Genomic DNA, 288358 nt, shown 5'->3' on the forward strand with positions numbered 1-288358 from the left:
TATACATATATACATACATACATACACACACACCAACTTTGTAAGGAAATAGATAACAAAAAACCCAGTATTAAACAAACACATGGTGTTAAGAAAACAAGCTATTTTAGGTCAAATATCAGTGCTACTTTATTTATTAAAGGATAATACTCATTTTTTTTCTTTAAATTCCCTGCACAGAAATAATATGTTTACCGTTGAAGTGTGTGTATGCCAGTACCGTCTGCTGCCACTAAGGGGAGCACACGACCTCACGCATTCTGTTCTATTTTGGAGTTCAATGTGTGAACCTGTGAGCTCCCCCTAGTGGTTGAATTTTATCATTTCAAACTATACAGGAGATTTATTAGAAATAAAACATATGCAAATGTATATTATGAGCATAAATCAACACAGAATTTTGAACCTATTTCATAAAAATAAAGTGTCAAAGTTTGGATTTTCTGATTAATGACAGAAAAAAAAAAGAGGTGACATTCCACAACTACAGTTATGTTAAGAAGCCTTTAGTGAGAATCTGTCAGTTTTTACCTTGATTACATAGTGCATTGTGCTGGCATTATAGCATATGACTACATGGCGGCAATTGCTACGGCCATGCTCAGTGATAAGAAGTAGCGCCTGTTCTATGCATTAAGCACAACCTCGGCCTCCCTTTCATCCATTACTCACAATAGTTTCTCATCCACAGTGTAACACGTTCGGAGGCTGCAGAAGAAAATGTGCTGCTTCTAAGTACCGATATTTCTGCCGAGAGCAAATTTAAGACTTTTTCTATATCCATTGTTTGTTTTTAAAGATATACTCCCTTGGATGTAACATTAAAATACAAAAAAAAAAAAAATGTAACTTCAAGCTTAATTTTAAATAATTGGAGCAATAATAAAACACTAGTAAAAAAAATGCAAAAAAAGGGGAGCAACTGGATGGCTCTGCTGGAAAGAGTCGTTGGCACAAGTTAGTGTATGAGATCCAGACGCCGGTTATGGAGTAAGAAGTGGGTAGTGTTGAAAAGACGACTTCTGCAGAAAAAGGCTAGAAGATGGATTTTGAGTGTCCGAATATACAGATGGGGAAGTGCTTAACGTGAGACGACCACTGCGCTGCCAGCTGGAAAAACTTCACATCGTTCCATTCCACACCGTCAATGAGCACTGATGTCGGAGGAAAGAACAGAAAAAGGTTTATGTAGGGGAAGGTTGGGTGGGGGTTGTAGCTCTTTGCAATTGGTTTTCATTACACCTTATGGGCCAAATGGGCTTCTTATTTGGATCTGTAATTTCCAGCTGCTGAAAAGCTGCAGCTAATTGTCGGAGTTTTGCAACAGCTTAAAAGCAACATAATTTATGTAGACCTAAATACACCTTTAACTATCATCTAACCAGTACACAGGTGATAACAGACTGGTGTTGGTAATATCACCAGGATCTGATCTCCAGACTTGCGTTTTCCTCTGGCAGGATGTAGTGAATGGAGTGGCCGGTCGTGCATGCTCACCCGTCTATGGCCGTCCCTCCCTGCATTCTCACCGTCTATGGCCGTCCCTCCCTGCATTCTCACCGTCTATGACCGTCCCTCCCTGCATTCTCACCGTCTATGACCGTCCCTCCCTGCATTCTCACCGTCTATGGCCGTCCCTCCCAGCATTCTCACCGTCTATGGCCGTCCCTCCCTGCATTCTCACCGTCTATGGCCGTCCCTCCCTGCATTCTCACCGTCTATGGCCGTCCCTCCCTGCATTCTCACCGTCTATGGCTGTCCCTCCCTGCATTCTCACCGTCTATGGCCGTCCCTCCCTTCATTCTCACCGTCTATGGCCGTCCCTCCCTGCATTCTCACCGTCTATGGCCGTCCCTCCCTGCATTCTCACCGTCTATGGCTGTCCCTCCCTGCATTCTCACCGTCTATGGCTGTCCCTCCCTGCATTCTCACCGTCTATGGCCGTCCCTCCCAGCATTCTCACCGTCTATGGCCGTCCCTCCCTGCATTCTCACCGTCTATGGCCGTCCCTCCCTGCATTCTCACCGTCTATGGCTGTCCCTGCATTCTCACCGTCTATGGCACTGACGTGCTGCACACAATGATCATTATTACTTTGAATGGAGCAGCAGGAAGCATGTGTGACCAGTCACTCTATTCAACTTGTGCTGGCCACATTTGCTAAAGTTGTTGGTGATTGGTTTGGGTACTGGCAATGTCACCCCTGCCAATGTACGGGACAGATGATCATTTATGTAGATAAATATATTTGTTTAACCCACTAACCCTATACCACAACAGGATGTCTTATACACGTCCTGGGAAGGGGTCCATATATGTAGAGGGTGCTCAAGCAATGGAAAGGTCTCAAAATATGGTCATGATAGGAGAACATCACAGCTTAAAAACTACAGGTATAAAAGGGCTACGTACCTCGGAGCATGTTCTGCTGATGTTTGGCTGTGCAAATCAATCTGCTGATGCCTTCGATACATTGATACTTAGATTCTATGTCTTTATCTTTAGTCTTTTTAGGTAAAAACATCACTGGAAAGTATTGCAAAAAAAAAAAGAAGTGTTACATACTCGCCTAGTCCAACAGAGGCACTTGTATTTTCCTCTTTTTAGAAGACAGATGAACATTTTTCCTAGTAAATATCTCAGAAGAGGTTTGTGTACATTACTGAGTATTGGAAGTGTAGAAGTGGTGGAATTGGTCCTGTAACACTTGTCTATGTAGCAGACATAAAACACAATATTTCACTGCAAAATCCTTACTTTTAGTCTGGGCCATAATTATATCATAAAACCATCAAATGGTTAATTAAAAGGCCACTCCAGAGTACTAGAATCAAAAGATTGCAGGAGCCATGCCAAAGGGACTGCGCTGTGGTGTTATATATTGTGCTGCACTGTGGTGTCTGCTGCTCCCGGGAACGTATATTGTGCTGCGCTGTGGTGTCTGCTCCTTCTGTGGAGGTACAGTGGGGCCAAAAAGTATTTAGTCAGTCAGCAATAGTGCAAGTTCCACCACTTAAAAAGATGAGATGCGTCTGTAATTTACATCATAGGTAGACCTCAACTATTGGAGACAAACTGAGAAAAAAAAATCCAGAAAATCACATTGTCTGTTTTTTTATCATTTTATTTGCATATTATGGTGGAAAATAAGTATTTGGTCAGAAACAAACAATCAAGATTTCTGGCTCTCACAGACCTGTAACTTCTTCTTTAAGAGTCTCCTCTTTCCTCCACTCATTACCTGTAGTAATGGCACCTGTTTAAACTTGTTATCAGTATAAAAAGACACCTGTGCACACCCTCAAACAGTCTGACTCCAAACTCCACTATGGTGAAGACCAAAGAGCTGTCAAAGGACACCAGAAACAAAATTGTAGCCCTGCACCAGGCTGGGAAGACTGAATCTGCAATAGCCAACCAGCTTGGAGTGAAGAAATCAACAGTGGGAGCAATAATTAGAAAATGGAAGACATTCAAGACCACTGATAATCTCCCTCGATCTGGGGCTCCACGCAAAATCACACCCCGTGGGGTCAGAATGATCACAAGAACGGTGAGCAAAAATCCCAGAACCACGCGGGGGGACCTAGTGAATGAGCTGCAGAGAGCTGGGACCAATGTAACAAGGCCTACCATAAGTAACACACTACGCCACCATGGACTCAGATCCTGCAGTGCCAGACGTGTCCCACTGCTTAAGCCAGTACATGTCCGGGCCCGTCTGAAGTTTGCTAGAGAGCATTTGGATGATCCAGAGGAGTTTTGGGAGAATGTCCTATGGTCTGATGAAACCAAACTGGAACTGTTTGGTAGAAACACAACTTGTTGTGTTTGGAGGAAAAAGAATACTGAGTTGCATCCATCAAACACCATACCTACTGTAAAGCATGGTGGTGGAAACATCATGCTTTGGGGCTGTTTCTCTGCAAAGGGGCCAGGACGACTGATCCGGGTACATGAAAGAATGAATGGGGCCATGTATCGTGAGATTTTGAGTGCAAACCTCCTTCCATCAGCAAGGGCATTGAAGATGAAACGTGGCTGGGTCTTTCAACATGACAATGATCCAAAGCACACCGCCAGGGCAACGAAGGAGTGGCTTCGTAAGAAGAATTTCAAGGTCCTGGAGTGGCCTAGCCAGTCTCTAGATCTCAACCCTATAGAAAACCTTTGGAGGGAGTTGAAAGTCCGTGTTGCCAAGCGAAAAGCCAAAAACATCACTGCTCTAGAGGAGATCTGCATGGAGGAATGGGCCAACATACCAACAACAGTGTGTGGCAACCTTGTGAAGACTTACAGAAAACGTTTGACCTCTGTCATTGCCAACAAAGGATATATTACAAAGTATTGAGATGAAATTTTGTTTCTGACCAAATACTTATTTTCCACCATAATCTGCAAATAAAATGATAAAAAAACAGACAATGTGATTTTCTGGATTTTTTTTTCTCAGTTTGTCTCCCATAGTTGAGGTCTACCTATGATGTAAATTACAGACGCCTCTCATCTTTTTAAGTGGTGGAACTTGCACTATTGCTGACTGACTAAATACTTTTTTGCCCCACTGTATATTGTGCTGCACTGTGGAGTCTACTGCTCCTGGGGACGTATATTGTGCTGCACTGTGGAGTCTACTGCTCCTGGGGACGTATATTGTGCTGCACTGTGGTGTCTGCTGCTCCTGGGGACGTATATTGTGCTGCTCTGTGGTGTCTGCTGCTCCCGGGGACATATATTGTGCTGCGCTGTGGTATCTGCTGCTCCAGGGGACATATATTGTGCTGCGCTGTGGTGTTTGCTCCTCCTGGGGACGTAATATTGCGCTGCACTGTGGTGTCTACTGCTCCTGGGGACGTATATTGTGCTGCGCTGTGGTGTTTGCTTCTCCTGGGTACGTATATTGTGCTGCACTGTGGTGTCTGCTGCTCCTGGGTACGTATATTGTGCTGCACTGTGGTGTCTACTGCTCCCGGGGACGTATATTGTGCTGCGCTGTGGTGTCTGCTGCTCCCGGGGACGTATATTGTGCTGCACTGTGGTGTCTGCTGCTCCCGGGGACGTATATTGTGCTGCACTGTGGTGTCTGCTCCTCCTGGGGACATATATTGTGCTGCGCTGTGGTGTCTGCTGCTCCTGGGGACATTTATTGTGCTGCACTGTGGTGTCTGCTGCTCCCGGGGACGTATATTGTGCTGCGCTGTGGTGTCTGCTCCTCCTGGGTACGTATATTGTGCTGCACTGTGGTGTCTACTGCTCCCGGGGACGTATATTGTGCTGCGCTGTGGTGTCTGCTGCTCCCGGGGACGTATATTGTGCTGCACTGTGGTGTCTGCTGCTCCCGGGGACGTATATTGTGCTGCACTGTGGTGTCTGCTCCTCCTGGGGACATATATTGTGCTGCGCTGTGGTGTCTGCTGCTCCTGGGGACATTTATTGTGCTGCACTGTGGTGTCTGCTGCTCCCGGGGACGTATATTGTGCTGCGCTGTGGTGTCTGCTCCTCCTGGGGACGTATATTGTGCTGCGCTGTGGTGTCTGCTCCTCCTGGGGATGTATATTGTGCTGCACTGTGGTGTCTGCTGCTCCCGGGGACATATATTGTGCTGCACTGTGGTGTCTGCTGCACTGTGGTGTCTGCTGCTCCCGGGAACGTATATTGTGCTGCGCTGTGGTGTCTGCTCCTCCTGGGGAGGTATATTGTGCTGCGCTGTGGTGTTTGCTCCTCCTGGGGAGGTATATTGTGCTGCACTGTGGTATCTGCTGCTCTCGGGGACGTATATTGTGCTGTGCTGTGCTGTCTGCTCCTCCTGGGGACGTATATTGTGCATGTGCTGTGCTGTCTGCTGCTCCCGGGGACATATATTGTGCGGCGCTGTGGTGTCTGCTGCCCCCGGGGACGTATATTGTGCTGCGCTGTGGTGTCTGCTCCTCCTGGGGACGTATATTGTGCTGCGCTGTGGTGTCTGCTCCTCCTGGGGATATATATTGTGCTGCGCTGTGGTGTCTGCTGCTCCTGGGGACGTATATTGTGCTGCGCTGTGGTGTCTGCTCCTCCTGGGGACGTATATTGTGCTGCGCTGTGGTGTCTGCTCCTCCTGGGGATGTATATTGTGCTGCGCTGTGGTGTCTGCTGCTCCTGGGGACGTATATTGTGCTGCAAAGTACCACCACAAAGTACCACCATAGTAGCACCAAACACCAGCACACAGCACAAAGTACCTCCATAGTAGCACCAAACATCACCACACAGCACAAAGTACCTCCATAGTAGCACCAAACACCAGCACACAGTACCTCCATAGTAGCACCAAACACCACCACACAGCACAAAGTATCTCCATAGTAGCACCAAACATCACCACACAGCACAAAGTACCTCCATAGTAGCACCAAACACCAGAACACAGCACAAAACACCTCCATAGTAGCACCAAACATCACCACACAGCACAAAGTACCTCCATAGTAGCAGCAAACACCAGAACACAGCACAAAACACCTCCATAGTAGCACCAGACATCACCACACAGCACAAAACACCTCCATAGTAGCACCAAATATCACAATACAGCACAAAGTACCTCCATAGTAGCACCAAACATCACCACACATCAAAAAATATCTCCATAGTAGCACCAAACACCACCACACAGCATGGTGCAGCCCCCTGGCAGGGTCCTACCTATGCCGCTCCAACAACCAGCATCAGTGCCCCATTCCCACTCCAGCTGCCCTGGAGTAGCAGTCTCTCCCTCCCTACCCTTCTCCTCTGGCCGTAGCACGGTAATTTATACTATTTCTGCTGTCCTTGATGCACTGTTTATGTACATAGACAACCCAAATCCAGCAGTAGACATTGGTCTCATTACCTTTTTTGTTTTTCTCTTTTGTGACAACGGTCATGGACATGGTTGGAGCAGTGGGGACATCATTACTGCTAGGGAGCCTGCTGACCTGCAGCGAGCGAAAAGTGCATTTTAAAGTGTTCTTTGCAGTTATAGATTCCCTTTTTTCAGCCTCTTTTTTCTTCTCAGTGACTGGGGCTGCTATCCAGTAATCCAACTGAAGTCCCATGAGTTCACCCCCAGGGCTTTGGCTGGGTAAAAAAAAAAAAAAAAAAAAAAAAAGATATATTTCCTGTAAGAATGGTTAAAACATATAAAAATCTTATGGACACCTGTTTAACGCTATTGACTAGATAGTGCGGATTGACTCGCAGGACCGTGTCCACCCGCCAGTTAGCAGTTAGTCATAAGACAAGCCAAAGATGCCAAGAGGTAAGACGTAGTGTTCAGGGTACCGTCCGTAAGCCACAGATTACTGATCCTGCCACTGGACCAACTCCACTATTGCCTCATTCTCCAGTGTCTCCAATCTTACCAAGTATCGGATTACCAAAAACTTTTAAAATATTGCAGTCATTCACCAATTTTGCCTTCTTACATCTTTAAACCAATTTTGATCATATTACATTATAGTGCTTATTTTTACCTTGGCGTTGAGAATCCTGCCGTAACAGATGGAGAGGATGGTGGGGTTGGAGATGCATCCTTAATAGCTGGAGTCACAGAAGGGGGAGTAGAGGACAGGATAATGGAACTGGATGGAGCAGCATCATCTGAATCTCCTGTATGACGATATGTAGAAGAAATGCTAATATTGGAAAGTACATGGCACACAATAGGTGATGTCATTCATCCTTTGTTTAGAACTGTAACAGATTATACACAGACTGCCAATTAGAATAAAACAGATTCTCAAAGAATGTAATAAAATGGTCCCCATCATGTAATTCAAACAGCAACACATCCTAACAATATACCAGGATGGGCTGCAGTCTGAAGAAACAACTCCTAGGACCTGTGTTTCTTCAGACTGCAGCCTTTCCATCTCAACACATGACTAGGACAAGCTGTTAGTTGAAGAACATGACGGGAATTTATTACGTTCATAAAGAACGCCTTTAAACCTAAGTTTTAGATTTGAGGTATAGTAAATCATTTGTTGATCACACATCTGAGCCTGCATCCCAAATGTAACTGATGAAACAGTGAAGAGTTCAGAGCTACTTTTTCGGTAAAATGACAGACACATATGACAATAACCATTAGACCACACTGTAAGTTAATGAGGTTCATCATGTGACAGAAGCTACCCTCCATCATTTCCAGTTTTCTGTTGCTTGGAGGGGAGCTACGTGTCCGAGAGGACATTTCTTTTAATTTAAATAGATTTTTATTAAGAATAACATTACATTTTACATATTTTCTTATGTTCCATACAAAGTTTTCTCAATTTTAAAAGCCCCACCATTCCCAACAAGTCCCACCCCACCCCCAAGAGACAGCTCATCTCTTTTAGTATCGCCTCTATCAATAATACTTAGTGAATCTTTTAACCCACTTAACCCACTTAAGACCGCATATTCAACATTCAGTTTTCACCTAACACAGGCCCTTAACTTCCAAGAGGACATTTCTAATGCAAGTCAATTTGGAAAAAGTTCAACAATGGAGAGTGGGAAGAGATGGAAATTAGGTGGACAGTCTTTTCAATATACTACATTTTTCAGAAATATCACATACTGACCGGAGGTTGCAGACGACTGCTCGACAATGCCAACTTTTACCACCTATAAAAACAGACAAAAGAACCGTAAGCCTATGTGCAATAATATATGTTATATTACTTTATAGATTGTTGATTCATCATAATCCTTCATCAATCATATAGTCTGCTACTTAGCAGGACCTGGAAAGGGGATGAAACTAAACATGCTGAGAATAAGTTAGCTCCTCATTATTCCTGTTATAGGGATTATAATCTCCATGTAATCAGTCTGTAGGATGTATATATGGAAAATGTGTTCTAAAAGAAAATAAAACCAGAGATCTTTCACACACAGGCTAAGTTCACACGTTTTTGCTGCTTTTTTTCTGCAGCAGAACATGATTTCTTGGCAGGAAAGAAGCTGCGGCATTTTTTGAAAAAAATGACACAGCTGTGGGCTGCTATTTTTAGGCTGGGGGGAAGGGGGGGGGTACCAATATCCATGGCCCCTTACCAGCCTGAGAATACCAGGCCCCCAGCTGTGAGCTTTAGCAAGGCTGGTTGTCAAAAATGTGGGGGACCCCATGCCATTTTAATTATTTATTTAAATAACTGGAAAAAAAAAAACACAGCGTGCGGACACCTCTATTTTTGATAACTAGCCTTGCTAACACTGACAGCTGAGGATTGAAGCCCCAGCTGTGAGCTTTGCCTGGCTGGTTATCAAAAATAAGGGGGAACTCACGCAGGTTTTTTTCGTTTTTTTTTAAATCATTTATTTACAGTGCAGGAGCGGCTAATGAATACACCCATCAGCTGCTCCTTCGCTCACTGTTATTAGCAGCAGCAGGTGTCTGATACCTCCGATCACAGGTGAGCACTCACACTGTCTTGACAGCATGGGAACCGCAGCTCTCCGACAGGCGGGGATGATTTAACTGCCAATCAGAAGCGGTGTTTGCCGCGCTGTCATGCATATGACAGTGTGTCAAACACCGTATTGTCGCCCCCCCCATTAAAGTGAATGGGGTTTGGGTCCGCTCTGCTGGATGACAGGCTGCATGGACGCATCATGCAGCCTGCCATCTAGATGTAGCGGAGCCGAGCGTGAGGTCACATCCGGCTGTCCTTGACTTTTCTGCAGCTAAGTCAAAAGAAAAAAAAGTCAACCTGCGTATTTGCAGCGTTTTTTCACCATCCATTCAAGTCAATGGGTCAAAAACGCTGCAAAAATGCTGAAAAAAAGCAGAAAGAAGAGACATGTTCTGTCAAAAAAACGATGCAAAGGACAAAATCCTCATGACAAAAAAAACCAATGTGTGTGTATGAGATTTCTGAAATCTTATAGGCTTTGCTGGTAATGTAAAAATCAGCTGAAAATTAGCATAAAAAAAAGGCAGAAAAAAACACGTTTACACTGGTCATCAGATCTAATATGTAATATTTATAGAGGCATCGTTACAATAAAAAATTATTTGGCATGGCACATGATGAGGCATGTTACACCAAGCACCTTTTAACTTGTCAAACAAAGCTCAGAAAGTGCCTAAAACATAAATATGCTGCAAGTAATGTAAGATGGTGTTTTTTAGCTGTATTTAGATTGAATCACCTTCACACTTCCTGTTTTATACAAGATGACTTTTCAGTGGTCTCCTCATCATCACAGATAGGATTACAAATGACAAGATCAATTATTTACAATATGTGATGGCACAGCTCACCTCCTCCTCCTCCTGTACAATGACTGATAACACTTCTATATACAGTAGATAACACAGGATCCCCCATTCACAATAGGTGGTGTCACAGCTCACCTCCTCCTCCTGTACAATGACTGATATCACCTCTATACACAGTAGATAACACAGGATCCCTCATTCACAATAGGTGATGGCACAGGTCACCTCCTCCTCCTGTAGAATGACTGATATCACCTCTATATAGAGTAGATAACACAGGATCCCCCATTCACAATAGGTGGTGTCACAGCTCACCTCCTCCTCCTGTACAATGACTGATAACACCTCTATATACACTAGATAACACAGGATCAACCATTCACAATAGGTGATGTCACAGCTCACCTCCTCCTGTACAATGACTGATAATACCTCTATATACAGTAGATAACACAGGAAACACCATTCACAATAGGTGATGTCACAGCTCACCTCCTCCTCCTGTACAATGACTGATAACACCTCTATATACACTAGATAACACAGGATCAACCATTCACAAAAGGTGATGTCACAGCTCACCTCCTCCTGTACAATGACTGATAACACCTCTATATACAGTAGATAACACAGGATCCACCATTCACAATAGGTGAAGTCACAGCTCACCTCCTCCTCCTGTACAATGACTGATAACACCTCTATATAGAGTAGATAACACACGGGATCCACCATTCACAAAAGGTGATGTCACAGCTCACCTCCTCCTCCTGTACAATGACTGATAACACCTCTATATACACTAGATAACACAGGATCTGTTAATTGATAATAGGCGAGTTCACGGCTCCCCTTCCGTACAATGACTGATAATATCGCTATATATACAGGACCCAACGATACATAAGTGATGTCACAGCTCAACATCTCCCCATCGAGTACAATGACTGATAATACTCTTACATGCACTAGATAAAAGAGGATTCACCAATCACAATAGATGATGTCACAGCTCACCTTCTCCCCTTCCCGTTCAAAAGGTTAACACCTCTAAATACACTAGATACACAACATCCATCAGTCACAATCGGAGGTATCACAGCTCACCTCCTCCTTTTTACACAATGACTTTTACCCAGATAAGAGCATGCATCCTGTAGAAGTCAATGTGTCAGTCTGTCTCTAGCTGCTTATAACCATGTGGCTGCTGAAAATAGCAGGAAATGGAAATCTATTAGGCCTATAGGTGAGAGTGTTAAAATTGCAAGACTTAAAAAGAAAATAAATAAAAAAATTACTTTAAAATCCTGATCTTAACAATAGATCATTTTCTGAGGATACATTTCCTTTGAGGCAATTGGAAATTGAATTAAGACAGCAAGAAACCGAAACTCAGAAAATCCCACCCAGAGGGCAGGAAAATGGTCTGTGCTAATTCCAGAGGGCACGGAGGACTACAACGGGCTGTAGCATTACCTCTGGAGGCTGCAATGTCTTATAGCAGGGATTAGAAGTGACTTCTGTTATTCCAGGAATACTTACACCTACAAAAGGTATGAATTTCTGAGAAGAATCCTCATCAGGACTAGAAGAAACAAAAATCAAACATAACAATGAACAATAATTTATTGGTTAAATAAATATAAAAGATAAAAGAGCAATTCCACCCAAATATGCCATTTACACAGCTCGAGCAGTCTGTAGGATGGCTCAGAAAAGCCAATGCTCCCCACACTAGTCTATGCCGAGTGCCAGGGTAACACTACTGCTGTGACCTGCAGCCTGCTGATGGCCAGCTGTTGTAATACCACAACTCTCAGCATTTCCCGACAGCAGCAGGAGTTGTAGCTTCACGATTAGAGACTACTGCTTTAGTGACCAGGTTTCCGTGTAAAAAGATATCCTGGGTAGAATTGTTTTTACAAGAAAAATCATGCAGCAAGCGCAACATTCTGAAATGGTCTGCAAGGCTCTGACCACAATCAAGTCCGGAATCAGATCACAATTATTCTAAGAAATAAGAGGAAATATCTTGCACTAAAAAGACAAACACTAAATGATGAAACCCTGTTTTCTCTCAGTCCCACTTTGCATTGATTATCCTGATGAAAAGGACTGCGGCGAGTGTCCCATCTCTTCCATTTACACCGGAGAGAGCCTCTTCTTCTGACCCAGTGTCCTGTTGGTCTCCCACCCACCTGATATTGACCACCTATCCAATTGGTGAGCGCTGCCCGTCTGTCCTCATATGCAGTCTCGGTGACTGCGCCTGTGCGGCCGCCCTGCCTGTGAATCCCAGCCCCGCAATGTGAATAAATCATAAGTCACTGCGGGGCTGGGAATCACAGGCAGGGCGGCCACACAGGCGCATATGAGGAAAGACGGGCAGCACTCACTGTGCCTGCACCAGACAGGGGAAAAGAGCGCAGGCGCCGGCTATTTTGAAAAGAGCGCTGAGGAGGCGGCGCCCGGCGCCAAGAAGATTTGAGTGACGGCTGTGTGGCGTCTGCTGCAGGGGGGAAACGCCGGCCTCCTTGACTGAAGACCAGGTATTTCTGACAAATTTAAAAACGGATTATTTCTCTAGTTACAGCACCCAGAACTAAAAGAGCCACCTTGTCAGAATGTAGCATTACTGCTGCACAAGGTGGCTCTTTTAGTTTGAAACGACTGGGGGGGGGGGGGGGTGACAGGTTCCCTTTAAGCTCATCAATATTCATACATTTGTTAGGATGCTTAAACGCTAGGAGCGATGACGCAGAGGGAGGTTTCAGCAGGTTTCCATTACTGGAGACAAAGCACAGCAGGCTGTAAAGGTCCCTTTAGGCCAAGTTCACACCAGCATCAGAACCGGTGTCACAGATTCTGGTACATTAGATGGAGCGGATGGAGCAGTACCATTTTCATGTCCTACGACAGCTCAATTTTTTGGTTCCTATGATGAACCCATGTGTAAACTTATTCAACGAGATAAAAAATGGTTTGGTAACCACATGGCAAACAGCAAACAATGCAGTCACATTCAGAGACCCAAGCTGCTGCCCATTCCATTCACCCTGAAAAAGGATCTGACCCTGCAAGCAAAGGGATGACAGAAAAATGCAAAGCGGCCAATCTGTGCAGCCACAGTCACCACTGATGCCCCCATCCCCCTCACAAGTAAATGCGTTTTATGGGGGGGAAATTAGATAGAGGAACTGTCAAGTCTTTAACAGGTAAGAATAAATCTTATACCAACAAGCAATTAACTCCAAACACACTGACTTTATACAAAAGTGGCCAAAAATGTAGAAACCTTATAAAAAAAAAAAGTGTCTTTTGAATGCTCATAACACCAGTTGGGTTTTTCAATAAAACTATATATCATTGCAGATATCATATCAAGGGCTATTCTCAAGTTCAAAAGTACTCTGTGGGGATAACTACCAGATTGCTGGGGACTAAAGCCGTCCCCCCACCCCCAATCTTGAAAGACGGTGTTCTGAAGAGCCCCAGCTGAATCACAGGCAGTCGTTCTCGGCAGCACATGTTTACATAGGATGATGTGCTGCCGACAACAATGATTTTTAATCAATCTTGAAGGGACTGTCAGCACAGAATGACTGTTCAAACTACGTCCCACTGCTAATGATTTATATACACCTTCCTACCTGCGTATCTTCCCCACAATTTCCACCCCCTCTTCCTTGATTGACAGCTCTGGCTTTGTAGACCCAGAGATAGGAGGAGGTAGATGGAAAACAAGCAGGTGGGAAGGTGTATATAAATGACTGACCCTGTCATGGAGGGCCTTGAAGACTTCAGCAGGACTTCCACTACAGGACCGCCTCTTTTCAGTCCACGCTCCCCCAGCAGATTGCTTTCAAAATTTAGTCTCCGGCTTCATAAAGGCCTACTCCTCCGTTACAACACACCCCCAGCATTCCGGCCAGCCAATAGCGCCAGCAGGCTTTTCTCCTGTTCTTCCTTCCTAACCCGCCTAAAATGCAGCAGCCCATCACGGGCGCTCTCATTCTCTGGATATTCAACTTTAGGCATGCATTTTCGCATTTTTGGCTGTTCTCTTCTGGCACCTCTTCTTCAGGGTCTGCATTGTTTCATCCTCCTGCAGCTCCCAATTCTCCAGTCATCGGATGTCAGTCTCCAGGACTGCGTTCTGTTTGCATCTGGAGTAATAACTTTTTTCACAAGTATCTGGTTCTGCACCTCTTCAGGAATGAGTAGGCTTTGTTACTTCGTTACTATAGGCACACATGCCTTCCCTCAACAACCCCGCACCTGGAATCCTCTTATCTACAGTAGAGCCCAAAAGTTTTTCTTTTTTTTTTTTTTTTTTTTTTTAAGTGTGATTACTTCTGTCTGGTTGTTATGATGCCGCTTTCCTGGTGATTTTAGTAAACCGGAAGCAAATGGTTGTCAGCTATAGGGATGAAAATTGTGTTTCACATTGTTTTATCCCTTAACGTGCTACTTTTCAACATTTGCTGGGCCAAATGTTTGCATATTTTGTCATGGGTGGTCAAATTTTTGGGTAGTCATGGGCAGTCGAAATGTTTCTTTTTTTGGTTTGTGTGTGTATTTTTAGGTTAACACATGGCAAAGACAAAGCTAAATATATCACTAGATGTCAGGAAGCTTATTATTCTGAGAGTGATGTCAGGCGAAAACCAAAAAGAGGGAAGTATGGAATTCAGCTGCTCTCAGAGTCAAGTGTCACGTATAATAAAGAAAGAAAAAGATGGTTATGGATCAGCGTACAAACCTAGAAGTGGACGACCACGGAAAACATCCTCCAAAGTTGTTCACATTATTAAAGAATAAGTCAGTTTCTGATGCCCATAATAGTGCTGTACAGATGTCGCACAAAATGAACAAAGAATATGAAAGAGTCATCAAACTGTGGGGCGACAGCTAAGAGCAGTAGGATTGAATGTACGAATTCCAGTCAAGAAACCTTTCAGCTCTGCAAAGAACCTGAAGGTACTTGAGTTTGCCAAGGCACATAGCCAATGGAAAGAGGCAGATTGGTCTAAGGTGTTGTGGTCGGATGAATTCAAGTTCAATCTGTTTGGTAGTGATGGCAAGCACTATATATACTGCCCAATTGGAAAACATACTGATGTAAGGTACCAAATACCTACAGGGAAACATGGTGGTGGCAATATCATGTTCTGGGCTGCTTTTCTGCATCTACCACTGGTCCTCTGCATAGAATTAATGGAAATATGAATGCTACCATGTACAAGGATATACTGGAAAATGCAATGCTGCCACATGGTAAAACCAAAGTAGGCAGGGGCTAGAAAATCCAGCAAGACAATGATCCAATTTAGTCAAAAATTGCTTAGCAAACAAAAATGTTCGCCTGTTGCAATGGCCAAGCCAATCACCTGATTTAAACTCTATAGAGCACTTTTGGGATGAGTTAGGGTGATGAGTTGGGGCCCGAACCCAGAGCAATAAAGATGAATTGTTTGCAGATTTGCAAATGGAATGGAGCAAGATTCCTCAGGATTTCCTATACCTAAGTGGCTTCAATGCCCTGTCGATGCGGTGCAGTTTATTTTCAGCTTTGAGTTACTGATATGCTCCTGCTCTGGGGCGGCCCTTGGGGGTCTTCATGTGGTGCTCTGATTACCGGTAGCTATTCATAATGAAGACTGCTGACAGGTGACTGTCCAGCCCCTTAGTTTACATAATGAATATTATATATACATATAGAAAAAAAAAAAACTTCTGCAGGCAGGCACTAGCCGTGGCACCTGCGCTGCAGCGTAATCGCATATGTACTGTGTATATAATTAATATGTTTGAGATTATCCTGATATTCCCCCCCCCTCAAAAAAAAAAAAGCCATTTGAAAATGGCACCCACTGCGCCTGCGCAGTAGCAGCTATCAGTGATCCGATAGCTGCTACTGCGTAGGTGCCGCCATTTTGATAGAGAAAAAAAAAAATGTTCTCCAAGATGGCGCCATCTGCGCCTGCTGAGTAGCAGCTATCAGTCTTTCTAGCATCCCCGTGGTAAACAAAACAGGTTTTCCAGAACCAGATCCAACGGGATCTCCTTTGCATGACGGACCGCCCTCAAATGGAATTTTTCCCAGGTTGGGCGGCAGTTTTTTATTTTTTTGGGACGCTTGGCTTTCTATGGTCGACGAAGATTTGGAATCTGGGTAGTTCCTTTGCTTGGTAGACATCCAGGATGCTTACCTTCACATTCCTATATTTCCAGGCCACCAGAGATTCCTCTGGTTCGATGTTCGGGACTCCCACTATCAGTTTATGGCCCTTCCTTTTGGCCTACCTACCACTTCCAGGGTTTTTACAAAGGTTATGGCCACAGTCACAGAGGGATTATGTCCATCCCTTATCTGGACAACATTCTTTTCAAGGCACCCTCTTAACAGGTCTGTTGTGAGATTCTTCACCTTAAGGTACCGTCACATTAAGCGACGCTGCAGCGATAGCGACAGCGATGCCGATCGCTGCAGCGTCGCTGTTTGGTCGCTGGAGAGCTGTCACACAGACCGCTCTCCAGCGACCAACGATGCCGAGGTCCCCGGGTATCCAGGGTAAGCATCGGGTTGCTAAGCGCAGGGCCGCGCTTAGTAACCCGATGTTTACCCTGGTTACCAGCGTAAAAGTTAAAAAAACAAACAGCACATACTCACCAGCGCGTCCCCCAGCCTCTGCTTCCTGACACTGACTGAGCTCCGGCCCTAACAGCACAGCGGTGACGTCACCGCTGTGCTTTCACTTTCAGTTTAGGGCCGGCGCTCAGTCAGTGTCAGGAAGCAGAGGCTGGGGGACGCGCTGGTGAGTATGTGCTGTTTGTTTTTTTAACTTTTACGCTGGTAACCAGGGTAAACATCGGGTTACTAAGCGCGGCCCTGCGCTTAGCAACCCGATGCTTACCCTGGTTACCAGTGTAAAATATCGCTGGTATCCTTGCTTTTGCTGTCAAACACGGCGATACACGGCGACCTAGCGACCAAATAAAGTGCAGACCTTCTAGCAGCGACCAGCAATTTCACAGCGGGATCCAGATCGCTGCTGCGTGTCAAATACAGCGATATCGCTATCCAGGTCGCTGCAACGTCACGGATCGCTGGCGATATCGCCTAGTGTGACGGTACCTTTAGGGTACTGTCACACTCTGCAACTTTCCAACGATCACGACCAGCGATACGACCTGGCCGTGATCGTTGGAAAGTCGTTGTGTGGTCGCTGGGGAGCTGTCACACAGACAGCTCTCCAGCGACCAACGATGCCGAGGGCCCCGGGTAACCAGGGTAAACATCGGGTTACTAAGCGCAGGGCCACGCTTAGTAACCCGATGTTTACCCTGGTTACCATCGTAAAAGTAAAAAAAAAAAAAACAAACAGTACATACTCACATTCCGGTGTCCGTCAGGTCCCTTGCCGTCTGCTTCCCGCTCTGACTGAGTGCCGCCGTAAAGTGAAAGCCCAGCACAGCGGTGACATCTCCTAGTGGCAGCAGCATACACCCATGGTTTCCGTGTCCCTCAATGAAGGCTCAGAGAAAAAAGATTTTATGTTAAGTACCCAAAATCTTGTTTTTCAGTCACCACAGTGGACTTGAATAGGCAATCATTCGATAATGAAGATCCAGGTATCCTCTGAAGCTAAGCATAGACAGCAAAGCGTCAGAGGTATAACAAGATGGCAATGAGGAGGGCTTCAGGAAGCCCAGTATGTCATAGTAACCCATCAACCATGCTACGATTGTGTCACAGGGTACCAATAAAAGTGGGAACGTGCGAGCAGAGAAACGCGTTCCATTTGAATGCTGCTATCAATAACTGAAAGCGGCATTTAAATCGTTTAAAATTATAGCTGGCGCTCACCTCCAGCCACGGCTTCTAGAGACAGAAGCCGGTATCTGCTGCGTCTGGAGAGAGTTCAGCTCCTCTGTCCCCTCCACAAGTGATCACCCCCACAACCACATTCATGTGCGTAATATGTCAAGAGGATGATGAACCCCATTAAAAATCTATGGCGTCGATTAAAGAAACATGTTAGATACAACACAGGAATAAATCATAATTAATAGAAACAATGATATGATCTTGAGTCCACATTGTAACAGGTGAAAAAAGGAGTTTACTCCACTGGAAGGCTAAAGGTTTCACATCCAGGTACTAATTGACAAATTTTAGATGTTTTAAATAGTTTTTTTCTCCATGGTTTCTCTTTTCTTGTCTAGAAGGGCTGTTCTACCATGAATTCTCCTGTAAAATGTGTTGTATTAAATTCTACAATAAATAATCTTTCCAATTCCAATGCGAAATCATTTTATGGTTTGTTTTTTTTAAAAAAAACAAACAAACAAATAAACAGAAAACTAGTGTTAAGAGCCATCAAAAGCAAAAAATGGCATTCACAATTTTGGCCACTGATGTATCTACATTAAAGAGCAACTCCAGTCTGATACGGAAAACTTCCTACCCATTCAGATCCATAATATTGTTCGTGTATATAGCAATTAGTGAAAGTATAGGCTCCAGCCTTTGGTTCAATAGGTAACCAGTTATCAGGGACAGAAATATACAGAAATGTATTCTTCTGCTCCGTGAAGGAGATGTCACAGCGCAACTCCAACTGGGTGATCAGTATATGATAGAAGCAGTATAGCTTCTGACTAGGGCCATCTGGAGCAAGTGTCTACAGCTTTACGGGCGACTAGGACTGGAATTGTCCTTTAAAGTACTGGAAATAGTAAAATAGACAATGCATCTCCAGCAAAAGCTCGCATGTCAATTACACAAGGCATAGAGGTGCAGCAAGAAGAAAGGAAAACATGGTTACCCAGAGAGGACATGATACCTTAAGGCAAAATCAAAATGAAAACTTTTTTTCCTTTTGAGAAAGCAACAATAAATGAAAAACAAAACAAAAACAGAAAAAAAGAAAGTAGAAAAGTTATAAGACAACATCGATCACAAAAATGCATTGTGCTTTGTACCCAGATCTTTGCGGAAAGTCTCCAGAAGGAAGAACTGACTGTACGGTGCAGAGACACAACCCAGGAATGGTTATTCTTCATGGTATTCTCCTAATGATAGCTGCCCGTATTGTATACACGGGAACCATGATCTGCAGCAGTGCTCTGCTCACATTATATAGGTTTATGACTTCCACTATTGCTACATGTGGGCTAAGAACCTTTCATTTTATGTTACGATCAAACTGTGTGAGCCCATCTGCCAGGAACAAGGCAGCCTCTTTTCCTCAGGCCTCAAATGGACTGGTGAAGAATAAGATCCAGCTACACTGCACTAATTAAAACCACTTAGATGAAAACAAAAATGCTGAAAAACAACAATAGAGCTCATATTTGATGAATGTTATGGTATAATGTTTGCATACGTTAAAGCTGGACTAAAGAAGATGTCGCCTTCGGATTGGCAGATAACCTCATATACTTTGATCAAATGAGTGCAAAGAACCTCACATTTTACGTATGTAGCAATATTGGAATTACTACACAAAAAGGTTAGTAATATTTTCCAAATCTCCTGACTACCCTATACACGTACATGCTTAGCTCTGCAGAGCCTTCATAGTTTAAGTGGGTAGTAAGCTGCGGTCAGACACCTCTGGTGGCCGCTTACCTCCCGGAGAAATAAAAAGTCAGACACCCGTACAAAGAAGGTGGTTGGCCAGTCCCATGGAAATTGGCAGGTTCCACGGATACGTATTTAGTGTGAATGGATAGCTGCATAACAAGACTTCAATGTGTGCACAGTGGGGGGCTCAGAAACACCCGACTGCCCACTTATCCGAAGAGGGTCATGCACTGCTCCGCCCACGGGTTTCACACTCACTGGTGATTGACAGTGCCCTGGAGCAAGCGCTGTGTGCAGAGCGGTCAGGCAAGCCAGTGCTGCCAATCACCAGGGAGGGGGCAGGGCAGAGCACCTCTTGGCCACGCCAGGGGTGCACTGAGCACCCAAATTAGCATATCTGATTACTCTTGAGTTTCTGCAGAACGACGGCAGCCAATAAATTATTAAGGGTGCAATTCCTGGGAGCCGTGGTTGGATTCGCGTTAGCCACAAATCCATAAACAGTATTCGCTCATGACTAAAACATGTGATATTTTCTGCCAGACAGAGGTGTCTTACAGTTTTGGTTAAGATATTAGACCTATGGCATGTTAAGGGCAAGGTTAACTTTGCCAGACAGTAGTAATGAGCAATGAGATATGCAGTAACCTTGTTATCTCGTATAATCTGGTTGTCCATGCAGTCAGTCTGTGGACCTCTCGGTACAGGGAAGGAGAAGCCGGGCAGAATGGTATATAGACGGGTGGGAAAGGATTCAGAATAACTTGTCATTTTTTTTCACTGAAATCCCTAGTGTTTGCATGCATGAGTCCAGTGGGCGGTCCTACTAGTGACTCACAGCTATCTCTAGATACAGTCATACAGGGACCGCCCATTTGACTCTGCCACACAAACACCAGGCATTACAAGGCATTAAAAGCAAGTTAAACTGAAACTTTTCCCACAAATATGATTATCCCGGTTTGATCAGCTTCTCCAGCTCTGTAACATCCCGCCCGCTGATCAAATAGCATTTTCTACACAACATGTTCTCTTTAAAACTAAATACTAACTTGTGTCTACTAACTTTTCTAGGTACAATAAAGAGGGTTTCTGCTACCCAAGATGGGATAAAAACTGCCTAAAATGTTATTGCAGGGCAACGCCACAATGGATCAACTAATCCTTGTCCTATGGTGTACCGGAGAGAGAAAAGCAAAATGAAAAATGTACCATGTTCACAATGCTGAAATTAAAAATGTAAAGACCACAGTATACCTTTTCTGTTTGTAAGTCAACATGGCCTCTGCTATGGGCAGCTGATGGGCGCAGTTTGCCCCAGCAATGTACTGCGTGACACGTGACACCACATCGGGAGGCTCCTGTATGGTCGACAGCAGAGAAACATCTGGAAAAAAGGCAAAAAAAATATATAAAACTTATTGGATGTTAGGCTTCATCTGTGCATAGTGGTGAGCCACAGGGCAAATGTAGTATTATAGGGTGTCCAAGCCAAAATGAAAGCCTCTTTCGCAGCGGAACGGGTCCTGAGAAGGGAATCTTTTCTTTTTGCATTAGGGCTGTTCTAGAGCTTAAAGGTGAGACAATTCTTCATGTCTTGTGCTTAAAGGGGGGCTTCTGTCAGTAGGTCACCCCTCCTAAGCTGTCTATATGGACATGTAGGTTATATAAAGCCTTGATATCAGAGATCCAATGTTTTATCCCTAAGAAATCCATGTTCTTCTTAATATATAAATGAGCTGTTAATATCTATGGGCGGGAAACAGATCTCCCAGAGAATCTGCCTCCAGAGCTTATTATACATGAAAGGGGGAGTTCCCAGAGTGAGAAACTGTCAGTTATTACATGTCTCACACTGGCGACGCTGCCTTTTCTTGAATATAATCTCTGGTGGCAAATTCTCAGGGAGATCTATGTCCAGCCCATAGATCTTAACAGCTCATTTACATATTAAGAAAACCGTAGATTTCTCAGGTATAGTTTTATTCAACTTTCTATGACCTGCATGCCCATATAGACAGCTTAAAAAGAGTGATCCTATGGACAGATGCCTTTTAAAGAGACCCTCTGTTTTTTCATAAAAATTTGCTGGGGAATTCTCCCATTAGCAATAGAAGGCTACAGAAACATAGCGTGAACGCTGAAGTCTGAGAATCTGGCAGGCAGAGTAAGTAGAAGGGCCTGGATATCTGCGGCACCATAGGTGAAGAGGCCACCAGGTATAATGTAGAACCCAAGGGTCGGTTTAAGATTTGTTTCCCTTTTCTAAAATAAGCCCATTACATTACCTGCGGTTTGTGTGTCCAGTTTTGTGAACAGTTCTCTCCAAGCTGAATCCTGGAAAAGGTTGTTGTATTTGTAGTCCACAGTGCCCAGGTATTTAGCTACGGGATTGGAGCCTACAAAAAACAAAAAAACAAAGTACTTTCAAAAACCATTCAATTTAGAAGCATAATGGTCTAACGCAGGGCGCAAATGGTGTGGGGGTGGTGGGTGTTCAGCATGTACAGGAGATTGAAGAGTTGTCAGAACCCAGAGGAGCTCACGGTCTCATTACCCCATTTCATAAAGGGCTTTTACATTGGGCAATGAATTGCAGAGGAATCCCAGTAAACGAGCAGTGGCTGACTTCATATAAAGTTGATAACCAGCTGTCATAAAAGACCCTTATACACCAGCACATAAATGGGAACCTCAGAGCCTCGCTGGGAAGGATCACTGAAACTTACCTAATGGGATAATGAGAAAGCGCAGGTATCCCACCCAGTCTGGGGTTTTGTGTGACAGCTGCTCCACAAACAGTCTGAGGACAGCACTAAGGTAATTCTGAGAGCCCGCTACCGCAACTTTCACAGGATTTGGTGGCTGTGAATTGCAATTACAACTAAAAAGAGAACATACTGAAAATCAATACTTTCCGTTTTATCATGCACATCATAGATCTATTAATTTGAATAGGGGCAGACTCAGAGGAGGTGTCCAATGACGAGAAGTTATAACTTATAGATAGGTGTGGGCCGACCACTAGGCAGAATGGGGAACCGTCATCCCCTTTTAGAATGGATAGGCAAGTGTGTGCCATTTATTCTCCACGAGGCTACGGAAACAGCCGCCTATGGGTGCGGGTCATAGTAGTTGGGCCCCTCTGATCTATAAGATAAGAAATCGTAGAGAGAATCGCTCAAGAAATAACATTTTTTCCATATCATAGGAGACCAGAGTCCGGCCACGAGCAGAAAAGATTGGAGCAGAGGTGAAGGAGCCAGCGAGATCAATATCCGATACAGCACGGAGACCAACACTTGACACTTACTATCGCTGTATTCTGGACACTATGGTATTAAAAGCAGCTTGAATATCCGCTGGAGAGCAAGTGCAGACTAGAGGAAGGTCGTGTTTTTGCAAGATTTCTGAAAGAAGCTGAAAAGTAAAAACTGTTGAATGTATTATGCACACATTTAATAGTTACAAACATATACATAGACGCACACACGAAGATTACGGAGCTGGAGCTCTTATCTATGCAGACCATAGACTAATAAAAGCATGATGCTATATTAAATAGTTTAAATATTTTTCATTCCTAAAAAATCCCTTAAAGCAGTTGGAGCCTTGTTTTGGAGACATGGCTCTAAGTCCCCAGAATACACGAGTAACATCCCATGTGCAGCTGTGATTGGAGCATTCGCATGGGTAATATCGCACCTGCAGCCACGATAGGAGCATACGCATGGGTAATATCGCACCTGCAGCCACGATTGGAGCATACGCATGGGTAATATCGCACCTGCAGCCACGATAGGAGCATACGCATGGGTAATATCGCACCTGCAGCCACGATTGGAGCATACGCATGGGTAATATCGCACCTGCAGCCACGATTGGAGCATACGCATGGGTAATATCGCACCTGCAGCCACGATAGGAGCATACGCATGGGTAATATCGCACCTGCAGCCACGATTGGAGCATACGCATGGGTAATATCGCACCTGCAGCCACGATTGGAGCATACGCATGGGTAATATCGCACCTGCAGCCACGATTGGAGCATACGCATGGGTAATATCGCACCTGCAGCCACGATAGGAGCATACGCACGGGTAATATCGCACCTGCAGCCACGATAGGAGCATACGCATGGGTAATATCGCACCTGCAGCCACGATTGGAGCATACGCATGGGTAATATCGCACCTGCAGCCACGATAGGAGCATACGCATGGGTAATATCGCACCTGCAGCCACGATTGGAGCATACGCATGGGTAATATCGCACCTGCAGCCACGATTGGAGCATACGCATGGGTAATATCGCACCTGCAGCCACGATTGGAGCATACGCATGGGTAATATCGCACCTGCAGCCACGATTGGAGCATACGCATGGGTAATATCGCACCTGCAGCCACGATAGGAGCATACACATGGGTAATATCGCACCTGCAGCCACGATTGGAGCATACGCATGGGTAATATCGCACCTGCAGCCACGATAGGAGCATACGCATGGGTAATATCGCACCTGCAGCCACGATTGGAGCATACGCATGAGTAATATCGCACCTGCAGCCACGATTGGAGCATTCGCATGGGTAATATCGCACCTGCAGCCACGAATGGAGGGAGCTTAAAGTATAGAGCTGCATAATAGCACAGCATGCAGTGAGCTTCAGAGCTCCCTCTCGTGGTAATGTGCAAACATGTTATGTTTCAAAACAATGTATTAGTAGAGGATTTGGAGCTCTTGCCATTCAAAAAAAAAAAAAAAAGAAAAAATGATTAAGAAATTAATCAGCACAGAATTTTGGACCTAAAAACAAAATTTATAAATCTGGAGTACAGCATTTGGAAGGCTATTACTGGCTATGAAAGGGAATCTGCTGCCAGGTTTGTGTTATGTAAACTGAGAGCACAATGAAGCAGGGGCTGAGACCCTGAATGTATGTTTCACATACTAGACTGTGTGCTGCTGTATCAATAAAATCAGTGTTTTATCAGCTGAGATCATCACTACAGGACTAGGTTCCTCATGCCTCCTAGTCAACTGCTCTGTGTAACCCCTGCCCCACTACTGATTGATAGCTTTCTGTCAATGCACACAGTACACAATACAGAGCTCAGCATTAGAGCTTTGCTAGATCTGCAGCAGAGAAAACAGGGATTGTATCAAAATGACAGCAACTGATATATAGCTGGAATCAGGCTCTCTGCCTCTACATCATGCTGTACTCAGATTACATAGTAAAAACCTGCTGACAGGTTCGCTTTAATATGAATCTATTAAAACATCTGTATAGCAGTCAGTCTGATCAGTCAGGCTAGTAATGGGCAACATACGTAATGAGGGACACTTACCTGGCCCTGCCAGTCCGAAATGTTGATAAGGATAATGTTTTCAGGGAGATGGTCGTCGGAAACCAGAATGTGGTTGAGCTGATCATACACTGTTTTCCTGGGAATCTGAAGATGAAACATATTTGAGCAATGTATGGTGAAAGCTGCAGCCAGACAGAGAGACGCGAGACCCCCATACTCAGGCAGTGGGCCTGGTTACTGCGAACTGACTTATCACAATCGTTTTGAAGAATCGAAAGTCTGCAGAGGGCTCTAGGCTCCCTCTAGTGGTGACTGAATGCTATGTAGAATGAATGTAGAATTATTGGAGATCTGATATGACCACTAGAAATATAAATAAAATATTCAATGCTGAATTACAGACCCCATAAAAAAGTTGCGTTTGATGGTCTGTAACAGAGACTAGGTAAAATAAGCTCTATCTTCCTCTGCCCACGCTGATTCCCCCAGCAGTCACTATGCTTTAAGGCCCCGTCTCACATAGCGAGATCGCTGCTGAGTCACTAGTTTTGTGACGCAACAGCGACCTCAGTAGCGATCTCGCTATGTGTGACACGTACCAGCGATCAGGCCCCTGCTGCGAGATCGCTGGTCGTGTCAGAATGGCCTGGACCTTTTTTTGGTCGTTGAGGCCCCGCTGACATCGCTGAATCGGTGTGTGTGACACCGATCCAGCGATGTCTTCACTGGTAACCAGGGTAAACATCGGGTTACTAAGCGCAGGGCCGCGCTTAGTAACCCGATGTTTACCCTGGTTACCAGCGTAAATGTAAAAAAAAACAAACAGTACATACTTACCATCTGATGTCCGTCAGGTCCCTTGCTGTCTGCTTCCTGCTCTGACTGAGCGCCGCAAAGTGAAAGTGAAAGCAGATCACAGCGGTGACGTCACCGCTGCGCTCTGCTCTCAGTGTACGGCGGCTCAGTCAGAGCAGGAAGCAGACGACAAGGGACACCGAAAGGCGAGTATGTACTGTGTTTTTTTTTGGTAACCAGGGTAAACATCGGGTTACTAAGCGCGGCCCTGCGCTTAGTAACCCGATGTTTACCCTGGTTACCCGGGTGCTGCAGGGGGACTTCGGCATCGTTGAAGACAGTTTCAACGATGCCGAAGTCGTTCCCCTGATCGTTGGTCGCTGGAGAGAGCTGTCTGTGTGACAGCTCCCCAGCGACCACACAGCGACTTACCAACGATCACGGCCAGGTCGTATCGCTGGTCGTGATCGCTGGTAAATCGCTATGTGAGACGGGGCCTTTAGATGTAGGAGACGGTATAAGAATCCAGAGTCTGTCTATGTAGTGGCTTTACCTGCAGATGATTCCGAGTATCGGGTGAACGTTCGTTATCAAGGCTATTGGCTCTCTCATTCTGGGGTCGTGATGCTTGCCTTTCTTTCAATGATGTGCTCCGACCACGACGACCCGTTTGTTTTCCTTCCAAGCTGTAACAAGAAACAAGTGAAAATCTATGAAATCATCCCCATAATCGCTATAGCACAAGTCCTCACTGCAATCGATCAAGGAAAACAAGACTGATAGCAAACAGAAAGAACTTTTCGCATAAAGGGATTGTGCAAAATGCTCCAAAAAAAAAAAAAAGTCGCCAATTCCCCACTGCTCACACTTACACGCATCTGATTCTCCGCTGCAGTCATGATGTTCCGTCACAAGGACATGTGACTACTGAAGCCAATCACTGGCCGAGGAGGTAATCAGCTGCAGCCAGTGACTGACTGCAGTGGTCACATGTCCCTGCTGCTGCAGCAGGAAGTAGAGACTAGTTCGGATATGGCAGTGTTGGGAAGGGAGGAGTGATGGGCTGGTGAATAATGCGTCATTTTCTTTACATCTTCTTTATGATTACCGAGTAGAAGGAATGATCAAGGATTCGGTCTTCGTTATCTTTCCACTTGGGGGTAACCTCTCCACGAAAACATCCAGCGTGGAAAGTTCAATCTCTTGTGGATCCTGCGAAGAGGTGTCCTATGGGAGAAAAGCAAACCCGTAAAAAAGAAGGAACGTTCAGCAGTATATACAGTATGCAGGCACTAACAGATCACACTGGGCACTACATTTACTATCTGATAGGAGACCTATCATATCATTCAAGAGACTAGCGAGATTGGATCCTCAGACTACAGGATCCTCAGGAACAGGGAGCAAGGCAAATACAGCGGACGGTCACATCTATCTATTCTCGTACTCCAACATACCGGATCTGCACATGACAGGTCAAGCCCGAAGTGAGTAACAGCAGAGATGGAAGGAAACAGAAGTCACCTTGTTAAACAACTATCAGCTTAGGCCACCCACCAAATGCTTTACTTTATTAAAGGCCCCCGGGGCACTTTAGACTAATGTTGGCCGAACCCAAAATATTGGCATTGTAATGTGTATGGGGGCCTGATGTTGAGCGACAGAACGATCCTGCCTCTGTTTTTGGACTGCTGATCCCTTTTTTATTCTAAAAGATGAGCGGCCGCCAGAGGAGTTTGGCGGCAGCTTTTCTCAGAGAACACAGGGGCAAGCACTCCTGTGTGTAGGAGAGTCAGGTGAGATAGTTGTGTGCCGAGCAAGCGCTCCTGTGTATAGGAGAGTCAGGCGAGATAGTTGTGTGCCAAGCAAGCGCTCTTGTGTATAGGAGAGTCGAGAGAGTTAGGTGCCAGCCAAGCAAGCGCTCCTTTAATAAAAAGTCGGGGAAGATAGCGGCCGGCTGAGAAAGCGATCCTGTGTATGGGAGAATCAGGGGGAGATAACTGCCGGCCGAGCAAGAGCTCCTGTGTATAGGAGAATCAGGTGAAATAGGTGTGTGCCGAGCGAGCGCTCATGTGTATGGGAGAGTCGGGGAAGATTGCTCGCTCGGCGGGCAGCTCTCCTGTGTATAAAAGAATCGAGTAAAATAGCTGGTAGTCAAGCGAGAGCTCCTGTGCATGGGAGAGTCAGGGGAGATAGCTGCCGGCTAAGTGAGCGCTCCTGTGTATAGGAGAGTTGGGGGGAAGATAGCTGCCGGCCGAGCGAGTGCCCCTGTGTATGGGAGAGTTGGGGGGATATAGCTGCCGGCCGAGAGAGAACTCCTGTGTATGGGAAAGTTGGGGAGAGATAGCTGCCGGCCGAGCGAGAGCTCCTGTGAATAGGAGTTGGGGGGGGGGGTGAGATAGCTGCCCGCCGAGCGAGCGCTCTTGCGTATGGGAGCATTGGGGAGAGATAGCTGCCGGCCGAGCAAGCGCTCCTGTGTATAGGAGAGTTGGGAGGAGATCGCTGCCGGCCGAGCGAGCGCTCCTGTATATGGGAGAGTCGGGCAAGATGGCTGCAGGCCGAGCGAGCGCTCCTGTGTATGGGAGAGTTGGGGGGATATAGCTGCCGGCTGAGCGAGCGCCCCTGTGTATGGGAGAGTTGGGGGGATATAGCTGCCGGCCGAGCGAGCGCCCCTGTGTATGGGAGAGTTGGGAGGATATAGCTGCCGGCCGAGAGAGAGCTCCTGTGTATGGGAGAGTTGGGGAGAGATAGCTGCCGGCCGAGAGAGAACTCCTGTGTACGGGAGAGTTGGGGAGAGATAGCTGCCAGCCGAGCGAGCGCCCCTGTGTATGGGAGAGTTGGGGGGATATAGCTGCCGGCCGAGAGAGAGCTCCTGTGTATGGGAGAGTTGGGGAGAGATAGCTGCCGGCCGAGAGAGAACTCCTGTGTACGGGAGAGTTGGGGAGAGATAGCTGCCAGCCGAGCGAGCGCCCCTGTGTATGGGAGAGTTGGGGGGATATAGCTGCCGGCCGAGAGAGAGCTCCTGTGTATGGGAGAGTTGGGGAGAGATAGCTGCCGGCCGAGAGAGAACTCCTGTGTACGGGAGAGTTGGGGAGAGATAGCTGCCAGCCGAGCGAGCGCCCCTGTGTATGGGAGAGTTGGGGGGATATAGCTGCCGGCCGAGAGAGAGCTCCTGTGTATGGGAGAGTTGGGGAGAGATAGCTGCCGGCCGAGAGAGAACTCCTGTGTACGGGAGAGTTGGGGAGAGATAGCTGCCAGCCGAGCGAGCGCCCCTGTGTATGGGAGAGTTGGGGGGATATAGCTGCCGGCCGAGAGAGAGCTCCTGTGTATGGGAGAGTTGGGGAGAGATAGCTGCCGGCCGAGAGAGAACTCCTGTGTACGGGAGAGTTGGGGAGAGATAGCTGCCAGCCGAGCGAGCACCCCTGTGTATGGGAGAGTTGGGGGGATATAGCTGCCGGCCGAGAGAGAGCTCCTGTGTATGGGAGAGTTGGGGAGAGATAGCTGCCGGCCGAGAGAGAACTCCTGTGTACGGGAGAGTTGGGGAGAGATAGCTGCCAGCCGAGCGAGCGCCCCTGTGTATGGGAGAGTTGGGGGGATATAGCTGCCGGCCGAGAGAGAGCTCCTTTGTATGGGAGAGTTGGGGAGAGATAGCTGCCGGCCGAGAGAGAACTCCTGTGTACGGGAGAGTTGGGGAGAGATAGCTGCCGGCCGAGCGAGCGCTCCTGTGTATAGGAGAGTCGGGAGAGAGCTATCTAAAGTGTATAGGGGGCTTTACCTAGGTCCAGCATTCTGTACAAAGTACATCTTAAGATCTCTAAATCCCCTGCGTAGACAGAATTAGTTTTGTTTTTTTTAAGACACCTGTTAATGAAGCAGAGTTAGGCAGGTAGAAATAAGAGGCCGCAGGGCAGACTCTTTTCCTCAGGGCAGGCTTTTTTATCCTGGTGTTTTTTCCTCTAAATAGCCAGTGTTTCAGAATAAGACAGATCTTCCTGTAATGAGGAGCCAGCCTAGATTTCATGGTTTAGGTAGTGTGAAATTTTTACATACAAGTACAATAATATTTATGAATATACTTTCTGGCTAGCACAAGGTTTCATTGCTGGAATCAGGGTCTCTGCCCCTATATCACAGTGCTTTCGCATTACATAGTAAAACCTGCTGACAGATTCCCTTTAGTATGCTGATGTGATATGAGATGGTGACAATATGAGTGGCAGTGCACCGAAGCACAGGTGTACTTACTAAGGATACAGCGTCAGACACACTCTCAGGAGAGTGCTTGGGTAAGGACGGCCGTCTCTCAGGATCCTCCAGCTGAGCAGATAAATGGAAGTGGGTTGAGCACTAATAAAAATGTAATTGAAGATGAACCACCAAACTTAACAATTGTACATACAAACGGCTGCACATCCTAAGCGTACATCTATATATACGACCGTACATCCTCCCCGTACACGGCCATACATCCTCCCCGTACACCTATATACACGGCCGTACATCCTCCCCGTACACGGCCATACATCCTCCCAGTACACCTATATACACGGCCGTACATCCTCCCCGTACACCTATATACACGGCTGTACATCCTCCCCGTACACATATATACACAGCCGTACATCCTCCCCGTACACGGCCATACATCCTCCCCGTACACCTATATACACGGCCGTACATCCTCCCCGTACACCTATATACACGGCCGTACATCCTTCCCCTACACATATAGATGGTTTTACATTCTACCTACACAACAGCCATCTTAATATAAAGCTTTATGAATGGTGACTTACGTCCGTGTTTGCGGACTGAGCGAGGTCACGATGAGGTTTCTCAAAATGGACATTACTGTTCTGCAAATGAATAATGTAAAAACTATTAGATATGAATGCTCGGGCTGTGTAGATGCCTCTATACACTGATAAATACCCGTACAGGAGTGTTACTCATACCATCCTCTTATTAACGAGTGCATGGCCTGTCAGATGATGCAATATCCCCACCTCCTCATTGGGGGCATACAATCAGAAGCTGCACCTCACATACAGCACTGCTGCAGGCCTGTAATACATACAGCGAATCTGGCTTTCACTACGCCTTCTCTTGGTTGTCTCAAGCTATGTCAATCTTCTGAACCACAATAACGGCACATGTCTATTAAATCTGCTGCATTTTACAAACATTCATTTACTAGTGAGGCGCAAAATGCGTAGAAAAAGCACAATAAATCTGGTGCGTGGCCCGTGCGCTAGCTTTAGTCTGGCACGTTTTGCCGGGTAAATCACATTGTATACTCTAGATCACCCGATATTCCTCATACACACAAGTTAATCAACCATAAAGCTCTAAATCACACATGTCAAACTCTGGACCGCAGGCCAAATCTGGCCACAAGGTGATTATATTTGTCCCACAATGCCAACACTGCTCCCCTATCATACTGAACGGAGGACTATGAGGGGCCCATCATACTTTGTGGAGGACTATGTGGGGCCCATCATACTACGTGGAGGACTATGTGGGGCCCATTATTCTGCATGGATGACTATGTGGGGCCCATTCTATATGGAGGACTATGTGGGTCCCAACATTCTGTATGGAGAACAATGTAGGGCCCATTAGTCTGTATGGAGGGCATTGTGGGGCCCATTAGTCTGTATGGAGGACTATGTGGGGCCCACTATTCTGTATGGAAGACTATGTGGGGCCCATCACTCTGTATGGAGGACTATGTGGGGCCCATAAGTCTGTTTGGAAGACTATGTGGAGCCCATTATTTTGTATGGAGGACTATGTGGGGCCCATTATACTATACAAAGGACTATGTAGGGACCATTATACTGTATGAAGGACTATGTGGGGCTCATTATTCTGTATGGAGGACTATGTGGGGCCCATTATACTATACAAAGGAATATGTAGGGACCATTATACTGTATGAAGGACTATGTGGGGCTCATTCTGTATGGAGGACTATGTGGGGCCAATTATGTATGGAGGACTGTGGAGCCCATTATTCTGTATGGACGACTATGTGGGGCCCATTATACTGTATGCAGGACTATGTGGGACCCATTATTCTGTATGGAAGACTACGTGGAGCCCACTATTCTGTATAGAAGACTATGTGGGGCCTATTACTCTGTATGGAGGACTATGTGGGGCCCATAAGTCTGCTTGGAGGACTATGTGGAGCCCATTATTTTGTATGGAGGACTATGTGGGGCCCATTATACTATACAAAGGACTATGTAGGGACCATTATACTGCATGAAGGACTATGTGGGGATCATTATTCTGTATGGAGGACTATGTGGGGTCCATTAGTCTGTATGGAGGACTATGTGGGGCCAATTATGTATGGAGGACTGTGGAGCCCATTATTATGTATGGACGACTATGTGGGGCCCATTATACGGTATGGAAGACTATGTGGAGCCCATTAGACTATGTGGATTCCATTATAATATGTGTAGGGCTGGGGGTGTGGGGATCAGTTGAGGCATCATATTGTGTACAGGTCACAATACATTTGAGGGCGGTATGGGTCATCATGTCATATGTGTGGAGGGTACTGTGGAGGAATTCACTGTGGGGGTTTCATACTGTGTGTGGGGGGGCACTTTTAGAATCATACTTTAATATCTGCATTATTTATTGACTTAAGATTTTTTGATCCTTTGTTATTACATACTTAAATTAGGCCATCGGGCCATATCCTTTTTATTACTCTCACATAACATAATATTCCAGTATAGCCTATTTGTGATTACGTGTTTACTTTATTCAAAGATCTATTAATTAAAATGCACTTTGTTTGTGGGACAGCCCCTTTACATTTGTTTCCATATGAAAAGGTTCATCATTATATTTGAGGCGAAGGAAAAACTTCCTTACTTGTAGAACTTTTTTTTAATTGATATCAAGGTTAGCCAGCGACTTTGTGCAAGTTTTTAATTTGGCCCTCTGTGTACTTGAGTTTGACTTCCCTGCTCTAGCCTGGTTATGATCAGGGGTATTTTTTAACTCTACCAAAAACTCTCTCTCTCAAAGGGGTTGTCCAGTGAGAAACTATTAAATGATGGGAGTCCAAATGCTGGATTCGGCACCCCCTGGTAGAATGGGGCACGTTTATCTGTACTTTACTCCATTCATTTACTTTGTGGCTGCCCAGTGCTGCGCTCGGCTTTCCCTCGTTCATAGAAAATGAATGGTGCAGCATTCGGGCATCCAACCTGCTGCTTCATTCTAGACGGGGCATACATATTCCCTGTTCTGCTGATCAGTGAGGTTGGATCCCTACCAACCAAAAAAAGCTATCACCTATCCAGCAGACTGGCGATTCCTTGTTTTCACTGGACAACCCCTTTAAGGACCTAATTGTTGTTACAAGTCTAATTGGTTTATCTTTTCTGGTTAGCTATCTCAGTTGCCTCATTGGGGGAGACCGGAACCATGGGAAGTCATAAAGAAGTGCCTGGGGTGTGAAAACTAATGCTAGTCCTGCAGAAGGAAGAATAGCCATTCCTCAGGTTGCTACTCCAACACCTGCTGCTTATAGTACCCTTCTGCTAAAGGTACCTTCACACTAAACGACTTTGCAGCGATAACGACAGCGATCCGTGACGTTGCAGCGTCCTGGATAGCGATATCATTGTGTTTGACACGCAGCAGCGATCTGGAACCCGCTGTGATATCGCTGGTCGTTGCTGAAAGTTCAGAACTTTATTTGGTCGTCAGATCGTGTTTGACAGCAAAAGCAATGATGCCAGCAATGTTTTACAATGGTAACCAGGGTAAATATCGGGTTACTAAGCGCAGGGCCGCTTTATAATGGTTACCCTGGTTACCATTATAAAAGTAAAAAAAAAAAAAACACTACATACTCACCCTCTGATGTCTGTCACGTCCCCCGGCGTCCGCGCTGCTGCTCAGAGCTTCCTGCACTGAATGTGTCAGTGCCGGCCGTAAAGCAAAGCACAGCGGTGACGTCACCACTCTGCTTTAGGGCCGGCGCTTACACAGTGCAGGGAAGCGGACGCCGGGGGACGTGAATGTAAGTATGTAGTGTTTGTTTTTTTACATTTACACTGGTAACCAGGGTAAACATCGGGTTACTAAGCGCGGCCCTGCACTTAGTAACCCAATGTTTACCCTGGTTACCCGGGGACTTCGGCATCGTTGGTCGCTGGAGAGCTGTCTGTGTGACAGCTCTCCAGCGACCACACAGCGATGCTGCAGCGATCGGAATCGTTGTCGATATCGCTGCAGCGTCGCTTAGTGTGAAGGTACCTTAAGGCTTGCATCACTAGAAGGTAAGAGCTCCACAAAGATGGGGACAGAAGACTAAGGAGAGTCCCTAAATAATAGAAGAACAGATGCCTGGAGGCTCAGGACCAAGGGGGCTTCTCCCCCAGGAGGGGAGGGAATTGTTGTGCAATGGCAGGAGCAAACGAGCTCAACCCGACCTTCTACAGTGGCAGGTCAAAAGAGAAAAAGCTTAGTTCCTAACCTGCCTAATCAAGGTTAAGACACGTCTGCTCCTCAGACCAATGTCTGCCTCCGAATGACAAGAAGCTAAACTGAGTAACTGGGTGTCGGCTGCCAAGAATTGCCAGCTAGGGAGGAGTCAGCTTTTTTCTAAGGTGTATTCTTAGTGTCAGCCTCCAGGTGGCAGTATAGTAACCCATGGTTCCAGTTTCCCCCAATGAAGCGACTGTGAAAACAATTCTGTAAGGCTTGTCTGCCCTCCATTAATAATATAGCATTGTTTTATGGCCTTAGAAAGCATTTTCTGGCCGCAATCTGTAGAGTAAATGCTGCATACCTATTCACTCGTCTTTACATCCACACCAGCATGTCACAGACATATCTACTTACAGGACTTGGCAATTCTTTCTGGCTTCTTATGCTATGCAAGCTTCCGATCTCCGTCTGAGAGCTGGAGTGGGAAAGACCCTCGAAATAAGGCCTAGAAGAGAAGGTTTCCATCAGTTTTCCGTTGGTATTTATACCAGAGGGTGCTTATCTTCAACAAGCACCATCCACAGATCCATCAATGATGTGAGAAAAAAAAATATAATAAATATAATCGTTTTTTTCTATTGTACTCAATTCCATATGACCCAGCATGTTTCCAGAGTCCTGCTATATTAGTAGCATACTACTTTATATATATATATATATATATATATATATATATATATATATATGTATATATATGTATGTATGTGTATATATATATATATATACACACACATATACATATACACACACATACATACACACACACGTGACACACCACATTCTAGATGTGCCTCATTTTCCTAGTGCGGCGCAGGCTCAGCCTGCTCCATACAAGCACATACATGTACACCAGTTTAACCAAAAAAATGTGCAGATTCTGGTCCAGTGGTCAGGTCAGTAGTCTGCGGCAACCGTACCAGAGCCTTGCAAGCCTCTTCCTACCTGCTGGCATCTGTGGTGCCTCATCTCATCTGTCTGTCTTGATCTACTTATAGGAAGAGGCTCTGAGGACATCAGCAGGTAGGAAGACGTTCACAGAGCTCAGGGTCACAACAGTCTTTTTGCTCAACTCTACATCCAAACGCTGAAACCCCCCCAATGATAGCAAATGTTGGATCAAAGCCGAACAGTCCTCGCATGGACTCAAACATCAGAATATATGAAAATACTACAAGTAGCATTTTAAAATAATTTGCCATGATCTAAAACATATATTCTGCACTATGGGAAGTGTATGGTCTTCATATAGCTCGGGTCCGATCCTCTTAAATGTCACTGATTTTCCCTAATCAAAGCAAATTGGGGTGAAGCCCTTTAAGACGACAATCTAGAAGTGCCAGCTTCTCAGTCTCTTATGTGACGGTCTATTCATGTCCAAAATGAGCATACAGAGCAGGATGTACTGCATTTCTCACTTTAATTTTGGTTTGGGTGTGCTGAGGACACTGTCGTCATCTTCCATTTCAGGTCCGCTATCACTTGGGTTTTCTATATCCAGGGTGTCGTACAGCAAGTCCATATCCTCTTCCACTTCTGGCACATGCTCCCCCGGGTCCTGTTCAGAGTCAAGCACCTAGAAACATTAGTACAGAAGACAATGAAGACATTTTACAACTCAATCTACTTTAAAGAGGACCTATCGCCAGTTCAAAAACAACTAATTCCTGCTTGTTCCATTAATGCTGTTCCCTTGAGTATTTCCTTTTTTGTTTCTAGTCCCTCATACAGCTTCAGAGGTATGGGCATTTTTATTTTGTGCTACTTTTGATGCTCTTTACAAGGGGGCGTGGCTCAAAGTAATAATTATGTGTAACTTAAAGCCACACCCCTGAGGATCCTATGAGCCATACCACCTTGGGTCAAGGCACACCCCCTTGGGTCGATAATTTAGCTTCAAATAAAAAAGGACCATATGGCAGCCTTTAAAAAAAAAAAAAAAAAAAAGAAAGAAAACTGAATACTCGGGAGAAACGGGAAAACTAGTCCCTTTTGATCTGGTGACAGGTCCACCCTCTTTAAGAAAAATGATTTATACAATCGGTCATAAAATGCATCAAAGCCATCACAACCGGTCAAGGCAAGCCGCCTGTTAATGCTGTGCAAAACCAGCCCCTTCATCATCTGCACACTGCGCTTTCCATTCATTGCTATGGGAGTGCCAAGACCTCCATTCCATGGGACAGTGCACCAGAGCCCCATTTTTTCAGATAGATGCACTGGGACCTGACTATGTCATAAAAATGTACCAAATGGGACAACCCTTTGATGACAACCCATACCTCCAAATCTACAGTATATTATAAACTACCTCTGGAGTTAGCAAGTATCGATTCACAGGACCTGCGTCCATCTGCTATGTCCGTAAACTGTGGCCATTGGACGAGAGCCCCGAGAACCGCCTCCAAGCTCCCTGCCTCTCTTTTGATTAGTTGGCCTAGTGACACATCACAGGTCAGTCATACCACAACGGTCCTGAATCCACAGATGTTGGATGTAGCCGATGTACCGGGTCCTGAGTCCACAGATGTCGGATGTAGCCAAAGGACCGGGTTCTGAGTCCAGAGCCCACAGATGGCAGACGTAGCCGACGGACCGGGTCCTGAGTCCACAGATGTCGGATGTAGCCAAAGGACCGGGTTCTGAGTCCAGAGCCCACAGATGGCAGACGTAGCCGACGGACCGGGTCCTGAGACCACAGATGTCGGATGTAGCCGATGGACCGGGTTTTGAGTCCAGAGCCCACAGCCCACAGATGTCGGATGTAGCGGACGGACCGGGTCCTGACTCCACAGATGGCAGATGTAGCCGAAGGACCGGGTTCTGAGTCCAGAGCCCACAGATGTTGGATGTAGCCGACGGACCGGGTTTTGAGTCCAGAGCCCACAGATGGCAGACGTAGCCGACGGACCGGGTTCTGAGTCCAAAGCCCACAGATGGCAGATGTAGCCGAAGGACCGGGTTCTGAGTCCAGAGCCCACAGCCCACAGATGTCGGATGTAGCCGACGGACCGGGTCCTGACTCCACAGATGGCATATGTAGCCGAAGGACTGGGTTCTGAGTCCAGAGCCCACAGATGTCGGATGTAGCCGACGGACCGGGTTCTGAGTCCAGAGCCCACAGTTGTCAGATTCAGCCGATGGACCGGGTCCGGAGAGCCGATTAATGACTTCAAGGAACAATATAAGACATCAACAGTACCTCATCAGAAACTTTGAACCTTCGTAAGAGAGCGACCACTTTTTGCTTGAAGTTCTGCTGCTGTAAAACGAAAAACACAACTTTCATAGTTTTCTAGCAGGTTGTTGGATGCTTAAAAAAAGTTTTTCGTACAATGGCTGTGACTAAAGCAGATTCATCGATATCTAGCACTGGCTATGACAGCACTTGTAAAATCCAACATCTTTGCAATAAACCTTTTTTTTTTTGCTGCTTTTATGTACCAACACTGAAAAGAAAAATTTTACATAGCTAAATACATAATAAAAGATGGTAGAGTCTACATTCTCAGATTACACACACACTATATATTGAGGAATATTTAGGGTGCAGATAAAAGTTTAACTTCTAGTCTCTCGTATGCTTATATGTGAAAACCTGTACAGAAGACCGTTCACCAGATTACACAACACAAAATGCCAAGTTAACAAATAGATATTTAGACCTGGTGAGGCCAGTGAACTTGTTATGAAAAATCCATTGCTGCATAAACCTTTGTGAAACTTTTCATGCATAACATTAAAATGACAATTTGAAGAATCCATCTTTAGCTGGACTCAAAAAACGCTCATTTTAAATGGAGGATTTGAATAATTACACCAGCCTTATCAGGTCTAAGGTCTTTTAACCATGCTATAAAACCTGATGACAGATCTGCTGTAAAGGGAACCTGTCACATTAGAAAAGTGACCAGATATGTTTGCAGTTTGGAGGGAACCGATTCAGTATAATTTGTCATGTATTAGTCCTAAATTCTGCTAGATTGGGATTTAGGAGCCCAGTGGGTAGTCCTATTGAATGGCTGACAAAATTAATTGCTGTAGGACTACCCCAAAACAGGCAGATGTTGAGATCAATAAATAATAAATAATGCAGAATTTATGCCCATACATCAATCTGCTCAGCTCCTCCTGGTCTATAACATGCAGCCTGCAGGATAAAATACACTTTCCATGCGACGGGTTCCCCTTGAGCCATCAATAGGAATGAACGTTTGTGAACTGAAGCATGAAACATTGAAAAATACAAATAAAATATGAATAAAGAAATAAATTGTTATTCATGATATTAGTTGATTAAAGTGGACATGTCATTGTGGAAAAGAAGAGTGAAAGGTGTGAAGAGTGAATAGGGGACACTCGATCCCTCAACAGGGCGCACAACCTTCCAATCATCTGGCAGTGTTGTGTTGGGGACTAGTCATGGTTTCCCTGGGGCTAATGTGCTCACTCCGCTTTGTCGTCATCCCGTCCAGAATGGGAAACAGTACCTTACTATTGGCTGTGACAGCAGGAGTCAGTCCGCCATTTGTGGTCATTTGGATCTACGGAGCACGTGTGTCCACCAAACTGGGCAATGTTAGGTGGACGCTCCAAAAGGGAATCAAGATGACAAGAGAGGGTGCTATAACAAGTACCTGCAATACTTAGAAATCCACAAGGATCTCTAAAAACTGTAAGTGAGGGACTCGCTAATGATTTTCTGCCATTAAAGACTGCAAGAATAGCGCAATCTTCAGTCCTTGAACACCAGAGCCCCAACAAGAGGTCGTATATTGTCAGAGGAAAACATGGAGCGTGTGTACATCTGCTGAGTTACTACTGGGAATTACAACGGGATCTGAAATGTGTCTGTCACACCGAGTGCAGAACGCCGGCGCACAATGACAAGGCCACTTAAAACCAAGTTAATCAGGTTGCAGGGATGACGAGCGCAGGACACAATAATGGCTGACGGAGTTAGTGTAAGTAATGTAAACCGACCCGAGTTATGGACGTGGTTCTTACTATCGTTCTTCGCTGCTTCTTTGGCTTCCCCACATCAAACTCATCATCATCCAGGTCCTGCAGTAAGCAAGCAATAGAAGACAACGACCATAAGCACATCACATAACGATGCACATTCACATTACGCTGTCCGATTTGGGAGTTTGCAAAAGAAAAAGGATGTATGAAGAATGGATCGTATTCCCTTTCCTTCCCTCCCCCCGTGCTCTCAAAGACTTGAGTGGCTGAGACTGATCAACTCATGCAAAAACGAATCAAAATTGAACATGGGGTCGTTCTGGCGCTTCATGTTTAGTTTGTCCAAAGGAAGAGACAGTGACACCAGCGCTGATTGGGCATCACATGTCATTCCACCGCATCACAGCCCCAAGGACCGTGAGTGCCACCACCACTGGAATGGCGCTAGCACAGGAGGCGAGCATATGCTTTATTATTTTATCAGGGCTGAACATTAGTTTAAGAAGGGGTTGTCCTAGTAGTGGACAACGCCTTTGAGCCCTAAAGGAAAACTCTTGGGAAAACGGATGGCACCGTGTTATGCGTAAGTGGGTGGTGTATGGTGGCCTTTTTCATCCTTGTGTAAAGTATCATCGAGTCCTGGGGTTAGGGTGGAAGTATTTTACTAAAACTGACTTTAGCAGAACCTGTACCAGGTCAAAAGTGACCAGTTTTTGCTTTTTATTTTATTAATTATCGCTCCTCCCTGAGCTCTCTGTTTATTTTTTTTCCCAAAACCAGCCATATGGTTTGAGAGATAAGAGCCTTTTAATTTAATGCTGATTTTTTAAAGGTGTGGCTTACAGGGTAATAATGCAGAGTAGCCTGAAGACACTCCCCAGAGGATCCTGTGAGCCACGCCCCCGCGCCACATTACATGGAAAAATTAGCACCAAATAAAAAGGCCCACATCTCTGGAACAGAATGGTGGATTATTCAAAAGAGAAAAAATGTAAAAACAGCAGAACAAGTTGAGAGTGGGTGTAGAGAACGGCTGTATTACACAGTCACAATCTACCTCTAAAAGCTGTGGGTGGAGTAGAGCTCGGCCCACCACTATTAACCACTTAAAAGACTTTCGACACACCCATCTCCTCCACCCTCTGTGATCCGATGGTTTGCTATAGCAGACGGAGGTCCGCTGAAGACCACCCCCTTGCCTGATTTACGGAGACTGTGCAGTTTACTGTATACAGCAATTTCCTTGAGCTGGGCATTATACTGATGTGGCCTCCCATGCCTGTGTGTCCACTAGTTTGGCTCAGTCCTTCTCAGCCCTTATCCACATGCATGTCACTTGACTTGGTAAGGTTTTAATATAAGAGTTAGGTCTGTCCTAATTATCGCAATCAATGAGATCATGCTTTCCCCGTACCGGAAGTCCGCTGCCTCGAAGTAACCTTTGACTCTACCCTGTCCTTCAAACCGCACATCCAAGCTCTGTCCCCCTCCTGTCGCCTCTAGCTCAAAAATATCTCCAGAATCCGTCCTTTCCTCAACCCTCAATCTACTAAAATGCTTGTGCATGCCCTCATCATCTCCCGCCTTGACTACTGCAACATCCTTTTCTGTGGCCTCCCTGCTAACATGAATAACCAGAAAAAACGTACTATCCTTTAAAACGATATTTTATTACTATTAACTTATCTAAAATTCCAATAAATAAAACTCAATTGTATGCAATCAACATCAGCCAACTGGGTTGGGTAAGCTAGAAAAATAGGGAGAAATTAGCAAATATGCCTGACACAGTCCCTGTAGGTGGCCCTAAAGTGTCTTAAACCTACCTACCAGCGGAGGTTGGCACCCTAGAATTCGATATGGCGCCCCCGCTCACCGTCGACTGTCCCTTCTCACCCTAGTAGGGTCCTACTTGCTACCCACACCCAGGTACCCACAGACATACACACACAAATTGACCAATAGGTCACACTAACCAAAAAACGTGAAAAAGTGAAAAAAGAAAAAAGTGAACGAAAAATTCTAAAAACACTGCAGACATTGCTGCATAATTACACTAAATAGCATGTACCCCACAGTTACCTCAAAAAAGTTTTTTGAGAAAAAAAGAAAAAAATTTTTTTGGATAGTGCAGAGTTATGGGGTACAGCGGGGCACAGTTGGAGTGTGCTTAGTTAAATATTCAGAGGTCATGAGTAGTGAAGCCTCTAATAGATGTAACAGTAGGTCACTGTCTTAGTTAGTGGTTGATGACCTGAAAATCATAGACAGACCAATAAGACTAATGTACAGAGTGGATCCCTAGGCAAGATAGCACCCCTCCGAAAAGGTTAGCAGATATATGAGTACACTCAATGGATGTAAGTATTTTGTTGGGTGATATAGATATTACACCCTAAATTGTCCAAAAAATAAAACAAAATATTCAACAAAAACAAAAACAAAAAAAAAAAACAAATAGACCCAAATGAAAAAATTATCTGCCTTATAGGGTATCACATATAGTATTTCTCATTTAGTTTAAGGGCTAATGCACACCAGAATACAGAGATGACTGAGAACCATCCCTCATTACTCGCTCTATATTAGATGATCTGATAAGCTCATATTGCTATAAGTAGCATATTTGTCTGCACTCTAGATGCCATACGAGTTCCGCATCTTATAACATAGAAAAAATCAGCAAAACATTAAACAAAATCAAAAGAAAGAAAGAAACACAACACAAATTGGTATCACATATAGTGTCTCTCAATTGCGTTAGATTAGTGCATCTATAAGCCCAAAATATCTGAGGCCAATCCCTTATAGGATATCGCATATAGTATTTCTCATTTAGTTTAAGGGCTAATGCACATCAGAGTACAGAAGCAGCTTAGAACCATCTCTCATTACCCTCTCTATAATAGATAGTCTGATACACTTTTATTGCTGTCAGTAACACATTAGTCTGCACTCTAGATGCCATACGAGTTCCGCATCTTATACCATAGAAACACAAAACAAATTGGTATCACACAAAGTGTCTCTCAGTTGCGTTGGATTAGTGCATCTATAAGCCCAAAATATCTGAGGCCAATCCCTTATAGGATATCGCATATAGTATTTCTCATTTGGTTTAGGGGCTAATGCACATCAGAATACAGAAACAGCTGAGAACCATCTCTCATTACTCTCTCTATAATAGATAGTCTGATACACTTTTATTGCTGTCAGTGACACATTAGTCTGCACTCTAGATGCCATACGAGTTCCGCATCTTATACCATAGAAAAACTTAGCAAAATATTAAACAAAGTCAGAAAAAAGAAAGAAACACAAAACAAATAGGTATCACATAAAGTGTCTCTCAATAACGTTAGATTAGTGCATCTACAAGCCCAAAATGTCTGAGACCAATCCCTTATAGGATATCGCATATAGTATTTCTCATTTGGTTTAGGGGCTAATGCACATCAGAGTACAGAAACAACTGAGAACCATCTCTCATTACCCTCTCTATAATGGATAATCTGATACACTTTTATTGCTGTCAGTGACACATTAGTCTGCACTCTAGATGCCATACGAGTTCCGCATCTTATAGCAAAGAAAAAATTAACAAAATATTCAACAAAATCAGAAAAAAGGAAAAAACACAAAACAAATTGGTGTCACATAAATTGTCTCTCAATAACATTAGATTAGTGCATCTACAAGCCCAAAATGTCTGAGGCCAATCCCTCATTGCTATCCTATAAGCAAGTACTGTACTTGGTCTGTCTTGACAAAGAAACATAAAGAAAAAAAACTTATCTGAGTAGGTGACATATTCAGTCCCATCTCGCCATCCCTACGCGTTTCACCCCTTCCCAGTTTAGGGGCTCATCAGGGGATAAATTCGGATATAGCAACAATGGCTTCAGAGGTCTAGCAACAATAGCTACAGGAGTGGGTTTCAGGCTACAGGAGTGGCTGAAACCCACTCCTGTAGCCATTGTTGCTAGACCTCTGAAGCCATTGTTGCTATATCCGAATTTATCCCCTGATGAGCCCCTAAACTGGGAAGGGGTGAAACGCGTAGGGATGGCGAGATGGGACTGAATATGTCACCTACTCAGATAAGTTTTTTTTCTTTATGTTTCTTTGTCAAGACAGACCAAGTACAGTACTTGCTTATAGGATAGCAATGAGGGATTGGCCTCAGACATTTTGGGCTTGTAGATGCACTAATCTAATGTTATTGAGAGACAATTTATGTGACACCAATTTGTTTTGTGTTTTTTCCTTTTTTCTGATTTTGTTGAATATTTTGTTAATTTTTTCTTTGCTATAAGATGCGGAACTCGTATGGCATCTAGAGTGCAGACTAATGTGTCACTGACAGCAATAAAAGTGTATCAGATTATCCATTATAGAGAGGGTAATGAGAGATGGTTCTCAGTTGTTTCTGTACTCTGATGTGCATTAGCCCCTAAACCAAATGAGAAATACTATATGCGATATCCTATAAGGGATTGGTCTCAGACATTTTGGGCTTGTAGATGCACTAATCTAACGTTATTGAGAGACACTTTATGTGATACCTATTTGTTTTGTGTTTCTTTCTTTTTTCTGACTTTGTTTAATATTTTGCTAAGTTTTTCTATGGTATAAGATGCGGAACTCGTATGGCATCTAGAGTGCAGACTAATGTGTCACTGACAGCAATAAAAGTGTATCAGACTATCTATAAGGCCGGGGTCACACATGCGAGAAACACGTCCGTGTCTCGCATGTGAAACCCAAGCTCTGGCGCCGGCACTTGGGAGCGGAGCGTGCAGCTCCATGTGTTCCTATGCGGCCGCACGCTCCGCTCCACAGTGCCGGCGCCACAGCTTGGGTTTCACATGCGAGACACGGACGAGTTTCTCGCATGTGTGACCCCGGCCTTATAGAGAGAGTAATGAGAGATGGTTCTCAGCTGTTTCTGTATTCTGATGTGCATTAGCCCCTAAACCAAATGAGAAATACTATATGCGATATCCTATAAGGGATTGGCCTCAGATATTTTGGGCTTATAGATGCACTAATCCAACGCAACTGAGAGACACTTTGTGTGATACCAATTTGTTTTGTGTTTCTATGGTATAAGATGCGGAACTCGTATGGCATCTAGAGTGCAGACTAATGTGTTACTGACAGCAATAAAAGTGTATCAGACTATCTATTATAGAGAGGGTAATGAGAGATGGTTCTAAGCTGCTTCTGTACTCTGATGTGCATTAGCCCTTAAACTAAATGAGAAATACTATATGCGATATCCTATAAGGGATTGGCCTCAGATATTTTGGGCTTATAGATGCACTAATCTAACGCAATTGAGAGACACTATATGTGATACCAATTTGTGTTGTGTTTCTTTCTTTCTTTTGATTTTGTTTAATGTTTTGCTGATTTTTTCTATGTTATAAGATGCGGAACTCGTATGGCATCTAGAGTGCAGACAAATATGCTACTTATAGCAATATGAGCTTATCAGATCATCTAATATAGAGCGAGTAATGAGGGATGGTTCTCAGTCATCTCTGTATTCTGGTGTGCATTAGCCCTTAAACTAAATGAGAAATACTATATGTGATACCCTATAAGGCAGATAATTTTTTCATTTGGGTCTATTTTTTTTTTTTTTTTGTTTTTGTTGAATATTTTGTTTTATTTTTTGGACAATTTAGGGTGTAATATCTATATCACCCAACAAAATACTTACATCCATTGAGTGTACTCATATATCTGCTAACCTTTTCGGAGGGGTGCTATCTTGCCTAGGGATCCACTCTGTACATTAGTCTTATTGGTCTGTCTATGATTTTCAGGTCATCAACCACTAACTAAGACAGTGACCTACTGTTACATCTATTAGAGGCTTCACTACTCATGACCTCTGAATATTTAACTAAGCACACTCCAACTGTGCCCCGCTGTACCCCATAACTCTGCACTATCCAAAAAATTTTTTTTCTTTTTTTCTCAAAAAACTTTTTTGAGGTAACTGTGGGGTACATGCTATTTAGTGTAATTATGCAGCAATGTCTGCAGTGTTTTTAGAATTTTTCGTTCACTTTTTTCTTTTTTCACTTTTTCACGTTTTTTGGTTAGTGTGACCTATTGGTCAATTTGTGTGTGTATGTCTGTGGGTACCTGGGTGTGGGTAGCAAGTAGGACCCTACTAGGGTGAGAAGGGACAGTCGACGGTGAGCGGGGGCGCCATATCGAATTCTAGGGTGCCAACCTCCGCTGGTAGGTAGGTTTAAGACACTTTAGGGCCACCTACAGGGACTGTGTCAGGCATATTTGCTAATTTCTCCCTATTTTTCTAGCTTACCCAACCCAGTTGGCTGATGTTGATTGCATACAATTGAGTTTTATTTATTGGAATTTTAGATAAGTTAATAGTAATAAAATATCGTTTTAAAGGATAGTACGTTTTTTCTGGTTATTCAATTTAATATATCCTTTCAATATTCTAGCTGGTTTTCTATGCCTCCCTGCTAACACCCTTGCACCTCTCCCGTCCATCCTTAACTCTGCTGCCCGAATAATTCATCTCTCTCCTCGTTACTCCTCTGCTTCTCCCCTCTGCAAATCTCTTCACTGGCTCCCATTCCCTCAGCGTATCCAGTTCAAATTACTAATACTAACCTACAAAGCCATCCATAACCTGTCTCCTCCATATATCTCTGAACTAATCTCCCGATATCTTCCCTCACGTAATCTCCGGTCCTCCCAAGACCTCCTTCTCTCTTCCACACTTATTAGCTCCTCTTCCAATCGCCTCCAAGACTTCTCCCGAATATTCCCCATCCTCTGGAATTCTCTGCCCCAACACACTATCAACCACATTCGGATCCTTCAGACGGAACCTGAAAACCCATCTCTTCAGGAAAGCCTACAGCCTGCACTGACCCCGCTGCCTTCTCATCACTACCGAAGCTACCACCTCACCAACACCGGAGCTCCTGCAACCCTCAACCTATTGTCTCCTTCCCCATAATCCTGTAGAATGTAAGCCCGCAAGGGTAGGGTCCTCGCCCCTCTGTATCAGTCTGTCATTGTTAGTTTGTTTACTGTAAGTGATATCTGTAACTTGTATGTAACCCCTTCTCATGTACAGCACCATGGAATCAATGGTGCTATATAAATAAATAATAACAATAATAATAATAATTACGGTCACCATGGAGTGGTGGGATGGCTTTCACATTTTTTCTTTATCAAAAAACATGCCTAAACACCGTACATTATTTTCATGCACTATTGCTATTTGTTTACTGCAGGGTATTTAATTATTATGCTTTGTCTTTGTTTTTTTCTGTATACAGCAATAGTAAAGTATTGCTATGTATTGTATAAGTTATCCGGTTCAAGTAAGAGGACTAACAAAGTTTAAAATAAAAATTGGAATCATTCTCTATTTCATCCATTAAAAAAGAAATTAATTAAAAATACACGTATCATCGCTCTGTCAAAATATAAAATTAATCATAATCGCTAAACACTCTTAAGAGAAAAAAAGTTAATAAAACTGACAAGTTGTGGGGGTTTTTTTGGTCCATGCAATGCCGCAAAACCCAAAAAAAAATATATATATATATATCAATAAGAGACAATCAAAATGTAATTCCACCCCAAAATGGTATCAATAAAAATGTCTGCTTGCTCTGAAAAAAACACTGTCCCAAAGCATAATCATTAGTGATGAGCGAGTGTAATGACAAACAGCCGTAAATCATTCAGTTGAGGTGATAAAAACGAAATCTCCGAACGCTAATAAATACTCGGGAGACCACCCGAGCGTGCTCGAGAAAACCTGAGCAACGAGTACACTCGCTCATCTCTAATAATCATCAGTAAAATGGAACCATTGTGTTGCAATTTTCCAAGGCCCATAACCAAGTTTTTTTTTTTGAACGATGTTGACAACAGCACTGCAGACAATAAAAGACACCAGTAGCAGCTGCAGAAACTCCGAGTTGGACCCGAGGAAGGTTTAAATGCAATGGTGGTTTGTGTGACATATCTGAGCTTTCCACATCTTACCACTGGGATTTTTGCCCATTTCTTAACCCCTTCACCCCCAAGGGTGGTTTGCACGTTAATGACCGGGCCAATTTTTACAATTCTGACCACTGTCCCTTTATGAGGTTATAACTCTGGAACGCTTTGACGGATCTTGGCGATTCTGACATTGTTTTCTCGTGACATATTGTACTTCATGTTAAAGGTAAAATTTATTCGATATAACTTGCGTTTATTTGTGAAAAAAATAGAAATTTGGCGAAAATTTTGAAAATTTTGCAATTTTCCAACTTTGAATTTTTGTGCCCTTAAATCACAGACATATGTCATGCAAAATACTTAATAAGTAACATTTCCCACATGTCTACTTTACATCAGTACAATTTTGGAACCAAAATTTTTTTTTGTGACGGAGTTATAAGGGTTAAAAGTTGACCAGCAATTTCTCATTTTTACAACACCATTTTTTTTTAGGGACCACATCTCATTTGAAGTCATTTTGAGGGGTCTATATGATAGAAAATACTCAAGTGTGACACCATTCTAAAAACTGCACCCCTCAAGGTGCTCAAAACCACATTCAAGAAGTTTATTAACCCTTCAGGTGTTTCACAGGAATTTTTGGAATGTTTAAATAAAAATGAACATTTAACTTTTTTTCACACAAAATTTATTTCAGCTCCAATTTGTTTTATTTTACCAAGGGTAACAGGAGAAAATGGACCCCCAAAGTTGTTGTACAATTTGTCCTGAGTACGATGATACCCCATATGTGGGTGTAAACCATTGTTTAGGCGCATGGCAGAGCTTGGAAGGGAAGGAGCGCCATTTGACTTTTCAATGCAAAATTGACTGGAATTGAGATGGGACGCCATGTTGCGTTTGGAGAGCCCCTGATGTGCCTAAACATTGAAACTCCCTACAAGTGACACCATTTTGGAAAGTAGACCCCCTAAGGAACTTATCTAGATGTGTGGTGAGCACTTTGACCCACCAAGTGCTTCACAGAAGTTTATAATGCAGAGCCGTAAAAATAAAAAATCATATTTTTTCACAAAAATGATCTTTTCGCCCCCAATTTTTTATTTTCCCAAGGGTAAGAGAAGAAATTGGACCCCAAAAAATGTTGTGCAATTTGTCCTGAGTACGCTGATACCCCATATGTGGGTGTAAACCATTGTTTGGGCGCATGGCAGAGCTTGGAAGGGAAGGAGCGCCATTTGACTTTTCAATGCAAAATTGACTGGAATTGAGATGGGACGCCATGTTGCGTTTGGAGAGCCCCTGATGTGCCTAAACATTGAAACTCCCTACAAGTGACACCATTTTGGAAAGTAGACCCCCTAAGGAACTTATCTAGATGTGTGGTGAGCACTTTGACCCACCAAGTGCTTCACAGAAGTTTATAATGCAGAGCCGTAAAAATAAAAAATCATATTTTTTCACAAAAATGATCTTTTTGCCCCCAATTTTTTATTTTCCCAAGGGTAAGAGAAGAAATTGGACCCCAAAAAATGTTGTGCAATTTGTCCTGAGTACGCTGATACCCCATATGTGGGTGTAAACCATTGTTTGGGCGCATGGCAGAGCTTGGAAGGGAAGGAGCGCCATTTGACTTTTCAATGCAAAATTGACTGGAATTGAGATGGGACGCCATGTTGCGTTTGGAGAGCCCCTGATGTGCCTAAACATTGAAACTCCCTACAAGTGACACCATTTTGGAAAGTAGACCCCCTAAGGAACTTATCTAGATGTGTGGTGAGCACTTTGACCCACCAAGTGCTTCACAGAAGTTTATAATGCAGAGCCGTAAAAATAAAAAATCATATTTTTTCACAAAAATGATCTTTTTGCCCCCAATTTTTTATTTTCCCAAGGGTAAGAGAAGAAATTGGACCCCAAAAAATGTTGTGCAATTTGTCCTGAGTACGCTGATACCCCATATGTGGGGGGGAACCACTGTTTGGGCGCATGACAGAGCTCGGAAGGGAAGGAGCGCCATTTGGAATGCAGACTTAAATGGATTGGTCAGCAGCCGTCACGTTGCATTTGCAGAGCCCCTGATGTACCCAAACAGTACAAACCCCCCACAAGTGACCCCATATTGGAAACTAGACCTCCCAAGGAACTTATCTAGATGTGTTGTGAGAACTTTGAACCCCCAAGTGTTTCACTACAGTTTATAATGCAGAGCCGTGAAAATAAAACATCTTTTTTTTCCCACAAAAATGATTTTTAGCCCCCCAAATTTTTATTTTCCTAAGGATAACAAGAGAACTTGGACCCCAGAAGTTGTTGTTCAATTTGTCCCGAGTACGCTGATAACACATATGTTGGGGTAAACCCCTTTTTGGGCGCACGGGAGAGCTCGGAAGGGAAGGAGCACTGTTTTACTTTTTCAACGCAGAATTGGCTGGAATTGAGATTGGACGCCATGTCGCGCTTGGAGAGCCCCTGATGTGCCTGGACAGTGGAAACCCCCCAATTCTACCTGAAACCCTAACCCAAACACACCCCTAACCCTAATCCCAACGGTAACCCTAACCACACCCCTAGCCCTGACACACCCATAATTCTAATCCCAACCCTAATCCAAACGTAAATGTAATCCAAACCCTAACCCTAACTTTAGCCCCAACCCTAACTTTAGCCCCAACCCTAACTTTACCTCCAACCCTAGCCCTAACCCTAACCCTACCCCTAACCCTAACCCTAAACGTGACTGAAATACGTGGCACTGAAATACGTGGCACTGAAATACGTGGCACTGAAATACGTGGCACTGAAATACGTGATACGTGGCACTTAAATACGTGGCACTGAAACACGTGGCACTGAAATACGTGGCACTGAAATACGTGGCACTGAAATATGTGATACGTGGCACTTAAATACGTGGCACTGAAATACGTGGCACTGAAATACGTGGCACTGAAATACGTGGCACTGAAATACGTGGCACTGAAATACGTGGCACTGAAATACGTGGCACTGAAATATGTGATACGTGGCACTTAAATACGTGGCACTGAAACACGTGGCACTGAAATACGTTATACGTGGCACTGAAATACGTGGCACTGAAATACGTGGCACTGAAATACGTGCAACTGAAATACGTGGTACTAAAATATGTGGCACTGAAATACGTGATACGTGGCACTGAAATACGTGGCACTGAAACACGTGGCACTGAAATACATGGCACTGAAATACGTGGCACTGAAATACGTGGCACTGAAATACGTGGCACTATGACTGTCAGAAAATGTTCATTAAACGGTTAGGGGTGAGGTTAGGGGTAGAGTTAGGGTTAGGGTTTGGATCCCTTTATCACCTTGATGGTGGTGGGTGGCTTTTCAGTGTGTTTTCTGTTTTTTTTCGATAAAAATGCATGCGTTTTTAACGCAAACAAACGCATGTGCTTAAAAACGCAAGAAAATACTGCAGGTTGTATTTCTGAAAATGAACGCATGCAGAAAAAAACCGCATGCGTTTGAAAACGCGACCAAACGCGTACAAAAAAACCGCATGCGTTTTCAATGTTAAATATAGGGAAAAAACGCATGCGTTTTTTTGTGCAAAAAACGCTGCAGACAAAAACGGAAGTGTGAAACCAGCGACGCTTTTTATAGCAAAAAAGTTTTTGCGTCTCCACCTTTTGAGACCTATAATTTTTCCACATTTGCTCCACAGAGTCATGTGAGGTCTTGTTTTTTGCGGGACGAGTTGACGTTTTTATTGGTAACATTTTCGGACACGTGACCATTTTTGATCGCTTTTTATTCCGATTTTTGTGAGGCAGAATGACCAAAAACCTGCTATTCATGAATTTCTTTTGGGAGAGGCGTTTATACCGTTCCGCGTTTGGTAAAATTGATAAAGCAGTTTTATTCGTCGGGTCAGTATGATTACAGCGATATCTCATTTATATCATTTTTTTTATGTTTTGGCGCTTTTATACGATAAAAACTATTTTATAGAAAAAATAATTATTTTGGTATCGCTTTATTCTCAGGACTATAACTTTTTTATTTTTTTGCTGATGATGCTGTATGGCGGCTTGTTTTTTGCGGGACAAGATGACGTTTTCAGCGGTACCATGGATATTTATATCAGTCTTTTTGATCGCGTGTTATTCCACTTTTTGTTCGGCGGTATGGTAATAAAGCGTTGTTTTTTGCCTCGTTTTTTTTTTTTTTCTTACGGTGTTTACTGAAGGGGTTAACTAGTGGGGCAGTTTTATAGGTTGGGTCGTTACGGACGTGGCGATACTAAATATGTGTACTTTTATTGTTTTTTTTTTTTTTATTTAGATAAAGAAATGTATTTATGGGAATAATATTTTTTTTTTTTTTTCATTATTTTGGAATATTTTTTTTTATTTTTTTTTACACATTTGGAAATTTTTTTTTTTACTTTTTTACTTTGCCCCAGGGGGGGACAATACAGATCGGTGATCTGTCAGTTTGCATAGCACTCTGACAGATCACCGATCTGCGAGAAGTGCAGGCTGCTTCACAGTGCCTGCTCTGAGCAGGCTTCTGTGAAGCCACCTCCCTCCCTGCAGGACCCGGATCCGCGGCCATCTTGGATCCGGGTCTGGAGCAGGCAGGGAGGGAGGTAAGACCCTCGCAGCAACGCGATCACATCGCGTTGCTGCGGGGGGCTCAGGGAAGCCCGCAGGGAGCCCCCTCCCTGCGCGATGCTTCCCTGCACCGCCGGCACATCGCGATCATGTTTGATCGCGGTGTGCCGGGGGTTAATGTGCCGGGGGCGGTCCGTGACCGCTCCTGGCACATAGTGCCGGATGTCAGCTGCGATATGCAGCCGACACCCGGCCGCGATCGGCCGCGCTCCCCCCGTGAGCGCGGCCGATCGGCTATGACGTACTATCCCGTCGGCGGTCATACGGGCCCACCCCACCTCGACGGGATAGTACGTCGGATGTCAGGAAGGGGTTAAAGGGAAGGTGCCATCAAAAAAAATTTTTTTACAGCAATTGTAAAAATGTAAAGAATTAATGTTTAAATTTTCTTAAAAAATATTTTCATTTGTTTATAATTTTGTAAAATATGAAAAATAATTTGAAAAGTTTTGGAATTTCCACTTTTAAACACTAGGGGGAGCAGCTGCTGAAATTTCAGAAAAACCTAGTGTACAACTAGCTCACATTACTGCACTGCAGTAATTATGGGCGGAGTCTGCTGACGTGTGTGATGTCACTCCTCTCCTTCCATGTGTTTGCTAAGGGATGAGAGAATTCAGGAACCCAGTGAGCAGCCATTTTGTCAGTGACTGCAGAGTAAGGCTGCCGTCACACTAGCAGTATTTGGTCAGTATTTTACCTCAGTATGTGTAAGCCAAAACCAGGAGTGGAACAATTAGAGGAAAAGTATAATAGAAACATATGCTCCACTTCTGCATTTATCACCCACTCCAGGTTTTGGCTTACAAATACTGAGGTAAAATACTGACCAAATACTGAATGTGTGACCGCAGCCTTATACTGACAAGTAGACAGTCACCGAGGATGGCAGGCAGCAAGGATTCTGGGAGATATGTGGTGGAGGGAGCAGGGTGACAGCAGCACAGAGTATTTCAGGAGAGCAGTGTGCTGGTCTATGGGGGGCACCATGTTCAGCGCACAGAGCAGCCAGGGATTGTACATAGAGTGCTGTCTTTTATACACATGGATGGACCGTCTGCTCCACAGAAATACAGGAAACATTTCTGTGGATTGATGGCCTGTTCTGATCCAGACTCTGCATGCAAAGACCCCAATCCCCTCCTCACATCCTGTCTTCTCCATCCTGTCCTGGCGATGTGTGAAAGTGAGACGACAGGCGCAGTCCGGGGTGACGCTGGGGGAAATGTAGCCATAGAGTAATGATAAAAATGAGACCCCTCTCTTCAGCTGCCTCACCAGCCCTGACTGCACCTAACTGGAGGTCATGCTGCCCCCTCTATTACCCCAGACCCGCGTGCAGGTGCTCAGACAGAACCACCATAGAATGGGCCCGCTTTCTGAAGATAATACTGCCATAGTGTTCTCACATAATACCGCTATATAGATCACACATAATACCGCCATATACATCACACACAATACTATCAAATAGATCACACAATACTGTCATACAGTTCTCACATACCACCATATAGATCACACATAATACCGCCATATAATTCTCACCTAGTACTTCCACATAGATCACACATAATCCCACAATATAGTTCTCATATACCACCGTCATATAGTTTTTACATCATTCCACAACACTGATCAAACATAATATTGCCATATAGATCACATATAATACCGTCACTTAGATCACACAATACTTGGTGGCATAATGTGCGATATTATATATATATTATAATATCCCGGCATAATGTGTGGTCTTTATGGGAGTATTATGTGATTATATATCGGCATTATACGTGATCCATATGGTATTGTGCTGCTCTAGGGAGGTGAGAGACGTATGGTGGAAGGAGCAGGGTGACAGGAGCACAGTATTTCAGAAGAGCAGTGTACTGGTCTGTGGGTGGGAGGGTGTGCTCACTCACACGCTCGCAACTGTATACTTATAGCCTTTACTGGCTATTAAAATGGGGGACAGCCCCCCAAAAAAGACGTGGGGCCCCCTATAATTAATAACCATGAAATATTATGCAGACAGCTGCGGGCTTACATTAATAGCCTAGGAAGGGGCCATGGATACTGTCCCCCCCCCCCCCCCAGGCTAAAAACATCAGCTCTCAGCTGCCTTTTACATGCGCCTTTTCTGGCGCTTTGCCTGGCAATTTCCACTTGCCCTGTAGCGGTAGCAAGTGGGGTTCATATTTGTGGAGTTAATGTCACCTTCATATTGTCCGGTGACATCAGGCCCGCGGCTTAGTAATGGAGAGGCGTCTATAAGGCACCCATCCATTACTAATCCTATAGTTGTATTGTAAATAAAGACTCGGCCAGAATAAAGTCCTTTATTAATCTTTTTTAAACCATACCGAACGCATAATCCTCGACTCCCACATCTCCCACAACAAAAATAATAAACCACAATGGGAAAAGACACGCAGGGGGGAGAGTGCATAGGAGAGGATTAGATACTGACTGCTGAGCCGTGTATCTAATCCTGGCCTGTGTGATACCGACAGCTGAGCCATGTATCTAATCCTGTCCTGTGTGATACCAACTGCTGAGCCGTGTATCTAATCCTGTCCTGTGTGATACCGACTGCTGAGCCGTGTATCTAATCCTGTCCTGTGTGATACTGACTGCTGAGGACACAGTACACGGGACAGGATTAGCTACCCAGGACTAGATTAGCTACACAGGACAGAGGTAGCAGTGGTATACAGAGGCAGGCAGGCAGTGGTATACAGAGGCAGGCAGTGGTATACAGAGGCAGGCAGGCAGTGATATACAGAGGCAGGCAGGCAGGGGTATACAGAGGCAGGCAGGCAGGGGTATACAGAGGCAGGCAGGCAGGGGTATACAGAGGCAGGCAGGCAGTGGTATACAGAGGCAGGCAGGCAGTGGTATACAGAGGCAGGCAGGCAGTGGTATACAGAGGCAGGCAGGCAGTGGTATACAGAGGCAGGCAGGCAGTGGTATACAGAGGCAGGCAGGCAGGGGTATACAGAGGCAGGCAGGCAGGGGTATACAGAGGCAGGCAGGCAGGGGTATACAGAGGCAGGCAGGCAGGGGTATACAGAGGCAGGCAGGCAGGGGTATACAGAGGCAGGCAGGCAGTGGTATACAGAGGCAGGCAGGCAGTGGTATACAGAGGCAGGCAGGCAGTGGTATACAGAGGCAGGCAGTGGTATACAGAGGCAGGCAGGCAGTGGTATACAGAGGCAGGCAGGCAGTGGTATACAGAGGCAGGCAGGCAGTGGTATACAGAGGCAGGCAGTGGTATACAGAGGCAGGCAGTGGTATACAGAGGCAGGCAGTGGTATACAGAGGCAGGCAGTGGTATACAGAGGCAGGCAGTGGTATACAGAGGCAGGCAGTGGTATACAGAGGCAGGCAGTGGTATACAGAGGCAGGCAGTGGTATACAGAGGCAGGCAGGGGTATACAGAGGCAGGCAGGCAGTGGTATACAGAGGCAGGCAGGCAGTGGTATACAGAGGCAGGCAGTGGTATACAGAGGCAGGCAGGCAGTGGTATACAGAGGCAGGAAGGCAGGGGTATACAGAGGCAGGCAGGCAGCAGTGGTATACAGAGGCAGGCAGGCAGTGGTATACAGAGGCAGGCAGTGGTATACAGAGGCAGGCAGTGGTATACAGAGGCAGGCAGGCAGTGGTATACAGAGGCAGGCAGGCAGTGGTATACAGAGGCAGGCAGTGGTATACAGAGGCAGGAAGGCAGGGGTATACAGAGGCAGGCAGGCAGTGGTATACAGAGGCAGGCAGTGGTATACAGAGGCAGGCAGGCAGGGGTATACAGAGGCAGGCAGGCAGTGGTATACAGAGGCAGGCAGGCAGTGGTATACAGAGGCAGGCAGGCAGCAGTGGTATACAGAGGCAGGCAGGCAGTGGTATACAGAGGCAGGCAGTGGTATACAGAGGCAGGCAGGGGTATACAGAGGCAGGCAGGCAGTGGTATACAGAGGCAGGCAGGCAGTGGTATACAGAGGCAGGCAGGCAGTGGTATACAGAGGCAGGCAGGCAGTGGTATACAGAGGCAGGAAGGCAGGGGTATACAGAGGCAGGCAGGCAGTGGTATACAGAGGCAGGCAGGCAGTGGTATACAGAGGCAGGCAGCAGTGGTATACAGAGGCAGGCAGGCAGTGGTATACAGAGGCAGGCAGTGGTATACAGAGGCAGGCAGGCAGTGGAATACAGAGGCAGGCAGGCAGTGGAATACAGAGGCAGGCAGGCAGTGGTATACAGAGGCAGGCAGGGGTATACAGAGGCAGGCAGGCAGTGGTATACAGAGGCAGGCAGGGGTATACAGAGGCAGGCAGGCAGTGGTATACAGAGGCAGGCAGGCAGGGGTATACAGAGGCAGGCAGGGGTATACAGAGGCAGGCAGGGGTATACAGAGGCAGGCAGGGGTATACAGAGGCAGGCAGTGGTATACAGAGGCAGGCAGCAGTGGTATACAGAGGCAGGCAGCAGTGGTATACAGAGGCAGGCAGCAGTGGTATACAGAGGCAGGCAGCAGTGGTATACAGAGGCAGGCAGCAGTGGTATACAGAGGCAGGCAGCAGTGGTATACAGAGGCAGGCAGGCAGTGGTATACAGAGGCAGGCAGGCAGGGGTATACAGAGGCAGGCAGGCAGGGGTATACAGAGGCAGGCAGGCAGGGGTATACAGAGGCAGGCAGGCAGGGGTATACAGAGGCAGGCAGGCAGTGGTATACAGAGGCAGGCAGGCAGTGGTATACAGAGGCAGGCAGGCAGGGGTATACAGAGGCAGGCAGGCAGTGGTATACAGAGGCAGGCAGGGGTATACAGAGGCAGGCAGTGGTATACAGAGGCAGGCAGGCAATGGTATACAGAGGCAGGCAATGGTATACAGAGGCAGGCAGGCAGTGGTATATATAGGGGCAGGCAGTGCTAGGTGGTATATAGGGGCTGGTAGCAGTGGTAGATGCATAAGAAAATAAAAACCCTGTACTTACCTTCCATCCTCTCTCAGGAAATGCTGAGTCATGTTCAGGGCAGAGCAGTGTGACGATCTCCCTGCTCTGCTCTGAACAGGTCGGTAGTGAGCAGTGATTGCAGCCTGTACTGTAATACTAAGTACAGGCTGCAATCACAGCTCCTTGCTGCAGATACTCACCTCGGACCCTCGCTTCCCAGCAGCAGCTTCTGCCATCGCACGCACTGAGCTGTGTGTGCGATGGCAGAGGGAAAAACAAAATGGCCGCGATCTCCTCTCACAGCTGTGAGTATGAAAGAGGTACATTTACTTTTGTATTGAAAATAATTGATTATATAATCAATAATTATTAATACAAAAACTAAAATCACGGCACCCTCCCTTTAAGGCAAAACTGTTCCATCTCCTGCAAGTTAGATGGTTTCCTCTGGTGAACAGCAATCTACAAGTCTGACCACAGATTCTCAATTGGATTTAGGTCTGGGCTTTGACGAGATTTACACGTTTCCCCTTAAACCACTTGAGTGTTGCTGTAGCAGAATGCTTTGGGTCATTGTCTTGCTGGAAGGCGAATCTCCGTCCCAGTCTCAAATTACTGACAGACTGAAAAAGGTTTTGCTAAAAAAAAAATCCTTGTATTTCACATCATCCATCTTCCCCTCAACTAGGACCCTTTTCCCTGTCGCCAAAAAACATCTCCACAGCATGATGCTGCCACCACGTTTCACTGTGGGGATGGGGTTTTTGAGGTGATGAGCTGCGTTAATTTGGCACCAGACATAGCGTTTTCCTTTGTGGTTAAAAAGTTCTATTTTGGTCTCATCTAACCACAGCACCTTCCTCCATACATCTGGGGAGTCTGCCACATGTCTTTTGGCAAACTGAAAATGAGTCTTACAAGTTTTGTGTGTGATTAAAGACTTTTTTTCTGTCCACTCTTCCATAAAGGCCACCTCCATGGAGTGTACGGTTTATTGTGGTTGTATGGACAGATACTCCAGTCTCTGCTTGGGAACTCTGCAGATCTTTCAGTATTTCCTTTGGTACTTGTACTGTATCTGTGATGAATGCCCTCCTTGCCCAGACTGACAGTTTGGGTGGGCGGCCCTCTCTTGGCAGGATTGTTGTGGTGTCATGTTCTTTCAATTTGATGATAATGGATTTGATATGATCATCAGAGATTGGGATTTTTTTTTTTTTTTTTTAAACCCAACCCTGACTTGTACGTCTCAACAACTTTGCCACTGACTTGTTTGGAGATCTCCTTGGTCTTCATGGTGTTGTTTGGAGATCTCCTTCTTGGTCTTCATGGTGTTGTTTGGAGATCTCCTCCTTGCTCTTCATGGTGTAGTTTGGAGATCTCCTCCTTGCTCTTCATGGTGTTTGGTTAGTGGTGCCTCTCGTTAATGGTGTTGCAGCCTCTGTGGCCTTTCAGAAAAGGTAAAGTGTATATACTGACAGACAGGTGACACTTAGATTACACACAGGAGAACGTCCTGTCACGAAGCAAGGGACTTATGAAGGGAATTGCATGAACCAGAAATGTTTAGGGGCTTTATAGCAAAAGAATGAATACATAAGCACATGCCAATTTTTAGTTATTTGATCCCATAAATTTAATTTATGCCTATATTTTTCTCACTTCACCAACTTAAACTATTTAGTGCTGATTAGTGATGAGCGAATATACTCGTTACTCGAGACTTCCCGAGCACGCTCGAGGGTCCTCCGAGTATTTTTCAGTGCTTGGAGATTTAGTTTTCATCACCTCAGCTGAATGATTTATATCTGTTAGCCAGCATAAGTACATGTGGGGGTTGCCTGGTTGCTAGGGAATCCCCACATGTACTTATGCTGGCTAACAGATATAAATCATTCAGTTGTGGCAATAAAAAACGAAATCTCCGAGCACTAAAAAATACCCGGAGGTCACCCGAGCGTGCTCGAGAAATCTCGAGTAACGAGTATATTCGCTCATCACTACTGCTGATGCATCACACACAAATCGGACTACAAAAATGTTTACACACAGGTTGTAATATAACAAAAATAGGTAAAAAGCCAAGGGAGTGAAAAGTTTCGCAAGGCATTGTATTTCCTCACTGGTATATTTGCATTAATTTTAAAGATTCCCTTTCTGAATATATCACCCACTGCCCACATGGCAGGGTGTGGCTGCAGTGCCCGCCCGTGATTTCAGTGTGACAAGTGCATTGTTGTGCTCACCATTATTCATCCTGGTGGTTGTGTATACCTCCCTGATCTCATAATGAGCGCCCTCTGGTGGCTCACCATATCATGCAGCAGAATAGTAGACTAAATAGAAAGTGGATCCAGCTTCCTGCACACTTTACCCTTTATTCCCTTAGGGTATGTTTCCACGTTCAGGAAACGCTGCGTGTTTGACACTACGTAGAGCCGCAGCGTCAAACACACAGCGTCCAGATGTTACAGCATAGAGGAGGGGATTTCATGAAATCCCGTCTCCACTATGCATTAAAACACGCAGGCGGCATACCCACGGAAACAGACATGCGACGCGTCTTTTCAGAACGCAGCATGTCCTTATGCTCAAACAACGCAAGGACAACGCAGGTGACCTGCTAGTGACCTCAGGTGCAGATTTGGTGCAGATTTTACCTGCGTAAAATCCTAACCAAATCCTGATGCAATCCTGAACGTGGACACATACCCTTAGCATATGGGCCCATCGTATGGACAGAGCCTTAGATCAACTTCTTGTCTGACACACTTTACCCTGCGTCGCGTTGTATGCAGGAAATATGGCTCCCGCTGGCAATGTTCCAGATCAATCCTGCAGATTCCCCATACCTGGCCTTGCACAGCATCATCACTTGCTTCCTGCTCTGAAGAAAAGCTTTCATACTCCTCTTCAGAATAATTATCTGCAAAAAAAAAATATATTCCATCATCAATTCACTAATGAAGAAAATTTCAGTTTTTTTATTACTGTATATTTTTTTTAATAATAAAAGGGGATTTCCAGGTTTCAAAGAACTCATCTTTCCTGGCTGCAGTTTTGCGTTTTTGATTTTTAAACGATCCAAAAAAAGAGCCTTACTCGCCCTACCTGGGTCCAGCGTTAAGTCTCCACCGTTGCTCCTGGTGTGCGTTGTGTCTGCAATGAAAAGTTGTCTGCTCGCACTGTGGCGGAGTAGCTTGGCTGCAGGGCTGTCGATGTAATATCAGCGCAGCAGACACCAGCAGCAGTGGTGGAGACTCACTGATGGACCCGGGGAAGGGGAGTAAAGTACAGTTTGTATTTTTAAAACAAACTGCTACAGGGTAACGGGTTTCCGACATTGGGAAACCCCATTATGGACTGTGTGACATATCTGATCCTACACACACACACAGTCTCCCTCACTCATGGACATACCTGTGGACTTTATCTTCTGGCTGCTATTCATGGCACTGTCTTCATGATCAATCGGCTGACTGGACAGGGAGAAGATCCAGATCTCAGCTACCTTGGCAGATGCTTCCTTCATGTTACTAAAAAGGCTTAACACTTGGCTTCCTTCAGATGGATGCTGCATGACCTGAAGTACAGAGACGAACGAAAAAATAAATCACAATATGTATACGTTCAGGTTGATGTGTAGATCCCATGTTTCCCATGGAGGCTCGGGCTCCAAAAGACCTCCCATGGGTCCTGTGATATCTGGCACCAAGTATCTAGCATAGGCTCCTGGAAGTTATGGATTAGGGTCCCCGTGAAGTCTTGCAAGTACTGGCATGCAACTGCTTGTCAGTGCCATGAATGGTACCATGTTATGGCAGCAGATTGCTGCCTGCCAGTTCGCAAAACCTCTTTAACAGTCTATGTATTCTTTATGACACTATGAGCGTGTCCCAATCCCAAGCTCCAAAGACTTACAACGAGCAGATCCATAAGCTTGTATTCACTCAATGGAGATAAAAAACAAACAAACTGGACAGAGAGGACTAACTGGGAGGGCCAACAGTACATAACCTATACTGGGCAGTAAACCGTTCATAGTGTACCGCTAATGTATAGCTCCGATGTGGTGTGAACAGAGACTAGGTCTACCATTCACTTTAGATACCTGTCAGCTGATTGATGGTTTAGATGCTTGTCCTTAATCTTCCATACACAGGAGGCTCAGCTGAACAAGCAGCACTTTATCTTTAAGAGAGCCACTGCCACACATCTCTGGCAGAGTCTTATATATTAGAGAAAAAAAAAAAAGGGACAAACATCTGAAATCTGATATGCCACATCCTTCTGACCCCTACATATATGAGGAAAGGTTGTCGGCTGTACCCATGGATATGGGCAGGTCCGGGTATCATTAGTCTAATGTGTACGTCCTGCAGATGAGGAGCAGGCTACCTGGCTAGTGGGTACACTGATAAGTCAGAACTGATGAAACAACCAAAGTGACATTAGACAATCTAAGCAGAAATAATAATCTACCACATACCTCAGCCATGTTGATGCATCCAATAGCCAGAGTTTTGTAACCCAGGATCGTTCGGTTCTTGTACCTTTTCCTCCTTTGGAGCATTATTTGTAGCTTGTTTCCTTCCCTTTTCAAAAAGTGAGGGTACTAAGGAGGAAAAGGAGAAAATGTATTGCCTTGCAGGCCAAGAATGCTTTCAATGTGTAAAATGACAGGATGATGTGCTGCCGAGGTCAAGAAATGTGCTGCTGAGAAGAATAATGTGCTGCCAAGAACAATAATCTTTTTAACAAACCAAAAGATCATGGGATAAGGATCAGAAATGACCAACGGGCAATCACTTCACAACTTCTGCCTCCTGCTTGTCGGAGAGCGGTGCGTTCCTGCCGCTGGCCTAAACTGTGCGTTCTCTGATGCTGTATGCAGAGGTAGCTTTTAATCTGCAGCAGCAAAGGCACACAGGGTCAGAGGTTGGATGGGATCGGGGGCCTCAGAACATACCTTACAAAACACTATAGAAAAGAACATGTAATTGCTGCGCTCCTTGCCTAGGAGACTGGTCACCACTAAGACTGCAGAGGAGGCCGGTTACCTAGGTAATGAGCAATAAGTAATTCACTTAATCTCTCCAGTCTTGGGAACAGAGAGGATTCTTAATTATACGTAAACTGTAAAGTTACTGGTTTTTATAAGCACTTTGCAAGTTTAACTTATGATTGATGCAAATAACCAAGACAGGCCGGCGCAACATATGGCCCACATGTGGTTTGTTGCAGAAACGCCGACTCCCTTCTTCATACATTCAAATTAATTTCCGGCGTTCAGACGCCAATACATTGGAACACTTCAGCGCCAGGACTGGGGCAGGGCAGCGCTCATCAGCGCTCGTCAGCCCCCGCCCCAATGTGTAGTGGTATAATGAGGTCAGCACGCTGCAGACCTCATCACACCAATACTGTTGCCGCTGTCTAAAGGTGGAAAGGACGCAGCGGGCATTGGTAAGCGCTCCATGATGAAGCCAAAGATTAAAAGTGCTATTTTAGATGAGGGGGCTGGGTAGGTGAAGGAATAGTGTTACTGCAAATTACGGAACAATGGGTATAATATAGGGCAATTAATGGGAGGTTGTGACAGGGTCCATAGTATAGCAAGGGGCAGTGCGGTGGAGGGACTTTATGCAGAAAGGCAATGTGGGCAAGATATTGGAGAGGGGCAGTGTTGACAGACATTATGGCTAAGGGGCAGTTTGTGGAGTCCATTATGGAAGAGGGAAAGTGTGTGAGGAGACATAATGGAGAAAGTACTCTGTATGGGGGACGTTATGGAGGGCAATGCAGAGGGGCAGTGTGGAAGGGATATTATGGATAAGGGCATCGTGGGTAAAATATTTTATGCAGTAAACACAGTGAAGGGCAAATTAATTATTCATGAGAACAGCATTGGAGATTATTTATGGGGACAAGATGTGTTGCTGAAGATGGAAGTCTACAGAGATGAGCTTCAGGCCTGAAATCTCAACATGGAAACAGCTCAAAACAGAAAATGTCACACATAAAGATACCTGGATATACATGTTTGTTTGTGATATTGACTACGTCTCATCAGGGTTATGGTTCCTGTATGCTCCGAAGTCTGATGCTGGCTGGTAACCACATCTCCCAGTGTCTCCTTACCATTATTGAGGACTCACTGGGAATTGTAGGTTTAAGCAATACAATTATAGATGGGGCTGACCAAACATTACAGTTGATTCCTGTACTAAGCTTGGTGCCAAATTCATGTGCTGACGGTGATGCTGGCGCTGCATGCATTAGCAAGGGATGGGGGGGGGGGGGGGGGGGCGGTGGGAGCCTTTTTTCCACGCATGCACTGACGGCGGTTCTGGTGCTGCATTCATTCACCAGCAAGGGGGGGAAGGCTGGTTCCACGCATGCACCGACGGTGGTTCTGGCGCTGCAATCACGCACTTACGATGGTTCTGGCGCTGCATTCATGCACCAATGATGGTTCTGGTGTTGCATTCTTGCACTGACTACGCTTCTGGTGCTGCATTGATGTACTTACGATGGTTCTAGCGCAGCATTCATGCACTCATGATGGTTCTGGTGCAGCATTCATGCACTTACGATGGTTCTGGTCCAGCATTCATGTACTTACGATGGTTCTGGTGCAGCATTCATGCACTGAAGATGGTTCTGGTGCAGCATTCATGCACTGAAGATGGTTCTGGTGCAGCATTCATGTACTTACGATGGTTCTGGTGCAGCATTCATGCACTGACAATGGTTCTGGTGCAGCATTCATGCCCTTACGATTGTTGTGGTGCAGCACTCATGTACTTACGATGGTTCTGACACTGCATTCATGTACTTACGATGGTTCTGGCACTGCATTCATGTACTCATGATGGTTCTGGTGCTGCATTCATGTACGTACAATGATTCGGGTGCTGCATTCATGCACTCATGATGGTTCTGGCACTGCATTCATGTACTCATGATGGTTCTGGTGCTGCATTCATGTACGTACAATGATTCGGGTGCTACATTCATGCACTCATGATGGTTCTGGCGCTGCATTCATGCACTGACGATGGTTCTGGTGTTGCATTCATGCACTGACGATGGTTCTGATACTACATTTGAGTATTGACTAGTTCTGATCTTGCACACATGTAGTAATCCATAACGTGCCTCACGGCTATAATAAAATGTAATAATCCTCAAAACGTAGAGATTTGAGATGAGAATTTAGCGAGTTTCTGCTACAAAACTCAGTTTAAGTTAGAATGTGTTAACACTAATTCCTCTGGAGCAGAAACTCTCCAAATCTTCCTCAAATACGCAAAACTTGACTCTGGTGATGTATTAATGTACTGATGGTGGTTCTCGTGACGTATTCATGTAAGTACTTCAACATTTCTTTGCGGCCTTGGGATAGGTTCAGTAAGGAAGAGAAATGGGGCCCTCAGACCCCCCCCCCCAAAAAAAAAACAAACAAAAAAAAACCCCAAACCTTGTGCACCCCAGGAATAATCCTTCAAATTGATGTGCGAGAGAACTAACTTGTATCACTGCTAAAGACATCTTAATCAGGAGCTTGATGAAGATGTCAATCGAACATTAAACCACATGGCTACTTCATGAATTTATGCACCCCTATTATACAAGTATAATAAATTTGGTTAAACTGTATGCTTAAGCCTACACTTAGTATTACATAATAACAATAAGCCTATGTATGGTCATAACTATTCCATATGCAGACATAGAAATTACACTTGCATCAAAAATATCATTGATACCTGCAGTGAAAAGGTCAGTGCAAGATCGGTTTCCACTTGTCCACTAGGTGGCAGCACGATCTCATGAGAGCGAAGAATGCGTTTGGATCCCTGGTAGGGAAAAAAAAAATGACAATTAGCTCACCCTACCAAAATGCAATGCTACAGTCAAAGCACAACACAAGAATAAAACGGGCAACACATTTTAAATTATCGCACTTTTCAGACTGCAAGGATGCACTTTACCACAAGACACAACCCAGGTTTAGAAATCAGAAAATAGGATAACATTTTTCCTACTAATTAAAACTTCCCTGGAGATGTAAGCTGGAGGGGCCAATATCACCAGTTTTAATGCGCTGGGGTAGAAAAGGGAAGTACCTAATAAATCTATTGTTAGTGTTTGTCTGAAGCATGTGTATTATTTACATACAACTTCACAGCACAGACAGGAAATGTATACTATGCAGCGCACATATAAACACAACACTGCTGCATGGACAGTACATGCACACTTAGCTCTGCTACATAAGCACATGTGCATATACACACAGTTCTGCTACATAAGCACATTTGCAGGTAATATGATTGATGGAGCTAGTCGGATGGAGGGTGTTTCAGCTTCTCAGGATGAGCAGACTCTGTGCAAGTCCTGATAACTTCCTCTCCTGCTCTACGCCGATCACATAGAGTAGTGTGCAGTTAGGAGGAGGGAGATCAGTTCTCTCAGTGATGGGGAAGGATGCTCCTCCATCACAGGCAGCTGTCTCCTAAAACGCTCTCACTTTTTATCAAGATTTTTTTCTTGCTAAAACTGCATCTTATAGTCCGAAAAATTACGGTATATAAATTAACCATGTAAAAATTTGAAGAAATTTACAGGAAAAGTGGTAAACGGGTTCAAGTAACTAAAAAGTGGACTAAATATTCTGCTGTTAATTCACAATCGTACTGAAACATTGAACATCTATCTGGCAGATGGCATAGCTGACATATCCCAAATGCTGGAAGGAAACCACAAAGCCTGTTGGTGCCTACCGAAACATGCCAGCACCACTCACACCACCTTCACAGGGTAAAGTGGTCACCAGTGTTTTCTTCTGCCACCTATGATGCTCTATCGGGTGCCATACAGTAGAGATATTCTCCAGGAGAAGCAATGCTGGAGCAGAGCATCATCTGTTTGTCAGGTTTGTACAGACAGGCTTACGACGGTAACTATCGCGCCCCATGTCCCTTTAAGAATATATGGCAATGTGCATCAGGACTTAGAAATTACTATTCTCCTTGGATTGCACCTCCCTTCTCAAGCCCTGCACCAAGCATTACACAGTTTTAGGTTTTGACAGCAGTACGTCGGCATTTTTAACTTAAAGGCATGTATTTTGGGACAAAATCCATTTGTGCAGTAGGGTTTCATAAAAAATTTGGCAAGTTTGCCTTCTATAGTCTGCGTGTTGCACTGTTCATTGCTGGCTGCTGAGTGGGGTATACATATGTATGTAGTAAATATATATTCCAGTTGCAAATCTTTAATCACATAAAAGTGGAATACGTTGGGAACAATAAAGCATAAAAACCATCAATTTAACTCAATATTAATATTGCATAGAAGTCTGGATTTGGAATGATGCTCAAAATCAAAGTGGACAATCAAATTACGGTACAGGCTGATCCAACTTCAGTGGAAATGCCTCATGACAAGGAAATGATGCTCAGTAGTGTGTGGCCTCCACGTGCCTGTATGACCTCCCTACAACGCCTGGGCATGCTCCTGATGAGGCGGTGGATGGCCTCCTGAGGGATCTCCTCCCAGACCTGGACTAAAGCATCATTCAGCTCCTGGACAGTCTGTGGTGCAATGTGACGTTGGTGGATGGTGCGTGACATGATGTCCCAGATGTGTTCAATCGGATTCAGGTCTGGGGAACGGGCGGGCCAGTCCATAGCTTCAATGCCTTCATCTTGCAGGAACTGCTGACATACTCCAGCAACATGAGGTCTAGCACTTTCCTGCATCAGAAGGAATCCAGGGCCAATCGCACCAGCATATGGTCTCACAAGGGGTCTGAAGATCTCATCCCAGTACCTCATGGCAGTCAGGCTATGTCTGGCGAGCACATAGAAGGCTGTGCGGCCCTCCAAAGAAATGCCACCCCACCCCATTACTGACCCACTGCCAAACCGGTCATGCTGAAGGATGTTGCAGGCAGAATGTTCTCCACACCATCTCCAGACTTTGTCACGTGTTCAGTGTGAACCTGCTCTCATCCGTGAAGAACACAGGGTGCAATGTTGAATCTGCCAATCTTGGCATTCTCTAGCAAATGCCAATCGCACAACACCCACTTGTGGATGTCGGCCCTCATACCACCCTCGCAGAGTCTGTTGCTGACAGTTTGAGCAGACACATGGATGTTAGTGGCCTCCTAGAGGTCATTTTGAAGGGCTCTGGCACTGATCCTCCTGTTCCTCCTTGCACAAACAAGGAGGTAGCAGTCCTGCTGCTGGGTTGTTGCCCTCCTACGGCCCCCTCCACATCTCCTGGTGTACTGGTCTGTCTCCTGGTATCTGCTCCATGCTCTGGACACTGTGCCGACAGACACAGCTACCCTTCCTGCAACAGCTCGCATTGATGTGCCATCCTGGATGAGCTGCACTACCTGAGCAATTTCTGTTGGTTGTAGACCCTGCATCATACTAATGTACCTCCATGGAGGAGAGCAACGGTAAAATGGAAAAGTGACCAAAACAACAGCCAAAAAGTATGAGAACAGAGAAATGGTATGTGGTCATCCCCAGCAGAACCACTCCTTTATAAGGGTTGTCTTGCTAGTTGTCGATCATTTCTATCTGTTGTCTCTTCCATTTGCACAACAGCTGGAGAAATTGATTCACAATCTTTGTTGCTTCGCAACTGGACAGGTTGACTTCACTGAAGTGTGATTGACTTGAAGTGACATTGTGGTGTGTAGGTGTTCCTTTTATTCTTTCAGCAGGGTGTTATATATAATAAACAGAATAATGTTTATCTCCAGTGGTTGCACAATAGCTAAAACAAAACCATAAAAGTAAATCCCTAGCCTTGTCCAGGCCCTAACTAAATAATAGACACCTTGGCTACTCAAACACGGCTAAGCTAGCCCCAGTTTAGTCACATAAAACAGCTATTGTCCACACAGCAGCCAGTGATACTTGTAGTTTGGGGCACACGGCCTGTGCACTCTCTCCTCAGAGAGATTCGGGACTCTTTTCAGCACAAACACAGCCCACTCTGCTCAGCCTCCCCCAGCTGTCTGCCCAGTGAACACATGGCCTGGTTCTGGTCATAACTATCCAGGGGCGTCTAATCAGGACCTGTAATGCTGGGATTTAGCCCCTAGCCTACCTGGCCATCCTAAAATTGTGTGAGTGTGTGAGAGAGAGAGAGAGAGAGAGAGAGAGAGAGAGAGAGAGAGAGAGAGAGAGAGAGAGAGAGAGAGAGAGAGAGAGAGAGAGAGAGAGAGAGAGAGAGAGAGAGAGAGAGAGAGAGTGTGTGTGTGTGTGTGTGTGTGTGAGAGTGTGTGTATAATTATCTTTTGCATACAACAGATTTGCCTCTTTCAGTAGACAGCACTTTACACATAAATGTGCTGAGATGCCGTCCTGCTGGATACATTTCTTTGCATAAATGAATTGGCTCAATGTCTCTTAACAACACGCTATCATAACAAGAATAGGATTTTGTCCACCCCCATCATGAAGCACGTCTATCGAGCGTCACACATGTGATCTTCCCGAGACTGTCAAGTTCCAACCTACATAAGTGCTTTTTGTGGTGGCTGCTTCTATCTTTACATGATATTATTATGTCTATGGAGATCTGATGATCTGCGGCTAAGTGGAATGATAATAAAGTGAGAAACACCGCAATGAAAGCGATACAGCGGGTGTATGAGGTTACTGCAGGAAAGCAAACACCAATGTAAACACATATCAAAATGGTTATACACAAGAGCAACAAGTCTACAAGTCCTTAAAGGGACTGTCCATTACTGTAATTGTTTTTTTAAACAGGAGTCCAGGCTGGCTCTAAAATGGAAGACCTTTGTTTGACACATACAATGGGAAAAGCGCTCCAGAAATATACCCATTAGTGGTGTGCGAACGTGCTGGGATAAGGTATTAGCATGCTCGGGTGCTAACCAAGTGTCTTCGGCATGTTTGAATAATATGTTCTCAAGTCCCTGTGGCTGAATGTCTCATGGCTGTTCAACAGCCTCAACACATGTAGGGATTGCCTAACAAAGAGGAAATCCCATGTGTTGCGGCTGTCATACAGCCATGAGACATTCAGCCACAGGGACTTGAGAACATATTTTTCGAGCATGCAGAAGAGACTTGGGCACGTTCGCTCATCGCTAATACTCATGCTTTTAGGAAGGACCCTCCAGCAAGAAATTCAACATTTCAGGGGTTTTCCTCCGGAGAACTGAAGACTTGTCACCAGAGAAGATATCACATGATTTCACTCTTCATTTTGTGCCTGCATTTATTAAAACTCTCTTACGTTGACTAGTGGTAGAACTCAAAGTTCCTGTACATCTTTCTTGGCATGACTTGTGTGTTATTAAAGAAGAGGGTTTCTGCAGCTTCCATTCATTGAACTCATCAGATACGCCTTGAGACCGCAGCAGAGACTCTACTCTGGACTGCCAGCAATTGGTCCCGAAATCCAATCATCTGAAGAAGCTTAGGCGAAACACGCACTGGGGAGTTTGGATACGATTCTATCATAGCCAGGAGGAACTTTTTAGGCAATTTGTGTTACAGTAGCTCTTTTTGAGGATTGCTGGGTTACTTGCCACACATACAGTTAAGTCCATATATATTTGGACAGAGACAACATTTTTCTAATTTTGGTTATAGACATTACCACAATGAATTTTAAACAAAACAATTCAGATGCAGTTGAAGTTCAGACTTTCAGCTTTCATTTGAGGGTATCCACATTAAAATTGGATGAAGGGTTTAGGAGTTTCAGCTCCTTAACATGTGCCACCCTGTTTTTACAGGGACCAAAAGTAATAGGACAATTGGCTCCAAGGCTATTTCATGGACAGGTGTGGGCAATCCCTTCGTTATGTCATTCTCAATTAAGCAGATAAAAGGCCTGTAGTTGATTTGAGGTGTGGTGCTTGCATTTGGAAGGTTTTGCTGTGAAGTAAACATGCGGTCAAAGGAGCTCTCCATGCAGGTGAAACAAGCCATCCTTAAGGCTTCTTTCACACTTCAGTTTTTTGGCGTCAGTCACTTCCGACATAATGACGGATCGACGGATCCGTCACAATAGTTGAAAAAACGGATGTAACGGATCCGTTTTTTTGACGGATCCGTTACTCGGGGGTTGTATATACTTTTTGGAGCATGCGCAATTGAAAAAAATTGAAAAAACGGATTGGGGCGACGGATCCGCCGAAATGACGGTCGCGACGGATCCGTCGCCCATAGGTGGCCATTCTATGAAATGACGGACGCGACGGATCCGTCGCGATCCGCCATTTCAACGCAGACAAAAAACGTTGCAATGACCGTCAATGTCTAGATGACGTCCGCCAAATTTTGACGGATCCGTCGCATGACGGATAGAACGGACGACCATCCGTCACAATCCGTCGCTAATGCAAGTCTATGGGGAAAAACGTATCCGTCGAAAAAAAAAAAAACGGATCCGTTTTTTGAGGAAAATGGCGGATTTAGACTGACGCCAAACAACTGAAGTGTGAAAGAAGCCTAAGCTGCAAAAACAGAAAAAACCCATAGGAGAAATTGCTACAATATTAGGAGTGGCAAAATCTACAGTTTGGTACATCCTGAGAAAGAAAGAAAGCACTGGTGAACTCATCAATGCAAAAAAACCTGGGCACCCACGGAAGACAACAGTGGTGGATGATCGCAGAATAATGTCCATGGTGAAGAGAAACCCCTTCACAACAGCCAACCAAGTGACCAACACTCTCCCGGAGGTAGGCGTATCAATATCCAAATCTACCATAAAGAGAAGACTGCATGAAAGTAACTACAGAGGGTTCACTGCACGGTGCAAGTCACTCATAAGCATCAAGAATAAAATGGCTAGACTGGACTATGCTAAAAAACATCTAAAAAAGCCAGCACAGTTCTGGAAGAACAATCTTTGGACAGATGAAACCAAGATCAACCTCTACCAAAATGATGGAAAGAGAAAAGTATGGCGAAGGCGTGGTACAGCTCATGATCCAAAGCATACCACATCATCTGTAAAACATGGCGGAGGCAGTGTGATGGCTTGGGCATGCATGGCTGCCAGTGGCACTGGGTCACTAGTGTTTATTGATGATGTGACACAGGACAGAAGCAGCCAAATGAATCCTGAGGTATTCAGAGCCATACTGTGTGCTCAGATCCAGCCAAATGCAGCCAAACTGATTGTCAATCTGTAGTATGAAACGATGACCAATGACCCAAAACAAAGCCAAAGCAACCCAGGAGTTTATTAAAGCAAAGAAGTGGAATATTCTTGAATGGCCAAGTCAGACACCTGATCTCAACCCAATTAAGCATGCATTTCACTTGTTAGGCTAAGTGCACACGTCGCAGAATTGCCGCGGAAATTTCCGCGGCAATTCTGCAACTCCTGCCGCGGGTATATCGCATGCGGAATTGGCATGCAAATTCCCGCTAAAAACTAGCGTTTTGCAAGCATAATTAGCTTGCAGAATGCTAGCGTTTTCCAAGCGATCTGTAGCATCGCTTGGAAAACTGATTGACAGGTTGGTCACACTAGTCAAACATAGTGTTTGACAAGTGTGACCAACTTTTTACTATTGATCCTGCCTATGCAGCATCAATAGTAAAAGATAGAATGTTAAAAATAATTTTAAAAAAAATGGTTGTTCTCATCTTCCGAAGACAGCCGATCTCCTCAGCGGCTTGCGTTCCTATAGTTGCTTTGTGTGCAGGACCTGCGATGATGTCACGGTTACGTGACCGCGACGTCATCGCAGGTCCTTCACACACAGCATCCCTGGGAATGGAAGCGGCCGCGTGCACCGCTGAGAGGCGGGAAGACTCCGGGACCATCAGAAGGTGAGTATATCACTTTTTTATTTTAATTCTTTTTTTTACCAATTATATGGTGCCCAGTCCGTGGAGGAGAGTCTCCTCTCCTCCACCCTGGGTACCAACCGCACATGATCTGCTTACTTCCCGCATGGTGGGCATAGCCCTATGCGGGAAGTAAGCAGATCAATGCATTCCTAGGTGTGCGGAATCCCCGTGATTCCGCAAATTAAATGAACATGCTGCGTTTTTTTTCTGGAATGCGATTCCGCTCAGGAAAAAAATGCAGCATGTACACAAAAAATGCAGATAGCATTCTATTAAATAGGATGCTTAATGTGAGCGTTTTTTTCGCGGTTTTTATAGCGAAAAACCACGAAAAAACCGCGAAAAATCTGCTACGTGTGCACACAGCCTTAAAGACTAAACTTCAGACAGAAAGGCCCACAAACAAACAGCAACTGAAAACCACTGCAGTGAAGGCCTGGCAGAGCATCAAAAAGGAGGAAACACAGCGTCTGGTGATGTCCATGAGTTCAAGACTTCAGGCAGTCATTGCCAACAAAGGGTTTTCAACCAAGTACTAAAAATGAACATTTTATTTAAAATTATTTAATCTGTCCAATTACTTTTGGTCCCTTTAAAAACAGGGTGGCACATGGTAAGGAGAGAAAAACTCCTAAACCCTTCATCCAATTTTAATGTGGATACCCTCAAATGAAAGCTGAAAGTTTGAACTTCAACTGCATCTGAATTGTTTTGTTTAAAATTCATTGTGGTAATGTCTATAACCAAAATTAGAAAAATGTTGTCTCTGTCCAAATATATATGGACTTAACTGTATGAACACCTATAGCCAAGTTGCCGGTTTGCAGATCCTACCTTGGATTACTTTTGCTACGGTGCACTCCAAATGACCTGCCATTTCAGAGATTTGGTGATTAATAAATTTGCTCAAATGCTTACTATTGCCCATTTCCGGTCTGCTCACTGATCAGCTGATATCTGCTCCGGCAGCAGCCAGATGTAAGCCACGTCCGGAGAACAATACCACAGCCCCATACATTTTTTTTTGTCACTGTATCACATCTGCGGAAGGATGTTATAGAGCAGGAGAAACTGAGCAGATTGATCTGCATTTTAGTGGGAAAAGTGTCAGTAAAATTTGCATTTTATTCAGTGAAATCCCTGGTATTTGTCTGCATGAGTCCAGTGGGCGGTCCCAGTATGACTGCATATGGCGACAGCTGTCAATTTATGAGTAGGCCCGCCCACTTGACTCATACATAGAAACACTAGGGATTTCAATAAATAAATTCCTAGTTATACCGAATCCTTTACTATAACCCAATATATTGTGCGTCCATAGAACAGACTGCACGTACAAAGTGACAGGTTCACGTTAATCACATGAAATAGCAGTTGTCCGACATTTCTTTAACCCCCCTAAATTCACAAACTTTCAGTTAGGCCGAGTGTTTGAGTTTTTTCTGACAGGGAGAGAGGCTAAAGACACTGCAAACTCCTCTGGCAGCGGTTCATCTCCCCCTGAAAACTGAAAAATCAGGCATTGACATTCCAGCTGTGGGTTCCTTCTATTACATGGGAGAGGTGGGGGGCCTCCAAACGAAGTCACGGCTCTCCACCTTCACAATGACGTTTGTTTATACTCATTAAATGCTTCAATACTAAAGATAGGATCAGCGTCTGCCCACTGTGGCTAATGTATAGGTGCTGTTTCCAGAGACAACAGGAATTTAGAGGCCTGAAAAGCCCCATTGGCTGGTGTGAAAACTGCACAATTTCTCTTAGTTTTAATAAAGATTGAGATATGGGGGGGAAAAAAAAGTAAGAAAGTAAAAAAAATAATTTTGATAATTTTGTGTAAAGTAAAATATGCAATCCCCCCCCCCCCCCCAAAAAAAAAAAGCTTCACCTTAAACATTTTTATAATGAAGAACCCTTTGAATGAATGTGTTTCTCCACGGAGGTGCCATCCTGATCCTGTACCAGAGCAAGCCCTTTCTCAGTTTCTAGCTTTTGCTGTAGCCATTAGTATTAGTTCTGTATGTACTACGTAGCACAAGAGCCACAGCGTAGCGCGAGAGCCACAGCGTAGCGCGAGAGCCACAGCGCAGCGCGAGAGCCACAGCGCAGCGCGAGAGCCACAGCGCAGCGCGAGAGCCACAGCGCAGCGCGAGAGCCACAGCGCAGCGCGAGAGCCACAGCGCAGCGCGAGAGCCACAGCGCAGCGCGAGAGCCACAGCGCAGCGCGAGAGCCACAGCGCAGCGCGAGAGCCACAGCGCAGCGCAAGAGCCACAGCGCAGCGCAAGAGCCACAGCGCAGCGCAAGAGCCACAGCGCAGCGCAAGAGCCACAGCGCAGCGCAAGAGCCACAGTGCAGCGCAAGAGCCACAGCGCAGCGCAAGAGCCACAGCGCAGCGCAAGAGCCACAGAGCAGCGCAAGAGCCACAGCGCAGCGCAAGAGCCACAGCGTAGCGCAAGAGCCACAGTGAAGCACCATGACCCAATCCACAGAAAGGACGTTACTATGGATTGTGTTCAAATTAACAGTTTTCCCAGGACAGAAAATGCTAAATATGAAGCAATGTTCCAGTCATACGCACTGATGCTAGTCCACAAGAGTAAAATATACAACTATACACTGGCCTACGATGCCACTTACCTGCATTTTCACAGCAATTACTACCGAAATAAGCTCTTTGTCCAGTTCCTTCACAACTAGGAGCTTCTTCAGAGTCAGACTACAGAGCCTGAAGACAAAAAACAAAAAAAATTAAAATATGATAATATTAACTAAACGTTATACATATGCACAAATATTTGCAATTCAAATTATTCTGTTCCCACTGCAAATTAGGTTTATTAGTAAAACACACAACCTTTAGGCTATTTGCAAGAAACTGATCAAACGAAAACAATTTAAAAGCGCGCAGTGCTGTATCGACAGATCCGAGCAGCCTTGGGGTCCGTGCGTTTCTCTCGTGCTGCGAAGGTAAAGCTGCTTCCGCTGGCAGTAACCTGGGTGAAAGAACAGTTCTGACCATTGGTTCAGCCATGCCGCCAACCTAAACTGGCAAATAATCAAGAGCGCACAATACACCTTGCACTTAAAGGGAATCGGTCACCTTCTTTTTCGTATATAAGCTGCGGCCACTGGCATCAGGGGCTTATCTACAGCATTCTGTAGTGCTGCAGATAAGCCCCTGATGTGAAAGATAAGAAAAAGAGGTTAGATTATACTCACCTGGGCGGGTGGTCCGGGTCTGTGCCTCCCATCTTCATACGATCACGTCCTCTTCTTTTTTTTAAATTCGTTTATTAGTTCAGTATAAACAAACAGTGCACACATTTGCAATTACCATCAATTATACCGTGACATACAAATAGTTGTAGAGCAACATCATATCAGAAGTTACAGAATAATGAAATGTGCATGGTAAATCATTAGTTACTTATAAGAGAAAACTACCTATAATACAACTTAACTTTAACCACTAACAGTAACAGTAAGTCGCCAAAAGAAAACAGAGTTAAATCCTGCTCTATGAGCGATGTCCCCAAACACCACAAGCCCACCCTCCTATGTAGATGTCTAGTCAGTGCAGACTATAGAGTATGACAAGAGGAGTTCCATCTGCCCCATATCTTCTCAAATTTACCTGGACATCCTCTATTTTGATACATTGTTTTTTCATATGGGATAATTGAGTTCACCAGATCGATCCAAACTCTAAGGGTCGGGGGGGAGCCACCCATCCATCTTAACGCCAATACCTTCCTTGCCAAAAAGAGCGTCTCTCGGAGAAAGATCCCAGTGTGATGATCCCAGGTCTCCATGTCCCACACCCCGAACAAACAGGTCAACGGTTCAAGCGGGACAGAGATCGACAATAACGATGTTAATAGTGTCGTCACCTCTCTCCAGTAATGAAGAACTACAGGGCACCTCCAGATCATATGAACAAAATCAGCATTGGGCGCATGACATCGTAAACAATCTGACGAATGCAAGCGGCCCATTTTAAAGAGCCGTGTCGGGGTTAAATAGGCCTGATATATGATATATAACTGGGTCATTCTATTATTGATTGAAGGGGAAACTTTAGTTGAAGATTCAAGAATATCCTCCCATTCCTCTCCCAGTACATCGGGAAGGAGTTCCTCCCATTTCCCCTTGACAGAGTTGATGACCGACCCATCTCCCATGGATAGCAGATATGTATATAGAGAGGATATAAGTCCTTGAGGACCCTGCGATTTGAGGATACCTATTAAAGGCAAAGAAGAGATCGCTCGACCCGTACCCACATTTCGCATGTGTGATTGGAAAGCTGACCTTAGTTGTAAATACCTAAAGAATTGAGACCTAGGGATGTTGTAATTATTTCGCAGTTGTTCAAAGGTTACAAAAATCCCCTGGTTATGTATATCGTTTACCGAGAGAACACCGTGAGAGATCCAGAAATCAGTGGATGGATGATTTAGTAGTTCAGGTATATAACCATTGTTCCACAGTGGCATCTCGGCTATGATACCCATAAATTTAATAATTCTTTTTATTTGTCTCCATATCAGTCTCGCCAGCCGGAGCATAGGCAACAGACGACAAGTGCCAACTTTCTCCATCTCCAAGAATCCCAGTGGGCAATTAATCTGGGCAGAATGAATTAAATGACTCTCAGAATTAGGTAGGGAGCTATCTGGCATCCACTTACTTATCGCCTTAGCCTGTCCGGCAAGGTAGTACAAATAGAGGTCTGGTAAAGCCGCCCCACCCCCCTTTTTCGGTCTCTGTAAAATAGATAGTTTGAGTTTGGGTCTGGCCTTTCCCCATATAAAGGATGTAATTAGGGAGTTTAATTTTGCGAAAAATGACTTGGGTATTGGTACAGCACTATGTTGAAAACAATAATTGAGTTTGGGAAGCAGTATCATCTTAATTAAATTAATGCGGCCTGCAACTGAGAGGGGGAGTCTACTCCATGTTATAAATTTAGACTTGACCAAATCCAGCAGTGGGTAAATGTTTTGTTGTAGGTCTAACCGACTGTATTGAGACATATGAATACCCAGATATTTGAAGTTGGAAACCACAGGTAGCGACGTGGGAATCCCAAGACAGGGAGCCGCAGTATGAGATAGAGGCATCAGGGCAGATTTATCCCAATTTATATATAGGCCAGAAAATTTGCTAAATTTATCTATGGTTGCTATCACTTGTGGTAGAGTTTCTTCTATTTTATCCATAAATATTATCATATCATCAGCATATAGGCCAATGGTATCCGTACGATCTGCAATATTTATTCCCTTGATATCCTTGGAGGATCTTATGCGTATTGCTAAAGCCTCTATCGCAAGGGCGAAGAGAGCTGGGGATAAAGGGCATCCCTGTCGGGTTCCCCTGTGTAATGTAAAAGAATCAGAGATGGAATTATTTACGATTATACGCGCTTTGGGATTCTTATACAGCTTGTCTATTCCCCTAATAAATTTTCCTCCAAAACCATACTTCTGCAGACACGCGGAAAGGAAAGGCCACTCGAGAGAGTCAAATGCCTTGGCCGTATCTAGTGATGCCAGCGCCCAGCCATTATCCGGTTCTAGAGAGCTATACTGAATCACCGATTGGACTCGCCTGACATTAATAGAAGTACTTTTCCCGGGCATAAAACCAGTCTGATCTGGGTGTATAAGGTCCAATATGAGCGTATTTAGCCTAGTGGCCAATATTTTGGTGAAAATTTTGTAATCTACGTTTACTAGTGATATGGGGCGATACGATCCACATTCCAAAGGATCCTTCCCTTCTTTTTTAAGTACAATAATGTTTGCATCATAGAATGTTTCGGGCATCGTCTCTCCCTCCCATAGACTCCTAAGTACTTTCAATAAAAGTGGTGCCAATTGACCTCGATATTTCTTATACAACTCAATAGGGAACCCATCAGGTCCAGGGGCTTTCCCGGTGGCCATGTCCATTATAGCTTGCTCAACCTCCTCCAAAGTAAACTCCGCCTCCATAAAGGCTTGCTGAGCTGGACTCAATGAGGGGAACACTATGTCCGATAAATAGTCTGCACATTCAGGGACACCAAAACCACTATTAGACTTATATAAAGAGTTATAGTAATCATGAAAACACTGGAGGATCTCCTCAGTAGAGGATACCAATGAACCATCAGGTGCCCGAATCTGCAATACTGTGTTGGATGTGTTGTGTTGGCGTACCAAAAAGGCCAATAGCTTACTGGCTTGATTCCCCAATTCGAAATATGATTGGCGGGTAAAAAACAATTTACGTTTGGATTTTGTGTCTATATGTTGGGTATATAGTCTTTGGGAAGTGAGCCATGCTACCCTGTTGCCACTAGTTTGGTTAGTTACATAGGCGGCCTCGGATTCCTTCAACTGTCGCTCCATCTCATCATCCCTTCCCGCCGTTATTCTTTTAATATAGGAAATAGTGGAAGACAAACATCCCCTTAGATACGCTTTCAAAGTATCCCAGAACAGACCAAGATTTGAGGGATCCGGGTGGGTGAGGATAAAACAGTTCAACTGATCCACCGTTCTATCACTAGAATCTATTAATTTCAGCCAGAAGGGATTCAATTTCCAGGGTATAAAGTTATTTGGTTGACCATATTTAAGTTTAAGAATAACTGGACTGTGGTCCGATATTCCCCTATTGCCATGCTCAATGCTATCTACCCTTAATGCCAGATCACTAGACCCAAATATGTAGTCTATACGAGACAGAGACTGCCTAGTTGACGAGTGGCAAGTGTATTCCCTTAACCCAGGGTGACGAATTCTCCATAGGTCCAGCCATCCGCTACCACCCATAAACAGTGCCAACGGAGAAGAGGATTGAACAGAAGGGCCTCCAGACATCCCTTCCCCCAGTCTTAATTTATCTAAGGAACTATCCATGACTAAGTTAAAATCTCCCATACAAATAATACTAGCGTCAGGATAATTTAGGGAGAATCCCATTGCCATACGGAGAACCGATATACTAGCTGGAGGTGGGTTATAGATACACAATATCACATATTCCCGAGTATTAATAAAAGCGTGTACGAAAACGAAACGACCTTCGGGATCTCGTCTTGCCTCTCTGGCCTCCCATCTAACACTTCTATGAATTAGCAGAGAGACCCCTCTTGAGTAGCTGGTATGAAATGCATGAAGGGACCACTGCACCCATGGTTTTTGTGTACACTTAGCTGTGTCCCTGGTCAAATGTGTCTCTACTAGTGCTACAACATGGGGGTGATATCGCTTAATTTGTGAAAATACCTTGATTTTTTTACGAGGAGTCTTAATTCCCCGTACATTCCAAGTCATACACACAATCTCAGACCCCATAGCCACACTTGAGAAAAGGAACACTATGCACCATGGCCTGTGTAGAGATCAGGAACACCACCCAGAGCACAGAATTATCAATGGCGACTATTAAACATATCAAAAAGTCAAAACTGGTATAAAAACCAAAATAAAATAACACTTGAACAGAAGAGGAGTTTAATCCTTCACTCCTACAGTCAATCAAAAAAGGGGATACCCTCACTGGAATCAGCGTTCGGTATTGTTGGTAAACTCAACACCTTGTATGGAAAGCTCCATTTGTATTGCCATTGGATAAGAGAGATTGCTCAGGAGTCCGGCACAGTAGACGCCTTGTATGTACGTAACCATTCGGTTACCTCCGCCGGATCTGTAAAAAACAGGGAAGAACCTTCATGGACAACACGGAGCCGAGCCGGGTAGAGCATGGAGTAGAGGATGCTTTTATCCCTGAGCCGCTTCTTAACTTCCACAAATCGAACTCGCTGCTTTTGGAGCTCCATAGAGAAATCCGGGAAAATCGATATAGTGGCGTTATTGAATTTAATAGGGCCCTTCTGCCTCGCCAGGCGGAGTATCGCATCTCTGTCCCTGCAGTTGAGAAGACGCGCCAAGAAAGGCCGGGGTGGGGCTCCAGCGGGGAGAGGCCTCGTTGGTACTCTATGGGCCCTCTCCACAGAAAACGTTGAGGAGAATCCATCTCCCAAGGAAGTTTTCAGCCAGTCTTCTAGAAATTGTTCAGGCTGCTGACCCTCTGTGCGCTCCGGCAAGCCAATTATTCGAATGTTATTACGGCGCAGTCTATTTTCCAAGTCATCTGCCTTCTGTTTCCAGGCGTTCACGGACCCGGTGGCCTTTGATAACTTAGCTTCCATAGGAGTAATGGTGTCCTCTATCTGAGACACTCTTGTTTCAACCTCCGAGATGCGCCCTCTCATAGCCTGCATGTCATGTCGCAAGCGACCAACTTCAGTATGTACGTCCTCTATTTTCTCAGTAAGAGAGGATCTAGTGAGGGAAATGGCCTGCATCAGTTGCTCAGACGCTTGTTTGAGAGTTAGTTCGTCCTGTTCTCCCTCCTCATTACTGTCAGGCGAATAATTTTTCCGTTGGTGCTGCGTAGAATTATTTCTGAGAGTGCGCACATTATCAGGGGTGCCTTCTCTGGAAAATTTCTTTAATTTCTCAGCAGCCCCCGTTCCTTTAGAATGTTGCATGGCGGTTAGCAGAAGGACCCCACAGAAGGATCACACATATAGTTATAGCTGGTCTATTCTCCAATAACTGAGCTGCCAATATTAAATACTGAGATGGCTCCTAGGAAGATCATCAGCCAGGCAAGGGAGCTTTCAGATGATCATAAAAGCAGCAGCACAGGGGTTAATAGGCACTACGTCCCAGAGCAGCCCACAGCCTCCACAGGCAGCACAGCAGAGAGGGAGGGGTTAATCCCTCTCAAAGTTTATGGCACAATCAGGGGCTTGTAAGACAAGGGGGGGTGCAGGGCCCAATTTTCCAGGGCATCACACCGCACTACCCCTTTATTATTATTATAAATGTTCACCTCCCAGCTTGCACCGCTGTCTTAATATGGAGCGCCGCTCTCCTCACTGCTGGAGAGCACGCCACAGTAATTGCCGCTGCCCCCCGGGTGCCGCCCGCCGCTCCGGACCCAGCACCTGTTTTTCAGTGTTCCACAGCGCTCCCGTCCCAGCGCAGGTGCCCGCTCTCTTCAGAGGAGATATATCCGGCTCCAACAACCGCCGGCGCCGCGTCCCTGTATAGTGGAACACGCGCCCAAGATGGCCGCCGCAGCCCAGGGATCACACTGCCCGTTCAGGCCACTTCACTTCCCAGCTTCTCTGGGCTTCAAAACCACCGTTTCCAGGGGTCGCCAGCCTCCTGGGATCTTGAGGGTTCCTCTCCAGCCGGTGCAGCCGGTATAGCAGGGGAATCCACGGCAGGATCTATTCAGGATGGTCGGAGCTCTCCAAAGGTGCGTCTTTCTTCCTGGACTACATAGCCACGCCCCCCCACGTCCTCTTCTTTGCTTCCTGTTGCAGCTCCTGCGCAGGCGTACTGATTTGCCCTGTTGAGGGCAGCGTAAAGTACTGCAGTATGTATGCGCTGGGCTTCTCAGTCCTTTCCCGGCACCTGCACACTGCAGTACTTTACTCTGCCCTCAACAGTGCAGATAAAGTACGCCTGAGCATGAGCCGCGACAGAAGCAAGGAAGAGGACGTCATGGAATGAAGAAGGGAGGCCCCGATCCCGGACCTGCGACACCCATCAGACCGGACCGCCCCCAGGTGAGTATAATCTAACCTCTTTTTCTTATCTTTCAGGTAACATCGGCGGCTTATCTACAGCATTACAGAATGCTGTAGATAGGCCCCTAATGGCGGTGGCCGCAGCTTACATACGATAAAGTAGGTGACAGATTCCCTTTAAAAGAGCCACTCTGGCTGTTATGACCTGCCACAAATGTAATTCATACTCAGACACCAGCTTATCGTGGAATCTCAGCTCATTCCTCAAGGGCAATGGCCTACAGATCACTAATATTCTTGGGTTGTCAAGAAAGTGTTTGTCAGGCAATCCCTGCAATTGTTCCTGCTGCCGAACAGCCACGAGACATGCAGGCGTGGGGACTCGAACATAGTTTTCGAGCACGCCAAAGATGCTTGGTTAGCCAACGAGCATGCTCGGATCTTGCCTCATCTGAGAACGTTCGCTCGTCACTAGTCCTGATGTTATGTTTCCAATCTGTCAGATGACAAAGGCTGGTCGAAGAGTTGTCCACAAAGGACAGTTATCCACAAATAAAATTCACATAGTAAAGTAACAGTGTACATGTATGCAAATCGATAAACAGCGGTCAAAACAAGGAACTGTGGATGTGGCTTGAATACCAAAATGAAGATTTTAAATTTTGCCTGGACAACCCCTTTAATGTTAGGCAACTCAAATAGCTAAAAATTAATAGCAGCAGAGCAGACAGCAATTCCGAGGCGGCCTATGATTACCCACCACCGACATAGGGCAGGAGCGGAGGCTTGTTCCCTCTGCTGTTCAGCCCTTGGGCATTATGTGATTGCCCAACTACTCCCTGCTGGAAATAGATTAAATCCAATCATTGTAGTCACGGGATTTCATACAGCTCGTCGTAATATGCTTGCACGATATCCGACAATAGTGTTTATTAGTCATTTAGTTACAAATAAATCTTCCTTTATTAAAACGTGACTAGTGACGATTCATGAGTAGCTAAACCGGTTACTGATGACTGGTGCAGAGGATGGGCAATGAAGGAAGTACAATTTATGCTAATATTCACAGCCATCTCTCCCAACTCCCCTACGTACATGAAGGCTTAACTCGGCCAAGAGTTTATGGGTCTTCAATGGGGAGAGGGAGGTGAGTTGCTGCCAAAAGCGGGTGGCTTATTTCCAGAGAACAAAGGATAGGGCATTGAAATTCAACAAACCCAGTCTTTTTTTTCTCCAGCCCTATCCACAATGATTAAGTGTGATTTCCGCACCGAGCACAGGGGTTCCATGCGGCCCTGACGTGGCCATGCTGATCAGTGCTCCTTCCCATCTCTCTCCATCCTCCTCTTCCTAGATTCACAGTTATGACTTTTACAGGAACTAGCAAAGAACAGAGACAAATGGAAAACAAGTAGAAAGGTGCAGTGATCTGCTAGCGCCAAGCCAATGCTGCCTCGAGTGCCTGAGCTTGGGTTGAACACTCATTTTGTGCTGAGCAATTACCTTTAAAATGGCAGGTTTAATCAACTTTAATCTAATGTACATATGGATGTATGAATCAACAGAAGAAGAATCAACGGCTTCGAAATGTAGTGCTGGAGAAGGATGTTGTTATCAATAGCATGGATGGCAAGAAGAACAAAGATCAATTTTAGAACAGAACAAGCCAGTCGGGTCACTGGAAGCAAGGATCACCAAGCTACAACTTCCCTACATCGGACATATCATACGAAGAGAGCAATCACTGGAGAAGGACATTATGGCAGGAAGAATAGAAGGAACAAGGCAAAGAGGAAGACCAGCAACCCGATGGCTTGATACAATCAAGATAATGGTGGACAAGACCATGGTGGACCTACCTAGGCTCGCTCAAGAAATATCTTCCTGTAGATCGTTCATCCATCAAATCACCATTGCTTAAGATCAAGCTAAAAGCCATTAAAAAAAAAAAAAAAAAAAAATATGGGCACCTAAGCACTTGATAATTACTATTTTCACAAGAACTAAAGTGGGGAATGTTGTGAAGAGTTAGGGGTTCGTCTGATTTACATCAAGGGGTATGTTCATTTACTGGATAAAATTCCAAGTACTCTGATTTCATACACGTAAAAAAAAATGGCCTGTAATGTTCTGTATTTTGGGGGGTGGGGGATCTTTTTTTCGGATGATACAAAAAAAAAATGTTGCATTACTGTGTAAAAAAAAAAAAAAAGCCTACAAACAAATCATCATAGCCCCAAGTATGTACACGTGATTTCATAGAAATCCATTCCACACGCTGAAACCTAATGCAATGGGATTAGCACGATGATCATAAATGTGGACCTGGAACATGGAGCTTTATCGAGGATCCATAAGGATGAAAAAATAGAGAACAAAAGCCTTAAACAGAAAGCAATATGGCCGTGCAAAGACTCCATACATATAATATGGTTCCAAAAACTAAAGCATTTTCTTGAAGACATCACTACATTAATTCCTTTCTTCCAGGTTCCAAAACTGTGACAACCATGCTGATGATCTGCGCGAGGCTATTCCTACAGGAATGAATGAAAATGCAGAAGAATAAAAGTAGGTCAGCGGCACGATGGAGTCTGCACGCCAACTTCCAGGAAACAGTAATATCTTCTGCTGCTCCTGCCCGCGGAGAGGCTTCCCTGGGCAAGACTTGGTCTGTCGCCCTTACAGATGATCTGTCGGGTCAATAGTCATCATTGATCCCAGAAGAATCGGGACCAGCCACGAGATCAGGAAAGTAGCAAAAGAGGAGATGCTCTTTTTTCTTACATCAGCTGTTGAATTCCGTAGGAGGAAAACTACAAAATTCAGAAGGGCCTGTGCACACATTAAATATTTGGTGCACAAATTTCTGCACCTCTTGCCAGAAAAACAAACAAACAGTTAAACATATGCTTTTTCATGTGTTTTTTTTTTGGGGGGGGGGGTTTACATGCGTTTTTGGTGCAGATTTTTCCCCCAATCATCAGTATGAGTGAAATCTGCAGCAAAACAAAAAAAGAATGGTCAGGCTGCAGATTAAATTTGGCAAGTCACAAATAAGTAACGTGTGAATGGGACTTCACTTTGCTGGATTCAGGGAACCTCTCATGTTGTGATAAAACTGTGCAGAAAAAAACCCAACAAAAAAAGCAATGTGTGCACACAGCCTAAGTGCCTGTCTCTCTCTCCTTCCTCCCCGAAGTCCAAACTATCACCAAATTAAAAAAAAAATATAAAAAAAAAAAAAATAGTCCAATCCAGCAGAAAAACGGATCCGTCGCATCTGTTTTTCACAATTTGTAACAGATCCATTTTTTTTTCAAAATTCGCCGGATTGTGCCTGATGGCCTTACCCCCTTGACATGCAGCAACACACTACAATGCAACAGGGTTTGTCACAGCAGAGGCAATTCTTCATAGGAAAACATGACAAGGAAATGACACTCCCGTGTGGTGTGATGTGACACCGACTCCTCCGTACATAAAACTCTAGGGCTCCTACATGACGGTGATTTGATCACTGCGGTTAATGGTCAGTGTGAGGCTCCCGTGTGATGTGACACCGACTCCTCGGTACATAAAACTCCACGGCATCACTGCGGTTAATGGTTGGTGTTAGGCTCCGGTGCGATGTGACACCGACTCCTCCGTACATAAAACACTACAGCGCCTACATGATGGTGATCTGATCACTATGGTTAATGGTCGGTGTGAGGCTCCCATGTGATGTGACACTGACTCCTCGGTACATAAAACTCCACGGCACCACTACAGTTAATGGTCGGTGTGAGGCTCCCGTGTGATGTGACACCGACTCCTCGGTACATAAAACTCCACGGCATCACTACAGTTAATGGTCGGTGTGAGGCTCCTATGTGATGTGACACCGACTCCTCGGTACATAAAACTCCACGGCTCCTACACAACGGTGATCTGATCACTACGGTTAATTGTCGGTGTGAGGCTCCCATGTGATGTGACACCGACTCCTCCGTACATAAAACACTACAGCGCCTACATGACAGTGATCTGATCACTATGGTTAATGGTCGGTGTGAGGCTCCCATGTGATGTGACACTGACTCCTCGGTACATAAAACTCCACGGCACCACTACAGTTAATGGTCGGTGTGAGGCTCCCGTGTGATGTGACACCGACTCCTCGGTACATAAAACTCCACGGCATCACTACAGTTAATGGTCGGTGTGAGGCTCCTATGTGATGTGACACCGACTCCTCGGTACATAAAACTCCACGGCTCCTACACAACGGTGATCTGATCACTACGGTTAATTGTCGGTGTGAGGCTCCCATGTGATGTGACACCGACTCCTCCGTACATAAAACACTACAGCGCCTACATGACAGTGATCTGATCACTATGGTTAATGGTCGGTGTGAGGCTCCCATGTGATGTGACACTGACTCCTCGGTACATAAAACTCCACGGCACCACTACAGTTAATGGTCGGTGTGAGGCTCCCGTGTGATGTGACACCGACTCCTCGGTACATAAAACTCCACGGCATCACTACAGTTAATGGTCGGTGTGAGGCTCCCATGTGATGTGACACCGACTCCTCGGTACATAAAACACTACAGCGCCTACATGACAGTGATCTGATCACTATGGTTAATGGTCGGTGTGAGGCTCCCATGTGATGTGACACTGACTCCTCGGTACATAAAACTCCACGGCTCCTACACAACGGTGATCTGATCACTACGGTTAATGGTCGGTGTGAGGCTCCCGTGAGATGTGACACTGACTCCTCGGTACATAAAACTCCACGGCTCCTACACGACGGTGATCTGATCACTACGGTTAATGGTCGGTGTGAAGTTCCCGTGGTCAGTAAATCCTTGCTTTGTACCGGACACGATGCCTTACATTCCAGCCAGATATAGCCACCTTTGAATCATCAGAACATTGTTTCAGACGTCAATGTCAGCACATTTCTCCAAGTGATCTCTAGACAGGAGTCTTTCTGGATCTTTTTACAAAGGGAAACTTCTGTAACAGTATCCCAATGCATTTTTACATTGCTTAAAGGGTTACTCCAATGCTCAATGCATCCATAACGGTCTAATAGATGAAGATCCAACATTTGGAACCTGCTCCTATTGAGAAAAGGGAATAGACAAACTGAGTGGCGCTGGAAGCCAAGGAAGATGGCGATTAATAAGCATCCTAATGTAACTAAACGGGAGCACTTCTTTATAGGGGTTCTCTCAGTTGTATCTTCAGGAGCGCACCAATCCTGGCCCATGGCTTCCTGCTCTGCCAGGGGCAGTGTGCTCCAAAAGAATGACAGGTCAGATGAGTGTAAGTCGTGCCACTGGTACAAACTCAGCACTCTTATTACTCGGCTGCTGCGAGAAACGCAGGGGGACTGAAGAAGGCCATCTAGCCATATTCAGAACGGTGAAAGAAAGCTGTAAAGCTTGCCATCACCTTTGTAGATCTTGCCACCATAGATCTTGCTGGTGCCACACACTGCTTGCCTAGGTAACCGATCCGGCAGGTACTGCACGTTGGCCGGTAACTTCAGCACTTGAGCTGTATACTATAAAATTAAAAACCTCTCCATTCTGGAGAAGGGGAATTTTTAATACCGGTAATTAAATTGCAATGCTGCTTCTTTTCACAAGCATGTTGCATTTGTAAGAGAAAGGAAAAACTAGGAAGCCAGCTCACTGATCGTGAAGAGAAGCACGGAAACAGTCCCAATAAACATGGTGAAATAGAAAAAAGCAAAATATCCAGCTTGCTCTTGATAAAATGTAAATCTTTAATCCAAATGGTTAAAATAGCAGTACAAGCTCCGTGGACCCACCATAAACCCCTGAGGGTGAGCTCACCCTCAGGGGTTTATGGTGGGTCCACGGAGCTTGTACTGCTATTTTAACCATTTGGATTAAAGATTTACATTTTATCAAGAGCAAGCTGGATATTTTGCTTTTTTCTATGTTGCATTTGTACCCATTTATAAAATGAAACATCCTATTTAAATAATAATTGCACTTACATTTTTCCAAAAAATGAATAATAAAGTGAAGATAAGAAACTATTCATTTAACAAATTAAATAAAGTCTCTTTCCACCTATAACTGTAACTTTTTTTCTGCACTACGTAGATCACCCACTCAAAAACTGCTCAAATCTGTCCACAAATCTGTCTGCAAGGAGGGATCAAATTATACTTTCTAGGGCTGTGGAAACGGAGTCGGTGTTCATTTTGGTAGAGTTGGAGTCAAGGAAATGGAGGAGATGGAGGTTTGGTTTACAGACTCCACAGCCCTGAATTACTTTCTGCCTATATAAAGTCTATGGTGTGGAAAGCTGAAAGGAAACCAAAGCAGAAAGGCACAAGGATAAACTGCTGAGGCTTTGAGTGCAGAGGGGAAAAACGGCTACAAATGCAGGGTACGAGTCACACAAAGGCCAGAATAAGCAACCAGAAAGTACGGGAGTGTTTGGTGAGGACAGCACATGAGCAGAGACCTCTTCTGTCCTGCACCTACAACACTGTAAGGCTATTTTCACACGGTTTCTTAAGGGTTCAAAAAACAAGAAAATTCAAGCAGAACCTCTTAAAAAATCTCTCCTTTTTTTAGAGGCGTTTTCAGGAGCTTTTATTTTTGTGAATCTCGTCACGTGCTCATACTCTTGAAGTTTTAAAAGAGTCTTTTTGTCCCTAAGCTTTCTTTGCAGCCTTTTGATTGGACAGTGACTAGTCTGGAGAGGTTTCATTCAGGATCCGCTTCTAAAAAGTAACATAAAACTTTTTTTTTTTTTCCGACAAATAATACATTTTCAAAACCCCTTCATGGAAAAAAACAAAGCAAAAGACAACATCTAATATGAGAATCAAAACACGAATTAGAAGAAATTTCTAAGAATTTTTAAAGCAGTTTTTTTTTTAGGGGTAATTTTGGAGAGAATCCACTCAAAAAAAAGCTCCTAAACAAAAAAAAAAAAAAGCGTGAACATAACCCAAACTGCAGGAACATAAAGATATAACTAGGTCAAATTTAGTGTTGTGCCTCAGAATATACACAAGAACATTTTCATCACGTGAAAGCAGAAATGTTAATAGCACTGAAGAAGTGACACAGTTTGAAAAAAAAGTTAGCAATTTTGCATAAAGTAATTAGCTTCTCAGCATTATTTACAGAAGGCTACAAGCATCTCCAATGTGAACTGTCACTGTAACCCTGGGGTGAGCCTCCGCCTGCGCCCACCCACTGAGTAATACACTGTGCAGGAGCTGTCAAAAGTGACACAAGTTAAGTGACAACTGTTCTGAGAATATCTGTCCATAGGAACTGATGGTTACTTCCCACAATTACAAGTCTGACAGACAATGCCGAGTTTTACTCCTCAAATGCTATGAACAACGGGATGGTGCAACCAATGGACGGGATAATCGGTAGGCGCAGATAGGAACGTGTTCATACACAAGATAAGCAGCATCTGACAATAATACAGGAGTCTGGCTGCTCCTACATAAAGGGTCGCTGCACCTATACCCTTCATATGTTCTATTTAAAGGGTCGCTGCACCTATACCCTTCATATGTTCTATTTAAAGGGTTGCTGCACCTATACCCTTCGTATGTTCTATCTAAAAGGTTGCTGCACCTATACCCTTCATATGTCCTATATAGAGGGTCACTGTACCTACACTACCGTTCAAAAGTTTAGGGTCACTTAGAAATTTCCTTATTTTTGAAAGTAAAGCACAGTTTTTTCCAATGAAGCTAACATTAAATGATTCAGAAATACACTTTATACATTGTTAATGTGGTAAATGACTATTTTAGCTGCAAACGTTTGTAATGCAATATCTTCTTAGGTGTATACAGTCCCATTTCCAACAACCATCACTCCAGTGTTCTTATGGTTCTTTGTGTTTGCTAACTGTGTAAGAAGGCTAATGGATGGTTAGAATACCCTTGAAAACCCTTGGGCAAGTATGTTAGCACAACTGAAAACAGTTTGGCTGATTAGAGAACCTATAAACCTGACCTTCCTTTGAGCTAGTTGAGAATCTGAAGCATTACATTTGTTGATTCCATTAAACTCTCAAAATGGCCAGAAAAAAAGAACTTTCATGTGAAACTCGACAGTCTATTCTTGTTGCTGTTCCATGCGAGAATTGCCAAGAAACTGAAGATTTCCTACAATGGTGTGTACTACTCCCTTCAGAGGAGAGCACAAACAGGCTCTAACCAGAGTAGAAAGAGAAGTGGGAGTCCCCACTGCACACCTGAGCAACAAGACAAGTACATTAGAGTCTGTAGTTTGAGAAATCGATGCCTCACAGGTCCTCAACTGGCAGCTTCATTAAATAGCACACGCAAAACGCCAGTGTCAATGTCTACAGTGAAGAGGCGACTCCGGGATGCTGGCCTTCAGGGCAGAGTGGCAAAGAAAAAGCCATATCTGAGACTGGCTAATAAAAGGAAAAGATTAATATGGACAAAAGAACACAGATATTGGACAGAGGAAGATTGGAAAAAAGTGTTATGGACAGACGAATCCGAGTTTGAGGTGTTTGGATCACACAGAAGAACATTTGTGAGACGCAGAACAACTGAAAAGATGCTGGAAGAGTGCCTGACACCATCTGTCAAGCATGGTGGAGGTAATGTGATGGTCTGGGGTTGCTTTGGTGCTAGTAAAGTGGGAGATTTGTACAAGGTAAAAGGGATATTGAATAAGGAAGGCTATCACTCCATTTTTCAACGCCATGCCATACCCTGTGGACAGCGCTTGATTGGAGCCAATTTCCTCCTACAACAGGACAATAACCCAAAGCACACCTCCAAATTATGCAAGAACTATTTAGGGAAGAAGCAGGCAGCTGGTATTCTATCTGTAATGGAGTGGCCAGCGCAGTCACCAGATCTCAACCCCATTGAGCTGTTGTGGGAGCAACTTGACCATATGGTACGCAAAAAAGTGCCCATCAAGCCAAACCAACTTGTGGGAGGGGATTATGGAAGTATGGGGTGAAATTTCTCCAGATTACCTCAGCAAATTAACAGCTAGAATGCCAAAGGTCTGCAATGCTGTAATTGCTGCAAAGGGAGCATTCTTTGACGAAAGCAAAGTTTAAAGGAGAAAATTATTATTTCAAATAAAAATCTTTTTTTCGAGCCTTGTCAATGTCTGGACTAGATTTTCAATTCATTTGGCAACTCATTTGATTAATAGAAGTATGAGTTTTCATGGAAAACACAAAATTGTCTGGGTGACCCTAAACTTTTGAACGTAAGTGTATATCCCTTCATGTATATCCCTTCATATGTCCTATATAAAGGGTCACTGTACCTATACCCTTTATATGTCCTATATAAAGGTTCGCTGTACCTATGCCCTTCATATGTCCTACATAAAGGGTCACTGTACCTATATCCTCTCATATATCCCACATAAAGGGTCGCTGAACCTATACCCTTCATATGTCCTATATAAAGGGTTGCTGTACCTATAACCCTTCATAGATGCTATATAAAGGGTCGCTAAAACTATACCCTTCATATGTCCTACATAAAGGGTCGCTGTGCCTATATCCCTTCATATGTCCTACATAAAGGGTCGCTGTGCCTATATCCCTTCATATGTCCTACATAAAGGGTCGCTGTGCCTATATCCCTTCATATGTCCTACATAAAGGGTCGCTGTACCTATATCCCTTCATATGTCCTACATAAAGGGTCGCTGTGCCTATATCCCTTCATATGTCCTACATAAAGGGTCGCTAAACCTATACCATTCATATGTCCTACATAAAGAGTTGCTGAACCTATATCCCTTCATATGTCCTACATAAAGGGTCACTGTACCTATATCTCTTCATATGTCCTATATAAAGAGGATATTAACATGACTTCATATCCTTTGATAAACAGAAAAAGCTGTGTAGTTTATAAACTGACCACTATATGATTAGAATGTTTCGGGCCATCAATATAGTTGCGTATAATATACACAATGTGACAAAAAAAACTAAAATATAAATAAATATATATTTGTCTATTTATATTTTTTGTTACATTGTGTATATTATACGCAACTATATTGATGGCCCAAAACATTCCAATCATATTGTGGTCAGTTTATAAACTACACTGTGAAAAAAAGGCAAAATGTACTTTAATTAAACTGTACTAAAAGACAAAAGCTCTAAAACAATTACACTTAAATGAAAAAAAATCATGGGGAGAGAACAGCAAAAGCACTAAAACATAGTGGAAAAAAAAGGACCAGTGAAGCAAGAGTTAAATTTATCATCAGGAATAAAAGGATGCTAATAAAAAAAAAAAAGACGAGAAAGAGAGCCTAAATCAATGACTTACTCTCAAGGCGAACAATACAACAAGACTCGTCTTTATTCGTTTCTGAAGCCAATAACACCACGCCATATGCAGGTCCCAAAGAACAATTGCACTCTCTCAAGAAAAAAAAAAAAAAAAGAATGCCGTGTCCTCCCGCCATTGTGTCAGCTGCCGCACTCAGATGTTGTGTTATCATAACCCGTGATATAGCAGCTGGTAAAATAGCAGGTCGAGCAAAAAAGCACAAGTTCCTTCATAATTTAACCAGGCCATCTGTTGTTGGCAGAACAAGAACTGAGAAAACATACAAAATTATTAACAATTACAAAATTCTACATTAAAATGTTTAAATTATATATAAAAGAAAAAAAAAATACAAAAAAAAAAAGAGTCATACTGACATTACCTGCGGCTTCTCCAGTAGCAACAAGTGATTAACACCAAGTGTCAATATGGAGGCGATCTCACCCACCTATACAGGGGCACACAAAGACCCTGGCAATAATGTATAATGTTCTTCTGTCAACTCCACTGTCATGTCAATTAAGTAATTCATTTTATGATTTTTATGATTTAAGTTGTGCTGCTGTGATACCATAATTTCCCACGGGATCAATAAACTGTATCGTATCGTATATACATTCCTAAAACATTGAAATTGTAACGCCAAGAAGGAAAAGTCATGGAATTCAGGAAATCACAAGATGGATAGACCTGTTACTGGTCTGCAAGTGATGAAAAAACGGAAACTACATTTTCAAAAATATCTAGATATATTCAGTGTGGTGTATGAGCGCCATGTGCCGAAATCCCCACACTTACACACCTTGGCTGATATCAATGAGGTTACTAATGATCGTCTGAGGAAGGTTCTGCCGCACTGAATGCACGTGGGAAAATTATCAAGATCCACTGCTGGCAGCTCCCTAGACGTGCTCGGTGGGAGACGAGATTGGAGATGTTTAGGCCATACAGGCTGCTCACAGAAGGAGAATCAGGCTGTCAAGTGTTGTCGTGTTGAAACAGATATTTTGGGACACTTTTGGCCACACCACTGTTTACACTACCAAATCAACGTAACTCCAAGGGGTGAGTGTACCTGGAATGAAGACTAGAGGGTAAGCCACCCCACACCATAATCCCTGGCATAAGACCGGTGAGACGTCCTCTTATAAAGGCCTCTTTATGGTGCTGCCCACATGGTCTCCAAACCATTCACTAGCTATCATTGCATCCAAGACAAAAACAGGACTCGGTCTTGAAGAGGACAGACCTCCATTCCCACTTCTATTGCCATATTGACCTGCACCACGATACTCTTTGAGAAATGTTGCGCCAGGTTAGTGGTACATCTGCAGCTGGATGTCTGGCTCGTAGCCCAACGTTGTATGAACACCTACTGACTGTGTGTGTAAATACTTGTCTGACACCTTAAGGTACCGTCACACTCAGCAACTTTCCAAAGAGAACGACGACGATCCGTGACGTTGCAGCGTCTTGGATAGCGATCTCGTTGTGTTTGACACGCAGCAGCAATCTGGATCCCGCTGTGCCATCGCTGGTCGGAGCTAGAAGTACAGAACTTTATTTCGTCGCCAGGTCGGCGTGTATCGTCATGTTTGACATCAAAAGCAACGACGCTAACAATGGATGTAATGGAGCTAACAACCAGCGAGAACGAGAAGTGAGTCACCGTTACATCACTGGATCGCTCCTGCATCGTTCTGGAGTTGCTGTGTTTGACGTCTCTACAGCGACCTAAACAGCGACGCTCCAGCGATCTAGTTTAGGTCGGCTCGTTGTCTATATCGCCGCAGCATCGCTGAGTGTGACGGTACCTTTAGGCTTTGCATGTAAGGTCCAAATTCAATTGTAGCACAGAATGGATCAGTATCTGAACCAGTAGTGCGGCCATTCAAAGTATTTGAGGAGCCGTTTTGTTTTCTCCACGACAACATCAGGCCACTAATTTGTTCTACCATGGCCTGCAGAGTCTCCAGACTGGTCTCTCATTGAGCATACATGGCAAACACGTGCCCATCACCTGCAGCAAGGCGGGGGGGGGGGGGGGGGTTGCGGACTCCTGTATCTCTGCCGCCCTCTATTCAAGCTCCGGAGGGTTTCGGACAAAAAAACAAATACATGACTACAAACAATCACAGAGACAGGCTCAGATTCATGTTTCCTCTTTAGGAAGCAGGGATCAAGTGACAGGTTCCCTTTAAAAAAAATAAATAAATACAATTAAAAGGGGATGAAAGCGTCTTGTATAACTCCAAATGTTCTTGATTAAAATATCATCTCACCGAACAAAAAACAAGCCTTCAACAGCTCCACTGAAGGAAAAAAAGATGCAAGTCTCAGAAAATGATGGCCCATACCAGGTTATTTTTGCGACAAAAAAACTATACAATTCTGGTATTGCGATAATCGTTTTGAACTGAAAAATCGTGTTGCCAGGCAATTTTTACAAGATGAATGCCATAAAAACTATGCCTTAAAAAGTTTTCTTTTCCATTATTTCACTACGATTGGATTTTTTTTTCCCGTTTTTTGAGGTTCACTGTACAGTAAAAAAAACCTAGAGTCATTCAAAACTACTCTAGTAGGAAAAAGGGCCACAAAGGGGTTAAGTGTATACAATTCTAGAAGGATAGACACTATTCTGGTACCTGTCTTTGTGTTAGAACTATTTGCTTTAGTTGTTTCATATATTAGAAAAGGCTCAAAATTATGTGTTTTACCCTTTGTCTGCAAAATTCAGCTTACTTTACACAAGGCTCAAAACAAAAGGAAAATTACAGAAGTTGGTTTCCACCGAGACATTTTTCTTCCCTTTTCCATCATATTTTGGTAGGTAATGAAAGTGGGAACTCACAACATGTGATTATAAAAAAAAACAAATCACAAAAATGCAGACAACTCTAAAATACGTCTATAAATACTGAAAAAATTTCCTTTGTGATTTGCTGTAAGTGAGAGGACAATGATACTACATTAATACCCAACACCAAAACATCAAACCACTGTCTACAAACAAGACACAAACACGGCATTGTCAGTTTTGGCAACCAGTTGTGGAAAGTTCCTGATGCGCTTATTGCAACTGGTATAAGCAGGAAGTAGGGCTTAGAACCAAGATAAAACCGGTGCCATCTTTTCCAAGAAAACGCAAACAAAAAGTACATCACTCAAAAAGGGGACTTGGTTTAATAAGAGCGATCATCCAGCAAGAGATACAGGACAAAACCACATTTAAGTCTGCCCCAATGTGTTGGTAGTGTGATTTTTTTTTTTTTCTAATACTAGGTAGACATTCATCATCAAAATTGTCTAAATCAAATGAAATACTCTGCCTAAAAATTTTCAAGGAGTTGTCCCAGGGCTGTGGAGTCGGTAAGCCAAACCACCGACTCCTACCCCTCAGTTTCCCAGACTCCCAACTCCACAGCACTGGTCACTACTGAGCATATACATAAAGTGCAGCACAGATTCATCTCATCTACTACTCCACAGATCTGGTCACTACTGAGCATGTACATAAAGTGCAGCACAGATTCATCTCATCTACTACTCCCCAGCACTGGTCACTACTGAGCATGTACATAAAGTGCAGCACAGATTCATCTCATCTACTACTCCACAGCACTGGTCACTACTGAGCATGTACATAAAGTGCAGCACAGATTCATCTCATCTACTACTCCACAGCACTGGTCACTACTGAGCATGTACATAAAGTGCAGCACAGATTCATCTCATCTACTACTCCACAGCACTGGTCACTACTGAGCATGTACATAAAGTGCAGCACAGATTCATCTCATCTACTACTCCACAGCACTGGTCACTACTGAGCATGTACATAAAGTGCAGCACAGATTCATCTCATCTACTACTCCACAGCACTGGTCACTACTGAGCATGTACATAAAGTGCAGCACAGATTCATCTCATCTACTACTCCACAGATCTGGTCACTACTGAGCATGTACATAAAGTGCAGCACAGATTCATCTCATCCAAGACCCCACAGCGCTGGTCACTACTGAGCATGTACATAAAGTGCAGCACAGATTCATCTCATCTACAACTCCACAGCATTGGTCACTACTATGCATGTACATTAAGTGCAGCACAGATTCATCTCATCTACGACTCCACAGCATTGGTCACTACTGAGCATGTACATAAAGTGCAGCACAGATTCATCTCATCTACGACCCCACAGCCCTGCCCCACTACTGAGCATGTACATAAAGTGCAGCACAGATTCATCTCATCTACAACTCCACAGCACTAGTCACTACTGAGCATGTACATAAAGTGCAGCACAGATTCATCTCATCTACAACTCCACAGCACTGGTCACTACTGAGCATGTACATAAAGTGCAGCACAGATTCATCTCATCTACAACTCCACAGCATTGGTCACTACTATGCATGTACATTAAGTGCAGCACAGATTCATCTCATCTACGACTCCACAGCATTGGTCACTACTGAGCATGTACATAAAGTGCAGCACAGATTCATCTCATCTACGACCCCACAGCCCTGCCCCACTACTGAGCATGTACATAAAGTGCAGCACAGATTCATCTCATCTACAACTCCACAGCACTGGTCACTACTGAGCATGTACATAAAGTGCAGCACAGATTCATCTCATCTACAACTCCACAGCACTGGTCACTACTGAGCATGTACATAAAGTGCAGCACAGATTCATCTCATCTACAACTCCACAGCACTGGTCACTACTGAGCATGTTTTTGCACCGCTGTTCATTGGAAAAATAGAGGTTGCAATTTAATAAGAAAGTACCTTCTACACTGGTGAAAGCACTTCAGAATTTGGTGCTTCAACCCTTACATTGAAAAGGGAATTAAACTTTGCTTTCCTCAAACTCTCTGGGTCCAGCGCAGTCTCCTCCGCTGCTCCCAACGTTTGTTATCTGCAGCGCTGTCGTTACAAAGTGTAAGAAAGGAGAAGGTAAAGTCCTGGATGGCAGATATGTGTCACCAAGGTGGCTGACCTCGGTAATGGAAAGTTTGCATCAGTAACGCTAGGTTACTGAGAGGGCTAATTTGACTGGATTTTGGGTCCGAGATGTAGGAGCAACGAAAAGATTCTGGGTGGAAAAGGTTGTGCCCATAATCCAGCCTGAGGGCTTGCAGGCCTAATAACAGCAGCTGGGTTATCTCAGCAGTGTGGCGTTTGTGCTGGAGCTGAACAGATGTGCTTGTCTGGTGAATGCATTAACACCGGAGCTGCTATCGCCTGAAATACTGAGATTGGTGCGGCTGATACATTCACCTTGTTTCATTGTGCCTGAAGAAGGGACGGTTTACATTTCCTTTTTGGCGCTATAAATTTTATGATGGACAATAAGCTCCACGATATAAAAACCCTGTGCAGGCACATATCTAAGCGACTACCAGAGAGGTGATACCCTACAAAAAAGAGAGCACTGCAGACAATCGGTGAGTAAAGCAACTTGTGCCTTGAACTTAGGCAGAGGAGATCACAAATTGGCTGCACTGCTATCGACATGAAGTCGGTGATGGAAACAATAAAAGACACTGGAAGCAACAGTAGAGTTGCAGCGCTAGGCCTCGCGGAGGGAAAGTAAGGCTATGTTCAGAAGTTGCGGTTTTGCTGCATTTTTTAATGCCCTTTTAACCCTAGAACGCATACCTAGGGCCTCGTAGGCCTGCCAGGTTACTTGTTTTCTATTTTCTGTAAAAGTACTTTAGTTAGAATTTTGAAAATCTAGGTAATCCTCAGGTATATAGTTGTTAGTAATTTCCAGTTATTCATATATTTTTATGTTACAGACATTTCGGTATAACAACCTTTTTTTGGGACTACCCCATATTCACGCACCTGGGGCCTTTTAGGCCTGTACTAGGTTTACATGTGATACTCAGTCTTTTTGTCTGTATTGTTGCTGGGGAAGAACTTTTATGACTCTGCTATTGCTGGGAAGAGTGTGGATTGTGCATGACAACATAAAAAGAATAAAAATAAGAAGAAAATATATATATATTACAATGGATAATTACTTAACCAATTTTGAAATGGCCAACTTTTTGCTTCAAAAGCAACTTACACTTGTTGGTACTATGAGGCCAAACCGCCGCGAAATTCCTCCAATGATGAAGCACAATGCACAGTGAACAATCTACGAGAGTGTATTCGGTTTCTGCAATCAAGCAACAATGTGATGTGATGATCCGATGTGGAATACGCTTTCTGGAACATCCAGAGCAAAGGGAAAAAAAAAGAAAGCCCTGCTATATTTGTCCAGGAAAGAAAGAAAATCGGAGCGTTTCTGTTCTACTTGCGGACAAAATGTATGCAAGGAACATTCAGCCGAAAAAATAATATGCGAGAATTGTCGGGGGAATATGTAAAGTTACAAATAAATATTCCTGCACCAAGTTTGCTACAACCAAAAAATGTTTTCATAAAAAAAAATTGCATATAGAATGCCTATATTTGGCGTGCCCCTTTACTTACTTTTTTGTTGTTTTATGCACATAATTATGTTTTGAAATATACACATCTTAGGCTGTGTTCCCAGTAGTGCTGGGGTTCGCCAGAAGGGGATCCATAATGGATCTGACCTCCTGGTAACTCCAGCTAAGGCTGCCGGAATGGCGGGATTCCACCAGCCTTAGCTGGGGTCAGATCCATTACGGATCCCCTCCTGGCGGACCCCAGCGCTAGTTGGAATGCATCCTTACCTTGCAATTGTAAAATAAATTTTGAAAAGTATTTTTATTTCAGTTATTCCGTGTTATTTGCACACAGGCCTAAAAGGCCCCAGGTGCGTGAATATGGGGTAGTCCCAAAAAAAGGTTGTTATACCGAAATGCCTGGAACTGGAAATTACTAACAACTATATACCTGAGGATTACCTAGAGTTTCAAAATTCTAACTAAAGTAATTTTACAGAAAATAGAAAACAAGTAACCTGGCAGGCCTGCGAGGCCCCAGGTATGCGTCCGCCAGCCTTAGCTGGGGTCACCAGGAGGTCAGATCCATTACGGAATCCCGTCCAGGCGGACCCCTGCGCTAGTGGGAATGCATCCTTACTTTGCAATAAACTTTGAAAAGTATTTTTATTTGAGTTATTCCATGATAATTGTAAACAGGCCTAAAAGGCCCCAGGGGCGTGAATGTGTACATTTCTATGGGTATGCGTTCTAGGGTTAAACTACTTACGAAGAGCAGGTTTTGCTTTGTTTTGCTGCGTTTTGGGCATTTGTCTCTTGTGCATGCTGATAAAAGTTTAGTGCATAAAAAAAAAATTATCTGATCACCTTTATCAGGCTTTGGCAACAAAAACGCAGCAAAATCTGATACCCTTTTTTTCAGCATTTTTTTGCATTACCCATTGCTTTCAATGGGCGAAAATTGCTGCAAAAAGCTGAAAGGGACATACTGCACTTTGCAAAAAACACATCTCTCTGACAAAAGTCAGAAAAAAACCTGTGCGCATGAGATTTCTGAACTCTCATAGACTTTGCAAGTACTGTGAAAAGCAGCTGAAAAACCGCAACGTGTGAACATAGCCTAAAGCACATTTTGCTTATTTGTGTTTTTCTTCAGAACTGCAGCTGGGAAAACCCTGGTAAGCCATGCTGTCTGCTAGGAGTAACAGCTCTAGTGTCCACCCAGTGGAGAAGGGTTATGGGCAGGACATGCCCACTGGACACTTGCAATCGTAACACCAGGGATTAAGCCTGGTATAAGCAGACACAGTTACGTTTAATCTGCTTAATCCCTCTCCTACCTAGCGCTCAGAAAGACTGAGGGGGTCAAAACTGCTGGCAGACCACTAACTCAATGCTAAGAATATAGTCTAAGTGAAGGAAGCCCTCCAGAGGTTGAGCTAACTCTTTGGCATTGGAAAACTTATTTTAGGGCAAAGCATTTTAGTTCAATAGTAATGTGATATATTCACCTCCCTATGTAGCCGATAACCAATACCTGCCCATACATAGACACCAAGGGATTCAGGACAAGGCTAATGTAGCAATGAATCAGAAACATTCAGTATCTAGCAAAGTATGAACATTATCTCAGGGGTCCCCTGTCACAAAAACTGACTGCCAATACATCTCGCCCCTTGAGAAGTGTCAATGTTCACCTGTCACTTCTACTGCAGGTAATCACTGTCCTCCACAGTGACATTTGCATGTGATCGCTGACACTGGTGATAAGACGATCTATGCGTGTACATATAATTCTATACATGCATATTTAGTGGGGTAGTTTTAGTGATTAGTCCTAAGCTGTAGCATGTAGGTTAGTCCAGAAATGCATTCAGATTGCTGGCTGTTACTGGAACCAGCCCAGAAAGTGCTGACAAACACGCTACGGCTTAGCCCTTATAATGCCCTGCTCGGTGCTGCAATGCATTCTGGGACGCTCAGCATGCTTCCAGAAAGAGGCTCCAGAACAGACGCCAGTCATTGTTGTGGGGCCCCTGCCCTGAAAATGTTACTGTATACAGTACAGACCAAAAGTTTGGACACACCTTCTCATTTAAAGATTTTTCTGTATTTTCATGACTATGAAAATTGTACATTCACACTGAAGGCATCAAAACTATGAATTAACACATGTGGGATTATATACTTAGCAAAAAAGTGTGAAACAACTGAAATTATGTCATATTCTAGGTTCTTCAAAGTAGCCACCTTTTGCTTTGATGACTGCTTTGCACACTCTTGGCATTCTCTTGATGAGCTTCAAGAGGTAGTCACCGGAAATAGTTTTCACTATAGTGTGCCCTGTCAGGTTTAACCCCTTCACCCCCGGAGCTGTTTTCGTTTCTCGCTCCCCTCCTTCCCAGAGCCATAACTTTTTTATTTTTCCGTCAATATGGCCATGTGATGGTTTATTTTTTGCAGGAAGAGATGTACTTTTGAACGATACCATTGGTTTTACCATGTCGTGTAACAGAAAACGGGAAAAAAATTCCAAGTGTGATGAAATTGCAAAAAAAGCAGCTTTGATGGCTGCTTTGCACACTTTTGGCATTCTCTTGATGAGCTTTAAGAGGCAGTCACCAGGAATGGTCTTCCAACAATCTTGAAGGAGTTCCCAGAGATGCTTAGCACTTGTTGGCCCTTTTGCCTTCACTCTGCGGTCCAGCTCACCCCAAACCATCTTGATTCAGGTCTGGTGACTGTGGAGGCCAGGTCATCTGGCGTAGCACCCCATCACTCTCCTTCTTGGTCAAATAGCCCTTACACAGCCTGGAGGTGTGTTTGGGGTCATTGTCCTGTTGAAAAATAAATGATAGTCCAACTAAACGCAAACCGGATAGAATAGCATGCCACTGCAAGATGCTGTGGTAGCCATGCTGATTCAGTATGCCTTCAATTATGAATAAATCCCCAACAGTGTCACCAACAAAGCACCCCCACACCATCACATCATCTCCTCCATGCTTCATGGGGGGAACCAGGCATGTAGAGTCCATCCGTTCACCATTTCTGCGTCGCACAAAGACACGGTGGTTGGAACCAAAGATCTCAAATTTGGACTCATCAGACCAAAGCACATATTTCCACTGGTCTAATGTCCATTCCTCGTGTTCTTTAGCCCAAACAAGTCTCTTCTGCTTGTTGCCTGTCCTTAGCAGTGGTTTCCTAGCAGCTATTTTACCATGAAGGCCTGCTGCACAAAGTGTCCTCTTAACAGTTGTTGTAGAGATGTGTCTGCTGCTAGAACTCTGTGTGGCATTGACCTGGTCTCTAATCTGAGCTGCTGTTAACCTGCGATTTCTGAGGCTGGTGACTTGGATAAACTTATTCTCAGAAGCAGAGGTGACTCTTGGTCTTCCTTTCCTGGGGCAGTCCTCATGCGAGCCAGTTTCTTTGTAGCGCTTGATGGTTTTTGGAACTGCACTTGGGGACACTTTCAAAGTTTTCCCAATTTTTTGTACTGACTAACCTTCATTTCTTAAAGTAATGATGGCCACTCGTTTTTCTTTACTTAGCTGCTTTTTTCTTGCCATACTACAAGTTCTAACAGTCTATTCAGTAGGACTATCAGCTGTGTATCCACCAGACTTCTACGCAACACAACTGATGGTCCCAACCCCATTTATAAGGCAAGAAATCCCACTTATTAACCCCTTTCTGCCAGCTGACGGAATAGTACGTCAGCTGGCAGATCCCCTGCTTTAAGGTGGGCTCCGGCGGTGAGCCCACCTTAAAGCCGCGACATGTCAGCTGTTTTGTACAGCTGACATGTGCGCGCAATGAGCGCGAGCGGAATCGCGATCCACCCGCGCCCATTAACTAGTTAAATGCCGCCGTCAAGCGCTGACAGCGGCATTTAACTAGCGCTCCTGGCCGCGCGGCCGGGGGTGCTCGCACCGCTGACCCCCGTCACATGATCGGGGGTCAGCGGTGCATTGCCATAACAACCAGAGGTCTCCTTGAGACCTCTATGGTTGTTGATGGCCGATTGCTTTGAGCGCCACCCTGTGGTCGGCGTTCAAAGTACACCTGGATTTCTGCTACATAGAGGTGATCTGTACTTCACCTCTATGTAGCAGAGCCGATCGAGTTGTGCATGCTTCTAGCCTCCTATGGAGGCTATTGAAGCATGCCAAAATTAAAAAAAAAAAAGTGTTTAAAAATATAAAAAATATATAAAAGTTCAAATCACCCCCCTTTCACCCCAAACAAAATACAACAATTAAAAAAAAATTAAACATACACATATTTGGTATCGCCGCGTTCAGAATCGCCCGATCTATCAATAAAAACAAAGGATTAACCTGACCGCTAAATGGCATAGCGAGAAAAAAAATCAAAACGCCAAAATTACATTTTTTTGGTCGCCGCGACATTGCATTAAAATGCAATAACGGGCGATCAAAAGAATGTATCTACACCAAAATGGTAGCATTAAAAACGCCAGCTTGGCACGCAAACAATAAGCCCTCACCCGACTCCAGATCATGAAAATTGGAGACGCTACGGGTATCGGAAAATCGCGCAATTTTTTTTTTTTTTTTTTTAGCAAACTTTGGAATTTTTTTTTCACCACTTAGATAAAAAATAACCTAGACATGTTAGGTGTCTATGATCTCGTAATGACCTGGAGAATCATAATGACAGGTTATTTTTAGCATTTGGTGAACCTAGCAAAAAAGCCAAACAAAAAACAAGTGTGAAATTGCACTTTTTTTGCAATTTCATCACACTTGGAATTTTTTTCCCGTTTTCTGTTACACGACATGGTAAAACCAATGGTATCGTTCAAAAGTACATCTCGTCCTGCAAAAAATAAGCCCCCACATGGCCATATTGACGGAAAAATAAAAAAAGTTATGGCTCTGGGAAGGAGGGGAGCGAAAAACGAAAACAGCTCCGGGGGTGAAGGGGTTAAACCTGACAGGGCACACTATAGTGAAAACTATTTCCGGTGACTACCTCTTGAAGCTCATCAAGAGAATGCCAAGAGTGTGCAAAGCAGTCATCAAAGCAAAAGGTGGCTACTTTGAAGAACCTAGATTATAAGACATATTTTCAGTTGTTAAGTATATAATTCCACATGTGTTAATTCATAGTTTTGATGCCTTCAGTGTGAATTAACGATTTTCATAGTCATGAAAATACAGAAAAAAAATCTTTAAATCAGAAAGTGTGTCCAAACTTTTGGTCTGTACTGTATGTGTATAGAGAACAGGCCTCCTAACAAATGTTCACTCTTAATGTATAGTTTTCCTTTTTGTCCTCCCTTATTACCTCCTCGTGCTCCACAACATAAGAATTCACCGATGCCTGACCCACATAGTGCTCCATACAGTGTAATGGCCCCACCTAGTACTCAACACAGTATAAGGACCCCACATAGTGTTCCATACAGTGTAATATCCCCACATAGTGCTCCATACAGTGTAATATCCCCACATAGTGCTCCATACAGTGTAATATCCCCACATAGTGCTCCATACAGTGTAATATCCCCACATAGTGCTCCATACAGTGTAATATCCCCACATAGTGCTCCATACAGTATAATGGCCCCATATAGTACTCCATACAGTATAATGGCCTCACATAGTGCTTCATACAGTATAATGGCCCTATAGAGTGCTCCATACAGTATAATGGCCTCACATAGTGCTCTATACAGTATAATGGCCTCACATAGTGCTCCATACGGTATAATGGCCTCACATAGTGCTCCATACAGTATAATGGCCCCACCTAGTACTCAACACAGTATAAGGACCCCACATAGTGTTCCATACAGTGTAATATCCCCACATAGTGCTCCATACAGTGTAATATCCCCACATAGTGCTCCATACAGTGTAATATCCCCACATAGTGCTCCATACAGTGTAATATCCCCACATAGTGCTCCATACAGTGTAATATCCCCACATAGTGCTCCATACAGTATAATGGCCCCACATAGTGCTCCATACAGTATAATGGCCCCACATAGCGTTTCATACAGTGATCGTTACAGTATGATGCGCCAAACATAGGGCGCTATACAGTATAATGGCCCCATATAGTGCTCTATACAATATAATGGCCCCGCATAATGCTTCCTACAGTATGATACGCCAAAAATAGTGCTCTCTACAGTATTATAAGGTCCCACATAGCGCTTCATACAATATAATGGCCCCACATAGCACTCCATACAGTATAGCTAGTACATAATACAGTTGATGTGCTAAGTAGTTTGTTTTCGAATAAGAGTTTGGTGCGAGCATGAAACACGTAAAAATAAAAACTATGAAATTGCTATTCCACCCTGGAACTGTTTCCTTCATACAGCAGCGTGATCTACTCAGAAACTACATAGTACCCCATACAGTATAATAGCTCCACATATACTGTCTAAAGCACTAAGGCCCCACATTAAAAAGAATTAATACTCAGCTCTGCCTGCTACCCCGCTTTCTTTATGATGTCTTGAGATCTTCTGCACGCCTCGGTACAGTGGGAGCGTGGTAATGAGGTCATCGTGCCCACTGCGTTGAGACATCAGTCGCAGAGGGGAAAGACAGGAGAAGGAGCTTCAGCTGATGACCCCTCCTATATCTTTGCTTTCAACTATATTCTACATCTAGGATGCCGATATAGTTGAAAGTGGGATGCTGGGCTGGGGACCAGCCCGGCATCGCAGGCCAAATATACTCACCCTGCAGGTCAGAATTTAACGTGATCTAGAACAATGTCTCGCAAGTCGGCTGCATTGGAGTAATTCTCGACTATGCCCAGTCCTTCAAACAACACATCCAAGCCTTTACTACCTCCAACTCAACTTCCAACAACCGTTCCTTCGTCAACCCTGGAAATATGAAAATGGTGGTGCATGCCCTCATCATTTCCCTCTTCAACTACAGCAACATTCTCCTCTGTAGCCTTTCGACGACTACGATCACACCTCTCTAGTCTGCCATTAACTCTGCTGCCCAATTAATCAATCTATCCCCTCTGCCAATCTCCCTTCACTGGCTTCAAATTCCTCAGTAAATCAAGCTTAAACTAACAATGACTTATGAAGCCGTCGTCTATAATCGGTCTCCACCACACATTAACTATTCTCACAATACCTACCCACACATATTCTCTGGTCTTTAGAAAGACCTCCTTCTCTCTCTCTTCTGCGCTCACAGAATCCTCGCTCAATCGCCTCAGACTTCTCCCGAACTTGCCCCATCCTCTGGAATTCAGCACCTCAACATGTTCGATTGCATTTGGAACCTTCTGAAATAACCTGAATACTCATCTCTGCAGAAAAGCCTGCAGAAAAGCCTGCAATGACCTCGCTTACAAAAAGAGAAGTGGGATCATACATAACTTTGGGCACTCTTGGAGATTTGTGTGCTTAGCTAAGTTGACCAAGGTGTTAGACCTTAATTAACTCGTTAGGTTATGGCTTGTTCATTATCATCCTTAGGAAAGGTCCAGTGAAGCAAATTTCCCAGCTTTATAAAAACACAGCCTCCTCTAACCTTGTGCAAAGAAACAGAAGCCATGGGCTCTTCTAAGCAGCTGCCCAGCATTCTGAAAATGAAATTGGTGGAGGCCCACAAAGCAGGAGAAGGCTGTAAGATAGCTAAGTGTTTTCAAGTTGCCCTTTCCTCAGTTCGAAATGTAATTAAGAAAAGGCAGTTACCAGGAACAGTTGAGGTCCAGATAAGGTCTGGAAGACCAAGCAGAATTTCAGTGAAAGCTGAGGTGAATCAGAACCCCAGTGTGGGGAGCAAGGGGGTGGCTCAGTGTACAGAACCGGGTTTAGGGCCAATCATAAGAAGAAGGGAAAAATAGTTCAGTATGCCTAATAGCCTGATTCACCACTCATATGAGTCACATAAATTTATATGCTAGCCAAGAGAATATCAATAAAATGCATGTGCATACAGAATGACTCATCAATCACGAGTCCCATAAGTTTGTCAACTAATAACAGTTTGCCAGTAAAATACATGTGCACAAATAAATCACCATTAATGAAACTTACTCATGATAAAGTGCAAGATTCTAGGGGCAGCTCCTTCAGAAAGATTGAGCAGACTCTGGAGTTGTGGTACAGTGTTCTACTGTTGAGAGACACCGCACAAATATGGAGTTCATGGACGACTCTTCAGAAGAAAACCTCTCCTGCATCCTCACCATAAAACTTGGCATCAAAAGTATGGAAAAGAACATCTAAACAAGCCTGATGCATTTTGGAAACAATTCCTGTGGACTGATGAGGTTAAAATACAACTTGTTGACCACAATGATCAAAAGTATGTGTAGAGAAAAAAGGGCACAAAATTTCACGAAAAGAACATGGCACAAACCATAAAGCATGGGGGCGGAGCAATCTGCATTTGGAGTTGTGTTGCAGCCAATGGCATGGGAAACATTTCACGGGTAGAAGGAAGAATGGATTCAATTAAATTTCAACAAATTCTTGATACAAACATAACACAATCTGTAAAAAAGCTGAAGTTGAAAAGAGGATGGCTTCTACAAATGAGTAATGATCTTAAGCACAAGTCAGAATCCACAATAGATAACCTCAAAAGGCGCAAGCTGAAGGTTTTACAATGGCCTTCACAGTCCCGATCTGAACATCATTGAAAATCTGTGGCTAGATCTCAAAATAGCAGAGGATACAAGACGACCCAAGAATCTCACAGAACTATAGGAATTCTCCAAGGAAGAAAATCCCTCAAATGAGAATTGGCTCTTTATAAAAAGCGTTTATAAGCTGTGAGATACTTTTAAAAGGGAGCGCTGCTAGGTACTAACCATGCAGGGTGCCCAAACTTTTGCATAGGCCCATTTTCCTTTTTGCAATATTTAAAATATAAAAGATGAAAATATAGATTTTTTTTTCCTAAAATACACTTCAGAAATAAAAAATAATAAAAGCCCAATAAAAAAAACCTGACTGAAGATATCTCCTAGGCTGGCTCCCTTGCTGCACCACTCCTCTCTGCATCACCGTTGGTGCAGTCAGATACTGGTTCATGAAGCTTTGTTTATACTTTTCGTGCCAACACAAGAGGCTGGATGCCAGGACCAGAATAGCACCTTTTACCTATCGGTGTCACTCCACCCATTCCATTTATACTGCAAGCTCTGGTGACATTTACTTAGGGCTTGTCCTCATGGGTCAGATCATTTTCTGGGTGTAAAACCCACTGAGTATTACATTACCAACACAGTAGAAGGATTTCTATGAAATGTCATCAACGCTGTGCAGAAAGAACCTGCAACAAATATTGCCTGGCGTTGCAAATTTGTCATCCTCGGCAAGGACATTCAGACGCATCCGTCCCGGTCCACAATTTAAGATTAAAGCAAATCTATTGCCAGATTCCAAAATACATTATTAAATAGACCTGATGATACTAATGTACTTACTCTGAAAGTCACAATGGAAATGGCTGTATATTCCTCTTATTAAAATGAGCATTTGGTAAATCCATGTAAAGTGTGACAGAACGTATGGGTCCAGCTGTGTTCAGTTTCTGCCCCCCACCATACTGTCAGACTGCTGCAGCTTGTATTGAGCAGCTTGAAATCTCAACAACAGCAGAAAGAAGGGACACTGAGGAGCTCTCAATCACAATAAGGGGGCAGAGATGAAGAGCAAACTTTCAAAAAGGATTATACACACGTTCGGACATGAATTTCCAAAAGTAAGTACACCAGCCTCATCATGTATTTATTGAGACCAGTATTAAGCAATAAAGATAAACAATCAAGTACTAGAAGAGCAATATGAAAAACTAGTGATCACCAGGGTACCTTTGACAAAATAACGGTACCCAATGTGGTTGTAGGTAAAGTTTTCTAAATTACCCCGAAGTACTAGAAAGCCCCTTTAAGGAAAGTGAACTCACATCCTGAGCATTTCATTAATTCCTAGTTCCGACAGCTCAGAATTGCATACAATATGTCTCCTTTATGCTCCACAGCTAAATCCTACTTTTCTCAAAGGCATGGGAAGAACATTCAATTGGAGGTAGCAAGGTCGGGAGTAATTCCTTTGTTCCCTGCGCTGGAATGCACTTGCCCAAGACGCATTCCAGAATATCAAGTCGCATTCCCAAGAGCGTGAGTGTGAGGAGGCGGCTGCTACAAAAACTTTATATAGTAGCGGAATTCCTGCAACGTACCATTTCTGGGCATTCATCAGGATACAGGGCTTCCAGAATACATGCACAAAGACTTCATGTACACGGAAGTGGTGCGGAGACATACAGTGCGATTATTTAGACCTCAGCGGACTACTAAGAAACTAGAGAATACAAAGAGCGAGAAACAAACTTGGTGTATAGCTATTTGAGATCCATACACAAAAATTATATATTATATATACATATATACACACACATATATACATACACACAGCCAGAGATGCATTTGTATAATCATTGAAGAGATTGTCAAAATTGCAAAGTGCTTGTTCATACAACCAACTTTGTAATTTTTAACCCTTATTACAAATCCTCTCCGTACTCAACTGTTAAAGATTTTTATTTTTTTTTAATTGGTTGCCTAGGGTACCGGCCACCTTTGCAGTCTATTAGAGGTGACCAATCTCCTAGGAAGGTTTAAGCCATGGAAGTTGTTTGCTATATACGGTAGCTTTGTAGGAGTTACATCCCATTTCCTTCACTGATCCTGTGCTGCAAAGGAAAACTGCCTCTGCTTCTAGAATAAAGGAGCCACAGTTCGGGCTAGCGGCGTAGCATTGCCACTGATCCAAACTGTCAATCATGCAGGAGGCTGAGGAGTGGTTATCTGCTGAAGATAGGTGACGATGACAGCCCCTTGAAAAGGAATCTGTCAGCAGGTTTTTGCTAAATAATCAGAGAGCAGCACAATGTAGAGGCAAAGACGCTGATTCCAGCGATGTGTCACTTACTAGGCTGTGTGGTGCAGTTTTGATACAATCCCCGATTTCTCTGTTGTAGATGTAACAGTGCTCAAGTGTTGAGCTGTGTATAACCCCGCCCACACCACTGATTGGTGGAACAGGAACACAAGAAGCTGCCAATCCATGGCGGGGTTACATAGAATAGCCTGACTGCTGTCCAGGTGACAACGAGTCCTGCAGTAATAATCTCCTGCTAATAAAACACTGATTGTATTGATACTATAACACACAGCCTAATAAATAACACATCCCTGGAATCAGGATCTCTTGCTCCATATTACGCTGTTCTCGGATCAAATAGCAAAGACCTGGTGACAGATTCCCTTCAAACCTACATTTCCCCTTTTGTGCCAGTGAATTAATTTGAGGATTATATCACATGTGTATTCACCTTGAATCCAGATTTTTCTCCCAGCTTTACTACATTGTAAATAAATTGTTACTAAACATAGGCGAAGAGTGAAAAATGACAACAAATCTGCATCGGGTTTGATTAAAAAAACAATTACAGTTCAGCGTCCCTTATCGAGTATCGGATAACCATCGAGACGTGCGAGAAGATCTACACTGGTTACAGCCTTAGGAAATTGTATCCGGTGAGTGGAGAAGCAATCAGCTAGCACCGGCCTAGAGTCATCTTGTGTCGATTTGGGCTATATTCACATCATGAAAACGTCTAAGAGTATACATGATATGTAAAGCTGCGACTGATGTACATAGTGCGATACATTCCCTAGTCGCTTCAAGGAAATAGTGTAGGCTACTACACATAAAAAAGACTGTACAGGGAATACAGCAATGCAAGAGTTAAGCTAATTAAACGCATAATAAGCCATAAGATCAGCAAGAGCCTATTTAAATTAGTTAAGGCTTCTATGCACTTTTGATCATATATAATTTACAAGTTTAGTAGGGAAGCATGACGCTCGCCTCCAATATCAATTATTAATGGGAGGATTTTTTTTTTTCTCGCCGTCAAATTATAACATTTAGGTTGATTGCCTAAATCTATTTTGAGGCAGCGGATGTGGATGTGCATTAATGAAAGGGCATGATCACACAAGTCACAGAACGGAGAATGGGACTCATTTGTGCCCTTTTACGGCCGTGTGGAGGTCAGGGCCATAGAAACCTATTGGTCACAGGATATAAATTATTTCCATGTTATCCAAATGGCGGCTTCTGACATTGCCGAGAAAGGTGACGTGCATCTATATGCCACATCTGTACATTCTGCAGCATTTGCAGGCCGCTAGATGAAACTGCAGCTAAGAGGGTTTGGATGTGTGCACACGTTGCGTGGTTGCTGCGTTTTTTGCACTTTTTCCAGTATCAGCATAGTGAAGGAGATTCCTGAAATCCATGGCACGTGTTGCTTATTTTTTCCTTTTTCACTTCCTTTTCCTGTGTAAAGAGGTAATATCTGTCACTGATATCCTGCCTCTGATGATAATGAGCATGCTGAAAACTCTCCCTGAAACGACAAGATGTACGGGTCTAAAATAGCCCCAGTGGCCAGTGTGAAACTTGCAAGATTAACAATTTATTTTTTAAAGAACGCATTAAAAAAAAAAAAAAAAAAATTGCCAAAAATGTTGAAAAAACACATGCAGCAGACACCTATCATATTTTGGTGGCACATTCCCTTTAAAAGATGTTTGCCTATAACTATAGTTGAGGTTTCACTGTTTCCAGACTTTTCTTGGCTGAATCATAATTTGCAACTTTTTTTTAAAAGGGCCGATATTTTTTTTAAGCAAAAGTACGGCAGCACAGCTGGATCTGGAGAGCTGGAGCAGATGTCAGACAATAGGATAGCAGCCAGCACAATGGGTACGGGTGCATCCCTCCAGGACGAGATTAGGAAGCTGCTCGCCTCCTTAGCGGCAGGTTGTAATGGTCAATTATTCAGGAGTGCACAGGACACCTAATGTGCTGCTAAGAGAACAGGACCAGCACCAGCACCCGGCCATTACCGCCAGATTTACGCGCTGTGTTCCCACGCTGCAGCTTTACCCCAGATGAACCGTCTCGATACTACGATGCTTCTATGGGGTGCAGCCGAATCGTCACTATTCTACTGAACCAGATGGGCCTGTAGCAGAATCGTGCTTTGGGAACACGGACAATGGTACCAGTACAATCGGATCTGCCATCTCAAGGCTACCTACAGAAGTTTCCACTGAATCGAGAGTGGAAGAAAATATCGATCCAGGGAGCAGTCTGCTGTTCTAGGGTGTTAGTGTCTTCCTTGAGATTAACTAGTGCAAGTATAAAAAGGATAACCTCCAAAGACCTATAGATTTAGTGCTGGTTATTCAACCCTCCTTATATAATCGCAATGACCACCTGAAATGACCTGTCAATCACCAGGAGCGGAGCTGGGAAGAGCCGGACTAGTGTGGTCCCAGTCTAGTGTCTCCAGCCGGATATTTAAAGTATATATTGTCTCTGAAACGCCACAGAGAAAAATATAATCAGGCTGCAATCGTGCAGGCAGATTCACATTCACACTGCCAGCGGCCTGGGCAGCAGGAATCCGGTGACAGGTTCCCTTTCGAAGTGTAACTTTTATTTATTTATTTAATAATTGTGACCAGCCTGGAAAGTGATACAACTTTGCAAATCACTTTATTAGGGGGTTGGTCTTCATTCACTTTCCTCAGTCTATTTCCCTGCCTTCATCTGCATTGATATCAGAATGCAATCATTTGGAGGACAGATGATGGCAGTGATGGGTCAGCCCTGTCTCCTCCTCTGAGGGTTGTGCTTATCAGAACAATCTCCTGCAGCAGCGTATCCCCATAGACAGCGAGACACAGGGGTGACCCACAACTGCCATCATCGGTACTCCAAATGAGTATCTTCTGGTATTAAGCCGGCATCTGCCTGGTATGGTGGGGGCTCTGCTCCTGTGCATGTTCTATACACAGGGAACCTGACATAAGAAGTAACAGCATGTACTATGTCGGGAATTATTTACAGGAGTATTGCCATCTCATTAAGTGCTTGCAATCACCATCACTTAAAGAGGTTGTCCGTGTTCTTGCGGTCAGTCTGCAGTCCCTTTATGTGACCTCTGAACCCTCATGGTGTGCACACCACACACCGTTAGGATTCTCCTCTAATGGCGGCGAGAGCAGGAAGTCACATTCCAACTAGACATGCACAGCCATGCCTAAGTCAGTAGTATCAAGCAAGGATGTGCATGTCTAGTTAGAATGTGGCTTAAAGTAGACAAGTCACACAGTGACTTATCCAAGGCTTACAGTGATGGGAAAAACCCTGTTAATAAACAGCACCGCTTGCAGTACACAGGGCTGTAGTGCAACGCCAGACACAGCCCACAGATAACCCTGGTAGATTTGTCTTCTTTTCAAGTTGCAGTCAACCTTTAATCTTGGCACCTATTTTACGTAATGAGGAGTCCGTGTGATCATCACAAGAACGGGACAGATTCCCATCCTCTGCAAATAATTAAAGAGAACCGGTCACGGGAGGCAGAGGCAGCAATAATAAGGAGCAGCTCTGCGCACTAATGGAAACCAGAGACGTCTGAAGCTGCACTTTATAGTGTCAGGTGATGGGCTAGGAGTGGCTGCACCGCTGTACACTGCTGCGCCTACACAGCAGAGCCAAACATGCCACCATCAGAACTATGGGGTCACAAACGTCTACAGCTTTAGGGGGCCCTCTTCTGTTAGCAAACCTGATCTCATTTGATACATAATGTGCCGAACAGATCAGCAAATCACAATTTATAAATGATGATGTTATACATGCCCCCCCAAAAAAATCACTCCACACTTCTGGCCAGCTTTCTTTTCGCACGAACCAAGAGCAGAACGAATCAGGGTCGACTTGGCCGATTAGTCCTATGGCAGATCGTTGGCGGTTTCTCCCCAGCACCACTGACAGTGAGACCTGCGAGTCTAGGAAATCAGGGTGAGGAAAAGCTGGCCCGTGAGCCGCATAGGCCCCGGACGGCTGATTAAAGTAAGTTTTCACTGAAAAGCTCTAAGCAGCAGGAGGTAGTGACAGAGACCCTGAGTCCAGTGATGCGTCACTTACTGGGCCGTTTAATGTCGTCTAGATAAAATCTGTGTTTATCAGAAGGTGATTATCACTTGAGGACCTGCTGCCAAGTAGTCTAAACCCATCCTCACCACTGATTGGCTGCTGGCCTATGCACAGTGTACACAGAAAACAGCCAGTGGTGTGGGCTGGGTTATAAAGAGCTCAGTATTCAGGGGTCTGCTAGATCTGAGGCAGAGAAAACTGATTTGATCAGAACTGTAGCAAGAAACCTAGCAAGTGACATATTGCTGGAATTAGGCTCTCTCTCACTACATTATGCTGCTCTCAGATGGGGTAGCCAACGTCTGGTGAAATATCCCCTTTAAAAATCACCAACTGTTGTGCCTACAGCTTCTATGCAGATGTCTGTCTTTATGGCAGCACACTACAAACGACACCTGTGTCACCATGAAGCTATACAGGTCAGCACATGATAACTTACTGCACACCAATGAATTCCCTTCTTTTTACACTTAGATCAGCTTCCTGATCAGTGTGACCCAAACAGCACGTAGAGCATGACAGGCAGCATGCATGGGTACGGTCCACTGCGATCTACTACTGCGCAGGGCCTTGATGGATCTCTGCTGAGTGTCATCTGTACCTGCAGAAAGGACGCTTTCCACAGTGCTGATCCCTCACCGCAGAAAATCTGAACTTGACAAATCCCTTTTCCTTTCACGGCCCGGCCTGCAGCACTGGATGCAATGTCTCCCAATACGTGCCCGCACTACAGAAAACCTGTGCAACCAGATCACTGGATTATCACACAGCCTCGTGGCCAGTGCCTCCTCTATCCCATAATCCTCTCTTTAGGGTATTTATACCTGCGCTCACACGGGGCACAGCTGGCTGGGTGGCTTATGTGCAGTCATTAATAATCCCCTTGATATTCACATGAGACAAGGCCCCGCACAACACATGAATTTCTACTACTGTATCACCCCCTCCATACTCCTCTAGGACTAATCTGTCTTCTTGTGTCTCAGACAGTGCCTGTAGCTTTGGGACTATAATTGTCCTTTCCAGCGCTGCACAATCTGCAGAGATCCTCCAGGTGGTGTGAAACCACAACTCCCAGCATGCCAGACCAGTCATTTCTTGCAGGGCAAATCGCTGGATTATGGAATTAGTCATTTGTGTGCACTATATAACAAAAGGTGCCTGGACCCATCAGGACCAGGTATCAGCAGCCTACAGAACGACAGCTGTTGTGGAACTACAACTCCCAACGTGCCCCGACAGACTGAACATTTCTGGCCAGTATGAACGACTGAAAACATACGGGTTAATAAAAATATCTATAGCCAGGCGTCAGCCAATACTACCCAACATGAAATGCTACCAGATCTGTCATCCACACGCTGCTTACACAGCTCTGTGGGGAAAATCATATACCGCTTTAACCCTTTTGCAAATCTGCACGCAAAAGACGCGCTGGATCTATGGCAATATCCACAGTGGGTTTCTTCTGTCACGTGTGGATGTATGATGCAGATATGTCCATATTTCCATTTTCACATTCAGACAAAAGGAATTCATATGCAAAACCAAAGACGGATCAGATGTGAACAGCAGCGGAAGGGCCCTACTGACTGTTGCTGGGCATGACTGACTGTTGCTGGGCCCATCTGGGTCAGTTTTAGAATGGAAGAAAAAGTGCAGAAGGCAGAACTTTATCTCCCATTCTAACAGCGAGGACATTGACAGACCAATCATTAGGATCCCTCGGCTTCTGTTAGCAGCAGTGCTGCAATTACTCCATTATGCACATTAACTCTGTTTGTCTCTTCCTCCTAAACAGAAAGTGCAAACTAATGTTAACTGGAAGGCATGCAAATTAATCTCTTTTGTTCCTCAAGAGAGCAGTCTTGCAACGTAATATCTAGGAGAGGTAGGAGCCAATGTCTGACCCTTTAAACATGACCTTGGATAAATGCCAAACAAAAAACTCATCTACAGATGCCTGGGGGTGTTTGCTCCTCATCGGGGTAGCTTGGATTCTGGCTGGGCTGGCTGAGTGTGACACCCTTGAAGCTCTGCTCAACACTGATGAGTCAAATACCCTGAAACAGGCATCTGTAGGTGAGTTTTTAGATTAACATTTGCCTACATCAAAACTGGCGTTCATCACTCCGGTTTGGATGAGCCATGGGTGTACACCTCTTCATGAGTGCAAGATGAGCTGAGTACGCCTCACCCCAAATCCTACCCCTCCTGGAGTAAGACTTGCGGCGTGGGGAACAAAGCCATTCATCATGAATTTGATGCCCCCTATCCCACCCATTTTATCGGAGCTATGAAAACACCAAAAGCTGTAAAATTTGGGGGTGACTTGGCGTTGTGCCTAAATTTAGTGACTTTTCAAAGCTTTAATGGCAGAATTCTGGAGTGAAAGCTTGGATACATCGGACACATTAACTTACAGGGTAGGCACCTAGGTGGTGAGATAGTTTATTTTGTTTCGCAACAGAGCTAATTTTCATGCTTTTTACCTATAGAGCATTACATTCAAACTGCCACAAGACAATATAGACTTGTTCCAATAGACATTAAAATATTTGGGATTTTGATGAAACATTATATAATATTGTGATAACAGGAATACTTCTGTATAGATAATAAGGAAACAGTTCTTATTTATAAAGTGTAAGTGTATCCTTAAGGCTATGTGCACACGTTGTGGATTTGGCTGCGGTTCCACAGTGGATTGGCCGCTGCGGATTCCCAGCCGTTTTCCATGCAGTTTAAAGTACCATGGAAACCTATGGAAAACCAAATCTGCAGTGCATATGGTGCGGAAAATACAGCGCGGAAATGCAGCGTTGTATTTTCCGCAGCATGTCAATTCTTTGTGCGGATTTTGCAGCGGTTTACACCTGCTCCTCAATAGGAATCTGCAGGTGTAAAACCGCAGGTGGAATCCGCACAAAAAACGCAAAGAAATCCGCAGGAAGAACGCAGTTCATTGCGGATTTTGCAGGGATTTTGTACAAGCACATCTGCAATTTACCGAATATTAAAACTTTCAGCCGTTCTTGAGATGTTAGCATTTCTCTTTCCCTTACAGCTTGGTGCTTAGGAGACCGACCACTGCTGCGGTCTACCTTGTAAGCAACAAGCTGTAAGGAAAAGAGAAATGTAAATATGTCAAGATCGGCTGCAAATTCTAAGGGATTAGTTGGTAAGAATGTTCCAGTGATCCTGGACAGCTTCAAAACAGAAAACAACCTGTAAACAATATTCATGTATTGCTGTCTCGCAGCAGTGGTCGGTCTCCAAGGCAACAAGCTGTAAAAAAAAAACGTGTTAATATCTGAAGAAGGGCTGAAAATATTAGCAAGCAACAAATTGCACAATTGCTTGCATCCAACGATAACCATTTGTGACAATGGAAAGAACTCCTTAAAGATCACCTAAAATATCAACAAGACAGTAAATATTCTCCGCAGAGACCCCCACAATCAGCTAGCGTACATCAGCATGGGTAACGAGACCGAAGCCAATTTCCATTAGTGTCTCATACATTTAAGAAGCAAAAAGGGGAAGAGAAGGCACCGAAGCCCTTACATCTAGCAATCCTTGGGAGAGAAGATCCCCATCTACATCAAGGCAACTGATGCTCAAGGACAAAAAGTGACACATTCACTCATTTACATTCCTGACAAACCTCATTGTCAGCCACTTTCTCCATCACAAGGTACATTGTAACATGCGGTCACTACTTCCAATAGGTGGCGCTAGCGTTCTAGTCCTTACATGGTGTGTAAGGGTACCGTCACACAGTGCAATTTTGATCGCTACGACGGCACGATTCGTGACGTTCCAGCGATGCATTTACGATATCGCTGTCTGACACGCTACTGCGATTCGGATCCCCGCTGAGAATCGTACGTCGTAGCAGATCGTTTGAAACTTTCTTTCGTCGTCTAGTGTCCCGCTGTGGCGGCATGATTGCATTGTGTGACACAGGTTGTATACGATGTGCGCACAGTAACCAACGGCTTCTACATCGCAAATACGTCATGAAATTATCGCTCCAGCGCAGTGTATTGCAACGTGTGACCGCAGTATACGACGCTGGAGCGATACTTATACGACGCTGCAACGTCACGAATCGTGCCGTCGTAGCGATGAAAATGGCATTGTGTGACGGTACCCTAAGTCTCCTCACTGACATGCCTGCCTTGTCACTCTACACAAGAAACTTTACTCCTTAGATACTAGATACATTGTTTTATAGAACTTTTCTTTCCCCAGCAGATCTGGGTCACTCAGATCCCTTGATACAGGGAGTATAGAGCGAATGCTGAGACATAATGACAGTCCCTCTACAGGTAAAACTAGAAACATGAGACAGCAGCGACAACGACAGAGTGAGCGGATACATGAGCCACCATGGCACGGGCTGCATCCACCAGTCCCTACGACTTACCCCAGAGTTTACCAGTCACTGGCAGGTTTACTGCCATATCCACTGTCCTGACATCTTGTGCCATGGTTTTTGATGGAAATTTGGGCAAAGGAGTCCATGAGAAAAATCACAACACACAGGGTTACTATATGATTTTTTTTCTTACATTTATGGCATCAAAACTACGCATGCAACTTTTTTTTTTTTTTTCAAGATGCGCTTTGAGACTCCCATCAAACAGAAGTCTTGATCTTCCAGACATGATAAACAGCCTTATCGCACATCGTTCAGAAGGTGACGGCTTCCAATAACGGAATAATTTATGATCAATACCCCACTGTCATGTGCTCATGTCTGCCTGCTCAGACGGGTCCATGTGGGGACGCTGCACTCCTCATACGGAAAATTGTACAGTGAAAAAAATCGCTGTGGGGACATTGATTACGGACACGTTTCTATATGTATGGATGTGGGATGGCATAATAAGAACTTATTTTGTTTCTATGGTTTTGAACTGGAAACATAATTTCACCTCTACAGGTAAAACTAGTAGAGTGAGCCATCGGTGACTACTAACATCAGACACGGTGGCCAGGCGGCGTTCGCAAGTGGTGGTCAGGAGCAGTACTGGGGGGCTGTGTACATCCATATCCCCAATATAATGTCCTCACCTCCCACACACACAGCGGCCAGTGATCAGGGGCAGGATTGGGAGATGCGTACATCCATATACCCAACATAATGCTGACACACACCGGAGTGATCAGGGGCAGGATTAGGGGCTGTGCATTTCATATCCCCAATATAATTATAATGCCCCTCCATCCCCTAGCAGTGATCTGGGGCAGGATTGGGGGTTGTGTACACCTATATCCCGTATATAATGTCCCCCAGGCAGTGACCAGGGGCAGGATTGGGGGCTGTGTACACCTATATCCCATATATAATGTCCTCCTCCAGGTTGTGATCAGGGGCAGGATTGGGGGCTGTGTACACCTATATCCCGTATATAATGTCCCCCAGGCAGTGATCAGGGGCAGGATTGGGGGCTGTGTACACCTATATCCCGTACTTAATGTCCTCCCCCAGGCAGTGACCAGGGGCAGGATTGGGGGCTGTGTACACCTATATCCCGTATATAATGTCCTCGCCCAGGCAGTGATCAGGGGCAGGATTGGGAGCTGTGTACACCTATATCCCGTATATAATATCCTCCTCCAGGTTGTGATCAGGGGCAGGATTGGGAGATGTGTACACCTATATCCCGTATATAATGTCCCCCAGGCAGTGATCAGGGGCAGGATTGGGGGCTGTGTACACCTATATCCCGTATATAATGTCCTCCTCCAGGCAGTGATCAGGGGCAGGATTGGGGGCTGTGTACACCTATATCCCGTATATAATGTCCCCCAGGCAGTGACCAGGGGCAGGATTGGGGGCTGTGTACACCTATATCCCATATATAATGTCCTCCTCCAGGCAGTGATCAGGGGCAGGATTGGGGGCTGTGTACACCTATATCCCGTATATAATGTCCTCCTCCAGGTTGTGATCAGGGGCAGGATTGGGGGCTGTGTACACCTATATCCCGTATATAATGTCCTCCTCCAGGCAGTGATCAGGGGCAGGATTGGGGGCTGTGTACACCTATATCCCGTATATAATGTCCTCCTCCAGGCAGTGATCAGGGGCAGGATTGGGGGCTGTGTACACCTATATCCCGTATATAATATCCTCCTCCAGGTTGTGATCAGGGGCAGGATTGGGAGATGTGTACACCTATATCCCGTATATAATGTCCCCCAGGCAGTGATCAGGGGCAGGATTGGGGGCTGTGTACACCTATATCCCGTATATAATGTCCTCCTCCAGGCAGTGATCAGGGGCAGGATTGGGGGCTGTATACACCTATATCCCGTATAGAACGTGCCCCCCAGGCAGTGATCAGGGGCAGGATTGGGGGCTGTGTACACCTATATCCCGTATATAACGTCCCCCCCAGGCAGTGATCAGGGGCAGGATTGGGGGCTGTGTACACCTATATCCCGTATATAACGTCCCCCCCAGGCAGTGATCAGGGGCAGGATTGGGGGCTGTGTACACCTATATCCCATATATAATGTCCTCCTCCAGGTTGTGATCAGGGGCAGGATTGGGGGCTGTGTACACCTATATCCCGTATATAATGTCCCCCAGGCAGTGATCAGGGGCAGGATTGGGGGCTGTGCACACCTATACCCCGTATATAACGTCCCCCCAAGCAGTGATCAGGGGCAGGATTGGGGGCTGTGTACCCCTATATCCCGTATATAACGTCCCCCCCAGGCAGTGATCAGGGGCAGGATTGGGGGCTGTGCACATCCCCCTCCATATATTGACCTCGGTGCATGTAAACAAACCCTCCCCCACTGATACCGGCTGTGCCCTTATACATGGAGCATAGGGTGAGGGGCACATGACTACTACCCCCATCCTCCGCACTCACCTGGGAATACAGCTGGGACTGGAACCATCTATCTCCCAAGTGGCAAACAAGTTCATGGGCACCGGCCTATTCAGCGCTCCCGGGAAGCTCAGCCGCCCCTTGTCCGCCATGGTGACCGTCGTCTGCTCCCGGCCAACAGAGGGATGTTGCCTGCCTCAGGGAGGAGGACACAAGCAGGCTCCTCCGGTCACATCTCTCCTACTCCGTGCCCTCCTCAGGCGCGTCCCCGACACTCCGTGCCCGCGCTGACGCCGATACGCCGCTTCTAGGATTTTTTTTTTAATTATTTTTGAATATTAAATGCTTTATCAACAACGACACAAGGCTCCAGTGCAGGGAAGAGCGGCCGCCCAATCCCGGAGCCCACCAAGCGCGCCCCCGCGGCTCAGCTCTCAGTTGGCTCACAGCTATTATTATCCGAGGATACTAAATCCGCCCGGTCGGAAGTGACGCCGACGGGAGAAAGCGGTGCTCCGAATGCAGGATTCACGCTGCAGCGGAATAATTACCTGCTTCAGTAAACGCCAGTTGTATGGAATGGAGCAACCAATCGAATTGCTTCTTACATGATAAAACGTGCATGGGTAAAATAAAAGCTGCTATGTAATTGGTTACTGTGGACAATTTTTTTTTTTGTACAGAAAAATCTTTATGCATATAATGACAACATATTCAGCTGCTAAACAACCACCAATCAAATTTCTTCTTACATGATAGAACGTGCGCAGACGAAATAAATGCTGGCTTGTGATTGGTTGCTATGGACGGCCGGCTGCTACAACATAATCTATGTATAACGTGGACAAAGTCAGCTGGTGTTGGAACAGCCAATCAAATTGCATTCTACATAAAACATGCAGGAATAATCTAAAAGCTGAATTATCCACGAGGCTGAAGTTGGTTTCTTATTCATCAGTTTCTTATTCGGCAATTTTTTCTTTTCTGTTTTTTATAGGTTTAACAACAAAAAATAATCATCACAATAATAACATACAATGCAGCGAGGTGCCTGATGTGAATACACTGAAAAACAGCTACAAAAATTATAAAACTGGCACAGAAATGGGCATCAAAGAGGGCAACGAAGGGTGTTATTCATAGGGTTAAATGACTTAGGGCTTATAGCACACTGCAGACATATAGAACAGGGCGCCTCACATCAAACCCAGGTCTCTCCAGCCTGGCCCAAATGGGTTCTGGGCATCACAGCTGGCATCAGTGGGCAGTCGATTTTGGCCATTTGAATAAGTAACTGGTGTTATTAAGGGGTTAAATGACTTTGGGCCACTGATCTCACACTAAGAATACACAGATGGTGATGCCCTGTATCAAACCCAGGTCCCTATAGCCTGGCCCGAAGGGGTTCTGGGCATCAGAACTGGCATCAAAGTGGGCAAACAGCCGATTTTCATAGATTTGAATAAGTAACTGATGTTTTTAAGGGGTTAAATGACATCTGTGTATTCTTAGTGTGATTTCAGTGGCCCAAAGTCATTTAACCCCTTAAAAACATTAGTTACTTATTCAATTTTTGCAGCTGTTTTTCAGTGTATTCCCATCAGGGCACCTCACTGCAGTGTATGTTATTACTGTAATGCTTATTTTTTGTTGTTAAACCTATAAAAATTGCCGAATAAGAAACTGATGAATAAGAAACCAACTTCAGCCTCGTGAAATTTCCTTGGTTGCTATAGGCAACTGCTCATCTTTTTTTCTTCCACAGAGATCTTTATATGCTATGGTCAACTACTCAGGTTTTTTTTGTACAGACCAATATTTGCATAGCCACAACATATTTAGCAGTTATATGGAGCTAGCAACCAAACTGGCTCTCACATGTTAGAACAGGCACAGTATCCTGCATAATACCAAGCAGGACGCGTTCATAAAGATGTCCCTGTGTGATTTCTCTGTTGCTCCAGTATGAATAAAAATGAGTCATGGGGGTGGTGCTACTTATTTAGAGTCATGGGGCAGTGCAACCATTCTAAAGAGTCATGGGGGCGGTGCTACTATTCTAAAGAGTCATGGGGCGGTGCTACTATTCTATAGAGTCATGGGACGGTGTTACTATTCTAGAGTCATGGGGCGGTGCTACTATTATAAAGAGTAATAGGGAGGTGCTACTACTATTCAGAGTGATGGAGCAGTACTGCTATTCTAAAGAGTCATGGGGGCAGTACTACTATACTACTATTCTAAAGAGTCATGGGAGCAGTGCTACTATTCTAAAGAGTCATGGGAGCAGTGCTACTATTCTAAAGAGTCATGGGGCAGTGCTACTATTCTAAAGAGTCATGGGGTGGTGCTACTATTCTATATAGTCATAGGGCCGTGTTACCATTCTGTGGAGTAATAGGGGTGGTGCTACTATTCTAAAGAGTCATGGGGGCAGTGCTACTATTCTAAAGAGTCATGGGGTGGTGCTACTATTCTATATAGTCATAGGGCCGTGTTACCATTCTATGGAGTAATAGGGGTGGTGCTACTATTCTAAAGAGTCATGGGGGCAGTGCTACTATTCTGTAGAGTCATGGGACGGTGTTACTATTCTAGAGTCATGGGGCGGTGCTACTATTATAAAGAGTCATGGGGTGGTGCTACTATTATATAGAGTCATCGGGGCGGTACTACTACTCTAAAGAGTCATGGGGCAGTGCTACTATTCTATAGAGTAATGGGACAGTATTACTATTCTAGAGTCATGGGGCAGGGCTACTATTCTATAGAGTAATGGGACAGTATTACTATTCTAGAGTCATGGGGCAGGGCTACTATTCTAAAGAGTCATAGGGGCGTTACTACTATTCTAAAGAGTCATGGGGCGGTGCTACTATTCTAAAGAGTCATGGGGCGGTGCTACTATTCTATAGAGTCATGGGACGGTGTTACTATTCTAGAGTCATGGGGCGGTGCTACTATTATAAAGAGTAATAGGGAGGTGCTACTACTATTCAGAGTGATGGAGCAGTACTGCTATTCTAAAGAGTCATGGGGGCAGTACTACTATACTACTATTCTAAAGAGTCATGGGAGCAGTGCTACTATTCTAAAGAGTCATGGGGCAGTGCTACTATTCTAAAGAGTCATGGGGTGGTGCTACTATTCTATATAGTCATAGGGCCGTGTTACCATTCTGTGGAGTAATAGGGGTGGTGCTACTATTCTAAAGAGTCATGGGGGCAGTGCTACTATTCTAAAGAGTCATGGGGTGGTGCTACTATTCTATATAGTCATAGGGCCGTGTTACCATTCTATGGAGTAATAGGGGTGGTGCTACTATTCTAAAGAGTCATGGGGGCAGTGCTACTATTCTGTAGAGTCATGGGACGGTGTTACTATTCTAGAGTCATGGGGCGGTGCTACTATTATAAAGAGTCATGGGGTGGTGCTACTATTATATAGAGTCATCGGGGCGGTACTACTACTCTAAAGAGTCATGGGGCAGTGCTACTATTCTATAGAGTAATGGGACAGTATTACTATTCTAGAGTCATGGGGCAGGGCTACTATTCTATAGAGTAATGGGACAGTATTACTATTCTAGAGTCATGGGGCAGGGCTACTATTCTAAAGAGTCATAGGGGCGTTACTACTATTCTAAAGAGTCATGGGGCGGTGCTACTATTCTAAAGAGTCATGGGGCGGTGCTACTTATTTATAGAGTCATGGGGGCTGTGCGACAATTCTAAAGAGTTATGGGGCAGTGCTACTATTTTGAAGAGTCATGGGGCGGGGCTACTATTCTAAAGAGTCATGGGCAGTACTACTATAGAGTAATGGGTCGGTGCTACCATTCTATAGAGTCATAGGGGTGGTGCTACTATTATAAAGAGTCATAAAGGCGCTGCTACTTATTTATAGAGTCATGGGGGTGGTGCTACTATTATAGAGAGTCATGGGGGCTGTTCTATTATTCTAAATGGTCACCTGGCGGTGCTACTATTCTAAAGAGTCATGGGGGCAGTTCTACTATTCTACATGGTTAATGGCCCAGACCTTAATCCAACTGAGAATCTGTGGTCAGACTTGAATATTGCTGTTCACCAGAGGAAAGCATCGAAGCTGCAGGAACTGGATCAGTTTTGCATTGAGGACTAGGCAAAAAAGATGTAGAAAGCTCATAGCAACTCATCCAAAACGACTTGCCGCTGTAATTGCCGCCAAAGGAGGCTCTACAAAGTACTGACTTTAGAGGGGTGAATAGTTATGTACACTGAAGTTTTCATGTATTTTGTCTTATTTGTTGTTTGCCTCAAAATAAGAAGAAAACCAAATGTTCACAGTTGTAGGCATGTTTTTACATGAACTGATGCAAACTGTGAAAAAAAAATAACATCACTAAACCATCTCAGACAGATGTCTGTCCAGCCTCTGTTTGAAGACTTCCATTGGAGGAGAACTCATCGCCACCTCTCATGGCAGCCTTTTCCACTCATTGATTGCCCTCGCTGTCAAAAAGTCTTTTCTAATATCTGATCTGTATCTTCTCCCTTTCACTTTCATCCCATTACTTCTTGTGTTTCCATGTGCAAATGAGAATAATGATGATCCCTCTACACTGTGACATCCCTTCAGATATTTGTAGACTGCTACTAGGTTTCCTCTTCTTTTTTGCAAGCTAAATATTCTCAGAGCCTTTAACCGTTCCTCGTAAGACATAGTTTGCCATCCAATCATCATCCTGGTAGCTCTTCTCTGAACTTGCTCCAGTTTTTCATGTTCAATTTGTTTTTATTAACCAATTTTGAGAATACAAAAAAAACATAACATGCAACCAAATATATTATAATCAAATAAGTTACACAGGACTTAACAAAACTTGTAATGATAACAATATTCATGTGGAAATGTAAACAGGTCGCTCCATATTGCAGCTGCAAAAAAAAAGGAAATACCTAAATTTTAATATCAGCAAATTAAAAATTATTCTGAAAATTCTACCATAGAGGTTAGAAAGAGAAATATGAAAGAGAAGAGAGAAAAAAAAACACATTTTTTTAGGGAGAGTGGAAGGATTAGGAGGGAGAAGAGGGCTGAAAGAAGTGGGGAGTTACAGAGAAGGGGTATGGAATAAAGGTACCGTCACACTCAGCGACGCTGCAGCGATATAGACATTGAGCCGATCGCTGCAGTGTCGCTGTTTAGGTCGCTGGGGAGCTGTCACACAGACAGCTCTCTCCAGCGACCAACGATCAGGGGAACGACTTCGGCATCGTTGAAACTGTCTTCAATGATGCCGAAGTCCCCCTGCAGCACCCGGGTAACCAGGGTAAACATCGGGTTACTAAGCGCAGGGCCACACTTAGAAACCCGATATTTACCCTGGTTACCATTGTAAAAGTAAAAAAAAAACACTACATACTCACCTTCTGATGTCTGTCACGTCCCCCGGCGTCCACAGGGTAACGTGCTGCTGCCGAGAGCTTCCTGCACTGACTGAATGTGTCAGCGCCGGCAGCTGCGGTGACGTCACCGCTGTGCTCTGCTTTACGGCCGGCCGGCGCTGACACATTCAATGCAGGGAAGCCGCCGGCGGGGGACGTGACAGACATCAGAAGGTGAGTATGTAGTGGTTTTTTTTTACTTTTACAATGGTAACCAGGGTAAATATCGGGTTATTAAGCGTGGCCCTGCGCTTAGTAACCCGATATTTACCCTGGTTACAAGTGAACACATCACTTGATTGGTGTGTCACACACACCGATCCAGCGATGACAGCGGGTGATCAGCAACTAAATAAAGTTCTGGACTTCTAGCTCCGACCAGCGATATCACAGCGGGATCCAGATCGCTGCTGCGTGTCAAACACAACGAGATCGCTATCCAGGACGCTGCAACGTCACGGATCGTCGTCGTTCTCGCTGCAAAGTCGCTTAGTGTGAAGGTACCTTTAGGGAGGAGGGAAATGAGGGGACAATCTTGAGGTAAGCACACAGAAACAACTTTGCTCTGGTTTTTCAATGTCTTTTTAAAAATGTGGTGCCCAGAACTGGACACAGTATTCCAGATCAGGCCTGACCAATGAGGAGTAGATGGGGATAATTACTTCACATGATCTAGACTCTATGCTTCTCTTAATAAATCCTAGAACTATGTTTGCCTTTTTTTGCTGCTGCATCACACTATTGACTCATCACACTGTGGACTCATGTGCAGTCTGTGATCTATTAGTATACCCAAGTTTTTTTCACATGTGCTGTTGCTCAGTTCTATTCCTCCCATTCTATAGATTTTTTTTTTTCTTACCCAGGTGTAGACTATTGCCTTTTTCCCTGTCAAATACCATTCTATTAGTCGCTGCCCATTGTTCAAGCTTATCTAGATCCTTCTGAATCCTTTCTCTATCTTCTCTAGTGTTAGCTATCCCTCCTAGCTTTGCATCGTCTGCAAATTTGATTAGTTTACCTTCAATTCCCTTATCTAGATCATTTATAGAGCCTTGTGGTACCCCACTTGAAACACTTTTCCAATTGGATATATGGAACCATTTATCACTACTCTTTGAGTTTGATCACTGAGCAAGTTATGAATCCTCCTAACCGTAGCCTTGTCAATCCCATAGTTGGTCATTTTTTCAGTAAGGATAGTATGAGATACTTTATCAAATGCCCTGCTGAAGTTGAGATATAATATATCTACCGCATTTCCCTTATCCACACAATCAGTGATTCCATCATAGAGGGAAATAAGATTAGTCTGGCATAACTTGTTTGCTACAAACCCATTTGGCTCCGATTAATTACTGTATTCTTATCCAAGTACTTACATACTGTACATGCTGTTTAATAATTTGTTCAAGTATCTTTCCTGTTATAGAAGTAAGGCTCACTGGCCTGTAATTTCCTGGATTCGTCTTCTTTCCTTTATTAAAGATAGGGACATTTGCCCTTCTCCAATCATCTGGGAGTTCTCCCGTTTTCCAGGATTTTTCAAAGTTTCTGGCTAGTGGTTCTGCATTTTCCTCCGCTAACTCTTCCAGTGCCCTAGGATGTAATTCATCTGGACCAGGAGATTTAAATTCATTTAAATTAGCTAAGTGTTCCCTCACAATCTCTCTGTTTGTAGATAGCGTGTATTTTTCTATTCCTTCAATGGCACCGTGAAGATCAGTTGATATTACAATTGTTTTCTCAGAGAACACAGATGCAAAATAGGAACTCAAAAGTTTGGCCTTCTCAACATAATTTTTGACCACTTCACCCTTTCATCCTGTAAAAATCCTATAGCATCTTTGACTTTTCTTTTCCTTTTGGCATGCCACCAGAATCTTTTTTTTTTTTTTTTTTTTTTTTTTACTGCTACTAGTCTCCCTTGCAAGCCCTACTTCATTACTGGCTTTAGCTCTTCTAACGCTTGCCCTGCATTCCCTGCAGACAGCATTCTTTCCATTTAATATAATTTTTTTTTTTTTTTACTAAGTTTTACTCATTTCTGTGTTCATCCATCCTAGTCTCTTTAAATGCTTCCAATTCTTCCTTCTGGTCGGGATTGTTACAGATTGTGCGTTGAGAATTTCATTTAGCAAATTCTCCCATCTTTCTTGGCCATTTCTGCCCTTCAGAACATCCAGCAGCCATTGGACCTTTCCTACCCTCTTTAGGAGTCCATTAAAATCTGCCCTTTCTGAAGTCCAACCTTAAAGTCTGAGTCCCTCACAAGGATGGCATGATCGCTGCCTCCTTAATTTCCAGCCACCTTTACTTCCTCAAACATTTCCTCCCTGTTGGTAACAATTAAGTCCAAGATTGCAGATTCTCTTGTTCTGTCTTCTACCTTTTGAAAGATAATGTCAGCGAGAGAAGATAAGAATTTATTTTTGCCTATTATCTTTGCCTGAGATTCCCAACAAATATCAAATATATACATGAAGATCATGGGAGATTTTAACTGTGTCATACTTTTTTGAGAACAGAGACATCTGACCTAATCATCTCCCGCCTTGACTACTGCAACCTCCTGCTCTGTGGCCTCCCCTCTAAAACTCTCGCAAACCTCCAATCTATTCTAAACTCTGCTGCCAGACTAATCCACCTGTCCCCCTGCTATTCCCTGGCCTCTCCCCTCTGTCAATCCCTGCATTGGCTCCCCATTACACAAAGACTCCAGTTCGAAACCCTAACCATGACATACAAAGCCATCCACAGCCTGTGTCCTGCATACATCTGTGACCGCGTCTCCCGTTACTTACCGGCACGCAACCTCCGATCCTCACAAGATCTCCTTCTATACTCCCTTCTCATCTCCTCTTCCCACAATCGCATACAAGATTTCTGCCGCACATCACCCCTACTTGAACTCTCTACCCCAACATATCAGACTCCCGCCTACCATGTAAACTTTCAAAAAGAACCTGCAGACCCACCTCTTCCGGACAAGCCTATAACCTGCAGTAACCACTGATCGACCAAACCGCTGCACAACCAGCTCTACCCTCGCCTACTGTATCCTCACCCATCCCTTGTAGATTGTGATCCATACCGGGCAGGGTCCTCTCCTCCTGTACCAGTCATGACTTGTATCGTTTAAGATTAATGTACTTGTTTTTATTATGTAGACCCCTCCTCACATATAAAGCACCATGGAATAAATGGCGCTATAATAATAAATAATCTGATGCAAATAGTTCATCCATATCTTCAGTCTGTCCAGGTGGCCTATAGTAAACACCTGCAATAGTGTTCTTTCTTTTCTTCTGGCTGTGTAATCTTACCCAAACAGTTTCTGCAGAGCTACCATTCTCTGAAGCTTGGATCTTTGTTGAGATATATTCGTTATCCTAACATACAGCACTACACCTCCCCACTCTTGTTAATTGCTTTTCTAATAAATACAGTAAGTTGTATCCTTCAAAAGTTTGTATTCCAATCATGTGCATCATCCTAAGTTTCAGTGATGCCTATGACATCATATCTCTCTTCCTTTGTTCGCTGCTACGATTCTCCTTGTTTCCCATGTTCTGTGAATTTGCATAGACACATTTTAGTTTATAGTCCGTTTCTCTTGCTCCTCTATTTTCATTCAGAAATTGTGGTTTTTGTTCTTTATTTCCACGTTTAAATAGCAGGGTTCTCAAAAGAATTCATTAGCTGCATACTTTTCCTGGCTGTATATTTCCCATGCCATATTGCTCTAGTATAAAGCTCTCCTGATGAGTGTAGCAAGGCGCCTAACAAATAGGTCACATCTTACGAAAACACATATCTCTAGCAAAGAGTTCATCATACAGGTAATTCACTCCATGGTCAAGAAAATCAAAACATTGCTCACGGCACCATCGACGTAGCCAGTTGTTCACATGTAGAATCCGTTCAATCTCCTTAGTCCATGTCCATCCACTGGGAGGATGAGTGAGAAATCTACCTGTGCTCCTAGTTGCTTCACTTTCTGGCCTAGGTCTTCAAAGTCTCTGCCTATAGTTTCCAGGTCCTCTTTTTGCTGTGTCATTTGTTTCTATGTGTATTAGGAGACATGGGTAGTTGTCCATAGCACCGAGTAGTCATGATACCCTATCAGACACATTTGATCTAGGCACCTGGAAGACAGCACACTTCTCGTGAGGTAATGTCTGGTCGGCAGAGAGCGCCTTCTGATCCTCTCAGTAGGGAATCCCCCACGACCACCACTCACTCATTTTCTTTTTCACCACAGCGTTTCTTTTTCTCCCTTAAGAGGCTTCTAATTTCTTACTGGGGCGTTCTTTGTGGGCAAAGCACTTTTTTGATGCACATTTTCATAGTTGTCCTCTGAGAGCCTGGTAGCGGTTCTTCAGCGGTGTGGGTACCGACTGCCTCTTCATCCTCCTGCTTCTTTGGGGCACATGCTTCCATTTCTCCTCTTCTGCAGGTGCATTGAAAAGTTGCTTCTCGTGGAACTTTCTGAATAGTTATTTCTACTCTGTCGTTAGCTTCTGCAGGAACACTGAAAAGTTCTTCTCTTGCAACATTCTGAAGAGAAGATTCGCTCTGTCAAGGAAATCCTCATCTTTTTTGAGCTTCAGTGTAACTACGCTCTCTTGAAGACACTGCACCTTTTCCTCTAACAGTCTCACACCTTGCGTTTCGAGCACGTAAAATATGTAATTTCCTATGACAAGTCAGTAAACATATAGCACACATTGCAGCACACCATATGGGTAATCTCCTTCTCCATGTTGAAAAAACAAAATTCTGTGGAATCGCCGTAAAGATTTGCACGCCATTAGGTTTGATGATTTCACCCAAGCAGCTCGATCCAGCTCCACCCAAAGATTCGCATACTCATGGCGACTCTTCAGTCCTCCCGCAATGCACCAGTAATATGCAAATTAATCCCTCCAGCTTCCATTCATGGTTCAGAGGGGCAGTGCTACCATTCTAAAGAGTCATGGGGCAGTGCTACCATTCTAAAGAGTCATGGGACGGAGATTCACCTTCCAACAAGACAATGACCCAAAGCATACTGCTAAAGCAACACTCGTGGTTTAAGGGGAAACGTGTAAATAATTTGGAGGAGTGGCCTGGTCAAAGCTCAGACCTTAATCCAACTGAGAATCTGTGGTCAGACTTGAAGATTGCTGTTCACCAGAGGAAACCATCTAACTTGAAGGAGCTGGAGCAGTTTTGCCTTGAGGAATGGCCAAAAATCCTAGTGGCAAGATATAGAAAGCTCAGAGACTTATTCAAAGCAACTTGCAGCTGTAAATGTAGCAAAAGGAGGCTCTACAAAGTACTGACTTAAGGGGGGGGGGGGATTGAATAGTTATGCACACTGAAGTTTACAGTTATTTTGTCCTATTTGTTGTTTGCTTCATAATAAAAAGAAAACTAAATGTTCACAGTTGTAGGCATGTTCTTTACATGAACTGATGCAAACCCTCAAAAGAAGAAGAAGAAAAAAAAAAACACAAATTCCAGGCTGTGATGTAGTAAAACATGAACAATGCTGAAGGGGAAAATACTTTTGCAAGCAACTGTATAACATTACATATAAGAGGCATTTTCTAAATCCCAATCAAACTGAATAAATAATATCTTGAGACATAATCGTGCAAAAAAAAAAAAAATAGTGCCTTTTGGTGCATAGCTATTACACAAGAGATTCTTCTGCTCTTGTGTAATAATTTAACGCCCTTTGAAGCGCCATCATCAGCACCCGATGAAAGTAGACAAGTGCCGGGGTTCACTGCACCTGGAGGTGGGGAATGGGGTTAATTGGCTCAGATTTACATTTAAGTCAATTGGACTTATGCATATAAATAGGCTGCAAGCGCCCCCTAGTGGTCGCTTTCTTTAAAGAAAGCTAGACAGTACATTTTGAAGTTATGGGAAATTTTTAACTCTTTGCACATTGGTAACTTTTTTAATACATTTAGATTGTTCGCTCTTGGAACAGTAGCACTTTTGATTTTGTCTGTCTTTGTTCAGAGTCTGCACTTTACACATACTTAAGTGAAATTATTTACCAGTTCTGTCCCAAACCACATTAAATCCACTGTCTGAGCTTTCATGAGGTGGAAAACAACATTTCTCCCTCGCAGCGTCTCCGCTAAGGGAGCACAATGGCCGGATCTTATGGAAAAGGTCAGTGGGGAACACAGGAACAGGTAAAAGAAAACGAGGCGGGTAAGTATAGGAGGTAAAAACCGGCAAGACTCAATGCTTAAAGGGAACCTGTCACCCCCCCATTCGTTTCAAACTAAAAGAGCCACCTTGTGCAGCAATAATGCTGCATTCTGACAAGGTGGCTCTTTTAGTTCTGGGTGCTGTAAATAGAGAAATAATCCGTTTTTTAATTTGTCAGAAATACCTTGTCTTCAGTCAAGGAGGCCGGCGTTTCCCCCCTGCTTCAGACACCACACAGCCGTCACTCAAGTCTTCTTGGCGCCGGGCGCCGCCTCCTCACTGCTGTTTTGAAATCAGCCGGCGCCTGCGCTCTTTTGTCCTGTCTGGTGCAGGCGCAGTGAGCGCTGCCCGTCTTTCCTCATATGCAGCCCAGCTGACTGCGCCTGCGCGGCCGCCCCGCTTGTGAATCCCAGCCCCGCAGTGAGAATAAATCAGAAGACACTGCGGGGCTGGGAATCACAAGCAGGGCGGCCGCACAGGCGCAGTCACCGAGACTGCATATGAGGAAAGACGGCCAGCGCTCACTGCGCCTGCACCAGGCAGGGGAAAAGAGCGCAGGCGCCGACTATTTTCAAAACAGCGCTGAGGAGGAGGCGGCGCCCGGCGCCAAGAAGATGTGAGTGACGGCTGTGTGGCGTCTGAAGCAGGGGGGGAAACGCCTGCCTCCAGGACTGAAGACCAGGTATTTCTGACAAATTAAAAAACGGATTATTTCTCTAGTTACAGCACCCAGAACTAAAAGAGCCACCTTGTCAGAATGCAGCATTACTGCTGCACAAGGTGGCTCTTTTAGTTTGAAACGACAGGAGGGGGGTGACAGGTTCCCTTTAACATTGGTGCGGAGCCCTCCACTTGACTTTCTCCAAAAGCAACACCTCCAACACAGGGCCGTTTCTTCAACAGGGCGGGCAGGGCGGCCACACGGGGCGCCGTGGGGCCGGGGGGCGCAGGAGAGGCCTCGGGCCCCGGTGGTCCCCTGCCCGCTGCTGCTGCTGTTTAAGGGCTGTCAGGGGCGCGGATGCCGCGCTCAGTGCTGAGCGCGGGCGCGCCCTGCCCGAACTCAGCTGCAAATCTGACAGCTGAGCGGTCAGATCATCGCCTCGCGTCGCCGCGCCCCCCCCCCCCGCACCGCACATAATGGTTGCGGCCACCTCGGCGCCGCCACTCACCCATACCTCCCAACCGTCCCGATTTCAGCGGGACAGTCCCGCTTTGGCACCGGGGTCCCGCTGTCCCGCTTCGGGCATTTAAAATCCCGAATTTGCGGCCGCCGGTGAAGCCCCGCCCACTTCCGGGACGTAGAGAGAGCCTGTTTTTTTTTTTTTTTTATATAAAAGCTGCCTCCTGACCGCCCGCGCAACACCCCCCCCCCCTCCCGCCCCCTGTGCGGCGCTGCCACGCTGAAGGAGAGAGCCTGCAGCAATCAAGAAGAAAGGTCAGCGATTCACTACCTCTGGCTGTGTGTGCACGGAGCTCCGGCTTCTGCTCTTAGCTGCTATCCCGGCAGAGAAGGAGAGACGGGGGAGGTGCCGGGATAGTGCAGAGCTGTGAGCAGGAGACTGAAGACTTCAGCAGAGAGCTGCACATGGACATCAGCCGCCCCTGCATCACAGAGGAGATTGTGTGTGTGTGATGTGTGTGATGGCTGCGTGTGTGTGTGTGTGATGGCTGGGTGTGTGTGTGTGATGGCTGTGTGTGTGTGATGGCTGCGTGTGTGTGTGTGTGATGGCTGCGTGTGTGTGATGGCTGCGTGTGTGTGTGTGATGGCTGTGTGTGTGTGATGGCTGCGTGTGTGTGTGTGTGATGGCTGCGTGTGTGTGTGTGTGATGGCTGCGTGTGTGTGTGTGATGGCTGCGTGTGTGTGTGATGGCTGCGTGTGTGTGTGTGATGGCTGCGTGTGTGTGTGTGATGGCTGCGTGTGTGTGTGATGGCTGCATGTGTGATGGCTGCGCGTGTGTGTGTGTGTGTGATGGCTGCGTGTGTGTGTGTGATGGCTGTGTGTGTGATGGCTGCGTGTGTGTGTGATGGCTGCGTGTGTGTGTGTGATGGCTGCGTGTGTGTGATGGCTGCGTGTGTGTGATGGCTGCGTGTGTGTGATGGCTGCGTGTGTGTGATGGCTGCGTGTGTGTGTGATGGCTGTGTGTGTGTGATGGCTGCGTGTGTGTGATGGCTGCGTGTGTGTGATGGCTGTGTGTGTGTGATGGCTGTGTGTGTGTGATGGCTGTGTGTGTGTGATGGCTGTGTGTGTGTGATGGCTGTGTGTGTGTGATGGCTGCGTGTGTGTGATGGCTGCGTGTGTGTGTGATGGCTGCGTGTGTGTGTGTGTGTGATGGCTGCGTGTGTGATGTCTGCGTGTGTGTGTGATGGCTGCATGTGTGTGATGGCTGCGTGTGTGTGTGTGTGTGATGGCTGCGTGTGTGTGTGTGATGGCTGCGTGTGTGTGTGTGTGATGGCTGCGTGTGTGTGTGTGTGATGGCTGCGTGTGTGTGTGATGGCTGCGTGTGTGATGCATTTGTGTCAAAGCTGCATGTGTTTGTGAGCTGCGTGCGTGTGAGCTGCGTGCCTGTGTGTGAGCTGCGTGCCTGTATGTCATTATACAGTATGGAGCATCATGTGTGGTCATTATACAATATGGAGCATCATGTGCGGTCATTATACAGTATGGAGCATCATGTGCGGTCATTATACAGTATGGAGCATTATGTGTGGCCATTATACAGTATGGAGCATCATGTGCGGTCATTATACAGTATGGAGCATCATGTGCGGTCATTATACAATATGGAGCATCATGTGCGGTCATTGTACAGTATGGAGCATCATGTGCGGTCATTATACAGTATGGAGCATCATGTGCGGTCATTATACAGTATGGAGCATCATGTGTGGCCATTATACAGTATGGAGCATCATGTGCGGCCATTATACAGTATGGAGCATCATGTGTGGCCATTATACAGTATGGAGCATCATGTGCGGCCATTATACAGTATGGAGCATCATGTGCGGTCATTATACAGTCTGGAGCATCATGTGCGGTCATTATACAGTCTGGAGCATCATGTGCGGTCATTATACAGTCTGGAGCATCATGTGCGGTCATTATACAGTCTGGAGCATCATGTGCGGTCATTATACAGTCTGGAGCATCATGTGCGGTCATTATACAGTCTGGAGCATCATGTGCGGTCATTATACAGTATGGAGCATCATTTGCGGTCATACAGTATGGAGCATCATGTGCGGTCATTATACAGTATGGAGCATCATGTGCGGTCATTATACAGTATGGAGCATCATGTGGGGTCATTATACAGTATGGAGCATCATGTGCGGTCATTATACAGTCTGGAGCATCATGTGCGGTCATTATACAGTATGGAGCATCATTTGCGGTCATACAGTATGGAGCATCATGTGTGTTCATTATACAGTATGGAGCATCATGTGCGGCCATTATACAGTATGGAGCATCATGTGTGTTCATTATACAGTATGGAGCATCATGTGCGGTCATTATACAGTATGGAGCATCATGTGCGGTCATTATACAGTATGGAGCATCATGTGGGGTCATTATACAGTATGGAGCATCATGTGCGGTCATTATACAGTCTGGAGCATCATGTGCGGTCATTATACAGTATGGAGCATCATTTGCGGTCATACAGTATGGAGCATCATGTGTGTTCATTATACAGTATGGAGCATTATGTGTGGCCATTATACAGTATGGAGCATCATGTGCGGTCATTATACAGTATGGAGCATCATGTGCGGTCATTATACAATATGGAGCATCATGTGCGGTCATTGTACAGTATGGAGCATCATGTGCGGTCATTATACAGTATGGAGCATCATGTGCGGTCATTATACAGTATGGAGCATCATGTGTGGCCATTATACAGTATGGAGCATCATGTGCGGCCATTATACAGTATGGAGCATCATGTGTGGCCATTATACAGTATGGAGCATCATGTGCGGCCATTATACAGTATGGAGCATCATGTGCGGTCATTATACAGTCTGGAGCATCATGTGCGGTCATTATACAGTCTGGAGCATCATGTGCGGTCATTATACAGTCTGGAGCATCATGTGCGGTCATTATACAGTCTGGAGCATCATGTGCGGTCATTATACAGTCTGGAGCATCATGTGCGGTCATTATACAGTCTGGAGCATCATGTGCGGTCATTATACAGTATGGAGCATCATTTGCGGTCATACAGTATGGAGCATCATGTGCGGTCATTATACAGTATGGAGCATCATGTGCGGTCATTATACAGTATGGAGCATCATGTGGGGTCATTATACAGTATGGAGCATCATGTGCGGTCATTATACAGTCTGGAGCATCATGTGCGGTCATTATACAGTATGGAGCATCATTTGCGGTCATACAGTATGGAGCATCATGTGTGTTCATTATACAGTATGGAGCATCATGTGCGGCCATTATACAGTATGGAGCATCATGTGTGTTCATTATACAGTATGGAGCATCATGTGCGGTCATTATACAGTATGGAGCATCATGTGCGGTCATTATACAGTATGGAGCATCATGTGGGGTCATTATACAGTATGGAGCATCATGTGCGGTCATTATACAGTCTGGAGCATCATGTGCGGTCATTATACAGTATGGAGCATCATTTGCGGTCATACAGTATGGAGCATCATGTGTGTTCATTATACAGTATGGAGCATCATGTGCGGCCATTATACAGTATGGAGCATCATGTGTGTTCATTATACAGTATGGAGCATCATGTGCGGCCATTATACAGTATGGAGCATCATGTGTGTTCATTATACAGTATGGAGCATCATGTGCGGTCATTATACAGTATGGAGCATCATGTGCGGTCATACAGTATGGAGCATCATGTGTGTTCATTATACAGTATGGAGCATCATGTGTGGCCATTATACAGTATGGAGCGTCATGTGTGTTCATTATACAGTATGGAGCATCATGTGTGGCCATTATACAGTATGGGGCACTGTGTGGCCATATTTTTTTGTTTATAATTATTGTATATGAAACAGTGTGATCGGCAGTGCTAAATGGGTGTGGTTGGGATGTGGATATGGGTGTGACTAATTATGAATGGGTGTGGTCAGAGGCGTGGCCTAAAATTTGCCGCGGCGCGCAAAGCGCGCCGCAAACTTTGTCCCTCTTTCCCATCTTCAAAAGTTGGGAGGTATGACTCACCTCCGCTCCGCGCTGGATGAACAGCGAGAATGAACAGCCAGGATGAGGCAGCTCGGCCACTCCCACACTGATAGCAGGGGCGCCGCGCTCTCGGCTGAGCACGGGCGCTCCCTGAGACAGTGATCAAAGAGCTAAGCACACACACTATCACTGTCAGACTAGGCTGCCTGGCTGTTGCCAATTTCAATGCTGGACAGGACAGGCTGCAGTCTAGTCTGACAGTGGTAGCAGTATAGCAAAAATGCCCACCCCCTGCCTATGGATTAGTCCTTCCCTTCCCAGCAGCCCCATTTAGCAGTCTGAGCGCGCTCAGACTCAGAGGGCAGAGGGCACTGACACACTGAACAGGTGAGGGGGTCTGAGGGATGGGATGGGTTGGGCTAGCCTTTTTTTTTGGATGGGGACCCCCACACCTGCCCCCCCCCCAACCACCCTTGGGGCATGCTGATTTGGCATGCCCCACAGCATGAAACCCGGGAGGGGGCCCAGCTGACTTACCTCATCTTTGGCAGTCTGGTGGCATCCTCACCCAGGCGAGAAGTGTTGGAAAGAGTTATGGCAGTAACTGTATACCTGGCAACCAATAATTTAGCTTTTCGAGGATCGTCAAATACATTGTTTACACCAAATAATGGACATTTCCTTGGGCTTATAGAGCTTCTTGGAAAATTTGAACCAGTAATGAGAGATCATTTAAAACGAATTACTTCCCAGGAAATCCATACACATTACTGTGGAAATTTAATTCAAAATGAAATTATCTGCTTGATGGCCTCTCAGGTGAAGAAATGTATTCTAGAAAAAGCCAAAAGATCTAAGTATTTTTCAATAATGTTGGACTGCACACAAGATGCAGGTCACACTGAACAGTTGTCATACACCTTAAGATTTGTTGATATAGATGATGATCACGTAGCAATAAAGGAACATTTTATTGGCTATCGTCCTGCTACTGATACATCTGGGGAAAGTCTCGCCAATCTCCTTTTAGAAGAGATTAGTAAATGTGACCTGGAATTAGAAAATGAACTGGCAGAAAAGCTGAATTATTCGGAAGCTATTAATGCTTTTGCAGCGGCTAAATCTAGAAGAGTCAGTTTCTCATAAATCTGCAACCTACAATTTTTAGGATCTGTTTCCAAAATAATTAATAGATATTATTTACCTACAACTTTGTTCTCACCGTTAATAATTAGCATACTTGTCCCTTTTCCCCAAGTTCTATATAAGTTAAAGGCAAATTATAATTTATTAAAAAAAGGGAAGATACAAGCCTGCTCTCTATTTATTACTCAAGCCCACAAAAATAATGTTTATTATTTTCGGTGCCGGGGGGGGGGGGGGGGGGGGGAGAAATTTCCTACTCTCGCCCTGTGTCATTTTTGGGCTAGAAACTGCCCTGCTCCAACATATCGTTACAAAAGCCAAACTTCTTCCTAGGCCAACACCAGACTGGCGGTGGGTGGACTTTCTGTTAAAGCTACAGTATCCTAGTACTAAGATAATCTTCAAGATATATGCTAATCTCATTCATCCTAAAATGCATTTTAAACCATTATACCTCTCCTCTTGGGAAGCTGAATTAAAAATCTGTCTCCACAGGAGGTTCGCTCAATTTTAAAACATTTGCACGACTTTTCCCGGTGCATACTTCTACAAGAAACCGCTTTTAAAGTTCTCTCTAGATCAGAGGTGTCAAACTGCATTCCTCGAGGGCCGCCAACAGGTAATGTTTTCAGGATTTCCTTGGCATTCCACAAGGTGCTCTAATCATTCTGTGCAACTGATTAAATTATCACCTGTGCAATACAAGGAAATCCTGAAAACATGACCTGTTGGCGGCCCTCGAGGAATGCAGTTTGACACCTCTGCTCTAGATGGTACAGAACACCAGAAAACCTGTACCACTTGGGCCTGAGCGAATCTCCATGATGCTGGAGATTCCAAAAATTTAAAGACACTCCAAGGGCCCCTTTCACACATCAGTTTTTTGCTGTCAGTCACAATCAGTTGGCTCGACAGATCTACGGATCCGTCGCAGATTGTGAAAAACTGATGTGACGGTTCCGTTTTTTGGACGGATCCGACTAGCAGATCTGGCTAAAAAAAAAAAATCGGAGCATGCTCAGTTAAAAAAAAAACGGAATCCATCGCCGGATTCCATCATTTGACAGATCCAGCACCCATAGGCATGCATTTGAGCAAACTACAGACAGCGACAGATCCGTCGCTGTCAGTTTTTTTCGACGTACACAAAAAATGTTACTTTGTCCATTCTCTCCGGCCCCCGGACAAACAATTTTTAACGGATCCAGCGAACAACGGATGAAATTTGAGGCCATCCGTCGCTAATACAAGTCTATGAGAAAAAAAATTGATCCGGAGGCATCAGTTGCCGAATTAGTTTTTTTTCAAAATTCGACGGTTTGCAACTGATGGCGAAAAACTGATGTGTGAAAGGGGCCTAACATCTTTCGGTCATGCCCTGCAATAGAGAACTACTGGAAGGGCATTAACAAAGCCCCTTGAATCTTAGAGCTGATAAATAAAAATATGTCAGCAGCAGAAATTTTACTCTCTCTTCCATCTAAAGACTACACCCCCAAAATACATAACTTGGTTCCGCTACTATTGGGAGTAGCTAAGCATTTGATACCACTACACTGGAAGCAACCCTCCCCTCCAACTCTGAATGAAGGGGTTAATAAAGTTAACGATATTCAGAGACTAGAAGAGATATCTAGCTGAAAAACTCATACACTCAATTCCACAAAATCTGGCATCCTTGGACTAAAAATTCCCAGAGGCTGAGAACTCCTTTTTTATTGGGAACATCAGTCCCCCACTGAAATCCTCCCCATCTTTGATGAGCCCATATTGTGCCCGATATCTGTAATTTTTCCACCTTTCCTGCTGCAGTGGTCGAGCCTGACGCCATTTACGTCTGACGCCTTTCGCGTCGCCGCTCTTGCATCCTTGTAGCTCCTGCTTTCCCTTCTGTCACCCAGTGTTGTGATTTAATTTATCCTGTCTAGATACAAGGCCTATATGTACATACATCTATGTAACCCTACGTTCACATTTGCGATGTGCGCCGTAGCGTCGGGCGCCGCAGCGTCGCCGCATGCGTCATGCGCCCCTATATTTAACATGGGGGCGCATGGACATGCGTCGCACTTGCGTTTTGTGCCGCATGCGTCCCTGCGGCGCCCGCGTCTGGGCGCAGAGGACGCAGCAAGTTGCATTTTTGCTGCGTCAAAAAACAATGAAAAAAAGGACGCATGCGGCGCAAAACGCAGCGTTGTGCATGCGTTTTGCTGCGTTTCGGTTTGCGTTGTGCGTTGCGGCGCCGACGCTGCGGCGCACAACGCAAATGTGAACGTACCATTACACACTACTAGCTTGGATGGTCCTGCCCTTTGCCTTCTCATTTGACTCTGCAAAACTCTTAATTATTTTCGCTACCAACGCCTGCTGCCCGATTCCCCCCCTTTTTTCAGACAGTAGTTTATAGTTACTGTGTAGTGATTACACTGTTTATAGTCTCCAATTGTTTTAGGTCGACGTTTGATGTAATGCAAATACCTCATACCGACATTATCACTTGCGTTCGACATGTTGCATCTTCGGTCCTATATTGAAACAGTTATCTGTTCAAATGTTTACTGTTAACTTAAAAAAAAAGTTAAGGGAACCTGTCAACCCCAAAATTGATGGTGAGGTAAGCTCACCGTCATCAGGGGCTTATCTACAGCATTCTGGAATGCTGCAGATAAGCCCCCGATGTATCCTGACTGAAAGATGAGAAAAAGAGGTTAGATTATACTCACCCAGGGGCGGTCCCGGTACGATGGGCGTCTCAGGTCCGGTACAGCGCCTCCCATCTTCATTCCATGACATCCTCTTCTGGTCTTCACGCCATGGCTCTGGCGCAGGCGTACTTTGTCTGCCCTGTTGAGGGCAGAGCAAAGCACTGCAGTGCGCAGGCGATGGGCCTCTCTGAACTTTCCGGCGCCTGCGCACTACAGTACTTTGCTCTGCCCTCAACAGGGCAGACAAAGTACGCCTGTGCCGGAGCCGCAGCAGGAAGACCAGAAGAGGACGTCATGGAATGAAGATGGGAGGCGCCAGACCAGACCGCAGCGGGACCGCCCCTGGGTGAGTATAATCTAACCTCTTTTTCTCATCTTTCAGGTAACATCGGGGCCTTATCTACAGCATTCCAGAATGCTGTAGATAAGCCCCTGATGACGGTGGGCATACCTCATCATCAATTTTGGGGGTGACAGGTTCCCTTTAAATAAATGTTAATAAAAAAAAAAAAAATCTGCAAGACTGAGAATTAGAGGAACAGAGAAAATATATTTACCTGTCTGGCAATTTTGGGGGCTTTAACAATAGAGGACACCAGAAGTCTGAGGTGGCAGCAGCCAAGGAGGACAAGTATACAACGTGGCCATGCACAATATGGCCTCCAGGGCATAAGTGAAGCAAGATGGGGGACATACACTGCAACTTAAAGTATAAAAGTTTATAAAAAGTGAAAAGTGCAGCAGACCTAAAAAGGTAGTGTCGGAGAGAGTATATAACCCACAGGACGGAGCAACTCCCCCAACCCTTCCAAGCAAACCCTCTCATCCCCTCCTCCCCCCAATTGTGAGCCTTGTAGTGGACCGGCCCAGGCCCACCATACTGTGTCCCCCTACCTTTTTAATGAGAAAGATCATTTCTCAAGTTAACAGCCCTCCCATCTATCTACTATATAATTGTCTAAGGGTACTTCCATCTGTCTCGGTTATTCGTTCGCTGATTGGTCTCGCCAGCTGCCTGTCATGGCTGCCGCGACCAATCAGCGACGCGCACAGTCCGGAAAAAAATGGCCGCTCCTTACTCCCCACACTCACTGCCCGGCGCCCGCATACACCCCTCCGGTCACCGCTCACACAGGGTTAATGCCGGCGGTAACGGACCGCGTTATGCCGCGGGTAACGCACTCAGTTACCGCCGCTATTAACCCTGTGTGTCCCCAACTTTGTACTATTGACGCTGCCTATGCGGCATCAATAGTACAAAATGTAATGTTAAAAATAATAAATAAAAAAAAAAACCTGCTATACTCACCCTCTGTAGTCCGCTGAGCCGCTCGCGCCGCCCGCCATCTTCCGTTGCAGGTTGCGGTGGCAAACATGGTATGGCAGAAGGACCTGCCATGACGTCACGGTCATGTGACCGCGACGTCATGACAGGTCCTGCGCTCAGACCAACCCTGGGACCGGAAGCTGCCGTGGACTACAACGGGCCCTCGGAAAGGTGAGTATATGTTTATTTTTTAACCTGTGACAAACGTGGCTGGGCAATATACTACGTGGCTCTGTGCTGTATACTACTTCGCTGTGCAATATACTACGTGGCTCTGTGCTGTATACTACGTCACTGGGCAATATACTACGTGGCTGGGCAATATACTACATGGCTAGGCAATATACTACGTGGCTGGGCAATATACTACGTGGCTGGACAATATACTACGTGGCTGGACAATATACTACGTGGCTGGACAATATACTACGTGGCTGGGCAATATACTACGTGGCTGGGCAATATACTACATGGCTGGGCAATATACTACATGACTGGGCAATGTACTACATGGACATGCATAATCTAGAATACCCGATGCGTTAGAATCGGGCCACCATCTAGTATATATATACAGTAATTGTCTAAGGGGTACTACTTCCGTCTGTTTGACTGTAACTTCTGTAACGGAAATCCCAGGTTGCGGATTGGTCGCGCCCGGCCACGACCAATCAACGATATTGGGGCGGGATTTAAACACCGCTTCACTTTTTACTATTGATGCTGCCTATCCAGCATCAATAGTAAAAACAGATAATGTAATAATAATTTAAAAAAAAACAAAAAAAAAAAACACATTCTCACCTTCCGGCGTCCGCAGCACCCTTTCCTGCTCCTCGCGACGCTCCGGTCCCAAGAATGCATTGCGGCAATGACTCGAGATCACGTAGAGGTCTCGCGAGATGATGACGTAGCAGTCTCCCGAGACCGCTACATGATCACGGGTTATTACCGAAAGGCATTACTGGGAACGGAACGTCGCGAGAAGCATCACTAAAGTCCTGGGCTGGATCCGGGGATATGGTGCCCACACTGCTATATACTACGTGGGCTGTGTTATATACTGCGTGGGGTGTTATATACTGCGTGGGGTGTTATATACTACGTGGGCTGTGCTATATACTACGTGGGCTGTGCTATATACTACGTGGGCTGTGCTATATACTACATACATATTCTAGAATACCCGATGCGTTAGAATCGGGCCACCATCTAGTTTAAATAAACTAGTGAGCACAATAAAAATAAACTGTATAATGAAAGTGTCATCAAAACCTACAGTACAGCAGAGTGCAGCCATCTCCGCTCTCTGTATCCTGCAAATCAATGAACCTCTACGGAAACAGAATAGGCCAGGAATACATACAAGCACACCAACAAAGGTCACGTGAAGGACGATAACCCTGGAGATGCAAATGTACCGAGGACTGTACAAGCACAAATACCCCACTGCACTGCCCAATCATTACCTCTTAGGCTACTTTCGCACATCAGGTTTTTTGTTTCAGGCACAATCCGGCAAGTTTTGAAAAAAACAGATCCTTTTTTTTATGCCGGATCCGTTTTTTTCTCAGAGTTGTGTGAGCGCCGGATTGCGCCTGATGGCCAGACGTTTAATCCGTTTTTTTCCGGATGCGTCCAAATAGTAGTTTCCAGTGGACGGAGATAACGTCCAGAAGAACTTTTTTGTTTTGTCCGGCGAAAAAAGCTCACAGTGACGGAGCCGGCCAAAAACCTCTCTCTCTCGTAAACTCCTTGTTAAAAATAGAAAACCGGATCCAGCAGAAAAACGGATCCGTTGCATCAGTTTTTTTTACTATTTGCAACGGATCCCTTTTTTGGAACATTAGCCGGATTCTGCCTGGAACAAAAAACTGATGTGTGAAAGTAGCCTTAGGCTATGTGCACACGCTGTGGATTACTCTGCGGATTTTTCCGGAATGATTTTGGTAAATCCGCAGGTAAGTTGCACTGTGGATTTCCTGCGGAATTACCGCAATTTTTTTGCGGATTTTACCTGCGGTTTTACACCTGCGGATTCCTATTATGGAGCAGGTGTAAACCACTGCAGAATCCGCACACAGAATTGACATGCTGCGGAATAAACAATGCTACGTTTCCGTTCGTTTTTTTCCGCAGCATGTGCACTGTGGATTCTGTTTTCCATAGGTTTACATGGTACTGTAAACTCATGGAAAACTGCTGCCAATCCACAGCGGCCAATCCGCTGCGGATCCGCAGCAAAATCCGCAATATGTGCACATACCCTTAGGGTATGTTCCCACAGCCAGTAAACGCTGTGGGTTGGACGCTGCATACATCCGCAGCGTCCAGATACAGTGGATGGGATTACAAGAAATCCCATGTCCACGATGCGTGCACAGATGCCTCCGGCTTCCCTGTGGAGATGGACATGCGGTGCGTCTTTCCAGACCGCAGCATGTCTATCTTGCAGAGACGCTCCGTCTCCACATGATAAGTTTCCCATCCAATGTATTGGAGGCGGTGATTGCGCACGGTTCAATGAACACATACGGAATCACCTGCGTTCAAAAGTCGGCAGCACTTTGGAAAAAGCGGACAGGTGCAACGCTGCTGATTACTGACCATGGAAACATACCCTTAGCATCACATTTTACACATCATTTGTGCGAAGTCTCCATCAGGCAGCACAATGTGAACAGCACTTGTACAGCAGACACAGGTTCTCATCTCACCTCACAGTGGCTCCATACGGCACTTCACTACAGATGTAGTCTCTCCAAGCGACAATCTGTCACGGGAAAAAGACCACCATGATACAACAATGGAGACCATCCATATTGACTCAGCTTTCATGGAGGCTTTTCGTCACAGTCCCCTAATGTTTCTTTTGCCCTATACCAACTTGATTAGGTAGAGAAAGTACGCTTTATTTTACACAATTTTTTTGCTGCATACTATTAACCCCTTTCTGCCATCAGACAGAATATTACGTCCGATGGCAGAATCCCCGCTTTGATGTGGGCTCCGGCGGTGAACCCGAATCAAAGCCGAGACATGTCAGCTGTTTTGAACAGCCATCCAGCCGGAAACGTGCGCACCGCTGACCCCCGTCACATGATCGGGGGTCATCAGTGCGTTGGCAAAACAACCAGAGGTCACCTGAAGACCTCTATGGTTGTTGATGCCAGAATTGCTGTGAGCGTCATCCTGCGGTCGGCGCTCATAGAAATGCTGTTATTTAGCTACATAGAGGCAATCTGAGCATCGCTCCTATGTAGCAGAGCCGACCAGGCTATGCCAGCTTCTAGCCTCCCATGGAGGCTATTGAAGCATGGCAAAAGTAAAAAAAATGAAAAAAAAATAAAAAGTTTAAATCACCCCCCTTTCACCCCATAAAAAAAAATAAATAAATTTTAAAAAAATCAAACCTACACATTTGGTATCGCCGGGTTCATAATCGCCCGATCAATAAAATAAAAAAAATAACCTGATCGCTAAACGGCGGAGAGAAAAAAAAAATTTAAGACGCCATGCAATAACGAGCGATCAAAAGATCGTATCTGCACTGAAATGGTATCATTAAAAACGTCAGCTCGGCATGCAAAAAATAAGCCCTCACCTGACCCCAGATCACGAAAAAAATGGGTATTATACCTACTGATAATTCGGTTTCCAGGAGTCCATCCTGACAGCACTCTGGAGGACGTCCTCCTCCTCCTTGCAGGGACAGGAAACAACACGAGAGGTTAAAAGGTCCCACTCCGCCCCCTTCCTTTAGTGTTTTGACAAGTACCACACCATGGATAGATACCATTTGAATTTTATTAACCAAATCATATTTACAGCATATGACATAGTATACATGGGGGGGAAGTAACGGTGCTGTCAGGATGGACTCCTGGAAACCGAATTATCGGTAGGTATAATACCCATTTTCCAGGACGTCCCCCTGACAGCACTCTGGAGAATAACAAAGAAAACTCCTTTAGGGTGGGACAACTGCCTGGAGAACCTTTCTCCCAAATGACATTTGCTGGGTTGCTAACACGTCTAGTTTATAGTGTTTACAGAATGTGTTTACGCTGGCCCAGGTTGCGGCTTTACAGATCTGTTCTAATGATGCCCCTGCCCGTTCAGCCCATGATGCTGAAATGGCCCGAGTAGAATGGGCTTTAATTCCTACAGGACAAACTACCCCTTCTGATGCATCGGCTTTTGCGATTACTGTAGTGATCCATCTAGCTATAGAGGTTTTGGATGCTTTTTTACCCCTATTTTTACCTCCAAAAAGGATAAATAGATTGGGATCTTTTCTCCAGGTACTAGTGGCTTCTAGATAGTCTAGCACTGCTTGTCTGACATCAAGAGAATGTAGAGATTGTTCCTTTGTATTAGAGGGTTTATTGCAAAAGGAGGGTAGAATTATTTCCTGATTCCTGTTTTGTACTGAAGCTACCTTGGGAATAAATGATGGATCTAGTTTTAAGATTATATGATCCTCACGAATCTGGAGGTACGGATCCCTAATTGACAGGGCTTGTATCTCCCCCACTCTTTTGGCCGTTGTAATCGCTACCAAAAAGGCTGTTTTCCAAGTTCGTACTGCAATGGGCATGTCATCCTTAAGGGTATAAGGATCTTTACATAGGGCTCTGAGCACTAGATTTAAATCCCAAGTGGGAGTTAATTGTCTAAACGTGGGACGTAATCTCTGGATGGCTTTTACGAATCTAATTATCCATGGGTGAGAGCCCAACGGATAATCCAAGAACGTGCTAAGAGCTGAAATCTGCACCTTAAGGGTACTAGGTCTCAGCCCCATATTGAATCCGGATTGGAGAAAATCCAGAACTCTGGGAACATCTAGGTTCTCCGACATCACTGCCAACCTGCCACCTTCCATACAGAATTTTTTCCAAATTTTGCAGTAAATAGCTGAAGTTACTGGCTTACGACTAGCCTGAATTGTTGAAATGACTTCATCAGATAGCCCCCGCGCTTTCAAGATGTCCCTCTCAGGATCCACGCTGAAAGGTGTAATCGTTCCGGGTTTTGATGTAACACGGGCCCTTGATAAATGATGTCCTTCCATAGGGGTATTCTGATCGGATTCTCTGTTGTCATGGCTCCTAGCAACGGAAACCAGCTCCTTTTTGGCCAGAATGGTACAACTATCAGAACTGTTGCTTGGTCTTCCTGAATTTTTCTGAGTACCCTCGGAATGAGTGCTATTGGAGGAAATGCATAAGAAAGTGGTTCGACCCATGTTTGGCTCAAGGCGTCGACTGCTTCCGGCATGTCCGTAGGGTTGAGTGAATAGAATCTGGCCACCTTCGAATTTTTTCTTGTAGCAAATAGATCTATCTTGGGAGTCCCCCAATGGTGACATAATCGGTGAAAGATTTCTTGATTTAGCTCCCATTCTGTCGGACAGACTTCTTTTCTGCTCAAATAATCGGCCAGAACGTTCTGAGATCCCTCTAAGTGGACTGCTGTGATTGACAGGACTGTGTTCTCTGCCCAAAAAAATATTCTTCGTGCCAACTCCTGAAGTGGTTTGTGTCTGGGACCTCCTTGATGTCTTATGAAGGATACCGCTGTCATGTTGTCTGTTAGGATCTTCACATGTTTGTTGTTCAAGCGAGAGTGATTCCTTCTTAGAGCTTCCCAGACAGCGTAAAGCTCTCTGTAGTTTGAAGATTTTTGACTGATATCTTCTGGCCACCTGCCTTGGATGAATGATCCTTCTAGATGGGCTCCCCAACCCCACTGACTGGCGTCTGTAGTGATCACCACACAAGGAGTCAAGGTCCATGGAACACCCACTCTTAGGTTGCTGTATTGTGTCCACCACTGCAATGACTTTTTTACTGTCTTTGATAAATGGATTATTCTGTCCAGTGACGACTGACGCCGATCCCATGTCGAGAGAACCTGATCCTGTAATCTTCTTGAGTGAGCTTGTGCCCATCTTACGCAAGTGATACAGGCCGTCATCTTCCCTAAGATCTTCATGGCCGATCTTATAGTAATCCGATGTTTTAGGAATTCTATGATCAACATTCTCATTGACTCCTGCTTTTCTCTTGGCAGAAAGGATTGTCTTGAGGTGGCATCTAGAAGAACTCCCAGAAATACCTTCCGAGATTCGGGCTTTATGTGTGATTTCTTTCGATTTATGACCCAACCTAGGTGTTCCAATACTGAAATGGCTCGATCCCTGTGTAGGAGTAAGACGTTTTTTGTTCTGGCTACCAGCAGAAAATCGTCCAAATAAGGAATTATTGTAATTCCTTCGTTTCTTAAGTATGCCACTACCTCCGCTACCAGTTTTGTAAATATCCTTGGTGCTGAGGCAAGGCCGAATGGGAGACACTGAAATTGGAGGTGGCAGGTTTGGTCCGGAATTTTTACAGAAAACCTCAGAAGCTCCTGAGATGTTGCATGGATTGGAACCTGATAATACGCACTTTTTAGATCGAGCGTACACATTACCGCATCTTTGTCTATGAGGTGGATAGTTGTTTTTATTGATTCCATTCTGAATCTTTTGTATTTGACATAGACGTTTAAAGGTTTTAGGTTTATTATTGTGCGTGTTTCTCCTGATGGCTTTGGGATTGAAAATAGTGAAGAGTAGTGACCTCTGGCTATTTCTGTTGTGGGAACCCGCACTATAACCTGAGAACTGAACAACTTCTGAAGGTCTGTGAACATTGGTGAATTTTCCGCCACACTTGTAGGTGGGATACACCTCTGTGGTGCTGGGGATATGAGTTCTATCTTGTAACCTTCTGAAATTATATTGAGGACATACACATTTTTTGTGATTTTCCTCCAGTTGTTCAGAAAAAGACTGAGTCTGCCCCCTATACCTATGGCGTCATTGTCTCCTAGATCTAGGGCTTGACCCAAAAAGGGAATTTCTTCCCCTTCTGTTCTGAGAATAGGCTCCTCTATAAGCACCTCTGCTGGATCTCCACTGTTCTCTATAGTCAGGCTGTTTGCCTCTATAGGAACTTCGAGGTAGGGGTCTTTTCCGAAATGGCTGAAATTTTCTCGGTTTTTCCTCGGGAAACCCTTTTTTATTGTCTGATGCGGATTCTAGAATGTCGTCTAATGCCTGTCCAAATACTTTGGATCCTGAAAAGGGAATGGCACATAACTTATTTTTAGATGCATTATCTCCTGACCAAGATTTAAGCCATATAGCCCTACGAGTCGCATTGGATAATGAACTATTTCTGGCTGCAAATCTCACTGATTCTGCTGACGTATCAGCCATAAAGGCTGTGGCAGACTTTATGATGGGTAAGGAGGAAATTATATCAGCCCGCGGGGTTTTATTCACTAAATGTTCCTCTAACTGCCCCATCCACAAATACATGGACCTGGCTACTGACGTGGCTGCAATGTTAGCCTTTATCAGAGCTGCCGACGTTTCCCAAGAACGACGCAACAGAATATCTGCTTTGCGGTCCATAGCATCTCTGAGACTAGATGAGTCCTCAAATGGAATAGCCGTTTTTTTAGTAACCTTGGCTATAGGTACGTCGACTTTCGGTATTTCTTCCCATGTCTTGATATCTTCCGGATCAAATGGCAGACGACTCTTAAATTCCCGGGACACTACCAGTCTACGTTCTGCATCCTTCCATTCTTGCAATATCATCTGTCTGAGATGATCGCTTACAGGGAATACCGTCTGTCTTTGCGATGTAAGCCCTCCAAACATCAAATCCTGTCTGGACTTTGGCCGCGGCTCTTCTTTCATCTGCATCGTATTCCTCACTGCTTGTACTAAATCTTCTGTCTCTTCCACAGGAAAGAGAAACTTCCTTCCTTGATCCTGTTCATCTAGTGGTAGTTCTCCTTCTTCTTGATCCGAGCTTCTACCGTCCGATTCTTCCTTAGACGAAACATCTACATCATCTTGGTCCAGGTCCATCCGTGGTCTTTTGCGACCCGGACCTGGGCTGGAGGGGTACCGTTGTGTCATGGTAGCCAATGAATTCTGTACTTCTTCCCGAATTAGAGTTCTCATTTCGGATAATAATGATGGTTGTTCTTCCCTTACAACTCTAGAGATGCAGGACCCGCACAACTCCTTTTTATATGCTTCAGGTAACTTTGCATTACATATGGAGCATCGTCTGGACTTTGTCAAAGCCTTGCCTGACTTTTTTGTCACTGGCAGGGATGTCTGTTGAGCCTCCTTATCCTAAGTATAAGGCCGGCGTCACACTCAGCGTAAGACAATACGGTCCGTTTTTTACTATATTTAATGTTCCCAAAATAGTGATCCGTATGTCCTCCGTAGGCAGGGTGTGTCAGCGTATTTTGCGCATGGCATCCTCCGTATGTAATCCGTATGGCATCCGTACTGCGATATTTTCTCGCAGGCTTGCAAAACCGACATCTAATGGATTTATGTGCTCAAATGTCCGTTAAAACATATATACAGTATATACACTCACCGGCCACTTTATTAGGTACACCATGCTAGTAACGGGTTGGACCCCCTTTTGCCTTCAGAACTGCCTCAATTCTTCGTGGCATAGATTCAACAAGGTGCTGGAAGCATTCCTCAGAGATTTTGGTCCATATTGACATGATGGCATCACACAGTTGCCGCAGATTTGTCGGCTGCACATCCCAAAGATGCTCCATACAAGGCAGGATGGATCCATGCTTTCATGTTGTTTACGCCAAATTCTGACCCTACCATCCGAATGTCGCAGCAGAAATCGAGACTCATCAGACCAAGCAACGTTTTTCCAATCTTCTACTGTCCAATTTCGATGAGCTTGTACAAATTGTAGCCTCAGTTTCCTGTTCTTAGCTGAAAGGAGTGGTACCCGGTGTGGTCTTCTGCTGCTGTAGCCCATCTGCCTCAAAGTTCGATGCACTGTGCGTTCAGAGATGCTCTTAGGCCTACCTTGGTTGTAACGGGTGGCGATTTGAGTCACTGTTGCCTTTCTATCAGCTCGAACCAGTCTGCCCATTCTCCTCTGACCTCTGGCATCAACAAGGCATTTCCGCCCACAGAACTGCCGCTCACTGGATTTTTTTTCTTTTTCGGACCATTCTCTGTAAACCCTAGAGATGGTTGTGCGTGAAAATCCCAGTAGATCAGCAGTTTCTGAAATACTCAGACCAGCCCTTCTGGCACCAACAACCATGCCACGTTCAAAGGCACTCAAATCACCTTTCTTCCCCATACTGATGCTCGGTTTGAACTGCAGGAGATTGTCTTGACCATGTCTACATGCCTAAATGCACTGAGTTGCCGCCATGTGATTGGCTGATTAGAAATTAAGTGTTAACAAGAAGTTGGACAGGTGTACCTAATAAAGTGGCCGGTGAGTGTATGTCATTGAGACACATATATATACACTCACCGGCCACTTTATTAGGTACACCTGTCCAACTTCTTGTTAACACTTAATTTCTAATCAGCCAATCACATGGCGGCAACTCAGTGCATTTAGGCATGTAGACATGGTCAAGACAATCTCCTGCAGTTCAAACCGAGCATCAGTATGGGGAAGAAAGGTGATTTGAGTGCCTTTGAACGTGGCATGGTTGTTGGTGCCAGAAGGGCTGGTCTGAGTATTTCAGAAACTGCTGATCTACTGGGATTTTCACGCACAACCATCTCTAGGGTTTACAGAGAATGGTCCGAAAAAGAAAAAAAATCCAGTGAGCGGCAGTTCTGTGGGCGGAAATGCCTTGTTGATGCCAGAGGTCAGAGGAGAATGGGCAGACTGGTTTGAGCTGATAGAAAGGCAACAGTGACTCAAATCGCCACCCGTTACAACCAAGGTAGGCCTAAGAGCATCTCTGAACGCACAGTGCGTCGAACTTTGAGGCAGATGGGCTACAGCAGCAGAAGACCACACCGGGTACCACTCCTTTCAGCTAAGAACAGGAAACTGAGGCTACAATTTGTACAAGCTCATCGAAATTGGACAGTAGAAGATTGGAAAAACGTTGCTTGGTCTGATGAGTCTCGATTTCTGCTGCGACATTCGGATGGTAGGGTCAGAATTTGGCGTAAACAACATGAAAGCATGGATCCATCCTGCCTTGTATGGAGCATCTTTGGGATGTGCAGCCGACAAATCTGCGGCAACTGTGTGATGCCATCATGTCAATATGGACCAAAATCTCTGAGGAATGCTTCCAGCACCTTGTTGAATCTATGCCATGAAGAATTGAGGCAGTTCTGAAGGCAAAAGGGGGTCCAACCCGTTACTAGCATGGTGTACCTAATAAAGTGGCCGGTGAGTGTATATATATATATATATATATATATACTGTATTTATATTTAATTCAGCGCGAGGTATGTGAAAAGCCGGTAATTCAATTGCCGGCTTCTCATTTCTCCTTCCCAAACCCGACAGGATATGAGACATGGTTTACATACAGTAAACCATCTCATATCCCCCTTTTTTTTTGCATATTCCACACTACTAATGTTAGTAGTGTGTATGTGCAAAATTTGGTTGCTGTAGCTGCTAACATAAAGGGTTAAATGGCGGAAAAAATTGGCGTGGGCTCCCGCGCAATTTTCTCCGCCAGAATGGTAAAGCCAGTGACTGAGGGCAGATATTAATAGCCAGGAGAGGGTCCATGGTTATTGCCCCCCCCCCCCCCCCCCCGGCTACAAACATCTGCCCCCAGCCACCCCAGAAAAGGCACATCTGGAAGATGCACCTATTCTGGCACTTGGCCACTCTCTTCCCACTCCCGTGTAGCGGTGGGATATGGGGTAATGAAGGGTTAATGCCACCTTGCTATTGTAAGGTGACATTAAGCCAGGTTAATAATGGAGAGGCGTCAATTATGACACCTATCCATTATTACTCCAATTGTCTGAAAGAGTTAAAAAACACACACAAATTATTAAAAATTATTTTAATGAAATAAACACAGGTTGTTTTAGTATTTTATTGCTCTCTCAATCCACCTGAAGACCCTTGCTTGGCAAAATAATAAACCCACAATATACATACCATCCGAGGATCTGTCAGGTCCCACGATGTAAATCCTTCTGAAGGGGTTAAATCAATTTACAGGCAGGAGCTGCGCTAAAGCACTCGCTCGTGCCTGTAATCCCCGGGTGCTGAAAGGGAAGCTGGGTGATCTGTACTTACATTGAGTTGCGGTGAGGCGCCCTCTGGTGGATGAACTTTTCCAAGGCTCCTTCCTGGCGCCGGCGCCTCTTGTCCATCCTGGCGCCTGAGCCGAGAGCCCCCCCCCTGGGAGGAAGCGGCTCACCCAGGAGCCCGTCCGCTCGACTGGTCTCTGGGCACAGGGACTCCCACCCGGGAAGTATCTGCCCTGGGCTATCGACGAGGGGGAAGGATATTGGACCAGCCGCACGATTCCCCTGAGCCCTCCGGTCCGGTAAGCTTGATCTCTCGTGTGTCCCTCCATGCAGGGACAGGAAAAACACTAAAGGAAGGGGGCGGAGTGGGACCTTTTAACCTCTCGTGTTGTTTCCTGTCCCTGCAAGGAGGAGGAGGACGTCCTCCAGAGTGCTGTCAGGGGGACGTCCTGGAAAATGGAGACGCTACGAGTATCGGAAAATGGTGTAATTTTTTTTTTAATTTTTTTTAAGCAAACTTTGAAATTTTTTTTCACCACCTAGATAAAAAAAGAACCTAGACATGTTTGGTGTCTATGAACTTGTAATGACCTGGAGAATCATAATGGCAGGTCAGTTTTAGCATTTAGTGAACCTAGCAAAAAAGCCAAATAAAAAACAAGTGTTGGATTGCACTTTTTGCAATTTCACCACACGTGGAAATTTTTCCCCATTTTCTAGTACACGACATGATAAAACTAATGGTGTCGTTCAAAAGTACAACTCACCCAGCAAAAAGTAAGCCCTCACATGGCCATATTGATGGAAAATAAAAAAGTTATGGCTTTTGGAAGGAGGGGAGCGAAAAAAGGAAAATCGAAAAAAAGCTCCGGTCATTAAGGGGTTAAAGGGAATCCATCACCAAGTTTTTGCTATATAATCTGAGAGCAGCATGATGTAGGGGCAGATAACCTGATTCCAGCAATGTGTCACTTACTGGGCTGCTTGGAGCAGTTTTGATAGAATCCCCGTTTTCTCTTCTGTAAGGCCATGTGCACACGTTCAGTATTTTTTGCGTTTTTTTCGCTATAAGAACGTGATAAAAACGCGAAAAAAACGCTAACATATGCCTCCCATTATTTTCAGGTTATTCCGCATTTTTTGTGCAAATGTTGCATTTTTTTGTGCGAAAAAAAATCGCATCGCGGAAAAAAAAGCAACATGTTCATTAAATTTGCGGAATTGCGGGGTTCCGCACACCTAGGAATGCATTGATCTGCTTACTTCCCGCACGGGGCTGTGCACACCATGCGGGAAGTAAGCAGATTATGTGCGGTTGGTACCCAGGGTGGAGGAGAGGAGACTCTTCTCCACGCACTGGGCACCATATAATTGGTCAAAAAAAAAAGAATTAAAATAAAAAAATAGTGATATACTCACCTTCGATGGCCCCGGAGTCTTCCCGCCTCTCAGGTGCATGCTGCCTATAGCTGGTGTGCGGTGAAGGACCTGCGATGACGTTGCGGTCTTGTGATAGGTCGCGAGACCGGTCATGTGACCGCGGCATCATGGAAGGTCCTGCACACACACACCATCTATAGGAACGGACGCCGCTGAGGAGATCGGCTGTCTGCAGGTGAGTATAAGCATTTTTATTATTTTTAAACATTCTATCTTTTACTATTGATGCTGCATAGGCAGCATCTATAGTAAAAAGTTGGTCACACTTGTCAAACACTATGTTTGACAAGTGTGACCAACCTGTCAGTCAGTTTTCCAAGCGATGCTACAGATCGCTTGGAAAACTTTAGCATTCTGCAAGCTAATGTCGCTTGCAAAATGCTAAAAAAAAACGTGAAAAAAACGTGAAAAAAACCGCAAAAAAAATGCGGATTTCTTGCAGAAAAGTTCCGGTTTTCTTCAGGAAATTTCTGCAAGAAATCCTGACGTGTGCACATACCCTTAATGTAGCAGAGATGGAAAAATAGAATTATTCTTACCGTTAATTCGGTTTCTAGGAACCTTCCACGACGGCGCTAATTCCCGCCCTCTATATATTCCTGGATTAATTCTGGGATTCAGAAGGTAAACCGGTGCTATGGTCTCAGTTGTAAGTCACTGGCAAGTGGGAGGTCCTTTTAACCTCTCTGTGTTTCCTGTTCCCCATTAGGGCAGAGAGGTTAAAAGGACCTCCCACTTGCCAGTGACTTACAACTGAGACCATAGCACCGGTTTACCTTCTGAATCCCAGAATTAATCCAGGAATATATAGAGGGCGGGAATTAGCGCCGTCGTGGAAGGTTCCTAGAAACCGAATTAACGGTAAGAATAATTCTATTTTCTCTAGTCACCTTCCACGACGGCATATGGAGGAATACCAACTAATTTGATACTAGGGAGGGACAACGGCCTGAAGAACCTTGCGGCCGAAGACTAAATCCTTATTGGATAACACATCCAATCTATAATGTTTGGAGAAGGTGTGAAGTGAGGACCACGTAGCTGCCCTGCAGATCTGCTCCGGAGATGCGCCTGCTCTTTCTGCCCAGGAAACTGACGTAGATCTGGTTGAGTGGGCCTTGATCCCTACCGGAGGTATTTTATTTTGAGCAAGGTAGGATTCTGTTATGGCTTTTTTAATCCATGTAGCAATGGTACTTTTGGCTACCTTCTTCCCCTTATTTTGCCCCGAGGAATGGACAAAAAGGTTATGATCAATTCTAAGATCTCGAGTTTGATCCAAGTAATGAAGCAGGATACGACGAACGTCCAGAGTGTTAAATTTCCTTTCCTCCGAGTTTGCAGGTTTGTTGCAAAAGGTAGGTAGAACAATTTCTTGAGAACGATGAAATTCAGAGACCACTTTTGGAAGGAAAGAAGGATCCAGACGGAGTACTATTGAGTCATCTCTAACCAGTAGATAAGGTTCTCTTATTGATAAGGCCTGTAATTCACCCACTCTTCTGGCTGAAGTTATAGCTACCAAAAAAACAGTTTTGTAAGCAAGATTTTGTGGGGAACAGGAAGACAGAGGTTCAAAGGGTGGACCCGTAAGACCTTGAAGTACAATGTTAAGATCCCAAGGAGGAACTATGATTTGTTGCCTAGGGTTTATTCTGATTGCTGAGGTCATGAATCTTTTGATCCACCGATGACCTGCTAGATCTTGATCGAACATAGAACTGAGCGCAGAAATCTGGACCTTCAGAGTACTGGGTTTAAGGCCAATTTCCAAGCCTTTCTGTAAGAAATCTAATATCTTAGGTATATCCGGCCTGAGAGGGTCTGGAAGGATAGGTAGGCAAACAGATGAAAACTTTTTCCAAATTTTATTGTAAATGGCGTTTGTTACTGGCTTCCTGGATTTTTGTAAGGTGGCTATGACAGGGATTGATAGCCCTTTTGCTCTCAAAACCTGGGCTTCAGAAACCACGCCGCTAAATTCCATTTCTGAGGGTCTGAGTGGAGAACTGGCCCCTGAGAGAGGAGATTGTCTTTTATTGGTAACATAACGGCCCGTCCACTTGTAGTTGGATGATCAAGTTGAACCAACTTCTTTTGGGCCAAAATGGAGCAATCAGAATAGTTGGAGTCCTTTCCATCCGAATTTTCCTCAGCACCTTTGCAAGGATTGGGATTGGTGGGAATGCGTAGGCCAGATGAAAGTGCCAATCTTGAACTAGAGCATCCACTGCTCTGGGATTGCCTGTTGGGTTCAGGGAAAAATATGTTTCGACTTTTGCATTTTGATGGGAGGCAAAGAGGTCGACATCCGGGAGACCCCACCTGCTTACTAAAAGATTGAACGTTTGAGGATCCAGACTCCATTCGCCCGGGTGGATATCTCGCCGGCTTAGATAATCTGCCTGAATATTGGCAGTACCTTTCAGATGAGTTGCCGTCAGGGACAGCAAGTGATTTTCAGCCCAAGCAAAGATTCGGGCAGAGACCTTCTTTAGGCTGGCGAATTTTGTGCTGCCCTGGTGTTTGATATGAGCCACCGTGGTCATGTTGTCTGAGTATCAGAACATGTTGGCCAGAAATCTGACGATCTGCTGCTAAGAGAGCTTGTTCCACCGCTTTGAGTTCCCGGAAATTCGAAGATCTCCCTCTGATCGTCTGGTCCCAAAGACCCTGATAAGGAACATGATTTATCATGGCTCCCCAGCCCCTCTTGCTGGCATCTGTCTTGATTGTAGTTATTGGGGACTGAACCCAACTCACACCTCTGAGAAGATTTTTCGATCTCATCCACCATGTTAAGGATGCTTTCACCCGACCTGGTGTGCGAATCCTTTTGGTCAGTGAGCTGGGATGACCATCCCAATTGTCTAAGACATGGGTTTGAAGAATTCTTGAGTGGGCTTGAGCCCAAGCCACCGACTGAATGCAGGCTGTCATGGAGCCTAACAGCGACATTCCGTCTCGGAGTGTAGGAGATCTCATCTCCTTGTATTTCCTGATCTTTACTACTAATGGTAGTCTGTGATCGTCTGGAAGAAAGGACATTTGTTTTACCGAGTCCAGAACCACTCCTAAAAACTTTCTGGTTTTTGAGGGTTGAAGCTGAGATTTCTTCATATTCGGAATCCAACCCAGAGACTTCAATATCTCTAATGTTGCTGACACATGGGACATCAGGGTTGCCTCGGTGGGAGCTACTATCAACAGATCGTCCAGATAGGGCACTATACAAACCCCTTGTCTCCGGATAAAGGACACTGCCTCTGCCATTACTTTGGAGAACACCCTCGGGGCTGATGAAATGCCGAATGGGAGGACTCCGAACTGATAGTGCTCCACCTGGTGATTTCCCTGTATCGCAAACCTGAGATATTTTCTGTGTCTCGGGTGGATAGGAATGTGGAAATATGCATCCTTTAGATCAATAGTTGCCATAAAGGAGTGTTGATTTATTAAAGGGATGGCTGATTTTACAGACTCCATCTTGAATTTTCGATATTTCACATACTGATTCAGACCCTTTAAATTTATAATAATCCGAACTTCCCCTGATGGTTTGGGTACCAGAAATAATCGGGAATAATGTCCCAGACCCTGTTCTGACTGTGGAACCGGGGAGATCACGTTTGATCTCAGAAGATCTGAGACCCAATGTTAACAAATTGTGATGTCTTGCCGGAAGGGAAGTAATCTTTAGACCCTGAGGGGGGGGGGGGGGGGGGGGGGGGAGAAATTAACTCGATCAAAAGGCCCTGCTTGATAACATTGAGGACCCAGTGGGAACTGGTGATGTTTTCCCACTGATCCACATATTTTGAGAGTCTTCCCCCCACCGGGTCGGAGTCATTGTTTATCTTGTTGGGATGACTGCTGCTGCTGTTGTTGTTGAGGGACAAAAATATTTTTCCCTCTCCCTTTTGCATAGCTCCACCTGCCGGTTTTGCCTTTACCCCTCGGTTGAGAGGGCTGCGACATTGGGGCACGAAAAAAACGTTTTTTCGGTTGTTTTTGCTCCGGGAGCGCCTTTTTCTTGTCAGTCGCTTTGTCAAGAATGTCGTCTAATGCTGGGCCAAACACAGTCTCCTTTAAAGGGAATGGCGCACAATTTAGCTTTAGAGGTGATATCGCCACTCCATAGTTTGAGCCAGAGAGCCCTTCTGGCAGAGTTGGAGAGTACTAGAGACCTGGCAGCAATCCTAACGGATTCCAGAGAAGCGTCCGCCAGAAAACCAGTAGCTCTAAGTAGTATAGGAAGTGAATCCAACATTTCACCTCTAGGTGTACCCTGCGATATGTGAGACTCTAGTTTTTCTAGCCAACAGGAGAGGGCCCTGGCTATGCAGGTAGAGGCGATATTAGCCTTCAGGACAGACGTAGAGGTTTCCCAAGACTTCTTCAGGAGACTCTCAATCTTCCTGTCCATAGGATCTCTCAATTGCGAAGAGTCCTCAAAGGGGAGTGCCGTTTTTTTGGCGACTCTGGCTACCTGCACATCAACTTTGGGAATGTCAAGTTTGACAAAATCACCTTCTAGAGGAAATCTATGTTTCATCTCTGAAGACATGCTAAGGCCCTTTTCAGGGAGTTCCCATTCCTGCTCAATCATGTTAACCACATTAGCGTGAACGGGAAACCCTGATTTTTTTTCTCCGATCTGAGCCCACCGAACATATGATCCTGTATGGACTGTGGTACAGGTTCCTCTTCAAGTCCCATCGTGTTACGTACAGCAGAGACTAGGTCCTCAATATACTCTGAGGAAAAGAGGTATTTCCTGACCTCAGCTTTAGGGGATGCAGGATCTTCCCAGCCAACAGATGAAGTTTGAGAGTGGTCTGAATCAGAGTCCGATTCAATGACCTGTATCTTCCTTTTCTTAGCTGGGGAGTGTGGTGGCGGAGGTGGAGGTGTGAAAGCTGCCAAGGAAGATTGTACCTCCTGTTTAACAAGAGAGCGAATCTCATCTAGTAGCGATGGTTGCTCCGCTTTAATTATCTTGTCAGTGCATGGCTGACAGAGCTTTTTATCCCAGTTAGGAGGGAATTTAGCAGCACAGACCGGGCACTTCTTCCTATAGTTAGCTTTAAGGGTAGACCTTTCTCCCTGAAATAAAGAGGGAGAGAAGAGTGAGGAGCTAAACCCCCTAAGGGAACTACCTCCCGGATCCCGTCCCTGCGTACTCACAGTAGCAGGGGCAGCGCTGGGCTCTGCAGACGCAGGGCATAAGGAACTGTCCATACTGAAGAATTTGGTCTTACCTCAGTGGTGGTTCAGCAGGCTTTTATGGAGAGCGCTCCTAGCACCTGCCTCCAGCGGCCGAATCTCCCCCTCCCCCTCCGGTATCCATGTGTGGGACGCCATTGCTCCGACAACGCCGGCCGGCGAAACCCGGAAGTACCGGCTTCAGGGAGCATACGAAAACCGGAAGTGACGCGCGCGCGACCGCTGACGTCACTTCCGGAACGCCGAGCCGAGCCGCATGGAGGGGAAGAAGCCGGGAAGCTCAGAGAGGATCCCGGCTGGGGATCCAGGCCTGCTTTACCCTCGTGGAAGGCCTGGAGGGGGTCCCGAGGTACCTGGAGTACAGGACGACGGGAGCAGCATAAGGGGAGGCACGGAGCGACGCCAGCTGCCCGGCTAAGCAGGTAAAACCCGCATAAAGAAAAAACACACTGTAGCCGCCGGCCACTACAGCATATGGAAAAAAAACCTCTCCCTGTCCCAAAGGGGAACAGGAAAGACACTGGCAAGTGGGAGGTCCTTTTAACATCTCTGTTTCCTGTTCCCCATTAGGGCAAGAGACAACCTCCATATGCCGTCGTGGAAGGTGACTAGAGAAAACTGAGCTATGTAAATCTCCGCCCAGATCCCTGAATGGCAGCTTCCTGTGTATAATGTCAGCATGCAACTAATCAGTGCTGGGGGCGGGGATACACAGACTTGCTGGACTGCTCAGCATGTGAGATGTAGTCCTGTAGTGTTAGTCTCCTCCTGATAGATTCAATACAATGGTTTGCGCTATCACAGAGCCTGATAAGTTACAGCACTGGAATCAGGATCTCCCACTCTATACAAAACTGCTCTTAGATTAAAGAGCAAAAACCTTCAGAGAGCTTCCCTTTAAGCCCCTTCTTTCTGAACTCCCAACAACTTGATTCACAATTTCTGAAAAGAGGCACAAAAATGTGAGCCTTTTTTTGTTGATTATCAATATGGGTTATGCCAAAATTTGCATACAAGCTTCTCTAAATTAATAAATTCCCCACTAGGTTTGTAAACAGCGGGGTCTCCCTGCACATGTGCTTTGTGCGCAGAGGAGGTACCGATCGGCATCGGGCATGTCCAAATCCATCTGCCAAACACCAAGTATACAGTATACAGAAACGGCTGAGCACGGTGTCCTGAATATACAAATAGAGAAAAAACACACGATTGTAAGAACATTCATTTAATGGGATTTTCATTTCAGTTGTAGGTATTTATTTACAGCTAATAGAAGTTTAAACAGCCATAAACATCATGGATTGCAGCTGAAAAAAATAAAAATATATTTATAAAGATGGAGGAAAAACAAACTTCCTTTTGTAACAAAAATGCAGTGCCATGTTCTTCCGAAATCTTTCCTTCTGGGAAAGTGCAGGGTGCTGGTAAAACATGAAACCAGCTCATCCTGTGTGGAAACCCATAGGGTGCTTACACAGTCTGGTTTGGATTTTATTTATTTATTTTTTTTGCACACTTAATTGCTAAAATACCTTGTAATACTGGAGCGAAAAAAGACCAGGTTGGAAGGAAAAAAAAAAAAAATTTAGGAGTAAACTCAGTCACAAATCCACAATCCAAAAAGGGGCAGAAGAAGAAAAGACATGGTGTATAATATATACAGTTTATTTACAATTTTATTTTCAGGTGGTATAGTCTTCTCTTCAGCCTGCTGCTCCAGTCTGGTGAAGACAGATAGAAGACGGAATAAAAAAAACGAAGAAAAAAAGAAAACCTGATGGAACACGATGGAAACATGCAATGACCGGAGCAGCGGCCAAATTATCTCAGATAAGTCCTCTTCTTTTCTTGTAGTCCTCTAAGTTCAATGATCTGCGGGGTGCTCCGTCCTTAGCAGCGGGCACTTTTGAAGAGATAGCAAGAGACTTGGATTCTACAAAAAAGTAATATGGATTACATATTAGAGAATTTATTTTCTCGTTCATGTAAATACAAGGTAAAAAAGGGTATTTTGTCACATTCAGGGATTAAATATTGTACTCTTATTACTTAAATCATTATCAGAATTTGGTTTCATTCAAAAATATAAATGTCTACCGTTTGCACTTTATTGCTGGATGGATAAAGTTAACTGAGACTCCATCAGTGAGCTCATTCTAAGGCTCTGGCTTTGTAGCAGGGAGCTCCTCACACCCGATTTGTGATGACCTTAAAGTTGAATGTGCAGGGAAACACAGCCAAAGCTTTTCTGGGGAGGGCAGTAAACAGCAGCAGGAAGACATTGCATTGGACACACTCTGCTGAAGTCATTGGTAACCTCCAGAAATTCACGACCTGGTGATTTTACATTTTTGTTTTTCCCAAGAGCCATAACTTTTTTGATTTTCTTTTCCATCTACATAGCTGTGCTTGAGCTGTACTTTTGAAAGACACCATTCATTTTACCAATCTCTTAGCTTGAATCGATAGCGGACACCATGTCTCGTTTGCAGAGTCCCTGATGTGGGGGTTTACACTGTTTGGGCACAAGTGACCCAATTTTACAAACTTATCTAGAGGTGCAGTGAGCACCATGAACCCACAGGAAATTCACAGAATTTTATAACGTAGAGTTGTGAAAATATAACAAAAAACATTTGTCAGAAAACCATCTTTAAAGACTATATTCATGTACCTGAACTGGGGACTTGTAAATCAATTTTCACATCAAAGTCATGCACTTTAAATAGGTCCTCTGACAGGTCGCTGGTTGATTTTGTGTTGCCGTCTTTATCTCTGCTTTCATTCTGGAAGATAAAGATGAATTCGGATTACAGGGAACAGAGATCTCGCCCAGGTGGTCCTGAGCACCGCTGATAGGAGACATGAGATGGGCTCTTACTGTTGAATTATCTTTAGCAGGTTCGGGGTTTCCCGTTGATCCATACTTGGCATTCAACTGCGCTATGATAGCAGCCTGTACCGCAGGGTCCCTGGACTGGGAATTCAAGGGAAACCGGTTAATGTTTTTTTCTGCTTATTTTGGGGTCTTTGCTCTTCCATTACCCATTACATAACTAGTCCAGAAGGATAAACATGAGATGTTTACCCCAAATCTTATTATAGGCTTCAAACAATCAGAGATTACCAGTGACCATCTTAGAGTAATGTCCTGAAAGGTCACTGGCTTCCTATAATGATAATGAAGAGGACGACTTTGTAAGATCACTTACATTGGATACCATCGTAGGTTTGCATTGTCTCCTGGTGAAGGGATCCATCTGCTGCTGCTTCATGCTCTGAGACTCAGCCTGCAAAAGAAGGTACCGTCAGCAAACTACAACACTAAGCCTCACCGTCTTCTACCGACGCCAGGTCTTCTGATCCCAACTCAACAGCTTTGTATATTCCTAGATTGTTGAGTCCGGATCAGAAGACCTGCAGCTGCTACGGGACTCAATACACAGACCGGGAAAAGTAGACGTGCAAAACCAGTCTTCAACAGATAAGAAATTTTACATACATGCCCATGCAATTAGGGATGAGATGACGCCGCACAGTCTGAAGAAGGCGGAAGGAGATGAGCGAGAGGCGAAGATATGCACTGTGCATGCCCATGAATCCCAGCCCCGCAGTGTGAATAAATCAGAAGACACTGCCAGGCGGGATCTCAGGCAGCGCGGCCGCACAGGCGCAGTCAGCCTGACAACAAATGATGTCAGAAGACGGGCAGCGCTAGCTGCACATGCCCAAGGGATAACATAACAGCGCAGGCTCCGGGACAGAATCAAACAACGCTGAGGAGGTGGCGCACGTCGCCAAGGGGGTATGAATGACGGCTGTGCTGCGTCTAATTAAGGGGGAAAGACCCGCCTCCCTGGCGATTTCACGGTAGGAGGGGCACATTTTATAAGTGTTTATTTCAGTGTGTGCAAGGAGCATAACTAAAAGAGCCACCTTGTCAGAATGCAGCAGTAGTGTAGCAGATGTTGTAAAAGATAATGTCAGGAATTAGTCAAATGTAAACTCACCACTAAGGCCTTCTCAGACTCCACGATGTTCCACTCTCGGTTCCTCTGATTAATGTAGCTGCAATTAACAAGAAAGTGTAAAATACAAAATCGATTTGTAAAGAATAAAATATTTGTGTTTTTGCGATCACTCGCAAGACTGAATGTGATAACTGGATGGGACATTTATCTCCTGTCACATAGTTTTGATAAATACGACCCAATGAAGTGACCATCACTCATCCTCACCTAATGGCAGAAATATTCTTTGTACGTTGACGATCTAGAGCTTCAGCCCTTTCCTCTAATTCATTTAGCTCGTCTTGGATCCGTTTAGCCCGATCCTGTTCTCCAGCCTCCTCGGCCATGGCCTATAACAATGTCAATTTGTAAAGCCAGTAAGGTTTTGGGGCTGTTTTTTATATTAAATGCATTTTTATTTTTTTTTATTTTTTTTTGCAACAAGAAATCATTAAAAATATTGGCTATTTTGGCTTCTGCAGCCTCTATGTATCACAGTATAGGGAAGACTACAGAATGAGTTACTAGGGAATCAAAGCTGAACTTTGATGTGCTCATAAATCAGCCTAGACCATATTTCAGGGAAAGATTGATTTGAGCTTCAGGATAATAATACAGACAATTTCACTATTTGCTACATGTGATGTGAAAATCTTCTGGAAATACCCATTGTTTTAACAAAAAAAAAGTCTTGCTTTCTTTTAGGAAGTTTAATCAGTAAGTGATGGTTATACCTTATCTTTCAGGAGCTGGGTTTTCTTCATGGCGTAATTAGGGGGAGCTTTCCTAAACCGTTCCTTTTCTTTTACAATCTGCAACAGGTTTAAGAACCGCAGCAATGGTGAGCCATAAATAACAGGATACAGTAAAAAGACATATTGCATGACAGGTGGAAGACATTGCAAACATTCCCCAAGCGTTGGGAGCACTGACTCCTACTATTGACAACACTAAACTTCATATAATCACAATACTAAAAGAAATTTAGTGTTAATTTAAAAAAAAAAAAAAAAAAAACAGAAAAAACCCCCCAAAAAACTACAATTGTTGTAGAGGTTTTCTAGCCATAGAATATTCAGAAAGTGACCGCCGCTCCACAAAGTAACCACTGAGTGATCCGGCAGGTAGTGGACCAGAGCGGGGATGAAGTTGGGAGAAGACAGCAACCGGCTATACCCCACTACACTTCCATACAAGATATCTAACACGCAGGGGGGGCATAACACTGCTCGCCGTGCTGCTCTTATAAAGGGAACCTGACCGCTGGATAAACACCTATACACTAATTAGTGCCCGCTTGTGAACGCTGTGACTTCGACCATGCGCAGTGGACCTCCACCTACATAACTGGAGCTTCAGGTCACACTGCACATGCTCAGAGTCGCGGTGTTCCCAAGCAAAGTTTTGGGTGGAAAGAGTGGGTCCAGATCAGAGATCTCAGTCTGCATAGGCAAAATACAGACTACTTACTTCCTCAATGTCCTGGTCGTTGAACTTGTAGTTCATGGCCTCTTTAATCGTTACTTCTTTTTTGTTAATCTCGTCCAGTGTGGGGAGCTGCATGCTCGCTGAGAACATCTACGTATCAGAAAGAGGGTTTAAATAATAAAAAAAAAAAAATAGGAAAATGTAACCCTTGCAAATGGCAAACCTTATTGGAACAGACTGTGCCAGGTTCTGGTGTTAACAGAACAGACTAAAACACTTCATTACAGAATACACCTTTGGGAGAGAAATAAAAAGGCTGTACTCACAGCTTCCTTCCACTTCATGAATTCACTTTCTGTGAACTCCTGGTTGGACACAAATTCTAGTCGAAATACTCTCTGGTCATTCCCATGTCTAAAAGAAAAATGGAAGCAGAAGCATGTCACAGATATGATGGGGGGGGCGCTAATCCTTACAAGCCACATGTCCAGAGGGGCATTACCTGAGCTGCAGACCTTTGTTTGTCCTTGTGCTGCCCAGTTGGTAAACTTTTGCCGTTTCCACTACACCAGTGATTTCGGCCACCTGAGAAAGAAAGACCTCACACATAAAACCCGTGCAGAACAGGTGCCCTGTGTGAGCTGTCTCACCAGTCATCTGCATTAATACTCTAAAGGGAGTGCATGGTAAAGCTGACATAAGGGGTCTCAGATTGGCCCTTTCGCTCACTGGGCACATGGTTCCTGATTGACTTCTGGCTCCACGGCAAAGGAGGATAAGGTGGAAGGGGTGAACGTATTACTTTTATTTATTCCCTTTCCTTATGGTGATTTCCAGCGCCTGGACACACGGCTTACCCTGTACACAGGTTTGCTGTTGTGGTTGCCGATTCCGATCCGTACAAAGCATCCAGACACGGTCTTGGCGAAAAAGGGCATGTGGCACCAACGTTCCAACTTATGGCGCGACAGGCGGACTTTATTCAGCTCTTCCGGTAAGGAAACGGGTAAGGACTTTGGTGGAATTTCTTCGGTTCTGTAATAAAGTTTTATTTTAAAACTATAGAATTTTCATGTAGATCTTATTTCTATGAAAATCCTCAGAGAAGTACTGATGGAGACCACCGCGTCCTTACACTTAGTACAGCAACCTGTATGGTTACAATTTGCTGGTTGATTATGTAATGATCATCACTTATTCATGGCAGCTATGGAAAACTTACTCCATCTCATCTTCAGAAGACGAAGACGATCTAGAGGAGCGGTCACTCTTCTCACTAGACTTCTCATCTTCCTCCTCCTCTTCATCATCGGAGTAAACCTCGCTCGTCTTTAGAGGCTGCTTACGAGCAATAAGCTCAGCTTCAGAAAAGAGAATAAAAATTTAGTCTACCATTATAATAAAATATTGCTACCATCTCAGTGGTTGGTAGACTGGAGGTGGTGCAACCATTGCACCCATCACCGATGGCTAGAACTCGCGGTCCAAAATCAGATGTGAATGGAGCGGTGGTTAAACATATGAGCTCCATTCACACAATGCGACTGCGGGTCATATAAAGCTACAGTCCAGCAGACTGTAATAAGTACATCATACGGCACATTCAAGACCACCGCTCCCTCCATTCTTGTAGTAGAGCCAGGATTCCCATTCTGACCAGTGAGAGGCCTCAGTGGTCAGCCTCACTCCAAACTATTAGTTCTCATCTATCCACCGAAATTGGATTATAAATTGGTAAAGCAGAGGGGCGCACGGTGGAGAAAACACCACAGGAAACTCATGCAGACACTGGGACAAAATCCTCATGGACTTTGTGCTTGTCTGTTTCAGCTACAGGAATGTAAAGTAATTGTGCTATCCACTGAGCCACAATACCGCCTATCATCCACTACAACTCCCAGCGGGCGCCAATAATTTTTTTGTGCGACACATCCTTGTGGACATATGAGGAACATCATACCAGTCTTGTTCTTTCTCTTTTCTCTCTCCGCTCGCAATTCCTCCATAGCTTGGGACTTCTTGTCCAATTTCTCATCTCTCTTTGAGCGTCTCTCCTTGTTATGAGACGTAACCTTCATTATAATTAAAAAAAAAATTACAGAAGGAATTTTAATTTCAAATTAAAAAAAAAAAAAAAAAAAAAAGATCTTCTAACTCAAGGTAGATGTTTGACAATGCTGAATACTAAAAGTGTGTAATATACAGACTGCTAGGATTCAGCGCTCCTAGCCAATTATGTCACCAAATGTATTTAATTGCAGTCTTTTCCCGACTAGAGTCTCTTGTACTTCTCAATGCTCTACTGAGAGAAGCAGATGAGAATCTAGCCAGGCAGTGACAAGTGTACAAATTGGGATCACAGCTCGCAGCAGCTAGCAGAGCCCAATCCTAACAGTATGTATATTTCACACCATTACGTTGCGTCGATATTGGCTTTGTACCTGAGCCTGAGCTTCCAGGATCTGCGTTTGCTTTTTCTTTTCTTGCTCTTCATCGTGCTTCTTCTTTTTCTCTTTCTTTTCCTTGCGCTTTGCAGTTTTCAACTTCTTTTTAATCTCAAACCTACAGCATAGATGAAAATTTTTAGCATGAGAAATTAAAAAAGTGACTTGTCCATTCATAGGCTCCGATAGGAGACTGCCATTTAGGAGGGGGACCAACTTTTGCGCTATTTGACATCATTAAGAAATGTTCTAAGTTTCGTCAGCCTAGCATCAAATGAATGTAGCAGCATGAGTAGACCATTCCCTTCCTCCGCAACCCTGTACACATATAATAATAATTTTATTTATATAGCTAAGGTGTAAGGTATAGATAAGCGTACCGTCTTTTAAGCACTTCTCGTTTCTCAATCCGGTTAAATAACTCCTGCTCTCGTTCCTTCTCGGTCATCTGCTCCAGCCGCGCTCTGTCCTCGTCATCGCCCATAAGGTCATCCCCATATCCATCACAGAACTCCTCTTCCTCTGAAGAGGAGTCCGAATCCGAGCTCGAGGAAGAACTGTTACTATCGGAGTCTGAAACTTCACCTGGAAATAGCATTTCATAAAATATAGGGCAACTTTAATTACCTTAGACAAGTCATATTTAAAAGGACATCTACAAGTAAGATCCTACTGATGTGTGGTCCTTGGGGATATGGGCTCAACCTAATGCAAGTGACCCCTTCACACTCCTGATTGTGGTTGGACCACAATCACACAATGATAGGCCATAGATATGTGATCCTGCAAACCTTGATATAGGGTTTGCGTAGGACTAATGACCTATAGACTAACTGTGCCTGTCAGCAGTCACTGAACAATACAGAGCTGTGACAGCCCCCTCTCCTGGTGTGTATACCACCTGGTCAGAGAGGGTGTCGGACCTTCACCAACCTAATCTACAGAAAGATCAATCGTTGAATCCTGGACAACCTCTTTAAAAGTACAAAATCAGCTCAGCATAATGGTAAAAATGCAGCCATTTCCACAGATTTATACCCCCTTATGAAGCTTACTACTCACCTTCTTCAGGTGCAGAACTCTCCCCCGAGCTGTCCTTTCCGGAGCTCCCGGAGGAGGCACCTTTGTTAGTCGTCTTTTTCATGGACGCTTTCTTGTCAAGTCCTTTTCCAGGTTTTCCTTTTTTCTTATTTTTCACTCCTCCGACAGTCCACTATACGAAGAAGAATTTAAAAGTCAGATTTTTTTTTAGTTGTGCTGCGCCGTAAACAATAAGAGCTATAGCTCCTCACTTCATCATCACTGTCGGAGGTTTCAGAGTCGGAGGTTGCGGCAGGTTTGCTCACTGGCTGTTCCTTCTCTTCAGAGTCACTCCTCTTCCGCTTAGCGAGGGACAACAACTCCTAGGAGGCAAAAATAACGCAATTCACTTTTTTTATTTTTTGGAGAAGGAGGGTGGGGAGGGAGTTATTTAAAGGAACAATAAAACTAGAAATTACAAAAATCCAATATCCCAGCAATTTCACCATTACTTTCTTTTTTAGATAACTTAATATTTGACAAAATAGAAACCTAAAAGCTGAGAAATAAGTAAAATCAGCAGTGCCCTCCATCCTCCTGCATTTTCAGGTGTATGACTGTAAAGGTACCTTCACACGAAGCGACGCTGCAGCGATAGCGACAACGATGTCGATCGCTGCAGCGTCGCTGTTTGGTCGCTGGAGAGCTGTCACACAGACCGCTCTCCAGCGATCAACTATGCCGAGGTCCCCTGGTAACCAGGGTAAACATCGGGTAACTAAGCGCAGGGCCGCGCTTAGTAACCCGATGTTTACCCTGGTTACCAGCGTAAAATCTAAAAAAAACAAACAGCACATACTTACATTCACGTCCCCCTGCGTCCACTTCCTGACTGACTGAGCGCCGTACAGTGAGAGCAGAGCGGTGACGTCACCGCTGTGCTGCTTTCACTTTCACTTTGCGGCGCTGAGTCAGAGGAGGAAGCAGACTGCAGGGGACGCAATGTGAGTATGTGCTGTTTGTTTTTTTTACATTTTACGCTAGTAACCAGGGTAAACATCGGGTTACTAAGCGCGGCCCTGCGCTTAGTAACCCGATGTTTACCCTGGTTACCAGTGTAAAATATCGCTGGTATCGTTGCTTTTGCTTTCAAACACAACGATACACAGCGATCGGACGACCAAATAAAGTTCTGGACTTTATTCAGCGACCAGCGACATCACAGCAGGATCCTGATCGCTGCTGCGTGTCAAACGAAACGATATCGCTAGCGAGGACGCTGCAACGTCACGGATTGCTAGCGATATCGTTATAATGTCGTTTCGTGTGAAGGTACCTTAAGATGCATGTCTGCAGTAGGAGCCTCCCCCAACCATTAGACCCCTGTGCAGCAGGAGCCTCTCCCCCATCCCACCCTCCAACCCATGTGCAGCAGGAACCTTGCCCATCCTCCAAAGTGCTCTGGAAATTCATACAGGATACCCATATATATCCCATGTTGACAATGGTTTCCTAGGTGAACAATATTTTTTAATGAAAAATGTATCCTCTTGGGTTTTTGATGAACATTGGTGGTGTAAGGATAGATAAGGCATAAGGGATCTGTACCAAGTAGGTAAGTTACAGTGCTCGGCCCCTCCAGCAGTCACATACACCTTAACTGGAGCAGTGGTGGTCGTATTCGACCGTTCTCAGAGGGGACTCTGCTAAGGCTCTCAGGATCTGTGGTAGTTCCCAGCGATCAGTTGTCACCTATCCAATGGGGTTGCCAATGCTGTGCCATAATAATGTTTTCCCATCTAAGGGCAATAACAATTGCCACACAGAAAGTGCCATAAATCTTAGCATCCATTCATTTATTAGGACATTGTCCACGGTCATATGGATGATTATCTCACGCCACTGGCATCCTAATTCCAATCCCCTTCATTTTGGGTGCCAGCGGCTCACACTCCGCAGAGTGAGCTATCTAGTAGCAGAGGAGAATGAGCGTCTATTAGATGGGGCAGGGCTGGCTCACGTTTAAGAAATATCCAGACAACACTGCCGCCCTCCAGTACTAAAATGGTGTACTACTAGGGAATGCCATCACTTTCTGATGGGAAAGAGGACAATTTCTGAGAGCTCAAATGGAAAAAATGTGACAGTATGAAGTGCTGCACGGTAGCGCCCCATCACCTATTACATGGGGGAACTGCTGCACCACCCTAGAACAGCAGCCCCTTCTTTCCTAGATCAGACGTCGGAGCACTCCAAGAAGTATGCCATCACTCTATAATCCCCGATAACATGTACAGACTTACTCAGCCTGTAGGCTACATTCACACAGCAAATATTCCATCAATACGTTTGCACCAAAAATGTGTAATGAAATTGGCAAGTGATTTAATGCAGATTTTGCTGCAGGGACAGCGGCAGATTTCAACCTAATGAAATCTGCATGAAAAATCTGCAACAGATTAGGAGCAATGTTGCCAATCTGATGCAGATTTTTTATGCAGATGTCATAACCATTTTAGGCGTTCCCTCATCCTCATTATTGGGTACAATTACAAAGTAACTGTTTATCAAACTTTGCTATTTACTTAATAAACCCCCCCTTCATTCTCAAGTACAGAGTCATTTATAGGCTATGTTCACACTAGGCTTTTTTATGCTAGTTTTCAGCTGCGTTTTACAATACCAGCTATGTCTAAGATTTCAGAAATGTCATGCACACATTGTTTTTTTTGTCATCAGGATTTTGTGCTTTGCAGCGTTTTTTTTGGGCCTAGAGCATGTCACTTCTTTGAGTTTTTTCACCCATTGAATTGGACAGAAAAAAAAAACGCACCAAAAACCACTATGCTGTAACATCTAAACGCTGCACAAGTACACAGCGTCCAACCTACAGCATTCACTGGCCGTGTGCACATAGCCGCCCCCTTTAATCCTGTGAGGGTATCAGATACCACTCACTTCCCAAACAGAAGTGACAGGTGCAGAGAACATTACAGACCCGTACACCAGTGATTTGTGCATGCGCTCTGGCAGATGTGTGATGTTGTAACAAGATTGCTCTGATGTAGGAGTGCGTGGCAGTGGATTACCCCTTTAAATGTTATTGATGGGAAGAGCCCTTTAGAAAGTAGAAAATAGATCACTTCTATTATAGCAGAAGGACATCATTGTCGGAAGAATGGAAGGAACAAGGCAAAGAGGAAGACCGGTAACCCGATGGCTTGATACAATCAAGATAATGGCGGAGAAGACCATGGTGGACCTACCTAGGCTCGCTCAAGAAATATCTTCCTGTAGATCAGTGTTTCCCAAACTCCAGTCCTCAAGACCCCACAACAGGCCATGTTTTCAGGATTTCCTTAGTATTGCACAGGCGATGGAATTAATGCTTGAGCGGGTGATGAAATTAACACCTGTGCAATACTAAAGGAAATCCTGAAAACATGACCTGTTGTGGGGTCTTGAGGACTGGAGTTGGGGAACACTGCTGTAGATCGTTCATCAATCAAATCACCATTGCTTAAGATCAAGCTAAAAGCCACTAACTGATAAATATTATAGGTGGGGGGGGGGGGGGGGGAGATGATCACTGGGACCCTTACTAATTCAGAGACTGAAGGAGACGCAGAGCTGTTATAACAGCGCACCCCTTTCACCTATTTACTGCAATAATAATCTTTATTTTTATATAGCGCTAACATATTCCTCAGCGCTTTACAGTTTGCACACAATCTAAATTCCCTATCAGTATGTCTTTGGAATGTGGGAGGAAACCGGAGTGCCCGGAGGAAACTCACACAAACACGGGGAGAACATACAAACTCCTTGCAGATGTTGTCCAAGGTGGGATTAGAACCCAGGACTCCAGCGCTGCAAGGCTGCTGTGCTAACCACTGAGCCACCGTAAAGGGGCATTTCCAGTCACCCTCGTCAACTTGGTTCCATTCTAAAGAAAGTGGCTAGCTAGGAGCAGGGAATACTATAAAAGGGCTTTCATCCTCAAAATCATGGGGCTCTAAAAAGTGAGACCCAGCGATCATTAGGTGATGACATAGCCCTCACTAAGTAAACAATCCTCCATTGTATCATTTTTCATGAGACCGCAGTGATTCCAGCAGCAGCATACAGCGATCTGCGTCTTGGATAAAGACGCCCCCGGCCTAAATTTGAGGATGGCCACAGAGTTATAAACGTCCGACCGCTGGGACCCCACCAATCATGACAACATAGGCTGATCATTCACACCTTCGCCCTAGTCATTAAATGGGAGTGCTGACCACCAGACGACTGCCAGTGGCCCCAGACAGAATGAATGAACCTTCGTTCTCAGGACTGTGGGGGTCCCAGCGGAGGCAAGGCAGCCCCCAGGCAAGGCAGTCCCCAGGCACCCAGCAAGGGGGTCCCAGCAGAGGCAAGGCAGCCCCCAGGCACCCAGCAAGGGGGTCCCAGCGGAGGCAAGGCAGCCCCCAGGCAAGGGGGTCCCAGCGGAGGCAAGGCAGCCCCCAGGCAAGGGGGTCCCAGCGGAGGCAAGGCAGCCCCCAGGCAAGGGGGTCCCAGCGGAGGCAAGGCAGCCCCCAGGCAAGGGGGTCCCAGCAGAGGCAAGGCAGCCCCCAGGCAAGGGGGTCCCAGCAGAGGCAAGGCAGCCCCCAGGCAAGGGGGTCCCAGCAGAGGCAAGGCAGCCCCCAGGCAAGGGGGTCCCAGCAGAGGCAAGGCAGCCCCCAGGCAAGGGGGTCCCAGCAGAGGCAAGGCAGCCCCCAGGCAAGGGGGTCCCAGCAGAGGCAAGGCAGCCCCCAGGCAAGGGGGTCCCAGCAGAGGCAAGGCAGCCCCCAGGCAAGGGGGTCCCAGCAGAGGAAAGGCAGCCCCCAGGCAAGGGGGTCCCAGCAGAGGAAAGGCAGCCCCCAGGCACCAAGCAAGGGGGTCTAAGCGGAGGCAAGGCAGTCCCCAGCCACCCGGCAAGGGGGTCCCAGCGGAGGAAAGGCAGCCCCCAGCTACACGGCAAGGGGGTCCCAGCGGAGGCAAGGCAGCCCCCAGCTACCCAGGAAGGGGGTCCCAGCGGAGGCAAGGCAGCCCCCAGCTACCCAGGAAGGGGGTCCCAGCGGAGGCAAGGCCTGGTAGGTCGTCTCACCCCTATGAATGAAGACAATGTGAGGGCAGATTAAGCCTCCACTCTCCCGAGTAGCACTACAACAACCAGCAGTCTGGCAGTCCTGGATGTGGTACACTAGCAGCGCCCTGGGTGTGATGGGCCACCTGGGCAATGAATGGTCGGTGCCCAGCTATCCTCACTCCGGGGCTCTGTGCCCGCCGCTGCCAGGAGGAGCTAGCAGCGCCTCGCGGATTTCTCCTGCGGCACTACAGCGGCGTGTGTGCACAGAGCCCACAGTCACAGCGACCACATAAAGGCTCCTGAGCGCCAGCAGCCGGGCCCGGGAGAAGGGCACTCGGCCCAGGTCGCTCCCGGGCCATAACAAAGCATCTGTCGCCCACCTGGTCCAGGTTGTCGTCGCTGCCGCTATCATCCGAGTCAGAGTCGATCAATATCCGGTTCTTCCGCTTCTTCACCATGACTGCAGCTTGTGTGCAGCACGGCCGCGGCGCCGGAACCTCTACCAGCACTGACGACGCATCTGCGCATGTGTTCGATTCCTCATCGTTGTATCCCGCCCCTGGATATTGTGACGCCAATACGTAGGAAAGAACGCATCCAAGCGCGGGCGTGACGCAGAATCACGTGCCTCTCTGCGAAAACGTTGGGGAGGAAACACGTGATCCGTCCTCAGTTCTCTGTACCTGTAGGAATGTAGCGATTGTATCATAGCTATTAGTGGAGCCAGACGAGAGCAATCGACTGACTACATGGATCCCCTCGGCGTGCGGGAACGTGCTGCCATCTTCTGGATAGGTAGTGGTATTACACGTTGGACTGGAGTTTAGCCTTTTCCTGAGTTTCTGTCTATTACACAGGTCTACAACAAATGTTTTAAGTAATCATCGCAGGTGACTTTGTACTTTTCTCAGTCATCTTTTTGTCCTGATTTCAAAAATGTCTATAGTTTTTCTGTAGCACCTATATTTTCCATGGAGCAGCTTCATTATGATAAGGTACTAGATGGTGGCCTGAGTCTAATGCATCGGGTATTCTAGAATATGTATGTATTTATATATAGCAGCCAAATAGTATATAGCAGAGGCCACGTAACATATCCACGTAGTATATAGGAGCCACATAGTGTATAACACAGCCCACGCAGTATATAGCACAGCCACACAGTAACAGCCCACCTAGTATATAGCACAGCCACACAGTATATGCAGCGCCCCAGAGTCCTGGTCGTTGCAGTACTGTGGCTCTGCCACTATGGGGAGCTATGGTACGTCTGATGGCACTGAAGGAGTTCATCTGATCAGGTATCACAGACACCAATACATTTCACAGTCGGGCCTCCGGGGGGAGCTAAGGGTTCTATTCACTAGGCCACTCCCCACCATAGTGGGTAAACTGGGGGTCAGGCAGGAAGTTAGATCAGAAAGCGGACTGGGTTGGAACCAGGCAACACCTTGTGGCAGAGGGTGTTGTGGGGGAAGATACAGTAGGGTCTCTGTCAGGGGTGGGATCCTGACAGAGGCTTGGCAACTTGAACGAACGTAACGGGACCGTGCCTGCTCAGGATAGCGGCGGTGCCCAAGGAAGGATTAGAAGCGAGATAGATTGTGCTGAGTGAGAAACGAGATCACGCAAAAGGAGAAATACCAGTAGGGGTCGTGCTGTAAGACCGAGGCAACATCCTACTGAGGCGCACAACCGGCGGCCGGAACGCCGAGGGAGTATTTCAGCATCCAGCTTCAAGCGATACTCCAAACAGCGGCAGGACAGTCAGTCTAAGGCGGGCTGTCTCACTTAAATCACCTATGCAGACATAGGGGGCAACCTGTGGAGAGGGGCGACTTTAGGGTCCCGGAAGAGCTCCGAGCCTACCCGTCAAACGGGTGCCGTCCCAACCAGAACATCAGGGAGGGACGGAAGATTAGCAGAACATCATCTAATCGAGTTGTGAGGGAACTTAAGAAACAGACACAACAGTTGTGGGGACTTTCCGTAAGCACAGCAGGGAAGGACCACAACACCTAGCGCTAGCAGGAAGGCACAGATTTCCACCTGCTAAGAGAACTCTGGAGGTGCTATTGGACCGGCCGGACTTGCGCAGCCTGGTTATCCAGATTCCGGACTGAGGACTCAGAGATCTTCAGTAAAGAGGTAAAGAGACTGCAAACCTGGTGTCCTCGTTATTTACTGCACCGCACCACTACAGCCTCACTAACATCATCCATCCACATCTCTACACTGTGCGCCCACGGCAGGGTCACGGACCGGGGCCTAGCCACCGTGACAACCCCAGAACAGACACTCAGAGGCCCGGTACCGGGTACCCCTCGGCCCTGCGGCAGTGGGGGCGCTACAACTTGGCGTCACGAACAGGATCTACTTAAAGGGAACCTGTCACCACGTTTTTGGAAGATGGGATAAAAATAGCGTTAAATAGGGGCAGAGGTGGGCGTTACATTAGTGTGTGTGTTATGCGTTTATTACCCACCTAAGTTGCCGAAATAACTTTGCAAAGTCTCCGTTTTCGCCTGTCAATCAGGCTGGTCAGGTCACATGGGCGTGGTGTCTTCACCCAGATTTGGCGTAGTTTTCCGTTGGTGGCGTAGTGGTGTGCGCATGCCCAAAGTCCGGAATCCTCTTCCAGGGGATTTAAAATAGCGCGGTGTTCGTTATTGCATTGGTGATCGGTGGGCGCGGCCATCTTCCTTTGGCCGCGCGTGCGCAGAAGCGGCGCTCTGCTGGCCGCGGCTTCAGGGAAATGGCCGCGGGATGCCGCGCGTGCGCAGATGGATATCGCGGCGGCCATTTTCCTGAAGCCGCGGCCAGCAGAGCGCCGCTTCTGCGCACGCGCGGCCAAAGGAAGATGGCCGCGCCCACCGATCACCAATGCAATAACGAACACCGCGCTATTTTAAATCCCCTGGAAGAGGATTCCGGACTTTGGGCATGCGCACACCACTACGCCACCAACGGAAAACTACGCCAAATCTGGGTGAAGACACCACGCCCATGTGACCTGACCAGCCTGATTGACAGGCGAAAACGGAGACTTTGCAAAGTTATTTCGGCAACTTAGGTGGGTAATAAACGCATAACACACACACTAATGTAACGCCCACCTCTGCCCCTATTTAACGCTATTTTTATCCCATCTTCCAAAAACGTGGTGACAGGTTCCCTTTAAGCCTGAAGAATCAGGTCATGTGTGCCTTGGAACTGTGATTTATTGCGCTTGGACTGTACTTTATTGCAAAGGCTGTGTGTTGCCATTTACCGCCAAAAGTTCCCGCCAAAAGTCGTCGCCATTGCAGCGTTACAGGGAGCGCAGAGGAAGAAGAAGGGCGTGCCATGGGAGGAGACTACCAAAGCGGCGCCAGAAGTAGCGACCGCCCCCTCCAACTCCTGCTGCGAGAGGACGACCTACCCAGCAGCAGAGGAGAACCGCCCCCTGACTTGCAACGGCGGGAACGAGGTGAAGGAGGAGCTCGACCTCGGAGAAATGGCGGAGCCAGGTGCATGCGTTGCCGCCGAATGCCCAATGGCGACGATGAGCAGCAAGTGCCCGAGCCACAGCGAGGTGATCCTGGCCTGCCCCTGCCCATCAGAGACGGACTCGCGTCCACCGCCGGTGCAGGACCTGAACTCCTTGGAGCCGCCGGTGGAGGAGCCGAGCTTACCTATCCCAGCCACGGAGCCATGGAGGGCGGAGCCACATCCAGCAACGACTCCGGAAGAGCCGCGGTCCGGGCTGCAGCCGATTCCAGTGTCCTTGTCAACGGACCGGAGCGACATCGGTGGAATCACATCAGGCGCAGGTATGGACGGCACCCCTACTCCCCTGGCCGATTCTGCTCTCCCGACCGATCCGGCTCCACTGACCGATCCCGCTCCTGTGATCGCTCCTCACCCCAGTAATGATTGTTCCTTCTTGGTGGAGCGGGTGATCCTCACCTCTAATGCGATGGGAAAGCTAGTGCCTCCGCTACCAACCAAGATGGGAGAACCCATAGATGTGGGCCTAGACGGGGTAATCCTACGGTGGGACACCCCCTGGACCGGGCCGGATGGAACTCGGGAGGATGGCCTCACCCTTGCCGTGCTCATTTGGGAGCAATATAAGCAATGTCTAATCCACCACTGGAAGGATCGGGACGAGGCCGAACAACATGATTCACAACGTAGAAAGTCTGCGCACGGCAGGAAAAACGTGGTAAAGCGGGGAACTGTGCTGGCCTACCACCCGAAGAGGGGATGGGGCTCCATACAGGAACCGGGGCTACCCACTGATGTTTTTGTTACTAGTTACAACGTGAAAACCCCCTGCTGCAGTCGAGACGGTGACCCATTGCAAAAGGGGGATCAGGTGACCTACACCCGTCATCGGAATGCACAAGGATGGTGCGCCCGGAACGTTCGACGGTGTGAACCTGAGAGAGCGCCCCCTGTTGCCCCGATCACGACTGATCCCGATTTGCCAGATCTTGTTCCTATCACCACCATACGCCTTGTAGCGGCTACTGAACTTGCAAGCAGGATTAGCCTTCAAATCCAGACACCGGCTGATCTGATGGCGCCTGAGAGACCAACTACCAGCTTGGGTGCTGCCCCAGCCAGGGGTGGGGAACCACCTTCTGTACCGAAAGATGAGTAAGAAGCTGCAGTACATGTAAATAGTTCCTTAACTGTTCGTTTGTTTCCTGTTTTGCTGCTAGACCCGTCCAGGGTTAACTCTTAAAGGGATTCCTTTGTTGACCCGGGATCCCTATTGTTTTGTTTATTTTTCTGAGTTTTTGCACAAGTTTCCAGAACTGCCGCAATCATGAACAGTGCATGATACAAACTTTTTGTAAATAGTTTGCACCTTATTAAAGGTGCTCCCTACTGGTTTTACTTCAAAAAGGACTCTTTGTGAAGATACCACACTGGAACCTTTGTTGAGTACGGACTGGTAGCTTGAGAAGACATGCTACCTCATAGAGACTTGGTCCCCTCTTAAAGGGGACGTTCATGTGTTGCACCTAGAGAATAATATTGCTTTAAGACTGAGAGGTAGCAATAATGTTTCGATAAAGAGAACGTGATGATAATGTTTATGTGAGAAAGTTATATGTATCCAACTAGTTAATTGTGAAGAAATGCTGATGATGTTCCTGAAAGAAAGTGAAAGCTAGAAGAAAGTTTAATGTTCTATAGGAAATGCTTGATAATGTTGATAGATAACGAGGATAGAAGGTGAACCCTGAGTCCTCCTAGGAGCCAAGTAGAGATGGCTCAGTGCTCTTAAACTGAAAGTATTGTTATGTTCTATACTGTGTATAGTAGTTGAAAAGACAGAAGGCTCGGGCTGAAAGGAGCGGTCCTGTAAGAAAGGAGAGGCAGTAGGTCTGGTGCCTTTAGGACAGGCGGTCCTGCAGATTTAAAGAAGGAGAATGTAAAAGTTAAATTGCCTTATAATGTGATTATAAGAAGGTCTTTAGCGGATTCAGAGTGTGCGTCCTTAAAGGCAATGTTAAATTATTGTTCAGCAAGTTTGTACTAGTAGAATACCCGGTTGGGTAAGAGAAGTTATTTATAGCATGTTGCTATGATATTTAACCATGTTTGTAACGTTCAAGTGTCCTCACCTCCCATAAAGGGAAGCTCTGTTTAAATATGCTTATTGTTATTGCACTCAACTAAATTGTATGTCTTTTTGCTAACTTGTATTGTTGTTTTCTTCTCAGTCCCGGAGTACTGTGTTTAACCAGGGGGGAGTGCAGCGCCCCAGAGTCCTGGTCGTTGCAGTACTGTGGCTCCGCCACTATGGGGAGCTATGGTACGTTCGGTGGCACTGAAGGAGTTCATCTGATCAGGTATCACAGACACCAATACATTTCACAGTCGGGCCTCCGGGGGGAGCTAAGGGTTCTATTCACTAGGCCACTCCCCACCATAGTGGGTAAACTGGGGGTCAGGCAGGAAGTTAGATCAGAAAGCGGACTGGGTTGGAACCAGGCAACACCTTGTGGCAGAGGGTGTTGCAGGGGAAGATACAGTAGGGTCTCTGTCAGGGGTGGGATCCTGACAGAGGCTTGGCAACTTGAACGAACATAACGGGACCGTGCCTGCTCAGGATAGCGGCGGTGCCCAAGGAAGGATTAGAAGCAAGATAGATTGTGCTGAGTGAGAAATGAGATCAAGCAAAAGGAGAAATACCAGTAGGAGTCGTGCTGTAAGACCGAGGCAACATCCTACTGAGGCGCACTACCGGTGGCCGGAACGCCGAGGGAGTATTTCAACATCCAGCTTCAAGCGATACTCCAAACAGCGGCAGGACAGTCAGTCTAAGGCGGGCTGTCTAACTTAAATCACCTATGCAGTCTTGGGGGGCAACTTGTGGAGAGGGGCGACTCTAGGGTCCCGGAAGAGCTCCGAGCCTACCCGTCAAACGGGTGCCGTCCTAACCAGAACATCAGGGAGGGACGGAGGATTAGCAGAACATCATCTAATCGAGTTGTGAGGGAACTTAAGAAACAGACACAACAGTTGTGGGGACTTTCTGTAAGCACAGCAGGGAAGGACCGCAACACATAGCGCTAGAAGGAAGGCACAGATTTCCACCTGCTAAGAGAACTCTGGAGGTGCCATTGGACCGGCCGGACTTGCGCAGCCTGATTATCCGGATTCCGGACTGAGGACTCAGAGATCTTCAGTAAAGAGGTAAAGAGACTGCAAACCTGGTGTCCTCGTTATTTACTGCACCGCACCACTACAGCCTCACTAACATCATCCATCCACATCTCTACACTGTGCGCCCACGGCAGGGTCACGGACCGGGGCCTAGCCACCGTGACAACCCCAGAACAGAGACTCAGAGGCCCGGTACCGGGTACCCCTCGGCCCTGCGGCAGTGGGGGCGCTACATATATAACACAGCCCACGCAGCATATAACACTGCCCACGCAGTATATAGCACAGCCACACAGTATGTAACACAGCCCACGCAGTATATAACACAGCCCACGCAGTATATAGCACAGCCACACAGTAAGTAACAGCCCACCTAGTATATAGCACAGCCACACAGTATATAACACAGCCCACGCAGTATATAGCACAGCCACACAGTATGTAACACAGCCCACCTAGTATATAGCACAGCCACACAGTATATAACACAGCCCACGTAGTATATAACACTGCCCACGTAGTATATAACACTGATAAATAAATGGATACCTTGAGAAAGAGGGACGGCTCCCTCGAAACGCGTCGGGATTGACCCTTACACACGTCAATATTGGCCCCTACACACGTCAGTTATTCACAGACAGGTGACGTCACCGATCAGCCATGCCCCCCACTCACCACGCTACTCCTACAGCGGCGCCATCGGCCAAGGTCAACCGCTGTGCAACAGCAGCATTTGCACGGGGTATTGCAGCTCTTGGGAGGACGCTCCCGTATCTGACACTAGCGGACAGTGGGCAGGAAACTACCACGCAAGTCTGTCCACCCTTCACAGGACTACACGCACACCTGTAAGTGCCTCTCAGTGCCGCAATCTTTCTTGTATTGTTTATTTATCGGTATTAAGGCAGTTTCACACACCACGTCTGCTGGATTGCCTGCTCCTTTGGCTTTAGGCACATTGTGTTTAGCGCCATTGTGATTTGCTGGTCCATTATTACTATATAACACTGGCCACATAGTATATAACACAGCCCACATAGTATATAACACAGCCACGTAGTATATAACACAACCCACGTAGTATATAACACTGCCCACGTAGTATATAACACTGCCCACGTAGTATACTGTATAGCACAGCTCACATAGTATATAACACTGCCCATGTAGTATGTAACACAGCCCACGTAGTATACAGTATAGCACAGCCACGTAGTATATAACACAGCCCACGTAGTATATAACACAGCCACGTAGTATATAACACTACCCATGTAGTATATAACACAGCCCACGTACTATATAGCACAGCCACGTAGTATATAACACAGCCACGTAGTATATAACACAGCCCACGCAGTATATAACACTGCCCATGTAGTATATAACACTGCCTATGCAGTATATAACACTGGCCACGTAGTATATAACACTGGCCACGTAGTAGATAACGCAGCCACGTAGTATATAACACTTCCCACGTAGTATATAACACAGCCCACATAATATATAGCAGCCACAAAGTATATAACACTGCAGTACTTTGCTCTGCCCTCAACAGGGCAGACAAAGTACGCCTGCGCCGGAGCCGCAGCGTGAAGACCAGAAGAGGACGTCATGGAATGAAGATAGGAGGCGCCGGAGCGGACCTGAGACACCCATTTGACCGGACCGCCCCTGGGTGAGTATAATATAACCTCTTTTTCTCCTCTTTCAGGATACATCGGGGGCTTATCCACAGCATCACAGAATGCTGTAGATAAGCCCCTGATGCCGGTGAGCTTACCTCACCATCGATTTTGGGGGTGACAGGTTCCCTTTAACCAAGATAGATTTTTTTAGATGTACCCTTTCTTGATTTAGACAGTTTTTCCCAAGCACTTATAGTGGCCTGAAATATTGGATGAGTCACTGAATTAAGTTGATGGCCAGTTAGTGTTTTAATAATTAAATCTCTGGGGTGATTGTTTTTGTTTAGAAGGGTTTCCATATCTACCCATGCTGGGGGTTTTGATATTGTTAGCCATAATCTACTTTGTTTTATCAAAGATGTATAATAATGGACAGCTATATTGGGAATCTCCAAGCCCCCATAAGCCCTTTTTTTTATAAATGATACTTGAAGATGTCCTGGCCTTTTTATTATTCCAAATAAATTTGTTAATGATGGTTTGGAGAGATGTAAGGTATGATACCAAAATAGGAAGAGGAATGGAACTCAGAGTGTATAAAATCTTAGGTAACGTAAAGATTTTTATTGTAAGGACTTTGCCCCAAAGGTGGTAGTGTCGTTATTTATAGTTTTAATTAAGGAATTAATATTATTTGTTACTATGTTGTTTAGATTTTTAGTGATCTTAATCCCTAAATAGGTAATTTCTTTATTAGTCCAGGTAATGGGGGAGAAAGCCTTGATTTGCTTAATTTGCTCTTCCTCTACATTTAGAGGTAGGATTTTTTATTTTATTGCGTTCATTTTGAAATGGGAGACATTTGAGAAAGAATCCAATATCCTGTGAAGTTCTGCCATGGATTTGAAAGGATCTGTTAGGGTGAGAATGATGTAATCAGCAAACATACTTAATTTATATTGGCGAGAGGGGGTTTCCAGTCCCTCGATTTTATTATTTTGTCTGAGCATTTGTGCAAGGGGCTCCATGGCTAAGATAAAAAGGAGTGAGGATAAAGGTACCTTCACATTAAGCGACGCTGCAGCGATAGCGACAACGATGCCGATCGCTGCAGCGTCGCTGTTTGATCGCTGGAGAGCTGTCACACAGACCGCTCTCCAGCGACCAACGATGCCGAGGTCCCCGGGTAACCAGGGTAAACATCGGGTTACTAAGCTCAGGGCCGCGCTTAGTAACCCAATGTTTACCCTGGATACCAGCGTAAAATGTAAAAAAAACAAACAGTACATACTCACATTCGCGTCCCCCGGAGTCCACTTCCTGCACTGACTGAGCGCCGGCCCTATCAGCAGAGCGGTGATGTCACCGCTGTGCTGTACTTTCACTTTCACTTTACGGCGCTCAGTCAGTGTGGGAAGCTGGGGGACGCGAACGTGAGTATGTACTGTTTGTTTTTTTTACATTTTACACTGGTAACCAGGGTAAACATCGGGTTACTAAGCGCGGCCCTGCGCTTAGTTACCCGATGTTTACCCTGGTTACCAGTGTAAAACATCGCTGGTATCGTTGCTTTTGGTGTCAAACACGACGATACACGCCGGTCTGACGACCAAATAAAGTTCTGAACTTTGTTCAACGACCAGCGATATCACAGCAGGATCCTGATCGCTGCTGCGTGTCAAACTAAACGATATCGCTATCCAGGACGCTGCAACGTCACGGATCGCTAGCGATATCGTTTAGTGTGAAGGTACCTTTAGGGACATCCCTGCCTTGTACCATTAGTTATAGCGAAGGAGGGAGATACATGATTGTTAGCAACGATTTTTGCTCTAGGGTTGGAGTAGAGGGCCATAATTGTAGTAATAAAGGAATTATCAAAACCGAATTTGATCAGGGTCTGTCGTAGGAAGCCCCACTCCAGACAGTCAAATGCTTTTTCTGCGTCTAGAGAGACGATCAGTGTGCTTTGTTTTGTTTGATTAGCTATTTTGATGGCGTTGATGATTCTCCTGGTACCGTCTGAAGCGCGGTGACCCACGACAAACCCGATCTGGTCATTATTTATTAAGGTGGGAAGTATCAGACTAAGCCTATTAGCTAGAATTTTGGCGTATATTTTGATGTCGCAATTGATTAGGGAAATAGGTCTGAAATTAGCAATGTCTTCAGGGTTATCTTTGAGATTGGCAATTAAAACAATAGAAGCTTCGAGCATTTCAGTAGGGTAGGTACCCGAGGATGAGGCCATGTTAAATGTTTGCAAGAGATGGGGGGAGAGAGTTTTGTAGAAAGTTCTGTAATAATTGTTGCCAAAGCCATCGGGACCTGGGGATTTTGATGGCTTTAAGGTACCGTCACACTCAGCAACGCTGCGGCGATATAGACAACGAGCCGACCTAAACTAGATCGCTGGAGCGTCGCTGTTTAGGTCGCTGTAGAGACGTCAAACACAGCAACTCCAGAACGATGCAGGAGCGATCCAGTGACGTAACGGCGACTCACTTCTCGTTCTCGCTGGTTGTTAGCTCCATGTCAAACAGCCGGAGTGTACCGACTGGCTAGAAGGAGACGCTGCGACGCCCCCTATGCTCATTGCTGGCGTCGTTGCTTTTGATGTCAAACACGGCGATACACGCCGACCTGGCGACGAAATAAAGTTCTGGACTTCTAGCTCCGACCAGCGATATCACAGCGGGATCCAGATGGCTGCTGCGTGTCAAACACAACGAGATCGCTATCCAGGACGCTGCAACGTCACGGATTGTTGTTGTTCTCTTTGCAAAGTTGCTGAGTGTGACGGTACCTTTAGTTGCTTAATACAATCCTCTATCTCCTCTAAATCAAAGGGAGCTGATAGGATTGACTTGTCTTCCATTGCTATTTTTAGGAGGTTGATTGAAGAAAGGAATGAGGTTATGGCATCTTGGTGGAGTTGGGAGGGTTTTTTTGGGAGGTTAATGTTATATAGCTTCTCGTAGAATTTTGCAAATTAATTTACTATGTCTTGGGGTTGAGAATGTGTTGTTCCTTTTGAATTTTTAATTTTGTCAATTCTGTTATGAAGCCTTCTTTTTTTAATGCGATTGCACATAAATTTATTGAGTTTGTTTAAAGATGTATATAATTTATATTTGGGGTTTTTGACTGCTGCTTCATAAGGGGAGAATAATATTAATTTTAGGTCTTGTGTCAATTTCGATATCTCAGTCTGTAAGGGGAGGGGAGTGCAATTTGCTCAATAATTTTATTTTTTAGAAGAGATTGGATTCTTTCTGTTTCCGCCTTTTTCTCTTTCTTTTCTCTGGAAGAGATCTGCATCAGCAAACCTCTAATCACTGCCTTGTGGGCACACCATCTAATGATGGGGTTAGTGGAGTCAGAGAAATTTTCTTTAAAGTACAGTTTAATCGAGGATTCTATTGAGGATTTATGTATGGGGTTGTTGATTATATTAGAGTTACATTTCCACAAAGTTTTGTTGTCTATTGGGGGTCCCAGAACGAGCTCTCCAACCACCGAGGAATGGTCTGAAATTGTTCTGTCTTTTATATAAATTTTTGCAAACCTCGCCAAAGTAAAGACGTCCGCGATAATTAGATCTATTCTGGACGCTGATTGATGAGTCTCTGAGAAGAGTATTCAATGGAAGATGCGTTGATACATCGAAACGTATCGTAGAGCTCATTCTGGAACAGCCAAGGGTTGAGATCTTCTGTTTGTGGTCTCTTTTTGGAAGAGGAGTCAAGGAGGTGGTCTGGGGTGGAGTTAAAGTCTCCCAATATAATGGGTATACTTTTTTTGTTTTGGTCGAATTTTTTAACAAACCCATTTAGAAATCTTTTTTGGTTTTTATTAGGGGCATAGATGTTGGCGATTGTACAGGTTATGTTGTTAATACGGCAAATTAGGATGTGGTATCTGCCGTTATTGTCCCTGACTTCTTCAATAAATTGAAATCGGATCGAGTTTTTTATTATTGTCATTACCCCCGCTTTCTTTTTTGAATTGTTAGATTGGTATATATGTGGGAAATTTTTGTGTTCAAATTTTGGGTGGTCTTCATTTTTAAATTTGGTCTCTTGGACACATATTATGTCTCTTTTAGAGTTGTCAAGTTCTCTCCATAGGGAAAATTTTCTCCTAGGACTATTGAGTCCTTTAATATTGTATGTCATGATTTTAAGGTTCATGTTTATAGTGTCTTGTGTAAAAAGAGTTGGGGAAAGTGGAAGTTAAAGTAGAAATAAAAGTCTCACTGGTCAATACTAAAACGTACCTCTATTGATCAAGAATTAAGGCTAGTTTCACATTTGCGTTTAAAAACGCAGCGTTTAAAACGCAAACGCAGGTGGTGAAAAAAACGCATGTAAACGCGGCAAAACGTCGCGTTTTTTAGACGCATGCGTTTTCGCATGCGGTAAAAAAACACGGCGTTTTGCCGTGTTTACATGCGTTTTTTCCTGCGTTTGCGTTTTTGAAACGCATGCTGAGAAGTGTGTGACAGCTGCCAATCATCAAAATCAACAAGAAAACCCACTATAAATAGAAATAGCTAGGGTTGGGGTTAGGGTTAGGGTTAGGGTTAGGATCCCTAGGGTTAGGGGTTGGGTTAGGGTTAGGGGTAGGGTTAGGGTTATTATCCCTAGGGTTAGGGGTAGGGTTAGGGTTAGGGGTAGGGTTAGGATCCCTAGGGTTAGGGGTAGGGTTAGGGGTAGGGTTATTGAGACACATATATATATTTATATTTACTTCAGCGCGATATAGCAGAAAAGCCGGTAATTCAATTGCCGGCTTTTCATTTCTCCTGCCTAAACCCGATATGATATGAGACATGGGTTACATATAGTACCATGTCATATCCCCCTTTTTTTTTGCATATTCCACACTACTAATGTTAGTAGTGTGTACGTGCAAAATTTCGGCGCTGTAGCTATTAAATTTAAGGGTTAAATCGCAGAAAAAATTTGCGTGGGCTCCCGCGCAATTTTCTCCACCAGAGTGGTAAAGCCAGTGACTGAGGGCAGATATTAATAACCTGTAGAGGGTCCACGGTTATTGGCCCCTCCCCTGGCTAAAAACATCTGCCCCCAGCCACCCCAGAATAGGCACATCTGGAAGATGCGCCTATTCTGGCACTTGGCCATTCTCTTCCCACTCCCGTGTAGCGGTGGGATATGGGGTAATGAAGGGTTAATGTCACCTTGCTATTGTAAGGTGACATTAAGCCAGATTAATAATGGAGAGGCGTCAATTATGACACCTATCCATTATTAATCCAATTGTATGAAATGGTTAAAAAAACACACACACACAATATTGCAAAGTATTTTAATGAAATAAACACACAGGTTGTTGTAATATTTTATTATTCTCTTAATCCAGCTGAAGACCCTCGTTCTGTAACAAATTAAAAATAATAAACCGACAATATACATACCTTCCGTAGATCTGTAACGTCCCACGATGTAAATCCATCTGAAGGGGTTAAAATATTTTACAGGCAGGAGCTCTGCTATAATGCAGCTGTGCTCGTGCCTGTAAAACCTCGGGGAATGAAGGTAATGTAGGTCAATGACCTGTAGTTACCTTCATTAGCGGTGATGCGCCCTCTGCTGGATGTCCTCATATGACCTCGAGCCTTACAGGCAGGATCCCTAGGGTTAGGGTTAGGATCCCTAGGGTTAGGGTTAGGGTTAGGATCCCTAGGGTTAGGGTTAGGGTTTGGATCCCTTTATCACCTTGATGGTGGGGGGTGGCTTATCAGGGTTAGGGGTAGGGTTAGGGTACCGTCACACAGTGCAATTTTGATCCCTACAACGGCACGATTTGTGACGTTCCAGCGATGCATTTACGATATCGCTGTGTCTGACACGCTACTGCGATCCGGATCCCCCCTGAGAATCGTACGTCGTAGCAGATCGTTTGAAACTTTCTTTCGTCGTCTAGTGTCCCGCTGTGGCGGCATGATTGCATTGTGTGACACAGGTTGTATACGATGTGCGCACAGTAACCAACGGCTTCTACATCGCAAATACGTCATGAAATTATCGCTCCAGCGCCGTGTATTGCAACGTGTGACCGCAGTATACGACGCTGGAGCGATACTTATACGACGCTGCAACGTCACGAATCGTGCCGTCGTAGCGATGAAAATGGCACTGTGTGACGGTACCCTTAGGGTTTGGATCCCTTTATCACCTTGATGGTGGGGGGTGGCTTATCAGGATTAGGGTTAGGGTTTGGATCCCTTTATCACCTTGATGGATGGGGGTGGCTTATCAGTGTGTATTCTTGTTTTTTTCTATTAAAACGCAACCAAACACATGTGCTTAAAAACGCATGCGTTTACATAGACAGCAATAGGTTTTTTTGCCACATAAAAACGCCTCTAGAAATTACTGCATGTTGCATTTCTGCAACCAAACGCAAGCATAGAAACGACGCATGCGTCATCAAATGTGGCAAAACGCATACAAAAAAACCGCATGCGTTTTTAATGTTAAATATAGGGGAAAAAAACGCATGCGTTTTTTTGCGCTAAAACGCAGCGGCAAAAAACGCAAATTTTGAAACCAGCCTAAGGTGTATATGGTACACCTATGAATGAATTAAATATTTACAAATATTCAAAAATGGGGTGTATAGAATACACCAACAATTGAGAAATTTGTTTAATACATAGAACCCACTCACAGTGGGTTATATCTTCCTGGGGGTATGAACTAAATGGGAACTGAGGAAGAAGAAAATTAACCTCTTGTATCGGGAAACAAACCATATGTAGTATCACCTTATAATGAATGAATGATCTAAACCGAAAGTCATGATCATGACTTTTGTATTTTCAACGGTATCTTCTATGTGAGGGGTTGTCTTTTAATGAGGCAATACATTTTTGCCCTCCTTCAGGTATGAAGATTGGGATGGTTTTTCCGTCTAAGAAAATTAAGAGTTTGAGAGGAAATCCCCATCTATATGGGATGTTGTTATCCCTGAGTGATGAGGTAACAGTATTGAAAGTTTTCCTGGAGTCCAGTGTCTCCTTGGACAGGTCAGCAAATATTTTGAGGTTGTTATAAGGTTCTGGAAAAGTTTTTTTGTTTTTTAAGTATTGCAGTATTCTTTCCTTGGTGTTGTAGAAATGGATTCTAAGAATTATGACCCTGGGATGTGGTGAAATTTTGGGGGGTTTTGGGAGCCTATGGATTCGATCTATGATTAGGTCTGATTCTGAGAGAGTAGGAATAGCTTTCCTAAAGATGGATTTTACATGGTTTGAGAGGTTTCCGTGTGGATATTTTCCGGGATACCTCGGATTTTTAAGTTATTCCTATGATTACGGTCTTCTATGTCAGCCAGTTTGTTTTTTAGCCTTTTGACCTCTGAAGCCAGATCTTGAATAGTATTGGAAGATTTTGTAGTAATTTTTTCTACTACCCCAATTCTTGTTTCATGGTCTGAGATTTTTAAGTTAAGTTGTTCAAAAGTGACTTCAAACCGTTTGGCTTGAATGCCGAAGTTTTTTAACATGTTTTCGTTTATTTTGTTAGCTAGATTAAGCATAAATGCCTCAGTACTAGTGTTGTTGCTGAGAGAGGGGATTTGACTAGGATTAGTATCCAATAAATTTGGTGGGGTTGTATCATGGTCATTGTCTAATTTGAGCTTATTTTTTAGTGGACTTGTGTTAGGGGAAGAATCACTGAAACTGGAACTGGAGAAATCTTCTTCTTGTTCTGATCCCTGAGATGGAGTGGAGAGGTTTTGTCTCTCCTCTTCTCGATCTTTTCCTTTGTTGGACTGAGATGAGTCCATATTTTCAGGTTGGCCCTCCATCTGAGGAAACTTTTTTTTATTTTTTAAGGGGTATTATAGGTTTTTCTCTCATCTTTTTTGGGGGATCTAGATTTTTCAGGGCTCAAGGTGTTAATCTTGTCCCCTGGCGGGTAGCAGTGGTAATGTATTCTTTCCCTTCCTTGCGTTTTGGTTTGCTTGGAGAATTGGGGAATGTTAGATTTAGGAACGGTTCCCTCTTTTTTCCCCATGGTGATGATATTATGCAGAGTATATTCGTCAATAATAACTATCAAATATGCTTATAAAACATACACAGATATTTAAACCTGTTGAGAAAAAGCAGAGTACCGATAGTATATTATGACAATTAGTTCTTATCAAATCCTGTCAGGAGAGAAGAAAAGAGAATATAATGCAGCAAATATAAACAAAATTTTAAGCAGGTGTATCCAGCAGAAATCTTCCGCTCCAGAGGTTAGGGTCAGAAGCTTGTAGAGAGAGTAGGTGTAAAAGAATTCTCTAGACTGAGAAAACTGTGGAAGAAGGGGTACCACAAGGCGCAGCAAGCTCTAAGAAACGTTGATGTAGTATAAACGTGTGGCCTGATACTAAAGGCCTTGCCAAGGTCTGTTTATAGTGTTCCTGTAACAGGGGTGAGAGGGTAATTGTTAACCACAGCCCCAGGGAGGTTTAGTATAGCAGATCTCCAAAATGCAGATTGTGGAGTAAGGGGTACCACAGGGCGCAGCAAGCCTTGAGAAACACTACTGTAGATTAAATGTGTGGCCTGATGTCAAATGCCTTGCCAAGAACTGCTTATAACGCTCCTGTATCAGAGGTGAAAGGGTAATCAAAGCGCTGCGGAATATGTTGGCGCTATATAAATAAAATTATTATTATTATTATTATTATAATTATTCTTCCACAGCCCCAAGGAGGTTTAATACAGCATGTGCCCAGCAAATGTTCAGATCCTTTGTTAAGAGGGATACCACAGGGTGCAGCGAGCCCCGAGAGACGCTGCTGTAATATAGCAACTCTTTTTGGGTTAATATGCTGTAAAGGCAGAGTTAGAGCAAGCTGAGGCTGAAGGGAGGGAGTGGGGGGAAAATAAGGCACAGCGTGCCCTTAGAAGTATTGCTGTTGTAGTACAAAAAATTTGGCAGATTTGATATCCCACAGCCCCGGGGGGGGGGGGATTGGGGGGATTGGGGGGATTGGGGGGGGTTATGAAGAGTTAATCCGGTTATGGTGAGCAAAGTACAGCTGCAGTAATAATAGAACCTCAGTGCGGCCGGGAAACCGTGGAGGATCCTTTTAGTATATAATAGTGCTGTTTTTTTGTGCTCCACCGATAGCAGGGCGGAGAACCGTTGCAAGAACTCACCGCAGCTTCGATGTCCGGTGTCCGGAGACTCCTCTCCGGTCGTGGTCCGGTGAAGACACTGGGTCAGGTGGTTGGGAACAGCGATGGCTCCGTTTGAGGGTCCCATGGCGTTGGGGCGGCTGTTCAGTGGGTAGTTGTTCCGGGTCCGGTGGTCGTGTCGATAGTCGCAGCTGTCTCAATGTGTTCTCTTCGGGTCCTCTGCAGCGGCGACGACTTCCGGGTCTGTGCTGCAGGCAGGAAGGTGCTCCGGGGTTGAAGACGCTTTTGTTGGTGGCGGCAGTGGCTGTTTTCGCGCGCTCCTGTGTCCTTCACCGGGTGCCTCTGCAGCGTCGTCGGTGTCCTGGCCTGTAACTGTGTTGCCGGCGGGCGACTCGGATCCCGTGCAGGCTCCGACTCTCGCGATCATCCTCGTGCGACCTTTCGCTTCTCACCCGATCCTCCTCCTCAACAACGCCACGTCGTTGCTCCCAGTACGCCGACTGGAGAATCCGGAGCCGGGAATAGGCGGCTGCTGTAATTACAGCAATCTGACCTCAGCGGCTGCAGGTTTGGTTGGGAGGCGTCTCTTCAGAGCTGCAGCGCGGATGCCGGTCCCAAAGCTGTGCTGAGCCTCCTGTCTCTCCGGATGTTGTAAAGAGCGCACTAGAGCCTCTGTACTCAAGGAGACCAGTCTGGTGATGGCCAAAATGAATTAAGTTAAATTAAATAAAATAAAATGAAATGAAATAAATGATTTAAGTCTTCTGTTTGAGAATATGAAGGGGTAGGAGGAGGGGGGGGGGATAAGGCCCAGTCTTCAGGAGGAAGGCCTCACTTCAGACCTTAGTAGGCCTCAAATTGTCATGAGGTGAATAAATCTTCTTGGGTGAAGGGCCAATTTTTGTTCTTTTTGGCCTGAAATAAGCCTGGGGAAGGCTGAATCACTCACCCATATGAAATTGTGTGGATGGTTTGTAAAAGTAGGGATTTTAGTTGGATTAGGGGTTTTTACCTCAGGAGCTCCCTGATCGCACGTCTCACATAGTCGGAGACCGAAGCCACGCCCCCCAGCTTCATCTTTTGACAATGAAAGGTCTCTGAGATCATTGAACTCATGTTGCGTAAAGCGTTCTGGTTGCTCCATCAGGTACATACTCATCTTGACTTGAGGTCTCCATGTCTTCATCAGTAGCTTCAGCTCCATAGTCTTCATATTCTACTTCATTTTCATCCAATCCAGACAACGCTGTTACAGGAACTAGCAAGGCACCATCATATGGAACTGGCCTAATCGCAGATTCAAGTTCAGGGTAATTAATCTAATGTTTGTCCTTTGTAGAAAAGCCCTTCAGTTTGACAAAACAAAAGTAGCAGTACTCATCACTATGATTTTTGGGTTCTGTCCAAATCATGGGAACAGCAAATGGCATAGCCACTTTCCTCATATTCAACCAGTCACGAAGACCATTTGAACAACTTGAGCATATCACATGAGGGGCCCAGCTTTTGTCTTGCTCACCAAGCGGACACTTAAAGTACATCTGGTACATCTTTTTAATATCATGAGTGATTGAACGTACTTGGCCTTTTGGTGTAAAAGAACCACACACATTGCAGAATCTGTTCGGATGATTGATACACTCTCGGGGCATTTTTCTCCTTTAAATCAGATCAAAAAGTAGAGTAATAATCAGTTCAATGGTGGTGACTAGGGTTGAGCGAAACGGGTCGTTCATTTTCATAAGTCGCCGACTTTTGGCAAAGTCGGCGTCTCATGAAACCCAACCCGATCCCTGTGCAGGGTCGGCCATGCGGTACACGATCTTGGCGCCAAAGTCGCGTTTCGTATGACGCGTTTAGCGCCATTTTTTCAGCCAATGAATGAGCGTGGGCAGAGTGATGACATAGGTCTTAGGGGAGTGAACGCCTATTGTCATGTTATCGCTTGTGCGCAGTAAGGATTTGGAATGTGCGAGAGAGAGAGAGAGAGAGAGAGAGAGAGAGAGAAAAAAAAATTAAAAAAAAATAAATAATAATTTCCTTCATTGGGTTTCGTGTTTCGGCCGAAACCCGACTTTTAACGGTGGTCGGCCGATTTCACTCGACTCGACTTTTAAGACAGTCGGGTTTCACAAAACCCGACTCGACCCTAAAAAACTAAAGGTCGCTCAACCCTAGTGGTGACAAACTAAAAAAAAAAAATGTGATGAGCCGACCGACTATATGTAGATATTTCCCCAGAGATGACAGAGGCAGCTTGTATTTAGCACTGATTTTATTGGAGGTAATCTGGTAGATACCTATATACAGTTGTGTGGTAAACGGGTCAGCCTATTCCTTACACATGAACACTTGCAGACAGGCAATTTCTCAGTGTGATATTGGCTGCTTTCAGGTTCTCTCTATGTGGAGACCCTCACTCAGTTACACCTCAGTGCCTGAGCTGTTTTCTTCCCTCTGAGGTGACTTGCCCTCCCAGAAATGCAGTGAAAATCTTCTCAAAATGGCGGCTGTCTGCTGCCTTCCCTTCTATCTCCCTGGGGAAGGGCTCAGATCTCTGTTGCCTCCTGTCAGAGTCTCACATACCAGTCTTTGCTGCCATCACCATCCTTTTCTGACTGACTCAAATCTTACCGCCTCATAAGTTAGCTCCTCCCCATAATATGTGACTTTCCGAGAAGCTGTCATTGGTTGACTGCACTGTCAATATGCCTTCCCATAAAACTCACCAAAACCTTTACTGATGTCCCTGTAAGAAAATTCACAATTAAGACAAGCAAAGAAATGGGAATAACATAGAAAAAAAAACACATACATTGAAAATGCAGAAACAACGTAATAACAAAAATACTTCTATCTCAGAAACTTTGTGATAGAGCAAAACTAAGCATATTTTTGGAATCGGCACATCAAACTCCATAAAACAGACATACTACCTTTTCGGTTTTTTTTGTGTGTGTTGATCAGTGTTCTCTTTAGGACCCTTACTGTTTAAGTTATTTGGAGCAGAAATTTTCCAAATCTGAAAACTACTCAAAAAGATGGAATTTCTGTGCATTTCTCTAAAAAAAAAAAAAAACAAAGCAAACAAAAACCCTGAAACTCGGCTCCGAAAAACTCAGAAAAAGACTCAGCCGATGGGTTGCTATGCCTTCTGGTGTACACTACCTTCAATGGTTTGCTATGGTGTTTGCTGTACAGTAAAGCTAATGGGTTGGTATGGCATTTACCATACACAGCAGCCGATGGGTTACTATGGCATTTACAGTACACTGCAGCCAATGGGTTGCTATGGCGTTTGCCATGCACTACAGCAGATGGGTTGCTATAGCGATTACTGTACACTAAAGCTGATGGGTTGCTATACCGTTTACTATACACTAACGTCAATGGGTTGCTATGGCTATTACGTACACTACAGCAGATAGGTTACTATGGTGTTTACCATATACTACAGCTGATGGGTTGCTATAGCGTTTACCATACACTGAAGCCAATGGGTTGCTATAGCGTTTACCATACAGTGCAGCCAATGGGTTGCTATGGCGATCGCCATACGCTACAGCTGATGGGTTGCTATGGCGATTACCATACACTATAGATGACGGGTTGCTATGGCATTTGCAGTACACTACAGCAGATGGGTTGCTATGGCGTTTGCCATACACTGCAGCTGATGGGTTGCTATGGCGATTACCATACACTATAGAAGACGGGTTGCTATGGCATTTGCAGTACACTACAGCAGATGGGTTGCTATGGCGTTTGCCATACACTGCAGCTGATGGGTTGCTATGGCATTTACCGTACACTACAGCTGATGGGTTGCTATGATGTTTGTGTTACACTACAGCCTATGGGTTGCTATGGCATTTGCAGTTCACTATAGCTGATGGGTTGCTATGGCATTTGCCATACACTACAGCCGATGGGTTGCTATGGCGTTTGCCGTACACTACAGCAGATGGGTTGCTATGGCGTTTGCCATACACTACATCAGATGGGTTGCTATAATGATTACTGTACACTACAGCCAATGGGTTGCTATGGCGTTTGCCATACACTACAGCCAATGGGTTGCTATGGTGTTTGCCATACACTACAGCAGATGGGTTGCTTTAGCGATTACTGTTTGTCACAGCCGCCGTTCCTGCTGCCGTGCCTGCTGCCTCCTTCTCCGCTCGACGACATACTTACCAGCTCTGGCGCGCTCTTCCTGCAGGTTCACGTCTCTCCTCTTTTTGACTCACCGCTGCTTCCGGGATCTCGCCGGGTGCGCTCCTCTCACTCCAGCTCTCTCTGCGCACGCGCACTTCCTCTCTCTGTTTTGCAGGCGCTCTGTACTTCCACTCGCTGATCCTGGAGGATCCTGACCCGGAAGTCCTCCTGCACGCCGTGTATTTAAGGTGATTCATTCCTCTACTCCTTGCCTGTCTGTCATTTGTGCTCTTATGACCCAGGTCCTCTTTTGTCTCGGGCGGTCTGTCCTGTGTTTCTACTCAGTCCGGCCAGCCTAGCTTCTCCATCATACCTAGTCTTCCTTGTCTTGCTGTCCCGCTCAGTCCGCCCAGTGTCCTCTCCTTTTCATCTCAGCCTAGTGTCTCTATCCTGCCCAGTTACCTCTGTGTTCCCAACTTTTCCAGCTTTCCTCGCGTCTCTTCTTGACCATACCAGTCCGTCCTGCGTCTTCTCCCTCTCAGTCAGTCCTACCCTCCGCTCCTCTCTTTTGAATCTCCTACTTCCTGTCCTCTGGTGCCAGCTTCTGTGGCAATAGTCTCCCTCGGGCCTGCCCCAAACGCTCCCTGTATAGGGGGTGGTCTATCTGGCAAGCTCACCCTTGGGAGGTTCGTTGCCATGGATCTGTGGGTTCACTCTAGGAGTTCAAAGAATCTCACAGTACAGACAGGCCATGGACCCCGCTGGTACCTCGACTCCTACTCAGGAGTTATTGTTCCTTCAGGAGACCCAGTCTCGGATTATGTCCTTTTTGAAGTCCATGGAGTCCCATCTCTCATCTCTACAGGCCTCTGATCCCGGGATTACTTCACAGTTGGCAACTCTCCAACAGGAGCTAGCTCAACAGCGTGACACTCAAGCTCATATACTTAATTTTATGGCTTCTGTGGACGATCGCCTTCGTGCTCTTCAGTCTTCTGCTCCCGTTTCCTCTCAGGCCTCGGCTCCTCACCCACCACCTCGCCTGGCTAAACCTCTTCGCTATAGTGGGAATCCTAAATTGTGTAGAGGGTTTTTAAATCAGTGCCAGCTTCACTTTGAGTTACTTCCCATGCAGTACCCCACTGACTGTGCTAAGGTGGCTTTTGTAATCTCACACTTAGAGGGTGAGGCTTTAGCGTGGGTTAATTCTCTCTGGGAGCGGGATGATCCTCTTATTTCTCAACTTTCCATCTTTTTTGATACTTTCCGCAAGGTAGTTGATGAACCAGGTCGTTTGGCCTCTACCACCGAGTCTCTTTTTAACCTTCATCAAGGTACGCTTTCGGTGGGTCAATGCGCCATCCGGTTTAGCACCCTTTCATCCGAATTAGGATGGAATAATGAGGCTTTGGTGGGAGCCTTCTGGCGGGGGCTCTCCCCTCGGATCAAGGACGAGTTTGCGAGTCATGATACGCCGACTTCCTTGGAGGATCTTATCTCGTTGGCGACCCGCATTGATTTACGTTTTCAGGAACGTACTCGGGAATCCGCTAGAAAGAGAGAAGGTTTTCTCGTCTTCTCCCGGCTACTCCTAGTCCTTCCCGTTCTCGTCCAGAATTGACTTCTGCTAGTTCAGCACCAGAACCCATGCAGGTGGATCATCTAAAGCCTGTACAACAGCGTCGGAAGGAGAGGCTAACTCAAGGTCTCTGTTTCTATTGCGGCAGTGCATCACATCTTCTGAGTTCTTGTCCTGTCAGGCCAGGAAACGCCTCCACCTAGGGCAGGTAAGAGAGGTCTCCCTAGGTATCCCAGAACCCTCTCAACACTTTACTCTTTCAGTTCTTTTGCATCTGGGTGATAAGCGTTTTTCTGATTTTGCCTATATAGATTCCGGGGCAGCTGGGAATTTAATTCAACTCGAGGCTGTTAGGAGATTGCGGATTCCAGTCAGATCCCTGGAGACTCCTTGACAGATTGCGTCGGTCGACGGTCAACCTCTGCAGGAGTCCGTTACTTTGGTAACCGAAGAATTGGAGCTCCAAATTGGAATCCTGCACCGGGAAAAGATAGTCTTCTATGTGCTGCCTTCCTTGTCCCATACAATTTTGCTTGGTCTTCCTTGGTTGAGGACCCACGAGCCTAGTGTTGACTGGCGGTCTGGTGAAATCCTGCGTTGGGGTCTCTTCTGTCAGAGGAACTGTCTACTTCTGGTCCTGCCAAGAAAACCTTCTTGTCCTATTACAGAGTCCTCAAATTTACCTTCTTCGTACTTGGCTTTTTTGGATGTCTTCAATAAGAGGGAAGCAGAGACCTTGCCTCCGCATCGACCATACGACTGCCCAATCGATCTTGTTCCAGGTTCTACTCCGCCTCGAGGTCGAATCTACCCGTTGTCTCCTACCGAAACACAAGCCATGACCGAATATGTTCGGGAGAATCTAGCTAAAGGCTTTATCCGCAAGTCCTCCTCCCCAGCAGGTGCAGGTTTTTTCTTCGTTAACAAGAAGGATGGAACCCTCTCTCCTTGTATAGACTACCGTGGTCTCAACAATCTCACGATCACGAACAAGTATCCACTACCACTTATTCCTGAGTTGTTTGATCGCCTTAGGGGAGCACATATTTTTACGAAATTGGATCTTCGCAGAGCCTATGACCTAATCCGTATTCGCTCTGGTGATGAATGGAAAACCGCCTTTAACACCCGAGACGGCCACTATGAATATTTAGTCATGCCTTTCGGTCTGTGTAATGCTCCAGCGGTGTTTGAGGAGTTTGTGAATGATGTTTTCCGGGATTTACTCTACTCCTGTGTGGTGGTATATTTAGACGACATTCTTGTGTTTTCCTCAGATCTAGCTTTCCACAGAAAACATGTCCGCCAAGTCCAATCACGTCTAAGACAGAACCATCTTTACGCCAAACTCAAAAAGTGTGTCTTTGAACAAGCTTCGTTACAGTTTCTTGGCTACATCATTTCCAATTCTGGTTTGCGGATGGACCCGGATAAAGTGTCTGCTTTGCTTAACTGGCCACGTCCTCAGGGAGTAAAAGCAATTCAATGCTTCCTCGGATTCGCAAATTATTATTGGCAGTTTATCCCACATTTTTCCACTCTGGTCGCCTCAATTTCAGCCTTGACTCGCAAAGGGTCCAACCCTCACATTTGGTCTTCGGAAGCTGAAGATGCTTTTCGCTCTCTAAAACAAGCCTTTGCTTCGGCTCCTGTACTCCGTCGTCCTGAGGTCAACAAGCCCTTCATTCTAGAGGTAGATGCTTCTGCCATTGGCGCTGGCGCAGTACTCTCCCAGAGATCTTCCTCCGGACAATTGGCTACCTGTGGTTTCTTTTCCAAGATCTTCTTTGTCTTAGAGAGGAATTATGCCATTGGCGACAAGGAACTATTGGCCATAAAGTTGGTGTTAGAGGAGTGGCGGTATTTGTTGGAAGGAGCTGTTCACCCTTTCAAGATCTTTACTGACCACAAGAATCTGGAATATATCCGCTCTGCGCAAAGAATTAACCCCCGACAGGCCAGATGGTCGTTATTCTTTGCCCGCTTTGACTTTGAGTTACATTTCCGTCCTGGCGACAAGAACCATAAAGCTGATGCTTTGTCCAGATCTTTTCTCACATCCGATGTAGAGGAGCCTTCACACATCATGGACCCTAGCAAAATCATTCCTGTAGCTCCGGTCAGCATGTCTTCCTTGCCTCCAGGGAAAACCTTTGTCCAGGTGAACAAGAGGATTCGAGTTCTACGTTGGGGGTCATGCCTCTAAACTGGCAGGCCATGTGGGATACAAGAAGACACTCGCTCTCATCTCGCGCTACTATTGGTGGCCGTCCCTTCTTCCGGATGTCTGAAGTTTTGTCGCTTCATGTCCTTCTTGTACAAGGAACAAGGTTCCCAGACGTCTGCCCTCCGGACTCTTGCATCCGCTTCCAGTTCCTTCGGCCCCCTGGCAACATATTGCTATGGATTTTATTACTGATCTACCTCGGTCTTCTGGTCATACAGTAATTTTTGTAGTCGCAGATCGATTCTCCAAGATGGCTCATTTTGTCCCTTTGCCAGGTTTACCTTCTGCTCCTGAATTGGCAAGAATCTTCATTGCTCATATCTTCCGGATTCACGGTTTCCCTCTACACATAGTCTCTGATAGAGGAGTCCAGTTCACCTCTCAATTCTGGCAGGCTCTTTGCAAACTGATGAATGTTACTTTAGATTTCTCTACGGCTTGCCATCCACAGACCAACAGTCAAGCAGAGCGCACAAACCAAATTCTGATTACTTATCTCCGTCATTTTTCCAACGGTCCTCAAAATGACTGGTCAGATTTGCTTCCATGGGCTGAGTTCGCGTACAACAACCACCTCAATGATTCTTCTTCCAAATCTCCCTTCTTTTTCGTCTATGGCAGTGTTCCCCAACTCCGGTCCTCAAGAGCCACCAACAGGTCATGTTTTGAGGATTTCCTTAGTATTGCACAGGTGATTGAATGCTTGCCTGTCCAGGTGATGCAATTATCACCTGAGCAATACTAAGGAAATCCTGAAAACATGACCTGTTGGTGGCTCTTGAGGACCGGACTTGGGGAACACTGGTCTATGGGCAACACCCTGGTATTCCTCTGCCGGTACTTCATGTCTCGGGTGTGCCAGCAGCTGATCTTCTGTCCGAGGAGTTCTCCAGGGTCTGGCAGGAGACCAAAATCGCGTTAGAACAGACACAGGTCAGACATGTCGATAAGAGACGTTTGGATCCTCCGTTATATCAGCCAGGTGATAAGGTGTGGTTGTCTTCCAAGTTTATGCGTCTTAAGATCCCCTCGTATAAATTAGGTCCACGCTACATAGGTCCTTTCGAGGTTTTGTCTCGTATCAATGATGTTGCCTACAAATTAAAATTGCCCGCTTAACTTCACATACCCAACTCTTTTCACGTCTCCCTTCTGAAACCTGTCGTTTTCAATCAGTTCCATGTTTCTCCTGCTCACACCCCTTTGCCTGTTTCCATCCCGGATGTCTTTGAGGTTAAAGATATTCTTGCCATGAAAAAATTTAGAGGTAAAACCCTCTTTTTGGTTGATTTGGAAGGGTTTTGGTCCCGAGAAGAGGTCTTGGGAACCCCGTGAGAATATACAGGCTCCTCAGATTTTAGCCAGGTTTCTTTCTGGTCTTCGAAAGAAGGGGAGTAAGGGGAGGGGTACTGTCATGGCCGCCGTAGCTGCTGCCGTGCCTGCCGCCTCCTTCTCCGCCCGCCGACATACTTACTAGCTCCGGCGCGCTCTTCCTGCAGGTTCACGTCTCTCCTTTTCTTGACTCACCGCTGCTTCCGGGATCTCGCCAGGTGCGCATGCGCTCCTCTCACTCCAGCTCCCTCTGCGCACGCGCACTTCCTCTTTCTGTTTTGCAGGCGCTCTGTACTTCCACTCGCTGATCCTGGAGGATTCTGACCCGGAAGTCCTCCTGCACGCCGTGTATTTAAGGTGATTCGTTCCTCTACTCCTTGCTGTCTGTCATTTGTGCTCTTATATGTAGAAAAGCCGCGGAGACACCATCACGTGTTTCTCAACGCAAGCAATGAATAGCCAGGTCTTTCACCGGGAAGGAACAACCACGGGAAGGGCAGCATCCAATAAAGGAAAACTACCTATGCCAAAACATGGTATCCATCCACAGACAGCTGTTTCTGGGTTTTTGCCCCTCATCAGTGTGGAGTAGGAAACTGGCTATTAGGAGCAGTGCCTAGTGAAAAGACTATAAACATAAGGGTGAATGACCTCGGGGAGATCAAAACATCCAACACCGCTGAGACACAATCACGTGTTTCTCAACGCAGTGATCCAGAACACTGCCCCCATCCCTGATGGGAAATATGCAAATGCATGTAGAAAAGCTGCGGAGACACCATCACGTGTTTCTCAACGCAAGCAATGAATAGCCAGGTCTTTCATCGGGAAGGAACAACCACGGGAAGGGCAGCATCCAATAAAGGAAAACCACCTATGCCAAAACATGGTATCCATCCACAGACAGCTGTTTCGGGGTATTTGCCCCTCATCAGTGTGGAGTAGGAAACTGGCTATTAGGAGCAGTGCCTAGTGAAAAGACTATAAACATAAGGGTGAATGACCTCGGCAGGTGTAATAACCTGGTGTTGGCATGCTTTCCTTTTGCTCAGGTGATTCTGCCTGTGTCAATGGTACCTACTAGGTTGGTGGTAGTCCGAGGCATATTGGTCACAGGGCAGCTATAAGACACACAGGTTTATGTTGCCTGGTGGTTCTGTTTTGAACATCTAGTGGTGGGGTTGTGCCCTATAGTAGAGAAACACATATTCTTTATGGGTATCGGTTGTACCACAATAATGATTGTTTAAAGAATATTATGCACTTGCACCTTTTATGTGGTATGGTCCGGTAGCAACTACTCTGCACTGTCACTTTAAAACAAGGTAGCTGTTTATTGTCTGGATACCTGCCGCTCCTTAGCTGGCCTCTATAATGTTATTTTGTTTTGAGGCACTGTTTTTAATTGTGTGTACTGTTTATATGTGAATAAAGTTCTTTTTTAAAATAACAAACACTTCGTGACTAAGTATAGTTTAATAACTTTACAGTCAGTATGTTCATATTAAGTTTGGAGTGTTACCCATCCTCAGTTTAAAGGAAATGGGTTGGTGCGTTATGCTTATCCGATAAAACTCGTGTAGTACCCGGCCTCATGTTAAACCCCTGTACCCCAGCCACCTATTCACCGCCCTATTTCTTGCAATACCAAACTGTCTCCCGTCCGTCCGTCTGTCAGCCCGCTGTGCTCCACAGAAAACGTATGAATGTCCTAAGATCCAAATAACGATCGGGACTTGTCCTGTAACAAACCAAAAACAAATTAGTGTGGTGTACCAACTCTAGGGCGGATCGCTGCCTCATAATCTTGAGGTTGTACGTAAGACCTGTACCGTTGCGACTCCCACCGGCCAATTCGCTTTACTGCTTCCGGGCTCAGCCCACCCACTGCGGCCTCCGTTGCCACCTTAATCCGAAAGGAATGGCCCGTGTATCTGCCAAGATCCACTCCTGTCCTTACCACGCACGTCTGGAATACTTTAATAAATTGATACCTGGACAAGAAGGAGCCATCCTCGTGACATAGCAGCGGTCCCCTCTGTTTAAGCCTGGTAGCCAAGAATACCCCGAAACATTTCCACGGACACATGTTAGAACCGCTTACCTTTCCCAATAACACCCTTTTTCCTTTTCCCCTTTGATCTGTCTTTGATCTCCTAATCCAAAATTCCAAACCCCCTTTTGTCCTCATGATGTCTTCAGCTAGAATGCCCCCTGCTATTGCCTTGCCTGGTGCTACTAGTTCCCCTATCCTCATGGCTCCGAAGAATGCGAGTGAAAAGGCCAACCTAAACAGGCCTACCTCAAAATGTGTCCTACACACCACCTCTAACTGCATTCCTATTTCTTCTAACATGCCGATTGACACCGGCAGCCTGCTGTCCTTTCTACCCTTTCCCTTCCGGTAACCTTTAATGGCCTGTCTGACTAAAAAACTCTTTGTCAAGTCAGTTCTGTTCCTTTGTTTAAACCCAAATGCTAATCCTGCAATTAATTGACTCATTTTTGCTGTAGACCAACTATCATCTACGGCCTGCCTAATTCCTATCAATAACACCCCAATTTGTTCCTCCTCTGACAAGTCCCCGCTCCCTCGGCCTAGCCATTATTCCCACTGCCTCCATGACCGTCCGTAAGCCGCCCACGTGCTACTTGTTGCGGATGACTTGATCAGCGGTTCAGCCGCCCTGATGCCACGTTTCATAGCCCGGGAGGGCAGGGTAAGCCCTCTTCTTCCTGTTCAGGGGCCAACGCCCGAAAACGCTGCCACTGAAAACGAGAAAGCACGTCAGCGACAAAGTTAAATTCTCCTGGAACATGAGATGCTGTAACATGAGCATTGATAGCTAAGAATTCCAACACCAGCTGCTGCAACACTCTTATTACTGGCGGTAAAGACGCGGTGATGTTATTTATCGCCATGACCACTCCCATGTTATCGCACTTAAACCGAACCTTTCGGTTCTTTAGCCGATCTCCCCATAGTGTTACCGCAGCCAGGATTGGGAAAATTTCAAGTAGTGCAATGTTTATCAGCCCTGAGCGCACCCACTCCTCTGGCCATGCTGCCGTGCACCACTGCCCCTGACAGTTTGCTCCAAAACCATAACTGCCCGCTGCATCCTTGTATAAGTCTATAAGTCAATATCCGAATTATAACATCCCCCTTCCATCATCAGGGAACGCCCATTGTACTTTTCTAAGAATGTGTCCCAAACCGCCAGGTCTGTTTTGTTATCCGCCGTTAATCGCACATAATGATGCGGTGATTTTACGCCAGCCGTCGCCCTGGCCAATCTCCTCGTGAATATCCTGCCCATCGGCATGACTCGACATGCAAAATTTAAACTCCCTAGCAAGGACTGCACCTCCCGCAGTCTCAGTTTTTTAACTCTCCTAGCCCTGCCTATTTCCGCTTTCAGGGCGGCCAGCTTCTCTCCCAGGAGACGACACTCCCACCGTATAGTGTCGATCATGATTCCCAGAAAGGAGATACACGACGATGACGATGGAGAAACCACCAAGCCCGATACGGTTGGGGACCTAAATGGACCCGCCATCCGGCCCATCTGCACCTCTTTCCTAAGTTTCTGTTTTACAACTGTGGGGTGCTGATAGGCCGAACTGAGATTCTTCAGCTTCTGCGGCGTTTGGCACGCCAGGGAAGGGATAGAAAACCCATCCTTTAAACCTTTTTTTAATAAGTCCGCTTTCTTTCTATCCGGGTACCTATTTAGATAACGGAGCATCGCGTGTAATTTGACTGGTGTTTGTCCCTTGACCATGGCCGGCTCCTCCCACCTTACTTTCTGGGACACCTATTGGCCCCATGTGCCGATCCATTACAATTGGAACACATGTGCCGAAATTTACAGCCTACTCTGAATTTGCGCTGTCACTCATTGAATTGCCAGCCAAGCCCATGTTTCTGATTCCTGCCCCGGCCTTGGAAACTCCCACCTGCCAGGCTTCCTGCTCTGTATCCTGTATGGCCGGCACCACCGCCCCCTCCCTGAAAGAGCATCCCATGTCTGTGATTTTGAGACAGAACCTTAAGCCACAAGCCAATATCTTTCTGATCCCATCTAATAGATGGTCGAATGGCCTTGCGCTGATGAAACTGTTCATCATACCGCAGCCAAGCTTGCCTTTTATACGACTTGTGAGCATCCCCGATGGCGTCCATGTAGCAAAACAATTGAGAGCAGTTTTCTAGGGCCTTTTCCCCAATGACGCTACCTAATATCGTGAAGGCATGGAACCAATATGAAAACATTTGCGCCACCGTACTCTGTCGCTCCTCTTCCTTCCTCACCCCTTCCTTTCCTGCCTTCCCCGCGCTCAATGTCTACTGGCAAAAGCGATAAAATGTCCACATACTCCTCGTTCCATATTTTTTCCCTCACCTCTTTTTTAAGGTGGGCACCCAAGTTACCCGTAAAGCAAAAGTATACATCACCGCGTCTTGTCATCTAACTGCCTACTCTCCTGATCCCCCGCTGCCGTCGACTCAGGGGCCCTGATTATATCTTCCCTACCCCCAGCGGCACCAGGCGGTGAGTATGGGCTCGTCCAAGCTGCTAGATGCCCAGACCCGTGTCCCTCAAAGTGGTCCATTCTGTTTGATAAGCTTGTTAGCATTGCCCTCAATTCCCTAGCGGTGGACTCCAGGGACCCTAAAATGGGGGCTATGCTATCCCCTTGTGATCCCTGGCTCTCCCCATCCCCCTGTAATGGGCCTGCATATGGATATGAAGAAAACATGGAGTCATAGCTACCAGGCCGCGCGGGAATCATCCTCCCCCCAGCTGCTGTGCTCCTGGAATCCTCCTCGCCGTCTTTGTCACTGTCTGCATCCAAGGATGAGGGCCATCTTGGCACTTGCGACAGGCGTCCATCCTCAGCGCCCTCGTCTCGCATTCCTTCTTGGCTCCTGTGGCTATACTGCATGGTGGGCTCACTGTCCCTACTTCTATTTGCCTGCCTGGCTATGCCCTGGATTTTTCGCTGGTGGCTCTGGCCCTGCCACCCGGCATGGGGCCCTGGCTGCCTGGGGGTGCTCTCAGCCCTGGGCCGTCGCCTTCTGCCATCTCTCGGCCCTGGCTCCCTAGAAGAACTCCTTAACCTGCGCTGTTGCCCCCCTACCGGCATCTCCATGGACAGCCTTTCGGGGGGCCTAGTCCTGTGTGTTGGTCTCCTCCCCCGCATCTGGCTGGACGACCCAGGATTCTGCATTTTTTCTACAGGCGCCGCGTTGGGCAGCCTGCTTCCCGGGGGCCTTTGAGAAGGACCCCGGAAACAAGATGGCACCGCCCACGTTTCACGGCTCTCCTGCCCAGCCGCGGGGGGATTGCTCCCACCCCTGGCTGCTTGTGAAGCCAGAACTGCCACCGGAAGCCTCCTTGGGGATCCCTGGCCCTGCTGCTGCGCTGCAGGGGTCTTGCGGTCTCCCTCCTCCGCCCCCCCATCGGCTCCTGACCACTTTCTCCCTGCCTCTCATGTTCAGCAGAGCCTGCAGCATCTGCCGCCGGATGCCTGCTCGCCGGCGCACTCCTCCTGCGGCTGTTAGCGGTGGGTCCCCCTGCCCTCCTCCTGCGGGACCCTGCCCTGCCCTCACTCCTGTACCCCGGACCTGCTCCCCCAGCCGCCACATAGGACTTCCTGTCACTACCATCACCGCCCACCCCCAGGATACCTTCCACAATGCTTTCCAACCATCCTGGGGGGTGAGTGCTGGCAACCGCCTGGAGCCTGGAGATCACGTCCATGTCAGGTAAGAGGGACCTGCGTGGTGTTTGCTTGATGTCCGTCCGTCTTAGGAGCGAAAGAGGATCACGGCTCCTCCGTGCGTCCTTTTTATCCCCCTTTTGCCCCCCTCCTCCCCATTCCTAGGTCACTTCCCCTACATCACTTCCCCTTTAATCAATCCCTTACTAATACTTCCCCCTCTCCCCCTTCCCCTGTCGTCTCCCTGCCTTTTCCCAAATCCCCAAACAAAACTGTCACTCGCTACCTGCCCCAGTCATGCCCCCCTCCTTCGGACCCTCCGTGCCTTATCCGGGGGTTACTTTATACAGTGGGGCTTCTGTGTATGTGTGTCATTAAACAGTGGGGTAGTGTGTGATTATACAGTGGGGCTGTGTATGTCATTATACAGTGGGGCTATGTGTGTGTGCGTCATTAAACAGTGGGGTGGTGTGTCATTAAACAGTGGGGCTGTGCGTGTGTGTGTGTCATTATACAGTGGGGCTGTGTGTGTCATTATACAGTGGGGCTGTGCGTGTGTGTATCATTATACAGTGGGGCTGTACGTGTTTCAGTCATTGGTGCAGTCACTCTGTGTCATTCTATGTGGCTGCAGACTTGTGCTTCTCACATTGCTCGCAGTTCTGTGGTTATTCGGCGGGTGTGTGGCTGCAAGTTTGTGATTTGCATACATGCGGTCACATGCTGACTAGACTTGCATGACCTAATGCAACTGTATTGAACAAGGCCAAAAACGGTCTAGTCGGAAAGTGGCTGGGAATATATGCTTACGGTCACAAGACCACCTGTTCCCAGCACCAGAGAATCTTCACAGCGCTCAGTGCGCACGATATGAGAATTCACACATAGTGACTGTAGACCCGTAGCTTAAAATCCAACAACCCCTTTAACGATGGGCCGCTACTCATGGGCCACTGCTGTGTGCTTGCCCCCAGGCCAAAATTTGCCAGCCAGCCCCTGCTAACAGGTGCCGGATGGATTGACAAGCACTAGCATTACAAGTGCCAGAAGACGTGCTGAGACCAGAGCCCAGCGTTGTCCAGCAAAAGAACTGCAAGCTGAGATATTTCAAGGTAAGAAAAATGGATTTAATTATAATGTATGCTAAAGCAAGTCACCTGGAATTTTTAAGTTTGTACAAGTCTAACTTAGAAATGTTCTGGCTGAGCTTATATGCAGAATGCAAGATAGCAAATCTAAAGCTAGATTCTAAGCTAATATCCAGAGAAAAAGAGAAACTGAAAAATATTTTACATTTGGTTGACGTATTTCATAGGTTTGTTTCAGAGAAATCCAAAAATGACCGTGTAAAAATAGTATCAGTTGATACTAGTGATGTTCCCAAGATTGACTGTAATGTGGAGAGTGAACAAGATGTAAGACACATGTCTGTAATGACCACTCAAGGTGACCTTGTGTCTCATGATGTAAAAAAAGATGGAGGAGACATGACAACTGACAAAGATGATGTACAAGGAACAGATGTGCAAAGACCACTAAAAATAGAAGACGACTCAGAGGCCCAACTCCAGATTAAAGTTAGGAACAACTTGTTAAAATTATGCAAAACCATTCCTGCATATGATCACAAAATCCATGTGTGCAGAAATTCAGAGATATTTGAGAGTTTTGCTGATAAGTTTGATTTGACTAATGAGGAGAAAAATCAGTTGTTTAAAATGTGGCTTCTAGTAACTTTTTCCAGGCGGTTCTCATTAAAAATGCAGAATGATGAGTTCCATGAAGAAATAACCGATATAAGATTAAAAATTCTGATATTCTGTGGATTAAAAGAAAATTATCCAGATATTGATATTCTTCTAAAATTAAGGATTAGCCAGAAAGAATGTACTTTTACATTCATGTCCATATTTGAAAGGTTGTACAAAACTGTCATTACAAATGTCAATACACAATCAATGATAAATTGTAAACAAATTTGGATTCCTAAATTCTGCATCTCGTGTTATTGCATCACAAAAAGATTCTTTATTTGAATGTGCCCAATCCCTTGATTTTTCTAGAAAACATGAGAATCTTGAAAGGAAAATAAATCATACTAAGTTTTTGAAAACAGACAGAATTAAATCTTATCAGAAGCCAAAATCAAAATCTCCAAAACTGAGTTATCCCCAAAAGCAAATCTATGAAGTACAAAGAAAATTACATATTTGTTACAAGCCCTACCAAAAGATCCAAGAGTCCATTAAAGAAGTTGCTTTGAAAGGGTTAAAAGCTGACGGGTCAGATCTCTCCGTAAAGATGGCGGAAATTTACAAGCAGGAGCAGGTGTTTTCACAAAGTCACATTATGGAAGATAAGCTGAAGACTTCATTATCAGAGCTTTCCAAACAATCAGTAAATCTAAGAATGTCAATTTTAAATACCGTATTTTTCGGACTATAGGACGCACCGGACTATAAGGCGCACCCAGGTTTTAGAGGTGGAAAATAGGGAAAAAAATATTTGAAGCAAAAAAAAGTGGTAAAATATTTAATAACATAAATAACATACTATTATATGTGGTGTTATTACATATAATAGTACGTTATTATGTTGGAAGCTGAGGGACCAGTGTGGTGTCTGTATACTATATGAAGACACTGGAGGGTGAGTATAAGAATGGGTGCACAGGGCTTATAGTGAAAGCACCACTCCAGCACTGCAAAATAACACTGGAGTGCTGCTTTAAAATCCCATGGGAGAACTATAACTCCCAGCATGTCCTGCAGATCCTATGACATGCTGGGAGTTATAGTTCACCAAAGGAGTGGCAGAGTGCTTTATTGTGTTTTGTAAAGACTAACCTCTTAATTGTGGGAGCCAGCCTGTGGTGAGGTAAAAGCTGGAGCATCCCATGGCTGCACACACACAGAGCCCTCCCTGTTGTTGTTGCCTTTCCACAGCGCATGCGCAGGACATAAGAGGAAGCTGCAGATTCTAGGTGGAAGTCTGAAGGACCTATGATGATGTCAGAAGAGGGAGGGCTCTGAGCTGCCATGTGATGCTCCAGCCCGCCCACTTCTGGCATCACACAGGTCCTCCCTGTGCACCACAGACAGCTCAGCGTCCAGCACAGGCAGGTATGCAGCGATCTCCTGGCCCCTGCTGCTGCTGCCTCCTCCTCCCCCGGACACACAGATTCTCCCCGGAATCAGTGCTGGGGAAACTGTGTGTCCCTCCTTAAGTGCAGCATTCATTTGCTGCTCCCGCTCACCGCTCAGCTGATCGGTGGGGGGGAGCCGCTAATGAATATTCACTGCACTTAATCAGCGGGGCCATGTGGTTTCCCCAGCAGCTGATTCCGGCAGCGGGGACATCCTGAAGTGGGATATCACTGCGATCCCACTCGCTGCTCCCCCCTCCCCACATGCTATATCCGGACCATAAGACGCACCCACACTTTCCTCCCAAATTTGGAGGAAAAAAAGTGCGTCTTATAGTTGGAAAAATATGGTAGTTTTTCAAGGCATTATCGACAGATAAGATTTGATTTAAGTATTGGCTAAAAATGTAATTATATTATATGATGTGTAAATGTGTTATACAATGTATTATGTAGTAATTTGTAATTATTTTAAACAGTATAATTCTGCAGTTATATATATTCATACAGTATATAGTAAATTGTTATGATCCTTAGTGGTTGAGGATCACGAATTACTCCAGCTAAGTAACAAACATAGGACAAGCTCTAGGGAGGTGGCAAACTGGACTGACCGCAAATCTGAACCTATCCAAACACACTAGAAGTAGCCGGTGAACGTGCCTAAAAAATCCTAGACGTCTCGAGCCAGCCTGAGGAACTAACTACCCCTAGAGAGAAAGAAAGACCTCTCTTGCCTCCAGAGAAATAATCCCCACAGATATAGAATCCCCCAACAAATAATAACGGTGAGGTAAGAGGAAGGCACATACACAGGGGTGAAAACAGATTCAGCAAATGAGGCCCACTAATACTAGATAGCAGAAAATAGTAAGGGGTCTGTGCGGTCAGTAAAAAACCCTAATAAAATATCCACACTGAGATTTCAAGAACCCCCGCACCAACTAACGGTGTGGGGGGAGAAACTCAGTCCCCTAGAGCAACCAGCAAGCGAGGAGATCACATCTTAGCAAGCTGGACAAGAAACATGATGAATGCTGATAATCAAAAAATGAACGGACAAAAACTTAGCTTGTCTTGGAGAGGCTGGGAGCAAGGTAATCACAAGGAATCTGAAGAGCACTGAATACATTGATAGCAGGCAAGGAACTGAGTATCCAGGTGAGTTAAATAGGAAACGAACCAAGGATAACGAATCAGCTGATGCAGCCAACCTGCAGAAGACAAAACTACACAGTACCGCTTGTGACCACTAGAGGGAGCCTAAAAATAGAGTTCACAACAGTACCCCCCCCCCCTTGAGGAGGGGTCACCGAACCCTCATCAAGACCCCCAGGGCGATCAGGATGAGCCGCGTGGAAGGCACAAACCAAATCGGCCGCATGAACATCAGAGGCGACAACCCAGGAATTATCCTCCTGACCATAGCCCTTCCACTTCACCAAATACTGAAGCCTCCGTCTAGAGATACGAGAATCCAAAATCTTCTCCACCACGTACCCTAATTCACCCTCAACCAGCACCGGAGCAGGAGGCTCAACAGAAGGAACCACAGGTACCACATACCTCCGCAACAAAGACCTATGGAACACATTATGAATGGCAAACGATGCTGGGAGATCCAAACGAAAAGACACCGGGTTAAGGATTTCAAAGATCTTATAAGGACCGATGAAGCGAGGCTTGAATTTAGGAGAGGAGACCTTCATAGGAACATACCGAGAAGACAGCCACACCAAATCCCCAACACGAAGTCGGGGACCCACACCGCGGCGGCGGTTGGCAAAGCGCTGAGCCTTCTCCTGTGACAACCTCAAATTGTCCACCACATGGTTCCAAATCTGCTGCAACCTATCCACCACAGAATCCACCCCAGGACAGTCAGAAGACTCAACCTGACCCGAGGACAAACGCGGATGGAAACCAGAATTGCAGAAAATAGGCGAAACCAAAGTAGCAGAACTAGCCCGATTATTAAGGGCAAACTCGGCCAATGGCAAAAAAGTCACCCAATCATCCTGATCAGCAGAAACAAAACATCTCAAATAAGTTTCCAACGTTTGATTAGTTCGCTCGGTTTGGCCATTAGTCTGAGGATGGAAGGCCGACGAAAAAGATAAATCAATGCCCATCTTAGCACAAAAAGTCCGCCAAAACCTGGACACAAACTGGGATCCTCTATCAGACACAATATTTTCAGGAATGCCGTGCAAGCGAACCACATTCTGAAAAAATAGAGGAACCAAATCGGAGGAGGAAGGCAACTTAGGCAAGGGCACCAAATGGACCATCTTGGAAAAACGATCACACACCACCCAGATGACAGACATTTTCTGAGATACTGGAAGATCCGAAATAAAATCCATGGAAATGTGCGTCCAAGGCCTTTTCGGGACAGGCAAAGGCAAAAGTAAACCGCTGGCACGAGAACAGCAAGGCTTAGCCCGAGCACAAATCCCACAAGACTGCATAAAGGAACGCACATCCCGCGACAAGGAAGGCCACCAGAAGGACCTAGCCACCAAATCTCTGGTACCAAAAATCCCAGGATGACCCGCCAACACCGAAGAATGAACCTCGGAAATAACTCTGCTGGTCCATCTATCCGGGACAAACAGTCTCTCTGGTGGACAACGGTCAGGTCTATCCACCTGAAATTTCTGCAGCACTCGTCGCAAATCTGGGGAAATGGCAGACAAAATCACTCCCTCTCTGAGAATACCAGCCGGCTCAGAAACTCCCGGAGAGTCAGGCACAAAACTCCTAGAAAGTGCATCAGCCTTCACGTTCTTCGAACCAGGCAGGTATGAGACCACAAAGTTGAAACAGGAGAAAAACAGCGACCAACGAGCCTGTCTAGGATTCAGGCGCTTGGCAGATTCGAGGTAAATCAGGTTTTTGTGATCAGTCAAGACCACCACACGATGTTTAGCTCCTTCGAGCCAATGTCGCCACTCCTCAAATGCCCACTTCATAGCCAACAACTCCCGATTACCAACATCATAATTCCGCTCGGCAGGCGAAAACTTTATTGAAAAGAAAGCGCATGGCTTCATCACAGAGCCATCAGAGCTTCTCTGCGACAAAACAGCCCCTGCTCCAATCTCAGAAGCATCAACCTCGACCTGGAAGGGGAGAGAGACATCTGGTTGACATAAGACTGGAGCTGAAGAAAACCGGTGCTTCAGTTCCCGAAAGGCCTCCACGGCCGCAGGAGACCAATTAGTCACATCAGAACCCTTCTTGGTCAAATCCGTCAAAGGTTTAACCTCGCTAGAAAAATTAGCGATGAAACGACGGTAAAAATTAGCAAAACCCAAGAACTTCTGAAGACTCTTAACAGACGTAGGCTGAGTCCAGTCATGAATAGCCTGGACCTTGACTGGGTCCATCTCCACAGTAGAAGGAGAAAAAATAAAACCCAAAAAGGAGACCTTCTGTACTCCGAAGAGGCATTTTGAGCCCTTCACAAATAAAGCATTAGCACGCAGGACCTGAAACACCATCCTGACCTGCTTCACATGGGACTCCCAATCATCAGAAAAGGCCAAAATGTCATCCAGATAAACAATCATAAATTTATCCAGATATTCTTGGAAGATGTCATGCATGAAGGACTGAAACACAGAAGGAGCATTAGAGAGTCCAAAAGGCATCACTAAGTACTCAAAATGGCCTTCGGGCATATTAAATGCTGTTTTCCATTCATCTCCCTGCTTAATGCGCACAAGGTTATACGCACCACGGAGATCTATCTTAGTGAACCAACTGGCCCCCTTAATCCGAGGAAACAAATCAGACAATAGTGGCAAAGGATACTGAAATTTGACTGTGATTTTATTCAGAAGACGATAATCTATACAAGGTCTCAAAGAACCGTCCTTCTTGGCCACAAAAAAAAATCCTGCACCAAGAGGGGAAGAGGATGGGCGAATATGTCCCTTCTCCAAAGACTCCTTTATATAACTCCGCATCGCGGCATGCTCTGGTATAGACAAATTAAAAAGTCGTCCCTTAGGGAATTTACTACCTGGAATTAAATTTATAGCACAGTCACAATCCCTATGAGGGGGCAGGGCACTGGACCTGGGCTCATTAAATACATCCTGGTAGTCAGACAAAAACTCAGGGACCTCAGAAGGAGTGGAAGAAGCAATAGACACCAACGGAGTATCGCCATGAATTCCCTGACAACCCCAACTTGACACAGACATAGCTTTCCAATCTAAAACTGGATTATGAGCCTGCAGCCACGGCAGACCCAAAACGACAACATCATGCAAATTATGCAGAACGAGAAAGCGAATCACCTCCTGATGTACGGGAGTCATGCACATGGTCATTTGCGTCCAATACTGAGGCTTATTCTCAGCCAATGGCGTAGCATCAATTCCCCTCAGAGGAATAGGAAATTCCAAAGGCTCCAGGACAAAACCACAGCGCCTGGCAAACGACAAATCCATCAGATTCAGGGCAGCACCCGAATCCACAAAAGCCATAACCGGGTAGGACGACAAAGAACAAATCAAAGTAACAGACAAAATAAATTTAGGCTGTATCGTACCAATGGTGACAGGTTTAGCGATTTTTTTAAACGTTTAGAGCATGCTGAGATAACATGAGTAGAATCACCACAGTAAAAGCACAACCCATTTTGACGTCTATGACTTTGTCGCTCAATTCTGGTCAGAGTTCGGTCACATTGCATAGGTCTCCGTTCAGAAAATACCGCCAAAGGATGAACAGATTTGCGCTCCCGCAAACGCCGATCAACCTGAATGGCTAAAGCCATAGAATCACTCAGACTTGTAGGGGTGGGAAACCCCACCATAACATTCTTAACGGCCTCAGAAAGACCTTCTCTGAAACTTGCAGCCAGGGCACACTCATTCCATTGAGTAAGCACCGACCATTTCCGAAATTTTTGACAATACACCTCTGCTTCATCCAGACCTTGAGAGATAGCCAGCAACGCTTTTTCTGCCTGATTCTCAAGATTAGGCTCCTCATAAAGCAGTCCAAGAGCTAGAAAAAATGCATCTACATTAAGCAATGCAGGATCTCCTGGCGCCAGAGAGAAGGCCCAATCTTGAGGGTCGCCGCGCAACAAGGAGATAACAATTTTAACTTGCTGAGCGGAATCACCAGAGGAACGAGGTCTCAGAGACAGAAATAACTTACAATTATTCTTAAAATTCTGAAACCTAGATCTATCTCCAGAAAACAACTCAGGAATGTGTATCTTTGGTTCTGACATAGGGCTATGAATAACAAAATCCTGAATACTTTGCACCCGTGCAGTAAGATGATCCACACTAGAAGTCAGAGTCTGAATATTCATGTCTGCAGCTGAGCTCAAAACCACCCAGAGTTCAAGGGGATGAAAGAAACTAAACAGACTGCAGCAAAGGAAAAGCGGGAGGAGAAAAAAAAAAAAATGTACTCAGGTCTTCTTTTTATCCCACTTCTGCGATGCATTAAACACTTTTTTGGGCCTGCTATACTGTTATGATCCTTAGTGGTTGAGGATCACGAATTACTCCAGCTAAGTAACAAACATAGGACAAGCTCTAGGGAGGTGGCAAACTGGACTGACCGCAAATCTGAACCTATCCAAACACACTAGAAGTAGCCGGTGAACGTGCCTAAAAAATCCTAGACGTCTCGAGCCAGCCTGAGGAACTAACTACCCCTAGAGAGAAAGAAAGACCTCTCTTGCCTCCAGAGAAATAATCCCCAAAGATATAGAAGCCCCCAACAAATAATAACGGTGAGGTAAGAGGAAGGCACATACACAGGGGTGAAAACAGATTCAGCAAATGAGGCCCACTAATACTAGATAGCAGAAAATAGTAAGGGGTCTGTGCGGTCAGTAAAAAACCCTTACAAAATATCCACACTGAGATTTCAAGAACCCCCGCATCAACTAACGGTGTGGGGGGAGAAACTCAGTCCCCTAGAGCAACCAGCAAGCGAGGAGATCACATCTTAGCAAGCTGGACAAGAAACATGATGAATGCTGATAATCAAAAAATGAACGGACAAAAACTTAGCTTGTCTTGGAGAGGCGGGAGCAAGGTAATCACAAGGAATCTGAAGAGCACTGAATACATTGATAGCAGGCAAGGAACTGAGTATCCAGGTGAGTTAAATAGGAAACGAACCAAGGATAACGAATCAGCTGATGCAGCCAACCTGCAGAAGACAAAACTACACAGTACCGCTTGTGACCACTAGAGGGAGCCTAAAAATAGAGTTCACAACAGTAAATACATATACAGTATTAATGCTGTATTTTTATATGTATAGTGAAATAATTAAAATTTACTCCAGTAATACTTAGAATTACTGTAAATATACATATATTAAATATATACATATGTATAAGATAAGTAAATTATTTTGTTTTTTAAAATTAACATGAAATTTAATGTTTATTATTTTTTCATTAGAATTTTCAATTCAAAGCATGAATTGAACAAAAAAAAACCTTTTACATGGATTTATGTCTTTATTTACACAGGAAGTTATAATAAGTGCATGATTTTATATATTTAACACTTAAAAGAAAAAAAGACATAACTAAATCTAAAATTTGTGTACTGTAAATTTTATTTCTGTAACAATCTAAAACTTGTTTTTTTTCTTTGCATGGTAATATATATATATATATATATATATATATATATATATATATATATATATATATATATATAATTTACTGCATGGCATGACATGTCACAACAGGTGTTTTAGTTTAACACTTGTAACCTTAGTGAGAAGAAGACTCTGAAGCCCTCAGCCTTTGCAAGTCAAATGGATTCAGTTACAGGCCCTGCACCAAATATATGGTTTGAACTACGGCTCAAGTTTTCTATGGATGAGTCTTTTTATCTATGGAATGTTTTACAAAGTGTTAGCTTATGTGTATTTGGGGAATATTCAAAGAAATATTAAATTAATAAATCTAATAGTTTACAATGCGCATTGATAATTAGGATATAATAATTTGAGTTAATACATATGTATTCTTATTCTTTGTATGTGAAATATGTAGTTTCAACTTATATGTGTGTCACAGTCTGAGTGACAGATGACAGATGAGTGTATGAGCAGCTGCTAAGAGTGACTATAATGTGGAATGTGTATGTACAGTATGAGAGAGGCCTCATGGTATTCTATGAAATATTTACTCAACATATATTTCTATATTTATTTAGTAATTATTATTTCTTGATTTAGTTAATAGTGAATAAGTGCAATCACATCTCAATATGGTTTATCAAGAAAATCTACATTTAGAACATTTTTTCCAAATGACAATTTTATGGTATTCCGTGTTTTTTTTAATGGTTATATAGATGGGTACACATCTTCAAACAAATATATGGCACAAGCTGATATGACAGTTATAAAATTAATTATTTTTGAAATTTGGATTTTATAAATGAATTTTTTCATAAAATAATATTTTTTTTATATTAAAGGGAACCTGTCACCCGGTTTTTTCATGATGAGATAAAAATAGCGTTAAATAGGGGCAGAGCTGTGCTTTACATTAGTGTATTTTTTGTGCCTTTATTTCCCACCTATGCTGCCGAAATACCTTTGTAAAGTCGCCGTTTTGGGCTGTCACTCATGCTGGTCGGGTCATATGGGCGTGGTGACATCGCTGTTTCTCCCCCAGATCTTGCTCATCTTTCCGTTGGTGGCGTAGTGGTGTGTGCGAACTCGGCTTCAGGAAAATGGCCACCGCGATCTCCATCTGCGCACGCGCGGCATCCCGCGGCCATTTTCCTGAAGCCCCGAGAAGCCGAGCACTACCATCTGCGCACTCGCGGCCTCAGGAAGATGGCCGCGCCCACCGATAAACCGCTGAATAGCGCAGATCGCGCTCTTTTCCTTCAGCTGCGCAGTGGATTCGCCTGTTGGGCATGCGCACACCACTTCGCCACCAACGGAAAGATGAGCAAGATCTGGGGGAGAAACAGCGATGTCACCACGCCCATATGACCAGACCAGCGTGAGTGACAGCCCAAAGCGGCGACTTTACAAAGGTATTTCGGCCAGATAATTAGAGAAAAGGAATAAGGTGCGTTCGCAGCCCGGGGTCCTCCGTGCAGAGATGGAACCTGCTGCTAAGCAATGACGGACTATATGGCGGTACAATGAGGATACACACGAGTTAGCTTCACCCTGTGTGAAATAGACGAACCCTGTTGCGTCACAGGGCTGCAGTACCGCACGTAACAAAACTAATAATAGCACGAGAGTGCATGTGATGCCGCACTGGCGGAGCCACTAACCACCCAGACTTGGGTTTGGAAAGCGCGGTGATAGCGCACGGCGCTGCACTGGCGGTCACAGCAATAGACGCTGTTTGTGTAGCAGTGTTGGTTACAAGTCGGGCGCTAGATTACAATCATCCTCCTTACGCGAGCATTCAAACACAAGGGAGGGGATGATTAATGAGCGACTTTCACTCACAACACACATATATAAACAAGAGTATACTAGCGCATGGCCGTGCGGCCATGCAAACCTTTTATAGCTGCAGCATGTACAGGACCTTCCCAGAAGGACCAATGGGAGGCTGCCACAGAAGTTGAGCATCTTCAGGACCTTCCTGGAGGACCTATGGGATCTGCTGCAGTATCTGAGCATGTGACCCTCGATCTCCAACGGGAGATCTTGCCCTGGGCATGATCAGAAGGGGAAAAGCAGGACTTAGTCCCAAAAGCGTCTGCTCGCCGCTGCCCAGCACTGGCTTTAATGGCAGAAGCTGGAAAAGCAGCAGTAACCCTTTGCACAGAGTGAGACTGAGCAAGACGCTGGGACCGACGTCTCCGCTGAGCAGGCTCCACTGCGGCTGATGCAGAATGAGAGACCGCAGCAGACATGGTTCGAGATTCCTCCTGTGCAGCAACGGGAACTTGACTCCCAACATTACCGCCCCCCCCCTTTGGCCTCGCTATGCTCAAAGGCTGCAATGAGCAGCGGAGCCCGAATGTGCTCTACAGGTTCCCAGGTTCTGTCCTCAGGGCCATGGCCCTTCCAGTCCACCAGATAGTATTTTTTGCCATGTACTACCTTGCACCCCACGATAGCATTCACTTCGTACTCATCCGTGGATGAACCCGATGTCCCAGCAGATGACTCAGAAAACTGGGACATATAGACGGGCTTTAAGAGGGAAACGTGGAAGGTGTCGGTGATACCAAGGCGAGGAGGAATAGCCAAACGGTAGACCACAGGGTTAACCTGTTCCAGAACCTTGAAAGGACCAATGTAGCGAGGTGCAAACTTAGTGGACTCAACTCGCAGCCTGATGTTACGGGCGGAGAGCCACACTAAGTCGCCAGGAGCGAAGGTCGGAGCGGGGCGCCGGTGAGCATCGGCAGAAACCCTCATTCTCTCCTTGGAAGCCCGAATGGCATCCTGTGTGCGGTCCCAAATGTCACGTGCCTCCACTGCCCAGTCTGCCACCCTGGAATCAGTGGATGACACGGGCATGGGCACAGGGACACGCGGATGCTGGCCGTAATAAAGGAGAAAAGGAGTCTGCCCAGTGGAATCGGCTACGGCGTTGTTCAGAGCAAATTCTGCCCAAGGTAACAAAGATGCCCAGTCATCCTGCCTAGCAGAGACAAAATGTCGCAAATATGTCACCAGAGTCTGGTTGGCCCTCTCTACCAACCCATTCGTCTCGGGATGATATGCAGAGGAGAGATTTAGTTCTATGCTGAGTAAACGACAGAGCTCTCTCCAAAACCGAGATGCGAACTGGGGACCCTGGTCACTGACAATTTTATCAGGCATGCCATGTAAACGGAAATATGTTTAATGAACAACGCCGCCAAGGCCCGTGCAGAAGGTAACCGTGGAAGCGGCACCAAGTGCACCATCTTAGAGAAATGATCGGTGACAACCCAGATAATGGTGCAGTTACGAGACTTGGGTAAGCCCACCAAGAAGTCCATCCCGACCATCTCCCAGGGCCTGTCTGCCACCGGCAGGGGGTAAAGTTGCCCAGCAGGCCGTTGCCGAGGAGACCGATTCTTGGCGCAGGAGACACACGCCCGAATATAGTCCCCGACGTCACGGGCCATATGCGGCCACCAGTACGTCCTCGCCAAAAGCTCAGATGTCATCTTGGTCCCAAAATGTCCACCCACCCTGGACGAGTGAGCCCAAGAGAGAACCTCTGGTCGCAAATTAGATGGAACAAAAGTCTTGCCTGGGGGCACAGACTCTAGCGAAACCAGAGCCACAGTTCTCAGGCTCTCAGAAGTGACAATAAGCCGAGGCTCCTCCTCCTCCTCAGATGACACAACGGAGCGAGAAAGAGCGTCGGCACGAATATTCTTCTCCCCGGAGAGAAAATGGAGAGTAAAATGGAACCGTGAGAAGAACAGGGACCATCTAGCCTGGCGAGAATTCAGCCGCTGGGCCGTCTGTAAGTACACCAAGTTCTTGTGGTCTGTGAACACTTGGAAGGGAAAGTGAGCTCCCTCCAAGAGGTGTCTCCACTCTGAGAAAGCCAACTTCATGGCTAGCAACTCCTTGTCCCCGATGGAATAATTCCTCTCCGCTGGTGAAAAGGTCTTGGAGAAGAAGAAGCAAGGATACTTCCGACCTTGAGCATCCTTTTGGAAGAGGACTGCTCCAGCACCAACAGATGAGGCATCCACCTCCATAATAAATGGCTTATCTACATCGGGGCGATGTAGTATGGGAGCGCTAGCGAAGTGTGACTTAATCAAGAGAAAGGCCTTGGAGACCTCTCCGACCACAACTTGGGATTTGCTCCCTTCTTGGTGAGGGCAACCAAGGGAGCTACCAAAGTTGAGAAGTGTGGGATGAACTGGCGATAGTAATTAATGAACCCCATAAAGCGCTGCACCGCTTTAAGAGAATGGGGTTCTTGCCAGTCCATCACAGCCTGTAGCTTGGCAGGATCCATAGCCAATCCCTGGGCAGAGATGATATAGCCAAGGAAAGGCAAGGACTCCTGCTCAAACACACACTTCTCCAACTTGACGTATAGGGAGTTTGCCCGTAAGAGGTCAAAAACTTTGCGAACATCTCTCCGATGGGAGTCAATATCTGGAGAGTAGATGAGAATATCATCCAGATAGACTACGACCGAGGTGGTGAGCATCTCCCAGAAGATGTCGTTCACAAAGTCTTGGAAAATGGCTGGGGCATTACCAGATATTCATAGTGCCCATCCCTGGTGTTAAAAGCGGTCTTCCATTCGTCCCCCTCACGGATGCGAATCAGGTTGTAAGCACCCTGCAGATCTAACTTAGTAAATACCCTTGCTCCCCGTAGCCTATCAAAAAGCTCAGATATCAGGCGTAATGGGTATTTATTCTTAACTGTGATGGCGTTAAGACCCCTGTAGTCTATGCATGGACGTAGTTCTCCATTCTTCTGCACGAAGAAGAACCCAGCCCCTGCAGGTGACACTGACTTCCTAATGAATCCTCTTGCCAGATTCTCTTGAATGTACTGGGACATTGCCTCCGTCTCCGGGAGAGATAACGGATAGACTCAACCCCGGGGAGGCTCAGGACCAGGCAAGAGGTCAATAGGACAGTCATAGGGGCGGTGAGGAGGAAGGGCCTCTGCAGCCCTTTTGGAGAACACGTCCGCATAGGACCAATAGTGCTTGGGGAGAGAGGAAAGATCTGCGGGTACCTCTGTAGAAGTAACCTGAACGCACTCCCTCTGACATCTACCCTCACATGATTTACTCCATCCCAAAATTTTCCCTGAGGACCACTCTATATGAGGGGAATGATAGCAAAGCCATGGTATCCCCAACAGGACCTCATCAATTCCCTCAGGAATGACTAATAGGGAGATAATCTCCTGATGTTATGGAGACATAGAAAGAGTGAATGGAATAGCCTGATGTGTAATCTGTGAGGGTAGTGTTGACCCATTTACCACTCAAACGGACACAGGTTTGGCGAGCATCACCAGGGGTATTGCGTGACGCTGGGCGAAAGCAGATGACATGAAATTGCCCTCAGCCCCGGAGTCCAGGCAAAGCTCTACCGTAAGAGTGGATGGGCCTATGGTTATTGTCCCCTTGAAGGACAATTTAGAGGAAAACGTCTCCGTGTCTAGTGTACCTCCTCCAACTACCACTAGACGCTGACGTTCCCCTGACCGCTGAGAACACTTGGAGGCAAGATGTCCTGACTACCGGCAAACATGACAGACCATAGGTGCACGAGCGGACCGGGACTCAGATCCTGCACGCAACCCCTCTATGGCCTCAAGTGACTCGGATGCCTGGACCGGAGATTCCTGAGGTTTGGTGAAGGTGGGAGCCAGCCGAAACCTCTGCCTACACTGGGCTCGCTCCAACCTTCGCTCGTGAAAACGAAGGTCGATGCGGGTTGATATAGCTATGAGCTCCTCCAGTGTAGCGGGAATCTCCCTAGTGGCCAAAGCGTCCTTCACTTGGTCAGCCAGCCCTCTCCAAAATACTGGGATAAGGGCCTTATCCGACCATTCCAGCTCAGACGCTAATGTCCAGAAGTGGACGGCAAAATGGCTGACCATGGACGAGCCCTGAGTCAATGCCAGCAGCTGGAGCGTTGTATCATGGGTGACTTGGGGTCCTAAAAGGACCTGTTTCAGAGTGCTCAGAAACCGAGGAGCACTCTGCACCACATGATCGTCGCGCTCCCACAGCGGCGTAGCCCACTGCAATGCCCTGTCCGACAGCAGAGAAATTATGAATCCCACCTTTGCCCGCTCTGTGGGAAAACGTGCAGCCAGGAGCTCGAGGTGTATACTGCACTGGCTCACGAAACCCCAACAGGATTTACTGTGACCAGAGTATTTCTCTGGCAGCGGGAGGTGAGATAAGGTTGGAACAGAGATGGCAGAGGGCAAAGCTGCCGCAGCCACGCTAGCAGCCTGAACAGCTATTGCGGTAACATCCACCGCTGAGGTTGCACGCTCGAGAGCCGCCAACCTGCCCTCCAGCAGTTGGATGTACCCCTGCAATCGCTGTTCGTCCGTCATTACTTAGCCAGACCCTGGCGCTAGCATAATGTTAGGGCTAGCGGAACGCACCAAATAATTAGAGAAAAGGAATAAGGTGCGTTCGCAGCCCGGGGTCCTCCGTGCAGAGATGGAACCTGCAGCTAAGCACACACGAGTTAGCTTCACCCTGTGTGAAATAGGTGGACCCTGTTGCGTCACAGGGTTGCAGTACCGCACGTAACAAAACTAATAATTTAATAGCACGAGAGTGCATGCGATGCCGCACTGGCGGACGCCACTAACCACCCAGACTTGGGTTTGGAAAGCGCGGTGATAGCGCACGGTGCCGCACTGGCGGTCACAGCAATAGATGCTGTTTGTGTACCAGTGTTGGTTACAAGTCGGGCGCTAGATTACAATCATCCTCCTTACGCGAGCATTCAAACACAAGGGAGGGGATGATTAATGAGCGACTTTCACACACAACACACACACACACACACATAAACAAGAGTATACTAGCGCATGGCCGTGCGGCCATGCAAACCTTTTATAGCTGCAGCATGTACAGGACCTTCCCAGAAGGACCAATGGGAGGCTGCCACAGAAGTTGAGCACCTTCAGGACCTTCCTGGAGGACCAATGGGATCTGCTGCAGTATCTGAGCATGTGACCCTCGATCTCCAATGGGAGATCTTGCCCTGGGCATGCTCAGAAGGGGAAAAGCAGGACTTAGTCCCAAAAGCGTCTGCTCGCCGCTGCCCAGCACTGGCTTCAATGGCAGAAGCTGGAAAAGCAGCAGTAACCCTTTGCACAGAGTGAGACTGAGCAGGACGCTGGGACCGACGTCTCCGCTGAGCAGGCTCCACTGCAGCTGATGCAGAATGAGAGACCGCAGCAGACATGGTTCGAGATTCCCCCTGTGCAGCAGCGGGAACTTGACTCCTAACAATCATTAATTATTATTTTATTTTTCCAAATATAAATTCCATATTAATATTCTGATAATAATTATATGGATATTATTGATTGCTATGGTATGCTGCGACATTACAGGTTAGGAAAATTACCAGATTTGGTATAGAATAGGGAATGAAGACTTCAATAGAATAGGGAATGAAGACTTCAATCAAGATACTGAAGTTACGTTAATAAAGACTTTTCATATTTTTAAATTCAATTGATTCTTAAAAGTTGCAAGAAGAAAAAGCCGCTATGCAAAAGTTCCACAAGGTAACAATGCTGATTTCTGAGTAATAATAGACTGTGTCAATTACAATTCATGTCACCACTGACAACCACAACTGCAGTATCCTTCACTGACAACTATGAGTACAGTATCTAAACTGACAACCACAATTGGAGAGGACTATGATCCTATGATTTCAAGATTAACTGTGTTATTACGTTTTATCATGTTCCAGTGGTTTCCTATCACCTATAAGACTAACAATAAGGTAATTGTCAGGACACTACAATCTTGACATGTGTCCTGTGCACTAAGGACTGGTTATGGTGCTAGGATTAGCAAGGAAGAGTCAATTTAACACTTGCTGTGCTGACCAAAGATGTCACAACTGTTCCAAGACCAGTGTGGATGATATGGAAAGATTCCAGATGACATCCAAGGCGAGCCAATGTAATTCAGGTCTTTAAAGGTGACACTGCACAGATATTAAAGCTACATTTCATCTATGGACTTTGTTTTCTTATCAACATTTGAATTTATGGACTTTGATTGACATATGACACATGGTTTCTACAAAATCTACATGTTATCATCTATTTCAAAAGAATTATAATAAAGATTGTTTTAAAAGAACCAAGAAGAAGACATCAAGATGAAGACCAGATGACATCAGATGATGATCAGACCTGAGATGCTTCAATTATGTATAGGGAAGTATAACTATATATGAATATTAGTCACGGCTTACCATAACATGAATTTACATATCATTATGTTATTGAGTACGTATAACACTATTATTATTATTATTAATAACATTAAATTATTTTGCCAAAGAAGAAGAAAAGAAGATCTTATTAATATATTTACTTTGAGGGTTCCAATCAGTGTCTGTCACCCTCAAAAGGGGGAATTGTTAAATATTAATTGTTAATTGAATTATTCTTATTCTCAATTCTGTACTGAGCACATTGCCTCTCGCTGACATTACATGAGTTATTTCTGTATACTTAGCTCAGAGTATAAGTCAACACCATATAGAGATAACACGTGGTCTATGGGACACATTTATAATCACAGCTCTTAGGAGGAGGGGGGCTGTCACGTGGGGGTCACCTCCTGTCTGCATCTCCATCATTCTCCATGGACTTCAGACAACTCACAGAAGAAATGAACAACTGGTAGCCATGATGACTTCTATTCCATGACAGAAAGACAGACGCTTTTTACCATCTCAGGAAAGATGAGGAACAAATGGACAATCTGTTCGTAACTATTTTACCTATTTTATGTTTTGCTGCAATGTGGTTTTTCTGTGGACAATCCAATAAACCACTACAATTTTTATGAAAATATCATGACATTTTTTCTTTAAGAGTAATGCATCTGGTAAAGAGTCCTGATTAAATAAATGTGCAAAATAAGCATATTTAACACGGTCACAATCGTAAAGAGGATTCTGAGAAAGATCAGTATCATAGATCAATCCCTCTCTGGCCCTCTGGCTGTGAGTGTCAGGGGTCCAAATGTATCCTGACTGCAGTTTACCCAGGCCTGACATAGAGCATTGAAAATAGAAAAAAATCTAATTTTCCCCACAAAAATGTTATTTTAGCCCCACCGTGAATTAGGTGGGCTCTCATCCCTACAGAAATGCCAAACATGTGGATGCTAACTGTTATTTAGGTACACTGGGGCTCAGAAGGGAGAGGGGCATTTGGATTTGGGACACAGAATTTGCTAAATGTCTTTTGGGGGACGAAGGCCATTTTGCTTTTCCAGAACCTTTGTACTGCCAGTAACATGGAAGCCCCCTATATTTCTGTTAAAGGCAACCTGTCACCCCCCAAAATCGAAGATGAGCTAAGCCCACCAGCATCAGGGGCTTATCTATAGTATTCTGTAGCATTCTATAGCATTCTGTAGCATTCTGTAACATATGATGGATCTGAGTGGGGACTTGCTTTTTTTGTGGATTGAGTTGAAGCTTTTATTGGCAAAATTTTTCATAACATTTAGGATTACATTTTAGCTGTGTTCTTTTTATCAGAGGTGCAGAAAACTGTGATGCCACTTTTATGAAATCCTAATAAATAAAAAAAAGAAACACCGCCAGATCACATGTTCTATGGTGTCCACAGTGCCCCCATCTGCATGATTATAGGAAATCTTCCACTGGGGGTTCCGTCTGACTCAAGTATTTCAGAGATTTACACGGAAATCCCGATGTAAGCTTTCAGCGCAGAGCTCAGGACACCGGCATCAGGGGCTTATCTACAGCATTCTGTAATGCTGTAGATAAGCCCCCGATGTATCCTGAAAGATGAGAAATAAAGGTTAGATTATACTCACCTGGGCGGGCGGTCCGATCCAATGGACATCGCGGTCCAGGGCTTCCCATCTTCTTACGATGACGTCCTCTTCTTGTCTTCATGCTGCGGCTCCGGTGCAGGCGTACTTTGTCTGCCCTGTTGAAGGCAAAGTACTGCAGTGCGCAGGTGCAGGGAAAGGTCAGAAAGGCCCGGCGTCTGCGCACTGCAGTACTTTGCCTTCAACAGGGCAGACAAAGTACGCCTGTGCCGGAGCCGCAGCATGAAGACAAGAAGAGGACGTCATCATAAGAAGATGGGAGGCCCCGGACCGGACCGCGATGCCCATTGGATCAAACCGCCCGCCCAGGTGAGTATAATCTAACCTCTTTTTCTTATCTTTCAGGATACATCGGGGGCTTATCTACAGCATTACAGAATGCTGTAGATAAGCCCCTGATGCCGGTGGACTTAGGTCATCTTCCATTTTGAGGGTGACAGATTCCCTTTAATTCATAGTTTTGATGCCTTCAGTGTGAATTTACAATTTTCAAAGTCATGAAAATACAGAAAAATCTTTAAATGAGAAGGTGTGTCCAAATTGTTGGTCTGTTACTGTATATATAAATAAATTATTATTTTGTGATCTTATTTAATGTTTTTTACAAGTTTCTCTTCACTTTTTTTCACCTTTTACTTTTTTACTTCTTCCTACTATGGGACTTTCATTTTCTGCAGTCTCATCCCTGTTATAAGGTATAGTAATACATGAGCACTGCTATACCTCATAGACTGTCAGCAAAGTAGATGGATCATGCACTGTGCATGATCTAACTAACTTGCTAGTGCCTGGTGACCCGGATGTCATCATGGCAATGGTCGGGACCGATCCAAGGGTAGAGAGGCTTTCTTAACTCTGCCTGCTCGCTAAATGCTGCAATCTCACAAAACGCAGCATTTAGGGGGTGTGATGCAGTGACCCCTGTAACAGGTAGGGGGCGCTGCATGGTCTCCCCGGTATGTGCACGGAGTTGTATTGAGGCCGTGAGAATAGACCTGCAGTGATGTCAGGATCACGTGACCAGCCATGTGATCCATTACTGTGGGTGTGGTTACAGGTACATAACGTGACCAGGGTGTGGGTCACATGGTCCCTGGGTTCCTGTGTGGTTCCAGTGAGTGGACCTGAGTGGTGAGGCTACAGGGGGTTCCTGAGCGCTGTGTGTGGGCTGTGTATGCCCCTGTGCTGGAAGACCTGGTAGGAGGCTTCCTGGAGAGCACATGCTGGCGTGAGAGGTCCTGGGAGGTGTACCAGGACCCCTGAGCAACACACAGTGGTACTTGGGGAAGCTACAGTCCTTCGGAGGCTCTGGACTGACTGATGTGTGCCGGCCAGGCAAGTTGGTGAACCCCGTAAGGCAGTTTCCCCAAGAGAGAGGACTGACAAGGAGTCAGCAGATGGAGCAGGAGCTCCCATAAGGTACCTCCACAAGCTGTTGGTGCTTGTAACCTGGACTGCGTGGTAACCCACGACAACTGGTCAGTGAGGACCAGCATGTTTAGTGTCCGTGAGTCCAACCCGTAGTTAAAGTGTTTGAAGATGCAAGTTAATGTCACCAGTTGGCGCCTATTGTGTTTCGTGAGACATACATAATGAACTGTGCATAACCCGGTTTATGAGGCTTAATAAACCGTATGGACTGCTTTGTTTTAAAAACCCGTGCCCGTGTGCTTGAATATCGCAGCCAAGCGAGTGTCCCCCAACACACTCAGTAAGAATAGTCTTACATTTGGTGCTTGAAGCGGGCAACGATCCAGCACGCACACGTGGTGTTCAATTGCTGTAACTCGGCGGGGCCACGAAGATTGCGTCTGGCTGTAACTCGGCGGGGTTACAAAGCTGACAAGCGTCTGGCTGTAACTCGGCGGGGTTACGAAGGGGACAAGCGGCGTCCTGTGGATTGGCGGGTCCACGAAGCCGGCGGTAGAGCCTGGTGGAGCGTAGCTGCAGTGGCAGCAAGAGGTTCCCCAGCAGTGGGAGCTGCAGTGGCTGGTGGTTGGCAGCCGGAGGTGTCGGTTGTATGTGACTACAGTGGGAGCTGTGGCGGTACCAGCAGGAGCTGGCGAAGTGACATAGAAAAAAAAATAAATTTTTTTTTTTCCTTTCAGGTTGTGCAGACTCTTAAAGGGCCAGTACAAGCCCAGAGACAAAGGGGTGTACTGTGCGAACTGGGGCCTGAGTGCCGTGGGGAAGTCCACGAGACATACATAATTAACTGTGCATAACCCGGTTTATGAGGCTTAATAAACCGTATGGACTGCTTTGTTTTAAAAACCCGTGCCCGTGTGCTTGAATATCGCAGCCAAGCGAGTGTCCCCCAACACACTCAGTAAGAATAGTCTTACAAGGGTTAAAGTACCTCCTGGCACTGAGAGCTGGGTGTCAGTTGTCAGAATCAGCTGACACCCGGTGGCGATCACCATGATATACATGTACTGCATTGGTCTGGAAGTGCTTCCTGATCATGACATACATTTACTGCAAATGTCTAGAAGGGTTAAAGGGCCACTGTCACCCCCTCCAGCCGTTATAAACTAAAAGAGTCACCTTGTGCAGCAGTAATGCTGCAGTCTAACAAGGTGGCTCTTTTAGTTTTTGATTCATTTATTACCTCAATAAAGCGTTTTAAAAATTGGCCACACATACCAGATATTGTACCAGGAGGCGGTCCGAAGCGTCCTGTATGAATCCCCCAACTGCCGTCACTCTTCTCTTCAGAGCCGATGGTACCCGCCCCCTTCGCGTTGTTGCGTCTTAAATCCGGCGCCTGCGCTGTGCGTGCCTGCCCGGGGCAGGCGCAGTCTTCATTGTCAGTCACATCTCAGATGCTGCACAAGGTGGCTCTTTTAGTTTATAACGGCTGGAGGGGGTGACAGTGGCCCTTTAAGAGAGGGGAACTGCGTGCTCCCTAAGCACAGTGCCCAGGAATCTGCTCGCACCTTGAGCAGCCACCAAGCTGGAAGGAGGATACAAAGCGGGACCGGGGGCCATTTTTAAAAAAATTACCAATAATACAACATGCAAGTTACAAATACCATCACTCCATGGCCAGACCACATATCACCACCACATAGTGACCGAATAATACCACATATAAAGAACAAATACTGCCACACCGTGACCAGATCACATATTACCACCACATAGTGACTGAATGCTACAATAGTGATCAGTCAGTAGTGTAGCTACTGGGGGGGCAGAGGGGGCCATCGCCCCGGGCCCTGTCACATGAAGGGGCCCACCAGGAGCCAGGGCAGGGCCACTTCTGTGAGGAGGCAGAACACCGCATAGGAGGAGAGCAGTATGTCTGCTCCTGTCTGACAGAGACTCTGCACGCTGCTAGCACAGTGGCCGGCTGCAGTCTCCCCCCTGCAGTGAATGGTGCTGCCCGTCTGACCTGATGATGACGCTTTTCCTGGCTGCAGTTTTCCTTCACTCTGTGCACAAGCTGGGATTGGCTCAGGCACGCTCGGTCCTAGTGCCCACATCTTGCATTTCACTCACACTTCCTGGTCCTGCCTGCAGTGTAAACTTCATCAGTAAGTGGGGATGGGACTTATTAGGTTTATTAAATTCAGGTATGTCACTGTGAGACCGTTGGGGTATTGTGGGGGAGGGGGGACAGGGCACTGGAGGGTAAATGTGAGACCATTTGGGTGTTGAGGGCAGAAGGTGGGTGAGGTGGGACAGGGCACTAAGGGGTGGATGTGAGATGATGGGGGTATTGGGGCTGAAGTGGGGGAGGGGGACAGGTCACTGGGGGCTGAATATTATAATGTTTAGTTATGATATATGTGCTCCATCATGTAATATTTGCTGTCTGGGGTGGTTGGAGATGGGGGGAGGGGTAGGGGGCTATTGATAAGTACCACCTGGGTCTTTTATGAGTATTAGTATAAGGAGCCCGCATACAGTAACCAGGAGCTGCATCACATTTACAGCACCACTCCAGCATTATTTTTATTTCACTGCTGGAGCGGTGCTGAAAATCCGCGTCCCCTGCCCCCTGTCTGTTACTTGCCTTCTGGCGTTTTCATCTGTTTTTGTCTCCCCTCGGCTCCGTCTCCTGCAGTTTGTGGCCTGTCCGAGGCTCCAGTGTTTCATGGAGCAGCGCAGAGGTCACTAATCAGTGTGAGTCTGTGGGAGCCTCGTTCTGGCCTCCTTCTCACTCTCAGGCTATGTGCACACGGTGCGGATTGGCCGCTGCGGATTCGCATCAGTTTTCCATCTGGTTTTCAGTGCCATCTAAACCTATGAAAAACCAAATCCGCAGCGCCCATGGTGCGGAAAATACCACGCAGAAACGCTGCATTGTATTTTCCGCAGCATGTCAATTCCATTTACGGATTCCGCAGCATTTTACACCTGCTCCTGTATAGGATTCCGCAGGTGGTAAAACGCAGGTGAAATCTGCACAAAAAACACAGGAAATCAGCGGTAAATCCGCACACGAATCTGCAACAAGTGCACATAGCCTCATAGTCTTACATTGAGCGCTTGTGACATAGCTTCTAACTTCTGGCCAGTCAGAAGCTGCGCTCACAAGTTTGAGCAGCGGCACTGCAGCAGTGCCACAAAATAGTGATTACGCCGAAGGATGACTAAATGACCAGGGCATCCAAATCATTACAGGGAGCTGTGAGTCCATCATACTGTGTATAAGGAAGCTGTGAGTCCATCATACTGTGTATAAGGGAGCTGCGGGCCCATCATACTGTGTATAAGGGAGCTGCGGGCCCATCATACTGTGTATAAGGAAGCTGCGGGCTCATCATACTGTGTATAAGGGAGCTGCGGGCCCATCATACTGTGTATAAGGGAGCTGCGGGTCCATCATACTGTGTATAAGGGAGCTGCGGGCCCATCATACTGTGTATAAGGGAGCTGCGGGTCCATCATACTGTGTATAAGGGAGCTGCGGGCCCATCATACTGTGTATAAGGGAGCTGCGGGCCCATCATACTGTGTATAAGGAAGCTGCGGGCTCATCATACTGTGTATAAGGGAGCTGCGGGCCCATCATACTGTGTATAAGGGAGCTGCGGGCCCATCATACTGTGTATAAGGGAGCTGCGGGCCCATCATACTGTGTATAAGGGAGCTGCGGGCCCATCATACTGTGTATAAGGGAGCTGCGGGCTCATCATACTGTGTATAAGGGAGCTGCGGGTCCATCATACTGTGTATAAGGAAGCTGTGAGTCCATCATACTGTGTATACGGGAGCTGCGGGCCCATCATACTGTGTATACGGGAGCTTCGGGCCCATCATACTGTGTATAAGGGAGCTGCGGGCCCATCATTCTGTGTATAAGGGAGCTGCGGGCCCATCATACTGTGTATAAGGGAGCTGCGGGCCCATCATACTGTGTATAAGGGAGCTGTAAGCCCATCATATTGTGTATAAGGGAGCTGCGGGCCCATCATACTGTGTATAAGGGAGCTGTGGGCCCATCATACTATGTATAAGGGAGCTGCGGGCCCATCATACTGTGTATAAGGGAGCTGCAGGACCATCATACTGAGTATATGGGAGCTGCGGGCCCATCATACTGTGTATAAGGGAGCTGTAAGCCCATCATACTGTGTATAAGGGAGCTGCGGGCCAATCATACTGTGTATAAGGGAGCTGCAGGCCCGTCATACTGTGTATAAGGGAGCTGCGGGCCCATCATACTGTGTATAAGGGAGCTGCGGGCCCGTCATACTGTGTATAGGGAGCTGTGGACCCATCATACTGTGTATAGGGAACTGTGAAGGCATATTGTGCATATGGGAGCTGTTGGCCCATTACACTGTATATAGGGGAGCTCTGGGGGGCATTATACTTTCTATAGTGGAGTTCTGTCAGCATTATACTGTCTATAGGGGAGCAGTGGTATCATACTGTGTAGAGGGGAGCAGTGGGAACATCACACGGTGTACAGGGGAGTTATAGAACCATCATAATGTGTGTAGGGGAGCTGTGGGAGCCTTAGACTGTGTATAGGGAAGCTTTAAGTTCACGATACTGTGTATAATGGAGCAGTACATGGGGGAACTTAGGGGACATTATTATTGTGCATATGGTCCAATATGGCGGTAAAGTCAATGTTCGTTTTTGTATATAGATTTATTTTCAATAACAGTAGTGTCACATTCTGAGGTTCCCCTATATTCACAATAAGTGCGCAACCGTAGCTGTAATCAGGGTTAGCTGGTTAGGGGCCCACTCAGATGTTTCGCCCCCCTAAGTTGAAACCCTAGCTACGCCTCTGTGATCAGTATTAAAAAATTCCACAATACTAATATTACCATAAGTGCCATTATACAAGGGAGCTCTGTACATAGATATACAGTGTATAGTGTCAGTGTACAGGTAATTTAGTGATCACCAGTGACATTATACACAGGAGCTCTGCATATAGTGTCAGTGTACAGGTAATACTGTGATCACCGGTGACATTATACACTGCAGATCTGTATATAGTGTCAGTGTACAGGTAATACAGTGATCACCGGTTACATTATACACAGGAGCGCTGTATATAGTGTCAGTGTGCAGGTAATACAGTGAATACAGTGATCACCAGTGACATTATATACAGGTGCTCTGTACATAGTATAGAGTGTATAGTGTCAGTGTACAGGTAATACAGTGATCACCAGTGACATTATACACAGGAGCTCTGTATATAGTGTACAGGTAATACAGTGATCACCAGTGACATTATACACAGGAGCTCTGTATATAGTATAAGTGGATAGGTAATGCAGTGATCACCAGTGACATTATACCCAGGAGCTCTGTATATAGTGTATAGTGTACAGGTAATACAGTGATCACCAGTGACATTACACACAGGAGCTCTGTATATAGTGTCAGTGTATAGGCAATACAGTGATCACCAGTGATATTATACACAGGAGCTCTGTATATAATATCAGCATACAAGTAATACAGTGATCACAGGTGACATCATACACAGGAGCTCTGTATACAGTGTATAAAGTACAGGTAATAAAGTGATTACCGGTGGCATTATACCCAGGAACTCTGTATACAGTGTATAGAGTACAGGAAATAGAGGGATCACTAGTGAAATTATACACAGTAGCTTGGTATATAGTGTATAGTGTACAGATAATACAGTGATCACCGGTGAGGCGGTGACATTATACACAGGAGCTCTGCATATAGTGTCAGTTTACAGGTAATACAGTGATCACCAGTGACGTTATACACAGGAGCTCTGTATATAGTGTCAGTGTACAGGTAATACGGTGATCACCAGTGACGTTATACACAGGAGCTCTGTATATAGTGTCAGTGTACAGATAATACAGTAACCACCAGTGACATTATACCCAGGAGATCTTGTATATGGTGTCAGTGTACAGGTAATACAGGGATCACCAGTGACATTATATACAGGAGCTCTGTATATAGTGTCAGTGTACAGGTAATACAGTGATCATCGGTGACGTCTTTAGTTGAAGATATTCATTTTCGCTTTTCTTCTTCATCCAGCACAGACCACCATCAATTCTTCCAGCCAGGACATGTCTCTCCTGAAAATAACAGTTATCTGGAGCACAGTACCCAATTTTTCCCCAACTTCAACACTATGACTGAAAACAATATCCTCAAAAATAAAAGACATCACAGCAGTAATAATATCCCTTAATTAGTCCCTAAAGTAGTAATGTCCTACATCCTGGCAGTGATGTCAGTGATTGGCTGGTGGCTCCTATTGCAGTGCAGGAAGCGGTCCTGCATTGCAATAGATTGCAGCTGAATGTTCGTCTGAGGACGCACATTCAGATATTAGTGAACAGCCGAATCCTGCCCCTGGGGCCCGACGAGGTGGGAGGCCCAGAGCAGGCCCCTCTCCGGGGCTCTGCCAATCTGATATAGCACCTGCAAACCATTCCAGCAAAATCTGCTCACTAATATGTCGCTTCTTCCCTTCTGAGCTTTGTATTGTGGCTGAAAATTTAGTATTTGACCACATATGGGGGTATCAATGCACTCGGGAAAAATAGCACAATCGATTGTGGGGTAAATTTTTATCCTTTTACCCTTGTGAAAATGAGAAATTTGAGACTGTCAACTTTTTTTGTAAAAAAAAGAAGTAATATTTCATTTTCAAGGTGCTCACCACACATCTAGATAAGTTTCCTGAGGGGTCTAGTTTCCAAAATTGGGTAACTTTTTGGGGTTTTTCACTGTTTAGGTGCATCAAGGGGTCTCCAAATGTGACATGGCGTCCGCTGTCATTTTCAGCCAATTTTGCATTCCACAATTCAATTTGCGCTACTTCCCTTCTGAGACCTGCAGTGTGCCCAAACAGTAGTTTTCCACCACATATGGGGTATCAGCATACTTAGGAGAAATTTCACAACACATTGTATGTTGAATTTTATCCTGCTTCCCTTGCGAAAATGAAAATTTTGGGGCTAAAGTAATATTTTTGTTGGAAAAAGTAAAAATTAAATTTTCATTTTTCTCCTTCCACATTGCTTTAATTCCTGTGAGGCACCTGAACGGTTAGGGTATGTGCACATGTTGCGGATTTGCCTGCGGAATTTCCACACTGAATCCGCATCTCTTGGCAGAAAACGCAGGTAAAAATCCGTGCTTTTTTTATGCGTTTTTTGTATGGATTTGATGCGGTTTTTTTATGGTTTTTTTATGCGTTTTTGTATGCGTTTTTGAAATCTAAATAAAGATCTATTATTGAACAAAAAAAAAAAAAAAAGGTTTGTGATGTAATTTCTTGTCCAACCTCCTCTTTTACATTTGTCCACCCCACACTCCAGTACACACAGATAGATAGACAGACAGATAGATAGGTAGACAGATATGGGATAGATAGATCGATAGATATTATCTATCGATCTACGTATAGATCTATCTATAGATCTATCTATCTCATTCCTTCTATCTATCTATAGATCTAGCTATCTATCTCATTCCTTCTATCTATCTATCTATCTATAGATCTAGTGCAGCACCCCAGAGTCCTGGTCGTTGCAGTACTGATGCTCCACCGCTAAGGGGGGCTATGGTACGTCTGATGGCACTGCAGGAGTTCACCTGACCAGGTATCACAGACACCAATACACTTCACAGTCTGGCCTCCAGGGGGAGCTAAGGGTGCTATGTATTAGGCCACTCCTCACAATCTGGTAAAACTGGGGGTTAGGTAGGAAGTTAGTCAGAAGCTGACTGGGTTGGAACCAGGCAACATCCTGTGGCAGAGGGTGTTGCAGGGGAAGATTCAGGGGGGTCCCTGTCAGGGGTGGGATCCTGACAGAGGCCTAGCGAACAGGAAAGAACGTTACGGAACCGCGCCTGCACTTCATCGCGGCGGTACCCCAAGAAAGGACAAGAAGCGAGGTTTATTGTGCTGAGTGAGAAACGAGATCAACGCAACAAGGAGAAACACCAGTAGGAGTCGTGCTGTAAGACAAGGCAACCACCTACTGAGGAGCGTAGCCGGTGGCCGGAACGCCGAGGAAGTATTGAGCTCCAGGCCTTACTTCAAACCTACGGCAGGACAGTCAGTTATAGGCGGGCTGTCTCACTCAAATCACCTAAGAAGACATAGGGGGCAACAGTTGGAGAGGGGCGACACTAGGGTCCCGGAAGAGCTCCGAGCCTACCCGTCATACGGGTGCGTCCTAGCCATATCATCTGGGGGGACGAAGAAGAACATCAAAATCGAGTTGTGAGGGAACTTCAGAAACAGACACAACAGTTGTGGGGACTATCCCGTAAGCACAGCAGGGGAGGACCACGACACACAAGCGCTAGAAGGTAGGCACAGATTTCCACCTGCAAAGGGAACTCTGGAGGTGCCATCGGACCGGCCGGACTTGCGCAGTCCGGTTAACCGTATTCCGGACTGAGGATCCTGAAGCCTTCAGTAAAGAGGTAAAGAGACTGCAACCTGGTGTCCTCGTTATTTACTGCGACCTGCACCGCACCACAACCTCACATCACTCTCCACCTTCATTGGACGCCCCTCAGCAGGGTCACGGGCCGGGTCTAGCCACCGTGACAACCCCAGAACTGAGACAGAGAGGCCCGGTACCGGGTACCCCTCGGCCCTGCGGCAGTGGGGGCGCTCCACTAGCTATCTCATTCCTTCTATCTATAGATAGATAGATAGATAGATAGAAGGAATGAGATAGATGATAGATAGATAGAAGGAATGAGACAGATAGATAGATAGATAGATAGATAGATAGATAGATAGAAGGAATGAGATAAATAGATAGATAGAAGGAATGAGATAGATATGAGATCTATAGATAGATTGATAGATAGAACTATATATAGATAGATGTATAGATACATAGATATATCTATTGATATATCTACAGTGCCTTGCGAAAGAATTCGGCCCCCTTGAACTTTTCAATCTTTTCCCACATATCATGCTTCAAACATAAAGATACCAAATGTAAATTTTTGGTAAAGAATCAACAACAAGTGGAACACAATTGTGAAGCTGAACGAAATTTATTGGTTATTTTAAATTTTTGTGGAAATACAAAAACGAAAAAGTGGGGCGTGCAATATTATCCGGCCCATTTACTTTCAGTGCAGCACACTCACTCCAGAAGTTCATTGTGGATCTCTGAATGATCCAATGTTGTCCTGAATGCCTAATGATGATAAATATAATCCACCTGTGTGTAATCAAGTCTCCGTATAAATGCACCTGCTCTGTGATAGTCTCAGGGTTCTGTTTGAAGCACAGAGAGCATCATGAAGACCAAGGAACACAACAGGCAGGTCCGTGATACTGTTGTGGAGAAGGTTAAAGCCGGATTTGGATACAAAATTATTTCCAAAACTTTAAACATCCCAAGGAGCACTGTGCAAGTGATCATATTGAAAAGGAAGGAGAATCATACCACTGCAAATCTACCAAGACCCGGCCGTCCCTCTAAACTTTCATACAAGGAGAAGACTGATCAGAGATGCAGCCAAGAGGCCCATGATCACTCTGGATGAACTACGGAGATCTACAGCTGAGGTGGGACAGTCTGTCCATAGGACAACAATCACTAGTACACTGCACAAATCTGGCCTTTATGGAAGAGTGGCAAGGAGAAAGCCATTTCTCAAAGATATCCATAAAAAGTGTAGTTTAAAGTTTGCAACAAGCCACCTGGGAGACAAACCAAACATGTGGAAGAAGGTGCTCTGGTCAGATGAAACCAAAATCGAACTTTTTGGCAACAATGCCAAATGATATGTTTGGCGTAAAGGCAACACAGCTCATCACCCTGAACACACCATCCCCACTGTCAAACATGGTGGTGGCAGCATCATGGTTTGGGCCTGCTTTTCTTCAGCAGGGACAGGGCAGATGGTTAAAATTGAAGGGAAGATGGATGGAGCCAAATACAGGACCATTCTTTAAGAAAACCTGCTGGAGTTAGCAAAAGACCTGAGACTGGGATGGAGATTTGTCTTCCAACAAGACAATGATCACAAACATAAAGTAAAATCTACAATGGAATGGTTCACAAATAAACGTATCCAGGTGTTAGAATGGCCGAGTCAAAGTCCAGACCTCAATCCAATCGAGAATCTGTGGAAAGTGCTGAAAACTGCTGTTCACAAACGATCTCCATCAAACCTCACTGAGCTCGAGCTGTTTGCCAAGGAAGAATGGGCAAGAATTTCAGTCTCTCGATGTACAAAAATGATAGAGACATACCCCAAGCGACTTGCAGCTGTAATCGCAGCAAAAGGTGGTGCAACAAAGTATTAAGTTAAAGGGGCCGAATAATATTGCACACCCCACTTTTCGGTTTTTGAATTTCCACAAAAATTTTAAATAACCAATAAATTTCATTAAACTTCACAATTGTGTTCCACTTGTTGTTGATTCTTCACCATCACTCTAATGAGCGGCACCACGTGACCGCTCATACAGGAAGAAGCTGCGGCGCTGAGAGGAAGCAGGGAGGGAGCAGGGTGAGTATTGTATTTCCAGCGCACAGGGGGTGGGAGGGGGGTGGTGATAGGGATCTTTCTTTTAAACACAAAAAAAAAAAAAAAAAAAAAAAAGATTTTTCATATCTTCTCTCCAGCGAATGCTGCTGGAAAGAAGAAATGAATGGCGGCTTCAGCACCAGATGCAGGGGACAGCGCTTATCTCTAGCGCTGTCTCCTGCACGGTCTGTGTGGTACCCAGTCGGCACACGGCTACCGCACGTGTGCCACACTGATGTGCCACGTGAGCTCACGAACACACGGACACGGATAACTCCGGTACCGATTTTTCCGGTACCAGAATTATCTGGACATGTGGGACAGGCCTTAAGCAGCCTACATTTTTTGCCAAAATGGGAAAGAAAAAGGATGTGTCGGCTGCTGAGAAGCAACAAATTGTGGAGTATTTAGGTCAAGGCATGACTACAATCAACATTGCCAAGACACTTCATCGTGATCATCGCACAATCAAGAAGTATGTAGCTGATTCCCAGCACACACATGTGCGTGCTGATAAGGAAAAATTGAGGACTCTTTCCAACAGGCAATTGTGTAAGGTTAAAAGAGCAGCTGCAATAATGCCTTGTCATAGCAGCAGACAAGTTTTTGAAGCTGCTGGTGCCTCCAGCGTCCCCAGAACAACAAGATGCAGGGTCCTTCAGAGGATTGCAGCTGTGTGTAAGCCATCCTGTCGACCACCTCTATCCACTGCAACAAGCAGAAACGGCTCCAGTGGGCCAAACGATACATGAAGACTGACTTCCAAACCGTTTTGTTCACCGATGAGTGCCGTGCAATGCTCGATGGTCCAGATGGATGGAGTGGAGGATGGACACCCCATGAAAACACGGCTAAGGCGCCAACAAGGAGGAGGTGGAGTAATGTTTTGGGCTGGAATCATGGGGAGAGAGATTGTTGGCCCCTTTATGATCCCTGAAGGGGTAAAGATGAACTCCATAATCTATGTGGAGTTTCTAAAACAACACTTCCTGCCATGGTTCAAGAGGAAGAACCGTGCTTTCCGCAGCAAGATCATTTTCATGCATGATAATGCACAGTCTCATGCTGCAAAAAACACATCTGCATCTCTGGCTGCTATGGGCATAAAAGAGGACAAACTTATGGTGTGGCCACCATCTTCCCCTGACCTCAACCCCATTGAGAACCTCTGGAGCATCATCAAAAGGAGTGTCTATGATGGCGGGAGGCAGTTCACATCTAAGCAACAGCTCTGGGAGGGGATTCTGTCCACATGCAAAGCAATTGAAACCATCCAAAAACTGACAAATTCAATGGACGAGAGAGTTCAGAAGCTTCTTTCGAACAAGGGGTCCTATGTGCAAATGTAACATCACCTAGAATAAAGTTTTCACTTGAAAACTGTTTGATTTCATTTTGTAATAAGCTGATAATGCTTATAACTTCACAATTGACCATTTTTTTGTTCAAAATAAAACAAAAAGGTTGAAAACTCTGCTGTGCATAATAATTTGGAACACACATTTTGAGGGTCTATTTTTTTTAAAAAAGATACTGTTTTCATAGGCAGTTTGTTCCAAAACATTGCAATTATACTAGAACTAGATGGCAGCCCGATTCTAAAGAATCGGGAGTCTAGAATCCATATATACTTTATTTATTCAAATGTAAGAATAATACAATTAATAAATAATAGTAAGAAAGAACAAAAAATGGCTGCACTCACCAGCTCTTGACAATTCTTGACAGTACGGCACATTTCTGATTGGTTGCCGCCTGCCGCGAGCGACCAATCAGAAAAGTGCCGCGCACCACGAAGGCATATATCTTTGTCCACCCTGAGCGGGTGTAGGACGCTGGTGACGTCACTTATCTCCGGACAAAGCCACGGAAGTTGGCACAAATTGCCGGAAGTAGTATTCTAGGCAATTATATATTAGATTTTAATGTTATCAGTGTTTACCTTTGAACGTTTATATTGTATTGTCCTGTCACCAGCCATGTGTACGATTATCGGCCGAAAGCCTCTCTGGAACCAATAATCACCCCATATAAAGGTATCTTTATAAGTTAAAGATTCAGAATACTATGACTTTTATCATATCCTGAACAGTCAAGTTTTTTATGAACCGTTAAGGTTTTCTGGTTGAAGTAAAAAAAACTCTGAGTGTTTACAGTTTGAAACCATAAAATGTTGAAAAATTATGTCATTCTTGAGTATATCACTCAATGGTGCTCATAAACGTGTCAAATTTGATCTATAATATACTTTAATATACGTTACTTTAATCTTTAATATACTTAAGAACAGGGCCCCAGACATCACACAGGGGGTCTGAAACACCGCACAGTGGTCCAAAATATTGCTGTGCTCTGCCTGGGGCCCCATATGCTGCCTGGGGCCCCTGTGCTCTGCCTGGGGCCCCATATGCTGCCTGGGGCCCCTGTGCTCTGCCTGGGGCCCCATAGGCTGCCTGGGGCCCCTGTGCTCTGCCTGGGGCCCCATATGCTGCCTGGGGCCCCTGTGCTCTGCCTGGGGCCCCATAGGCTGCCTGGGGCCCCTGTGCTCTACCTGGGACCACTGTGCTCTGCCTGGGGCCCCATATGCTGCCTGGGGCCCCTGTGCTCTGCCTGGGGCCCCTGTGCTCTGCCTGGGGCCACTGTGCTCTGCCTGGGGCCCCATAGGCTGCCTGGGGCCCCTGTGCTCTGCCTGGGACCACTGTGCTCTGCCTGGGGCCCCATATGCTGCCTGGGGCCCCTGTGCTCTGCCTGGGGCCACTGTGCTCTGCCTGGGGCCCCATATGCTGCCTGGGGCCCCTGTGCTCTGCCTGGGGCCCCATATGCTGCCTGGGGCCCCTGTGCTCTGCCTGGGGCCCCATGTTCTGCCTGGGGCCCCTGTGCTCTGCCTGGGGCCCCTGTGCTCTGCCTGGGGCCCCATGTTCTGCCTGGGGCCACTGTGCTCTGCCTGGGGCCCCTGTGCTCTGCCTGGGACCACTGTGCTCTGCCTGGGGCCCCATATTGCTGCCTGGGGCCCCTGTGCTCTGCCTGGGGCCCCATATGCTGCCTGGGGCCACTGTGCTCTGCCTGGGGCCCCATATGCTGCCTGGGGCCCCTGTGCTCTGCCTGGGGCCCCTGTGCTCTGCCTGGGGCCCCTGTGCTCTGCCTGGGGCCCCATGTTCTGCCTGGGGCCACTGTGCTCTGCCTGGGGCCCCATAGGCTGCCTGGGGCCCCTGTGCTCTGCCTGGGACCACTGTGCTCTGCCTGGGACCACTGTGCTCTGCCTGGGGCCACTGTGCTCTGCCTGGGGCCCCATATGCTGCCTGGGGCCACTGTGCTCTGCCTGGGGCCCCATATGCTGCCTGGGGCCCCTGTGCTCTGCCTGGGGCCCCTGTGCTCTGCCTGGGGCCCCATGTTCTGCCTGGGGCCACTGTGCTCTGCCTGGGGCCCCATAAGCTGCCTGGGGCCCCTGTGCTCTGCCTGGGACCACTGTGCTCTGCCTGGGGCCCCATATGCTGCCTGGGGCCCCTGTGCTCTGCCTGGGGCCCCATATGCTGCCTGGGGCCACTGTGCTCTGCCTGGGGCCCCATATGCTGCCTGGGGCCCCTGTGCTCTGCCTGGGGCCCCATATGCTGCCTGGGGCCCCTGTGCTCTGCCTGGGGCCCCTGTGCTCTGCCTGGGGCCACTGTGCTCTGCCTGGGGCCACTGTGCTCTGCCTGGGGCCCCATATGCTGCCTGGGGCCCCTGTGCACTGCCTGGGGCCCCATATGCTGCCTGGGGCCCCTGTGCTCTGCCTGGGGCCCCATATGCTGCCTGGGGCCCCTGTGCTCTGCCTGGGGCCACTGTGCTCTGCCTGGGGCCCCTGTGCTCTGCCTGGGACCACTGTGCTCTGCCTGGGGCCCCATATGCTGCCTGGGGCCCCATATGCTGCCTGGGGCCCCTGTGCTCTGCCTGGGGCCACTGTGCTCTGCCTGGGGCCACTGTGCTCTGCCTGGGGCCACTGTGCTCTGCCTGGGGCCCCTGTGCTCTGCCTGGGTGTAGGACACTGGTGACGTCACTTATCTCCGGACATTAGCTCCGGACATTAGCTCCGAACATTATCTCCGGACATTAGCTCCGGACATTAGCTCCGGACAATAGCTCCGGACAAAGCCACGGAAGTTGGCACAAATTGCAGGAAGTAGTATTCTAGGCAATTATATATTAGATAGTACATGACTGGAAAATAACAATGACTGCAATTCAGATGGGTAATTTAGAGAAAATATGAAGAAATATTATTTGCATAATAATTTGGAACACAGTGTGTATATATATATATATATATATATACATATATATATATATATATATATATATGTATCTATCTACTATATAATTGTCTAAGGCTCTGTGCTGTATACTACGTCACTGGGCAATATACAATGGAACTGGGCAATATACTACGTCACTGGGCAATATACTGCGTGGTTCTGTGCTGTATACTATGTGGGCTGGGCAATATACTACGTCACTGGGCAATATACTACGTGGCTGGGCAATATACTACGTGGCTCTGTTCTGTATACTACGTCACTGGGCAATATACTACATCACTGGGCAATATACTACGTCACTGGGCAATATACTACGTGGCTGGGCAATATACTACGTGGACATATTCTAGAATACCCAATGTGTTAGAATCGGGCCACCATCTAGTATATATATATATGTTCAGCCCTGATAAATGAATAAAGCCTATACTCACCTCCTGTGTCGGTGCCGTTCCCACAGTGGCTGTGATGACCCCCCCAGGGCTGTGATGTGTTGTGACACGTGATGCCCGGTGCCAATGAGAGCTGATGTCACTGTCTCCATTTTAGGACAAACTGAACATAAAGAAGTTTGGAATCAAGCAGCTCATCCTGGACTTCTCTTCATGTTCAGTTTGTCCGAAGGCGGAGACAGTGACACCAGCACTGATTGGCACCAGGCATCACGTGTCACAACACTACATCACAGCCCCAGGGTGCCATCACAGCCGCTGTGGGAACGGTGCCGGCATAGGAGGTGAGTATAGGCTTTATTAATTTATTAGGGCCAATCATTTAGTTTAAGATGAGGTTGTCCTAGTGGGAGACAATCCCTTTAAGCAGTGGACTCTTTATTAGCTCATATGGCAACATTTCAGTTCCATATCAGAGAAATGTTCTGTTATTGATCCGAAACGTTGCCACTTGGGCCAATAAAGAGTCCGACACTTTTATCACAATCAGAGTGCTGTGTGTGTACATTATACATTACATGATAGACACACTCACACTGTTTAGGTGAAACTGCTGCTGCGGTGTGTGCGCTATATAGGTGAGACCACCGTGTGCACATACTGCGATCGCTGGGTATAGCCCATATAGGCCAGCCGCAGTGTATATGTATGTGGGTGGGTTGCTGCCTAGCGGTAAAACCGGTGACCCCTGCTAGAGGCAGAGCTTAAAGTGAGAACTAGTGGTGTCTCCCAAGACTGGGCACAGCACTAAGTACGGAGACACTTTCTAGCTTCTTTATATTGTTAAATTGCATATTTACTAACACGAACTGTTTGGATTGCTGTGGCTGTTTCTGCCTCGTGATCTCTGTCCGTGGCATCCAGGCACCTGCAGATACAGCACACACTGCTCATACAGAAAACTTCCCTCAGCAGTACAGCTGTAAGGCTGAGCCCGCCCTCCCATGTGACTGATCACATGGTAGTGACGTCACCAAAGGTCCTTTAAGCCCACTAGGATTTAGCATCTTGCTTCCTCAGACGGTAAGGACATGCCATATTGGGGGGGGGGGACGGTAATACGCTGTCAGGCGGAGGCGCATCAGCAATAATGTCTAATCCGAGAGACTCGGGTCTACTGTGCTGATCACACTGATGTTCCCGAATGTTTAGAATGAAAACATCTCCATTCTGACCAGGCTGAAGTTGGTTTCTTATTCGGCCATTTTTTTCTTTTCTGTTTTCTTTATAGGTTTAACAACAAAAAATAATCACCACAATAATAACATACAATGCAGCGAGGTGCCTGATGTGAATACACTGAAAAACAGCTACAAAAATGATATAACTGGCACAGAAATGGGCATCAAGGAGGGCGACGAAGGGTGTTATTCATAGGGTTAAATGACTTTGGGCCACTGAGATCACACTGCAGACATATAGAACAGGGAACCCACATCAAACCCAGGTCTCTCCAGCCTGGCCCAAATGGGTTCTGGGCATCAGAGCTGGCATCAAAGTGGGCAGTCGATTTTGGCCATTTGAATAAGTAACTGGTGTTATTAAGGGGTTAAATGACTTTGGGCCACTGATCTCACACTAAGAATACACAGATGGTGATGCCCTGCATCAAACCCAGGTCCCTATAGCCTGGCCCGAAGGGGTTCTGGGCATCAGAACTGGCATCAAAGTGGGCAAACAGCCAATTTTCAGAGATTTAAATAAGTAACTGGTGTTTTTAAGGGATTAAATGACATCTGTGTATTCTTAGGGCTCCTTTTCATTTGCGAGACATACGTCCAGAGTCTCGCAGGTTAAAACCCTCCTCTGGCGCCGGCACTCCAGAGCGGAGCGTGCGGCTGCATAGCAACATATGGAACTGCACACTCCGCTCCAAAGTGCCGGCACCAGAGGAGGGTTTTAACCTGCGAGACTCTGGACGTATGTCTCGCAAATGAAAAGGAGCCCTAAGAATACACAGATGTAATTTAATCCCTTAAAAACACCAGTTACTTATTTAAATCTCTGAAAATTGGCTGTTTGCCCACTTTGATGTCAATTCTGATGCCCAGAACCCATTTGGGCCAGGCTGGAGGGACTGGGTTTGATGCGGGGCATCACTATCTGTGTATTCTTGGTGTGAGATCTGTGGCCCAAAGTCATTCAAGCTACACTTGCCTTCAAATTAGCCCTCACCTCTGCTAAACAGACCTATTTCACAAACCTTGTATCTTCATTATCCTACAACCCAAAACAACTGTTCAGGACATTTAACTCTCTCCTCCGCCCACCACTGCCACCTCCAACTCCCAAACAAGGCAAACCTTTAATGTTCCACCACCCCAACCACTCCATATACCAGACCTCTGCCCTTCCCCAATAACTTCCCTCTCCAACATCACTGAAGGAGAATTTACTCGCCTCCTTTCCAAATCATACCTCACCACCTGTGCACTTGACCCCATCCCTTCCCACCTGCTCCCCACCTCACTAACACGCTCATTCCAGCCCTAACCCAACTCTTCAACCTATCGCTATCTTCTGGTACCTTCCTCTCTGCCTTCAAACATGCCACCATCACACCCATCCTCAAAAAAAACTAACCTTGATCCAACTGCTATGCTCAGATATCGCCCCATATCACTACTCCCGTTTGCTTCAAAACTCCTTGAGCAGCATGGCCATGCTCAACTTTCCTCCCACCTCTCATCTAACTCTCTCCTTGACAACCTCCAATCTGGCTTCCGCCCCCACCACTCCACCGAAACTGCCCTGAAAAAAATTACTAATGACTTACAGCCAAAGCTAACAGACAGTTCTCCATTCTCCTTCTCGACCTGTCCTCTGCCTTCGACACAGTCGACCACTGCCTACAGCTACAGATTCTTTCTCCCCTTGGCATCAAAGGCCTTGCCCTGTCCTGGATTGCTTCATACCTTTCCAAAAGCACATTTAGCATTTCCGCGCCCACTACCTCCTCATCCCGCCCTCTCTCTGTTGGAGTCCCTCAAGGCTCTGTCCTACGGCCCCTACTTTTTTCCATCTATACTTTTGGCCTAGGACAACTCATAAAGTCCCATGGCTTCCAGTACCACCTGTATGTGGACGACACTCAGATCTACCTCTCTCTGGCCCAGATGTCACCTCTCTGCTGTCCAGAATCCCAGAGTGTTTGTCAGCCATATCCTCCTCCACCTCTCGCTTCCTAAAACTCAATGTAGACAAAACCAAACTCATCATCTTTCCACCATCTCGTGTATCCACCCTACCTGATCTATCTATTATGGTAAACGGCATCACGCTCTCTCCCGCATCTGAAATCATCTGCCTCGGGGTAACTCTAGTCTCTGCCCTGTCCTTCAAACCGCATGTCCAAACTCTTGCCACCTCCTGTCGCCTCCAACTGAAAAATATTGCCAGAATACGTCCCTTCCTCAGCCCACAATCTACTAAAACTCTTGTGCATGCCCTCATCATCTCCTGCCTCGATTACTGCAACACCCTCCTCTGTGGCCTCCCCGCTAACTCCCTTGCACCACTCCAGTCTGTCCTCAACTCTGCGGCTTGGCTAATCCACCTCTCTCCTCGCTACTCCCCTGCTTCTCCCCTCTGCAAATCCCTCCACTGGCTCCCAATCCCCCAACGAATCCAGTTCAAACTACTAACACTGATCTACAAAGCCATCCACAACCTGTCCCCTCCCTATATCTCTGAACTAATCTCCCAATACCTTCCCTCACGTAATCTCCGATCCTCCCAAGACCTCCTACTCTCCTCCACACTTATTCGTTCCTCACACAACCGCCTCCAAGATTTTTCCCAAATATCCCCCATCCTCTGGAATTCCACCACCCTCGGATCCTTCAGACGGAACCTGAAAACCCATCTTTTCAGGAAAGCCTACAGCCTGCAATAACCATTCTACCGCCTCACCACCACCCGAGCTGCCGCACCCCCAACCTTCTGTCTCTTCTCCTTTATCCCATAGAATGTAAGTCCGCAAGGACACGGTCCTCTCCCCTCTGTACCAGTCTGTCATTGTAAATTTGTTTACTGTAAACGATATCTATAACCCTGTATGTAACCCTTTCTCACGTACAGCACCATGGAATTAATGGTGCTATATAAATAATTATAATAATTTAACCCCTTAAAAACACCAGTTACTTATTCAAATTGACAAAATCTGCTGTTTGCCAACTTTGATGCCCAGAATCTATTTGGACCAGGCTGGGGGGACCTGGGTTTGATGTAGGGCATCACTATCTGTCCATTCTTCGTGTGAGATCAGTGACTCAAAGTAATTTAACCCCTTATAAAAACATCAGTTACTTATTAAAATGGCCAAAATCTGCTGTCTGCCCACTTTGATGCCAGTTCTGATGCTCAGAACCCATTTGGGCCAGGTTGTAGAGACTTGGATTTGATGTGGGCTCCCTGTTCTTTATGTCTGCACTGTGATATCAGTGGCCCAAAGTCATTTAACCCTTTCATTAACACCCTTTGGTGCCCACTTTGATGCCAATTTTTGTGCCAGTTTTATAGTTTTTGTAGCTGGCTAAGTGTATTCACATCAGGGCGCCTCACTGCTTTTTATGTTATTACTGTGATGCTTATCTTTTGTTTTGTATGTTATTACTGTGATGCTTGTGTTTTGTTGTTAAACCTATAAAAAGCAGAAAATAAAAAATTACCGAATAAGAAACTGACGAGTAAGAAACCAACTTCAGCCTCGTTTCATTCTGTTAGTCTGTGAATAGCGGACAGCACGATGTCACCGAGTTCTGTCTAATGCTTTCCCCATAGGCATAGACATGAATGGCCGAGTGCAGCCTGATGCATTCCCCATACCCATAGACATGAATGGCCGAGTGCAGCCTGATGCATTCCCCATACCCATAGACATGAATGGCCGAGTGCAGCCTGATGCATTCCCCATACCCATAGACATGAATGGCCGAGCGCTGCCTGATGCTTTTCACAGACCGATAGACATGAATGGCCGAGTGCCATCCCATAATTAGGTGGAACTCGTGCGTGCTTTTTTTCTTTTCCTCGTACTAACTAGGTCCAAGGAAAAAAAAAATCAGGAGTGCATGGCCCCATAGAATAACATGAGGATGAGTGCAATCTGTCACAATGATGGCTGTCACCCGTCTGATCATTACAGTCGTGTGCACTTAGGATTCTGCTGAGAGAAGCATCTTGTGACAACCACCTGTACCGAGAAAAAGAGGGAATCCTGACGGTGAATATTACACACTGCTATTGTTACACTTCCCGCAGGCTTAGAGTAATGCTCCTGTAAGGGTATGTGCACACGTTGCGGAATGGTGTGCGGATTTTTCCGCACTGATTTTAGTAAATCCACAGGAAAATCGCATATTCTTTTTTTCTGCAGGGCAGTATGTGAAATCTCTGTTTGTAGCCCAGCTGGGTATATCTTCAGTCTTCTCTGGGGTCGTGTGTTTTGACCCCCCCTCCCAGACACTTTCAATTACAACTTGTTAGGGTTCTGCCACTGCTAGATCAGCTGCCATGCTGTGATTACAAGCACTTTGCAATTGTATCCAATAATGAGGATGAGATAACCCGTTTCATTTCCCCTGTACTGGTGCAGCAGGGAAATAGAACATGTGCAGGCGGGTTCCACCAATTCACTCGATTTCTCTTGTTATTGCCTTACTAAGTGGGGTATAAAATTCTTTAAAAGGTCTCTCTGAGAATGTGATTTTAATATATGCCATCACATATTTCATGCTGCAATCCGTCTGTCATATTTCCGGATAAGTTGCAGTTTGAAGAAAACTGCTTGACATGTGTCTTGTTTGTCAGGATTGTGAACAATTATATTTTACTAGATGGCGGCCCGATTCTAACGCATTGGGTATTCTAGAATATGTATGTATGTATATAGCAGCCACATAGTATATAGCACAGGCCACATAGTATATAGCAGCCACGCAATACATAGCACAGGCCACGCGGTATATAACACAGCCCACGTAATGTATAGCACAGGCCACAAGGTATATAACACAGCCCACGCAGTATATAGCAGCCACGCAGTATATAACAGCCCACATTGTATATAGCAGTGTGGGCACCATATCCCTGTTAAAAAAAATAAATAATTAAAATAAAAAATAGTTATATACTCACCCTCCGGCGTCCAGCGAAGCTGTCCCGATGTGTGCGCGCTGCTGCCGCCAGCTTCCGTTCCCAGAGATGCATTGCGAAATTACCCAGATGACTTAGCGGGTAAGACCGCTAAGACATCTGGGTAATTTCGCAATGCATCTCTGGGAACGGAAGCTGGCGGCAGCCGCGCGCGCATCGGTGGACGACGAAAGGTGAGAATAGCAGGTTTTTTGTTTTTATTATTTTTAACATTAGATTTTTTTTTACTGTAGATGCTGCATAGGCAGCATCAAAAGTAAAAAGTTGGTCACACAGGGTTAATAGCAGCGTTAACGGAGTGTGTTATAACGCAGTCCATTAACGCTGCCATTAAACCTGTGTGAGCGCTGACTGGAGGAGAGTATGGAGCGGGTGTAGGGCACTGACTGGACGGAAATAGGGAGGGACTAATTCTCGGCCGGCCTGTACCCGTCGCTGGCAGCCGCGACCAATCAGCGACGCGGGATTTCCGTGACAGACAGACGGAAGTGCCCCTTAGACGATTATATATACTAGCTGGTAGCCCGATTCTAACACATCGGGTATTCTAGAATATGTATGTAGTTTATTTATGAAGATTTTATAATACATTGAATACACAGGATTCGGCCAACCGCGACCAATTAGCGAAGCGTGGTTCAAATCCCGCTCCAATTCGCAGCCGGACTGCGCCTGTCGCTGATTGTTCGCGGCCGGCCATGTAGTATATAACAGCCCACGTAGTAAATAGCACAGGTACGTAGTATATTGCACAGCCACGTAGTATATAGCACAGCCCACGGAGTGTATAACAGCCCACATAGCATATAACACAGCCACGTAGTTTATAACAGCTCATGTAGCATATAACAGCCCACGCACGCAGTATAACACAGGCCACGTCATGTATAACACAGGCCACGTCGTGTATAACACAAGCCACGTAGTATATTGCACAGGCCACGTAGTGTATAACACAGGCCACGTCGTGTATAACACAGGCCACGTCATGTATAACACAGGCCACGTAGTGTATTGCACAGCCCACGTAGTGTATAACACAGGCCACGTAGTGTATTGCACAGCCCACGCAGTATATTGCACAGCCCACATAGTCTATTGCACAGCCCACGCAGATGTGGGCATCATATCCCTGTTAAAAAAAAAAAAAAGAATTCAAATAAAAAATAGTTTATATACTCACCTTCCGTTGGCCCCGGATCCAAGCGAGGCGTTTACCGATGCTCCTCGTGCGCTCCGGTCCCCAGAGTGCATTGCAGGCTCGCGTGATGATGACGTAGCGGTCTCGCGAGACCGCAATGCATGGAGCGGTCACCGGAGCATCGTGAGGAGCAGGGAAGGCCGGTTCTGGATCTGAGGGGCCGACGGATGGTGAGTATATAACTATTTTTTATTTTAAAAAATTATTTTTAACATTAGATCTTTTAACTATTGATGCCACATAGGCACCATCAATAGTCAAAAGTTGGTAACACAGGGTTAATAGCAGCGGTAACTGAGTGGGTTACCCACGGCATAACGTGGGCAGTTACCGCTGCCATTAACCCTGTGTGAGTGCTGACTGGAGGGGAGTATGGAGTGGGCACTGACTGCGGGGAGGAAGGAGCTGCCATTTGCCGCCGGACTGTGCCAGTCGCTGATTGGTCGCGGCAAAACGGCCACGACCAATCAGCAACTTAGATTTCAAGGACAGACAGAGGCCGCGACCAATGAATATCCGTGACAGACAGAAGTGACCCTTAGACAATTATATAGTAGATATATATAGATCTGCTCACTCAGCCTAGGAGCAGAGGAAAAAAAATTCTGAGCACAATGTTTTTTTTTCCTCTAGCTTCAGTCCCCTCTGTGCTCATTTGTAAACCTGTTCTGCTTAGTCAGTCAGAGCTTTAGGGCTACTTCTCACTTGCGAGAAATATGTCCGAGCCTTGCAGGTTAAAACCCTCCTCTGTCGCCGGCACTTGGGAGCGGAGCGTGCAGCTACATGTTTTGCTGTGCGGCCGCACGTACCGCTCTGGAGTGCCGGCGCCAGAGGAGGGTTTTAATCTGCGAGACTCAGACGTATTTCTCGCAGGTGTGAAGGAGCCCTTAGGGTATGTACACACGCTGCGGAATGGTGTGCGGATTTTTCCGCACTGATTTTGGTAAATCCGCAGGAAAACTGCACTGCGGATTTACCGCGGTTTTTGTGTGGATTCCTATTGAGGAGCAGGTGTAAACCGCTGCAGAATCCGCACAAAGAATTGACATGCTGCGGAATATAAACCGCTGCGTTTCCGCTCGCATGTGCACTACGAATGTTTTCCATGGTACTGTAAACTCATGGAAAACTGCTGCAGATCTGCAGCAAAATCTGCAGCATGTGCACATAGCCTAACAGAAGGGAACGGAGAAGGACTGAGGCTGGACAATGAGCACAATGGGTTTTTCTGTCAGCAGAGAAATTTATTTTCTTCTTGCTGCTTCTCGGCTGAGTGAGCACATCAGTTGTTTGTTCATCATGCCTATCTTCATGCTGTGATTCTTCAGGCTGCAACTCATCCTGACCACATGGCTTGGACAGGATGCAGCTTGAAATATGTTATGATGGCCAGTTCCATCACATTCTTGGAAAACCACTTTAAGTATGAAATCATTATAGTTAACACTCTTCCACTAAGAGACAAACTCATAATGAGAGCCGCCATGATCAGCTGTTACCTATTGAATAATATACTTTTTCCTCATTGTTACGTGTGGAGTCCCCTGGAACCGATTTACCTTTTTCCTTTCTTTTAGAGTAGGAAATTGCATCTGGATTCAATGGACATATAGAAGCGACGTGACTGATACGCAGCAGCTCATTGTGATACTATGGCAGGAATGGTTCGGATGAACAGTGGACTCCGCCTATGTAAGAACCATCCGTGGAGTAGGCATTGTCTTGCTTTTTATCCAGCCGTTCCACATCCTGTGGTATACATCAATAGTTACAGGAGACCCGGCCTTCCTCCAGATAAAACACCGTTTTGGAAGAAGACAGATTTCAGTATCAAAAATGGAGTCAACAGTGTGAAGAAACACTTTGGTCTTCTGATGAAAGAAGCAGCTGATCATCTTAGAGGGCCAAATGGTAAAACCATAAGGCAGGATATGTTGGAGCAGACGAGCGTGGTGTGGGAGTTCAGAGAGTCAGAAGATCTGGACAAATGGTTGGTGTCCTCAGACGTGGAGATCGGTGGTAAAAGCCAGGCCTTTCTGAAAATTGGCAACAACAGCCAGACAGCCCTCTTTTATGGAGTTCTTAATAATGATGTGCCCCGCGATGGAGAAACCAGATTTAGTGGATACTGTACCTTGAGAACAAAGGCTCCAAAGGTTTGTAGAACATATCATTGGCATATGAAGGTTTATTGTAGAACCTGATGAGAGTTTTCAGTTTTTTCTTCCTCCATTTCTTCGAAGAGTCTTATATTATTTTAACATAGCCATGGGAGGGTCTTTTTTTGCGGCATTACAATATAAAAAATAAAATAATTTTATATACCGTATATAAAATTTGTTTGCAGTCAACATTTTCAGAAGTTAATGTTTTGGATGGCGAGTCGGCATGTTTTGTGATATCATTCCGTGATTAGTAGCATTTTAATCTTTTTTTTTTTTAAATATATACAATTTTTGGGGATAAGAGTGGCAATCAAAAACCTAAATTTTTTTCCACCTTTTCGGCTTATATTTTTTTGTTTGCCCCTTATGTTTGGTATTCTATATGTAAATGTTGACAGTAGTGACATACTCACCAAGCAGTCTTCTCCCTGGCACCGCATGACCACATCTGTAACCTCCTGGATTAGTGTGTGTGGTGTAACGATTACTCTCTCATTGCAAGTCTGTGAGACTTAAGGTACCTTCACACGAAGCGACGCTGCAGCGATAGCGACAACGATGCCGATCGCTGCAGCGTCGCTGTTTGATCGCTGGAGAGCTGTCACACAGACCGCTCTCCAGCGACCAACGATGCCGAGGTCCCCGGGTAACCAGGGTAAACATCGGGTTGCTAAGCGCAGGGCCGCGCTTAGTAACCCGATGTTTACCCTGGTTACCAGCGTAAAAGTAAAAAAAACAAACAGTACATGCTCACCTGCGCGTCCCCCGGCGTCTGCTTCCTGACACTGACTGAGCTCCGGCCCTAACAGCACAGCGGTGACGTCACCGCTGTGCTTTCACTTTCACTTTAGGGCCGGCGCTCAGTAAGTGTCAGGAAGCAGACGGCAGGGGACGCGCAGGTGAGTATGTACTGTTTGTTTTTTTTACTTTTACGCTGGTAACCAGGGTAAACATCGGGTTACTAAGCGCGGCCCTGCGCTTGGTAACCCGATGTTTACCCTGGTTACCAGTGTAAAACATCGCTGGTATCGTTGCTTTTGCTTTCAAACACCGATACACAGCGATCGGACGACCAAATAAAGTTCTGGACTTTATTCAGCGACCAGCGACATCACAGCAGGATCCTGATCGCTGCTGCGTGTCAAACGAAACGATATCGCTAGCCAGGACGCTGCAACGTCACGGATCGCTAGCGATGTCGTTTCGTGTGAAGGTACCTTAAGAGCTCATGCACATGTTTCCTTGGATAGCACTCGGACCAATGTTATTCAATTATTTTGCAAAGTGAAATATCAGCATGCTGTGATTTCACTCTGAAATCTGATGCCACTCACCTATTTAAGATTATGGGAGCGTGGAAATAACCGGACTGCAATTAGACATCCGAGTGCAGTTCAATTTCTGTGCACTCACAATAAAAAAATGGAGAAATTTTGCTCTCCATCTTCTCACAGTGAGCTCCTATTCTCTAATCTGACAGTATCGGATCACACTACGCCGACATTCAGATCAGAGTGTCATTGGCATAATGAATCTCATTCACTTGGATGTGAGACTCTACGGTGGTGTAAACGCACCTTAAGGTTGAGGCTTTATAGTCTTAGACTTGCTTTCCAAATACATAGCACTGTGATTGGGGTGGTGATACTAAATATTTAGTTTTTAAATTTCTCTATTTTTGAATGGTTAAAGATCAGCAATCAGAGCTAGCTGCGGTCGTAGAACAGGCACTTGCCCAGTATCGGACGAGTTCTGCTCTGTACACCCCGCACCTGACGTACATGTCAGGAAAGGGGTTAACGGTATCAACTCACTAACACCAGCATTAGGCTGGGACCAATTTAATTTGTATATGTTGGATTGAAGGCTTTTGTTATATTAAACATCGCCCAATGGGTAATGTGTTCCTTCCTTTCATGAATGATTATTTTTTGTTTATAAATTACAGGGATCGTTCAATCGTAAATTGTCTTATGATTGGTCCAACTTTAACATTTTGCATCTGAGGATTCGGGGAGATGGCAGGCCCTGGATGGTGAACATCCAGTCTGAGACATATTTTAGTGCTCAGTGGGACGACTTATACAATTATTTCCTCTACACTCGTGGTGGGCCGTACTGGCAGGACGTTAAGGTAATGATTTACTGCATCACCGTTTTGGAAACAGCATTAGCACAATAAACATTTTAGTATGGTTTTCTGTAAATCTATATTTTTAGTAATTTTTTTTCTGACAAGTTGTTACTCATCCACAAAATATGGGACAAGTCAGGTCCTGGGATATCAGTGATCAGTAAGTTGTCCCTTATCCCAAATTTTTATCTTTCGTTTCTCATCTGCAATACCAGTTCAATTTGGGAAAGGTCTGTATTAGCCCTTGTTCACACCTCGTTATTCGAATACCTTAATATTCTCCATTGACTTAATGCAAGAAAATTGTCCCCTGTATTCATGAGGGGATCCACTTTTCAGTTACCGTTGACAGACAGCTGGGGCATGATCTCCTTGTGAATACAACAAGTTTATATGCTTTCTCCATGTTCTGCGTTTCCTGTATCTTAAGAATTCTGCGGCACTGACAAGACACTGCCAAAAAGCACTGTGCAGCGGTTACATCGCAGCACAACACTACAGGGCGATTTTAGTATTCTACAAATTATGCTTCTAAAAACAGTTGCAATTAAGGGTCACATTCTGATCCCCAGGTTACCATAACCGCACCACAGAAGTCACAAAAATGTAACCAGTTGGGTGTTTGTGTACCACCCGTTACTCTAGGGGGTCACAAAGCTGGCATACAGCATCTTTATTTTTCAACTGCACAACATCACATGCCCCCCAGCCTTAGGAGCAGATTCATCCCTATAAATTAAATATTTATATTTGAGAAAGGCTCTCCATGAGCTGAAACGTCGCCATGATGGGCTATTAAACTTGAACACTTTTTGAACTCATTTGCAATGGTGTGCTGCCTCTGACTTTTTGGACTCTCATTATAAGGTTTGGTACATGCCTGAGGGGCTTTGCACCCAGAATGTTTTTTCTGTGCTGCTCTCACTTTTTGCTATAGTTATAAATTAAATAGATAAAAAGCCACTAGATAATATATATCTATTTGCATGCTGTTCTGTTAAACCCCATTCACACACATAATACTGTTACATTCCCTTCCGACTGATAACGGTAATGATACAGTACTTGTGGTAGTTCAGCAGCCCATTCCCCTTCCATGTTGCCTTTATATAGGACATGTTATTGGGGGAGATTCACTTTAACTCTTTTCCAACTGTTCACAGATTCCTTTATCCAAGTTCTTTTTGACAAGTCGAGGAAGGATTCAGGATGGCCAGTTCCCCCTGTGGCCAGATAAGGCGAGTACAACGGTTAATACACTGCTACTTAGCATCACACTTGAGGGGTAAATTTAGCAATTTGGGTACCCGATATCAGGCAGCCCACTGTAATTATGGCACCCAGGGGCGAGTGCATTAACGCACAAATGGCTGTTTTTTTTTTACATTTCAAAGTGTAACCTTTTTTCTTTTTCAGATTACCACCCTTGGATTTACTCTTGCAGACAGAGCTGATGGACCGTTTCATCTTGAAATTGACTTCATTGGGTTGTGTAAAGACCAAGCACATACGGAGGAGTTTGCCTATGAACATTATCAATATAAACCTTTATAACAAGATCCTTAAGTGTTTTTGTCATCTCCTTACCAATAAATATTTGATGGACAAATCAAAGCTTTCTTTTTTAACCAAAAAGGCATTTATTAGGAATGTTACAAATATAATAAATAACATTCATGTATGTTATATCCCTATATCAGTAACATCCTATATACATCACTTGTACCTAACAGGAAATTAAAATCCGATATAAGAATTATCTACATGCTTAAATTAAAAAAAAAATAAAAAAAAATAATATAGAAATATTTTAGCCAAAGAACCAATATTTGCTGAAGTACCACTCCAGCATATTTGTGTTTCTTGTTCAATTTCAGGACTGGTTTGGTGCCATTAATCCAAGTTCCCGGACCCTAGTAATACATTTCCCAGCCGCTGGCTTCTGCGCTTCCTGATGCCACAACTTCTGACTGACCACACATCAGTTTTGTTTTGGCTCTCACACTTACATGGAGTTGTGACTTCTGCAATCACTCAGCAAACACTGGAGAGACCTGACAGGTCACAACCTGCAGAAGATGGCGGCTGGTAAGCCTCCTACCAGGGGCAAGGAACTTGCATAAGTGACTCCGCACCAGCCACCGAATATCAAAACGCTGGAGTGGTGCTTTAAGTCCAGGAGGGATTAGAATAGCTTCTAATTGTGCATTATATTTACATATTAAAGTGAAGCTGGTGATATAAATGCCCCTTCACACAGGTTAATAGTGAAGGCTCTCTCAGATGGGAGGTGTCATGGCTTTTTGTCACATACATTCTGGATCTGTGCTCAGTGTCATAGGGATGTCTGCCCCACTGGAGCACACCTATAGCAGTCTTGTGGTTTTGCCACACTTTACATATGTGTCAGAGATACAGCTGGATCTGGTTTAAGAGTCGCAAAGACCTTCTGAACGTATCTGTATGCTGAATGTAAGGGTAAAACATAGCTGTTAAATGAAAAAGGATTAATAAAATGTGGTGTTTTAAATGAGAACCATAGACATGTTGATCTATGCATCTCAATTCTCTAACGAAAGAAAACCACATCCCCTTGACCATACTCCAATTTTCTTCGTATGGATGGGCCCAACAGATTCCTTACAAAGTGCTGTTCACTTTTGGGGACAAATTTTTTAACAAAATTTTGCAGTTTGCCTTCCATAGCCTCCGTTTTGTACTGTAATGTTGGTTACAGGAGCTCACCGAATTCAATAATATCATGGTGGCAGTGAGTAGTTCAGCTGATTTATGACCACAAATCACAGCAAAGCCAAATGTGCTGGGAAACAGTCTGTAAATGCTAAGTTTTCAATTAAGCACTAGAGCAAAAATAATTTTTAGCCTTCAATAAATGTATGAAAGTATTTAAAAAAAAAAGAAGTTCTTAAGTCTGACCACTCCCTTAATCCTTCAAATACTTTAACACAAATCCCTAATAAGGAAACATGCAAACTCAGGAAGGTTGTAAAACTTTCCAAAAACCATCAAAAGCTGTCCATGCCTCACTAATTACAGCCAAGATACGGTAAGTGCAGATTACGTTACAACATGAGACACTGCACACTGGCTTCCAGGAGAAAATAGCTGTATGGACATTAGTGCAAACCTGGGCAACTTCTGGCTTTCAGGAAAAAATTAAATCTGCAGTGGCCGAGGAATAATAAGGGTCAAGTAGACTTTGGTCAGTCGATTGCACAAGTTGGTATAGGATAAAATTACTAGTATTTATCAGTTTTTATTACTTTGTTAATAAGGTTTTAGTAAGATTAGTATATAAAAACGGTGTACTGAGCTTTTACTTCCTGCGCTCATGTAGCTTCTGCTTTGGATCTGTGTGATTGTATGGTAAACAAGGATGCAATTACTGTAACCAGAAACAAGAATGTCGCTTTCAGTATTCTTATAGAGCCCCTTCTCCAAAGCAAGATATGATTTAGTATATTTCTTTAACTAGCTGCCTCATCAGAATATTAACATAACCAGTATAGCACTACTGTAGTAAGCAAAAATTTTTTTTTGTTTTTAATATCTAACCTAATAAAATACACTTTAGAACAAGAATTTGGAAAATCCGTAACTAAAACTTTCTATGGAACGGCAACTCCTCTACGTGATCCAAAAGTTTTCTCTCTCTTGTTCTTTCTGTCCTTTTCCCGGTCTTTACGTCTGGTATCTCTGCTAAAAAAAGGAAAATAAGTTATATGGGGATTGTTTTTTTTTTTTGTTTTTTTAATTTGTTAAGTGGAACTGAGCTTTCTCAACTCAACAGAGATCAATTAGACAAGAAGTGCCCTTCAGGTGCTGCCTTCCTCCTTATCTCTTTTAGGCAGTCTTCTAAACCCCCTAGTAATAAACAGCCCCCCAGGAGAGTGCTGGTGGGCTACAGAAATACATTTGGGTCATTAGAGAGGAATCACCGCAGATGAGCAATATTAGAAATATTTCACATTGTGTTCCACTCTACTAACTTCCGGTCACATTTCAAAATGTTAGTGGAGTTTGCTGTAAAAAACACCAAAAGTTGCAAACTTGTCACTGACTGCCCATCCAATACCCAGAGCAGTATCAATACCGTAGTTTCCGGCGTATAAGACGACTTTTTAACCCCTAAAAATTGTCCCAAAAGTCGGGGGTCGTCTTATACGCCGGGTACGGCGTGTGCAGGGAGCGATCCTGGATGTTCCCAGGGTCTGAAGGAGAGGAAACTCTCCTTCAGGCCCTGGGATTCATATTCATGTAAAAAATAAAGAATAAAAAAAAAAAATATGGATATACTCACCCCTCCGAGAAGCCTGGCTGTCACCGCTGCAAGCGTCTGCCTCCGTTCCTAAGAATTGCAGAGCGTGAAAGACCTTCGATGACGTCACGGTCAGGTGACAGGTCACATGAGCGGTCACGGACCAATCACAAGACTGACATCATCGAGGGTCCTTCACGCTCTGCAATTCTTAGGAACGGAGGCAGACGCTTGCAGCGGTGACAGCCAGGCTTCTCGGAGGGGTGAGTATATCCATGTTTTTTATTTTTATTCTTTATTTTTTACATGAATATGGATCCCAGGGCCTGAAGGAGAGTCTCCTCTCGTTCAGACCCTGGGAACCACACGCCGTATAAGATGACTGGGCGTATAAGATGACCCCCGTCTTATACAGCAGGCATATCCCAAATTCCATATTTTATATGGAAAAGTTGGGGGTCGTCTTATACGCCCAGTCGTCTTATACACCAGAAAATACGGTACCTACCCCATCACTAGTAGCAGAGAGCTTATGCCCACCGCATCAGGTACACTAAACCCTGACCACCAGTGTTTGCTGCATGATTTCTACAAGACATCAAGGGTTTCTACATTCATTTCTAAAGGTTCCCTCAAATACCTGGTTGGAAGATGAGGCTGTTTGTAGGTATTCTTCAATATGGACGACTTGCTCTGGACTGCACCTGTGTTTTCTTTAGTGTCTTGCCAAGGCTTCAGCTTGCCTTTAAAAAAAAAAAAAAATTTTTACATTTGAGATTGAAGATAAAGTATATATGAATTATGTCAATCGGTATAAAGAGGCTGAAATAGGCGCAAAACAATTTTTGGCCAAAAGTACAGTCGTATGAAAAAGTTTGGGCACCCCTATTAATCTTAAAGCTTAATGTTTTATAAAAATTGTTTTTTTTTGCAACAGCTATTTCAGTTTCATGTATCTAATAACTGTTGGACACAGTAATGTTTCTGCCTTGAAATGAGGTTTATTGTACTAACAGAAAATGTGCAATCTGCATTCAAACAAAATTTGACAGGTGCATAAGTATGGGCACCCTTATTTTCTTGTTTAAAATACTCCTACCTACTTTTTACTGACTTACTAAAGCACTTTTTTTTGGTTTTGTAACCTCATTGAGCTTTGAACTTCATAGCCAGGTGTATGCAATCATGAGAAAAGCTACTTAAAGTGGCCACTTGCAAGTTGTTCTCCTGTTTGAATCTCCTCTGAAGAGTGGCATCATGGGCTCCTCAAAACAACTGTCAAATGATCTGAAAATAAAGATTATTCAACATAGTTGTTCAGGGGAAGGATACAAAAAGCTGTCTCAGAGATTTAACCTGTCAATTTCCACTGTGAGGAACATAGTAAGGAAATGGAAGAACACAGGTACAGTTCTTGTTAAGGCCAGAAGTGGCAGGCCAAGAAAAACATCAGAAAGGCAGAGAAGAAGAATGGTGAGATCAGTCAAGGACAATCCTCAGACCATCTCCAGAGAGCTGCAGCATCAACTTGCTGCAGATGGTGTCACTGTGCATCGGTCAACTATACAACGCACTGTGTTTTTTTGCCGCCATGCATAACGCCTTTTTGTATTACCAAACAACTCAGTCTTGGTTTCATCAGTCCACAGGACCTTCTTCCAAAAAGAAATTGGCTTCTCCAAATGTGCTTTTGCATACCTTAGCGGACTCTGTTTGTGGCGTGCTTGCAGAAATGGCTTCTTTCGCATCACTCTCCCATACAGCTTCTCCTTGTGCAAAGTGCGTTGTATAGTTGACCGATGCACAGTGACACCATCTGCAGCAAGTTGATGGTGCAGCTCTCTGGAGGTGGCCTGAGGATTGTCCTTGACTGATCTCACCATTCTTCTTCTCTGCCTTTCTGATGTTTTTCTTGGCCTGCCACTTCTGGCCTTAACAAGAACTGTACCTGTGTTCTTCCATTTCCTTACTATGTTCCTCACAGTGGAAATTGACAGGTTAAACCTCTGAGACAGCTTTTTGTATCCTGCCCCTGAACAAATATGTTGAATAATCTTTATTTTCAGATCATTTGACAGTTGTTTTGAGGAGCCCATGATGCCACTCTTCAGAGGAGATTCAAACAGGAGAACAACTTGCAAGTGGCCACTTTAAGTAGCTTTTCTCATGATTGCATACACCTAGCTATGAAGTTCAAATCTCAATGAGGTTACAAAACCAAAAAAAGTGCTTTAGTAAGTCAGTAAAAAGTAGGTAGGAGTATTTAAAACAAGAAAATGATAAGGGTGCACTTATGCACCTGTCAAATTTTGTTTGAATGCAGATTGCACATTTTCTGTTAGTACAATAAACCTCATTTCAAGGCAGAAACATTACTGTGTCCAACAGTTATTAGATATATGAAACTGAAATAGCTGTTGCAAAAATTTTTTTTTTTTATAAAACATTAAGCTTAAGATTAATAGGGGTGCCCAAACTTTTTCATATGGCCAAAAGAAGGAAGAGATCCATCAAGATAAAATCATCTTTATTGTAATTAATCTAACAACAATTAAAAAAGCAAAAACGCCAAATAGGGGACGCTGCTAAATCATTCATACAATACTATAATATCAAATATTATACTATAACCGAAAAGGATACAGTATTCATCAGATAATGTCAAGTCCATGAGACGCTAAAATACATCCCCTTAACACTGAAACTCAAGGTCAGATCCAATGGGGTAAAGGTATATATAATAAGATCTACTGACAATAGAAAATGTCTGTGTATGGACTCCGTGATTAATCAAATCTGTCAGAGATCCAATACAGACAAAGAGTTCCAATGAAGGAGGTGTTAGAAAAATTAATCTAATGAATAGGTGCAAGTCAATAAAGAAACTATATCATTAAGTATCGCCAGTGACTGGAACTCCCCTCAATAGTGAAATCATACCTTATGGCGCTGAGGAGCAAATATCAACGAATAGGACTTAGTGATGACCAGTGCAGCGTCCCCTCACCCAGACGTGCATTTTGCCACCTACTTCTTTTCTAACTCCTCCTTTACTGGAGGCTGTATTGGATCTCTGGCAGATTTGATTACCCACAACATACCTTTTCTATTGTCAGTAGATCTTATTATAACTTTGCATCTCCTTAACACTAAAACTCAATGTCAAATTCAATGGGGTATTTAGAGAGTCTCATGCTATAGCAAGGCCTGAAGAGATAGCCACTGGACTTATCATCTGACGAATACTGTATCCTTTTTGGATATATTATAACAGTTGATTGTATATATATGCCGTGTATTAATTGTATGAATAACTTAGTATCATTAAAAAAAAATATTTTCTCCTACGCCTCATTGGGGGACACAGTGCCCTCCTAGTGGAAGCAGCATAACACCCATGGTCCCTAAGTGAACACAAAGATTAACTCCTCCTCTGCAGTATACATCCTCTCTCTGGCTGAGATTCAACCAGTTCTTGCTTAGTGTCTGTAGGAGAAACTTGGGTCTGTTTCAGACCCCAACGTTTTTTATATTTTAATTTTGTTCCTTTTTTTCTGTAGATTTTTCTTTTTAATTAACAGAGTGAAGGGGGCGACGGATTCCTTTCAAGGGTCCGTTCTCCCCCGAACCATCAACAGGCGAGAACGCAGAGTATATCTCCCCGTACCCTCTCCTGCGACGACCGGAGCATGCCTAATCTCTCCTTGGGGCGACGGTTCCTTCATGGTCCCAATCTCCCCACCCCTGAAAGACGGCGAGTACATGGAGTTTTTTCCCTTCATGTTCCTCTCCGGGGCAGAGAAGATACTACAGCTGGATACACACAGGCCCCACCTAATGGCATTACTACAGCCCCACAATAGCTGGAGAAGATGGACGAAGGGTCCTCTCCATCCCCCGCTATAGGAGGACGGATTGAGCTCATACCCTTAGAATTACAGGAGGCGCTGCACAAATCTGCTACATCACCCCTGAGTATGAGCCCTTGCGCTTTTCTGCGAGAGGATGGTGCGGGTCCTGGTCCCTGAGGAGAGGAGCCGCTGGCTTGGTGCCAGAGGCAGTCAACCGGTGTTTCATCAAGGCCCCCTTCTTTCTCAGCCTGCGCACATCGCCGGCAGGCCACGGAAATTTAGTCCCCGGCTTTTAGCCGGACTAGGCCGCAATTTACAGGCGGCCGCCCACCACAGGAGCTCCGCCCATGTTCCTGGCGCTTCTCGTCCTGAACGAGAGGCACCCTTATAGTCTCGGGGGCAGTTTTTTCAGGCATCTGCGGTGGGATAACGCTGATTGACAGCCTCTCAATGCAACAGGACCGCCGAACTTCTGCTGTTTTTCAGACCACCGATTCCTTCCCTGGGCACACAGGCAGGGCTGTGGAGTCGGAGTCGTAGTTAGTTTTGGTTGGAATCGGAGTCGGTAGAAATGTACCGACTCCAGCTTAAAAAAAAAAAAATGTATTAATATTTCGTAATTGAACTTTCATATGAATTTTATAAATGTTACTCAAATATATATGTTCTATCAAACTATGAACAACAGTGATAAGCAATTCTGCTGGAGATAGACATTTCTTACTTCTTGTGTGTCACTGTTCTCCACTGCCCTTATCTAATCTTATACTTGGTTAACCTCATGGTGCCCCAACCCCCAACTTACAATGTATGAAACTGAAAGTGAAAATGTGTTGCAAATTCTTAGTAGTAAAGCTCCTCCTCTAGACTAGATGTTTACTAGGTGTGCGTCTTGCAAGCATCTCACAGCTGCTACTCAGAAGAGGAAGACTGTAAGAAGTATTATCCTTTCAACAAACTTTGCATCAGTTAACTGTGAGTACATGAGGAATAACAGTATTACTGACCACTATATCAGTTGTACGACCTGGCAATAATTTTGTACAATTGTTTTTAGGAAAAACAATTGTCATTTGGATTGTGAATGCAGAATTAAAAACCTGAGAATGTCAAAGAAGCGTCACATTAAATCAGCTGTATTTGAACATTTCACCATCACTCAAGATAGAAAACATTATGTCTGTCAGTGTATGACAAATGATCCAGACGAAAACAAATGCTATGAAGCCAAGATCAGGGCATATTCAGGCAAAGATAAAAATGCTCCTACCAGTGCTTCTAATCTAAAGAGACATTTACAGCGCTTTCATCCAGAAGTACTGAAAGCAGTGGATGAGAAAGACTGCATCCAAACCAATGAACCAGTGCCCAGCTCTTCCAGCCAAACAAAGGAGCAGAGAACTTTGCAGCCATCAGTTGCAAGATATTTTGTCAGTGACAAAGTTACTGTGACAATGACAGTAGATACATTTAAAAAACAGATCATAGAGCTTGTTGTAAAGGATAGTGTGCCTATTTCATTATTTTCACGACCAGCTTTTGTGTGTCTGAATGGGGAAATGGCCCGCAAGCTCTCTCTGGAGAGAGAGTTTTAGAAATTTAGTAATCGAAGAAGCTTTTAAAATAAAAGGAAGAACTTAAAAAAACTCTCAAGGGACGCTTTCTGTTTCTTAAAATGGATGCCTGCACACGTCACAGAGTGAACTATTTTGCCATCAATGTCCGATTTGTTTGTGACAAAAATGAAATAGTTACCAAGACATTGGCAGTAAAAGACACCAAAGCTCATCACACCAGTGAGTTTCTCCAGGTCTTGGTGGAAAAGGTTCTGCAAGACTATGAACTTAAAAAAGAGCAAGTTCTTTCTGTCGTAACTGACAATGCTTCAAATATGATAAGTACTATTAAGCTAATGAATGAGAGTAATGATGGTGACCAGCAGCTAGAAGAACATTCTGGGTCCACAGACACAGAAATGTTTGAAATAGAGGAACACAGTATTGTAACTGAGGAGCAAACTGAAGTTGATTCAGATGAACAGCAACATGATAGTTTAGATGATCTTTTTGAAACTGTGTCAATACGTTCTTTCATTCATCACATGCGCTGTGTTGTGCATACGCTACAGCTGGCTATAAGAGACAGTCAGCAAGAAAGACATGCTGCTGCACTAATTGGCAAGGTGAGAAAATTGGCTACTGTTGCCAGAACCCCTAAAGTTGACTCAATTTTGAAGAGACGTGCTGGAAAAGGGGCAATTATTGATCAAGCCACACGATGGGGCAGTACTTACTTAATGATTCAGCTCTTGTTTGAACTGAAAACCTTTCTTGTAGACATGGCTAACCCTCAACTGACGCTAAATGAAAGTCAGTGGAATCAGGTGACTGAGCTGGAAAAATTGCTAGAGCACCCATTTACAGTGACTAAAAAATTACAAGCAGAGGACTTAACTCCAGGTATTTTCTTAAAGGAGTGGAAGAACCTGATGTTTCGCCTGTCCCAAAGAGGAGGGTTAATTGCAAGTGGCATTGCTACTTCAATGAAACGGAGAGGAGCTACTATTACAAAATAACATTCTTTTGGCAGCTGTTTATGTAGACCCAATGCATCGGATTCTTCTAGATGATCAACAGCTAACTAAAGGAAAAGAAGCTCTGTTTGAAATAGCAGTAAGGATGAAAGGCTTGCAGAACAGTCAGGAGGAACAAGAAGAATTTGGTCGTCCTGCCACATCTTCACCCTCATCAACTGATGAAGAATTTAATTTCGAAAAATATTTGGATCACAAGGACCGTGCAAAGCGTTCCCGCATAGAAGAGTCATCCCCATCAAAGAACACAGCCAGTAGATTTCAGCAGAATTTTTCATGTGCACTAAAAGAAATTTGACCGTTCATCAAAAATAACAGCGCAACAAGCGATTCCTCTGTATCCTGACATTGTCAGAGATGTTGCCCGAGTGGTTACTGCTTTGCCACCAACCCAAGTTAGTGTAGAGAGGTTGTTCTCTGCTCTCAAAATCATTAGATCAGATTTGAGGGCATCCATGAAGGAGGAGGATCTGACAGAGGCAATACTTTTTCTGAGGACAAATTTATAGATTTCTTCTTATTAACTGCATAAGTGTTTATTGCATATTTACTTACAAGAGTTTAGAAAAGTTTATAAAAGTTATTTGCTATATTCTAATTGTATTCTAATAAATATAGTTTAATGCTCTAAGTGGTCTGATTACTTATATGATGGTGAGAAACTGAATAAGCACGATGTTAATATTTTACAACAGTAAATTTATTGTTACGAATTGGAAATTTATGAAGGAGTCGGAGTCGCAACTGTGGCTTACCAACTCCACAGCCCTGCACACAGGCACAGGACCCTGGGTCAGCCTCTAGAAGAGAGCTTAACCCCTTCTCAGCACCTATAGCGCACACTCTGCCTTTAACTATTAAGACACACTGTCTCAATCTAAGGAGACCAAACGGGTTAACAAAAAACACACAGTGTTTACCTCATGTGCCACTTGCAATACTACTTTGCCCCGTGCCCACAATACTCCGTTATGCACGGATTGTGACCCAGCCTGTGTGCAGCCACATCCCGCTGCCACTGACCCTGCTGAGCCTAGTCCCCCCGAGTGGGCCGCTTCCCTGTCACGATCTATGGCTTACCTGGCCAAGGCAATAGACTCTCCGGGGACCCTCCCCAAGTCAGAACGTCTTTGTCGAACGCGGTGGTCTGTGACGATGTTACGGAACCGTCCACCAGCAGGGAACGTACTCAGTCACGTGGGGCTCGGGGCTCCAGAAAAAAGGACCCATGTCGCGTCCCCCAGTCACGCTCGTGCTTCGGCATCTGCGAGCTCAATTTCTCGCTCCCCTTCTGCTGAGAGTCACAGTGCACATGACTCTGAATACGAGGCCGATGCGTCTTTTATCCAGGATTCCTCGACTTGTCAAGAGACGCTTGATTCCCTCATTGACGCAGTCAACAAGACCCTGATGGTGGACGAGAAATCCATATCCACTCCGGAACACGTGGTGTATTTTAAGACGACTAAACGCGTCCAAAAAATATTTGCCAATCATCCTGAGTTTAAGGACATTGTCCAGAAACACAGGGACCGCATAGATAAACAGTTCATGGGTCAAAAGCCTATTGAGTCCAAATATCCTTTTGCTCCGGATCTAATGAAGGATTTGCTACAGTCTCCTTCAGTGGATCCTGGTGTATTGCGTCTCCATCCAAAACACTCCTATCTTTGTCTGACGGTTCTTCAGTCAAAAACCCCACTGACCGAGAAATGGACTACCTGGCTCGCTCTGTCTTCGAGGCTTCAGGAGCAGCACTCTTCCCATCCTTCGCCGCGACTTGGGTGGCTAAGGCAATGGTCACTTGGGCAGAGGTGTTAACCGCAACCATCCACGACAGCAATCTTCTCCCAGAGGCAGCCAAACTCGCTAGCCAGATAGCTTAAGCCAGGGACTTCGTAGTTTATGCTACTATAGATGCGGCCAATTGCGCTGCACAGGCAGCTGCAAATGAAGTCTCCATCAGAGGGGCCCTGTGGCTCCGAGATTGGCAAGCAGATTCTGTTTCCAAAAAATCGTTGACCTCTCTACGTTACTAAGCTGGTCGTTTATTTGGAGAAAAACTGGACCAAATAATTTCTGACGCTACCGGAGGAAAGAGTAAATTTCTTCCTCAGCAAAGGCCTACCCGGTTGTTTTGGAATCAACAGCAGCCTCTGTTCCGGCCTTTTCGCAACAACTCCAGTTGGTCCTCTACAACCTTCTCTTCTGGATCAGGGCGAACTCTGCGTGGAGACAGAGGTTCCCAGGTCTCATACAGACCTAACCACCGTACCTGGAAATCCAGACCGAGGTCATCTGGCTCTAAGGGAACCAGATCCCTTAGATCTTCTACACAGTGACTCGTTGCAACATCCGGCAGACACCGACAAAGTACGCGGTCACTTACTTTCGTTCCATCAAACCTGGCTCTCGGTCGTTCACGACGAGTGAGTCAGGGAGCTGGTGTCCTCCGTATACAAAATAGTTTTCTTCTCCTCCCCCAACACATTTTTTTCCAGTCTTCTGCCCCAAAAACAAGGACATCAGATTTCCTTCAGGCCGTACAGGCGTTACGAAGGGACAGAGTAATTATTCCGGTCCCTCAGGACCAAAGGTTCAAGGGGTTTTACTCGAACCTATTTGTGGTCCCAAAGATGGACGGATCTCTGCAGCCTATACTAGACCTAAAGCTGTTAAACAAGTTTGTCAAGGTTCGACGCTTCAGAATGGAATCTCTCCGTTCAGTCGTCGCGTCCATGGAAAAAGGAGAGTTCCTAGCATCCATAGACATCAAGGAGGCTTACTTTCACATCCCAATTTTTCCTTTTTATCAACAGTTCCTACGCTTCGCATTCCGCAAGGAACACTTCCAGTTTGTGACCTTGCCCTTCGGCCTCGCCACCACCTCCTGAGTTTTCACCAAGGTCATGGCAGCTGTCATGGCCATTCTTCACGCTCGGGGAGTGGTGGTACTTCCGTATCTGAATGACCTACTGATCAAAGGCCCGTCTCATCTAGCCTGCGAGGAGTCAGTCGATATCACGGTGGATACGCTCTCGCCTGGCCTGGAAAATAAGCTTCGAAAAGTCTTCTCCGGTACCGGCTCAGCGAATTTCCTTCTTGGAAATGATCCTGGACACTTCCCGCAGGTTGGTCATTCTCCCTCCAGAAATGTCTTTGCCTTACAACAGGGAGCACGGAGTCTTTCCTGCCCAGCCCCTCACTCCATTCGTTTCAACATGGGCATTCTCGGGAAAATGGTAGCAGCGATGGAAGCGGTTCTGTCCGCACAGTTCCATCTCCGTCCTTTGCAACATGCGCTGCCGTTGGCCTGGTACAGGAGCCCGTTCTCTCTCGACCGTCATTTCCGTCTGTCTCTGCCGGTCAGGCAGACCCTCAGGTGGTGGATGCTGAAGTCCTCACTCAACGAAGGGTAGTCCTTTCTCCCGGTACGCTGGTTAGTGGTGACCACCGATGCCAGCCTTTTGGGTTGGGGTGCTGTTTTCAGTCACCACACGGTACAGGGTCGTTGGTCCACTCGAGAGTCAAGTCTCCCAATCAATCTCTTAGAAATACTAGTGATCAGACTTGCCTTACTCAGTTTTCACCATCTCCTTGCAGGTCACCCCATCAGGATCCAATCCGACAACGCCACAGCGTCAAGGGGGAACCCGCACCAGGACGGCCATGCACGAAGTGAGTCACATCCTCCGTTGGGCCGAGTCTTTTCGCCTCAATGAGATTGTTTTGCCTTCATTCTGTCCGGAACCAGTCCACTGTATCAAGAAAGCTCTCCACACTCTTCATGTGGTTAGGGCTCTTCGACGGTACATCTCACGGACGGCTCCCTTCCGCAAGTCAGATGTCCTGTTCGTGCTTCCAGAGGGGCATAGGAAGGGTCTAACCGCTTCTAAGGCCACACTAGCCAAGTGGATTTGCTCGGCTATTCAGGAATCCTACCGTGTCAGGAACACTCCGATACCAGCAGGGATTAAGGCGCATTCGACTCGGTCAGTGGGCGCCTCTTGGGCCATTCGGCACCAGGCGTCAGCACAACAGGTCTGCAAAGCTGCGACTTGGTCCAGCTTGCATACTTTTACAAAACACTACCACATTCATTCTCAATCTTCTGCAGACTCTGCCCTTGGCAGGTGCATTCTGCAATCGGCAGTACCTCAGCTGTAAGCCAGTAATACATGGGATATTAGCAGTTGTGTTACTCCTCACCCAAGGACTGCTTTAGGACATCACATGGTCCTGTGTCCCCCAATGAAGCGTAGGAGAAATAGGGATTTTTGTGTACTCACCATAAAATCCTTTTCTCTGAGCCCTATTAGTTTATTGTCCTTTGTTTAATACTCCTACTGCTCTGCTACCGAAATGGTTGAATCTCAGCCAGAGAGGGTGTATATTGCAGAGGAGGAGTTAATCTGTGTTCACTTTGTCCTCCTAGTGGCAGCAGCATAACACCCATTGGTCCCCCTGTGTGCCCAAATGAAAATGACTAGCTCGGAGTAAAGGATTTTACGGTGAGTACACAAAAATCCCCTTTTTTTTTTATACTAACTATATATATATATATATATATATATATATATATATATATATATATATATATATATATATATACACATACACACACATATATACACTCACCGGCCACTTTATTAGGTACACCATGCTAGTAACGGGTTGGACCCCTTTTGCCTTCAGAACTGCCTCAATTCTTCGTGGCATAGATTCAACAAGGTGCTGGAAGCATTCCTCAGAGATTTTGGTCCATATTGACATGATGGCATCACACAGTTGCCGCAGATTTGTCGGCTGCACATCCCAAAGATGCTCCATACAAGGCAGGATGGATCCATGCTTTCATGTTGTTTACGCCAAATTCTGACCCTACCATCCGAATGTCGCAGCAGAAATCGAGACTCATCAGACCAAGCAACGTTTTTCCAATCTTCTACTGTCCAATTTCGATGAGCTTGTACAAATTGTAGCCTCAGTTTCCTGTTCTTAGCTGAAAGGAGTGGTACCCGGTGTGGTCTTCTGCTGCTGTAGCCCATCTGCCTCAAAGTTCGACGCACTGTACGTTCAGAGATGCTCTTAGGCCTACCTTGGTTGTAACGGGTGGCGATTTGAGTCACTGTTGCCTTTCTATCAGCTCGAACCAGTCTGCCCATTCTCCTCTGACCTCTGGCATCAACAAGGCATTTCCGCCCACAGAACTGCCGCTCACTGGATTTTTTTTCTTTTTCGGACCATTCTCTGTAAACCCTAGAGATGGTTGTGCATGAAAATCCCAGTAGATCAGCAGTTTCTGAAATACTCAGACCAGCCCTTCTGGCACCAACAACCATGCCACGTTCAAAGGCACTCAAATCACCTTTCTTCCCCATACTGATGCTCGGTTTCAACTGCAGGAGATTGTCTTGACCATGTCTACATGCCTAAATGCACTGAGTTGCCGCCATGTGATTGGCTGATTATAAATTAAGTGTTAACAAGAAGTTGGACAGGTGTACCTAATAAAGTGGCCAGTGAGTGTATATGTATATATACATATAAGATATATATATATCAAAATGTCATATCTATCTCAAATGTCATTTCTATCTCAAAGTGTTATGCCATCACGCCGCTCCATTGGCTGAAAACATTATGGGTCTTGAAAAATGGTGACAACCGCAAAAAAAAAAAAAAAAAAAAAAAAAACAACACATGAAAAAAAATTTGGTTTTTGAATATATTTGGTATTGCCATGATCATACTAGCAAAGTGATCCTATGAGGTTTTTTTTTTTTTTTTAAACCACAAAATGTACACTGGAATACAATTCCCCCAAAACAATGTCAGAACTGCCTTTTTTTTCCCTTCACAATTTCTCCCCACTTAGAAATGAATGGTGGCATTCAAAAGTACAACTTGTCACACAAAAACAAGCTCTCATATGGCAATGTGGTCAGAAAAATAAGTGAATTACGGCTCTGGGAAAAAGGGGAGGGAAAAAAAAGGCAAAAATGGAAATTGGACCTGTTGTGAAGGGGTTAAAACAATTTGCAACACATTACAGCCAATATAATCTGCCACCCACCTACAGCTGAGCAAGTTTAATGACATATTACATTAATAATTAGGAAACACTCACCTTTGTGCGGCTGATAACCGAGAGGTCGTGACAAGCTTGCCTGGAGGTCAAATTTCATCTTTTTGCTATTATTTGGAGTTGCTATATTTTCAGCAGTGAATTTGAAAGGTGTGATGGCTAAATGCAAAAGAAAGGAACCAAAATAAAAGACTGTTCTACATATTTCAAACAGTTGCCAGGTTCTGTTATGAAATGAGCCATTTCTTAATTATTTTGACCTCCTGAATTCAATCTGACAATGAATATTTTTGGTTGTCTCTAGTTTCTATGATAGCAAAGATGTTTACCGTGTACATATAATTAATGCATAAACATTTTATTACCGTACTTTGAAACATTTTTGCAAACGTAATGCAGAATATTTTGCTACTAGCTGTTTCCAGCCAGCTAACGCTCGGCACGCTCATTGCTATCTAATTAACGCTGTTGGTGATTATGCAATTAAATGTACGTTTACCTTGGCTGAAGTGGTTGAATTACATAGAAAGGAAGTGCTGCGTGTGGTAATGTTGGGGGGAGGAGCCTCGTGTGGTAATGTGTGGGGACGGAGCCTCGTGTGGTAATGTGTGGGGACGGAGCCTCGTGTGGTAATGTGTGGGGACGGAGCCTCGTGTGGTAATGTGTGGGGACGGAGCCTCGTGTGGTAATGTGTGGGGACGGAGCCTCGTGTGGTAATGTGTGGGGAACGGAGCCTCGTGTGGTAATGTGTGGGGAACGGAGCCTCGTGTGGTAATGTGTGGGGAACGGAGCCTCGTGTGGTAATGTGTGGGGAACGGAGCCTCGTGTGGTAATGTGGTGGGGGGAGGGATTGTGTGGTGATGTGTTGGGGGGCGGGACTATGTGTGGTGATGTGTTGGGGGGCGGGACTGTGTGGGGTGAAGTGTTGGGGGGCGGGACTATGTGTGGTGATGTAGTGGGGGTGGGGGGTGGGATTATGTGTGGTGATGTAGTGGGGGGGGGGCGGGATTATGTGTGGTGATGTAGTGGGGGGGGGCGGGATTATGTGTGGTGATGTAGTGTGGGGGGCGGGATTATGTCTGGTGATGTGGTGGACCGGCGGGATTATGTGTGGTGATGTGGCGGGGGCGGGATTGTGTGTGGTGATGTGGTGCGGATTGTGTGTGGTAATGTGGTGGGGGGCGGGATTGTGTGTGGTAATGTGGTGGGGGGCGGGATTGTGTGTGGTAATGGGGTGGGGGCGGGATTATTTGTGGTGAGGGTGGAGCTACTTGCAGGGGGCGGGATTAGCAAGTGTGATGTGGTGGGGGGCGGTATTATGTGTGGTGAGGGGCGGGATTATGTGTGGTAATGTGGTTGGGGCGGGATTGTGTGTGATAATGTAATGGGGGCGGGATTCTGTGTGGTAATGTGGTTGGGGCGGGATTGTGTGTGATAATGTAATGGGGGCGGGATTCTGTGTGGTGATGAGGTGGGGGGAGGAGCTACTGTGGCAGGAGGTGGGATTAGCGAGTAATCACGATGCTATAATATATATATATATATATATATATATATATATATATATATATATATATATATATATAGATACATACATATATATACACACACCAATTTTCAGATATTTTGAGGAAACTTAAGGTACCTTCACACGAAGCGACTTTGTAACGATATCGCTAGCGATCCGTGACGTTGCAGCGTCCTCGCTAGCGATATCGTTTAGTTTGACACGCAGCAGCGATCATGATCCTGCTGTGATGTCGCTGGTCGCTGAATAAAGTCCAGAACTTTATTTGGTCGTCCGATCGCCATGTTTGAAAGCAAAAGCAACGATACCAGCGATGTTTTACACTGGTAACCAGGGTAAACATCGGGTTACCAAGCGCAGGGCCGCGCTTAGTAACCCGATGTTTACCCTGGTTACCAGCGTAAAAGTAAAAAAAACAAACAGTACATGCTCACCTGCGCGTCCCCCAGCGTCTGCTTCCTGACACTTACTGAGCGCCGGCCCTAAAGTGAAAGTGAAAGCACAGCGGTGACGTCACCGCTGTGCTGTTAGGGCCGGAGCTCAGTCAGTGTCAGGAAGCAGACGCTGGGGGACGCGCAGGTGAGCATGTACTGTTTGTTTTTTTTACTTTTACGCTGGTAACCAGGGTAAACATCGGGTTACTAAGCGCGGCCCTGCGCTTAGCAACCCGATGTTTACCCTGGTTACCCGGGGACCTCGGCATCGTTGGTCGCTGGAGAGCGGTCTGTGTGACAGCTCCCCAGCGATCAAACAGCGACGCTGCAGCGATCGGCATCGTTGTCGCTATCGCTGCAGCGTCGCTTCGTGTGAAGGTACCTTTAGCAACAATTCCAGTAAGTAAAACCTGTCTAAATACTACTGCGAATTGAAAACAACAGTTACAGAAATTGCACTACAAAATGAGGTCCTCATTCAGTGTCTTTTTTTTTTTTGCTTGTCTCTTGTACTCCAGCATCAGCCCTCAATGACCTTTTATCTGGCCCCCTGGGAAGATTCCTGGGGACTGCAGCACTTGGGCCTGCAGTTGTATTTTCATGGTCCTGGGCCCATACATTTCCTCTTGCACTGAGCATGCGCATGCAGTGTTCGCTACTGAGTGGCATACAATATAAGATTACATCCTGACAAGCGACAGGACACAGGGCAGAGTTAATGTACAATTTGTATGGCTCCCAAAGGACAGTATAAAAATCCAAATAGCCCTTGGAAAAAAAAAATAAAAAATTCTCCACCCCTGTACTAAATAAGCCAAGAAATCCTAAAACTGTACACCTTAGGCCGGAGACACACTGCTGCGAGATACGGCCGAGTCTCGCTGGTTAAAAGCAAGCTGTGGCACCTGCACTCCGGAGCGGAGCGTGCAGCTGCATAGCAATACATGGAGCTGCACGCTCCGTTCCGGAGTGCAGGTGCCACAGCTTATTTTTAACCAGCGAGACTCGGCCATATCTCGCAGCAGTGTGTCTCCGGCCTTACACATATCATTTATTAAAGTAGGTGATGCAGCTGTAATTAGGATTACGCCAGAGTTGAGTCGGCGTTTTTTGATTGGTCCCCCCTAAGATGAGAGAATACTGAAGGCTCAATAGACTAAATAGATGATGCAATAGGCGAGCTTCTGACAATGCAATAGTGATACTGAAATAAAGATGCAATTTATAAGCCTGCATGAAATGTGTCATAAGTAATTACAAGCATCATATTAGTTTTCAGCACCACAAAATTAGTTTGGTTCAATTGTTTTCACCTCTGAACCAATTTGGCTGTAGAACAATGAAACACAATTAGAAAAAGGGACAGCTCTGTGCCAGCAGTAGAAACAGACACCTGACCTATACGGTTAAAGATACGGGGACCAGTTACTACAGTCCCCGCTCTCTGATAGGTCAGTCCATCTGAAAAACCCAATCACAGTACTTCCCCTGCACAATCACAGCTGGGAGTTCAGCTAAGGCCCCTTTCACACATCAGTTTTTAGCTACCAGTCGCAATCCGTCGAATTTTGAAAAAAAAAACGAATCCGGCGACTGATGCCGCCGGATCCGTTTTTTTTCTCATAGACTTGTATTAGCGACAGATTGCGACGGATGGCCTCACGTTTCATCCACCGTTCGCTGGATCCGTCGAAAATTGTTTGTCCGGTGGCCGGAGACAACGGACAAAGCAATGTTTTTTTTTGTGTCCGTCGAAAAAACGGACAGCGACAGATCTGTCATTTGCTCGAATGGATGCCTATGGGCGCCGATCAGTCAAATAACAGAATACGGCGACGGATTCAGTTTTTTTTTTTTTTTTTAACTGAGAATGCTCCCATTTTTTTAGGATCCAATTAGCCAGATCCGCTAGTCAGATCCGTTGAAAAATGAATCAGTCGCATCAGTTTTTCACAACCGAGCCAACGTATTGTGACTGACGGCAAAAAACTGATGTATGAAAGGGGCCTTACCCGATAGCGGAGCTCCTCCAGATGCCGCAATGGATAGCTGTTGTAGTGTTTAGGTTGTGAGAGGAAGGCAGCTGCACCTCCCAACGAAATCCCAGGGGATGGTAGTAATGACACCTGGAGGTCAATAACCTCTTTGTATGCCAGACACATGCAGGGTCTAACAGGCGATCTGCAGTACATCTGTATTGCAAGGCAGGAGACCAGTGATCAGTCAAAAGTTAAAGTCCCATAGAGGGCATAAGTAAAGAAGTAAAAAAAAACAAAAAAACAACAACACATTTGGAATCACCAAGTGCAGATCTAGATCTATTAAACAATCACTGTGCAACTCCTACAGTGAAACCATAAAAAAGAGAACATGGCAAAAAATTGCCTTTTCAATTACCACTGAAAAAAAAGTGAAACAAAACACGATCAACAAAGAATGTAAATAAAAATGCTATAGCTGTAAAAAAAAAAATACAAAAAAAATTTAAAAATAGACACTTGGCCCCAGAAAAAAAGCTGCCATTCAGATACATCAGAGGAGCAATAAAAAAAACTACAGCTCTCAGTATATTGATGCAAAAACATTTTTTTCTATAAAACTGATTAGAAGCAGCAATCTTTAAAAAAAAGTTCTATAAATGTGGTCATCGCTGTAATCGTACTGACCTGATGAATAAAGCGGTCATCACTTCTACCACACAGTAAACTGCGTATAAAAAACGAAACAAAAAAAACCCACAACATTTTGAATTGCTGTTCTTTTGTTCATTCTGCCTCCCAAAAATCAGAATAGAAAGCGATCAAAAATGATGTGCCTGAAAATAGTACCAATAAAAAAAGTCAACTCATCCCATAAAAAACAGCCCTCACATGACTTGACAGAGATATAGAAAAATTATAACTTAAATCTATGGCAATGTAAAATAATAAAAATATATCTTTGGTGTGTGACAGCAACCACTAATGTCAAACCAATATAAATTTGGTATCACCAACCCAAAGAATAAAATCGTCTAATCTCTTACACCACACGAGGAACGGCGTAAAAGATGGATTTTTGGCACTAACCGTAAAATCTTTCTTGGAGCCTTCATTAGGGGACACAGGTAACCATGTGTGTACCATGCTGCAGTCACTAGGAGGCTGACACTAAGCAAAAAAATAATTAGCTCCTCCTCAGCAGTATACACCCACTGACTGGAACAAAGCTCATCAGTTCGTGAAAAACCAGAAGCAAACAAACAAGAAAAAAAATCACAGCTATGTAAAGGCCCAACAGAAGGCACATACGCACAAACCAGGGAGGGTGCTGTGTCCCCCAATGAAGGTACCAAGAAAGTTTATAGTGAGTACCAAAAATGCATCACTATCACTTCAATAGGGGACACAAGTAACCATGGGATGTCCTAAAGCAGTCCCAAGGGAGGGAAAATAACTCAGGTCGGATGGCGGACAACAGCCATCTGCAGAACCTTTCTTCCCAGGCTGGCATCAGCCGAAGCCCAAATATGTATTCAATAAAACCTCGTGAAAGTGGTAAGGGATGACCAGGGAACTGCCTTGCAGATTTGAGATGCAGAGACCCAGGGGCAAACTGCCCAGAAGGCCCCCACCTCCCATGTGGAGTTGTTAGCCTTTACACCAGAGGGGGTGGTCTGCCATTAGCCACATATGCCTCCAAGATAGCCAAGCGATGGTAGATTTTGAGGCAGAAAGACACCCTAAGGCTACTTTCACAAATCAGGTTTTCAGTGTCAGGCTAAATCCGGCGAATGTTGGAAAAACTGGATCCGGCACAGATTGTGAAAAACTGATGCGACGGATCCGTTATTTTGACGGATCCGGCTAGCATATCTAGATTATTGGATAAAAAAAAAAAATTTGGAGCATGCTCAGTTTAAAAAACCGGATCAGGCCGCCGGTTCCGCCTTTTTCCGGATCCGGCACCTTCCGGCTCCCATAGGCTTCCATTCTAGCAAACAGCCAGAAGCGCTGGATCCGGCGCTTCAGGCTTTTTCGCCGGAGACAAAAAACGTTGCTATGGACGTTTTTTCAAGAAACTGTAAGAGGCAGATTTGCCAGATCCGGCGAAAACCGGACGAAACGCAATGTCATCTGATGCAATCCGGCACTAATACAAGTCTATGGGTAAAAAACCTGATCCGGCGGCAACATTCGCCTGATCCGGTTTTTTGAAAATTAGCCGGATTTAGCCTGACACTGAAAACCTGATGTGTGAAAGTAGCCTAAGACAACCATCAGGGATGACAAAGTGTCAGAGCGCCGGAAAGCTGTCCTAGAGATGTAGAACCGAAAAGCTCTGACCAGGTACAGCCTGTGGCGTGACCTTTCCAAGGGATTAACTGGGGAATGGCAAAAGGAAGAAAGGACAATGTCCTCATTGATGTGGAAAGAGGAGGCAACCTTAGGCAGGAACAAAGGAAGCGATCTATGGACCACCATGTCCTGATAGAAAACTAGAAAAGGAGAACGACAAGAGCTGCCAGCTCAGACTCGTCTGATAGACGTTATAGCCACTGTAAGATGGCCGCCGGACGAGTCCTTGAGGCGAGATGTGCGTCATTGCGGCTATTAGCTGCGGTGATGTGAGCTCGGAAGTATGCTCCATCACCTATAGTGCTGAGAAAGTTATTAGGCCATTCCAGGGCTGGATTTTACAAGCGGTCATAAAAGAGATGGGTGGGAATGACAGCTCACATATCCCAACCCCATGGAGGTGGTTTGGCTAATAAAATGGAAGCTCAATGTCTCATTCAGTGTCTGTGGATGGAGGTGTGGAGACCTCCAGTGTGTGTTGCTAAAGACGCTGACCTGAGCGGGCGGACCCACGGTACAATAGGGACTGTTTATTTTTCGATTTGCTTTTTTACTTTGTGCCAGAAAAGGCTGTTCGTTTGTTTTGGTTATCCAGAGTGGTTTATGCAGTTTTAAAGGGAAGGTGCCACCAGTTTTCTTGTTAGTTTTTTTTTTTTTGTGAAATTAAGCTTAAAATAGTAATTAAAATGTGTTAATGCAATGTTTGCAAACATTTCTATATGAAAATTATTATATATATATTTTTTTTTTTACAAATATATATTTACCACTAGGGGGAGCATTTTCCGTTTTAGACCTCATGCAGCTATAGTGAGACTTATCAGCTTTACTGTTAGCTGAAAAATTGGGGCAGTAACTGCTGACATCACCATTTCCCTCCCCTTTTGGGTGTTTTAGTATCCCTGGGGGAGAATGAAGTGTAGCATCACAGGGCAGCGCCATTTTTGTGTGTGACTGCCCTGAGATCTGGTATCAGCAGTTACTGCATCGGATGCACAGCTTGTTTTATAGAGCATCATACTACATGTCTTTCTCTCTCTTCCATCAGTCTCTCTCAGCCATACTAATGTATCTCTCCACTCCCTTCACAATGCCTGGCCCTTCCCTGTAGACCTGGAGCTCCTTCTTATCTTACTGATGGATGAGTCACAGACAACTTCGGCTCTGATAATGCTGATTCTACACTGTTCCTCCTTGATGTCTTTGCAGTCGCTGATACTCTGCCTGCTGTGCCCAGACTTTTCTCCCACATTTTACTCCTGGCAATCTAGGATCTGTTCTGAAACAGTAAGGGTACTGTCACACAGTACCATTTTGATCGCTACGACGGCACGATCCGTGACGTCGCAGCGATCGTATGAATATCGCTCCAGCGTCGTAGACTGCGGTCACACGTTGCAATCACGGCGCTGGAGCGATGCCGAAGTCCCCGGTAACCAGGGTAAACATCGGGTAACTAAGCGCAGGGCCGCGCTTAGTAACCCGATGTTTACAGTGGTTACCAGCGTAAAAGTAATAAAAAAACAAACAGTACATACTTACATTCCGGTGTCTGTCCCCGGCGTTCTGCTTCTCTCCACTGTGTAAGCGCCATAGCCGGCAAGCACAGCGGTGACGTCAGACGTCACCGCTGTGCTCGCTTTCCGGCTGGCAGACGCTCACACAGTGGAGAGAAGCTGAGACGCTGGAGGACAGACACCGGAATGTAAGTATGTACTGTTTGTTTTTTTACGTTTACGCTGGTAACCACGGTAAACATCGGGTTACTAAGCGCGGCCCTGCGCTTAGTTACCCGATGTTTACCCTGGTTACAAGCGAACACATCGCTGGATCGCTGTCACACACAACGATCCAGCGATGTCAGCGGGTGATCAAGCGACGAAAGAAAGTTCCACACGATCTGCTACGACGTACGATTCTCAGCAGGATCCCTGATCGCTGCTGCGTGTCAGACACTGCGATATCGTAACGATATCGCTAGAACGTCACGAATCGTACCGTCGTAGCGATCAAAATGGTACTGTGTGACAGTACCTTAAGGGTATGTGCACACGTTGCGGATTTCTTGCAGAAATTTCCTGAAGAAAACCGGAAATTTTCTGCAAGAAATCCGCATTTTTTTTTTGCGTTTTTTTAGCATTCTGCAAGCGTAATTAGCTTGCAGAATGCTAAAGTTTTCCAAGCGATCTGTAGCATCGCTTGGAAAACTGACTGACAAGTTGGTCACACTTGTCAAACATAGCGTTTGACAAGTGTGACCAACTTTTTACTATAGATGCTGCTTATGCCACATCTATAGTAAAAGACAGAATGTTTAAAAATAATAAAAAAAATAAAAAAATGCTTACACTCACCCAGACATCTCCTCACCGGCGTCCGTTCCTCTTCCTATAGCTGGTCTGTGCGCACAGGACCTTCCGTGACGTCACGGTCACATGACCGCTCACGACCAATCACAGGACAGTGACGTCATCGGCAAGGTCCTTCAGCGTACATCAGCTACAGGAACCGAAGCGACAGCGTGCAGTGGAGGCGGGAAGACATCGAGGGTGAGTATATTACTATTTTTTATTTTAATTCTTATTTTTTTACCACTTATATGGTGCCCAGTGCGTGGAGGAGAGTCTCCTCTCCTCCACCCTGGGTACCAACCGCACATAATCTGCTTACTTCCCGCATCGTGGGCACAGCCCCGTGCGGGAAGTAAGCAGATCAATGGACTCCTAGGTGTGCGGAATCCCCTGCAATTCCGCATTTTAATGAACATGTTGCTTTTTTTTCTGCGATGCGATTTTTTCGCGGAAAAAAAGGCTACATTTGCACAAAAAATGCGGAATACACTTAAAATAATAGGAGGCATATGTAAGCGTTTTTTTCGCGTTTTTATCACGTTTTTATAGCGAAAAAAACGCGAAAAATACTTAACGTGTGCACATGGCCTAAGGGTATGTGCACACGTCCGGATTTCTTGCAGAAATTTCCTGAAGAAAACCAGAAATTTTCTGCAAGAAATCCGCATTTTTTTTCCGTTTTTTCCGCGTTTTTTTTAGCATTCTGCAAGCGTAATTAGCTTGCAGAATGCTAAAGTTTTCCAAGCGATCTGTAGCATCACTTGGAAAACTGACTGACAGGTTGGTCACACTTGTCAAACATACTGTTTGACAAGTGTGACCAACTTTCTACTATAGATGCAGCTTATGCAGCATCTATAGTAAAAGACAGAATGTTTAAAAATATTAAAAAAAATAAAAAAAATGGTTATACTCACCCAGACATCTCATCAGCGGCATCCGTTCCTCTTCCTATAGCTGGTGTGTGCGTGCAGGACCTTCCATGACGTCGCGGTCATGTGAGCGGTCACATGAGCGGTCACATGACCGCTCACGACCAATCACAAGACAGTGACGTCATCGGCAGGTCCTTCACCGCAAAGCAGCTATAGGAACCGAAGCGGCAGCATGCAGCGGTGAGGCGGGAAGACATCGAGGGTGAGTATAGGACTATTTTTTATTTTAATTCTTTTTTTTTTACCAATTATATGGTGCCCAGTGCGTGGAGGAGAGTCTCCTCTCCTCCACCCTGGGTACCAACCGCACATAATCTGCTTACTTCCCGCATGGTGTGCACAGCGCCGTGCGGGAAGTAAGCAGATCAATGGACTCCTAGGTGTGCGGAATCCTCGCAATTCCGCATTTTTAATGAACATGTTGCTTTTTTTTCCGCGATGCGATTTTTTCGCGGAAAAAAAATCGCAACATTTGCACGAAAAAATGCGGAATACACTGTAAATAATAGGAGGCATATGTTAGCGTTTTTATCACGTTTTTATAGCGAAAAAAACGCTAAAAATCCTGAACGTGTGCACATGGCCTAAAGGTACCTTCACACGAAACGACTTTGTAACGATATCGCTAGCGATCCGTGACGTTGCAGCGTCCTGGCTAGCGATATCGTTTAGTTTGACACGCAGCAGCGATCAGGATCCTGCTGTGATGTCGCTGGTCGCTGAATAAAGTTCAGAATTTTATTTGGTCGTCCGATCGCCGTGTATCGTTGTGTTTGACAGCAAAAGCAACGATACCAGCGATATTTTACACTGGTAACCAGGGTAAACATCGGGTTACTAAGCGCAGGGCCGCGCTTAGTAACCCGATGTTTACCCTGGTTACCAGCGTAAAATGTAAAAAAAACAAACAGTACATACTTACATGCGTCCCCCGGCGTCCGCTTCCCGCACTGACTGAGCGCCGCAAAGTGAAAGCACAGCACAGCGGTGACGTCACCGCTGTGCCCTGCTACTGCCGGCGCTCAGTCAGTGCAGGAAGCGGACGCCGGGGGACGCATGTAAGTATGTACTGTTTGTTTTTTTTACATTTTACGCTGGTAACCAGGGTAAACATCGGGTTACTAAGCGCGGCCCTGCGCTTAGCAACCCGATGTTTACCCTGGTTACCCGGGGACCTCGGCATCGTTGGTCGCTGGAGAGCGGTCTGTGTGACAGCTCTCCAGCGACCAAACAGCGACGCTGCAGCGATCAGCATCGTTGTCGCTATCGCTGCAGCGTCGCTTCATGTGAAGGTACCTTAATGCTTCTGTTAGCATATCCTAATGACAGGAGACAAATCACAGCGGAGGGCTCCATGAATATAGCAGCAGAACACTCCCACTGCTGTGAATTGTGCAGCCCACAATGGCGTACCCAGTTCACTGCTAATGCTGCTGCAATGTTAGAGATAGGAGATGACAGACCAGGGCTGACCCTATGACCATGGGGTGCCATATTATGACATGGATAGTGTCCTGCTACTGCTGTGAAACCAAGATGTCAGCCTCCAGTGCCTTCTTTAAACTCCTATAACACACAAAATATGTTTCAAATGCAATCAAATCTTTGTTATAACAGCATGTTATGCTACATTACATTGATTTATCAATGATCTACAAATGCGGTACCTTCCCTTTAATAAACTTGCTTGGACATTTCAACAATATAGCCTCCTGTGCTTACCTCAACTGCAGCGGAGTACAGATTCCTACACCACCATAAAGGCAACCTTCCAGCAAAGAAGGGAAGCCGTAATGTCCTGAATGGGCTTGAGCAGAGGCTGTTGAAGAGCGCAAAGGACCAAGTTAGGATCCCTCGGATCTACTGGAGGGCGATAAGATGGGGGGGCCAGATAACCAACACCATTGAGGAAGGTCTTGACCTGGGGTCAAGAAGCCAACTCTTTGAAAAAGGATTGAGAGCTCAGAGACTTGACCCTTGAGAGTGTTGAGGGAAAGATTGGAATCGAGTTCAGACTGGAGAAAAGCCAGGATGAATTGAAGTGAAAAAGACATTGGAGCGGACCGATTGTCCTCACACCAGCAAATATAGGCCAGCCGGGGTTCTGTTATAAATGCGAGGAAACGCAGACTCTCACACTGATCATGGTCTGTATGACTTGAGGTGAAAAACCTGCTTGCTTCAGAACGGCGGTCTCAATGGTGATGCCATTAAATTCAGAGAATGAAAATTCTGGTGGAAGAGGGGACCCTGCGAAAGGAGATCTGGGCGGTCTGGACGTTACCAGAGTGTCTGAGTATGTTTACTAGCTCTGCATACCAGGCCCTTCTGGGGACAGCAGAATTACAGTACTCCTTCTGACTTGATCTTCTTGAGGTCTCTCAGAATCAAAAGGGAGAGGCGGCAAGAGGTATGAAAGGCGAGAGCTAGACCAAGGCATCCTGACCGATCGTCAGAGGGTCGCAGGACCTAGGCACAAAGAGAGGCACCTTGGCATTCATCTGAGACGCCTGATTGAACACTTAGGGGTTGAGTGACCACTTGCCCGAGATGATGTCCTGGCGACTCAAAGTCGGTGACCTAATTTTCTACCCCCAGAATGTGAACCACTGAGATTGCTGTTGTCTTTCTCAGCCCAGACTTGTATCCTGGAGATGTGCGTTCCACCCTGGAGGTTTATGTACGCCACAGCTGTGGCATTGTCTGACTGGATGCGACCCGGATGGCCTATGGGGAGATACTGCCAGTGAAGGGAGAGGTATTTCCCAGATCTCCAGATTGAATGGCAGTGTAACATCCCGAGGGTTTCAGCGACCCTGGGCTGTTTGACGCAGAAAGACAGCACCTCAATCGAGAAGGCTGGCATAGATTGTGACGACCTTCCAATGGAGGGAAAGATATCTCCCCAGGCGAATGGACGAAGGAAGGGTTCACCATGTAAATGACTGACGCACTCGAGGGGGTAAGATAATGTCAGCATGGGACAAGGTGTCGTTCTTGGGCCATCCCAAGAGGGCCAGCTGAAGTGGACAGGTATGAAACTGGGAAAAGTGCAATCATCTTCCCCAGCACACTCATGCAGAGCCGAAAGGGATGAGATGGGCGTTTCAGAAAACGGATCCCCAGATGAAGAGCTGAGACCTTCTCTTCAAGGAGGAAAACTTTGCTTTGTTGACTATCCAGTCAAGACAGACAAGAGTGCCCAGGGTGATCTGAAGATTCTGACAACAGTCTCGGAAGGACGATCCCTTGATTATAAGATCGTCCAGATAAGGGATTATAACAATTGCTCCGGATCGCAGGATTGCCATGACCACTGCTATTACCTTCGTGAACACCCTGGGAGCAGAGTCCAGACCTAAGGAGACTGCTGTGAACTGATAGCGACTTCCCTGAATGGCAAATCTGAGGAATCTCCGATTCGGCGCACAAATCGGAATGTCGAAATACGCATCCACTGAATGTCCACTGAGCAGAGAAACTCATCAGATTCCATCGAGACGATTATAGAGCGGACGTACAAGTTGGTTCAGATACTTGAGGTCCAAGATCAGACAAGGGCAGCCGTCCTTTGAGACAAAGAAAAGATTGGAATAGAATCCTGAAAAAATGTTCGTGGAGAGGAACGGGTATGATTAGTGAAGAGCGAATATACTCGTTACTCGAGATTTCTCAAGCACGCTCGGGTGTCTTCCGAGTACTTTTTAGTGCTCGGAGATTTAGTTTTCATCGCCGCAGCTGAATGATTTACATCTGTTAGCCAGCATAAGTACATGTGGGGGTTGCCTGGTTGCTAGGGAATCCCCACATGTAATCAAGATGGCTAAGAGATGTAAATCATTCAGCTGAGGTGAGGAAACACGGATATTACATACCTGGTAATGTGTTTTTTCATGAGACATGACGGCACCACGAGAGAGGGGATCCGCCCATCAAGGACAGGAAACCTTCAAGATAAATGGGGCGGCTCCTCTCTCCACATCAGTTGTTTTACAGAGTATGAGAGGAACTCCGCTGGTTAGTGTACACATAAATAATACATCCTATACGGTTCTATTCACCGATACCCCAGGGAGTGTATAATACAAATAATGCTAATAATGCACCCAACTAATGACGTGATCAAAAGGGTGGGAATATAAGGGTGCCGTCATGTCTCATGAAAAAACACATTACCAGGTATGTAATACCCGTGTTGTTCCATCATACATGACGGCACCACGAGAAAGTTACAGAGATTTGTATTCTCTTTTAGGGAGGGATCACTGCTTGTAACACTCTTCTCCCAAATGTGAGATCAGAGGTAGCAGATAGGTCTAGCCTATAATGTTTAAAAATGTAGACGGAGAGGACCAAGTGGCCGCCTTACAGATTTGGTCGATGGTAGCATCTGCTCTCTCCGCCCACGACGTCGCCATGGCCCTCGTTGAGTGGGCTTTCAGACCCTGTGGAACAACCCTGCCTGCACTACTATACGCTAGAATAATGGCCTCTCTCACCCATCTAGCGATAGTCTGTTTTGAGGCTTTAAGGCCCTTCCTTGACCCCTGGAATGAAACAAATAAAGCCCTGTTTCCTCTAGGATTTTGTAATCTCTAAATACTGTAGGATACATCTCCTGACATCTAGGCAATGGAGTCTCTCCTCTTTCTTGTTACTAGGATTGGGACAGAAAGAGGGTAGGGTTATATCCTGAGCCCTATGAAATCTCGATACCACTTTGGGGAGATATGCCGGATCTAATTTTAATACAACCCTATCGTCCATAATTTGTGTGTAAGGGGGTCAGATGACAACGCGTGTAAATCCCCAACCCTACTGTCAAAGCTGTCAACATTAAATTTAGATCAAATGGTGGAGGAGTAGGGGATGGAACAGTCAGCTCTACTACAGGCTCAGATAAACCTCACCACCCACCTATTGCTTGCCAGGTCACAGTTGAATAAGGCTGCTAAGGCTGAAACGTGTACTTTGAGGGTACTAACAGCTAACCCCAGATCTAAGCCCTTTTGCAGGAACTCCAGTATTGCCACTATCAGGACCTCCCCTTCCCGTATAGGCCCTGAACTGGACAGGAATTTCTTCCCCTAATGCTGCCGCCGGGTCCTGCGCGTGCACACGGCTATCATTTCCGGTGCACGCTCCTTCAGCGCCTATGCATGCTTTACTTCCAGGCGCGCACCCGGCCTTTGCTTCCGGTGCGTGCCGAAGATTCTGGTCCCCCTGCCCCTTAGCTCCTGCACAAGGGATCCGAGTGCTGCCGCCGGGTATTGTGTGCATGCGCGTACCCACCATTTCCGGTACCCGGCGCCGGCTGTGAAGGAGCTCACAGCGCCGGGAATGTCCACGTCTACGGAACTCCAGGAGGCAGCGCAGCACTCACCCTCAACGTACTTATGCCAGTGCCCCGGACACCGCTCCATGCAGCCTCAGGTACCGACCAGAGAGGGAGGAAGGGGGGAGACCTGCTTTCAAACGCTCAACAGGGAGGGCCCCAAAACCTCCGAGGAGCTTACCTAGCCCGGGCACCGATGTGCCTTACGGGCTGCATGGCCACCTTTGGTCAACAGGGGGGGCACCATAAAAGTGACCCCCGTGGACAGCAGGATTTTAAATCAACAGGGGGGGGGGGGGGGAAACGCCATCTGCGGCCCCCGTGGATAATCTTCACCCGGGCATTGCCTCACGGGTTGTGGCCATGCTTCGCTCAGGGGGGGGCATGGAATACATGACCCCCGAGGCGACTACCGGTACCTGGTGACGGGTGCAGACCAGCGCCTGCCCAAATCCACCCGGCCCAGGCATCCTCTTCTGTCTTCATCAGAAGTCCTTCATCTTGAGGGTTCCCCGTCAAGGACAGGAAACCAACTGATGTGGAGAGAGGAGCCGCCCCATTGATCTTGAAGGTTTCCTGTCCTTGAGGGGCGGATCCCCTCTATCGTGGTGCAGTCATGTATTATGGAAAAAACTAAATCTCCGAGCACTAAAAAAAAAAATAACTCAGAGGACACCCGAGCGTGCTCGGGAAATCTCGAGTAACGAGTATATTCGCTTATCATTAGGTATGATGACTCCTTTTGGAAGAAAAAGGAGATGGCTTGAAAGAAACCTGTGCTGGAAGCCTTGGGGGGCGAGACATGAAGAAACGCCTCCCAGGAAGGGACAAACATTTTATGTTGCAGCCAGAAGTAATTAGCGCTCTGATCCTAACGATATTGTACTATCGTGTACCTATATAAATTTCAATACATGTGTCCCATGTGTTTGTGCTCATAACTTTTTCTCTTAAACTTCTATACATCACCAAGATGATTTAATTGGCATTATTATTTATTGTCACAGATGGGGCTACCCATCATGGGAATAATGTCTTGGTACACGTCAAATCAAGCAAGTTTTTTTTTTTTTTTTTTTTTTAACTAAAACTAGTTCATAACATCTCTTTTTGTGGTACATTTTGTATATGGTTATCTCTTTTAATGGTCATTTTATTTTCATTATTGTGCGGGCACTCTTGCACACAGTGGCGTTTTTTGCCATTCACTTTTCAATAAAGGTATGTTATTTATACCCGAGCCCACTATCTATTTTATTGTTATATCCATGTTCAGTGGCGTCTTTCGTTTGTTTGATGTCGGTTTGGAGGAGGGAGTTGGGTCTATAATAATCAGGCAGGGATGGATCCTTTCCAGGTTTCAATATCAAAACCACCACCACCTTTTTCATAGATTCCAGGAGGTTACCAATTCTAATACTTTCTTGAAAAACTGCCAGTAAATTTGGAAGCAATATTTATTGATAGGTTTTTGAAGAATTCCCCTGGTAACCCATCTGAGCCTGGGGCCTTCTCATTTTGGGACCCTTGAATGGCCTCCTCCAATTCCTCAAGTTCAATTGGTTTCTCTAGTATATCCCTTTCTAGATTTGATAATTGTGGTAATGGAATGGTTGCTAAAAAGTTCTCTATATCTACTGAATTGGTGATGCTTCTAGAAGAATACTAGAAAAGTAATTATGCAGAGTGTGGAGAATATCTCCATCCTCCGTAATCATGACCCCCAGTGTCAGAGACTAGTCTAGAAATGTACAAGGACCTACCGTATTTTCCGGCGTATAAGACGACTTTTTAACCCCCGAAAATCTTCTTAAAAGTCGGGGGTCGTCTTATACGCCGGGAATCGACTTGTACGCCGGTGTATATGGTGGGTGGGGAGGGGGAGTGATCCTGATGACGAGGGGGCGTCTCACAGGAAAGTGAGTAATCCCCATTACCTTATCCTAGCGGTGCAGCGTGGGGGTG

At 45.4% G+C, this 288358-nt stretch overlaps 4 protein-coding genes across 20 annotated transcripts in view; 1 reads left to right on the plus strand and 3 right to left on the minus strand.

The window, feature by feature from the left end:
- Positions 1–490: 490 nt before the first annotated feature.
- PACS2 (phosphofurin acidic cluster sorting protein 2) lies at positions 491–120818 on the minus strand. 15 transcript variants are annotated; one of them, XM_077260677.1, is made up of 26 exons: positions 120316–120572; positions 74582–74669; positions 64837–64926; positions 61554–61679; positions 60485–60647; positions 59917–59990; positions 39471–39527; positions 37666–37725; positions 35882–36021; positions 34821–34911; positions 30734–30793; positions 30183–30284; positions 27046–27164; positions 26491–26623; positions 25182–25286; positions 23137–23243; positions 22553–22707; positions 22112–22222; positions 21081–21210; positions 19081–19113; positions 11774–11816; positions 8589–8631; positions 7491–7626; positions 6869–7095; positions 2413–2526; positions 491–1154 (listed from the first exon to the last, which is right to left on the minus strand). In XM_077260677.1, the coding sequence occupies exons 1-26, from the start codon at positions 120423–120425 to the stop codon at positions 1036–1038; spliced, it is 2736 nt and encodes a 911-aa protein (XP_077116792.1). In that variant the 5' UTR covers positions 120426–120572; the 3' UTR covers positions 491–1035. The 15 variants fall into 15 exon arrangements, with proteins under 15 accessions (XP_077116792.1, XP_077116787.1, XP_077116786.1 ...); XM_077260672.1 differs by having other exon boundaries at positions 35882–36039; XM_077260671.1 differs by having other exon boundaries at positions 37666–37722; positions 39447–39527.
- Positions 120819–161261: 40443 nt separating this feature from the next.
- Positions 161262–174837, minus strand: RTF1 (RTF1 homolog, Paf1/RNA polymerase II complex component). The gene is made up of 18 exons (XM_077260634.1): positions 174442–174837; positions 169227–169337; positions 168997–169147; positions 168315–168519; positions 167932–168052; positions 167451–167562; positions 166713–166851; positions 166348–166525; positions 165993–166075; positions 165817–165904; positions 165533–165640; positions 164797–164874; positions 164291–164412; positions 164063–164120; positions 163265–163342; positions 162934–163029; positions 162727–162838; positions 161262–161985 (listed from the first exon to the last, which is right to left on the minus strand). Exons 1-18 carry the CDS (start codon positions 174517–174519, stop codon positions 161879–161881), a joined length of 2025 nt encoding a protein of 674 aa, XP_077116749.1. The 5' UTR covers positions 174520–174837; the 3' UTR covers positions 161262–161878.
- Positions 174838–243892: 69055 nt separating this feature from the next.
- Positions 243893–256263, plus strand: NDUFAF1 (NADH:ubiquinone oxidoreductase complex assembly factor 1). The gene is made up of 5 exons (XM_077260700.1): positions 243893–244026; positions 251941–252519; positions 254477–254662; positions 255826–255900; positions 256079–256263. Exons 2-5 carry the CDS (start codon positions 252016–252018, stop codon positions 256214–256216), a joined length of 903 nt encoding a protein of 300 aa, XP_077116815.1. The 5' UTR covers positions 243893–244026; positions 251941–252015; the 3' UTR covers positions 256217–256263.
- Positions 256264–256278: 15 nt separating this feature from the next.
- The window catches only part of NUSAP1 (nucleolar and spindle associated protein 1), a 143919-nt gene continuing 111839 nt past the window's right edge, over positions 256279–288358 (minus strand). The window contains exons 10-13 of one of the 3 annotated variants that reach the window (XR_013215106.1): positions 271516–271632; positions 259582–259684; positions 256764–258382; positions 256279–256706 (exon numbers count right to left, since the gene is read on the minus strand). Coding sequence is in view for 2 of the 3 variants with exons in the window: in XM_077260697.1 (XP_077116812.1) it covers positions 258292–258382; positions 259582–259684; positions 271516–271632 (311 nt within the window). In the remaining variant the exon portion in view is untranslated. Of the gene's footprint in view, positions 258383–259581; positions 259685–271515; positions 271633–288358 lie in introns of all 3 variants that reach the window. The other 2 variants (XM_077260697.1, XM_077260698.1) reach the window with 2 other exon arrangements.

Source organism: Ranitomeya variabilis, chromosome 1, assembly GCF_051348905.1.
Source record: "Ranitomeya variabilis isolate aRanVar5 chromosome 1, aRanVar5.hap1, whole genome shotgun sequence".
Classification (NCBI taxonomy): domain Eukaryota; kingdom Metazoa; phylum Chordata; class Amphibia; order Anura; family Dendrobatidae; genus Ranitomeya; species Ranitomeya variabilis.

Bases quoted from the DNA above. Each gene is read 5' to 3' on its own strand.
- PACS2 (XM_077260668.1), bottom strand. From the start codon at position 120,425: ATGGCGGACAAGGGGCGGCTGAGCTTCCCGGGAGCGCTGAATAGGCCG. The intron at 37,726-39,446 runs GTCGGTTTACAT...TTCGTTTTACAG, and splicing joins GAACCACGTCCATAACTCGG to CAGCAGAACTTCAAGCAAAA. The intron at 2,527-6,868 runs GTAATGAGACCA...AATACTTTCCAG, and splicing joins AAAAGAGAAAAACAAAAAAG to TGATGTTTTTACCTAAAAAG.
- RTF1 (XM_077260634.1), bottom strand. From the start codon at position 174,519: ATGGTGAAGAAGCGGAAGAACCGGATATTGATCGACTCTGACTCGGAT. The intron at 168,053-168,314 runs GTACGCTTATCT...TCTATGCTGTAG, and splicing joins CGAGAAGTGCTTAAAAGACG to GTTTGAGATTAAAAAGAAGT. The intron at 164,875-165,532 runs GTAAGTAGTCTG...AACCTGTTGCAG, and splicing joins ACGACCAGGACATTGAGGAA to ATTGTAAAAGAAAAGGAACG.
- NDUFAF1 (XM_077260700.1), top strand. From the start codon at position 252,016: ATGGCAGGAATGGTTCGGATGAACAGTGGACTCCGCCTATGTAAGAAC. The intron at 252,520-254,476 runs GTTTGTAGAACA...TATAAATTACAG, and splicing joins TGAGAACAAAGGCTCCAAAG to GGATCGTTCAATCGTAAATT. The intron at 254,663-255,825 runs GTAATGATTTAC...AACTGTTCACAG, and splicing joins CGTACTGGCAGGACGTTAAG to ATTCCTTTATCCAAGTTCTT.